Source organism: Callospermophilus lateralis, chromosome 18, assembly GCF_048772815.1.
Source record: "Callospermophilus lateralis isolate mCalLat2 chromosome 18, mCalLat2.hap1, whole genome shotgun sequence".
NCBI classification, from domain to species: domain Eukaryota; kingdom Metazoa; phylum Chordata; class Mammalia; order Rodentia; family Sciuridae; genus Callospermophilus; species Callospermophilus lateralis.
The window spans coordinates 62,543,599-62,807,699 of NC_135322.1; the positions used below are offsets into that span (position 1 = coordinate 62,543,599).

The following is a 264,101-nucleotide window of genomic DNA, read 5'->3' on the forward strand; positions in this document are numbered from 1 at the left end:
TGGTGGACCTGGGCGGTGGGATGGGGAGTGGAGACCTGAGGCGCTGCCGGGCAGGGCCAGTGATCAGGAGGCGTCCGTGCCACTGCCTGCCAGCTCCCGTGGCTCCTGCGGTGTGCAGACGCCCCTGTAGGCCTGGTGTGGAGAGGTACACCTTCAAAGTGTCAGGAGTGTTGGTCACCAGCCACGGTAGAACAGAGAACCACCGAGGGATGTCCCCCGCCCAGGTCACACAGTAGGGACTGAAGCCTGCAGGGGAGCTGAGGCCCCTCTCCTGGGCACTGTCATCTTGCCCCAAGGGTCACTGCCACCCGCGTGCCAGGAGGAAAGGATCACTCTTGGTAAAACAGGCTCCAAGGGAGCCGGTGCCTTGCAGGAGCTCCCAAGCCCTTGGGGACTGAGCCCAGGGGCAGCCTGCACCCACCAAGACTCACACAGGTGCAAATGAAAATGTGACTCCTCATTCAAAACAGGCCAGGAACTTCACACCAGGGACAACAGAGCATTCAAACACCAGGCATGCTTCCCTGGGCAAAGGTCTGGGCCCCAGAGCCCGGGGGAGGACGGAACAGGCAGGATGGAGTTCAGGCCTGGCTGCACTCAGCGGCCCTGGAGACCCTGGCCCTGGGCTCAGCCTGCGACCTCCTCCCTAGGCCCCATGCCGCCAGCCCTTCCCACCCACCCCTGCTCTGCTTCCCCGCAGGGCTGTGGCTTCCCTTCATTCACCACTCCCAGGTAGGCCCGGGTCCAGGACCCGGGAGGAGGGGCATCTCCTTGGGCTCAAAATTTGAAGAACACCAAGGCGCGTCCACCATCGGGAGCCAGTGCTCCTGCGGTGTTTTTAAGAATCAAAATTCATGAAAAAAATAAGAAACAAATTAGTTTTAAAAGGAACAAAATCTTAAGACAGCAGGGCAGCCCCGATCTCCCCTCTCCCTTCTGTGCTGGGCTCTGAGCTGGCACGCGCTCCCGCGCCCCCGCGCCCCCGGCCTTTGTTTAAAACTTTAACGTTCTGCTCATCCTGACTCTTCCGCGTTCATTTTGATTTTTAGAAATCGAATCAGCCTATCATTCCTTGGTTGGTGAGGTGAGCTTTTGCCTCCCCTTGAAGTTTCCACCTCCCCCCCCCACCGGCCCCAGCCCTGGTGGCACCTGCAGCCCCCAGTCAATGTTGGCAGAGAGGAGGCGGAGGCAACAGTGACACCGGCAATGTCACAGTGGTGTGACTGTGTGTGTCCCCAGGTCTGTGGGCCACGTGCCGCGTGCTGATGCGAAGCCCAGGCTGTGTGCGAGCCTCCTGCAGGCGCAGAGGCACCTCCCGGGTGCAGGGAAGTAAGAGCAGACGGCCTGCCCCAATCTCCATCCCATTTCTCGGGTGGGGAAACTGAGGCTCAGTCTTCAGGCAGCTGGTCCAGAGCCCCTCGGCCGGGAAGCGGCAGATCTGGGGTCCCAGCGGGACAAGCTGGCCTGGGGGTGCTGAGGCCTGCAGTGGGGTCCAGGTGGAGGGAGGGACCTGGGGCGTATTCTCCTATTAAAGGGGCGATGGGTTGAAGTGAACTCAGCCGAGCTGTCTGGGGCTCCCTGGGAAACAGCCAGCTTGGTTCCTCCAGGGGTCAAGGTCCTTGCCTCAGGATTGAGTCTCAGAGAGCAGTCCCGCTGGTGGGATGGCCTGGGGGAGGGCCACCCACTGCCCCCTGGCGGATGGCCCAGCAGGGGCCCTTTAAGCGGACCCAGGGGCAAGTTCATTCACCCAGGGCCCCTGCTGACTCACGCTTATGAAAGTGATTCTCCTGGCCCCGCCCACCTCCCGGACCGCCTCCTCCCGCCCGGTGAAATACCCTGGCTTCCCCTGGCCTCACACAGCCTCTGGGAGCCCAGAGTGGTCATGGGCCTGCTGCTTCTTGGGTGAACACGGTGACCCCAGCCCTCCACGTGTCTGTCCAGCCGGGCTCCCCGTTTCCATCCACCCACTACCGTCAGGTGAGTGGCCTGGGCGAGGCTTGGGGTGGGCCATCCTGGTGCAGGGGGCAGGGGTGGCCAGCCTCAAGGGAGCCAGGCACAGTTCCCAGGGGGCCCTCCTGGCTCCTCAGGGCCCCAGCCCACTCCCACCATCCCAGCCCAGTCACTGCTCTTGGCAAGAAAGAGGCGTGGCCAGCTGGGCTTGCTGCCCAGTCCCGAGGCCAGGCTCGTGCAGCTCTGGGGGTCCCCACCTCTGCTGGTCAGGTGGGGTAGAGCCATGGGAGTCCCAGGGGCTTGGCTTCTCACTGAGATGACCCTGGGAGAGAGGGGTGGGCCCAAGGGAGGCGTTCGGCTGGCGGCGAGAGGGCTCCGGTCACGGAGCACAGGTAGCACTTGGGGGACAGTGTGCCTCCTCATCCTCACCCCAGGATCTCATGTCACTTTCTTGATGTCACTATTACCTGCGGCTTTGCTGAAGAGGGGACTCGCCCTCACTTGGACAGGGTCAAGGGGCAGAACTAGACGTGTGTGTGTGTGTGTGTGTGTGTGTGTGTGTGTGTGCGCGCGCGCGTGCATTCCTGGTGACCTGGGCCAGGCCACCTCCTCCCGCCTCAGTTCCTTGCTCTGTGGGGTGGGGCTGAGGAAACCCAGCTCGCGGGTGTTGTCAAAGTCAAAGGGGCCAAGGGCCACCAGAGGACCCCAAAAATGCAGCCGCACCGGGTCCCAGAGTCCCGTGCCCTGGGCAGTCCTCCCTGCCTCAGAGGTACCAACGCTGCAAACAGAAACGTGGTTTGAGGCACAACTATTTCCATTTCTCTTATACCTATTGGCTTTTGTGAAATTTTAATTATCAACTTTTAGTGTTCACTTTTTCCATCCAAATCTGCCATCTTTAGTCAGAGGGACAAAGATGGTATTAAAAATGGATCGTTCCAACCCCACAACCAAGGAGCACAAAAGGGACGGGGACAGTTGACACCTGAAGGGCCCTTGTCAGCCTGCAGCCCGCAGCTGTGCAAGGGTGTGAGTGAGGGCTTTGCGCGGCTCCGGACTTTGGGACATCCTGTATCACTCTGAACAGGAAGTGACCTCTGGGTCCAGCCCCTGGGTGGTGACCTCATGTGTGTGGCATCCAGAAGCTTCTGTTCAGGCGCCTGCCAGTTCTGGGAGGGAACTCTGAACCAGGAGTCAAAACCCTGGCAGCAATCGGCGCCTCTGCCCCTGCGAAGGGAGAGGAGGAAGCAGTTCCGTTGTCCCGCCAGCGCCTCCTGCGGAGCAGAGAATCCCAAAGAAGAGCGGGGTGGGCTGGGGGCACAGGCTGGCGCTCGCATCTGGGGGCTCCGAAGCCCTGGAGGAGCGGCTTCACCTCCTGAGCCTGCTTCCTCTTCTGAGAAGGGAGTTAAAGGGGGTGAGGTGTAGGAAGCGCTCTCTCGGGACCGGACCGTGGCTGCCCTGTTGCTGGTGCTCCGGGGACAGTGAAGACAGGCGTGAGGAACCCCAGGGCCATTAGCAGAGGCCCCGAGCAGCGAGGGGGAGCTTGCCCTCTGGGAACTGCAGCCCAGGTCTCCAAGGCGCTGGACACACCTGGTGCTGGTGGCTGGAGAGAAGCCATCCCCCCTGAGCAGAAATCTGGGAGCTGCGACAGCCCAGCACTGAGCATCCCTCCCTGCAACAGGCACTGGGCAGAGCCGCAGGGCAACAGGGACAGAGAGCACCTGCCAGACTGAGGGGTCTCTGGCAAGAGCCAGCCCGCTGCGGGGAACACCCAGAGGCTGTGGATCGGCAGCCTGGCTCAAATCCAGCTGAGCCCGTGAGAGCTGCGGCACCCTCCTCTCGCGAACTGTAATGGGCCATGAGAAGCTCCCCGGGCCTCAGTTTCCCCATCTGTAACATGGGCGTGATTGTAAGAGTACCTGACCACGCTCTAAACAGAGACTCAGTCGGGGCTGGGCCTGCCTAGCGCAAGCTCCCGGGTTCCAGCCCCAGAGGCGCACACACAAGGTCCAATCCGTGAACATACACGGGTGGGGGCAGGCTCGGCGCCCCACCAACTCCACTGCGGTATAGAAATGCTAGATGTTTGTAATAATCGTCATCACCATCACCGGGGGTGCCGCCCCCAAATCTTCTCCCTGTGCTGGAGACAGCACAGGGCCTCTGTATGGAAAAGGCCACCTTTCTTCTGTCCTGGGAGAGGCAAGAGGTCTCAGATTCTGGGGACACAGTGCCTACCTGGACGGGGCAGGGAGGCTCTCTGGGCCCAAACCCAGCTGAGACCAAGCCCATTCTCAGGGACTGAGAGCCCCAAACCCATGGCCAGCTACTGGGCATGTCCTCTTGCCTACAAGCCCCCTGCACGCTGCAGAGAACGCTGGGGTCAGGTGCTGTCACCATGGGATGATGCCCAGCTCTTCTCCAGGTCAGGCTTGCCCAGTGGTGGGCATGGGTGTTCCTATGTGCTGCCCCTGGCTGTGTTCTGTGGGCTGGGAAGGGTTTACATGGGGCGTGGGGTTGCCTGCTCTTCCTGACCAGAGAAGTCACCCAAACACCCGGATTTCTGCCTCCTCTGAAAGGGCTCTGCAGGCCCAGGCCCAACCAATCTGGGTGGCCCTGGCCCTGCACCTGCCCCGACCCTTCACCCGACAGGGAGCAAGCCAAGTGTCCATCAGCCTGGCGGGCATCCTCCAGGGAGGGCCCAGGGGCCTGGTGCCACAGGCAGAGCCGCGGTGCCAGTTAGCGCTGGGTTTAAAAGCCAAGTCCACTGAGCAGCTTCTGCCACCGAGCCGAGCCCCAGTCCACACCTGCGCCATGGGTTAATAACAGTGCTATGGGTCCCTTGAGCGGGATGTGGAAAAGGGGAAATGCGTGGAACGCCAAATGCCCACTTCCCTCACCCAACGTGGCTTAGCCTCGTGGGCCTCTGGTTGGCAGGGGTCTGGGCAGGCTGGGTGAGGCTGAGGCTGAGGCTGCAGCCGCTGCCCACTGGTTTGGGGGACTTGGGGCAGATGGTCTGAAGCCCCTGGGGTCCGGCCGCTCTCAGAACTGCTGGGGTCCTGTGAGTGGACAGAGGACCAGCAGGGGGCGCTGCTGCTCCAGCGACCCACCTTCTCCAGCCACACTACTCCAGGGCCCTGGCTCTCACTGGGTCCCTGCAGCAGGCGGTAAGCCACAGCGCACGCCTCCCCAGGGCCTAAGCAGGCGCTCTGGTACCTTATCCTGCCTTCCTCCAGGGCTCTGAGGTACCATTTTACAGATGGGAGACTGGGGCTCAGCGAGGTCTCGGATAGGCTCACTGTCACCAGCTAGGAAGCAACTCCCCAAAGCTGGTGACTCCGAATCCCACTGGGCCACACTGAGAGCCTGGGAGGCCAGGTGGGGGGTGTGGGCGGCAGCACCGCAGGGCTGGGCCTCGGGACAGAGACACGAGGCTTCCGTGGCTGAGCGGGGAGAGCCGGTGGGCCTCGGAGAGAGGCAGCTGCGGGATGGCCAGCCAGCAGACCAGGGCCTGTCCTGCGACCTGTGGGTGAGGAGGGAAGGGAGAAGGGGAGTCGCCTCTGAGGGGCCACCTCGTAGCTGAGAAGGGCCTGGACCCCAGGCTGACCACCAGGGGGCCCCTCCTCTCTGCCTGCAGGCGCCCCTGCCCCAGCCATGAGCTCTTCAAGGAGGGAGCCCTTCAGCGCCCGCAGCTGGGAGCCCCTCCCTGTCGTCATCATCGGTGAGTGTCACTCCCAGGGCCGCGGGTCTGACCCCCTGACAGTGGCTGTCTCGAAGCCACCAAGTGCGTGTGGCAAGCTTCTGGGCACCGTATAGACCCCTCCCTGTGCCCTTGCTCCACGGGAGGCTGGGACCCACGGACCATGGAACTATGGGGGCGGCCGAAACCTGGGCTGGCCCCTGTGACTGCCTTGCGTCTGGCACTGTCCTAGGCGCCCACACAGGGACACAGAGCCCTGGCACTTGGTTCCTATGACAGGGGATGGGAGATCGGGTTGAAGTAGGGGGATGTCCGCAACCGCGAGGCTCCCAGCAGCATTCTGCAATTGGCCAATTAGAAGAGGCCGGGAGAGACTGGGGGGGGGGGGAGGCTGGGCCTGATTAAAGCCCAAGGAAGATGCCGAGAGCATCCATTCAGATCAGGGGGCCCCACCTGGGGTCTGTACCCCTCCTCAGGCCACCCCTGCAAGCTCACCCCCAGGGCAAGTAGTGGTGTTCACTACTGATTGACCAGACGGTTGCTCTAGTTCTCAGCGACCTCAGAAGCTCACACTTATCACAGGTTCCCTGATTGTTCTTGGACTGGGTTTGAATCACAGCTTATCTACTTGTAGGCTGTGTAACCACAGAGAAGTCACCTACCCTCTCTGTGCCCCAAGTAGAAAATGAGAAAAAGGACGGCATTTCCGTCACTAAAGTCAGTGCACGGTGGCAGCAGTGTTCAAAGCTGTGGGTATAACACCTGGCATACGGTCAGTGACTGCTCGGCTGCCCTCTCTGACCCACCCTGTCTCCACAGGCAACGGCCCCTCAGGCATCTGCTTGTCCTACCTGCTCTCAGGCCACATCCCCTATGTGAGACCAGATGCAGTCCATCCACACCCACTGCTGCAGAGGAAGCTGGCTGAGGCTCCGGGGGTCTCCATCCTGGACCAGGTGGGCCAGGCTCGTGCGGCCAGGGCTGGGGGGCACACGGTCTCAGGAGGACACTGCAGCTTTCCCAAGGAAAACCCAAGCGTTCGTGTGGGGAAACGAGACTAGCTGCAGACAGCGGAGATCCCGGCAGAGAGGTCAGGGACATCTCCCAGACCCACAGAGGCCCCGTGAGCTGTCTGACCACACACTAGACCGTGGCCCTCAAACAGGACATCTCGCTCCCCTGGGAATGCTCGGCAGTGTCTGTGACTAGCCTCGTTGTCACAGCGGGGTGAGGCCAGAGACGCTGTGACACGTTCTAATGCCCAGTTCAGCCACAGAGAACTAGGACCCGCCTCATGTCCAGCGGGGTCCCACTCTCCCTCCCCAGCTGCACCCCCTCCCTCCCCCCTGCGCCTGCCCCCTTCAGGGGGCTGTCTCCTCCACACCTCTCCAGGCGGCCTCCGCCCTCCAGGCCTCTCCCACCCCAACCTGGAGTTGAGGACCGAAGTGTGACCCCGCTGAGCAGGGTCAAGGTGTTTCAAAGTGCCCTCTCCAGGACACTAGTCCGGTAGAACCAGCCGGGCACAGAGGTGCACACCTGTAATTCCAGCTACTTGGGAGGCTGAAGCAAGAGGCTCACAAGTTCCAGGCCAGCTTCTGCAACTTGGCAGTGCCCTCCCTCAAAAAATAAAAAGGGCTGGGGACGCAGCTTAGCAGTGGAGTGCCCCTGGGTTCAACCCCTGGAACTTCCAAATCAATCAGTCAATCAGCCACCAATTCCTTGATGTCATTCATGTGTACAGAAGATGGTCTCACTCCAGGAAACCCCAGACACTGGGTTTGGCAATGTTAACAGGCCAGTGTCCACTGTGGGACTTTTAGTTTAGGGGCAGCATCTCCCAGGATTACCTGACCGGGTCTCAGGGTAGGAACCCCGGGCCAGGCAACTGCTCGAGTACCCCCTAAGATTCCTGCTCAGCCCGTGCTCCCGGGCCTTTGGCTCCTGGAGAAACCCTATAGTGAGAGTCCCCAGCAGTCCCCGCTGCAGACGTCTCCATAAGACCAAGTCCCCCAGCCTCAGGGAGGTGGCCCAGCCCAGTCCCACTTTCCTCCCGGCCTGAGGCTCTGGGGAGAGGACCCTGCCTCGCCCCAGCAATCCCCTGACCTGCACCCCTTTCCAGGACCTGGACTACCTCTCCGAAGGCCTCGAAGGCCGCTGCCAGAGTCCCGTGGCTCTGCTCTTCGATGCCCTCCTGCGCCCAGACACAGACTTTGGGGGCAACCTGGAATCCGTCCTCACCTGGAGGCAGGAGAAGCAGAGAGCCATCCCCCACGTGGTCCTGGGCCGGAACCTCCCCGGCGGGGCCTGGCATGTGAGTGGCCAGGGCGGGCTGAGCTGCTGCGGGTCTGGGGCCACTGCCTCCCTGTCCTCCTCACTTCTCGTCCCCTTCCCCCACATCCCTCTCCTCCTCCCCAGTGGGTCGGCCTGCGAGGCCTGGGCCTAAAGACCCCTCTCCACACAGTCCATCGAAGGCTCCATGGTGACCCTGAGCCAAGGCCAGTGGATGGGGCTTCCTGACCTGCAGGTCAAGGACTGGCTGCAGAAGAAGCGCAGGTAGGCAGCCCGCAGTGCCCGGGGTGGGGGGGACCCGAGGCCAGGAGCAGGGAAGGGTGGCAGAGACCCCGAAAAGAGGAGTGGGTAGTGGGTCTGGGCTCCGCGACCCCGTGTCCTGTGCCCTGATGGAAGACCCCCGACCTGCGTCCCACGGCAGCCGGCCTCGAGGGTGCCCTGGCCCTGCCCTCACCTCCCCTCCTCACCCAGCCCAGCCTGGAACCCCAGGTCAGCTGTAGGAGGGACTCTTCCTAAATGACAGTCTTTAAAGCATCTCCACCCCACAGGAGGTTTAAATGGAGAAAAGGGACCCCCGGTCCCACCCCCCCACCAGTCCTGTCCCACCTGGGGTCTCTTCCCCCATCTGGTTTCCCGCTCCATCTTGACCACCACGGTCCCCCCCCCCCCCCCCACCCTGGCGTAGCAGGGGAATCATGGAACAAACGCGTCCCAGCCCTGAAGCTGCTGCAGGGTCCCACGGGGTGGGGTCCACCCTGCAGGTGGGGCTGCCTCCTCTCCCCAGGCTGCGGGGGGGGGGGGGGGGGGTGGGGGGGTGGGGGGGGGGCATCTCCTGCCCAGCAGGCCCCGAGGCAGGGACTCCACCCTGCAGGCTCAGGAGGACGGTAGTGAGGTGGAGTGAGCTTGAGGCTCACCTGCAGACACGCCCTTAGGCCCCACCTGGAAGTCAGCATCCTGTGGCAAGAATTCCACGCGGAGGACTCAGTGGCGCAGCGCCCCTCACGAGGAGCCTGTGGAACACTTACGGGGACAGGGCCTTGTGCTTCAGGGTCAGAGTGAAACCCCCACCCTGCCCCTCCCTAGTCGCACTGCCACGGCCACCAACACTCGGCCTGCCGCGGAGCGTTAACTCCGTCCAGTGTGCTGCCAAAGCCCACTCAGAGCAACCTCGGACGGGTCTCCGGCACAGAGAAGAGGGCGAGAGGGAGTAAGCCAATCCCAGACTTCAAGTCTCGGGGCAGCCAGGCGGGCTGGGCTGGCTCCGTGGCCTGGGGGTGGCCAGTCCCTGCCACAATGGTGGCACTTAGCAGAGCCCTCCTCGGAGCCCCTGGTCCAGGGGCAACCCGCTCCTGGCCGCCAGCTGTGCAGAGCAGCCTGCCTGCCCCTGAGCTTCGCGGTGCCGGGGTCAAAGCACGTTTCCAGGGAACACTGTCAACCCCTGGGTCCTGATGGAGGCCAGCCCGTGGGCTCTAGGCTCTTGGCTTGTCAGGGCCCCTGTCTCCTCAGCCACCCCGTGAAGCGGGTCCTGTGGCTACGGTCACTCTTGTTTCACGAGAGGACACTGAGGCACAGGTGTTTCTGGCACACTAGGCAGCAGCCCCACCAGGTGCCCCTGTCAGCTCCGCTTCACAGAAGGGGACACTGAGGCTTCCCGAGGTTAAACCGCCCAGCCCAGCCCTTCGGGGGTGAGTGGCACAGCCGCTGCCACCTCCAGGGCCTGACACCACCATGCTGGTCACACCCTGCCCACCCTGGACGGCAGTCCCTGCTCTGACCCCTGCCCCCATGTCCTCCCACAGGGGTCTTCGAAACAGCCGAGCTACAGCTGGGGACATTGCCCGCTACTACAGGGACTATGTGGTCAAGAAGGGGCTGAGCCACAACTTCATTTCTGGTGCTGTGGTCACCAATGTGCAGTGGGGGGCCCCTGAGCCCAGTGGCTCCGGGGCCCAGGGCCCGAGCCCCCTCTTCCAGGTGAGCGGCTTCCTGACCACCAAGGACCAGGGCCAGCAGCCCTTCTCGCTGTGGACTCACAACGTGGTCCTGGCCACGGGCACGTTTGACAGCCCCGCCCGGCTGGGCATCCCCGGGGAGGCCCTGCCCTTTGTGCATCACGACCTGTCAGCCCTGGAGGCGGCCACGCGGAAGGGGGTCGTGACCCCAGCCTCGGACCCGGTCCTCATCGTGGGCGCGGGGCTGTCCGCCGCCGACGCCGTGCTCTTCGCCCGCCACTACAACATCCCCGTGGTCCACGCCTTCCGGCGGCCGGTGGACGACCCTGGCCTGGTGTTCAACCAGCTGCCCAAGATGCTGTACCCCGAGTACCACAAGGTGCACCAGATGATGCGCGAGCAGTCCTTCCTGTCGCCCAGCCCCTACCAGGGCTACCGCAGCCTCCCGGGCCACCGGCCCCTGCTCTTCAAGGAGGACAGCCAGGCCGTGTTCCAGGACGCGCAGGGCGGCCAGCAGGTGTTCGCGGTCTCCCTGGTGCTGGTCCTCATTGGCTCGCACCCTGACCTCTCCTTCCTCCCTGGGGCGGGCGCTGACCTTGCCATGGACCCCGAGCAGCCGCTGAGCGCCAAGAGGAACCCCATCGACGTGGACCCCTTCACCTACCAGAGCACCCGCCAGGAGGGCCTGTACGCAGTGGGACCACTGGCCGGGGACAACTTTGTGCGGTTTGTGCAGGGCGGGGCCCTGGCGGTGGCCAGCTCCCTGCTCAGGAAGGAGACGAGGAAGCCACCCTAGTGCCACCTGAGTCCTGGCACCCAGGCCCTGAGGAGGAGGGACATCCCCACAGCCTTGCCGGCAGCAGGGCCCACTGAAGACGCGGCGCCAGGGCCTCTCCTGGCCGGAGACAGAAGGGCCGTGGGGCCATTCTCGTGGGCCAGGAGGAGCGGGCCGTACCTGCTGCCCACATGCAGACCAAGGCCCAAGGCAGGAGCGGTGGCCCCAGGCCAGAGTAGGCCTGGGCCCGGGGCCTGGTGTGAGCTGGGCTCACCAGGGCCAGCTGAACACCCAGCCAGGAAGAGTGCAGGTCCTGTTCCTTCCAGAGTCAAGTCACAAATAAAACCAGTGTCTGCCTCCACTCCCACACCCAAGACTCTGTGCCTGGGGGCTGGGTAACCAGGGTTGCCTATGGCTGGGGCTGGGGTGAGGCAGCTGAGCAGGCCTGCAGAGGGCAGGCACAGGGGGTGTGCTCTGGGAGGGAAGGACAGGGACCCCCTGTCACCCCTGCAGCCTGACCACCCCCCACCCTGTCTGTTCCAGTCACCGTTCCTTCCAGCCACTCATGCTCACCTTACTCTATTTGCTCCTGCCTGCCTGCCACAGAGCCTTTGCACAGGCTTCTATCTAGCCAGAGGCAACTTCCCTCCACCTTTAAATCTCTCAGAATAAGAATCAACTTGCTCTAGGGGCTGTGGTTGTGGCTCAGCAGTGGAGCGCCCTGGGTTCCATTCCCAGCACCACATAAAAATAAAGATATTGTGTCCAACTACAACTAAAAGAGAAAAGAAAAAAAAAAAAAAGAATCACTTGCTCCAGTGTGGCAGTGGCACAGGCCCCTAATCCCACACCTGGGGAGCTACAGCAGAACGGCAAGTTCACCGTGCTAGCTAGCCTTGGCAAGACCCTTTCTCAAGACAGAAAAAGCCAAAAGGCTGGGGATGCTGTGCAGAAGTTGGGCACCTCTGGGTCCGAGCCCAGTACCAGGCCTTAGGAAGGCTCTCTGACAGGATGGGCCTGGCCGCGGTCAGGACAAACCCTGCTCTCGGCCTGAGCAGGCCGTTTTAATTCTCGCTCATCTGTGGGACCCAAGTGTCTGGCTCCACACTTGGATGTGAGCTCCAGGTGGCCAAGCACGGGGTCTCCCTTGTCCACTACTAGAACCCAGTGCCCAGCATCCGGCCTGGCACCTAGTGGGTTCTCCTTAACTGATCCTTAGATGGACAGAGACGACGCATGGACCGAACCGGGAGGAAGGCGTTTGGGGCCAAGGCTGATGGGGCGCGATGTCGCACCGGGCAGGTCTGGGGCCGCGCCAGCAGCCGAGTGTGGGCGGCGCGGGGGTGCAGGGGAGCCCGGGCGCGTGGGCGCCGAGTCCTGGAGTGGAGCCGGCAGAGGGCGCTCCGGGCTCGATGGACACCGCGCTCCGGCCCCTGCGGCGCCGCCACTGGGGGGGACCTTACGGGGGCCAGCGGGACACTTTCGGGGGGCAGACTCAGGGACGCCCCGCCCGCAGCCAGGTCCCCCTCAACCCCGTGCCACAGGGCAGTCCCTCCGCGGCGGGCCGGGGTCCGGTCGTCAGGCCCCGCGCCCCGGCGGGCAGCCCCCTGCCGCTGCGCGCGCGTGGGGGCGGCGGCCGCGGGGCACGTGGCTCGGGGTCCGGGCGGGGCGCCCCCGCCCGTCCCCCGGCGCCGGCCATCCCCGTGGTGTCCGCGGCCGCGGGGCCGGCGGGAGGCGGGGCGGCGCGGGCGGGCGGCGCCGCGAGGGTCGCGCGGGGGCGGCGCGGCCGGGCGGGGGTCGGCGGGCTTCCGGGCGGCGGCGGCGCGGCGCGATGTGCGAGCGGGCGGCGCGCCTGTGCAGGGCCGGCGCGCACAGGCTGCTCCGGGAGCCGCCGCCGCAGGGCCGGGCGCTGGGCGGGCTGCTGCGCTGGGTGGGCGCCAGGATGGGCGAGCCCCGGGCGCCGCTGGTCCCCGACGCCCCCGCCGCGGACCCCGGCCCCGCCGCGCCGCGCGGGGGCACCGCCGTCATCCTGGACGTGAGTACGCGCGGGCCGGGACCCCGGCCCGGCGGAGCCCCAGCTGGGACCCGAGCCCTTCCTCCCATCGGGGCCCCGGGCCCCTCCTCCCTGAGCAGGAGACCCCGGCCACCCGCCCCCGAGGCCGCGGCAGGACCCCTACCCCAGATCTCTGCGTTCGGAGCGCGAGCCCCCAGCCCCTCTGCGCCCGGGGCGGTCTCCCCCTGGACCGGGTCGGCCCCACTTCTCTCTTTGCTTCCACTTCCCGGGATCCGGGCTGGACCCTTGAGCCCCTGCTCGCGGCCACCGCCCCCTATTTCTGTTCTAGCCAAACACTCTCTATTTAAACCTGGGGACAGGAGCCCCTGGCCGCCCCACCCCCGCTTCTCTTCCCCGGATTCCTGCTCAGAGCGATACTTTTTTGAGACCCCCCACGCCCCTGGCTCTGGCCCTCTTCTTTGCTCTGGACCCTGAGTCTTCCCGTTCTGGGCTGCAGAGACCCTTGGGCCCTGCCCATCCACCAGGAAAGCCAAGTCCCCACTGTCTCCTGTCCATGGACCCAGAACCATCGCCCCCCACCCGGAGCCCAGTGCTGGGACCCCTCCGGCTCCCCACCCGCTCCACTCTGAGCCCCTCTGCCCGCTGTTCGTTTCCCCACCACCCTCCCTACCAAGAGCTCCATCCTTCTCACCCCTCCTAGCTCCCCACCCATCCTGACCACCCACAGAGCCCACCTCACTCTCCCATCTTGGGTGGGGGAGGCTTGGGGCAGCAGGAGGAGGGGGATCAGGGAGGGTGCGGGTCCCCGTGGGGATCCTGTGCAGCTGGGGGTGCCTCTGCGTGTGTCGTGGGTTTCTGTGATGGCTGTGGGTGTTTCTGTGTGAGTGTTGCACATGTGTGTACCACGCATCGCATCCCTGCAAGTGGAGGGACCTGGGTTTCCTGTCTCCTCCTCCCCTGATCCCATAGGTGGGTCTCACTGGAGGGCTGGAAGGGGGGCGTTCTGGGGCCTGGGGCGCACACACCCACTCGTGTGTGCTTGCACATACACACACACACACACACAACAGGGCACACAGCTACACTGGCTGAGCATGAGTGAGCTCAAAGTCCCAGACAGAGGCCGCAGCACAGCCTCCCCCTGCAGAGAAGCCCTGCCCGGGGGCCGGCCTCTGCCTCCTCTGCCTGGCCATGTGGGCTGGGCCTTAGTGTCCTCATCTGTGAAGCAGGGAAGGGGCTGGGGAGGTGCTCATGCCCACTCCAGCGGCAGCCTCACCGGATGTCCACTGTGCCGTGTCAGGACCTGCCTTAAGGATCTCTGCCCAGTCGGGAGCAGCGTGTGGGTGCCCAGGCTGGGTCTCGGGGAGCCCCGCTGGTGTGGTAGCTCAGCAGGGGAAGCAGGGAGGCCAGCAAGCCTCCCTGACTCCTGCCCTGTCACTTGTAGGGGCGCAGGGTGGTTAAGGGCGTCTCTCCTTCGCTCCAGAGTGAGGACTGAGATAGATGGCCAGAAGGGGTGGCACCTCCCGCATAGCTCACTGGGCCCAGCCAGACCCCCTGGTATCTGGGAGAACATGGGGGGGATTGCCAGTGTCACTGCCCTCCTGTGGGTGGCTGAAATCAGCCAGTTCCATTGGGTGGGGGTGCCCCACACCCTGGAATCCCTCTGACTTCAGCCCTTGGGGCCTGGTCAAAGTGCACGTTCTGACTCGGTGGGTCCAGGGGGGCTGACTCTACATGCTGACAAGCTTCAGACGGGGCAGCTGCTGGCCCTGGAACCTCACTCTGTGGGTGGCCAGGTCACTATGGTGGTTGACCCAGCTCTGCCCCTGAGCAGCAGCCCCCTGGCTCTGAGGTACAGCCTGGGCTGAGGGGCTCTCGAAGCCCCCGGCCGTCTTCGCTGCCTTGCTCCTGGACACACAGTGCCTGTCACCAGCCTGACCTTGAGGCCGGTTGTCTGGAGAAGACTGCAGAGTGCCTGGTCTCTGGGTTCAGGCTGGGCAGGGCCTGCCCCCCATGCCCACAGCTGGTCATCTGAGTGCTTGGCCTCCTGCCCCCACCCACTCCCCTGTCCAGACAGTGGAGTTGTCCTGCCCTTGGCTGCTGTCGTGGCCACACCTGGGGGACACCTCCTCCAGACCTCACCCAGCCTTCCTGGAGAGGCCCCAGGGTTCTGGAAGGAGTGTGGGGTGAAGCTGGTGGCCCTGTGGGACCCTGCTGAGTGCCAGGCAGCGGGTGGGTGAGCCGTGGGGATGTGGCCGGGCACACCTGCAGGGATGTGTGTGGGCGTGTGAGTGCAGGGCATGTGAGTGCAGGGCGTGTGAGTGCAGGGCGTGTGGCTGCCGCAAGCAGGCCCCAGGCCGTGGGCAGGCTGGAGGCGCAGAGGGAGGGGGTGGCCCTTCCAAGGCAGGGCTGGGAGCCTCGCCTGCAGGTCCTTCCCCTGCCCCTGGGCCCTGCCCAGGTCTCGCTTCTCCTGGGGGAGGGAGGGATCTCAGGTCCAGCACGGAGGGCGCCTGGCCCCTACCAGCTCAGGGCCGACCCCATCTCTCTTCTCTGCAGATTTTCCGACGTGCGGACAAAAATGGTGAGTTACCTCGCGGGCTGTCCGCTGAGTGAGGAGCAGGCTCTCTGTCCTGATGCTTCACGGGGACGGGATCAGGGGTAGGAGACGTGGACAATCAAGAAGGCCAGGTCCTGGTGCTGCCCTGGGCCTTGGTTTCCCGCCTGCACAGCGGGCATCCCCGTAGCGTCTGCATACTCGGGTGCTGCGAGGGTCCCGGGCTGGACTTGTGATGCGGAGGACCCTTGGTGTGCTTGTGCTTCCATAGACTGTCCAGGGCGGTGGACTGGCCTCAGAACTACCCTTTAAAGGAAGCCCCCAGCCTTATTCCAAGTCCTTTGAAGCCTGGGCACGTCCTCACAGCCGCCCAGTGCAGTGGGGGCAGCTGCCCTCTACTGTCAGTGCTTGATGACCCAGAGAGGTTAAGTGACTTGCCCCCGGGTTGCTCAGCAGCTGAAGGAAGTCGGAGCTGCGTCATGGACCCCCAGCCCTTGCCCCGTACCTCTCAGCACTTCAGCAGTGTGAGCCCCACGTTGCTGTGGCCCGGGAACTCGTGGCTCCTCCACTCCTGACTTTTGGGGAGACCCACCAGGAGGGAGGCAGGCAAGGCCTGCTCCTGTGCTCCTCCCGCGGAGGCCCTCAGCCTGCGCCTCACTAAGAGCACCGCAGTCACCGTCGGGCTCAGAGCATCCCTGTGACTTCTCCCAGGATGCCCTGTCCCATCTGCTCCCAGGCAGGTGACACCTACCCTGCCTGCTGCCCTGGGCTCTGGGGAGAGCCAGGCAGGAGCTGTGGGCAGCCGGGGAGCTCGGAGCTCCTTCATGGAGCACCCAGGGGTCCTCCCCGTGCGGCAGCCGCGGCCCCAGCACCTCCTCCCCGGGGGGCACTGTGGACTGCCCCCCTGGCTGTGGGGTGGAGCGCAGGCACAGAGGTCCTGGAGAGGTCTCCTGCCTGACCCTGTGAGGCCAGCTCAGGGTGAAGGCCATTGGCAGTGACTCCAGGAGGGGAGGAGGGGGAGGACGTGGGAAGATTAAGTGGAGCCCAGGAAATGGCCGCTGCACTGGGCCTGCAGAGCCTCCGCCAGGAGCTGAAGGAGGCCGGCGTCCTGCTGCAGGGCTCTGGAGTGAGTCCCTGGGCGTGGGCCTGGGGCTGCGAGGTCCCTGCCGAGTGCGGGCGGCCCGGCTCCTCCCGCAGGCTGGGAGGGCCTTGCGGGTGGGGATTTGGGTCTGTCCCCTGCCGCGGGGCTGCTCCCACACTCAGGGCCGCAGCTGAAGGGTGACTGCGGGGAGGAAGCCTGCCCGTCGGGGAGGTGCTGGCCTCTGCCGGAGCACCGCTGTGGGTCCACACTCCTGCCCGGGCGAGTGAGAGCTTCGACTGCCGTCCCCCGGGTGCGTGGGGTGTGCCCTCCGTGCCCTTCCACCCTGTGGGAAGCTGTTTCTGTCCCCTGTGCACAGCTGCAGGGACCTCGTGCCATTCCTGCAGCCGCTCCTCCTCCTGGGGTCTTGTGTGTTCCCACCACTGCCGTGTGGCCGCGAGGGGTTGTCACCAGGGCTAACGTGGTGTGAGATGCCAATTCCGGTGGGAGATTCCAGGCTCTGGGCCTGCAGGAGGTGAGGCTGGGCCCCTCCTCTGTCCCTTGCAGGGACAGTGCATGGCCAGCCTCTGCAGCAGCTCTGCCAGGGATTCACGTCCTGGCTCAGCCGCTTACAGCTGAGCAAGACTGTCACCAAACTCAGGGCCTCCGTTTCCCCATCTGAAAAAGTGGACTGTGACACCACCCCCAGGGCTTGTGGGCAGAGAGGAGCTGCAGGCTTGGCTCCTACGAAATTAATCTGCCAAACCGGCCGACGGCCACTGAGTCCCTTGGAGAAGGGCACCTATGGGCGTGGCTAGTCAGCAGGCGTTTGCTGGCCCCCTGGGCCCCCTGGAAGCTGGTGGTCCCCAGACGCCTGCAGTGTGTCAGGCCTCCTTGGATGAACTGCTCCCCTTTCACGGATGACAAAGCAGGGTGTGGGCAGCAGATGGTGTTCTTGAGGTGGGCAGGGTGCAGGTGGGGTTCTGACTCAATGCTGGAGGTTAAAAACAAGGGGTGGGGGCAGCCATGGCAGTAGGTGCGTGGCGCAGGCGCAGATGATCCAGGTCACAAGCCCCTGCGGCCCTGCTCAGGCACCTAGGGAAGGACCCCCAGGGTGCGTGGGGGGTGGGAGATGGGCGTGCAGTGTCCACCGGGCTGCAGATCAGAGGACATAGGCCTCAGAGACCACAGCAGCGAGGACCTGAGGGCTGGCCTGTCATGGGGGCACCCATGACAGAGTCCGGCTTGGCCAAGGTCCCCAGGAGACACCTGGAGTGAGGACCCGGACAGGCAGCCTGGGATACGAACCCAAAAGGTGGCACTTGAAGGCTGGCAGGGAGGTGAGGGCCAGCCACCCTCTTCCCCCAGGGCCAGGGACACCAGGCTCTTGAGGTTTGAAAGGCCACTGCCTGGGGCCCAGCTCGTGCTAATTAGTGAAGACACCTGAGAAGACCCGGCTCAGCTTCTCTGGCGGAGATGGCAGTGCTGGCCGCGGGCAGTGCTGGCCACGGGGCTCGGCTAATTGGACCTGAAGCCTGAGGGGAGGGAGTTCTGCCTCATTAACTGATACAGGTTCATTAGGCCCCTGGTTGTTGATGTTCAAGGTAAATGTCAGCTGAAATCCTTTGTGGGGGGAGCGGCCGGCTGCTGCCTCTTGAGGACCTGGTGCAGAGAGGACCAGGTGCTGGGACACAGAGGAAGGGAGGGAGGCGGGGGCTGCAACCCCGCTGTGCCCGGTGGCCATCAGACCTGGCAGATCAGCTGCAGCACGTCCAGGCCTGGCCTCAGCTTCTCCCCCCGCAGGACAGGACTGCTCACCGTCCCTCGCCAGAAGCAGTGGGGGCACTGTGCTGGCCCCTGCCGAGGGCTGGGTAGATGAGGGGTCTTTGTCACAAGACCCTGGCCTGGGTTGGCCTGAGGGTCTGGGCCCAAGCTACAGCTGCAGGACCTGGGTTTGTCCCTGTAAAGGGGGGTGCCGGGCCTCGGGTGGAGAGCCTGGAGCAGTGAGGACATGGAAGGGGTGCTGGCGGGAGGCTGCCCCCTGCCAGGACACCTGGACGCGCGGGAGCTGGCTGGAGGTCTCACGGTTGCTTTTGGGGTCTTGGTGTGTAGGGGCTTATGTCTGAAAGGTACAGACGCTTCCTTCCTCTGTGTCACCACGTCCCCCTCTCCCAGCCCAATGCCTTGCGGCCCCCAGGGAAACGCGGGGAGTCGCCCTGAGCCTGAAGGTGCCCCGAGTGTGCTGTGGGCCTGGCAGGGGCACCGGGTGCAGGCAGAAGCACGAGGCCTTTAAGCTTTAAGAATGACTTCCATTCTGAACCCAAGAGGGCCTGCCATATGCGACTGGGCAGGTCGTGCCCTGCACAAGGGCCCTCAATCCCGGGGGACGGAGGCCTGGGGTCCAGGTGGCACTCCACTCCAATCCTGGGCTTTGTCCCTCCGCGGGGGAGGGGCGTCTCTGATCACACGTAGGTGCCGGTGGGGGCTCAGCAGCTGACTTTGATTGCCGACTCACTAGAGGCTGCGTGGCCTTCTGCCCGAGCTCTTCAGCTTGCCCATAAGGTGGGGCAGGTGTGGGCTTTCCCGTAAGGTGGGGCAGGTGTGGGACCAGCATGCCCAGTGCTCAGCAGATCCGCCCGGTGGAAGGAACAGGGCTGACTGGAGTCCCCCTTAGCTGCCTCCCTTAGTGGCCCAGGCTGACCTGATCCCACGAGACCTTCCTGGTGGGGCCAGCGGTGTCCCCTACAGATAAGTGCACACAGCCAGCGGAGGGGGAGAGGGGGAGAGGGGGAGGCGAGTGCAGGGCGGATGCATGTAACCCTCTTTTAGGGCCTCGCCACCCACCACCCCAGACCACAGCTCCAGCTGGACGCGGCTCGCAGGCTCCTGTGGTGCTGGGCTCGGCCCTGCTGGCACCTCCTTCCCTTGTGGTCTGGCGGCTTGAAAGATGTGTTCATGGCCAGAGAGAAGAGTAGTGCTGACCATGGACAAGCGTCTCTGGCCGCCATGTGGATGGGCCCAGTGGAGGGGCTGGGTCCTTCTTCAGAGTCAGGCCCGAGGGCCGGGGTCTGCCGGTCACCGTGGAGAGACAGGTGGAAGCAGTAGGCGTTCATCAGACCACAGGCTCAGCTGCACCCTGACCGTGGCGTGTGGCTGGGCAGGCTGCTGGGATGGGCGGAGACGTGACAGAGGCCATCCTGGAGGCGGACACTCCGTTCTTTGAGTGCATGCAGATGGCCGTTTTGCAGCGAGCCCCAGAGGCTAGCTGTTGTAGCACTTGTTGGTTGGAGGGTCGTGGCTGGGTCTGTGGAGTTGGGCATCCCCGGGTGAGTCTGGGATTCTGTGAACTGGAGTTTGCTAATTAACTGGAACCGGCTGGACGGGCCGGGTGATCTGAAGCGAAGCTTCTCTGCTGGGCTGGGACGAGCTCGGGGGGTGGGTCATCCCGGCTGGACCTCTCTCGATGCGGGGGGGGGGGGTGCGCTGGGCCTTGCCAGTCTCATCTATAGATGCCAGCTGCTCTGCTGTCTTGCCACCTTACAGATGACGGGAAGCTGTCCTTGGAGGAATTCCAGCTCTTCTTCGCCGATGGCGTCCTCAACGAGAAGGAGCTGGAGGACCTCTTCCACACCATCGACTCCGACAACACCAAGTGAGCCCCAGCCTGGCCAGGCGCACAGCCGTGTGCAGCAGCTGTCCCTTCTTGTCCTGAAGGCGGCCTCGTTTCCCAGGCCCCTGTGAGGCAGGGCCCCAAAACCCCCGACTGTGCTTGTCCAAAAGTCAGATCCATGTGGCCTTCACTGCCCGGGCTGATGCGGGGAGTGGACAGGTCGATTCTGCATTGGCTACTGTCACAGAATTGGTCTTTTCTGAGCATCTTGGCCAGGCAAGGACAGACCCTCAGCTCTGCCTATACACGTGGACAGTGAGAGTGGGCAGTTGGCAGTGATACCACCCATTTCTGACCCCACCCTGAGCCAAAGCCTCGTGCTTTCTCCAGCCCCGGCCTGGACCATGGTGTCGAGCTGCTGGCCTCGACCTGGACCCAATCCAGCTCCAGCTTGGCCCCACTCCTCCCCCTGCAGCTAACTGAACCCTTCTCCCGCCTGCTCACGACCCGGGCTGCACCGTGCCGTGCAGCAGGACACCTTGAGGCAGCAGTGCCTGGGCTGGGGCCACCATGGGAAGTCAGATGAGTTTCCCTGGCAGCCTGTGACAGGGACCCACCCCCCATCCCTGCCTCTCCCCACCCCCCGGCTGAGCCCTGCTCACTGGCCTCCTCTCACTTTGTGGTCTGTGGGCCTCAAGATGAGGACAGGTGGGCAGATGGCCCCCACTGCTGCCCCCTCCCCTCTGGAGAACGGAGAGGGCGTGGCGCGTGGTTCACAAATGGGGCAGCTGTGCCCACGGGAGGGGCAAGGACGGGCTGCTGACTCTCTCTCTCCCCCTCTCCCCAGCCACGTGGACACCAAGGAGCTGTGTGGTAGGTGCCCAAGATGGGGTGCAGGGGGATGGGAAAGGGCCTGAAGGAGGGCGAGGCCGTGAGGGGCAGGTGGGCTTGGGAGGGGCAGAATCCGGGTTACCCCGCCTTTCCCTCCCCCACCAGATTATTTTGTGGACCACATGGGAGACTATGAGGATGTCTTGGCCTCCTTGGAGACACTGAATCACTCTGTCCTCAAGGCCATGGGCTACACCAAGAAGGTGGGTTTTCCTGGTTGTGTGGCGACAGGGCTGGGCTTGGTGGGGCTCCTGGAGGGAGCGGAGCAGCTTGGTGAACGGCCCCTTCCCACCTAATCAGGATGGGCAGCAGCTGTGACGCCCATCCTTGGGCAGGTGCCACGCCTGACAGACTCGTGCCTTTCCTTAGCCTACGACTGGAAGGGAGCGCTGGGTCCATGCGTCGGCACCGACCCCAGAGTCGGTGGTCTTATGGGAGAGGCAGGGAGCCCCCGCCGAGCTGGGAACTGTGGGCCGTGGAGGGGCTGTGTCCTGGAGAGAGGGCCCTGCCCACAGTCCTGCTGCCTGGTGTCCACCTGGGAGGGTGGGGACAGGGCAGTGGAGCCAGGCGGCAGGCTGAGTGCCTCAAGCCTTCCCTGGAGCCCTGGCGGTCTCAGCGCCCTCCACTGCCCCGGGCGGCCTCCGAGGACCCAGGCTGCTTCCTCCTCCGCACCCACAGGGAAGAGCCCCGGAGCCGTCCTGAGGACCTGCGGAGGCTGGGAGTGCTCAGGCCCCACACTCCTGTCTCCCTTGGTCCTCAGGGCAGCCCCCGGGGGTGGTCTTCACCTTCCATTTCATAGCTCTGGAAACGGGGCACACAAAGGGAACCCAGCGGGGTCACAGCCACAGCTTCAGGGGACGAGGAGGGGAAACTGAGTCCGGGCCTGCAAGACAGCGCACGGCAGGAGGGCAACCATAGGGCTGTCAGCAGGGGTAGGGGCAGCCGCTTGGGCACAGGAGTCCAGGCCCACCAAGAGGGAGCCGGAGAGGGCCCCAGGGGGTCACCTGCAGGTAGCCAGGGCTACAGCCCACCAGAGCTCAGGGAGGCCATGCTGGCGGAGGCTGGGGAGCTGAGCGGACGGTGTCCAGCAGACCTGGCTGAAGGGCCCGAGCCAGTCACTTCCCTTCCTGAGCCTCACTTGCTCCCTCTGTGGAATGGGAGCCTCCATCTCACCATCCTGGAGAGGACTGTGGCAGCCGCTTAGCCCAGGACCTGCACCAAGCAGTGCGACTGGCAGTTTTCATCATCAGGCCCCTGTCGTAGGCCCAGCGTGGTGAGCTGCTGCCCGGTCACTGCCTGGGCACACGTCCAGACCTCGCCTGGCCCTGCCCCGGCCCTGCCCCGGCCCTGCCTGGGGCCTTCCCTGGCCCTGCCTGGGGCCTTCCCGGGGCCTTCCCGGGGCCTTCCCGGGGCCTTCCCTGGCCCTGCCCTGGCCCTGCCCTGGCCCTGCCCTGGCCCTGCCCTGGCCCTGCCCTGGCCCTGCCCTGGCCCTGCCCTGGCCCACCGTGCCGCTGCTTGAGTCCTGCTGCTCTAGAGTGTATTTTAACACCGTCCTAGGGTGGCCCCTGCTCACGTTGGTCTTTGGGCACCTTCTGTCCTGAAGCACTGTGAGGGCCCTGGGTCAGCAGGGATTCTGGGCCAGCTACAGATGGCCCATGGAAGGCTGCCACACGCCCCTGGGTGCTGTGCAGCAGGGACCCTCCGTGGCCCCTCTCCCCTCCTCTGGGAGGGGGCCGCTCCCTGGCAGGGTTGGGTGGTGCTGCTGTTGGCCCTGGTTAGGCCCCCAGGCCCGGCTGCAGGCCCCCAGCCAGGAGGGGGCCTACCATCTCCTGTGCCGTGCAGGCCGGGCGGGGGCTGCTCTCTGTGGCCTCGGGTGGCTCCGGTCCTCCAGGTCCTCAAGGTGGTGACTGCCACTTCTTGACGCAGCCCCTGGGTGTGCTCTGTTCTCGTGTGCCCTGGCTGTAGCTGACCGCGGGCCTCCGGCACCCCTGGTCAGCAGCCCCACCTGCAGGTCCTGCTGCACCTGCCCGTCAAGCTGGTGTGTCGCGTTTCCTGGACTCTAAGGCGCGGCGCTGACGCCCCCCAGCTGCCTGGTTGTGCTAGATTTTCAGTCTCCGCTCTAGGATTTTTCCACTAATTGTGATATTAATGCCAGCTCTTATTTTAGAATCCGCTCCAGCCTGTTGAAGAGATGCGTCGCCCGCCTTCATTAGATGCTGTCCTAGGAGGGTAGCGAGCTCTCTCAACGCCACTGTGGTGTTTTGTTTTTTTAACCATCAAATGATTTTGCTGGAGCTATGGATGGTGGGTTCTATTTTTAGACTCTCGTATTGAACAGTCTGTGGCTCCCTGTGATAAAGCCTCATGGGGACTTCGTTCTGTGGCCACTCTGCCCAGTCCTCAGCACTGGCCCAGTGTTGCTCAATCTCCTCCAGGAGCTGAGGTGGGTGTGGCTCCAGGGGCCTCGGGAGGGGCTTCTGGGCGACTTCTGTGCATGAGTCAGCTCCCCAAACACGGGGCTCGTTCTCTACTCAAAAATAGAAGTCATCTGTGCTAAGGTGATGCCAGAGGAGGGCGTGTTTTTGTAGGTACTTTAAGACAAGCCCTGTTTTTGTTAAAATTTTTTTTTAACTTTTTGTGTTCATTTTAGTATATTTTTAAACAAAACTGCCCCTGGATGTGTTTGGTTTTATGATCAATTACACATGGAATGGTCTTCGGACTATTTTTTAAAAATCTAAAACACCGTTTGACACACAACAGGTTCATTTAACGCAGAGTAAGAACAATCAAACATCTACTGTTGCCGCTCAGATCTTATTTTAAATTGATACCATTTTCTACATCTTAAAGTCTTATATATTGAGGGCTGGGGTTGTGGCTCAGCAGTAGAGCGCTCACCTAGCACATGCGAGGCCCTGGGTTCGATCCTCAGCACCACATAAAAATAGATAAAATAACGGTATTGAGTTTGATGACAACTAAAAAAAGTCTACATATATATGTAGAATTTTAATCCTATATATGACAGGCCTGATTGAACTAGTTGTTTCTAACAGACAGCCCATTACTTTTGTTTACGTTTCAAGATACATTTTCTCATTCATGTGTCGTCGTTACAAGCTCCTTCCCCATTCTTGGGGTTTGCGGTTGTGGCTGTTTGGTCCCCCCCCACCGCCACGCCCCGTGTGAAACGGAACGCTGAGATGGATTTTGGTAACTCAGTTTGACCTTTGAGTGCTGTGTTCGGCCATCATGGGTTTTGATGTGCCTTCTTTCGGTCCCACTGGTCTCTGAAGAGTCTGCTGTTCTCATTCATTTTTCCTTTCATTGTTGTAATGAGATCGAGTGGACCATTCTGGAGGTTCTGAAGTGAATTTGCAGACGGTGCCAAATGGAGTGCTGTCAGTTACGCTCTGCCAGGCAGGACCCACCAGCGTGCCCGCGAGTGAGCGCTGCGTCGTTCCAAGTTCTCTGCATCTTGCGGAGTGTTAAAAGCAGCTCCAAGACGGGATCACTTTTAGGTGGTCCCAAAAAGTGGACTAGACAAGACACACGGGGATCTTTTAGGCCGTTTCAGAGACTTGCAGAGGCTCCCTGGTGGGGCCCTGCGCCTCCCTGTGGGGTGTGGAGGGCTCATTCCTCCACGGAGCTGTTGTCTCGTCACCTTTGTATCCAAACGTTTTTCCTTCTTAGTCTCAGCCAGGAGGTTTGATGCGTGCAGGCTTTCGCGATATTTTTATTGTGTAATGGTGGGTATTCGGCATGAAGTTTTAGGATGTAGTGCTGCTGACCTTTTAGATCACCCTGACCCCAGCAGCCCACCACTGTGAACACTGAAGATTCTTACCTTTTCATACCTTTTTTCCACGTGCATTTCTTTAATGTTTTTCATATCATCCCATTAGAAAAGTTTATTTTCTGCTTCTCACCTGATATTTTGACAGTTCCCCCCCGTGTTATTGAAAACGTTGAAAGCATAATTTCAAACGCTCCTATTTGGATCGGCTTGTGTTTCCTCTACGTTGGCCGTACTAGGCTATTTCCAGGTTTTGGCTCTTAACCAGGTCCTGGGCGTGTGCGCGTGTTCACCGTTGCTCTCAAGTGTGGGTCATCGTAAATCGAGGCATTGTGATCAGCTGCTGCGTCACACAGCTGGGGCACCCGTCTAACTGTGGCGCCTCCTGGCCTCACGGTGTCCCTCCTCACCTGCGTGGCACTTCCTCGCTGAGGCGCTAGCTCTGCGGTGACATTGATCCAGTGCTCTGTGCAGAAGCTCTGTGCAGCTCTTGATAGACCCTTGTGTTCTGGGGACAGTGCGCCCTGGTGCGCCCTGGCGGATCACTGGATCACTGACCCGAGCTGTGTTTCCCCGGGGGATGGGCTGCCTGTCCCCTGGCTGCTGCTGTGGTCTCCTGTTCTCCCGGTTTTTTAACCCTTCCTCATCTCTCCTGCGGTTCTTCCTCTTGATGGTCTGCTGCTTGTGGATCAGGACTGAGAAGTGAAAAATCCTCACTGTCGTTTTACTAGTGACGTTTTTAAAGCACTAGACACCCTTAGTCGCATTTTTATACTTGGCTAATACGAAATCCTTTCTGTTCCTTTTGGGAATGAAGGAATTTTTGAGATTTGGGCTGTTTTTTAATGGCCTACTGACTTGATGCAGGGTCACTGGAGTTAGACTGTCCGGTTCACTTAGGGACCCGTAACCTGAAGGCTTGAGCTGCGTGGTCGCAGGTCCTGTGGGCACCGCTTCCCCGGGCCGAGCTTCAAGCCTCGGGGGCTTATGAGCATGCTTCTCTGGGAAGATGCTCATCTGGTGAAAGTCAGAGATGCGCAGGTTGCTGGACATCCCCTGTCTTCCTGCACGTGAGTGACCGTCGGTGGGTGTGGAATTCGAGCTCTCCTTCTCCCCCTGCCATCTGCAGAGCTGGTCTCTTGGCTGAGGCCGCGATTGTGGCGGAGGAGGAATCTGGAAAGCTCCCTCTGCGTCCTGGAAGACAGCTTCACAGGCCAGGCCATTATTGACCCGTCCCTGTCCCCATCCCCGGTGTGGGTGTCTTTAGCCCACCTCCTCGGCAGGTTTCCGACTGTGCCCCTGTCCAGCAGCCTCTTCCTATGTGTTCCATTTTTTTTTTCTACCAAGTTAAGTCGTCTTGTTCATTTGTTCAGAGCCCAGCGGTCACTGGGCTGTGTGTGGCCTCAGCTGTCCGCTAGGAAGGATAATCCATCACTGTGGTGCACCCAGCCGCCAGAGGTCTGTCCCCTGCAGCCCTGGCCGGGTGTGACCCAGGACATTCCCGTCAGAGCCTTACCTGCCTCCCTCCTCGGCCTCTGTCTCTCTGCCATGTCTCCACTCTTCAGTTATTGCTAATTAGTTCCCAGTCAGAGTGATGGATGGGTCAATTCGCTCTCCTTGGGAGCCCTGTTTTCCCTTGCCAGGGACTGGGCAGGATTCCCAGTGCTGGAGCGGGTGGCCCTGGCAGGCGGGACCTCGGGGGAGGCTGGGGAACACAGGGTTTGAGCAGCATCAGTGTCGTCTTCTCGTTCTTGAGTGGCCTGGTGAGCCGAGTCTTCCCATCTCCTGGGCAGCTTTTGCGGCCAAAAGAATCTCAGTGATGAGTCGGCGCTGGAGTCTCAGGACAGTGGGATGATGCTTCACCTGGTCCTGGTCCTGGTCCTGGTCCTCGGCCTGCTGAGGTCCTCCCTCTCCCCCCGCCGGGCTCTGCTCCCCCACTCCTTCTGAGCATGAGCCTTGCTCTTTCTTTGGGGAGCCACTGTAACCCTCTGGCTGCATTTGAGTTTCTTCTGTCATTTCTCTTTAGCAACATGATACTCAAGAGCCCAAAGAATTCTCCTTGGAGGAGGAAAGAGGGAGTCAGATCATGACAAGTTCTTCCCTAATGCTCTGCGACGGCGACATAAACACCACTGCTGATCAGTGTTGTGCCACTGGCCCCGAGAACCAGCAATATCATGATCATTTCCTCCACCACCACCACCATCACCACCATGACCATCATCATCATTACCATCATCATCATCACTGTCATCATTACCATCATCATCACATCATCATGACCACCATCATCACCACCATCACCATGACCATCATCATCACCATGATATCACCACCATTACCATCATCATTACCATCATCATCACATCACCATGACCATCATCATCATCACCATCACCATCATCATCACCATCACCATGACCATCATCATTACCACCATCACCATGACCACCATCATCCCCACCACCACCACTACCATCACTGTCATTATCATCACCATCACCACCATCAACATCACCACCATCACCATGACCACCATCATCACCACCATCATCATCATCACCATGATATCACCACCATGACCATCATCATCATTACCATCATCATCATGACCATCATTATTACCACCATCACCATGACCACCATCATCACCACCATGATCATCATCATCACCATGATATCACCACCATGACCATCATCATCACCACCATCACCATCATCCCCACCACCACCACTACCATCACTGTCATTATCATCACCATCACCACCATCAACATCACCACCATCACCACGACCAACGTCATCACCATCACCTTTATCATACCAGATGGTTATTATTTGCTGTGACAGGTACCAGACTGAGCATTTTATGTAGATGTGGTCATTGAATCCCCATCACAACTTTGTAAGATAGAGTACAGTGGCCCTGTCAGGCTCTAGTAGGCCGCAGGCCGGTAAGTGGTAAAACCTGGGTTCGGACCTGGATGGCTGAGTCCATGCCCTGTCTTGGGTACTCTGCAGCCTCCAAGATGCAGAAGCAGTAGAGTATCCCCTTCCCCCTGCAAAGCAAGGACGCTGACCCCGGGTGCCTCACATCTCCACGTTCTGTCTCCACCCCTTCTCCTCCATGTCCCTTCCCTTACCTCCACAGGTGTATGAGGGCGGGAGCAACGTGGACCAGTTTGTGACCCGCTTCCTCCTGAAGGAGACGGCCAATCAGATCCAGTCTCTGCTGAGCTCTGTGGAGAGTGCGGTGGAGGCCATCGAAGAGCAGACCAGCCAGATCCGGTGTGTGGACGGGACCCTGCAGGGTCACTTGGGGTGTGCCGTGTGCACAGGCCAGCCTGCTGCACTGGGCAGGCTGCTCCTCCGGGCCTCCGTGTCTCAGGCTGCAGCACGGGAGGATTATATACCTAGCTGCTTCTCCGTCACCGTGAGGAGCGGGTGAGGTGGGCTGCACCGGGTGCACACCTGGTGTGCACATGCAGGGCCTGCACAGGACAGTTAAGGTGCCACTGGAGACCACCCGCCTGACACTCAGTGTTGGTGCAGAGTGACCCTGTTGTCTGGCCCACTTTTTATGGTTAAGAGCGTCCCATGCCATGGATGAAGTAGCGAGATAAGCCATGCTCTTGCTGGACTCCAGCCTCCAGGCCCCGGCCTCCTCACCCACGGAGAGACTGGGCCATCTGCGGGAGGCACTGAAGAGGGGGTAGAAGCAAACTGAGGCTCTCCCGGGAGGACCAAAAGAGAAGTGAAAGTGGGTGGTCTTGTCACAGTGTCACTCAGTATTCAGTAAGGACTTGTTCCTGCCCGGGGTCCCCTGGTGGTGCCAGGTGGAGACTGTGTGTCTGGTTCTTGGAGAGGGGCACTTTTCTCCTTCCTCTCAACAGTGCCAGTCCTGGGACACCAGCCCCCCTGTGTGCTGCCCCAGGTTGAGGCAAACTTTCCTGCCCAGTTCTGCCCAGGGCAGCTGATGTGCCAGTGCAGAGGGGAAACAAAATCCACAGATGGCAGCAGCCGCCGGGCCGGCCCTGCTCTAGAGAGCTTGGAGTTTCTACAGCCTCAGGCACAGTGCAGGGCGCTTGCCCTGGGCTGGGAGTTTGGGGTGTGTCCCGGCTGGCACGGAGCTGCCTCAATCAGATGTGATCGCAAAGGTGCTGACTGTGCCCAGCACCTGGGAAACCTAGGGTGCAGAGCCCCGGGCACGGGCGCTGGTGGGAATGCCCGCATGGAGGCAGAGCTCCGTGTCTGTAGCCAGTCTTGATCCGAGAGCCACTCTGGATGCTGACACCTGGCTCTCCTGTGCTGTGTGTTGTTTTCCTGTCCTGATCAGGACCTGCCGTTTTCATCCGCTGTGGCACACGGGTCCTCCTGTGGTTCTCATAGATGGCCACCTGCACCGGGCCTGCTTCCCCATGTCGGTGGCTACACCGGCAGGCCCGCCCCCCCGCCCTGGTTCCCTGGGTCCCTGGGAGCAGCCTGTTTCCCCAACCAAGCAGTCCCTCAGGATGTTGTGTTCCAGGCACAAGCCTTGGATTCAAACCCCGCAGCCGGGGCCTCCCACTCAGCCCTTCATGGTCTAAGGGACACATTTAATTTGCTGCTGCTTTGTAGAGATGCTGTGATTGACACCTCAGAGCCTTTCCCACTCCCTGGGGAGCCAGGTTTGCTCCATCCACACAGGAGAGCCGTGCTGAGCGGTCAGGGTTCACAGGAGACGGATTCCAGAGTGAACCAAGGCAGCAATGCGATGCTCGATGCTCGGTGACGGGGTGTCGCTGCGGCAGGTTCTGGCGGGTGTGCGCGCTCCATCTCTGGCCTCTGTTTCCCAGCAGCCTTGTGCATGAGGAGTTGTTTGTTTACCAGGCGTTTTTCAAAGTCCCTGCCGTGCACAGTGCCTGTTGAGCCCTGTGCAGGCAGCCAGCTGGGCCCCAGGTCAGTGTGCATGGGGGAGGGGTGCAGGGGCCCCAGAGGCTAGGATCCCAGTTCTGTCCTGCCGTGTCCCCACTCTCAATGTCTTTTAGGACGCCCGTTTTGGGGGTCTTGTAGTGCAAGCCCAGATCCCCCACACCAGGAGGCACGTAACCCAACTGGCAGTGGGGCAGGGAGGGGGACTTGGTCTCCGCACAGCCTGGGCCCAGCAGGTGCCTGGGGACGCTGTGAGCTGCTGGGCAGGAAGTGGGCATCTGCCCAGCCTTGCCCAGCCAGGTTCCGGCCCTGGCTTGACCCCAGCTAGCCTTGGCCATGTCACCTGCTTTGTGGGCATTGTTTCCGCCTCTTTCAAAACGAAGACCAAGTTGCCCATTCCAGGGGACAGGAGTCCGCAGGGTGCACTCTGTGCACACTGCAGCCACAGTGGGTGCTTGATAAGTGCCTGTTGAAGCTGCTGAATGTGTCCAGGGTCCTGCAGCTGTCATCATTGTCTGTTTCCCCACTTACACTGCAGACAGAACCACAGCAAGCCCGACCACGGTGGCATGGGCACCTGGTATGGAAGCCCCTCTCCTCCCCACGCCCCCAACCACAAGCTTATGGCTGTGGAGCCAGGGAAGAGCCTGCCATCTGGTGAGAGAGCTGTGGCCCCGGGGGGGCTGGTGGGGGGGCTGCCTGGGAGCCTCAGGATTCTGAGTGCCTAGGTGGGGCCTGGGGAGGGCCGGGTGCTACTACCCCAGGCCTGGCCCTGCTTACCACCACGGTCTGTGCTTCTCTTAGTCACTGGGGACCCAAAGGAGGAGGGTCTAGAAGCCCAGATCAGCCGGCTGGCAGAATTGATTGGGAGGCTGGAGAACAAGGTAAGCCCAGCGCCCCCCTCTGCCTGACACCCCTTTCTCCCCTGTGGCCCCCACATGCATACACAGAGCAGAGTTAGCTTGGAGATCAGGACAGGAGTCAGGGAGCCATAGGACGGGTCCCCCGAGGTGAGGCATGGGGGTGGAGAGCAGACTAAGGATGGGCCCTGGCCTTGAGGACTGGGCAGGCACCCCAGGAGCAGAGTGGCCAGTGGGGTCCCGTGCTGCCAGGGGACATCACGGCAAAGAGGGCTTTGCGCTGAGGTATCAGTGGCCTGAGCAGGTGGAGCCACACAGTGGCATCACGGTGTGTGAGATCCAGGACAGTCAGCCCCAAGGGACTGGCCACCATAGGAGATGGACTGAGCACAGCGTGGCACCCCCACAGGTGGGGGAATGGTACAAGGACACAGCCTTTACAGGGTGGCTTGTGATCAGTGGAGTCCACCATGTGCCTTGGGCTCAGGTGGCTCAGGGATCATCTGTGGCCTTGAATGCGGGCTGTGCCACTCACCGGGTGCGGCTAGGATTAGCTAAAATGGATGTCTTGATGGCTGACCTCAGAGCCAGGCTCTGGTTCGCACTTGCAGTTAGCAGTGTCGGCAGTTATTGTCACCAAAAGGCTCCAGGTCCACATCCACCTATCAGGACCTCGGCTGAGGGTGTGACATCGCTTCTAGTTTTCTGTATTTTTTCACATCTTTTGCAAAGGACACTAGTACTTCGGTGGGCTTGGGATGGGGGAGGGATTCACGGGGGCAGAGTCGAGCAGCTTCCCACCCGAGGGAGGCAGAGGCAGAGCTGGAGGGAGGAGGCTGACATCCCGTCTTTGTCGCAGGGCTGAGGCCGAAGCGGGATCCCGCCCCCTCACAGCCAGCTGCCGGGGTGGGAGCGGCTAGGGGACCCTGGGCCCGTTGTCATAACAACTCCGCGGGGGCCTCGGGAGGGAGGCTCTCTGAAGCTTATTTTTAGCGCTAGGTCGGTCGCTTTAACAACGCGGCTGGCTGGTAACCATGGAGCACCTGGGCGTCCTGGGGAAGGGGCGGGGCCTCCTCCCCTCCCCGTCTCTGGTTGGCCCAGGCCCTGAGCAGGGCCAATCCGGGCCCGGCTCTAGGCCCCGCCCCCGCGGGCCCACCTGAGCCAGCTCTGGGCCTAGCGGGCCAGGGAGGGTGAAGGCTCTGGGGCGCAGATTTGGAAGCCAGAGGGAGCCACTTGGGGCCCCTGCCCTCCAGGCGCCCACCAGCATGGTTATAAACCCAGAAACAGGCTTGTCCCTGCTGGGCACTCCCTCGCCACTTGGAAAGCACTTTCTCTGAAAGCATGACCTGGAGAAGTCGGGGCTCTCCCGCTGGCTGTGTGATTTGTGCAACTGCGAACGTGCAAAGGCCCCGCGGTGGAAACACTAAGAATTGTAAAGTGGGTCACGCTGCCTGCTCCCCCGCCAGCGGTTTCCCCTAACAACAGATGGGCTTCCTACATGCCCTTGCGTGTGTGCGTGCATGTGTGCACACGTGGTCCTGTGGCAGTCTGTTTTCACGGAGGAAGGATAGCCAGGGGCAGCCCTGACCGGGGTGCCCAGGCTGCAGGAGGAACTGCCGCTCTCATATCAGGTGGAGAAAGACCAAGCCGCTGAGAACCTGCTTTTGTGACTTCAGTGCCCAGGGCTGAGCATCTGTGAGTGGGCCCTGTGGGCCCCAGGCAGAGGACACGACAGGCTCCCTCTCCAGGTCTCCTGGAGCCTGCGGTGGCAGCCTCCTGGGCAGTCTGGGAAGTCGAGCACCATGGCTCAGGAATCCCTTGGTTTAGGGCTGTTGGAGGGCCGCCCCCTGCAGACCATTAGACTCCTGAGGCTCCAGAGGTTGAGTCAGGGGTGACTCCCAGGTCAGCAGCGGTGGCAGGGAAACGGCGTCCTGGACCATTGCTGCCTCTCCTGAGGCCTCCCAACAAGGCCAGCGCTCCTGGCCTGCCATCGCAGTGCCCCCAGGGGACGGAAGGATTCTCTGCCACTTCCTAGGGTGGGTCTCCAGCCCTGCTCCAGGGGCGCTCTGAGGTAGCTCTGTGCATGGACCACAACCAGCCCTGCCCAGCAAGGCCTGGCCCAGGAGTGCCCATCAGCCTCGGGGATGTGGGCAGTGGGGCGGGGCCCTGTGTGCCCCCAGTGTGCGGTGTGGTCATGGTCCTGGAGGCCGCCCTGGTCGAGGTGGCCTCTCAGGCCTCACGTGTGCTTCGTGGTTTCAGACACTCTGGTTTGACCTGCAGCAGCGCCTGTCAGATGAGGAAGGCTCCAACATGGTGAGGCCTTCCCTGAGCCCCTTCCACCCTTCCCGTCACCCTCCCCTGCCCAAGCCAGGACCCTCAAGATCCGTCATCCCTCCTGCCTGGGACCAAGATGGGCAGGAGCAGTCCCAGCAGTGGGCTGCAGGACCCTACAGGCACCCTCCCTGGGCTGAGCTCTGAGGTCAAGACTTTGATGAAGGGCTGTGTCTGGGGACCCGTGCCCCAGGCAGCCTCCTTAACACCCTGGCCCTGGGGATGCGCTATGCACTGGGACTTGGCTGCTCCAGCCAGTTTTCATATATCTGAACAGAAACTGCAGGGGTGGGAGGGGCTGTTGCCTCTGAGGGGAGGGCTGGGCTGGGCCAGGCAGAGAGGTCCTGGCAGGGAGCCCAGGGGAGGAGGCAAGGCCCAGGCTCAGTGCTCTGTCCTGGCAGCACCTGCAGCTTGTCCGGCAGGAGATGGCCGTGTGCCCCGAGCAGCTGAGCGAGTTCCTGGACTCCCTGCGACAGTACTTGCGGGGCACCGCTGGAATAGGGAGCTGCTTCCAGTGAGTGAACCTGGCATGGCCTGGGGCGGCCAGTGGAGGGAGGGCACGGGGCAATCCCTGCACCTGTGCAGATATAGCAGATAACTTCTGCTCACTCATCTGTAAAGGGAGCTGCTGGCAGTGTCACTAGAGGGTGTCCAAGGAGGGCCAGGAGATGGGGACCTCAACGCAGGACGATAGGGTCCTTGTACATTGTAAAAAAGAACTCCACAGTGTCCAACAAAACGGATTACTTCAAGAAAGTAAGGCGTCCTCTAGAGGGCGCTATGGGGGCGGGCGTGGGAGTTGGCTCCTGGTGGATTGTCCATGCTGGGATCTTGCTCTCCCTTATCTGGCCCACAGATGGCCTGGTTTGGAATGTGCCTGGTTACGGGTTTCTTAAGATCTGCTATCTCCCTGTGCTTCGTCTGTGCTGAAGGTAGACTGCACAGGGCCGCTCTGATAAGTGACTTTCCAGTAACTATAAGATTGTGACGATTTGGAGGTTTCCCAGAAAGTTGGGGGTGGGGCATGTCCAGCTGGGGAAGGAAGGTGTAAGGCCCGAGGGGCAGGAAGGGCTGAGCCAGGCCAGTGCCCCTCAGCTGGGTTGCTGCGGTTCAGTAGCACAGGCAGGCAGCAGCACAGGCCAGAGAGGGCCGGAGGGGAGCCCTGAGGGTGTGCACTGACCTTCCAGGAGGGTCTCCGAGGTGGAGACGCTGGCCCACAGCAGCTACATCCAGACACTGGGCAGCCCTGCCCCTAAGCCGGCAGGTGTGGCCAAGGGACTGTGCCCTTGCTGTGGTGGTCTGGAAGGTCCAGGCATGTGCCCTAGGCTCCCCGTCTGTCTCCACGGCCAGCCCTCAGGCCCTGCCTCTCCAGGGCTTGCCCTGAGCTCCCTTCCCCTGCCCTCCACGTCCTGAGGGTCTGCTGGACCCTGGGGGCCCCGCTGCGGCCAGGCAGGTGGCTGTTCGGGTTTTCCTTGGTGGGAGAAGACAAAGGTGATGTGAGTCAGCAACAGGGGTCTCAGGGGCTCTGAAGGGAGTGACCCCTCCTGTGCAGACTGGGGGCAAGACCCGTCTCTGTGGACACAGTACGTAGGCAGGAGCGGGCTCCGCCCCTTCTCTGCCCTGTCAAGACAGGCTGGGTGCAGCAGGGGGTGGAGGGGTGCAGCGGGCTCCAAGCTCCTCCGGCTTCAGAGACTCCATGGAGGATGGGCGTCTCCGAGCAGGAGCAGGACCCTGTTAGATTCCTGGTGCTACAGCGGTGCCTGCTTCCTGGTGTGGCGAGCCCGGGCCAGCGATGGCACCCAGAGCCTTGTGCATGCCAGTCAAGCGCTCTTACAGACGGTCTTCACCATAGGAGACGAGGATTCTGGCCACCCTCCAGGCCCTCAGCCCTTGGGGCCCTTTACCTCCACTTTGGTCCCCACCTCTCTGTGGAACACAGGTCCTCACTGTGGCTGGAATCTGCCAGGCTCAGTCTTCCCACCTGGCCAGAGGCACCGTCCCCCCACACCCCGTGATGGTGGCACTCAGTAACACTCAGAGGAGCCCGGTCCCTGGAGATGACCTGCCTGTGGCTGGGAGAGGGCCCAGGGCCAGGGCTGGTCCCGGGCAGCATCCCGCTCCCTCCATGCATGGAGCTGCGTGCTCAGGGCTCCACCTGTCACTGGAGCCTAATGAACTAAGGACAGATTAGCAGCCTGTCGCATGAAGCCAGCCTGGCACTGCCTGTGAGCCCCCACAGACGTTCACCTTTGCAGAAGTCCCCTCCCCCAGGGCTGGGCTCACTACTGCCAAGTGGGTGAAAGAGGAGAAGCAGCTGGGGAGGGCTAGGGACAAGGACAGTACCAGCTGCTGTGACCTCGAGGAGCCATCCAGCCCCATCACCCTGGGCTTCCGGAGGCCCCACAGCCATGTAGGATCTGCCCCATTTGCAATGGGGAGAGTGATGGCCAGGTCCCACAGGGGGCCCGCCTGGCCTGCAGGGTGTGCAGCCCAGGGTGGGGCTGCTGGCTGGGCTCCGGGACTGTCACTGGGACGGAACTTGTGGGAGCAGCAGAGGGTCCGGGGCGGGCTTGAGCGAGTGCCAAGGCCTGCAGACCCCCCCCCCCACAGACTCCGCTAGCCACTATGGGCCCTGCACCATAATGGGACCGTATCACAAGGACCGGCTCCAGTGGGGGCCACAGGCTGTCCTTCCTGGGCACATGAGTCAGGTTGCTCGGAGCCTGGCTCCGGGGTCAGCCTGTCCAAGCCCGCCAGAGGGCAGCTGGGGGAAGATGGGGTAAAGGTGGCCATGGCGTGTCTGGGTAGTGGGGTCAGGGCCGGTCCCTGCCCGCCACAGGCTCCCTCCCTCTCCCTCCCCACCAGCATTGCCGCTGTGAGGTTGTTGGACGGCTTCACCTTCGTCATCTATGAGTTCTGGGAGACAGAGGAGGCGTGGAAGAGGTGAGTCCAGCTGGTTCCGTGGCAGAGGGACTTTGGAGAGGCATGGAGAGTACTGGGCCCAGGTTCTCCCAGCACGAGCGCCGGCCCAGCCTGTGTGCTGGACAGGTGGAGGGTGCTCAGGGGGAGGGTGCTCAGGGGTAGGGAACCTCCCACACGCAGCGGGCTCCTGAGCACCGTTCCAGGCAGACCAGCTCTGCCCCGATCCCCTGACCCAGCCCCCTCCTCTCCTTAGTCCTCGTCCCTCTAGCCCTATTGAGGACTGAGCTTCTCCCATTGGACAGCTCCTAGGGTCAGAGCCTGACTCAGCAGGTGGCAGGGCAGGTGCGGTCAGCTGCTCCCTCCCTGCCCCTGGCCCCCCTCCCAGTGCTTGTTGGCAGGCGGTGGTAGGTTGAGGGTTCCACCTGTGGCTGTCACCTGCTCAGAGCACGTCTGGGACAACGTGCCGTCCTCCCTGGGTGGCAGTGGGGAAATCCGACACCGTCCTGAGGTTTCTGACTCGCCAGATGCTACCTCGTCCCTCCAGAACCCAGACCAGCAGGAAGGACAGGTGTGGGTGGCTTTGCGCTCCTGTCCTCCCTCCCTGGCACGGAGGGACCTAGGGATGCTGCAGTAGCAGAGTGACCACAGGGGAGGACGGTGGGCTCCTCTGGGGCCTGAGTCCTGGTCAGCCTCAATGGTGTTGTCTGTACAGGTGGATGTCAGTCCTACCTGACCCCTGGGGTGACCTTGGAGGTGGAGGGTCCTTGTTTCCAGGCAGGCAGGCCCCAGCAGGCCTGGGGGCATGGGCCTTGCTCTAGCTGGCACCCGGCCTCCTGCTGTGCCCAGGAGCTCCCATCCCAGACAGAGCTGAGCTCAGGGGTGGCCCACGCCGTCCTGACTACCCTGCTCCCTGGGCGCAGGCACCTGCAGAGCCCCGTGTGCAAGGCGTTCCGGCACGTCAAGGTGGACACACTGCGCCAGCCCGAGGCCCTCTCCCGGATCTCAGTGCCAGGTAGAGGGATAAGGGCCAGCACTGGGGAGGGCTGCCCAGCTCCCGCGTTCCGGCAGAGCAGGCCCGAGGACAGCCCGCCGGGTGGCGTCAGCTGAGGAGGCCCCAGTCCTGCAGTGACTCTCCGCCACCTCCCTACCGGGAGCAGAGCTCGATGCCCAGGGCTCAGGAGAGGCCCAGGCCCACAGCCCACCAGCCACAGAACAGGGGCTCAGGCCAGGACTCTGAGCCCCTGGGCCAGCGCGAGTGAGGCACATGCCCGAGGGGCCTGGGGGAGAAGCAGCTGTGGCCCAAGGTGGGGGGCGCTCGGCCTGCTCCCTCTTCCCCTGCCAGCCGCCCCCTCCTCAGAATACAAGGGAAGGGGCTGCGTGCTCACCACCCCACTGACTCTCTCTCCTCCCGCCTCTAGCCGCTTGGTGCACCGTGGGCCGAGACTGACCGCCACCGAGGCTGTGGAGGCAGCACCCCTCTTGTCAAGGAACCCCCTTTTCTAGAAACTTTGGTACAGTCTTTTCAATATACTTCTCAACAGGAATGTATTTCCTCTGCGGTTTGAAGTGAAAGAGGACCCCTGCCCCCACCCGAGCCGGCAGAGCACTGTGCTCTGCGGTCCCCCTGAGCCTCCTGCCCCCCGGGTGGCCTCGCAAGGCCAGCCCTGGCTCAGCAGGACTTGCCCACAGCCGCCTCTCCTCCCACCTCCTGACATCCCCTCCCTGGTAGGAGCCGTGGCCCTGTAGTGCCCGACCTGGGTCAAGCCCAGAAGTGGCAGTAGTGCCCATGTAACAGTGCCACCCTAGGCACCAAATAAACCCTAGCTGGGAACAGCCGTGTGTGGTGCTTCTGTGTCCCCTTTCCCCTGAGTGACAGCTGGCCGCCAGGATGGCCCCGGGTTTGCCGCAGACCTTGACCAAGACGCCTGGCCTCCAGGTCCTGTCTGCAGGGTGGAGGTGGTGACCACTCTGTGGGGAGGCACGTGACACATACGCTCCTGCCTCTGAGCCCTTCTGGGTCCCAGGACCGAGCTCAGCCAAGGGACTCAGTGAAGCTGCTGGGGTCACTTATGGTTTAGGGCAGCACAGGGACCCTCCGAGTCAGCAGAGCCGGCCCAGGTAAACAAAGACTGCAGGACACCCCGGGGGCATAGAGCTGGCCTTCTGGGGGGCAAGGCAGCCCCGTGCTGGCCTTGAGGTCCTGGTTAGAGGACAGTCTCACAGAAGGCTCAAGGGACAAGGAAGAGGTGAGGCCAGCAGGGCTCCTGCAGGGCAGGGAGTGGGGGGGGCAGCAGGCCATGGCCCAGGAAGCAGACCCACGACGCACCTCTTCCCAAGCCTGCCCATGCCACCTGCCCAGCCCTCCCCTTGGCACCCCACGCGTCCGGGACAGTGGGGAGGGCTTGAGGCCTGCTGTCCTGAGGTGCACCCTGGCGCCAGCCCCCAGCCTGTGCCTTCCTCCTGCAGGGCAGGGACCTACAGCGGCACCCCAAGGGGGCCACTATACCCTTAGGACTCAGCGCCAAGTCTCTCTAGGCGTAACAGGGGCGCCCTGCACCCCCTGCACACACCTCCTGGGCTGCTGGCAGCCCCCTCACAGGCAGGGTGGGTGGGATCAGGCTCTGAAGAGAACACATCTCAACCCTAAAAGGCATAAGAGCTCCACTTGATTGACACTTCAGAGCCACGCACAGAATCAAGCACTTGGCACCATCCTGGGCAGGGAAACGAAGGCACAGAGAGGACAAGTAATTTGCCAGAGGTCACACAGCAAATAGCTCAGGTGGATTCTAACCGAGAGCCACCTACCCGCAACCCTGTGTCCAACTACCCTGCACTCCATGGTGGGGGGCGGGGGAAGACCCTTAATATCCGAATCAGTTTCCTCAAAAAGTTAAAGGCCGAATTACCCTATGACCCAGCCATTCTATTTCTGGATTCACACTATACCCACAAGAATTTTTAAAAGACATTCAAACAAGTATGTGCACCAGTATTCACGGCGGCCCTGGCCACAGCAGCCAAAAGGGGGAGACAACTCAAATACCCACGAGCAGCAGCAGGCACAGAACACTCCGCAGCCAGCGGGCCCTGTGCATCCCCAGGCTGCGCAGCCAGAGTCGCCAGCCACGGGCAGGGTGCTCTGTGGTGGGTGCAAGGTGGTCCAGCCAGATGGCTGCACCTGCACTGGACACGTCCCCACCTTCCCTGCCGTTATTCCCGGAACATCACGCTGACCACGGCCTGCACACTCACGATGTCTCGGGGCCGCATCGTCCAGAGGCCATCTGCAGTGTGCCCGGGGGAGCCCAGGGGCAGCTCCGTGGTGGAGCACCGCCTAGCAGGTGCAGGGCCCTGGGCTCCCTCCGCAGCACAAATGAAATACCCAGAGGACGCGCCTCGTCACAGACGCACACACCACTCTGGGCAGGACACTGGGTGCCAGAGCGCCTGGTGTCTGGGGCCCTGGAACCCTGGCCAAGTCGCCAGGTGGAACAGAGGGAGGACTGCACCGAGTCATGAGGGAGCACGGCGCTGACGAGGTCACGGCAAGGATGCGCTGCAGAACCGCAAGGGAGGCCACCCCGCATCTCCTTCCCACCAGCGCCAGGACCTGCAAACCCCGGGGCGGGAGGCAGTACCAGGACCCACAAACCCCGCCCAGAGCCGGAACCGCAAGCCAGGGGCGACTGTGGTCCTGGGCTGGGGAGGGGTGGCACCGGGCACAACCGAAGCCCGGGATCGTCACCACGAAGCTGTCAATCATATTACAGGAACTTCACAGTCCCCACCGACTCACCTGCACAGAGCTCCCCGACGCACCCTCGAGGGCCCTGCTCCACCCAGACTGTCCATGGGAGGCCTCAGAGGTGGCCCCGTGGCACAGGGCCTTCTGTGTGACGCTGAGCTCGTGGACAGGTCTCCCCAGGTGCTCAGCGCAGGGCGAGGCCCTTGGTACACATGTGTCACGTGGTCTCTTGGAAGAGGTGGCTTTAGGCACCTGCATCTCTACCCAAGCAGTTGTCCCCATTGACCAGGAGCTGGGACAGGCCAGGCTCTGTTGGGGCTTGTAGGGGACCCCCTGCTCATCCTCACCGTGGTCCTGAGGGGAGGGCTGTGGAGGCCTGTGTTGGAGGACGAGAGGATGGAAACGTGGGGCCAGAAGGACACGGAGGCGGGGAGCACACTGATGGCGGGTCCCTGTGGCGGTGGCCTGAGGCAGGCACTGCTCAGAGAGGGCACAGGCTGGGCCAGGACCACACAGCCAGCCGGTGACCCAGGTCAGCCTGGGTCCTGCAGGCTCAGCCCCACACCCGCCCTCCTCGGCCCTCTGCCTCCCTGTCCCACACAGACCTCAAGGCGCCACTTGGCATTTGAGCAGGACAGTCCAAAAGGCCGTCAGCACCTTCCTCCCCAGGTCAGACAGCCAGGGGCCTCCCTCTGCTGGCAGGCCGCTGTCCCTGTGCTGGGATGGCCAACGTGTGGCTCACATCTGAACCTGCCACAGAACTGGCTGGAATCCTTGGTCCTGGTGGCAATGCGGTCACCCTAAAGCCCTTGCCCTCTCCTCCCCTTACCTTTAATGCCAGTCCACTCCCTCCTGTGTCGCTCTGCTGGGGGAGCCCTCGAATCCTCCCATTTCCCTTTTCCCATAACTGCTAGGAAACTCGGTGTCCTCTGCCAACCTTGGAGGTTTCTGGAAACGCAGCTGCCTTTCTTGGTGAGAGACACCCTAGCGGCTGTAGGTGCAGCACCACCCTCGAGCTTCACAGTGAAAACACAGGAACAGTAGCCGGCTCCACTGGGCCAGGATGAAAGTTCCTACATTCCCTGCAGCTCTGAGATAGCACGGTCAGGTTCAAAGCCAGTCACGTGGCCTCCCTTCATGGCAGGACCCTTACTGTGCCTGCTTTGTTATTTCTGGATTCTCTGAACAGCCTCAGCCTGGCCCAGCCTTCTGGCCCATGCAGCAAAGCCCTGGAGGTAGCAGGTGTCAACAAAGGCCACCATCCTCAGCTCACCTGCTAGAGCACTGTGCCTGGTGTGCGTCCTGGCTCCTAAGCCTTTGTCTGGGAGAACCCTGTGGCCGCTGGACACAGGGTGGGCAGGTCACAATGGTGTTGGTTCAAGGGGACTGGGAGAGAGGTCCTGCGTCCCCTCACAGGGTCCAGAGCCTTTGCCTGCAGCCACGCCCCTCCCCCAGTGGCTGTGAAGGAGGCTGGCAGGGGCTCCACCCCGTCCACAGGCTGAGCACACGTCCCCCTCCTGTGGTCACTCCTCTGCTTGGAGCATGCGGTAGAGGAAGCAGACAGTGGAGCTCAAGCCCAGGTCGGTTATGACTCAGCACTGCAGCCTGCAGGACAGGCAGCCCTGGCCTTCCCACGCCTCAGCTGCCACTTGTGCAGTGGACCCTGTGCTCCCTCAAGGGGGCCCCCCACAGGACTGCGTTCCCCCTGGGTGGACCAGGTGTGTCCAGACAGGACGAGCTGGAGACCGAGGGGACATGGCTGCTGATGGCATGGGGCCCTCCCGGGTGAGGGCAGCTGCTGCAGGCAGGTGGCGGGGTGGCGGGGTGACTGAACACGCCAAGTGGCCTTGCCAATGTGACCTTATTTGGATACTGGATCTTTATACATCCTAATTGAGTAACTGAGACGAGATGCAGTCAAGTTCAGGGGAGGATATACTTAATGAGGATGGCCCCAAAGGAAGGGCTGGTATCCTTGTGAGGAGGAGGAGATTTGGACACACAAAGGGGAGGTGGCCAGGTGAAGACAAAAGCAGAGGCTGAGTGACATCTGCAAGCCAGGGTCACGGAGGAGCACCAACAGCCACCAACAGTAAGAGCACGGCCCACCAGACCTCCACTGCAAAATCTGGCCTCCAGACTGGAAGCAGCACGCTAATGTTGCTTTGAGTCATTGTGTGTGGTGGTTTGTCACAGCAGCTGCCAGAACCTAATGCAGTCTTTCCTCACCAGAAATCCTGGAAGGAGCAGAGTCCACCGGGCAGCCTGGAAGGCGGAAGCTGTCTGTCTGCCCAGCATCTTCATGATGAAGCCCGCACCGGTCTCAGGGATAGAGGTGGGGGCTGCTCAGAGCAGCTCCAGGACAGCTGCCACTGTGCTCTGCCCGAAGATGAAGGTGCCCAGCAGCACAGAGATCACGCCCCAGGCCTCCAAGCAGCACCTGCCAATTCAACGCACCACGTCAGCGCCGGGCAAAGCCGGCCCTGCACCCACGAGCGAAGCCGGCCTGGAAACGTGCTGCTGGACCCCAGGGGAGTCACCGGTTTTGAGAAAATTCTTTTCTCTCCTTTACCTGAGGGGATGGGTTTCTGAGTCAACTTTGGGAAATAAAGCACCCAGGCATTTCCCAAAACCTCCTCACTCCATCTCTTAGTTCATAATCTTGTTCCTCCCCAATATTTTATCAGAGAAAAAGAAACTGAGGGGTGAAGGGCTCTGTTTCAAACTCCCCTCTTCTCATCTACTTAAGCCCCTCAATGAGGGATGAGATAAAAGCTGTAAGTCACAGTCACACACCCTCTGGGGGAGGAGCGTGGTGGAGGTGTGGGGCGGCGACTGGATGCCAGGGCCACGTTCGCAAGCTTCCTAATATAATCAGGTGAGTCAAGGAGGTGGGGCAATGAGAAGATTCCCACCAACAGCAGGGTGGCCAGAGATGGCTCTGGCCCTGTCAACAGAGGCTAGGAGGACCCAGGGGCCAGGAGGGGCATCTCTGGTGAGCACATGTCAGTGGCACCCACGCACACAGTGGAGGGACGGCAGGTGTGACCAGCCACAGCACGCCTTGAAGCCGCTCGATGGTTCAGGAGGACGAGAGCAGCTGAGGAAGAAAATCGTCTTGAAAGCTCTCCAATAAAAACCGTGATGAGCATGGATCATGGGACAGAGCCCAAGAGCAAGATTCCAAAGAGCGCACCAGAGACATGCCATTAGGGTGCCAGGTGGCCAGGGTCAGCTCTGAGCTCAGGTGGGGAGAAGCCACGCTGAGCCTGCTCTTTGGAGAAGCTGAGCTCAAGTCCAGAGGGACTGGGGGACAGGGACATAGCCGGGCCATACCCTGGCTGTTGTGACTTCAGAGTGTCTGAATTGGGCTGAATGTGTCCCCCAAGGCTCACGTCCACCTGGGACCCATGAGTGTGACCTCTTTGGAAACAGGTCTTTGCAGAAGTAACGGCATGAGGATCTGTGAGGAGATGTCCTTCTAAGAGAAGGGCAGTGGGGGACTTGAGACCCAGAGACAGATGGCCACAGGAGGACGGAGGCAGACGTGGACGGGTACAGCAGTTATAAGCCAAGGACACAGCGGCCACCAGCAGCCTGAGCCCAGGCTGGTCCCCAGGGCTGGGAGAGGGCGCTTTCCATGCGTTCGGCCTCAGGAGGTGCAAATCTGCTCTGGTGGCCCTAAAACGCTAGAGCAGCATGTCCCCACCTGCCCAGCCTCTGTCTTTGCACCTGTGAATGGGAACCAGCCCCACATTGTCCTGTTGTCTCCTGACCGGCCTCATCCTGGTGGTGGAGGCTCCCCAGAAGGACGGTGGTGGTGTGTAACAGGCCCAGCGTGGCTGCACCCAGGGCACCAGCAAGACCTGCTGTCTGAGGACACTGCATGTAGCCCTGGGTCCAGCCTGCCACCCAGCTCCCCGACTCCACCAGCAGGCAGCCTATCCTGCCCTGGGTCTAGCCAAGTAGTCAGGACCGGGTGGATGTGCATAGGCCGGGCACTGCTGGCTGGGCACCCATCTGGCTCAGCTATCCTCTTACCATGGGGATGCCCCCTCCCCAGAGGCCTGTGTTTCTCATCCACACGAGAAGGTGGACAGAAGCACTCTCACTCCTGGTCCATGGGCACACCCAAGCCACCATCCTGGCTTTGAGGACACTCACTTGACTCTTGGTCCTATGGGCTCGACGCCCACGGCACAGATGAGGCACAGACCTGTGAAGAGATGCAGTCAGCCCAGTTCTTCCTTACCAAACCCAAGGCTGGCCAAGGGCTGTCAACACCCAGGTGACCTCAGGTGGCCCCCAGGCCAGTCCCTCCTGGCTAGGTGGCACAATGTGGGGGCCTGAGGCTCAACTTGGAGTCAGGCAGGTGGGGGGAGTTCCAGCTCAGCACCCCTCCAACACCTTGGCCAGAGGTGACAATGGCCTCTAGAGCCTCAGTCTCTCAGGGACAGTGACAACACCGCCCACAGCAGCGTCAGTGAGGGTCTGGCGCAGATGAGGCTGGCACCTGGAGGCGCGCAGCGGCTGGCAGACATGGCTTCTTTTCCCTTTGCCTCTTTGTACCTGTTTTAAAGTAGCTCTGGAGGGCCCACGGGATCCCCACCACCGACCCCCAGCCCGCATGGGAGGGCTGGGACTCAAGGCACCCAGCGGGAGCTAAACCAGAACATGGAGCCCAGATAGGAGCTCAGGGCGCGCGGCTGGGAGAGCTCTTCCCAGGATGGAGGAAGCCCCCCTACCCCCCCCCCCCCCCCCCCCCCCCGTCCACCCTGAGCTCAACCCTCCAGACAGCCTGCTGCTCCCACTCTGTAAGTGTCCTCAGCCTCTTGATACCCAGCTTCTCCCCGGCCCTCCATGTCAACATCTGTCCCCCAAGGCTGTTGGTGACGCCCTCGCTGCCCTCCTCCTTGGCCCCAAGTTGAACTTCACTTCCTGTTGGGTCTCTGGAGGTCCACCCAGGGGCACCAGCCTCCCTGTTTGACATGGCAGCCGGACTGCGGCATTGAGGGTGTCTGGCTCCAGGCTCCCCAGTTTTACTACCTGCTCAATGTGGCTGCTCTCCCAGCAGAACTGCAGGCCTGTGGGCCTCAGCTGTCCCCCCAGGGCTCCCGGGGCCCTGAAGCGCGCCCCTGCGGGCCCTGGCCGGGTTCCTTTGGGGAGAACGCCGCCGGGTTGGGACTGGAAAGCGTGCCAACACCGGGAGGTCTCTCAGGAAGCCCTCGCCTCGGGAAAGGGAGTGTGCCTCCAGTTCCGGGACGGGTGGGGACGTCCCTCGTGTCTTTTGCACCTGGAGCTATGTGAGTTTCACTGCAATTAAAAAATTAAGCCTCATCCTGCAGTAAGAGGCAGCAGCGGCATGTGGACGAAGCTGCAGTGGGCTCGGCCCTGCCACGCTCCGGCTGAGCCTCCTGGGACTCTGGCCTGGGCCTCCCCATCCGTGGGATCTTGAGCTGCTAAACCAGGGCAGGTGTGCAAAGCCTCAGGCCACATGCCTGGTGACCAGGGGCCTGCCTGGGGCCCGCAGCCTGCCCACAGGGCTCCCACCTGCCAGAACCTTAAGGCCCCACAGAGCTGTGCCAGTGCAAGGGGAGGGGAGCAAGCCTGGAGGCGGCCACTCACCCGGGAAGATGAAGATGAAGAAGGAGCTGATGCCCCCGATGATGCCAATGATCTCGCTGAGGTCGGGCAGGAACAGGGCCATGGCCAGCGTCACAGCGACCCACAATATGGTCAGCAGCACTCGAACCCACGGCCCCGTGGGGTCAGCTAGCACCAGGGGCCCCTGAGTCCCTCTGCAGCTCCTTGTCCAAAAATCCTGCATCACAGACCTGGAGACCGTGCCGACCCAGAAACATGGCACCCCAGGGGCCCCAGCCAGTGCTGGGCACTGCCAGTCCCCAAGTCCTCCTCCGGTCCCCTGTTCTGCCCCCAGGTGCTTACTCCCCAGGAGACCCCCAACCCTCAGGGCTCAGCGACTGTCAGATGGGCTGCCAGCAGAGTGCAGCACGGGGGAAGGTCCAGCGCGTGTGGCTGGACCCAGTCCTGGTTGGCGCTCACTGTGCAGCACTGGGCAGCTCTGGGTAAACTCCCCAGGCCCTCCGTGCCTGGTTTCCTCCTCTCTCCTCTGAGATAACACAGCCCCACCACAGGCTGAACCCGCCCACTAGTCGCCAGCCACCCCCGCCCGGCTCACCTCCCCAGGAAGAGCACAATGGGGTAGACCGTCACAATGGAGACGGCGAAGAGGACCCGGGCGACGATGATGGCCACGTCATCGCCCGGGTAGGACATCAGGATGTCAGCAGAAACTCCGGTCCCAAACGTTAAGAAGCCATAAGCCCCTGCAGCAGGAGCATAGCATCCGGCACTCTCCAGACAGAGAAGACCAACCCCCCCAACACACAGGGCCCGCGGGTTTCCCTGGGAGCCGAACGAAGGTTCCAGAAGGGCTCCCCATCCCGCCCTTCTCATAGGCCGTCCTGCTGGCCCTCAGCCTGCACACGATGCCCCTGGGTTGCACGCCCGCCCAGCCCTGGTGTCTGCTCACAGCTGGTGCCAGGGGCCTGCCCAGGCTAGAGGCTCAGTGCTTGAAAATCCAACCTGCTCCAGCCCAGCCCGCTCCTCGGACAGCCCTGGGTCAGTGGTCACCCAGAACCACACAGCTAGTTATGGTGGCCTGGGACTCAAGGACAATCCCCTGGCCTCTGTGACCAGGGTCACACCTGCCCTAAAGCACACCCTCTGGCCAGGAGCTGAGGCCTTCTTGGCTTTGCTCGGGCTCTTTCTGAAGGGGATCTGCCAGCTCTGGGTGTCCTCCGACTCGGGGCTAGACCGACAAGCCCTGCTCTGCTGAGGTCCCTTGGGGTGACTTCAGAAGTCCACAGTTGCCTACAGGCCTGCTGCAGCCCGAGCCTTTCCAAATCAGAGGCTCCAACAGGTGGGTTAAAAAGCCACCAGGCTGGGAAGCAGCCAGAAGTCATCCCCGCCCCACCTCAGACCTGGCTCTGTGCTGCAATGTGCCCGTGACCTCAGGCATGTCATGGCCCCTTTCTAAGCCACACATCTGAGGATCCGTTTGCCTGTCTCGCAGAGTTCGTAAGCACCCGAGCCTGTCAGCTGCAAGTGTCTTGCAAACCACCCCGATGTGGTGTCACGAGGGCTGCACTGCTGCTGTCTCTGAGAGCAGGAGGGGCATGGGCACAGGAGCAGGGGCTTTGAGGACAGCAGAGAGTGACTCTCAGCTTTGCACATCTAGTTGTGAGGCCCTGGGCAAGCCCCTGAGCCCTCTGAGCTACAAGCGGGACCTGTTCCTGTGGGGCGCTCAGAATGGAAACTGTGGAGCCAGCACTAGCTGTGGCTCCCCTTCCTTCTGCCACGCCCTGCCCACCCCTGGGTGCCCTGCAGGGTCCTACCTGTCAGCGAGTAGATGAGGCAGCAGGCCAGCAGGGACAGCACGGAGACCAGGGCCCAGTGGGAGAGGCTCTGGCTGCGCATGCTGCAGTAGATGGAGACGGCGGCTTCGTGACACTGGAGGGCAGAAGTGTGGTCAGTGAGACTCAGGTCAGCAGGCGTCAGGACCACCTGAGCGACTGGGAATACTGCCCAAAGGCAGGGAGCACCCTGTGTGTCCAGCATTAGCAGAAGACATAAATAGACCACGGGAGACTCACACAGGCAAGACTGCATGGCTCCAAAAAGAGGGAGCCCAGCTCTCTACCTGAGCCCTGAAGACTCGCAGGCATGCCACCATGAACACAGTGCCAGGCGGGAGAGCATGCCGCGGGGTGAAGTTCAGACAAGTCTGCAGCAGGGTTCCTGACCTCGGCACTACTGGCTTTGTGAGTGCAGGTAGTCTCTTGGTGGGGGCTGCTCTGTGCACTGAAGGATTGTGTGTAGCACTCCAGCTGTGATCCCCTGGATGCCCCCCCATTTGTGACAGCCCAAACGTCTCCAGATGTGGCCAAACGTCACTCAGGAGCATCTCTGCTCTAGGTGACAGATGGCAGAACAGTGGTTCAGGTAGAATGGGTGCCACTGGTGGGAAAAGGCAGCGAGGGGCCTCCCGGAGTTGACAGCGTCACTCAGGAGCAGACTTAAACCTGAATACTTCATGTGCAATATGTCACCTCTTACAGAATTTGCCACATAAACCGTGCAGGGGACGCAAGAGCCCCTGTGGTTGGGTGTCGCGCTCAGGCAGACGTGGCACTGGCACGGCAGAGCAGCCAGGGTGGACGGACGCTGCCTCCTCTCACATGCTCCGCACTCCAGGCTCCCAGCTCCCAGGTAGGGTCTCATCACCTGGTTCCTTGCTCACCACGGCCCCACTGGTCACTCACTGAGCAGGGCCCTCCTGGGCCCCTCTGCAGCTGACCTGCCACCCAGCCCTACTCATCCTGCTTGGAGCCAGCGTCCCCTCTCACACTTGGCCCCAACAAGTGCTCCTTTGGGTCTGGTGTTCAGCAGCCATCAGCTGCCTGATCATGGCTGGGTCCGCCCAGAGCCTGGCCTGGCTGACAACCATACTATAGTTCCCACTGACTTCCCAACTTCCCCGGCAGCCGCCCTCGTCCCTCCCTGTCCCTCAGATGCTGGTGCGTGCTGGGGATACCGTGTCAGCAAGCCGGCCACAGTGCCCTTTCATGGAGCTCCTCTCTCGGAGGTGGGGGCGGCACACTGGCCTCATCCCTCCGGGCCCTACCTGGGTGAGCCCTGATGCACCTCCCTTGGGGCAGCTGTGTGCCTGCCTTCTCCCTGGGGTCTCCCTGAACCCCAGGAGATGAAGGCCACAGGCTAGCTGAGCCCCAAGCCCCCCGCCACGGGCAGCAGACTCTGGATGAGGCCCGCAGCTCCTCCATGCTGGGGCGCTCCTGGGACGCACACTTCCCAGACGGCCAGGAGTTCCGCCTGGCCATGACCTTAGGGTGCTCCTCCACACACTGTCCCCTGTTCACAGCAGACCCCAGGTGCCCCCGCATCCCAGGCTCTGCTTTCAGCTCTGTGTGCAGAGGCACGGCGGGGCCCAACGGGGGGCAGACCTCAGGGTGCTGGACGCACCAGGAAGCCTCCTTCCCTGTGCTCCTGCATGGGGCTTCTGTCTGTTGACAGTGGGTGACAAAGAGGGGCCCTCAGGGTGGCTGCTCTGCAGGGCAGTTGGGGTGAGGGGGCTGGTGTGTGCAGGCTCACAGCTGCTCTGTGACAGAGGCCGAGCAGAGGTGGGGACACAGAGACTGTGGCTAACTGTTGGGTGGGACGCTACTGGGCCATAGCAAGGAAGGGAGCAGACACACGCCACGTGAAGGAAACGTGGTGCTGAGGGGAAGACGCAGTGCCACGACACTGGTCCCATGTATATGAAAGGCATATAAGGGGAGACCCAGGGACAGAGCAGGTCAGAGGTCCGCGGGGGCTGGGAGAGGGAGGCAGAGCGGCTGCTGACACTTAGGGGGCTCTTTTGGGGCCTGACACACATGTTCTGAAATTGATGGTGGTGGCAGCTGTAGGCCTGTGACTGCGTCAGCTTGTGCGCTTCAGATGGGCAGGTCGTACAATAAGTGACCTGCCCCTCAACAAAGAGGTAAAACCAAACCCAGAGGTCCCAGGGAGGCCTGGGCGGCTGGAATCATCCCAGCAGCCCCTCTGTTCCTCAGGCCCCACGCCCAGCCTGCACAGGCCATGCGGGAGGGACTGTCCACTGCTAATTGCGCCTGGTGGCAGTTTGAATGAGGTCCGTTCCTGAGGACAACAGGCCCACCTGCCCCTCCCTGAGCTGCTCAGCCTCCATCATCTCTTTTCTCCCCACCTCTGGCCTAACCCTGCCCCCACTGTCAGGCAGCCAAGCAGCGCAGCGGGTGTCCTTGGAAACGGAGCTGGCCTGGTTGCTAGGAGAGCTGGGGCAGCCAAGACAAAGGTGAAGCCAGGGCCAGGCGCCCACCATGTGGCCGGGGCCAGGAGGGGCAGCCAAGCTAGACCAGATCACAGCCAACAGCAAATCCACGCTGCGCATCTCCCAAGATGTTGGGTGTGAGAAAATCGCCTGAGCTGCTGGCTGAACCCCAGCAGCGGCACTGAGTCGTTTATAAAGATGAGAAACAGGAGAGTTTCAGATATTCCAAAAATGCTTCTCAAAAAAAAAAAAAAAAAAAAGGCCAGACGACAGCAGAGACTGGCTGTGGGAGGGGAGGGCACTGGAGGCTGAAAGCTGGACTGCGCCAGTCCTCGGAGCTGGGTCTTACTTTGCAGAGTCCTGTGGTTGGGGGTGGCATCAGTGGAGGGGAGGTGGTTGTTTTTTAGGAGATGGAGGCAAAACTTCCCCAAAGGAAACCACAAAAAAAGGTGGCAGCTGCCAGGAGAGCAGGGAGCCCCAGTTCCACAGAGGGGGTGTGGGCCGCCCATCCTCCACCACCGCCCTCCGCCTGCCCAGGCTGGCATGCTGGGGGCTCCCCGTGCTGCGGCCTCCGCCTGGCAGACCCTCCTCCACCTGGCTGTGCCCCCGTCCTTCCAGAGTCCTTGCCCCCGCCTCTGCTGGGGGGCCACACCAGCTGCCTTCACTCCTCGCCTGCCTCTGCCACTTGGTCCCTCCAAACTGTGAGCCTCACGAGACACGATCCTTCTCACCTGGCCCCTGGGACAAACCCACCTGCAGGCATGGTGTCCTGGAGCATAGGAGGGCAGCCCCAGGCCTGCCCGCATGGTGACAGTCTGTCAGCGCTCTGCAGAGAGGGACAGGCTCCAGGTCCCCACACTTGACTGCAAACCTAGCACACACAGAGCTGCTGCTGGTGAGGACTAGGTTCCCAAGTTCAATGACAATTCACAACCTGCCAGGGAAGCCAGACGCCAACCACTGACTTAGTCTCTGAAGACAGCCTCTGGCCACTGTGGGTGCCGAGAGCCCATGGCACCCTAGAACAAGTCCTCGGACTTCTCCCCGACAGGAGCAGGGAGCCTCGGAAACGGCCACACTCTGAACTCACCTGAAAACCGAAGCAGATCGTGGGGAAGACACTGAACACAGACGTCCAGGGCGGGGGGCTGTGAGTCACAAGAACAGGGTTTGTTAAGTAAGGGGAACGCAAACCACCCGCAACTCGAGAGGATGAACTTTAAACCATGCAGAGGCCCCACCTGAGCACAGCTACAAGACGAGTTTTGTTTTTTTTTTAATCTCTTTTAGTTGAGGATGAACACAATTCCTTGTTACGTGGTGCTGAGGATCAAACCCAGTGCCTTCTACATGCGAGGCGAGTCTGCCACTGAGCTACAATCTCAGCCCACAAGATGTGGTTTTTATTTTCTTTTAAATATTTATTTTGTAGATGTCAGTACCTTTATTTTTTATTTTTATTTTTTATGTGGTGCTGAGGACTGAACCCAGGGCCTTGCACATCTACCGCTGAGCCCCAGCCCACGACAGGCTTTGGAGGATGGAAGAAGGGCTTGTTAAGTGCTACGCTTTCTAAGTAGGTCTTTGCCAACACTGGACACCATGACACTCTCCAGGTGGGCAGGACGGGGCAAGCCTGCTCTGGAAGCAGCCCCTGCCCTCCTCCCAGCTGTCTGCTGCCAGAGCAGTAGAGGGCAGGGGCAGAGGCGGCCTCTACCCCACACTCAGTAATGCAAGGAGGGTGTGACCTCCTTCCAGGCCTAGAGACAGAGGTGTGCGCGGGCAGAAGCTCCAGGTGGACCCTCTCAGGGCTCCCAGCCTCCTTTCACAAGCACCTCTCCACGCCAGCCTCCAGCAACCCTGGGGACACAGAGCAGAGCGGGCAGCAAATACTGTCCCCGGCAGACTAAGCATTTCCTGGTAGAATCAGGCCCCAAAGAGGTGCATGTCCCCATCAGGAACCTGCAGGTGTGGTTCCTTAGGGCAAAAGGAACTTGGCAGATGTGGTTAAGGGCTCCAAGATGGGAGCCCAACATCATCACAGCGTACTGGAAACCAGAGAACCCTGCCTGGCTATGGTAGAAGGGGACAATGATGACAGAAGGTGGGTCAGAGGCACACTGTGGCTGGCTTTGGAGGAGGAGGAAGGGGCCACAAGCCGAGGCGTGTGTAGCAGCAGCTGTAGGTCGGCAAAGGCAAGGACCGGATTCTCCCCTGGTGTCTCACACTCACACCCCACTTCAGCCCAGTGACACTCTTGTTGGCCTTGCCCTTTAGAACTGTGAAGGACGCACTTGTATCAGGTTAAGCTAAGTGTGTGCCGTGTGTCTTGGCAGCCCCAGGACACCCACACAGCCTCCTAACTCACCACCCCTGGCCAGGTCTTCCTCGCTCCTCCACCACTGGCCCCGAGTGCCCAAGCACCAGAGGCTGGGTGCAGACCTCGGGCTGGAGGCCTGAAATGCCAACGCCAACCACCCTGCTCCCCCCAGCCTGGCCGCTGCCCTCAACGGCAGGCACCCGGGCCTGACAGCGCCTCGACACCTGTCCCACACCTCCAGCCGCCTCCACGGGACCTCCTCCTGGCCCTTCCCTCAGGCTACTCAAGCCAAGAGCTCAGGTTCCCATCCACTCCCTTCTCTGTCTACCTGTGACCCATCGGCCTTGAGTGGACCTGTGACCTGTCATGGGATCTGTGGGCCTGCTGCAGGGTGAACATGCTGGGCCCCTCACTCAGCACCATCCAGAGGTTCCAGAGAGCAGAACTGAGCCCAGGCCCCCAAAAGCCACAGGCCATGAGCTGGCCCTGCCATGGGCCAGTCGGACACAGCACATCCAGCATCTGACCTCATCTTTCTGGAAGCCCTGTGGTCCTCAGTGTCAGGACACAGTGGACCTCCTGCCTGATCTCCCCGTTTCTGCCCGACTCTGGAGACCACAAACAACCAGGCGAGCTTTTTTAGGAGAAAATCACGTCACATCCCTGCTATGCTCAGAAGAGTGCTGTTCACGACCCACCCAGTGCAAACCAAAGTCCTGCCACAGCGCTGAGTCCTTACCAACACCCCCTCCCCACTTTCTGTCCTGGCTGAGTGGCCCACCAGCTTAGCAGCCCACCAGCTTAGCCTCCTCACAATCCCCTCTGCCCCAGCAACCCGGCTGCTGGGTTTTGCTGCATCCCCCTGTAGGGACACATCTACCATGGCCAGGAGCCCCAGGCTAGTGTGGCCTTCAGCACCTGTGTGGCCTGGGTCTGTAGCTGGTCATCCCTTGGGATGGCTGCAACCTTTATAAAGAAGAAAGTGGGCTTTCCTTGGCCTTGTCACGCATAAGGAAAGAGAGAGACCAAACAGGAAGGGCCAGGGCCCTGCAGGAAAGCCCAGGTGTCCCACATGCAGGCTCCCCGGCGGCCTCCCTCTGCAGGCCACGAAGAGCTGTCTGTGCAGACTCACCTCAGGGAGGGACGGGGCTCCTGCACGAGGCCATGGGGCCAGAGGTAGTACTGCACTGTGATGACCAGGGCCAGGTAACAGGAGGCCAGGGTGCCTAGGGTGCTGACACAGACAGGTGGGCGTCAGGGTGCCAACACTGGGCGACAGCCAGTGCAGGGAGGTGCACACTGGCATCCAAATTCCTGCCCTCCCTGGCCAGCGTGGTTGCATTCTCCTCCTGAGCATGCGTCCCCTCATCTGTACAAAGGGCAGCAGCACTGGCCACTCAGGCCAAGAGGCTGGGCATGTGGAGTTTTAATGTCACTGGCGTCCTCGGGGATGGTAACTTGCCCTCACTAACAAAGGCCAGTCAGCTGCTCGGACTTGGCACCCAGGTCAGGGTACCAGCGGTCAACCTCAGGAAGAGGAGAAGACCGTGGCTCGGCCATACGAGACACAGAAGCCCTGTGGCCTGCCACGTCTATTGTTCCAGAGGCAAAAATCTACCTCTGCTCACATGCACTGAGGGAAAGGCCTGTGTAACCTGGGTGGAGGTGCCCCACATGCCTTTCTTCAATAGTAAACCCAAGGCCTCAGGGGGGAAAAAATCAAGAAAAAGCTGTGCGTGTCTCCGTGCCTGTGTGTGGCTGTGGGCAGGACAAGTCGGTGACAGTTCAAGAACACAATGTCATGTCATAGCAAGCTTCTTGCCGATTTGTGTTTCCCACCAGGGGCAAATGTCGCTTCTACAAGCTTCAATCTCTTCCCTTCTCCAAATGGGGAGCCAGAGCCCAGCAGTCCCCTCATCCCTCCTAATGCCAGCATTTGCCAAGGGGAGACCCAGTTGGCACGCTGCCCTGCCTGGAAGCATCTGCAGCCCCTGTACCTTGTGTATTTCTGGACGGCGATGTCCCGTGGCATGGACAGGGGCAGGATGACCAGCATGGAGAGCATGGGCAGGGTGAAGCGCTGGGTGGCATACCACGGCTGCAGGCCGCCCGGCAGGAGGGAGTCACACACTGCCAGAGATAAGGCACAAGTGAGCCACCGAGCTCGGTGGCTGGGGCTGGGGTCAGACTGGGACCTGCGGGCGACTTCTGGCTGTGACTCTGGTGGAGAGCTGCTCTACGGCCTAGCTGCAGCTCAACAGCAGCCCACACTTGGTGGTCTAGAAAACCATGACCCAGGTCGCCAATCAGGAGAGTTAGGGCAGAGTTGAGCCAGCCAGGGCTGCCTCACGTGGGGACCGGGACATCTTGGAAGGGTGTTGAGCTGACGGCGATTCCTCTGGAGCCTCCTGACAGCCCATCTGCAGGACAGAGCTGTCCCAGAGCCCACCTGACTTGAGGACAGGGTGCTCAGACCTCACCCACTTCCAGGGGAGGGATAACAGAGAAGCTGGGGCTATTGCTATTCTGCCACAGCTAGAGGGCTAACATGGAGCAGATCTGAGGCAGGACAGAGGGGCAGGAGAGGACGTCCACTGGAGCAGGAGGCAGTGGGGTTCTGCAGCTGGAGCGTCAGGGCAGGTGCTCCGAGCTGGAAATGCTGCGAGGGTGCGGATGCCGGAGCTCACAGGTGGGTCATGGGAAAGAGCAGGCGCTCACCCACCAGCTCCCTAGCCACCAGGAAACTCCAGTTCAGTGTCAGGGCTATGCCAGATTCTTCTCAGAGGTGCAGTTTCTAGGATATTTCTTGAGGTCCTCAGCATTACTTACAGTGGTCATTTTTACCCAACTCACTGACTCCCCTAAACACCCCAACATCTAATTAGCTCCCCTTCCCAGGAGCTTTGGGCTTGCCAAAGAAAGTCATATCCCCAAATACCTAACCAGAAACATGGGCGGTACGCTCCACCCCAGTCAAAAGGGCAACTCGCATCCTGATCAGCACCAGGGTCACGGTGCTCCAACACTGGTCCTCAGCCCTCCTCAGCACAGCACTAGCAGTTCACCACCAGGAAACTTGAGAGAAGCAAGGCACTCTGTGGCCACTCACCCACCAGGAGGGTCAGGGAGACCAACTGTGATGCTGTATGACAGTGTTTCCTAAGACATGGTGGCCTTAATTCCAAAATCCCATGGACAGGGACCTTTTTACACAGGGGTCAAAGGTCAGAGAAAAACAAATGGTAAATGGTAGACTTAAACCCAACCCTATCACTAATTACATTCCAATTAAGTCTAAACAATCCAATTAAATGTCTTGAGATTGTCAAGATGACAGAAAAATGCAAGAGCGGAACAGATGCTGTCTACAAGAAATGCATTTTAAAATTCCAGGCCACCGTCAAGTTCAAAGTACAAGAAAAGGAACAATGTCTACTGCACACATCCTGATCCGAAGGGAGCCAAGTGGCCTATCTACAGCAAAGAAGGTGGACTCACCCGGAGATAAGGCAGAATGTTTCATAACGATAACAGAATGTCCCTAATCACAGAGCTTCAAAAACCAAGAAGCAGAGATTGACAGAATTAAAGGAAGAAATGAACAAATCTGCAATTGCAGCTGAACTATTGAGAAAATAACTAGAACAAAATAAAAAGATGAACAGGGCTGCCACAGGAGACCTGTGCAGGGCTGCTGCCCACCTGGCCTGACACCCGTTCCTGCACGCTGTACTCAGCAACTGCAGAACACAGCTCCCTACAAGCACCCAGAGTGCTGCTGAGGCTGACCAAGTGCTAAGCCACAGACCAAGTCCCAACAGATCTCAGAAGACTGACAGCTGGGGTGTGGCTCCGTGTAGAACGCTTGCCTAGCTTGTCTAGCAGTTGGAACCCCAGCACTGCAAAAAACAAACAAAAAAGTTGAAATTACCAAGTTCTCTGTCCACAAAATAATGAAGGTAGAGACCAAAATAGGATCTAAAAACTTCCAAACAAATGGAAATTAAACAACACAATTCAAACATCCCATAAGTTATAGAATAAATGACAGCAAGAACTAGCAGATATTCAGAATGGTATAAAAATGAGAGCAGAACATATGGACACTGGTAAGGTGCTGCTAAGGCAGTGCTTAGAGGAAAAGTCTTATCAGGACACCAGAAAGAGTCCATGTCACTTAGGCATTTCAAAATTGAAGGCATTACTGGGCCTCTTTCAGCAAGGATTTCTTGCAGTTGGCTCCATCTCCCCGTCCATGAAATGGGCTGCAACCACTGGACATCCCATGTAGGCATGGTCTCTCCTGTTCAGCCCATGACCACTGCCCTACTGCTGATGATCAGTTTGAATCTCCCTGCCCCACCATGTTGGGAACTTGGATGTGCAGCCCCTTGGGCCCTGCCCAGTATCTTGTGTCCCACTTACTAAGGGCTCTGTACCCTGGGTCACTCTGACTCTTCAAGGATACTTACACTTCTCCAGCTGGTCTCCAATTACCCTGAAAAAAGCCACGGAGATCATGAGCAGGTTGATGATGAAGCAGGCCTCACACAGTTTCCCGATGGTGGGGCCACAGAGCCCATGGACCACACCCTGGTAGGTGGCCTGGCCGCTGACAGAGGCCGCGTAGCCCAGGATGACCAGCCCACTGATCAGGAAGACCAAGGAGACCTGTAGAGAAAGACTGTGGGACTATGCATGCTCAGGTCAGCAGCCCCAGGGCCTCCACTGGGCCTCTGCGGAGGCCAGGCTGGGGGCTGGCTGTGGAGCCTGGAGCCTGCAGCCTCCACCAGATGGGCTTCCACCCCTCCCTACCCTGAGTCAGAGCTGCAGAGCAGGTGGAACCCAATGGCCACTCTGGCTCTGCAGACCTGGGTTCTGACCCCATCCTGCCCCAGCAGGACAGAAGAGGCAACAGGAGTCCAGAGAGTTTAAACTACTCCCCTGGATCGCCTGGGTGTGGGTGTGTGCAGTTAGGAACCCAAGGAGGAACAGTAGGCCTGGGCCCAGAATCTAACTGTGTGTGGCCTGCTGTGTGGGGCCAGACCATCCGCCCCTGCTGTTCCTTCTGTGAAATGGGCACAGCCTGCCCACCTCAGCAGGCCTCACCATGGCAGGGGACAGGCCTAGCTCAGTGCCCTCTCAGGGAGAGTGTTCCAGAAGTGGTGGCCATCCTTCAGTGCTCCAATCTCTTCTATGTCGGCTGAAATATTTTCCCCACTGTTTACCATGATTTCCAAACATACAGGAGAGTTAGAATGATTTTGCAGTGAGCACCACACCCACTTCCCAGCTTGGGCCAAGAGCAGCTCCTGTTCATGGCTTCAGTCTCCACCCGCTGGGCAGGCCTCTGCAGCTCGCAGCCTCCACTGATGGATGCATCTGAAGCAAGCTGCTGGTATCAGTGTGCTTCCCCGACACGGCTGCCCGCAGCTACGGAGGGTGATGTGTTCCCAGTCCTCCCATGGAATTTACACAGAATCAAGAGCAGGACCTTCTGGGTCATCGGAGTTGCACAGGAGATGCACGTGGTCACCCACTCCTTTTGGCACACATTGTTCCACAGTCCCTGGAAGGTCCGCAGGCCCCTTCCAGCCAGCTCTGCCCATCTTTCCCTGGAAGAAACCCCTGACCTCCCTTTCCCCCTGTTCTGTGTCCCTATCTGGCTTCCTCCACTCGGCATAACTCTGATGACAGTCCTGTGCTGTGTGTGCTGCTGATCACCATTTTTGCAGAGAATGGTCCACCACGTGCAGGGATGGTACCCCAAACCACAAATCTGCGACTTCGACTTAGTTTTTGCAGATGTCAATGATGATGAAGAGTCTTGAAGCATGTTGTTAAGAGCCTCAGGTGAAGTCGCCAGGATCATGCAGCTGGCCCCAATTCCAGTGATGAGCATCCTTCTGGGAGAGAGGAGGGGCCCCAGGAAAAGCAGGAGGTGGAGTCTGCAGTGAGGTGGTCACGCACAAGCTGCAGGCCCTGGGCTTCCAGGGGCCAGAAGAGCGTGGAGGCAGTGGGCCCCTCTGACACCTTTGACCGACTCTGGCCTCCAGACTGTGGGAAGATGTTCCTGGGGCATTAAACACCCATCTGAGGTGCTCTGTCCAGCAGCTGGGGGAACAGACTCTGGCAGCTGCGCAGCTCTACACACCCCAGCACCGTCATGTCTGGCTCCGTGAGGACCATACCACATTTCTCTGCGCCAGAGAAGTTCCTGACACCCAGCAGGTGCTCAGTAAAGACCTTTGCGGGTTGAAGGAAGTATGAGAGGAGCTTCAGCCCAGAACCTCCCCCAGGGCCAGTGGCCATGAAGTGACGGCAGGACAGCAAAGTCTGGCAATCTGTCCCAGGTCTGGCCTTCACAACTCCCAAGAGAGTCTGAGGTTCACCAGTTACACCTCCTTCACACCTCCTTCCACCGCAGCCATTGGAGCCCTCCAGCCTCTGCCCACTGAGCTCCTGGCAGGGGCCTGGGCCTCCTGGGCAGCTCTGGAGGAGAAAGGATGCCCGAAGGTGACTCCTTCCTAGCAGCAGAGCCAGATTCATGTACGGGGTGCTCAGGCTGGTGACTGACCTCACCAGCCACGGTGGAGAATGTTTCCTGCCCAGGGCCACGAGATGGACTGTGGCCTCCCCCATCAGCCAAGCAGATAGAGGGCAAGACCCCAGAGGCCTGGTTCCTAGACAAGCAGCTCTGCGCAAGCAGCCTGCGGATTCCACCCAGGAAGCCGAAGCGGCCACGCAGCCACAAAGGGCTACAGAGCACCTCCTGAGACTTACCAGCTCCACCAGGAAGGCGGGCCCCACGCCCCCGGCCTTGTGGAAGGCCCAGGGGAAGCTGAGCAGCCCCGCTCCCAGCGCAGACTTCAGGAGAATGAAGATGGCGCCCACAGCGGACAAGCTGCGGGTGGCAGCGGCAGGGAGGGGCTTTTCTGGAGGGCCTCTGCTTCCTCGGGTCTGTCCCTCCATGGCTGGGGACAGCAGAGGGACAGAGAGAAAGGGCAGTCTTTGCCTTCCCTTTCTTCACAGCTTAAGGTCTCATTCCCAAGACCTCAGATTCCTCCCTCCAGGTCAGGTGGGTACAAGCTAAAAGCCCAGGTCAACCCCACCCCCGCAGCCCTCTTCCTCGGCCCAGCCTGGCCCGTCCGAAGCGCCACAGAGGCATTAGCTCCGTGACCTCTGCCCTCACCCCTCCACTTTCCACCCGTTTATTCTCACTTCTGTTCTCTGAACCCCGTGGTGACCCTGACCCTCCGTCCTTCCCCCCTTCAGTCCTCCAACTCCCTCCCCCATCCACCCTCAGCCCACTCTACCACCACCAAGCTTCCAGCCTTCTGCACCCATGGCACCCCAAGCCCTGGTCCTTACCACAGATACCAAGGCTAAGGGGCTAGAGAGTCCCGGCCACCAGGGACAGGTCTCAGGCTCCCTGCAGCTGCCTCTGCTGCATTGCTTGAGTAGGGAGGGCTGCCGAGAAAGAGCCCACCTCAGCTGGGGCTGGGCTGACCGCTGATGTCAGAGGGGGCCCCAGAGGGCATGTGGGGTCAGGGCCCAAAGCCCAGGGAGACAGGGACAAGGGGTCAGAGCCACCTTGCCAAGAGTTTGCGGCTTCTGAGACAGCTGACCTCACCAGGGAGTCTTAAGATACCCCCACAGGCCCCTCCTCGGGGTGGGGCTTGCTAGGGCTCTGAAGGAGCTCAGCTGGCTTCTCCAGGGCCCCGCCCTCAGGTGCCCCTGTGAGGCCCCCAGCCTGAGGGGGGGTGGAGGTCTCTGAGCTGAGCCTGCCACGGATTGGCAATGTGACTCCTAGCCAGACCCTCATCTGTAGCAGGTGTGCCACGTGGGGTGCCAGGGGCTTCCCTCCCCCGCCTGCCCTGGGAGCTCCTCAGCACGGGGCTCCCTCTCACCTGAGGCCTGCCAGGGGACAGACTCCTCACCTCTAACAAGCTTGGTGGGGAGGCAGCTGCAGCTGGTCCTGAACCACACTTGGAAGGGGACCCCCTCTTAAGATGGCAGAAAGGTGGCACTGGCCCCGCTCTGAAAGAGGCACACGACGTCTGGTCTTGAAATGGAGTCTGTTGGTTCCTGGAAGCCAGCCCCCTCCCATTCTTACACTCCCGTGTACCCGAGTCCCCCAGGGCAGCCGTGTTCTGGCTGCAGCCCTTCCCCAGTGCTTCTACCCCAGCGGGTCCGGCTGGGGCCTGGGAACCTGCGTTTCTGATGAGTTCCCAGTGCTACTAAGGCTGCTGGCTGGGGACCTCCTGTGGGAACCGTGGCTGTAAGCTATGTCAATGCCCAGAGCCCCACCCCATCCGGCCAGCCCACACCTGTCAGACACCAGGGGGGCCTCAAAAGGCTTTTTCCTTGTGTGCTCCTAAGGTCCCACCCTCTGATTTGGTTACCTCCTTAAGGCTCACACAGCCGTGCTTAATATATGCTTGACCAGCTGTGACCAGTTTCTCAGCATGCATGCACAGGTTGAAGGAAGCAGGGCTGGAGGTCCAGGAGCTCAGGACACACACAGCACTTGGGCTGCCACCATGTGTGGGCTGAGAGCCCAGCTTTAGAGAACGTCCACCTCAAACACTGAGAACGTCGCCGTGGTCCTGCTGCACACAACAGGGCCTGGGCTCAGGCAAGGGCCGTGAGAGGTGCCCAGCATCTCACCTTGAAGGCTGCAATGCCACACACCTCCCTGCCCCTCGGACTCTGACAGTGCCAGGGACCGGCTGGATGAATGAGTGAGTGAGCACATGGAGAGAAGACGAGAAAGGGAGTCACTGGGTTCCCCTGACCCCGGCCTCTGCATTAGGTTCCTGTGGCTGCTGTAACAGAGCACCACAAACCAGGTGGCTTAAAACAACGGGCATTTATTCTCTCGTGGTTCTGGAGACCAGCAATATGAGGTCCAGGTGTGAGCAGGGTGGTGCTCCCTCTGAGGGTTCTAGAGGGCCTCTCCTGCCTCTTCCAGCTTCTGGGCTGTGGGCATTCCCTGGAGGCCACACTGCTTCGACCTCGGCTCCATCTTCACGGGGGTTCCCTGTGCCAAGGCTCCCAGGAAGGCCCCGGCTGGGGCCTGGGATCGGGCACTGCTGGGAAAGGCCTTTCCTGCCTTTGACTCCTTGTCCTTCTCACTGGAGTGAGGTCGTTGAACCTTGGGCGATGCTGCTGGGCACAGCAGGCAGGGCAGCAGAACAGCAACAGCCTGGGCCAGAGGAAGCGGCGTGCGGCATTCATGCAGCCTGCCCTGGCCCTGCAATCAGCCGAGGCTCGCTCTCTGCCCACTCCTGGCCTCCTGAGAGCAAAGATAAAGAGCCCTTCATCAGCGGCTGGGGACTTTGTACTCCTTAATCTGGCTCTGGGGGCTCAGGGGCATTTTCCTGTCCCTGCCTGTGGGTCCCTCATTAGCTGCCCATTAATGTGCATGACTTGGAAATTGGCCACTGGGCTGTGAAATTCCAGGCCGTGGGGAAAACCTCTTAATTCTGAGGGGCTTTGAAATCCACCCTCTGCCGGCATCACAGGGCTGCATGACCTTTCCTGGGCTGTGGAGGGGCGCCCTGTGGGGCCCCATCTGCAGCAGCCGGGTGGTGCCCCCCCATAGCCCTGCTCCCCGCCCCGCTGGCCCCACACAGCCTCCTCCGGTGCAGAAGGCAGGCAAAGAGATGCGCAAAGGCGGCTCTCCCCAGCACCCACATGCCCTGGCCACCCCTGGATCCTGTCTTCTCCCCATGGAGCGTGTCAGAGGACAGGCCAGGGACTCCCATGGCCAAGTGGCTCTGCTGGGTCCCTCTGCACTCACACCTGTCGGGGATCAGGGAAGCAGACTGGTGCCAAGCAAGGGTCTCAAGCTTGTGCCAGGCCAGCTGGGTCTTCTGTGGTGGGACCACAGGGAGCGCAGCAGGCAGAACACACCTGAGGACACGCTGCCCAAGCCCACAGTGAGGGCTCTGCAGGTGCTAGTGACTGCTGGAGCCTGCTGCCCATGGGGAAGGTTCTTTGTGGGAGATGTCCTGTGTGAGCAGGGCAAAGAAAGGCGCAGAGGAGAATGTAGGTGGGCAGGATGGCCGAGGGCAGCCAGGGCACTCTGCTGAGCCACTGCGGGCATGACATCTCCATGCAGCATTGCACAGATCCCCGCGGTCAGGCTGTCTGCCTCTTCATGACACTAGGTCCCTGGGGACACACCAGCACATGGACTCCCAGCATACCTGTGACTGTGGCTGGCTGGGACAGACAATGGGAATCCACACCAGGGGTAAAAGGGACCCCCGGGAGCAGGACTGCTGAGGTGAGGGACTTGCTGCACCCTGCAGGCGCTGGCCAAGCACACAGCCTACAACACTTTGCTCAGGGACTTGAGGCTCCCTCCAAGGCTCATAGCAGCAAGTGGTCAGGCTGAGGCTGGACCCAGGCAGTCTGAGTCCAGAGCCTCTGACAACTTCTCCTGAACATTCCTCCAAGGTGGACCCCTGGAATCCCACTATCTTTGGCTCCAGGACAACACACCTGTTGGCCAGATTCCAAGCCACCTCTCCAGACCCCAGTGACCCTCTTCTTCTGAGAATTGAGCCCTGCTCTATAGGAACTCTCCCCATCAAGGAGCTCTCTCTCCAGGTTCATATCAGCAGCAACCCTCTTCTGCATTCCTCCCAGGACTGTGTCCCAAGGCCTCTAGCACCCAGACACCTTCCTAGGGGGTCACCGTCCCTTTTAGAGCGAGGATAGACATGGAACACTGAGCAGACACCAGCAGGAGAGAACAGGAAGTAAGCACACAGGTCCTGGAACTGAGCAGGACAAGTTCACGATCTCCTCTGCTATCTGTCCCGAGTCAGGGTGGCAGTGGGCATCCTTGGGCCTCCTCTCCTCTGTGAATGGGACCAGGCTGCCTGTGACGGTGACCAAGGTATGTCACCAAGGGCACAGAGATCCAATGGCAGCCCCCGCTGCAGGAGGCAGGGTCCTGCTCCTGGGGCTGTTCTCTGTTAACGCAGCTCCTGTGGGTCTCAGGCTTCCTGGCTGCAAGACTGCCCTTGCTCAAAGCCGCTGTGGTCTGTGGCTGAGGCGGAGCTCCACCTGTCAGAGTGTCCCTGTGCAGGCTCCTTCCTGGAAAGGCCCTGAACACCTGGAAAACCCCACTCTGTTCCCCACAGCCTCTGCATGCACTCTGGGTATCCATGCTAGTCCCCCTGTCCTCGTTCTATCCCAACTGTCTGACTTAAGCCCAAAGTGTGTGTATACCCTGAGCCCAAGCTAAGTATGTTCCACCATGGGCTGGCGGGGCCACCGCCACTAGAGAGGCCCCCGAAGTCCCCTTGGCAAAAGCAGAGTGCAGCAGAAGAACTGCTCACAAGGACAAGAAGCACGACAGACGCCGACCTGGGAAGCCAGACAGGGACCCCTGAATCTGTGGAATGCGGGGATCTGTGCAATGCTACATGGCGATGTCATGCCCACAGTGGCTCAGCAGAGTCCCAGGCAGGAAGGTCCCAGGGCAGGAAGAGGGACCCACGCCCAAGGAGGCAGGTGACCCCAGGCCACGCAGCCAGCATGGAGGCAAGCTCTCCAGCCCAACACCTCTGGTTGGAACATCATCCCACAGGGTTATCACCTAGCAGGTTAGGCTGATGCCACTAAGAACAACAGAGAGTTTTGGTCACTTCACACAAATAAAACCAACCAACCAAAAAACAAACAAAAAAACCCCCCACTTTAATCACTTGCCAACATTAAAAACTGGAAGGTTTCATGTAATCCAGACTTCAGGCTTCTGTCACATCCAAAGCTGCGCTGCCAGAGAGGGCCTCGTCCCCAGGGAGTCCCATCCCGCTGCCCTTCCCACTGCATCCTGCCTGCTCCGAGTGCTAGGGGTGTGCCGGAGCGGGGCAGCCCACACACGGGAGGACTGGTAGGGAGGCCAGAGCGCCACCACTGACAAGCAGGAGCCACTTTGAGATCCACTGCCAGCTGCTGCCTGTGAGCATGGCTGTGCTCAACACCAACAACCAGGAGGCCACCCGTGTAGAGAAGCCAGCACTTCAGCCCACAGCAATGCCACCAAAATCCGGCAGGCAAGAGCAACACAAGTGCAAGAGAGTGCAGGCAACCCATGCGACCCGCTGTGCCAAACTCAGGAGCAGCCCTGGCCACAGCCCCAGGCCCCCTCACCTGTGATGTGCAGATAGGCAGGGGCTAAGCAGTACCAGGCTGCCTTGGAGCCAGACGTCACCCCAACACCCACACAACCAAAGAGGAAAGTGGAAAAACTGCACCTTAACGAAATCAAAAACACTTATGTGTCGAGGAACATCACCAAGAAAGTGAAAAGCCAGCCCCATAAGTGAGAGAGAACACCCCAAGTCTGATAAGGAACCTGTCCTGGGAACATATAAAGAACTCAGGTGCATAATCAGAATAAGAAATGGGCCAAGGGGCTGGGGCTGGGGCTGAGCGGTAGAGCCCTCGTCTAGCATGTGCGAGGCCCTGGGTGAATCCTCACCACCATATAAAAATAAAGATATTGAGTCTAACTACAACTAAAAAAAAATAAATATTAAAAAAAGAAAAAAGAAATGAGCCCAGGCTCTAAACAGACACCTCCCCGAGACCCGCAAGCCGACCGCCAGGAGTGAAGGAGCCCCAGGCCTCTCTTCAGGGAAACAAATCCAAACCACCCGAGACGCCCCCTCGCGCCTGCAGCGTGGCGCTGACCTGAGAGAGGGAAACCCCAGTGCTGTGAGGAGGGCCGCTGGAAGGGCAGGAGGGCAGGTGGTGCCGGCGCCTCGGGAACAAGCCTGGCCGTTCCTCGAGAGTTCAGCAGAGCTTGATGGCTTCAGTCCCAGGCATGTGCCCAAGAGAGAGAAACACACCCCACAAAAACTGACCATGAACACTCCCAGCAGCGCCAGAAGGAAACCACCGAGTGCCCATCAGCAGCAGGTAGACGGGCAGACTGACCCACTGGGGGTGGAGGAGTGTTGAGGCACAAAAGGACAAAGTTTGACACATGACACACGAGAGCCTTGAGGACAGGACTCAGAGTCAAAGAAGCCAGTTGCAAGGACCACCTGTGAGTCACCCTGAGTTGGTGACAGCACACAGCACAGGGTTTCTTCTGGAGTCTGACAGTGAATGGCGATGGCTGCCTAACTCAGCGAACCCCAGGACTCCCTGGACAGGGCACTTTAGAGAGGAAAGTCGTGTGGTCCGTGACTTAGCTCTCAGTAGAAAAACTCACAGGCCAACTGGCACCTGTTCCAGGTTGTCGCCAGAGAGAAATGAGAAGAGGAGCCGGCGGGACACAGCGCTCTCCAGCTTCATATGGGTAATGCATATTTATTGAAAATTTTCTTCACCGACAATGGTGAAATCAAGACCCCAAATTACAAAACATGATGGCAATTGATACTTATAAAAATAAAGCAAAGGTCTGTGTTTCACAGATTTGTGCCAGTCTCCTTTGAACCTCAGTCAGAAAAGAGAGTGATTCCTTATGATGTCATAGTAAAAAACTGCATTCCATTGACAAAAAAATAGCTTTGCTTCCAAATAGCACAAGTCTTTAAAGTGACTTTCCCAACAATAAATATAGAAAATAGCCTTTAACCAGCTCAGCTTGGTGGCTGTCTCACGTAGTTAACAGGAGCTCTCCGCCGTCTTTGGTGCGCTCAGCTGCTGGTGAGCTGCTGCCACTGCTGCTGCTGCCGCCGCCACCGAGTCCCTCCTGCAGGGGCCCAGGTGTGAGGTGCCTCAAGGTGTGCCACCAGGCCTGCACGGGACCCAGGAGGGGGCCTGCAGACAGGACACTCTAACTGAGCTGCAACTGGAGGTTGGATCCTGCTGAAAGAGGAGCCTCTTGGGAAACCCTCCCAGGCTCTGCTTGCCCACCAGAGCCATCCTCAAAAACTCTTTGGCTTGCAGGCTCAGCCAGTCTGACCGTCACACTGATGGGGCCTTTGGTGGGTGAAACTGCTGCATGAGCTGGGGGCGCTTCACCCTGGGCTTCCTCCGCTTCGGCCTGCTCTTGGCCTTGTTGATTTGCACCACAAAGAAGGCCAGGACCACCATGGCTCCCAGGAAGGCAAACACAGGAATGGTCTGGCCCACCTCCTGGTTGTAGCGGCCAGGCATGATCCCTGCAGGAGGACAATGGAGAGTCAGCAGTGTCACAGAGCTACTGCCAAAGCCCTTTCTACAAGCCAGACTCCTCAGAAACCAACGGCTCTGATCTCATTAGCTGAGGAGCAGGACACACTTCACTTTTCAGCCTCCACTAAAGTGACCCAGGCCGTTAACAGAACGTGGGAGAGAGAGGGGGGCAGCATGGCTCCCCAGTCAAGTAAAAGCACACCTAGCAGAGGGCAGGGGGCTCTGGTCCCTCTTCCTGGGCTCACTACATAAGCCCAGGAACAAGCTTTGCTCCTGTCACAGCCTACAACAGTGGGGCCCAGACAGACATTTTGTGTCCCTAACAGCAACAGAAGATGGATCAGCCTTGATTCAGGAAGGAAGAGGAAGGAAGCAAGGCAAAGAGCTGGGAAGGCCACATCCCCATTTCTAGGAAAGCCCTCCCAGGACAAGACATGGGTGAAAACCCAAGAGTGGCCACTGCAGGACCCTTGGTTTAGAACGTCAATGACTCTGCAGCCATCGTCAGTGTACCCTGTGACCAACATGTGAGGCCCTCAGTATCCCAGGTTAGGCTGGACAAGACTGTGAGCCACCAACTAGTAAGACAGCATGGGTACAACACACAGGAACGCCACAGTCACCACACACACTCGGAGGTGCCATCAGACAAGACGTGCTCTCTGTGGCAGCACAGGATCATTAATCTTCAGAAGTGAGGAACCTACTGAGGTCGTGTGACCGCAACTCAAGGGCACTCCTTCCTGATCCCAGGGGTTTCTGGCCAAGTCCTGAAACCCAGAAAACCCTGTTTGGAGCTAAGAGTCCTTGGGGAGACTGCAGGGGTTCATGGGGCAGAATTGCCCATACTCAGCTGGAGTGATTTGGTACAGATCATCTCACTAAAGAAGGAGGACTTGTCCCGAGTATTCTATTCAGGTCAAAGGCACTGTATGGGGGAGGACACAGGACAGATCACCTTAGGGCACAGCCCAGCTCAGCTGACTGCCATCCTAGATATGGGAGGGCAGAGAACCAGAGACCTATGGCCAGCACAGCTGCTGCAAAACAGCGTAAGACAGGCTCCCTGGGTCCTGCTGGTTTGCACAGCTCTCAAGAGTGTGCAAGTGACTCGGGAACATTTCAAGTGTATCACCTGGCCAGCACGAAAGAAACTGAAACTGGAACATCAATGAGGAATTTTCTAAGAGAAAGAGTAACACCTTCATCCTGCAGACTCACTTCTGGCTGACCCACACTACAAAGAAGACCAGGACTGCCATGGCTCCTGGAAAGGTAAAAGCAGGAGTGGCCTGTCCACCTCCTAGGGGCAGGAGGAGACCATCTGGAACAAGATACAGCAAGGTTCAGCACAAGGGCGAAGCACCTGAGGACTCACCTCCAGGAATGTCCCAGGCGCCACTTTCTCCAGGGGACAAGGGTCGCACTTGTGGGCGATTTGATCGGAAGTTGGGTAACGCCACCTTGTCCAGGTCGATGGAGAGTAACTTCTGATGTTTCCAAAGATTGCTTCAGGGGAACAGATGAAAACAAGGATAAGCAATATGCCAGCCCAGGAAGCTCAGCCAGCACCTAAGCAGCAGCAAAGCAACAAGTTTCCCCCTCTACCTGCCTGAGCACCGCTGCAGAGCAAGTGACCACTTCCAGGTCCTGAGAGAAACCACCATGTGGTCCATGCTCTGAGCTCTCCGTGTTCTACTTGGTCTACAGTGCTGCCAACAGGAGCCCTTTCCTGCTTAAAACTGGAGACATTAACACACAACACAAGGACAGTCCAGATGGACCCCTGAAAGGAGCCAAGGATGGGGGGACTGAGGCTGAGGAGTGGACATGGGTGGGTGCCTGGAGGCCTTCTGCTGCACTGGGTACCAAGCGTTGCTGGGTGCAAAGCATTACAGTGGAGGGCACTCCAGAACCATGCACAGGGACTGGACAGACCAGTGCTAGGCACCAGCATGTCCCCAACAAAACTACCTGGGGTGAGAACTGGACAAGCACACGAGCCACCAACTAGTGAGAGAGCATGGATACAACACACAGGAACGCCACCTCCATGTGTGTGGTGGTGACCCTCAGACAAGATGTGCTCTCTGTAGTAGCACAGGATGGTTAATCTTCAGAAGTTGAGCAGCCCATTCAAGCAATGTGACCGCCAACTCAAGAAGTCAGTGGCAGCCTGGGGCTTGCGAGCACGTGTGAGGCATTGGGTTTGATCCTCAACACTACACAGAAAAAAAAAAAATACACAAAATAAAGGTATTGTGTCCATCAATAACTAAAAAAAAAAAAAAAAAAGAAGCCCGTGTCCAATCCCCAGCAACCAGCAGCAGACGGCACAGGTAGACACCGAGGGCCAAGGAAGGGCACGGAGGGAAACTCCGTGCTGTTCTGGCTTCAGTGAGAGAGATGTTTGTAAATGACGAATTCTGTCTTTCTGCTGTCAGTGCATTTGGAAGCCGTCAGACAGTTTCTACTCTGGTCAAGTGAAGGTAAGGACACCTGGTCCCATGACAGCCACAGGGGAAGAGGAGTGTGGAGCCCATGCAGGTGGGGGGTGCGGAGAGGATGCCTAGGCAGGGCAGGGAGCCATCAGCGGCCCCAGCTGCTGGTGGCTGGGAAAGTGCCCACAGGTGCTGCAGCTGGTCTGTTTTATGTGACTTTGCAGCTGAGGGTTCACCAGTCTGAAAACTTAACTGACAAAAGTTATGGGATTAATGGCACTCGAGCCTCGTGTCTGTAGCTGGGTGTGTGAGGGCTGCACTGTCATCTAACAGTGATGTCCTGCCCTGGAGTTTAACCGTCTGTGCTGGCACTTTCAGAGGCAGCAGAGGTGGGAACAGCACACTGGTGGAGGGGGAGGGTCCACCTTCAGTGGGGTCTCTCGTGGGGCTGACACTCCCAGAGTGGCTCTAGGAAAGGACACCGATGCCCAGTGAAGGAGAGAGAGATCCATCTTTCCGACAGATGGAAACCTGGCCTGGCCAGTGGCTGCCGGGGCTAGCTAACATTGGTCTCCCTCTCAGGGTTCAGAACATCTGTCTCCATCTCTGAGGACTGAGAATAAATTTCAACAGATGTGAAACATGAGATGAATATGAAGCAGGGCAATGGATTAAGGAGAAGGAATTGCTGGGAATGACAGACAACATCAAAGCCTAGCAGCTGCACGTGACCAACACCCTTGAGGGCAGTGTATAATGACCACTTATGTGGCAGGCAGATACTAAGAAATTCTGTCACTCTTACCAGAGTCCTGAATGGCACTATGGAGAAAATTGAGTTTTCATAACTGTTGCCAGTACTGACTGTCCTCTGAGTGTAAATTTCTGACCATGTATGGAATATAAAGAATGCTACAATAATAGTAGGTTACAAAGAAAAAGGATGCAAAAATAGAAATATATCAAAAGTTTTAAATGATGGGATGTTAACTAGAATGGAAAGTACCCAGTAATTAAAGTTGAGGAAGAACTCTATGGCTCAGAAGACAGTGCGATGATTCTACCACTTTCTGGCTGTCTGTGGAGCCTGTTCTGAATGAAGGCATGTGGTCACTGAGTGGTGTATTACAGCACTCTGCTGGACAACAAGGTCACTGGGTGGTGTATCAGAGCACTCTGCTATGGCAACTAGGAAAGCAGAGAGCGTTTCCACGCCTTCCCGCAGGTGTCCTCCTCCTCATCAGTGTGGACAGTCGCCTTCCATCTCTGGCTTTGCCAAACCTGTCCATCACTGAGCCTACACGGTGGCAGCCTTGAGAATGGAGAAGGCAGGCAGGAGACTTCTGCAAAGGGAGTCCACGTCAGGGTGGGCAGCAGTGGCCAATGGGGGCCCCTACGTGGCGAGGAAAGGGCTCTGATGGCATCCCTGACACCTGGTCCACTGCACCACTGCAGAACCCACCCCCATTCTCAGGAGAAGCATCCTCATGTTGTCTTGCACAGGCAGGGATGTCCCAAAGAAAGAGAAGAGTTGGCCTGAGCTGGCCCAAGAGAGAAACAGCAGCAATACTCAAGTTCTGCAGCCAAAAGGAAACGAGGCAGATGAAGAGGCCAGACAGTGAGTGGGTGGAGCACGGCTTCAGGCGGCCCTGGAGGAGCAGAGACCTGCAGACAGAGGCCAGGGTCGCTGTGGGACAGGGAGCCTCACCAGCCATGCCACCGGCACAGGACATGAATGGCACATGGCACTCTTCCTGGTCAGGCTGCCACAGCAGAACCCAGGCCAACGGGCAGCCTCTGCCCATGAGGGCAGGAGAGAGACCTATTTGTTCCATAACCAACACCTGGAACAGGACGCACACCTGCCGCAGCCACCGACTCCTCACCGCAGGCCAGAGCTTCTGCTCCAGCATGGCTGTGAGCAGCTGTGAACAGGGCTGACAGGAGCACAGCCCCAACTCCCCAAGCACCTGCTGCAGGACACCACAAAAGAGCACACCCTAAAGGCCAAGGTGAGGGCACATGCCATGCAAAACCTTCAGCAAAAACAAGCCAGGAAGTCGGATTTTCCAATAATGATGGCAGTAAAATTCCATTCTCTCTTGTAAGAAAAAAGGAATGAGTCACAAGCCCTGTAGAATAGGGAAAAGCACATGCAGACACTGACCTGGGCGCTGTCTCGTTCAAAGGCTGTGGCTTGGCCCAAGACAAGTGTGGACAGGCTGGCAGAGGCCGGGGTTTCGGGTCTCCCAAATGGGCCTCAAGAACTTTGGAGTACCGGTGCAGATGGTTTCCTGTGGTCAGCAGCAGTAGCAACAAAAAGGGGAACGAGCACCGTTATTAAAATGCAGGGAGAAGACACGGCTGTGGGAGCTGGTCTGTGGTTCCTGCCAGCAGCCTACGGTGCCTTGTTGGACTGCCCCCCGCGAGCTTCGGGACCAGACCTGATGGGCAGCCCCCAGACAACACTCGCCTTCACTGGGAAGGGGAGCAGAGGAGTCTGCACAGTTTCCTTTAAATGGAACCATGCATACAAAGCACTGGCCAGTCAACCTCTGCTGACCATCACCACAAGCACAAGGCCACCCTTGAAGACTCTAAAACTAGAGATAGCTGCCACAGAAAAATCCTCTCTTCTGGAACAATTTCCTGGCAAAAAATAAAAGCAAAACACAAAAACAAACAAAGTTCCATAATTTTAAAGTTTTGTTTCTTAAATCTACACCACCCAGTGCTGTAGCACTAGCCACATGTGGCTACTGAAAATGGAAACAGGGCCTGTGTCTCCCACCTGAGTGAACACATCTGTGATGTGCTGGGCTAAGGAATATTACTAAAGCAAACTCCACTTTTCTTTTGACTGGGGCTTGAACCCAGGGGCACATTACCACTGAGCCACATCCCAGCCCATTTAGTTTTTTTCAGCAGTAGTAAGAATTCCACGCAGGGCCCCAGGGCCTTGCGAGTGCTCCACCCCTGACCTTTTCTTTGGAGAAACTGGAGAAACTACCCAGGCTGGCCTTGAACTTGCGATCCTCCTACTTCCCTGTCCTGAGTAGATGGGCTGCTTACTTTTCTCGTGTAGCTGCTACATATTCTTACATGGTCCCAGGACATGTCTATTGAGAGTGCTGGGGCAGCCAGAGTCTGTGGTGAACTGGCCTGATCCATGCAGCTCTGCTGGGGGCCCTTGGCTCTACCACACACCCGCCCCACGACCTGGGGCAACTACTTAACTTCTCTCAGCTCCCATTTCTTCATCTATAAACTGGTCGTAATAATATCTCCTTTCACAGGATTACTGGGAGGTATTAGTGAGCTAATCCTCCCTGGAGCACTGCAGTCTGGTGCCTGGTACCTAATGAGTGCTTGTAAATGCTGGCGGCTATTCCTGCAGACCCCTGGAGCCAGCATGGCCTCTGTGACAGTGAGCATGAACCAGGGCCAGGGGATGCCCATCGACCCTGGAATCGCCAGGATGGACCCTTACAGGTCAGTTGCCACCTGCTTGGCCACCAGCAGCATCCAGGACAAACCGCTGGTGGCAGCATTGAGTTTGGCCAGCTCCAGCCTTCACTCACCTTCCATCCTCTCAGGTGTGGCTGAGCCAGCTCCACTGGGAGGGCGCTGCCTGTTCCCCGAGTGACTGAGGCTGGGAGGAGTCACCCCGTACGACGTGTACTGAAGGAGTGCGTCCAGAAGCCAAAAGCAATCTGTGGAGTCAGAAGCAAGCTGTTGAGGACTTTGCTGTTTTGTGGTGAAGATGGAAGCCAGGGCCTCACGTGTGCTGGCAAGTGCTCTACACCCCCAGCCATGGCAATTTTTTTTTTTTTTTTTTTAAAGAGAGAGTGAGAGAGGAGAGAGAGAGAATTTTAATATTTATTTTTTAGTTATTGGCGGATACAACATCTTTGTTTGTATGTGGTGCTGAGGATCGAACCCGGGCCGCACGCATGCCAGGCTAGCGCGCTACCACTTGAGCCACATCCCCAGCCCATGGCAATTATTTTTTAAAAAATAATTCTACAGGAAAATAAAAGAAAGTTGGCTCTCCAAAGGAGGGGAAAAACAGGCATATAAAGGGCAGAAATCTAGGTCAAAGTAAAAGGGACACATCCCTGGCTTCCATTCTTGAGAAACATGAATCCACCTAAGGCACGAGCTGGCAGGCTCAGAGCAGTACCACTGCCATGGACAGGACCAACTGCCCAAGTGCCACCCTCGTCTCTGGGCCCCTCATGGATGAGGGCAGAATGGAGCTGGTTCCGAGGCAGTGAGAAGATGAGATGTCCACTACACACTGGACTCAAGAATAGTGGCTCCAGGTATAGGGTGTAGGAGCACAGGGGGCCGGAGCCTCTGTCAGCATCCTAGAGCACCCCTTAAGCAGGAAGTGGGTCTCCTAGAGCCTGTTGAGCTGGCCTTTGAGTCCGTGGACCCAGCCAGATGGACAATTCTTTTTCAGGGACATCTTGGACCAGGCTGTGAGCAGCTCCCATTCAGCGCCACTCCTTCCTCAGGAGGTTGGTGAAGCCCTGCAGCACTCAAGAGCTGGGATCTCTGGTCTTTCCTTGTGTCTGCCCACCTACTATGTTAACATCGATGGGAACTACGTGAGACTCGAGAGGGGGGAGTCCCAATAAATGCTTCCCTCTCCTGGAAGGACACTTCCGGGCCATGCATGTCACCGCGAGAGAGCACACAGCGGTCATTTCACATTTAAGGATGTAGACATCCTCTCAGGTATTTAAATTTTGAATAAAGACTCTTACCAGTTGATCTCAGGTCTTAGAATCTCTGGAAATAAAAGCATTAATCTTCTTTTAACTGTGACTTTAACACTACTTTTGATTTTTAAAAAGACTAATTATATTCTAAGGATTTACATAAAGGCCTGTGATTCAGTCAACCTCAACTGAAAACTGGAGGAAGTGTCCGCGGAGCTGCTCGCCATCTGCCAGCACTGGCCCTAACCTGCCACCCTCCCACCCTGGTCTCCCTGAGTCAGAAGACTCAGTCTCAGTTCTGGCTCCGTCACCATCTCACCAGGTATAACAGGTTAACACTTTTGCCACTCTGCTTTCTCCTTAATAAATAAGAAAAAGACCAGTCTACGTCCAATCTTAAAACTCCATATTCAAAGATGCACCAAAAGGCTGAAAACGAGAGGAGGCTGCCTCCCCCATACACCTCATCCCTGAGGAGAGTAACTGGAGACCCCTGACAAGGCTCACACAGCCTCTACCTGCATGTCCTGGGGAACAGCGACTGCAGGGCCTCCAGGCAACAGGTCTGAGAAGGCGGGAAGAGTGGGTCAGACTCGATCAGGGCACCTGCACATGCCGTGCCAGGGAGGGACACAAAACCCAGGGTGGCAAGGATGGGTAGAGCCTTGGTCACTCAGATCAAGGGGCTCTCCACTAAATGCAGTAAGAAGGGAGGAGAGGTATCTTGGCCAGTAGGCAGTTTTGTTTTACTTAATAAATGTGCCCACACTTAGATACTTATCAAAACACTCCAGGCCGGCAAAGCGACTGGAATCCCTAGCTGTCCTCACTCACGTTCACCCAGCAGAGCCTTACCTCTACCTCCCTAGGAACCCAGGGCATAAGGGCTGTGTGCCTGTTTACTTTCTTCTCACCCTTTTGTCGGTGACTGTCGTCCAAGCAATTGGAGTCTCCATACAGCACGACCCGGCCCCCACCCTCCGCTGGAATCTGATAAAGTCCCAAGATGGGGACATTTTCAACAATCGCGGTTTCCTGCTTTAAAACCTCCAATCCTGAAACAACACAACAATAATGACAGTTATTGTTGAGGAATGACTTTCCAGTTTCCAAAAACAATTTGTAAACTCTAATATTCAAACAAACAGAGCAAACTTTTTGGACAGGAAAGTGCCATCTTAAGCACCATCACTTTTGTTTTCAGTGAAATTCACTAATGTGTGTATTTCCATGCCCTCTTCTGTCATTTTCACTTAGATGGTGGCACATAATGTCTGTGCTCCTAAAGGTGTTACCTGTCCCTTTTCATCTTAAAATAACAAATGTTTCCCCTTCTTACTATGCTGGAAGTCTGCTGTCAGCCCTCATGTACAGGGGAAGCAGCCAACAGCTCATTCTATACCGAGGTGTCCATGAGTAGTCACATATACAGACACCAGCGTCTTCGTGCTTTGTGATTAAAAGCTAGGATGTTAATAAACATGATAACTAGTATTTAAAGTGTATGTCCACATATTTTCAATTTCAGTTTAGATGTTATATTAATTCCACAATTACAAACATTCCAATAGCAGAGCCTTCCTTTTCCCAAGCAGATGACACAATTTAAAATGTTCAGTGACTCAAGAAGTAAAAATGGATAAACGCCAGGGGTGTCCATCATCAGTGGTCTCAATGTAACTCACAGGATCTCTAAAGCAAAGGCTTTCCTTAGCACTAGAAAACGAATCCAGCACTTTCTGTGCTGATAACATCTCGAATGCCTGCAGCTACATAAAGAGTATCTGCTGCCCTCTGTGTATTTCACTAGGAGCTGACTGAAGAAAGCCTCTTTGGAGGAAGGGCACGACAAAGCAGGAAAACAGAAGAAATGGGGAAACCTGCACACTGCTTGCCATGTGACCTCATGGCTTGATAAGAGCTTTGTTTTTGATGATAGTCTTTTCTCCTCCAGCACCACAGGACTTCCAAAGGTTCTTGGTTTTGTTTTTGGTTTTTATCCTTTTTCTAAAAGGCATCCTTTTCAAAGTCCTATTGTGGATCCAAAAAAGATCATTCAACTTAAAGCCAAGGCAACTGACTTTTATTTTCAGACTCACTCAGAACCTCCAAATAAAGTATGCATCCTTAAACCTACTTTTGACATTTCCCTCCCCTTGGAAAAAAAAAAAAAGAAAAGAAAAAAAGAAAAAACCCCCCAAATGAATGAACTGCCACAGGCAGCAAGACCCTTAAGAAGAAAGCATGGCTTTTGCCCTGTGCCACATGCCTGGTGCCAGACATGACATGCCTGTGGGAGCTGCTTTTAGAAAGAATCTCCAACCCTCATGAACAGTGCCAAGCACTCGGGAAGATAGGATCATCATGTGCTTAAAGTTAAAACTAACCCTAGGAAATACAGATCTGTGCACTGACTACCTGCCTTGACAAAAGATAAAAACCAAATCCAAAACACCTTCCAGGCAATATAGAAGTAAGTTCTACCTTCTAGCTGCAGACAGGTAAGCTGAGGAATTCTACATTTTCCACTAATCTGTCCCTAGCTCTCAACTGCAGGACTCTACAACAGCAGAGGCTGGTCACTCTGAAGAACAGTTATCAACCTGCAGAAGGAAACGGTCCCCTGGGACATCCTTACCAGTCTGCCACAAGGGACACACCACTTTCAACAAAGAGGAGTCATGTGGTTCAGAATCCCAGTTGCAGAGTGACAGCTGCAGGAAGGACGTCCTGGGTTCTGTTCACTGTCCTGCTTCTGGCACCTGGCCTTCAAAGGCAGCAGTGGCCCAGCTTGCCCTTCTCTTCCACACTCACCAGGGGGCCTGAATATCAAGCACCTGGTAGTCACAAAGACTAATGTGGAGCCTATCTTGGGCCTCTTGGGTGCTGTCTGCGTATGTGCAGCTGAAGCGAACTGAATGGGAACGCCACTTTGAAGGGGACCTTAGAGCCACTCCGTGATTATGGCTGTTTATCTTCACACAGCTAAGAAGTTCACAACATGGTCAGACTCTTCCTGTAGTAATCTAGCAATCACAGAAGTAGAACAACTCACAGGCAATAATAAGCAGACACGTGTACCCCTCTCCTAAAGGAATCCCATTCCCTTTGCAGGGGTCACCACACACATACATTCAAATCATCAGTCCGAATCTGTCTCCCCATTCTCTGCCTCCCTCTGCCTTCACGCCTTTCCCATGCCATGCGTGATAAGGTGCCAAGCAACAGCACTGCAGAAAGCGTGAAGAGGAACCAGAAGGGCTGATGGGACTTCTCCGGGGGTGATGAATACACAATTTTGTGGATACACTAAAAATCACTGAATTGTGTGCATTTTGGAAGGTGTGTAAATCATATGCAATAAAGCTATTAAATAAAAAAGGAGAGAGGGAGGGAAAGGATCCTTTACCTTGGTCCTTGAAAGTTTGTGTTATCACCACGCCATCTTCTGGGAACTGAGCAATGCTGCACCCTGACGCATAATACACTAAAAAAAACAGTTGTTCAGAGTTACAGGAGCAGACACACGAGAGGTTCAGCTGACAGCTACTAGCCTACCCAAATGAACTCTTTAAGCATTATCTATTTTTTTTCAGATTTTTTTTATCTTACAAGAGAAGTTTCTGTACCTTACTACACTTAAAAATAAGAAACCATCTCAAAATTCAAGTAAAAAAAAATACTATTAACATGGCTTCTGCAGACAGATATTAAGTCAGAGTAGGACTTGTAGGACCAGTAATAATATTGCTGAAAATGCTGTGCTAGAAACTAAAGCCAGAAGCTTCTCTCTGGAGAATGAAATGTGCAAAGTTGTTTCATAAACAAAATATTATAAATAACTGGGAATCCACAAGGTGTTTCCTATTGGATATCATGCAGCACCTAAAGACCCTCACAGGTAGCACTGAAACTAGGGATGCTCACAGGAAGGGTTTTCATTTCTAAAACCTGGACAAAACTGGAGTGGCTGATACACAGCTTTGCAGACACACTTTATGAAAAACACTGACAGTTCTTTCCACAGACTCCAATTTACTTAGGAAACCACATCATTCTCTCTCTCTGAAACTTAAGACTTCAAAGGCCTATGGCTTCTGCTCCTACAGCTCTGGTGGTAATGTACCCTCTTAAAACACACAGCCTTACTGTCATGATTTGCCAGGGCAAACTCCCCTTCATATAGGCCATCACTGAACCCCATATTCCACACCGACAGCAGCTCATTCAGAGCCGGGATGTTGGCTCCTCCAGTATCTGGCATCCACCACTGCCTAGAAAAGTGTGACAAGCACAGAGAAGGCAGAAGGTCAAATACTGCAGGCACACTTCCCCTTTCCACAACACAACTGAACACCCCCGCCACAGTCCAATCCATCCACCTACAAGCAAGCATCAACTGAAACTAGCAGCTTAACTGTGAATACTACAAATGTAACTGCTTCACCACGGTGCAGAACACATTAAAGCTTTATTTCATGAAATGAAAATCAGTACTTCATCAAAATGCACCACAAACAATTGCTCAGCCTAGACCAAGCTGGAATCAATGAGGCAAAAGCGGTAAGAAAGCAGCTCATAGGCTGGGGATATAGGTCAGTTGGTAGAGTGCTTGTCTTGTGTGCACAAGGCCCTGGGTTCAATCCCCAGCAATACCAAAAAAAAAAAAAAAGTAGCTTATAAAAGTACAAGTTACATTAAAAAAAATTCAAAATATAAGGATATTTCTAATATCCTAGGAATCGTCAATCAATAACTAATTAACTAGATGGTCTCTTCAGATAACAGTTCCTTTGGTACATGTACCTTTGGTACATGTACCTTTGGTACATGCATATTCAGTAACAGAGATGGGAGGATGAAAAGAACTAAATAGAAACTCGAAAACTCAAGTATGCAAGAGCAAGAGGAAAGATAGAAATCCTCCAAGACGGGCACCTCGGGTCCATGAGCCTCTCACTTTACAGCCACATGCTCCTGTGCCTATAGAGAGCTCTTCCCACCACACTCTGCTACCTACAAAGTCCAGTAACAGGATAGAGTTTAATTCTCCAAATGTCAAATTTCTATCCAAATAGCAGCTCCTATCATTACCTTGTGTTCTCATCGTAAAACTTCACTTTTCTCATAACAGAAGTGTTGTACCAGTCACTGAAGACAACCAGCGAAAGGCCATTGTCCACGTCCCTCCTCAACTTGGCGATCTCCTCAGGGAAGTACTCTTCTTCACTGTCCACCAACAGCAAAGTCCCTGCAACAAAGCCCAGACTCGATAACTGTCACTTCTGAACAGCAGGACACCAGCGTTTTGGAAATGTGGTGTTTTCCTGGAGCAAGTTACTGATTTGCAACAGCTTGTTCTATGACACCTGTGCCACCAGGGAGGAGATGAAAACTAAAGTTCAGGGCACAACCACGCAGGGAGCAGCCGGCTGTGTGGTCTTTGGTTTGCCTTTCTTCTACAGAGAAACACCCAGGGCTTATCTCGGAGGCACACCCACAGTGAGAAGGCTGTGGTCAGGAAAGCAGGGAGCACACGCTCAGGGAGAATGTGGGCTACCTCCACAAGGGGAGACAGCCTGGTTTTTGTGGAAAAAAAAATACACTGCTGGTGGGGGGGATAACACTGCTAGAACTTCTTTTAATTAAAAACAAAAAGACCACAAATGCCCGTCCTCCCCCCTTCAGCACTAGTGTGCAGCTCGTCACTGAGAGTCTCACTCCCGCTTGGCCTTGCTCCCCAGGCCCCCTTTATTGCCTATCACTGGAATTGAGGTCCACTGTCACACACGCACACACATGACTCCAGGGGAAGAGGCCTGGCTAGCACACTACTGCTCACCATACTGAGTGGCGTCGAAACATGTGAAGGGAGAGCCCAGGACCTCCACAAAGTAGCCCATGCTTCTCAGGTGCTGATACATGTCCCTGAAGTTGGTATGGATGTGGTCTCCATTCCTGGAAAGCAATAAGCCACTGCAGTAACATCTTCACTTGCCACCAAGGCCTGTCCAGCCACAGGGTTAGCTCAGGAGGCCCCCAGCATCCTGAGTGGAGGAGGCCTAGGCGCCAGCAGCTGGCACAGGCCTCAGCCATCCTAGCCCTGGCGACGCAGTCAACGGTAATGAGAGGAGGTCACGGGCCTGGCACAGCGCAATGATAATGAAATAATGAAACAGTCAAAGAAATTTTTAAAATATGCATGAAGCCTTGCCTTGGCAGTAGTATTTGTATAAATTGCTAGCAACCACCTGCATCTGACCGTGAGCTGAGCATGCAGCCATGGAAACAGAGCTGGCGCAAGCTGCACAGGACAAGGGTATGACAACACGCAGCTAGCCTGGTGTCGCCTCTCCTCGCCCCCCGCCAAACATGCTCGCTTTCCCTCTGTGTGCTCTGGGTGCGCGGTCTGTCCAAACCCCACAGACAAACCCAGGCCCGCCTGGGCCCTTCGTCCCTCAGACTCCACCTGCCCACAGTGCCCTGCACACAGCAGGCCCACAGGCCCCTACTGCTCTGCCAGCCCCCTCATCCTCCACTACTTGTCTCAGGCTCAGACCCCCAAGTCTAAAAGGCAAAATGATCCTGTAAGTCCTGTAAGTCACCTGGTCAGATCTCTGAATGCTTCTCCTGGCTCCAGCTTGTCCCATGGTGCCTGAACTCCTCTATTTCACGCTAATGTGCAGGTGAGCCTGGGCCAAGATCAGCTCAGCTGCTCTGCAGGGCATCGGGAGTGAGGCAAGGATGTACAAGGGGCCAGGGGCGGGCTATGCAGGTCATACCATGTAAACTTGGGTGTGGCCAGGTGAACAAGTCTGAGTGGCTGGTTACTGGAGAGTTTGAAGCAAACCATGACAGTTCATGTTTATAGAGGATGATCATGTCTGCCACATGGGGAATGGCATTTGGGGGAGCATGGGGACCATTAGCAGGCATCAACAAGTATGTGGACTCAGCTGGACATAGAGAAGGCCACATGTAAAGGACTGGGGTGCAACCTAAAAGGGTTCAGATCTAGTCTGCCCTTGACTCAGTGGGAGAAATCTGATAAGGAAAAGCAACTGAGGATGACCTTGAGTTTTTACTGTGCAATTGTTTCACTGTATTTGTAAACATTTTAAATGAGACAAAGGTATCCTGGGGCACAACCAGGACCCTCAACTGTGGCAGGAACAAGGTATCCAGCCCTGGTGTGGAAGGACGGACAGGGTGGAGGTGCCAAGAGCACCTGGGCTGGAGAGCTGCTTACCAGTCCAGAGGATCGTTCTTCATCCTTAGGTTGTCCCTGGGGAAATAGCCAGGGGGGTAGCGGAGGTTGTGGTACTGATCCCAGAGGACTCTCTTGCTCCGAGGAGGTGTAGGAATTATCTTCACCTTCACTGGGAGTTTCACTGTTGAAGTCTGTTCTGCACCACTTTTTGACTTCAAAAGAAACAAATAAAAACCCTTGAAATATGCCATCCCAGGAAAAACTATCAAGTGTTCAGGATCAAAAATGTTGTTTCTAGCACCAGTTTGGCCCAAATGGTCTGAATAAGACCACCTGCACCAACAAACACGTGTGTCACAACCGATACCCTCAAACTCTCCAGGGCTGAAGATTAAAATAAAATAAAGGCACGGTGTTCCTGAAAACTACTAGAGGGGAGGAGCCCGTGTTTCTTCCTCGGAAAGACCCACTTCTGATGTGCTCCTCTCGAGCCTGAAATCCAGCACGAGGTCTCTCTGCTGGCACAGCGGCACGAGAATCACAGCCCTGTTTCTGAACTTAGAGGCTCTCCTACCTGTGAACTTGAAACCACGACCCTGGGCATTAGGCCGGTTTCTCCCTTCCTGGCAGGGAATGGGAAAAGGTAAAGAGAAACGTGCCATGTCCTGGCCTGTCCTTACTTCTGTCTCTGCTGGGGACGCCACGGTGATCATGACATGGCCCTGGGCGATACCTTCCCAGGAAGCTGCCTTCTTCGTCACAGAGATGGAGATGGCCAGGTAGCCTGACCAAGGCCATAACACCGAGGAGTAAGAGAAAGCGACTTCAATGTTGTCTCCATTCTGCGGTAAGTAGGGCTGCCAGTCAGGCTGCAGGACAAGAGACAGGCTGGGGCTGAAGTGAGACAGACAAACAGACAGACAGACCTCCACTCCTACATTACCCAATTGGCTTTTGAGAAATACTTCACTTAATTAGGCAAAATGAAAATAATGAACAGAGAAGCAGCCTGTGGGTCTGGAAGATATGCAGTAGAAAGTCCAGAAACCACTATTTTGGAGTCTCCAATTTATGGAGACTTTTCCCCACCATATAAAAACAGGGGACAGTGCCGCAGTCCAGGACAGGACACAGCCTCCTTCCCATTCTCCTTCCCCCACATTTCAGGAAGGGGTTAATGCTCTCAGGACTCTTTCATACCACCACTTCTGCTAGTAAGATGCAGAAACCATTTTTGCAAATTATATCAAAATTACTTAGATGTTCACCTCTTGACCCAGTAACTTTGCCCGTAAGACTCAATGTTGAATGTCTAATATTTTAGATTCCAGTGGGGGTTTTTTTGTTTGTTTTTTTAAACAAACAAAACATCCAGTAAAGGGGCCATTTTGCTTGTTACTTAAAGATATTTCCATAGTTATATCCATCCCATTGGATTTAATTGAACTTGTTAAAGAATGGGTGAGTCCAAAGTGGGTTGATATGTACTGGTATCTAAAGTGTATTTAAAATTCACTTAAAAAGCAACATAGACTAATTGTGTTATAGAAAGGAATACAAAACACATAATTGGCTGTTGCCTGCATATGAATATTTACATAACAGGAAAGAGATTGAAGTCCAGGTACCTCTTTTCAGAGAAACAAACTTCCTCAAGGTATACTAGGGAGAGTTCATTTTTTTTTCTTTTTGTATTTTCTGATTTTAAAAATACATTTGAATGTTATTTTTAAAGAAATAAATGAAAAATTAATGTTGACAATAGTTTATGGCTTGTTGGAAAACACTGTATATTTACTGTCTTTCTACTGTTCAGTGTTCAGTTTTCCTCACTTTGTAGCTCCACAAAATATTCTAGTCCTTAATAAAGGGAAAAACTTGCTTCTTTCATTTCTTAAAAAAGATAAAAATAAAAAAATAAAAACTGGGGTCACATATCAAAGAACTCTGATAAACAACTTTGATCTGATTAGAGAATTTATATAATGAAAACATTCCACCTTCAGGTTAGACACCCATTTGTTGCACACGAAAAGAATCACACTAATTCAGAGAAATCAAAAGTCAAGGATGCCAAGCACCCTAATCACACCCCATGGCCTGCACGGGCAGCTGGAGAAGGGCAGCTGGAGAAGGGCGCTGCAGTTGTAGGGCCACCGCCCAGCTGTCCCTCCGGGGTGGGAGGAGGCACAACAGGAGGCAGGAGGCAACCACCTGGAAGACACAAGCACCTGCTCCTCCACCAGCCGGGTTTCTACAAACCCAAACCACTCATCTTCCTCCTGTTCCATAGAGCAAGAATGAAGCCCACGTCAATTGGCATTTAAAAAAAATTCTCAAAAAGAAAATTATTTGCCAGCTAAAGCATCACAGAATGTGAGGAAGAAAGAGACTTGTGAATGCTCTTGGAGTCACTGGCCAGCAAATGAGAAAAGGTAACTTTCTTCCATCTCTCCTAGCACATGTAAATTAACACAGATGAAAATTTAGCAATCACATTAAAGGAAAATCAGAACAAATTTAAAATTGAAATTTTATCTCTCTGTAGGTGTAAGTTTCTAATCTTTGAAACAGCAGCAATCACAAAAGATGAAAATTCAACTAAATCAAAATAAAAAACTTACAGAAGCAAAAACAAACAAATAAATAAAACCCCACCACAATAAGGAATACTAAAGTGCAGCCAGCAGGACTTCCCACATGTTCTCCACAACAGGAAGACCTGCTAAGACTGACAAGGGAAATCCCAATTCCAGTAGAAAAATAGGCCAAGGAAATGAAGAAGCAATGCTCAAAGGAAATAAATCAGCAAATATACCCGAGAGTTCCACATCGGGAACAGCTAAGAAGTGCCTTGTGCACAGCATCCCCTCAGAATGCCAAGTGGAAACAGCGCCACCTAGGAAGCCAAGGCACACCCATTCCAATAGATGGGCAGTGGGCATACACACACCAGAGCACTGATCAGCCCAGAAAGGGAATGGGGCCCTGCCCACCAGGAACCTTGAAAACAAGCTCAAAGAAGCCCCTCAGGGAAAGGCAGTGCTACATGCTGCCATTCAACTGTGGGCAAACTGACGGCTGGTTGCCTGGAGGCTGAGGTGAGGCAGCAGGGAGTGACTGCTAATGGGTACGGTTTTTGTTGTTTTGGGGTTTTGTTTGTTTTTGGTACTGGGGATTAAACCCAAGGGTACTCTACCACTGGCCATATCTCCAGCCCTTTTTACTTTCTGAGACAGGGCCTCGATAAGCTGCTGAGGCTAGCCTTGAACTTGATCTTCCTGCCTCCACCCCCCCAGTTGCTGGGATGACAAGCATGCCCATCGCACCTGGCTGGCACAGTTTCTTTTGTCATATTTTTTTTTAGTTGTAGATGGACACAATACCTTCATTTTATTTGTTTTTATCTTTATGTGGTGCTGGGGATCGAACCCAGTGCCTCATGCATGCTAGGTAAGCACTTTACCACTAAGCCACAACCCCGGCGCATGGCACAGTTTCTTTATGGAGTGATGGGCATGTTCTAGAATGAGATATTGGCACAACCTTGTGAAAATACTAAAACCCACCAAAATGCATAACTTAAAAGGGTAAACTTTATGGTATATTAATTATATATCAACTTTTAAAACTCATGAAATGCAAAAATAAAAAGATGCACCACCAGTTGCAGGGACAGGAGAAACATGCTCCCCTTAATGCCATGAGCAGCAGTCTGAGCCAGTGGAACTCTCTTGGAAAGGATGCGGTTACATGTGCCAAGAACTATAATAATGTCACACCCTCTGATTCAAAATTCCAATCCAGGGAGTTTATGTTAAGAAGATAATTCAGGAGAAAAGAAAAGCATACATGCAAAGATAGTGAAATATTCACAGCTGAAGGTCTCCTGCTATCACCCCAAGGGGAAACGGTGAACAAATTATAGTCCACCAACTGGAGATAATGCCAGACAAGCATTGAAAGTATACTGGTACACTCCAAGAAGGAAATGTCTGCCTACCATTCAAAGGTCATTAAAATATGTACTTCCGACAAGGGCTAGGGAAGAGGGCCCTCAACAGTGGCTGCTAGTGCGCTGGGGCTGGAAGGGAGGGCTCTGCTCTTTTCCTTGCCCCTTATTGTTGTGATAATGTCGACACAAGAAAGAGTCAAAATCTTATAAAAGCAAAATTCAAAATAAAGACCACACATTCTAAATAGGAAGGCTCACTTATGCTCATTAAGGAATAAAATAATCACAAGTGTGCCTGTAAATTACAGGAGCCAAACTCAGAGGAAAAAAGGGAAATTTGTTTCTTTATGTTCTGACTTCCTGCAAAGACTTAGGGTCTGGCAAATCACTACTGTGATAGCTTTGTCACCTGAGACAGGTGAAGAGTATCTTTCCTTTCTTAACTTGGAAAGAGAAAACTAAGAGCTCAAGGCCTGGGCCCTGTCTAAGTCACCACCAAGTCAGAGAGAAGTTTCACCTTATCCACGATTCTTCCTGTGACTCCCATGCCGTTGAGGATGGTGACGTTAACAATGGTAGGCATTCCTCCGTAGTAGATGGGCTGGGAGCAATAGGGCCACATGTAGGGACACTCAGTCAGGTCGATGTAGCTGGGGCTCAAACTGAAACAAGGGAAGAGGGTTAGAGAGACCACACTAGAGAGTGGAGGGGAAGCACAGCTGGACAGGACACAGTAGAGGGCCTGCCTGCAGCACCGCCCTGGCTGGCCTCTGGAACCTGGCTGTGTTGCTGAGGCTGCTTGCTGTGAGGCCTGCTGGACTGTGGTACGATCTGCTGGCAGAGAGGAGTGTGTGACCGGCCCCAAAGGAAACCTTGGACTCAAATCTCAAGGGGGCTTCCCAGGAAGAAATGTGTACATGGTGGATGCACTTGGCTACTGGGGCGGGGGTAACTCTCTAAGACCTGGCCTGGGGGGCAGGCCAGGAGGAGGAGCTTAGGAAGGCCAAGCTGGATTTCTGCAGACTCCCTGACCCGAGACATCCCTTTCCCTCACATGTGTCCTCTGCATCCTTGCTGCACTGCTGGCAAAATCTGAGCTGGCTTGGCCCTGGGGCCTGGAAGGAACTGCTGCACGAGTGCTCCTGCGCTTCTGCCTGTTTCCCAGTCCCCTCACCTGGAATGAACCTGTGCAGGGTCAGTGCCACTCCTAGCACAGAACCAGTGTCACCTATGCACAGGTAAGAGGACGGCAGGAAGCCAGTGCTTCAGAAATGACCCGAGATGACCTCCCTGGAAGGCCAGGCGTTTGTGGACCTGCCTATCGAGCTGCACGGTGTGTGGCGGCATGGGCTCTGCTCAGCTTCTTCATCTAAGGATGGCTACCTAGCTCAAAGGTCAACCACACAAACAAACAAGCTTTATCAGCTCACTGTAACAAAGATTATCTGGGCCCAGTAAGTACAAAGCCAAGACAAATCCAAACAATGTCTTTAGGGATACTATGAGTTTCATAGGCAGTTATAATCTGCATGTGTCACTTTCAGTCTTTTAAAACAGATACCACTTAATTCCAAAAATCCTGACGGCTGGCCACATGACTACAATCACACGAGTCAGCAGAGTACCTGCTCTAGCTGACTGCTTGTGAACTTCACTGGCATCTATGCTCTGTAAACAGTGTAAGCCAACTAATAAAATTTAACTAAGAAACTGTTATTAGCCAACAGAATTCAACACCACATTAAGAGAATAATATTATAAAAATGCAGCAGGCTTTATTTCAGGAGTGTGAGACTGGTTTGGTATTAGGAAGTCATTAATATCACAAGCCAGATTAGTAGTTCTAAACTATTCATAAAGATTCCTTTATAGGGGCTGGGGATGTGGCTCAAGTGGTAGCGCACTCGTCTGGCATGCGTGGGGCCCGGGTTCGATCCTCAGCACCACACACAAACAAAGATGTTGGGTCTGCCAATAACTAAAAAACAAATAAATAAATATTAAAAAAAAAAAAAAAAGATTCCTTTATAGATGCTGGAAAAGCCTACAGCACTCAATGCATAATCCTGACAAAAAACACTCAAGAAAACAGCAAGTGATGGGATGTTTTACCATAACTGATGCACAACCCTGATCAGAAAGCCAGCGTCTTACTTGATGGAGGGACACAAGAGGCATTTCCACTGACAACAACAACACAGGGAGCCCACGGTCTCCAGTGAGATGTAACCTCTGCCGGAGGTATTAGCAGTGAAAGGTGCCAAAAGAAACCCTAACAGGCTGTGGACTGGATAAGGAAGACAGATGACCGTCTCTACTCCATGGTGTGTCAGTGTGCCTGGCAGACCCAAGAGAATCAATAGTAAAACCGATTCAAACAGTAATTCACAGGAAAGCAGGACATAAAATCAACATGAAGGAATAAAAACCACAGTTAGAGGATATAATAACAACAAAAAGCTTAAATACTTGAACTTATCAAAAAATGTGCAAAACCTATGGGCAGACAGCTGCAAACCCAGAAGACACACAAGCCTTGAATGAACAGAGACATCCTCTGCCCTCAGACAAAATTATTCAGCATCAAAAAATATCACTTCTCGTTTCATTTAAAACTTGATAAAATCCAAAGTGCCAACAAGCTTCTGTTATGAATTTTGATAAGGCAATATGAAAATTCACATGAAGGAACAAAGCATTCAAGAAAAGCCAAGAAAAAAGTGAATACACAACTAGGAACCAGGCCCTGAAGTGAACTGGAAAGTCTTCACCACCAGACAGTGGGGGGAGCCGGAGGGTGGAAGGAGCGAGCCCAGGGGCATATGCTAGTACACATCAGGTTACAACATGAGGAAGACAGCACCTCAAATCCCTGACACAGGGTGAACTCTTTAACAAATGGACCTACAACAAGTGGTTGGATACTTGGCAAAAGACACAATTAGATCCGCATGTCACAAAACGTACAACAGACTCCAAATGGATCAGGGACTCTCAAGTAAACAGAAGAAAGCAAACAAGTATCAGAAGATGGGCAAGATTCCCTTTCACTCAATAAAGAAAAAGGACTCAAGGTCAGGGGCAGCAGCAATTCGAAGCACTAACAAATCTGACTAAGAAAAAAATAAGAAAAACCAGCCACGTGTGGTGGTACACACCTGTAATTACAGTTACTCAAGAGACTAGACCAGGAGGATTGTCAAGTTTAAGTCCAGACTGAGCAACTTGGTGAGACCCCATTTCAAAAAACAAAAACAAAAATAAACATATGTAGGTATTTTTAAAATGTGTTCCTATATACACAGACACACACATACACATATGTATGAGTATGGGGTGGTGTGGGGATGCGCTCAGGGGTAGAGCACTTGCTAGCATATTTGAAGCCCTGGGTTCAATCCCCAGCACTGTAAAAACCAGAGAGGGAGGAAAGGAGGGAAAGGGGAAGTACTGGGGAATGAAATGGGGCAAGTTATGTCACATGCACACATGAACCTGTCACAATGAACCCCACTATTAGGTATAATTGCAATGCATAACAATATTTTTTAAAGCCACCCCCCACCCCCGACCAAAAAAAAAAAAATTACCAACATGGCAAAAAAAAAACAAAACAAAAAAACCCTTATGTAAATTCAAAAACAAAATCCCAATAAACTGGGAGACAGATCTACGACATGTATCACTGACCAAGGGTCACTGTCTCTAATAAAGGACTTAAAAATGGAGGGAACAACACAGCCTCAGAACAATAAGAAGAGAAATGAATGACAATTCGCAAGGAAGATGAAGAAATGCCCTGAGCACAGACTTCATTTAATGTCCCCCACTCCTAACCAAACAACTGCATATTAAAACAACTCTGGGGAGTCACCATTCATTTGTCAGATGGGCAAACAGTAACCAACGTGAAGCTTTGGGAATTCTCACACTGCTGGTGGAATAATCTGGCACCTGCCTGTAATCCCAGCGACTGAGGAGACTGAGGCAGGAGGTCTGCAAGTTCTAAGCCAGCCTCCGCAACTTAATGAGACCCTGTCTCAAAAGAAAAGAAAAAAGGGCTGGGGATGTGGCTCAAGCAGTGGCGCGCTCGCCTGGCATGTGTGCAGCCTGGGTTCGATCCTCAGCACCACATACAAAGATGTTGTGTCCGCCGAAAACTAAAAAATAAATATTAAAAATCTCTCTCTCTCTCTCTCTTTAAAAAAAAAAAAGAAAAAAGAAAAAAGAAAAAAAGAAATAGTATGAGGATATAGCTCAGTTATAAAACACCCTTGGGTTCAATCTCCAATACAAAAAACCACATACAAAACAAAAGTGGAGACAAACATTCTAACAAAGCTAGCTCTACACCTGACTCTGACCCGTGCACAGATGAGTGCTGCATCGAAAATGGCACAGTCACATGGCACTGCTGTCAGGGCGCAAGCTGGGAACCAAGAGCTGGCAGCGCTTTCCAGGATCCTGGGAGGTGGAAAAGTGACAAGACACTGCGACACTGCTGCTCTTCTACTCACCTGCTCACTTGTGCAAAAGGAGTTGAAGAAGGAACAAAAATCTGCCTGCCTGTTACAGGGGTGTGTAGAAGAGGGAAGGACATGGAAGGACATGGTACTGCTTCACATGCCCAGCTGCTTGCTCAGCAGCAGAGCGCTCAGCTAGCACGCGTGAGGTTCGATCCTCAGCACCACGTAAAAATAAATAAAATAAAGGCATTCTGTCCATCTACAAAATTTTTTTTTTTTTAGTTTAATGTTCTACTTTTTTTTATTAATTTTTATTGTTGGTTGTTCAAAACATTACATAGTTCTTGATATATCATATTTCACACTTTGATTCAAGTGGGATATGAACTCCCATTTTTTATAAAAATTTTTTTTAATTAAAAAAAATATCGATTTAAAAAAAATAAAGGAACCCAAATGCTACAATGTGCCTGAACAGCAAAGACCTAAGTAACCCTGGAAAACCGCTTGACCCAATTCTGTAAGGGTGAAGTTAAAATGCACCACATACAAGGACTGTGCTCTAGTTAGTAATGGTACTTACAAGATATGGGTCAGTAATTCTTTTTAAAATCATTCAATACGTGCCTACTAGGACTCAGCAAACACATCAGTACAACTATGTAAGAGAGCCAGGCTTCTCATTGTGGGAGGAAGGGGTAATGAACCAGAAAAGGAAGGCTAAGAAGCACTTGAGAGTTGGGTAGAGTCAGGAAACAGCACAAACACGGTTCCACTACACACACAGATGGTGTCTGCACACATGTGCACCCCTACACACACAGATGGTGTCTGCACACATGTGCACCCCCTGGCTGGCCCTTGGTCTTCCAAATACCATCCTCTTACTGAAGTACAGAACTGTCACCATGCTGGAGTGTGGAAATGCATGATGGGATGTCCACTGCCAAAATGAAAACAAGATGGAGACATACGGCTCTGAACAAATAAAACTATAGTATCAATGGATTATAATCATCAATACATATACAACAATGGAGTATAACTGAGAAAACACCTCCAAGCATCCATAGTGATATAGGTAACTGAATAAATAAGAGGGGGCTAGGGACAGCGATTCTCAGAGACACAGGTGACATGACGACCAAGTGCAACCTGGGAGCCCAGACCCAAGAGAGGGCCTGCATGGGACAATAAGCAAGACCCGTAGTACCACATCAGCTCATTGGTCTACCACACTCTGTCAGTGTGCATGTGCAGGCCTTGAGGGCTGTGCTGTTTATGTGGCATGTCAACATTAGGGAGAGCTAGGTGAGGAATGGGGTTCTCTGTGCTAGTGGTGAAACTCAAAAATCTAAAATACAGAGGGTAAAAAACAAATAACCTTAAGTCTTTCTGAAGACATCAGATAAATCCACCTCAAGAAACAGCGCACAAAGTCAGCACTAGTACTCTGGAGGAGTCAAAGTCACGAGCAACAATGAAGACAGACGACCTGTGAGGTGGAGAGACCTACACAACACACCCACAGGGGTCTGGACCCGGAGCCAGTGAGGAAGGTGAGGAGGAAGCTGTGCAACGAGAGTGGTGCCCACACTCGTCCACCCTGTGGTGAGGGATCAGTGTCCATAGTTGTACTATGATCAGCTAAGTTGTCCACCTTGTGGATGCAACATCACTAGTATTTATATTACAAACACCAGAACTGCAGTTAGGTGACAGTGTTACAAACTCTGCTGCCAGCACCCTAGCAGCAGCATGGCCTCATAGAGTGTGCAACCAATGCTAGGTTTTGAGGCTAGTATTCTGTGAAGAGGAAAAGCCCAAGAGCCCAGTGAAGGAGAGGAAGGCCTCTGGGCGGCAGATGCTGACTGACCTGGCCTGCGGTCTGTAGCTGTTGAGGATCTGATAGGCCCTGAGCAGATCCAGCTTGCCATGGCCTTGCTCAAACATGTTGACCCCAGGAAGCCTCCGGGCCGATGCGATGAGGGCCTGCTTCATGCTGGCAGGATTCACCAGCTCGCGCTTCTGTACTGTGCTGGTGAGAAAATAAAGTATGTGTTCAGTTTCTCTCAGCAGAAGAATGAAAATCAGACTAACCTTAGCCTGCACATGTGCGGCCCCAGCCTTGTTTTCCATCTAACAGGAGCATTACTGACAGAGCCCACATGAGATGAGACTATCACACTCAACTGCCACAGTGGTCTCAGGACCAAACACCCTAACCCCTGCCACTCTACTCAGTGACTTATGGGCCTGGGCCTGTTTGGGCTAAATTTAAGAGTAATTAATGCCTGTTTCCCCAATAAATTAACCAAGTCAATCACACCGGTTACAGGAAGCAAGAACATCAAAAAGGTTCTGGCTCTCAGGGGAAGGGAGGTCTGCTGGCCCAGGGAGAAGACACCCTGAGACCTCAGCTGGCTGGAAGGAGAAAAGGCACACAGGTGGATGTTGGAGGCCCTGCAACGCAAAGACAGGCAGGAGGCGTGGGCTGAGTGAAGACCACCGCCTCCATGGCTGACCCTGGCCTTTCTGTTTGCAGATCTGGAGGCCCGTGTAGGATGATCACCTGGTGCATAAGGTTATGTAGAACACACAGACCTCAGGCCCTTCAGCTTTCACTCAGGATGCATCTGAGCAACTTCAGCCCTGCTCTGCCTGGCGAGGAGCCCAGCCAACTCTAGCACTGAGGCGTTCAGTTGGTGCATCTAGGTGCTATATATAGGTAAAATTCAATCCCCACACTGAGGGGGAAAACATCAGTGGGCACAAAGGAAACCATCTCTTCTAAGTCCCTCAATATTTTTACATGTTGGTGGTTGCATTGGAGTCTAGGCAGGTTTTCTAAGTGGGAAACCTGACAGGAGAAGTGTGAAAATCCTGTAGGATTAGTTTGTAACGACAGAATAAAAGGATATTCACAGTACAAGCCAGTCCTCCTCCTTCTCCTTTTCCTGCCATAAAGCTAAACCAAGGGTGAGGCTGCACTTTCCTGCGGCATGGCCACCACCACGAGCTATTTCTGAGCCCTCACTGTGGCACTTTTACCTGCTCCAGGTGAGAAGAGTGGCAGGTATCCTTCAAGCTGGAACCCTGCAGAGTGATGGAGGGCTCCCCACTGCAGCTGTGGCCCTTGCTTCCTGCTAAGCCCACGGGGAGTGGCAGAGCTGGGCCAGGTTTCCTGCTTCCCAATCCCACAGGACTACAAACAGGAGCGCTTGCTGAAGCCCCTCCACTCGGCAGACACTACAGTATGAGTGAGCGGGTGAGCCCCAGCCCACCCCCTTGTTTCCCCTCTGCGTTCTATGGGGCAGGGCACACCTGGAAGAAAATGACAACTTTTCTAGCAAGGGCAGGGATGTTCCCAAAGATTACTCTAGCCAATGTCAACATCTTCAAGAATCTGGCTCTGACCTGCAAGGGAGGACAAAGGCAAGAGGCAGATACCTACCTTTGTCAAGAACTATAATGAATTACAATGCTGGACAAAATAATCCACAGCATTAGATGCCAAAATCAACATGCAATTCCCTTACTTTTCAAGGTTTTTTTTTTTTTTTTAAAAAAAAAAACAGGGATTAAACACCACTCAGGGCACTTAACCACTGAGCCACATTCTCAGTCCTTTTCATCTTTTATTTTGAGTAAGAGTCTTGCTAAGTTGCTTAGGGCCTCACTAAATTGCTGAGGCTGGTTTTGAACTTGTGATCCTTCTGCCTCAGCCTCCCAAGTCACTGGGATTACAGGTGTGCACCACCACACCTAGCTAAAGATAATTTTAAGTATGAAAGCACTTACTATCATTTACCTGTTTTAATTTTTAAATGAACAGAAATTTCAAATATGTCGAGTTTTCTTTGCTGACACAGTACCTCACTAAGACTTCAGTTAGACAGAAAAACTAAGATTTTTTTGAGGGAATGCACAATGACAAAATGAAGGCTAACGCCAAAGGCATCTTTTTACGACCTGGAGAACAAGGTGCTGACTGAAAGGCACAGCGTGCGTGCTCCTGACTCTGGACGCCTGTGCTTGAGAGCTCCATCCACTGTTGTCCTCTGCAAAGTGAGGATGCATGACTGAGCTTCCTCAGAGAGTCGGGGGCCTAGCAGCATAAACACCCCCCTCTCACAAAGCAGGGCTGACGCCAGCCCCTGGCTGGCCGACAACGACTCGCGAAGAGCATGTTAAAAGGGAATGCACACACACAAAGTACTATACAAGATGGATGTGGGAAAATGCCTCCTAGAGAAACTCTTTACCTCTGTATGTGTCCCATCATATCATTCTGAATGCCTTAGAGACACATGGTAAGATGTATTTAACTCTTTGAAGGCACATCCCCTAGGACACAGAGGCAAGCAGGAAAGGAGCTGATTTGATTCCCTGCCTAGCTGGGCACAAAAGAATTAAAATCATGCTCATTAGAGGGAAGAGCCACTCACTCTGTGGGGTGCCCAGCACCTTCCCCCAGCTTACACTGCGCAGGCACAGACATCACCCAGTCCTGATAGGAGGCAACCATCTCCCGTACAGAGAGGAAGGAACAGAGACCTCAGACCCAGTCAGGCACAAGCCTCGCGTCCACTCTGCCACCTGTGTACCAATCCCGAGGAAGACGCTCTTGCCTATGCTCCCCAATACTCACCTCACTAATAAGGTGACAGCACCTGCCACCACTGGAGAGGCCACGCTGGTCCCTGAGAGGGCCCGGCACCCCCCTTTCACACCAGAACCCCGCACTCCAGCACCATAGGTGACAACGTCAGGTTTCACACGACCGTAGCCTCCTGGCAGTTCCTACAAACAAGAGGAGCTCAGTTTCTGCACCACCCAAGCTGGCACTCAGGTGGGTAGGGCAATGGCAAGTAAAATCAGAACAGAAAACGGGGACTCAACAGTGCCACCTGAGGGAGGTATTGGCTTGGGGTGGTAATGTAGAAAATAAAGTATTTGTTAGTATGTTTTGTAACAACTAGTAGGACATCAAGGCTAAAATAATTTAAAAAAATAAAAACTTTAGTTTTGATAAGATGCAGGACCAGAAGCTAGGCACTGATTTATTGCTAAAACTAGAAACTGGAAATTGCTTTATCTCTAGATAAATTAAAAATTAGAAAGTTGTTAGAACGACAAAATTAAAATTAAAAGTTAGGGGGGAAAAAAAAAAACTTTTGCAGAAGGAAAAAAGTAGAGTTACGACTAGATATTTCCACAGGGAATAAGAACCCATTTAGGATGATCGAGATACTGGGTGACTGACCTAAATAAGAGTTTAAGGAAGTACTCTTAAGCTTCATGAAAACTGGGGCAAAGCCGGAGCACAACAGGTCTGTGCACTCTGTTAGCGAGTCTGTACTCTGAAATGGAAACCTGCCTGCAGTCCACTGTAAGGAGCAGTCCACTGGCAAGGGGCACTGGGTGACATCAACTGCCATAGCTCAGAGAGAACTCAGGAATATTTCTCAAAGGCCATGAAAAGCGAGCCTCTTGCAAAGGCCAAGGCTGTGATAGCACATCACAGCTCACGGAAAACAGGGTGGGGCTGAGGCCGGCAGGTGACTATTGCTGGCCTCTGACCACACACAGGACGTGCCAAGACACACAGGTGAGGACGCACAGCACAGCACCGTCTGACCTTCAAAGTGGGATCCACCAGAGGGCAGCGCCAAGTCAATGGGCCACTCAAGGGGGAGGCATCAAGTGCCTGTGGCGGGGCACCAGAAGGAAGGGGCACCAGTGTGTTGGCACTGTCCAGGCATGAAGGCTCAAGTGGAGGGCTGTCCTACATGGAGCTGCTGGTGGGGACAAGCATTCCCAGCAAGTGGTGAGTGCCCCCAGGGCCTTATCTGAGACCTCTAGCACAGCACATGTCAAGTGAGGACACCAAGAGATGGCCTGTCCCCAAAGAACATTAGGGGGAGATGCTGCCCAGGCACTGCAAGGCTAAGGCCCAAGTGCCACTCGGTCAGCCGCAGAGTCAAACCCCACACAGCTGAGCTATTAACCTGCTGGAGCCACTTTGGTTTTGTATACAAACATAACTATTTCATAATTATTTTATCAGCAAAGTTGCTATTAAGCTGCTATGAGCTTTGACTTCTTAAGGCCTAAAAAAAAATATCTTCTCACCTCGTCCTAAGGAGAACTGCTTTCCTTCCTACTAGTCAGAATAAGCAGGCATGAATCCAACTCACCTAAAAGTGAGCTACTTGAAAGTAAGTTAAAAAGAAGAGGAACTGGGGAATTCCACTCGGAAACTGTCCCTGGACTTTGCGGCAGCTCAGGACTTGTCAAACTGAGGTGGTAGGTGCCAGAGGGGCCAGGTCTCTTGTCCTCATGAAGTGCCCACCCCAACAGCCCTGGCTGCTGGATTTGCGGATCTGAGGATCTGCCTCACAAGCCGCTCTCTACCTGTGCACCCACAAAGCATTCAGACCAAAGGCTCCTTGGGCCACATTAGACTAATAGAAAAGCATACCCAGGTGGTCATTCCCCTGGAAGAAAAGCGGGCGATGTTATCTTCAAAGTCAATGCCACCCACTCCAATCACATCCATCTGATCAGCAGGGTTATTCAGAGTGCTAAATTGAGACACACATAAAAACGGGGGGAGAGAAATATTTTTAAATGAACAATTCAAATAAGGGCAAATGCTCCCAGAAAAATTTAAGATTCTATTAGGTTCTTCTGTGACAAGAATGTGTAGCTTCAACATACCACTGCTCCTCATAGCCACCCTGTGTCCTGGGAAATGTCATATTTTCTGCCACCTGTGTGTTGTGGTCAAACATTTCTGCCCTCTCTGTCCTGTCACCTTTCCACCCGTAGGTGGGCCCAGCTCCAAACTCACTCCCTCACTTCTCCTGAACTTCCCAGGAGCTGACATGTCACAATTCACCACCGGTTAAGTGTTCTCTTGTTACTTGAATCGTTCCATTCAGAGGCATCCTGCCTCCTCGACTAGATGAGATGTTATCTGGGAAGCCACCAGATCAGCACATATGCATCACCAGTTAGAAGCGAAAGCTTTCAATGGACCTTTTGCAAGTATCTGTACCCTCACAGAGAATGTGAAAACCACCATTTCTCTGCAACCTTGGCCTCCACAGGAGAAAGAATATACAGGAAAGCCCATGTCATTCTCTTCAGTACCTCAAGTGCACTATACCTGCAAAGAAGCTATCACAAAATGAACAATAATAAAAACATTTGAAGTCAAGATGCAGCTGATTTGAAAGCATATAACAATCAGTTATAAAATTGTATTTCTAACCTTTTTATATCATAGCTTCACTACCAAACTCTGACAACTCAATAATTACAACTGATTTCAAGAAGCTTAAGAGACATTATTAGGGCCGAGGTTGTAACTCAGTGATAGAGTGCTTGCCAAGCACACGTGAGGCATTGGGTTCAATCCTTAGCATCACATAAAAATAAATAAAGGTTTTTTAAAAAAGACATTAACAGCAAGATTCTAGAAGTGTATGCTTTTAAGCAATGACTTCAAATCACATCCAACAAACTCTGACTCTACCTTCTCAGCTCACTAGCCACCAATATGCTACCAGGTAGTTATTCAGAAGAACCAAAATGGTTTGCGAATTTCCATGAGTTCAAGAACAGAGGCTAGTACACAGGTCACCAACAGTCCTCCCACTGAAGTTGATGAAAGAATGCCACCTTCCTTCCCGTCCTTCCTCGACTTGTCAATCATTCTAATACTCGCTGTGCTTTTAATCCTTAAGAAATAAGGGAAGGCGTCAAGAAAAAAACAAGGTGACAAATAAAGAAATAACCGTTAATACTAAAAAGGGGTACCACAGCCTCAGAGGCTCAAAGAAGGGTTGTGGGTACAGGACTCAAGAGATTCCAGCAAGAGGGGCTCTCGAATGCATGCCTCATTTCAAAAGGTACTGACAGGTACATGCTTCTGTCTTGACCAGTGCTGGGAGCAGTCCTCTAATGTCCAGGCGGTCGACTGTAACCACAACCAGCTGACTGCAGGGACCAATCACATGCCATTTGCTATCATTGCAAAAGACAGTACAGACATACAGACATGCCAGGTCTGTATGTGGCACTGTGTCCACACAAATGATTTGGAGACCCTCAAAGGTTTTCCTCTTGAGGTCTGTCTTCTCTACTACTCAAAAATCACAACTCTCTGCTTAGAAGCTCTGGAGTACAATTGCCCACCGAAGGCAGGAAAAATATGCAAATTCCTGCTAGACTCTAGAGGATCTTGAATAGCAGAAGAAAAATGTCCACTTGATCTATTAGGTAACAATGAGCCACTGTGGATTCCGGAATAGAAAACTGGCAGACATACAATAGAAAGTGGTGGAATGGAGGAGGCTGCATTCCTGGCTGCTCCATGGCATGAAACCAAGAGAGCAAACAGGCAGCTTCTCCACAAGGTGGGTGAACAAAAAAAGAAAACTGTTTGGACAGTAGAAGTAGACCATCAACAGCCACTTGGAACACTGTGGTCCAGCTTCGTCCCACAACCACCGTGCAAGCAGTACTACACCCCCACAGCAGGCAAGGTGCTGAGGCCAGAGAAGGGAAGGTCCGCAGCTCTCACAAGGCAGGTTGCGCCTGTCTGGCTCCACTCCTATCTGCTGTTGGGTGGGAGGAGATAGTGGCAGGAAGAGAGGACAGAAAATTGACAACCGGCTATCTCTGAACCATTTAGTGGAGACATCGGGAATAAGAGAAGTGGCAACCAGAGAACCATATGAAGGGGAAGAAAGAAAACTCAGCATCTGACATGCCTCAACAGTGTTGGTCACCGTTAGAGGTACAGTGAGACAGTGAGGGTATGTCACTGTACCTCTAACTGTGACTTATATTTATTAAAGTCACTTGTAATTTCACTTATATTTATTAATCACAATATGCATTAGTGATGCCACAGAAAACCCAGACCTAGGACCTCTTACAAGGGGACAGGGTCATTTGCTGAACTAAGCTGAAACCCTATGACTGCCAACATTCATGTCTCTGACCCACACAAACTTTAGCTTCACCCAGAGCAGCCTCATATTATCCCTGGCACTGGCTCTCCAGGCCACCTGCTTTCCCTCAGCAGGAACTCCGAGGTTGTGGCCAGCCAGATGCAATGTGTCACAGCAGAAGCATGTGCACCCAGGGGTGGGCGCAAACATTCAGTCTACCCTCCACTGTGCCGTGGCATATGGTAGAGCCATTTTTCTGTTCCTCTCTGTGATTTTTCTCTTATCTCTGTGGCTACCTCAAATCCTTTGCCATAATACCAAACTGCACCCATCCGGGACCTCAATAGAGGAGGGTGACAAATGTTTGACTGCAGTAGCTTTACGGTACAAGAAACTATTTATATACTTTAATCTGCAGAATAAAAATCAGAGCCACAGGTAGGAAGAAAATTGAGAATCTGAATCAGACAAGAGCCTGCTGGGGATGTTTCAATGAAAATCTAGCACCTCATGCTTCTTGAATGCCTAACAAGCACACAGGCACACTGTGACTGTCCTTTGCTCTTCTCCCAACCAAATGACCCTTTCCTCAACTCCCAAGCTGTCTGTCCCCACCTAGCCCTGGACTTCTCCCTCGAGCCATGTTCGCACCTGACTTTTCCTGGAAAGGCAGGCACCTGTCTACTTCCTTCTTGGTCCCTGGATTTTGTACACAGTGGGTGTCAATAAACGCTCAGCAACTATAAATTCTTTCTTTCTTGGTATTTAGAAGGAAGAAAGAAAAGAAGAACAGAATAAAAACTTAGGGTAGAACTCACTATTTACAGCAAAGTTTAAAAAAATCAAACAAGACGACTGACAGCTGCAGTAACTGGTGAGAATGTCGGGGTTCATTATATATTCTGGGTTTTTTTTTCTTTTTTTCAGTAAAACATTCATAATACAAAGTTTTGGAGAGATAAAAATAAGTATACACAGATACACAAATCTACTGACAATTTTTAGTTATTTCAGGAAAAACACCCAGCCCACTGACTCAACCAACCTTGTCAACATCACCCTTGTGGAGACTACTTACCCATAAAGGGGCCCATCATTGCCAATGGCAGACACCATGATCACATTGTTAGCTGTCAATTCCCACACCTAAAAGGTGAGCAAGTATTCACTTAATGAAACAAATGAAACCCAGCACTTTATGCTATTTTTTAAAAACATTTATTTTTTGGGCTGGGGATGTGGCTCAAGCAGAAGCGCGCTCGCCTGGCATGCGTGCGGCCCAGGTTCGATCCTCAGTACCACATAAAAAGAAAGATGTTGTGTCCGCCGATAAACAAAAAATAAATATTTAAAAAAAAAAAACCTAAAAAAAAAACCACTTACTTTTTAGTTGTAGGTGGACACAATACCTTTTTATTTTTAAATTTTTTTTCTATATGGTGCTGGGGATCGAACCCAGTGCCTCATGTATGCCAGGTGAACACTCTACCCCTGAGCCACAACCTTAGCCCCGAAACACAGCACTTTAAACAACTAATATGCAACTGTCCCCCCCCAAACCCTATAAATAGTCCTAAAAAAGGAAGCCTCCTCCAATGCAGCACTGGCCATTCCAGAGGCCAGTACCTCTGGGACCAGTGAGTCTAAGGGAGGACAGCGCCCAGAACATTAGGTCTGTGCACTGCCCAGAGCAGACACTGGCTTGCTGGCCATTTGCAGGAAAACTCAGAGTGTAGGTTTAGATCAGAAGAACCAACAAGTTCCCCTTACAAATACCTACTTCTGAAGTCTCTCCCTCAACGGGTTTATGGCACTCTAGTACATCGAAGTACATGTCATTGGCCATCTGTTCTCAAAAAGCTGTCCCACCCGGATGAAAAGCCACTAGCACACTAGACATGATATAGCTAGAAACACAAACATGCAGGAGCTATCATCCAAACTCATGTCCTTGTGCACTGACTCAACCAACCTTGTCAACAAAGGGGTGATCCATGAAGTCAGGGCCCCCGATGCTAAGGTTCAGCACATCGATCTTCTTTAATATGGCATAGTTGAAGGCGTCCAGAAACCAAGATGTATAAGATACCTAGTTATAGTGAAACAGCCCCCTTAGTGTTTCCGTAAAAGCCTCAAAGTTCTAGGACAGTTTCTTCCTAAAGGTAAATATAACCTCTTTAAAGCATGAAGTATTTTTCTTAATATCTTTTAAGTAACTTAAAATCAGAAAAATACCAAGTACAAATATACCCAGACATTCTAAGTTCTCAGGGATGGGCCCAGGGAGAAAGGCTGTGTTGGACAGGTGGCCTCTCTGTAGGTGCCATGGTCAGCTCCTTACCTATGGCACGTCTTGCTAGATAAGGCCCCAAGTTTCTAACTATCTGCTTACAAAAGGATGTATTCTATGGTACTTCAGCATTTCTGAATGGTTCAGTGTACTGATCTACTATTCTTCAGTCCTAAGTAGACAAAAGGACAAATGGCAGCACTAACAGGTATTTCACAGTAGTATGTCTCTGATGTTCAATTCCTCCTACTTTCTCACATAAAATAAATGACTTTCTGAATCACCATTTACTATTTTTTAAAAATACAAAATTTAGTTTACAGTGGGAAGAAAAATAGTAAAATGATTAGGAATTGCTTTTAACAAGCTTTTAAAAGTAAGGCTACATATTTACATATATATATATATGAAATCCTAAGAGGAGGTACAAGAAATGAAGACCACCACCATATGGGAGATGTGCAAAGTGAGCTAAGAACACTCTGGATGGGGTCCAGGGATCATCACTATGTTGCCTTTTAGTATTTTTGAGGGATGTATTAACTCTACAAGAATTAAAATTTTAAGGTAAACACCAGCAGCCTTCCTCTTTTCTATAAATAGTTTCCAAATGAAGAGTCAGGGAACAAAACTTGCACATTCACATTACCAGACATAATGGGAGGTGCTTGCATACAGGGGTCAGAAACACAGTCCCCACCCTCCAGGGGTAGGAGCCCAGTCAGGGAGGCAAACATACAAGAAGGACTTACTCTATCAGGTGGCACAGAGGCCTCAGACAACCTGAGGGCGAAGAGGAAATGGGAAACCAAGGAACTACTGGACAGGTGGCCTAGGGGACAAGGTCTTCGCGTTCCAGGGAGGTGGTGAAGGGGATGATGGGATGAAGGCAGAAGGATCAACAGTGAGACTGTCACATGTGCCTCAGCCTCACTGGCATGCACTGCTGTAAAGCAGGTGTGTGTGTTCTGCAGTTCTGTCTGTCTGTCTATGGTGCTAAGGGTGGACCCCGGGGCCTCACACACACTAGGCAAGCATTCTATCACTGAGCCACTCCCCAGCTCTATTGCCACACTTTACATTTCAATATTGACTCCTTAGACGTGTCAAGAGTCCTTGAACACTTACCTGATTGTTGGTAAAGACCCTGAAAATATGAAGCTCTGCGTCTGGAGCAAAGCCTTGGCATTCCCTCATACTGGCGATCACACCTGCCACAAATGTGCCGTGGCCCAACCCTGTGAACACAAGGGAAAGGAAGCCCCGTGAGACACAGCTGGAAATGCACGCCCCAGCACAGCATTCCAAACTGTCCACTCCACACAGGCCTCCAAGAGGCCTCACGGCGAGCTTTCTACACTCCACTGCCCTCCACCTAAACCTGCCTGCCCACCACACCAGTGCCACTGGGGCTGTCCACATCGTCTCCTTGGTCAGGAGCTGCTCCTCCCAGGCACTACTCCCTCCTCTCTCCAGCTTCTGTTGTCCCACACCCTCTGAGATCTTCAGAGCAGCTCCTGTCATGACAAAGGTACAATAACAACTTGAACAACTGTTATCATGGGCTGTGGAGAGGTTAGGACATGAAAAATCACACCTAATCAACAGAGGGCCAGGGCGAAGCCCCAAGCCCACAGGTGGCCACACCCCTCAGGCCAGGCCCTACCGTCATCCAGGGTGCGCTCGTTGGTCCAGTTGGTTCTCTCCCTCACATTCTTGAAGTGGGGATGCTTCTCACTCAGCCCAGTGTCAAAAACAGCAACTCTGACATTAGCACCTTGTTCCAAAAAGAAAAATACACAACCGTATTTGAAGAAGTCATCTTTTTGGATTTGTGTCTATAAAATACATTCTTCTCCAGAAGCCACAGGAAAAGGAATGTCACAGGAGGTCAGAGCCCGAGTGCCACAGGTTGGGTCGATGCTCCAGGGCTACTGGCTAAGCCAAGACTAAGGAAAGAGGGGTGGAGAACTGCCATCACTTGCTAAGAAACAAGATTTGGGCATGGAATCCCCCGGATCCCTCAACCATCACCAGCACTCAGGAACGGAACCACTGCTCCATCTGAGGATGCCTCAGGCTGCAGGATGGGACTGCTGATGGATTTTCTCCTGGTAATTTATATCAGGTACCATCCCCATACCTCCTCTGAGCCCTGCAGAGCACCCTCCCACTGGAGAAGTGTGGCGTGGCCATCAGGGAGGGAAAACCATATTCCATGCCTGAGAGGCAGCAATCACCCGACACTGCTCACTAATAACACACTGTGGAAACAAACTGCAAACACCACACAGGGTTAATCACAGCTGAGGGGGGCTGGCTCCTGGTACTTTTCTATAATGAATCCAATTCAGAGACTGGCCAAAAGCTATCTGCATTAATGTAACACAAGATGGGTTTGTTTCATCAAATCTTGGAAAACATCTAAAAAAAAATCCGCCTATATTACTTAATAATGTAATGAAGGTGATGTCTACCTGAGGAGCTCTTTACCTATCAATACTACGTTGCACAACCAATACACTGAGACAACCATTAAAATCACTAACACTTTTTAAAAATATACACGTAAAACTGGAAACCACCTAGTTTTGGAGAAAAAATGATTTCTGACAATCATAGAATTTGTTTTGTGAGGGAGTTCTCACTCTAAAAAGATAAAACTGGGAGGAGGGGGAGACAATCATTTTAAGAAATGGTTAATCTTGGAGCCTGGCACAGTGGCACATGCCTGTAATCCCAGAGGCTCGGGAGGCTGAGGCAGGAGAATTGCGAGTTTAAAGCCAGTCTCAGCAAAAATGAGGTGCTAAGCAACTCAGTGAGACACTGTGTTTACAAAAAACACAACATAGAGCTGGGATGTGGCCCAGTGGTTAAGTGCCCTGGTTCAATCCCTGGTACCTAAGGAAAAAAAAAAATAGGAGGCTGAGGCTCAGTGACAGAGAGCTCCCCTGGCACACATGAGGCACTAGGTTCAATCCTTAGCACCACATAAAAATAAAATAAAGGTATTTTTCCCACCAACAACTAAAATATAAAGAAAGAAAAAAGAAAGAAATGGTTAGTCTCCCAAATGTTAAGCCTAAAGACTATGCACACAGGAAGAGGTGGAAGCTGCAGAAGTCACAGGAGAGGCAGCCCCCCAAGTCTGAGAGACAAGTGGGAGGACACCCAAACCAACTGTGGTATCCCGGAGCAAGACATGGCTCATATCTAAGTAAGGGCGAAAATTCCGCATTAGTTAAAACAGGAAAGTTCTGCTGTGATCAGTCAATAAGGAAAAGAAAAACTTTACTAGTTGTGAGTTTTTTCCTCCCCATAAAATATGATCCTTAACATTTTCTGTCTGAAATAAGTGATTAGAAAGGGAGACGGTCAGTCACTTAGTCTTCCTAACTCAAGCAAGAAACCCATTTTCATGAACCTACTCATGTCCAGGGACTACCTCTCAACGTGAACTCTTTCTCTGCCAAGTCAGACCCCTTTCCTGACTGCCAGCCAGCCTGGCTGTGAGCAGGGCCGTGCGTGTGCACGTTCATGCTGACAGGAAAGAAACTCTCCATGATCTGCCCTCTAATCTCAGAAACAGCGATGAGCTCCTGTGACTTCTAACTTGGATGCCCACTGTAACAGGAGTTAAGGACAGGGGTAGTCACCACACCCAGCTTGATAAACAGCAAGGACAAAAGTGCAAAGGGCAGAGCTGTGGAACCAGGGACTCCCGAGGGTGGCCCCTGGTGCCACCTTTACACGCACCTGTGTATCCCATCTGCCACAGCACGTCCGCCTGCAGCGTCTGAGCAACCTGGCGTGGAATGGCTCTCAGCAGCCGTCGACTTGAATGCCTCCCTGTGGCATGCCAGAAGCCAGAGCCCAGGGAGAGGCTGGCTCTTCCGAGGGGACGTGACGATTGCCACTTCTGGCTCCATCGGGTTTCATTACAGGGCACGATCGGGTCAGCTGGAGTCAAGGAAGAGAACAATTAGAACCCAGAGTACTAAAAACACCATGTCGGGCAATGCTGCCATTCTGCATGCAGCAAGGACTTTGAAATCCTGTTTAAAGTGGGATTCTCTCCCTTTAATTAGGACTTCCTCAATGGAATTATAATTATACAGCATGATTTAGTTGCCCTATTATTCATATTATTCCCAAATGGTTCTTGACATGGAATTTTCTAATCAAAGTAAAGCAAAGAACTGATCAAATAACTACTTAAGAAATAAAGCCAGGGCTGGGACTGTAGCTCAGTGGTAGAGCACCAGCCTCACATGTGTGAGGTCCTGGGTTTGATCCTCAGCACCACAGAAAAATAAATAAAGATACTGTGTCCACCTACAACTAAAAAAAAAAAAAAAAAATTAAGAAAAAAAAGAAAAGAAATAAATCCAATAAAACTAAAGAGAAACTCAATTACTTATCAGTAGCTTGTTCTCAATGAACCAGAAAACAGCCGAGAGGGTACTGAAGAAACTGGCCACTAATACAGTACTGCACTTCTGGGACAGGGAAAAGCCATGTTATCCCACTGAACATATCTGTGGCCAAACATCAATAGAATCTTTTAAAATTGTATATTGCTCCATACACACACATACTTATATATATATATATTTTTTTGGGGGGGGGAGTACTAGGGATTGAACCCAGGAGTGCTTAACCACTGAGTTACATCCTCAGCCCTTTCTTATATGAGACAGGGTCTCACTAAGTTGCTCAGAACCTCGCTAAGTTGCTGAGGTTAGCCTTGAACTCACAATCCTCCTGCCTCAGCCTCCAGAGCCTCTGGGATCACAGGTGTGGCCACCGCAGGACTCCATATTCTTAATATTCTTACCTTTCAAAAAATAGAACTACCAGGAGGGAGAAGAAGAGCATTTCTAAGGGTGATGGAACAATTCTGTAACTCAGTTTTGTTGGTGGATACCTACCTAACTGTATACTTTTGCCAAAACTTGCTAAACTGTACTCCAAAAAGAATGGATTTTAGGGCTGGGGCTGTAGCTCAGTGGTAGAGTGCCTGCCTCACAAGTGTGAAGCACTGAATTCGATCCTCAGCAGCACATAAAAATAAAGATATTGTGTCCATCTACAACTAAAACAAATATTTTTTTAAAAAAGAATGGTTTTTATTATTTGTAAATCCCTTATTTAAAAAAATGGGGGAGGCAGGGGGATGAAAACTGCAAGAGTTTTTCTTTTGCCTTTCAAAGTCCTTGTTATAATGAAGAACAAATTATTTCAAACCAATTTTAAAAAGAATAAATCTACCCTACCACAGAGAGTTCTGTTTCTAAAGCCAATCATTCCCACTTTTCTTCACACCCTTACCAAGCCTCATCCATGAAGGTACAGGCACCTGGAAAATATATACTCATGTCAATTCACAAAGAAACTGTTTGTCCAGTCTAGTTGAAACTGGCTGAACTGACTTCATGTGTTGGTTCTGGTCTTAAGTCAACGTTAGGCAGGGACAAATCTAGAAAGACCCATTAGGAACGATATTTAGAAGAAGGGAGTGGGCTTCTGCTTCACCTTGAACATACCGATTATACCTGAAGTATTATTCTCAGTTCTGGCCTTCACCTTTTAAGAACATTTCAGAAAAACTGTATTCAAAGAAAAATAAAATGTGGCAAGGAGAGGTGAGACATGTAACATGCATAACTGTTGAAGGGACTAGGAATTATTAACTTAAAGAGAGGAAAGTGCCAAAGAGGACACAGGGATATCTTCAAAGAGCAGAAAGACAGATACCTTTACAGTATCTTTAATATTGCCTTGTGGAGAAGAGGCGAGCTTTGCCGTAAAGCCCATGGGATACAGGATCCAGGGTGAGACAGCCTTCAGTCCAAAATAAAGCAAAACCTTCTTCCAGTAGGGCCAAGAAATAATGACCACTGGATGCTCTTGCAGCACCCTGAACACCCTGAAAAGCTCTCTTCACAAGCATTATTTCATTCTATTTTCATGAGCATCTGGAGAGGTAGGCAGTACCTTCATTTTAATGATGAGCAAAGATTCGGGTTAAAGGTAAAAAGGAGCTCACTGTTCAAGGTCTTAGCCAACTCACAAGAACCACCATGTCAGAAAGCAATAGGTGGCAAATGCTGTGGAAAAGGTACAGCCAGGAAACCGAGCAGGATGATCTAGGGTTCTTATGCTAAAATTAGGCCTCTCCGTGTCTCCTAAAACCTTCTAAGAGAATGAAATAAAATAAAAACCAAGTCAAGCAAAATGGCCTGACAACGTATATATTCTGGCTAACTATACCAGCCTTGTCTTGCTCTTCTCTTCCTGGATCATTTCAGGATGCTATTGCTTTTTAAGGATAAAAATAATATAAAACATCTGGCCTAGGAGAAAAGGCTCTAAAGGAGCCAAATCCCAGAATTTTACAGCCGACTCCAGAACTGGCTCCTCACACCACACAAATTAGTTAACTTTTCCAAAGATGCCTGGAGACTCTCAGGTCTAGCATATGATGGATGAAGCAGAAAGAACATGTTTTTCCTTTTTCCTTCCAATGAAAGAAATGACAGTAAACCTGGTTTTTGATAAACAGGAAAAGACCTTTCTTTGGTAATGTATATGCTTTGGAAAACATGACACAATAAATATGTAATCTACAACGTGCGGATGAACTGACTTCACCAGCCCAACCCAGGAAGGAGGAAAGCCTAAGTCTAGAGTCAAAAGGAAGGCCAGACCCCTTCCACTCTCAGGCCTGCAGCTGCCGCCCACACCAAAGGAGCACAGGAGGCTAGGAAACAAAACCTGCCCCAGAAAGAACACAAACTGCAGGTGAAGAGGAGAAGCCAGGACCAGGTCTTCCCTTCAGCAAGCAGAGGCTCCAGGCGAACCTGTGAAGCCCTGCAGGGAGCCCCTCTCCCCACCACATCAACAGTGCCCTGATTTAAAACAAGGCCTGCCCCAGGGATGTTCACGACAGGTGAACTAGACGACAGGTGAACTAGATGCAGAGACTCGCAGTCCTCAAACTGAGGCCACAGTACTCACATTCAGTGTATTTCAGGGAGCGAAAGACTCTGCGCTGCGGTGTGACCCGTTTGATGTGTGGATGGTCTTCGAGCGTCAGCAGCCCCGCTTTCTGCTTCTCTTTTATCTGAATCACCTCAAAGTCACTAGGGTAGTCACTGGATGGATTGTGTCGAGGTATAATTCTCCAGTTGTCTACTTCACTGCTCTTGAGAGCACTTGAAATAAAGGAATTTCTAGCTTTGGCTGTAAAGTATCCATTGAAAGCCACAATATATTCTGAAATCAATGACCAAAAATAAAAATAAGAACTTATGTATATAAAACACAGATCGTATCTAATCTGAAATTTAACTAGCAAAAGAAAATGATGTATCTTAAAAGTCCACAGTAAAAAAAAATAAAAAAACAAGAAGACTGGTTTAAATACCTTGGATGGCAGTGTGCAGAGTTTGGAGTTAAAACAATGTACATGAATCCCCTGACCACAATAACACATCATTCAGAACCAGATTCCTGTGGATTCTTTTTAAAAAACTAAGCATCTATAGAAGTTTGAAAATACAGTAAAGAACAGGACAAGGTAGCCATGCCTGTAATCTCAGCTACTAGGAGGCTTAGGCAGGAGGACAGTAAGTTTGAGGTCAACCTCAGCAACTCAGCGAGACCCTGTCTCAAAACTAAAAATTAAAGAGGCCTAGGGATGTAGCTTAGTGGTAGAGCACCCATGGGTTCAATCCCTAGTACTGCAGGGGGGGAAAAAAAAGAAAAGAAAATATGATAAAGAAATGTAGCTTTTCAAACAGGAAAAAGGAATCCAGAGATTTACTGAAACAAAACAAAATTCCGGAGTGGATTATATGAGACTATTTGCTCAGCTATTCATATCTGGTCACCTGAACTTTAGAACAAACATTCAACACTTCCAAAAACCCCCACCAGGAACCAAGCTGTGGGTAAGCATTCTGATGCCCGTTTCCTTGCTCACACAAGCTAAGTATGCTGGGAAACAAAACTAAGTAAGGCACTGCCCAAGTGCTGTGCACTCCTCCCACTTGAAATTTACTGCAGAGAAGCAGACAGGCTGTGCTCCTCTGGGAAAAGCTAATACTAACAAGAGGACACTAAGACAAGGTCCTTACCATACTCCACAACTGTCGAGGAGAACTCCACCTTCACAGTCAGGTGGGAACAGCCAGGGCAGGGGGCCTTTTCCAAAGACTTCTTTTCCAGTCTGTCACCCAGATGTCTCTTCCCACAGAGCAAAATCACCAGCAGAAGCAGCCAGATGTTTATGAGCTTCATGGTCATAAGTGAATATGGTCATCAAATCTTATAAATTCAAGTCGCACTTCTTTCTTCCTTGATTAGAAGTGAATTCTTGTTTCTGCTAAAAACTGCAGCATTACTGATGAGCCATCTTACAGTCTTGTCCAGCGTAAATACAAGTTAAGTCCATGGCCTTCCATGGTATTGCCCGTAGAGGCTCTCATTTCTTTCTCCGCTTCTTCTCCATCTTGAAGGTGAGGCTTCTCTCATTCAGAGCCGAGACTACTGAGTCCTACACTCCATTTGCATCATAGAACCAAGTCCAAGGGTATTAACCAAGTAATCACAGTAAGCAGAACTGAGAGAGAAAAGAACAGCACACACAGATATTAGGAGCACACTGACACAGCCAGGTGTGGTGTAGTTACACTTAAAATTCAGATATTAAGGGTCAAAAAGAGGCAACACTTACAAAGTAAATGTGAGGTTGTATTACCATGCTACCATGGTAATACATTTCACTTTTATTTCCTTATCCCTCACTGTTTTTGTATGTGCACTGGGAGGATTCTAAGGCAGTTTTAAAAATTTTAAAAAGGTATAAAATAAATGAAAAAAGTAGAAGAAATTAAGAATAACAAAATAACACAAGGAATATGAAGCACACTGTCCGTGAACATCCTGGCAGCCAGAGAGAAGAAAGAACCCTGATCCTCTCTTCTGACCCTTCACCTTGCTCCTGTTTCAGATTGTGCATTTTCCTATCATTCCCAATTCTCCATCCCCCGGCACCTCCCCAAACAGCACTTCCCCAAGTTTCACCAATTTTTCAGGTAAAAATTTAGTATAATCATCCTTATTATCTGCTGTATAATAAATATATTATATTTATTATACAGCAGATAATTTCTATACAAGTCACTCATAACACCTTTTAAAAGAAATAACACATTGAAATTATGCAGATTTCAAAAAACTTCCTACCAATTCTACGAAATAGAGCATAGAAAGGTTTTATCCACATTAATTTATTTTCCCAGAAGTCTCAAACTTAAAAGAAATTTAACCTGGTAAATCTGTTGTAAAAACAGATTACCTCTTTCCTGGAAATGACATGAAAGGGCAGTTAGTGAGGTAAACTATTGCTAAGGAAAACTGTTATTTGAGAATTAAATTACTTGCGGACACATAACCTCTGAACTTTCTGAACTGCAGGAAACACAATGCCAAGCAGCAAAAGCAGAGACAGGCTGCAGCAGCACCACCAGCAAAGTCAGCTGCAGGATCACACCCAAGACAGGGGCCAGGCAGCCAGGGGCAGGAACAGCAGGACAGGGAGGCCCCCTCCGGGGAGGAGTGCCAGCTGCTGACTCCTTCCCCCAGGGACTGGTGCTGCTGCTTCAATGCTTTGGAGCAACAGGGAGTTTGGGGATTCTGCAGTTGCCCACATGCACTTCCACACTGGGAAACTACCAAGGGGGTGAAGGGGCTAAAGAAATTTCCGATTTAACAAGTAGGACCTTCAAGACCCTGAGAAGCAAGCCCATCTCTAGAACTGGGCCTAGAGACAAAGGCTGGCAGGACAGGCTCCTCCAAGACACTGGAAACCTCCAACAATCAGGTCCACCTCAGCAGATGAGGAGGGAAGGCCAACCACAAGGGCAGAGAGAAGACAGACCAAGGCCAGAGAGAGGACTAGAAAAGGAGCAGAAGGCACCTGCAGCCATCCCAGCAGTTCACCTGACCTTCAGTCTGCGCTTGACACTTCCCCACGTGGGTGTCAAAGAACACAGTGTCATGCAGCATGTGAAGAGGAATTAAAAACTACTGGTCAAAGAAGATAAAGTTAGTCACTGGTGATCGGAGTTCTCATGCTAGGGCTGGGGCGCAGCGGTAGAGCTCTCACTTAGCAAGTGTGAGATGCTGCATTCGATCTTCAGCACCACATAAAAATAAAGTAACAGTACAGTGTCCAACTACAACTAAAAACTATAAATTATTAAAAAAAAAAAAAAGAGGGTTGGGTTTGGCTCAGTGGTAGAGTGCTCACCTAGCACATGTGAGGCCCTGGGTTTGATCCTCAGTACCACATAAAAATAAATAATAAGTAAAATAAAAGTATTGTGTCCAACTACAACCAAAACAAAAAATAAATATTTTTTTTTAAAAAAAGGATTCTCATGCTACAGTACATGAATATGTATTTAAAAGATTTAAACAGGTCATACACTCAATGTTTTAAAAACTAAAGAAAAAAATCTTAAATCTCTCTGCCTCAAGCTAAAGAATCTAAAACTTATTTGGGCCCCACAGAAAACAAATATCAATGAGCAACACTAGTAAGAATCTGGCCTAATTGAGCAAATCAACTTTAATTAAACCTGTTCCAAATAATTCATTCCCAGGTAAAGATGATGAACACCTCTCCCATGTGGTCAGGAAAGATGGCCGATGATCTCACGTGACTCAGGCAGGAGACTGATTTTTAAAGAGAAAAGGAGAGAGATGGTTTGGAGGTTTTAAAATTAGAAAAGTCCATAAGGTCACCAGTTCTCCCCCAGATTAAAAAAATAAACTCTTCAGGTTTTTGGAAATCGGGACACCAAGGCAGCAATAGCGTAAGACAGTCTAAAAAATTAGTCATCAAATCATTTGATTTTATAGAGCCCATACCAAGCCAAGACATGGCAGAGCAAGGGAAGGCAGGGACACAGCCTCCAGGTGAGAGGCAGCAAGGGAGGCCAGCCAGAAACACACAGCTGAACAGAGGCAGGAGAAAAGAGGCCAAAGGAGAGGTGACCCCTGAGTCCAGGGAAGCTCAGAGGGCCCCTGCTGGGGTGGAGAAGGGGCCTCTACTGGTGAGGGCACTGCAGCCAGCTCCTGCAGAAGCTGATGGAGAGGCTGGGAGCCCGGAACCACAGAGGGAGGAGTAGAGCACTGAGCATAGAACACAGGAGGCGTCCAGGACCAGCAGGACATCCTGTGTCAGGGGGAGGCAGGGAGATGTCCGGAGAGGAAAAGGAGCTCGAGCAGGTACCTGGCATAAGCAGAACAGCCAGCAAACAACTGGACGCAGCCACCTCCATCCACCAGGAGGGAAGCCCGCAGAGATCAAACAGCATGGGTGAGACTGCCGGGCAGCTAGCAGAACTGCTCCATCCCAGCCACAGAGAAATGAACAAATCAGGGCAGATATCTGAGCTCAGGGAGCTAACCTTCCCATGTGGGGAGGAAGACAAGAAGCGAGGGCGACCCGCAGCACCAAGCTAGTGATAAACACAGCATCTGGAAAGGAGGAAAAATAGAGGGAACAGGACAAGTCAAGAGGGTTGAGTTTCAGCCTACACAGCCGCCTCTGAGAAGAGGCCCGAAGGAAGCAGGAAACTAGTGAAAGACTCTTCCAGGCAGGTACAGAAGCCTGGGCCAAGAGGGCTTGGGGTGTGTGAGGAGCAGCCCAGGAGCCAGCAGGTCAGTGCCCTACAGAGGGGGGCTTCTCAAAAGGGAAGGTGGGCCAGGAGAGAAGAAGTGGGGAGACAGGCCAGGGAGGCTCGTGAGTCAGAAAGGTGTCCAGCTTTGACTCTGAAGGGAGGGAAGCACAGGTGTTTCTGAGCAGAGGAGACACAGCCCCTGCTCTGATGTAAGAGAAGGCAGGGGCACCCGAGGGCACTGTACAGACATACTCCAGGAGGGGGATGTGGCATGGACCCAGTGAACAATAGGAAGCCTGTGCTGACAGGGGCCAGGAATGAGGGGCTGAGGCCTCCTGTCCAACAGAGCACACCCCTAAGAGGAAGGGAGAAGGCTGCAGGAGCTGGCTTGGGGAGCGCACGCAGTGGCTGGTGGTGAACGTGCTCAATTTGGGAACAGTATCCAGGGTGAGCACAACCCTGAGGTCAGAATTCTAGCAATTCAGGGCATTTTCTCTGGGTGAGTGAAAAGACAGAAAAGGGAGATCAAAAGGAAACCCAAATCAGACTCTTCCATAACGAAGGAGGGCCGTGAAAGAGAATACCGGTTTAGTGATTCAAAGGTCACTGACCCCTTCCAGAAAAGGAGCACACTAGGTGCAGCCCTGACCTAGATGCACCCCAGGTGCCTGTCCTGTCCTGAACACCTACCAGAGCTCGAAAGGAGGGAGGGAGGAGGGCAGGAGACACCTTCGAGTACAGAATTCCCATGGGATGACAGGCTGACAATCACAGCAAATGACCAGGTGCCTCACTGCTCACCTGGATCTAGCTGCCCTGCTCAAGTTCCCAGGAGGTGCACTGAAACCCAGGGCCTGCGGCTCAAAATCATGACAATGCATCCTGAGGTTTCTGGTTTTCTGACTCTAGAATGAGAAAGCCTCAAAATAAAAACTCCGTTGAGGAAAACCACCAGGGTGCTAGGATCTAGTGAATGAGGCGGGGCATTGGGGTCACCGAGGCCAGCTACCATCATAGCCCCTGTGTCCTGGGTTCTATGCTTAGCAGAGCTTCACAAGCACTCTCCAGGTCTGATACATTTGCTTCCCTGGGACATCGGCTGACCCTCCCTGGCTCCCACCACAGAATGCAAACCTAAGGAGCACGTCCCCAAGACAGAGCAAGTATACACAGACAAGGGCAGAGACTCGTGGGAAGAAAAACACTAACTTTCCCCTTGTTTCTTCTCCCTGAGAAAATGTGCTGGGGACAAGGCAGGCATTTGTGGGTGCTAGACTCAGCAGGGAGGTGGGCGGGCAAAGGGTGAAGAGAAAGCAGCTGGGGAGGGGACACTGCACAGGCAGAGAGGGGGCAGCAGCATAGGGAAGACTGATTTGATTAAATAAACATTTCACAGATAATGGAAGGCAACTTTCTTAATGCTAGAAAAAGCAGTCAGAAATAAGAAGAAAAAAATGGAACGAACCATTCAGTATTGGAGTGAAACTGAAGTGCTACTGTAAACTCCAGGTTTTCACTGTGTGGACTGGCAGATGCAGAAATAAACAAGCACACACGTATGCACATGTGCGTATACACATACATTCCACGTCCGTCTACCAAAAGGACGTGTGCCACCCAAGTGCTCTCCAGGAAGGGAAGCCAGGCTCCTAGGGAAAGATGCAGCTCCCAGCAGGGCAGGGTGAGGTCAGATGAGTCTGGAACACCTTGTACCAGAGACTGAGGAAGCACTCAAATACTGATGTGGATGTGTCACAGAGACACGGAAGCCAGAGTGGAAGGACTTCCACCAGCCACCCCAGGGACATCTGAGCATCACAGTAAACAACAGGAGTAAGATCCTAACCTCCTGAGAAAACAGGAAAACAGGAGTCTACAATGACATAAATACATAACATAAATTTAAAGTTTGAAGAAGACATTTACATTGTCTTAAAAATGCCCCTCACAAAATATGTATTAAGCAGGAAAGAGTAACTTCACTAGAGAAGCCTAGCCAGTGGTCCAAGCTCCCTGCCACGGGCAGCAGTCCTGGCTCCACGCAGGCAGATGAACTGAAAAGAGCCCATCCCACCTGAGGTTCCTGCCAGAGAGGAACAGCTGGAATCAAACCATGAGGACATATCAGATGAACCCCAAACAAGAGACATTCTACAAAGTTACTTTATGTCATCAACTTTACACAGAATGACACCCAAACATCCCAGTAAATGGGACAGAGCTACCAAGAAATTTAAAAGCTTAGCTATTACCTGTGGGATACTGGTCCCAGGGCCCCCCAATATACATAGAGGCTCAAGTTCTTTAGCTAAAATAGCACAGGGTTTCAGTATTGCCTCTGCCCAGCTTCCTGAATACCTGAGATCATTCCCAACACCTAATACAATGTAAAGGCTATATAAATAGTTATGTTCTATTGCTTAGAGAACAAAGACAATCCAATTTCTTTATCTCAAATATTTTCCATCAGTTGTTGGTTAAATGTGTGGATGTGAAACTTGGTATATGGAAGGCCCACTCATTCTAGGGAACTGACATATTTCCTGAAAAGATTAACAATAAATTTCTGTTAAAATTAACCTCAATGTCTGCATGATTTACGTTACAAAAATCAACATTCTGACAGGAAAAAAGTTGAAAGCAATCAGTACATAATACAAAACATGTTTAAGAATACATAATACCCAATAAAATTACTATTCTCATATGTTGCTGAATATAAAAAATTCTTAAAAACTTTTAGAATGGTAATTTGCCAATATGCATTAAAACTCCCAAAATATTCATAAAACACCAGGCTCAATGGCATATAGTTGTAGTCCCAGTTATTCGGGGGACTGAGACAGAAGGATGGCAAGTTTGAGGCAAGCCTCAGCAACTTGGCAAGACCCTATCTCAAAATAAAAAGGTTTGGTGATGTAGTTCAGGAGTGGATCACCACTGAGTTCAGCCCCCAGAAGGGGGGGGATTTTTAAAAAACTTTTGATATAATAAATATAGTAATAAAAAAGAGTAACATTTACTGAGCATTGACAGGTTCTGTGTAAGTAATTTGCATTTATTAACTCATTTAATCCTCACAACAACCTGTTATCACCCCCTTTCAGGTAAAGAAACTGAGGCCCATCAGACCTACACCCGAGGTTGGGCACCCTGGCCTGTGAATGGGAAAGCTGTCCGTGAGCTTGGCAGGCTGGCTCCAAATGCCACATCCTTCAGAGAGGGAACCTAATTTTCTAAAATTTCCCCTCAGAATTCATTCCAACATGCATGAATCTGAAAGGACACTGATTTACAAGCAAGACAGGTACTGCAAGATTATAACTGGGGAAAATTAGAGCCCATCTAAATGTGAAATAAGAGGGAACTGGAAAATAACTATGATTCACTCACACTAGGGAATGCCACGCAGCAATCTCAAACTACGTCCCTGTGCTAGGCTGAATAACGGTCCCTAACGAAGATGTCCAGGTCCCGCCCTCAGACCTGTGGGTGTTAACTGTGAGTATGCCTCCACTCCATCTGGAGTCTGCAATCCGGGTGGGTCAGGTGTAATCACAAGCATCCTGCCAGGACATGATGCTGGAGGTGATGTGAAAAAGAGGGCAGGACAAGGGACGCAGGTGGCCTCTACAACCTAGGGGAGGGAAGGACACACACTCTCTCCAGAGCTCCAGGAGGCCACCCTGCCTATACCTTCACTTCAGCCCAGTGGACACTTCTGACCCCCTAAGCTGTAGGAGAGGAGATGTACTCGTGTTACGCCTTGTCTGTGGTAGTGTGTTACAGCAAAAGTGGGAATATGAAAAAAAAATGCTGATGAAATATTCAACAAGACAGTCCATCCAAAATTTTTGGTTTTAAAAAAGTGTCTATGTGCAACAGAGGAAAAAAAAAAACTGAAAGGTACATGCCAAAATGTAACAGTGGCTCAACCTTCTTTTTTTTTTAGTATTTATTTTTTAGGTATAGATGGACACAACACAATGCCTTTATTTTTATGTGGTGCTGAGGATCCAACCCAGGTCCCGCCCTTGCTAGGTGAGCACTCTACCACTGAGCCACAATCCCAGCCCCGGCTCAACCTTCTGAAAGATTGATTGCATAGCTATTTTGTTTTGTTTATATTTTTACGAAGTATGTTACTTTTATTAGATGAAACATTAAATACTTTAATAGACCTTTTCAAATAAATCTTAAAGAAAAAAATCACATTCTCTGATAAAATGGCAGCACAAAATTTCAAATCTAATGCTAGATTGTTCTCAAAAATATATCTACAGCTACCTTCCAGCTTAAGGAAAAGCTACTCTTTGAAAAGAGCGACCATCTAGCTGGTGCACTGGAGAAAGGCTCTTCATTTCTTACCACCTACTCTCCAGGCCTCTCAGGCTTCACTGGATCCGCTATGTCAATAAGATTTAACTTTTATGAATTCTTACGTAGAAGACCTGCCTATCTTCACTAAAAGGCATTCTCTATTAAGACAGAGCTTCCACCAGTGGCTTCTCCATGTGGCTGCATTCTAATAACACATGTAACTGAAGGGTGACTCTGATGTAAAATACTAAGAGGAAAAGAGAGTTCCAGTCCTATGTGCCAAGTATAGGACGTAGTGCAATGTGTGTAAAGGGAGGTAAACAGAGGAACTCTACCACTGGGAAAGCCACTGGTCTAACCAACAGCGAAAATTCCATGAAGCTCTGAGATTCTTCTACTTATTATTTGCATAATTAGCAAATATCACAAAGATATACTTCTGTGTATAATGAATACATCTGAATTGATTTCTTTGAAAATAATTTTTAAAAAATTCAGGTGAGAGGAAATGGTTTGCTATCACATGATAATCATCTAATTATGAAGCTAGGCTTGCTCCTTAACAAACTAGTTTACTGAAATAACTCCACATAAGACTGAACTGTGTTTAGACCATGACAGGGTACTATCCAGTGTAATTAAAAGTTGGCTGGAAAACTACCACTTTCGCTAACTAATTGCATACTTGGTTGTATTACCATTGTTTAGCAGGCTAACAATTAAGCAATGCCAGGACACATCATTTTAAAATAAAGGTACATTCTTAAACCTTATTGAACCATTTCTTCAGGCACATTCTATCAGTTAGTCTTCCATTTATCAACAGAGAAGCGTGGTCCACAGCATCAGTCAGCCGACTCCTGACTCCTGCGCAAGCCTGCTGGCAGATCCCTGCAGTGTGCTCTCAACCTCTGGTCATCTAAGATTAGCCAGCCACACAGGAGTCACTCCCAAACTTCCTCCTTCCTCATTTTACTTAAAATTCTTTTCCTTGAGCAAATACACATGGTTAAGATTAATAGTTAATGGATTTCTGCAACTTGTCAAAATGGATTAGGCCACAGGAAAGAAATTGATTTGTCTTTATTACCTCCTTAATCTCCCTCAGGCAATGCTGAAAAAGACCCCGCCTCTTCAACCCTTCATCCCCTACTCAAACACCAATGGAAGGCCAGAACATCAATAGCTGGGGAGGTGAGGAGTTTCTTGGACAGCAGTCCAAGAACTATCCACCACCAGTGGATGGAAAATAAAATCAAAGACATGAATTTGAAGAGAATGACAAACACTTCTTGGGGGAAATCACTCTGTTCATGCCCAGCAGCAGCAGTGGCCCAGCCAGCACTGCACTAGAACTCACCTTCCACACAGAATCCACCAACTCTTCACCACAAAGGGTGACTGAAATGCAGGAGAGGCCTAATGGCAAATACCAGCTTGCACCCCCCAATAAACAGGTCGGCTGTCATGTGCATCAAACACTGAGGCAGAAGATAAAATTTTATTTGCAAAAAGCGTTGTGCATAGGATTAAATAAACAAAATGTGGGCTGTCCATAGAATGGACTACCATTCAGCCAAGAAAAGGAGTGAAGCACCAGTTCATGCTACCACGAAGACAAAGGGCAAACACATAAGCTCAGAAGCCAGACACAAAGCCACATATCATGACTCCTTCTAAATACTCAGAGAAGGCAAATCTAGGAAAGTTAAGTAGATAAGTGGTTGCTTGGGACTGGAAACAGAAATGGGTATTGACTACAAAGAGGTTTCAGGGGTCTTCTTGGGGTGACAGAAATGTTCTAAAAGGGGACTGGTGTGATGACTGCACATCTCTGCATGTTTACCAAACACCTGTATACATAGTACACTTCAAACAGGTGAATTTGTGGCATGGTATTTTTATCAAAACGAAGCTCTTACATTTAAAAAAATAAATATTAAGAAAAATTTCTGCAAATTTAAAAAAATGGGGGGGGGGGAGAACTATTGCATGTAAACTGAGACCCAGAAGTCAGAGATGCTTACTAGTATGCACAAAAGGGCGAATCTCCAGAATTCTCAGAATTCTCAGTGGAGGTCTTACTCCACTCTAACATCTGGAAGTGTCATTCAGAATCTAAAGTAATACAAATAATTGATCTAATTTGCATAGACAAATAGGCGAAGATTCTCAAGGGCTCTGCCTAAAACAAGGGGTAAACATCTTAATAAGAATGATGCCAAGCCTGGGGATATAGCTCAGCTGGTGGAGTGCTTGCCTCGCATTGCATCTCCCCCACAAAAATAAAAATGATGCCAGCGATCCACAGCAGTCTCCGGCGGCACAACATGCCTAGCAAGTCAAGGCTGCAGGGCCCTACAGGTGTGAAAGGCACTTGGTTCTGAGGGCGAATCACTCTCCGGTGCCCAGCATGCCACAGGCTTCTCAAACTGCATTTGAAGGATCAGTAGCGATGCGCAACGCGCAGACTGCGACACCGCACGAAACTGCAGTCAATTAAGTAAAGTCTGACGCCAGCAGCTCCCTGAAAGCCCTCTAGAACTAACTGGGCGGCTGTCCGGAGGTCCAGGGCCACGGCGGCACTGCGCTCCGTTAAAGTGTATTTCACAGAAAGAAATAGCGAACTGGCAAGCTAACCAACCGCGTGCAGGACGGGCCAGCGCAGGGCGCTGGTGGCCGGGAGCAGCGGCGGCCGGGGCTAGGGAGCAGTGCAAAGCTTGGAGCAGTGGCAGCCAGAGCCGGGGGGCACTGTGGCGGCGGGGAGCAGCGTGACCGGGGGCCTGGCCGGGGAGCAGAGTGGCCGGGGAGCAGGGTGGCCGGGGCCTGGCGGCTGGGCCCGGGCACGCCTCGCCGCAGTGCGGGCGGGCGGGACGCGGGAAGCCCGGGGTCTCGAGCCTCGGACGCGGAGGGTAGGAGACACGGCGGCCCGGGCGGCCGGGCGCGTGCGGGGTCGTACCTGCGGCCGCCTCAAGCTCGGGGCCGAGCGGCCCAGGGTAACGGCGCCTCCGCCGCGGACGCTCCTCGGCTCTCCATTCGGGGCTGTTTACTCGCAACTCTCGCGAGGCCACCGGCTGGAAGCGTCGTCCGACGGCGGGCGTGCCCTGCGTGCTCCGCGCGCCCGGGGCCTGCGTGCGCGCTCCGGACACAGGTCCGCGGGCCCGGGCCGGAGGGTGGGCCGAAGTCTCGCGACATTTGCGGGCAGGGGGCGGAGCCAACTCGCAGGGACCCGCTGGAGCGGGAGGGCGTGGAGCAGCCTAGGAAGCCCTGGCCCCACAGCGGCAGCGGCCGAGCTGGGGAAAAGCTCTCTCCTTCCCCAGCTCCTGCCGTCAACGCGTGTAGAAGCTGAGACGTGGAGAGGTGGTGGAAATGCCCCCGACTTCTACGCAGACGTACAAACCCCTCAGTGCCATGGACGCAGCCTCCTCTACCCTTAGCAGCCTGGGCTTGTCGACCGGGAGGGCTTCCTGACGACGGCCCAGCACTCACCTGGTGCCAGGCTGCCTGTGCCTTGAAAGACCGGGAGGACCTTTGTAATGCCAGACGCTTACCTTTTCTTTAAGAAACCAGGATCTGAAAAGATTACCTGGGTAATTTAGACAATAGGAAGACAGGTGGTTTTCCATCTAAAAGTTGAGCCTGAGGGACCGAAGCATGTGACAATGCTAATGGGTCAGGATGTGCTATAAGGTGAGAAAAAACTATAGCACATCTTTTTTTTTGAACCTTTCACTGCACCATAGGAATGCTGAATGGCACCAATATGACAAGCAGTTCATCTTCCCTTTAGCATGCTTTAATCACATTGACTTATAATGTAATGGATACATACAGAATCACAAAACACTATATCCCACCTCGGGCATCTGCTTTGTAAATTTGAGGGTGTTTAACTTCTTTGTACTTCAGCTTCCTCATCCAAAAAGCAAGGATACTGAGACCTACCTTAAAAGATGAGGATGAGCAAAACACACAGGAAGTGCTTGGCTTATGTATAATTTAATAAATGGTGAACTCAAGTTCTTTCGAGAGTCAGCTTATTCCATTTTATGAAGTTTCTGAGAATTCTGGATTCTTTTTTCATTTGCAAATCTCCAACACACTTCCTTCTGCAACCACGTAATGCATTTGATCTTAACCTTGATGATGTCATTCTGTTCTAACTTGGGGTAAATTCATCTTGACCTGGGTTCTTTTCAACAGCCCTGTAGTCACTATGCCATTGAATTCAGGCCAGCTGTTCAGAACAGGGCACTAGTGAGATGCAAACATCCTTGTCATATGTGACAGAGAAGCCCAAAAGCAGGGCAAGATGACAATGCTCCAGTTCCTGAGAAAGCCTGTAAGGTAAAGAGGGCTGGGGCACAGGGCAGAGAAGTGTCACTTAGAGATAACGAAAAACTGAGACCTAAAGGATCTGGTCTACCACCAGTGGCTTTCCACCACTGCAGAGTCTAAGATAACTTTTAAAATCTTGCTTCATGTAAAAACAAAGCATTCTCAATTCCAGGGGAAGGTAGATCTTTATTCAAACTCAATGTTATCTTTAAGAGTAAGAGTTAATGGTGCAGGCATCAGGTGAACCAGGAAAGCCAGTGTTCCCAAGCTGCGTCTCTCAGGCCCTGGCAACTGCTCCATTCTGCTCTACTCCACCAGCACAAAAGATCCACAGGGTCCTAGTGGATCTGCACAGCCAGCAGCAGAATGTGCAGACCTTTGTTTGGCAAGGACAGCTTTAACCATGAGCTTCAAAATCTCAACATAGACATCAAGGGCAAGAGTGTGCCTAAGTGTTGCCCAGATGGCACCAGAGGATGCCCATGGAGACATCCTCCTTTGCACCTTTGCCCACCAGCAGGTTGTAGGCGTCCAGGACAATTTCATGTTCATGGTGCTGAAGCTGTGCCACCAGAGGTCTCCCCAGAGCTGCCCTAGAGGAGGAAAGCACCCATGCACCCCCAAGTTTGTGGCAGGTTGTCCTTAGTACCAGACCATGCACCAAATCTGAGCTACTCACAAAAACCTGAAGCTTGGCAAACTTCCTAGACGGCGACATGGAAGTGAAAACCAGATTTGGGCTGGCAAGCAAGGTCAAACAGGAACAGAGACAGGCTGTGTGGGACTCTTCAATTACCTCGCTCCTGAGGTGCTGAGTCAGCAAGGGCAGTTTTGAGACTGTTGTGAAGTGTACAGGGTACAACACACAGCCCTTGTAAGTGGTGGCTTCTGAGGCCCCTTGCCTTAAAGGGCCCACCTCCCACAACAACCCCATGATGTCCTCACACCCTGAACATGCTTCCTATGAATCCCTGGGGGCAGACCATGAGCAAGCTGTTCAAGGACAAGTGCTTTACTCCTGGATTCCACCTCCTGTCACAGGCCTCACCACTCCCCTGAGGTTTTCAGTTGCTCTTAAGCTCCTCAATAAAGGGATGGAAACCTCCCTTCTCTGAGCATCTCAGGAAAAAAAGGAACCCGCGGTTCTGGAGACAAACGAGGTGCCGCCAGACCCGCAGAGCAAGGGCAGGCGAGGCAGAGCTGCAACTCCCGCCTGCATCCTGTCCTCTGGCCAGCGAGTGTGTGGACTCCTGGGGCCTGTATGGCCTGGGGTCAGCTGTGAGCAGCAGCATGGTCTTACCTCTACTGCAGCAGTGGTGTCTGCAGGACGGAGCCTGACAGCACCGTGTCCTGCCTGGCTGGATCCCACCCAGACTCCCTGATGATGGCCTCCTTAAGAATTCCCACCACACACCAGGCCGTGAGGCAGCTTCACCGCCCTGTCTGAACTGGCCCCACACCTGCAGTAACCCCATCCCACCCCTAAACAAGGGCACTCCCTCCAGGACTGTGCCAAACTGGCCCTGTCTCCAGATGCTGCTGTGGCCTACACTAGGCAGCAGGACTTGGGAAGCACCTCCTGAGCCCCCCCCCCGGCCAGGAGCTGCCCACGCCATGACTGGTCCTGCGGCAGAGCTCAGCCTCCAGCTGCTGCCCTTTGGCTTCCCAGCCCCTGGATCTGCACCAGTTGGCTCCCACGTGCTATTTCTGAAACATGATCCCAGCCCTGAGACCCCCTGGCAGGTGGGGTACTCTGTTACTTTTGTACATGTTGGGGTACAGGTTCCATAGCCTCTTCTGGGTCCCTCAGCCACCACAGCATGCTACAGAATAGCTCTACTGAATCTGGAACATCCTTCCCTTGCTTTATACACACTAAACACATGAATCTTCAAAATGGAGAACAGCAGCCAAGCCACAGATGCTCCTGGTCTCACAGTGGGGTTTCAGCCCAATAAGCTACTCTAAGGTGAAAACCGCCTCAGCTGAAAACGCACAGGGCTAGACCTGGCCGCCTTGAGAGCGCTCACAACACTCAGGCACAGCTGCCTTTCTCGTCCCAGGCTAGACTCAACCAGCCTTGGACTGAAAATAGTTGGGAAAAGAGCCTGTTCTGAACTTGTAGAAACGTTTCTTTTCATTCTTCCCTGAGCAACAAAGCTTTTTCATGTGGCATTTATACAGTTTTAGGTAATATAAGTGACCCAGAGATCAATGAAAGTATACAGAAGGATAGGCATCAACTGTATGCAGTACTGCAGCATTTTATGAGGGGTGTGAGCTTCCCAGGTTTGGGCACCACAGGGGTCCTGGGCCGATCCCACACAGATCCAAAGGACAACTTGAATGGTGACCATGTGTTCACAGGGCTGGCTGGGAGCTACAGCTCTCTGCCACCACCCAGCATTGCGAGAGGACCGAAGTGTGTATCACCTGCCTGGGAGACAGTAGTCAAAATACAGTTCATATCATCGCATTTAGCATCCACACCATCGTAAAGTCAAAAAGCCGTACACTGAACCATCCTAGGTTGTTAGGCTGGGGCCTGTACTGAGAGGAATGGACAGTCTGGAGATGGTTCTGGAACACAGAGTGTCAAGACTGAGGACATATCCCTAACCCTCTGCATCCCAAACGTAACAGAACTTTATGTCTTCGACATAAGAAAAACAAAAAAGGCCCCTCAGGATTGTCTCTGTGGCTCCCTTCCTCTCCTCCCCACTCTCTGGAACCCACCACAGTCTGGCCTTCAGCCTCCTTCAGCCCCACCACTCGCCTGTAACAGCTCACAAATCACCCACCGTCTGCACACTGCAAGCGCCGTGGCTGAGCCCAACTTCATCCTCCTCAACCCTCGGGAGACAAGATGGAAAAATAGCTTGGTGGCTTCAGAAGCTTCCTCGACAGTCACACATAATTATGTTCCTGAAGCTTCAGCTTTTAATGAGTTATGACCACAGGTGTTCACAGGTTGATTTTTGATAATCATTTCTATGAGGAAAAAGAGAAACCCTCCTTCCAACCAACCAGCTTAGAAACACTCAGAGCGAAGCCTCTTCCAGAGGAGACAGAGCAACTGCTTTTATTGTTACGTTTCCAGTTCACAGACCAAGTTTCAAGGTTCAGATTCCCCACATTCTTAATAAGAGACCCTATCCACAGTGACCAACCAACTCTCAAGTGAGCTTTGGGGAAAGCTAGAAAACCAATGGAAATTCAGTCTTGCAGCTGGGGACCAGTCTGCACCACATCTGCACCAGTCAGCATGTCTGGCTACATCCTGCCAAGGGCAGAATTCAGAGTACCACGGGCCAGGCGTGTTTACCAGTGCCGTGCCACCCACCTGATCCCTAACCCTAAGACAGCACCGGGACCTGGCTTACACAGAATCACACAACAGCGTGGCTACAGAAAGCTGCTGCTGTTGCAATCACACGTCGCGCAGATTCCATCAGTGTGGTGTGAAGTCAGAGGATCCCAGCTGCACCGTGCCTCCAGTGCAAAGGTCTCCACTTCTGTGTTTCGAAGACATGATTTAGGAGCGGAAGAGCTTTGGAACTTAGCCACTCATCTTCTGAATCCATGTCATATCTGGAAATGCTGCAAGGAAGGTCACAGGCAAAAACGTGTGTTCCAGATGTGCTTAGGCATACTGTGGAAGACGGCCTCACAGCAGGACAATCCCACACCAGTCCTGGCCTCAACCAAATGACCAGCTTCTTCAGTGTCATGATATTAAGCTCTGAATTTTAAATCCGCCCATGTTACCATATTCATATAGAAACTTACATAAATTCTGAGTGCTAGGTATGTGGCCCACAAAAAATGGTTGGCTTCATAGGATCTGAATTAAAGACATTTCACTGTAGGTATCAATGCTAATCCATATTGTGGGGTTTGTGCATAATTATCATTACATCAATAAAAGTACTCACAATAATGCATAATTCATTACATGGACCAAAAAATGAGCTTCTAACATTATTGCAACAGATACATCCTATCACACACATAATCTGTCCATATGTTAAGTACTATTCCATAAATACTTGATGTTTATATCAATACTACTACCGGAATGGAATCATTTTACATAGAAAAGTGTATGAAAACCAGCTATAACAAGCTCAAAAGGGCTAAGTTTCAGTTATAAAATGGATCATAGGTTCAGAAATCACTACTTGAGCACAATTACAAATCAAAAGATAGTGACTAAAGGTTGCTCATTAGATCTCCAAGTCTAGGAACACACTCACCCCAGACCTGGGAAACACAAACGACATGGAGGAAGCAGCAGCAGACAGGCAAACCCACAGCACAGACCTGGCAGGCTTGTCTGGTCTGGAAAGGAAGACCCTGGGTCTGTATCACCCCATGAAGCTTCCCGTTACCCACCCTGACAAGGCTCTTTTGTAACTTAACCTTGTGGGGAGCTGCTCACACACAGCACAGCACACAGGTTCTGCATCTCTGTCCTCCGGCAGCCCAACCAGATTCCTAAGCTAACACCAGAGATCTCAGTTACAAAATAACACTTTTCAATAGTCTTCCTACTGAACATTTCAAAACTAACACTGCTGTCATCTGTAAAGGGAAAATAGGCCATTTCCCTTAAAACACGACATCTGAAACTGAAGCGCTGACAAGTCTGTTATAAGCGTTCGCTGCCGTGGCTCTGATGTCAACACCCCTCTTGAACAGCTTGGAACAAAGCAATCACATCTAGGCGTCTTCACCAGTTCCCACACTCAGGGGTTATTTGTTCCATGCCATCCACTGGCCCTGGAGGTTTATCACAGCTCTCCAAGACTTTGCCTTACAAATGATGAATTAACAGCACACTGATCATCAGTCAAAAAGAAAATACATCAGATAAATTAAATGTGTTTCCAAATGTCGGAATACTGCCGGTTACCATGACTTGGCAAAACTTGACTGACGGTCGGGACTCAGGCTTTGCAGGCTAAGGCCTCCTTGCGTAAGGAGCGGTTGAGAATATTTGCTCCCCATACCCAGAGCCACTCAGGCATATACTGTGCAAAAAGAAACTAAAAACAAAAAGAGAAAGGGTTATAAGATTAGAGCCTCAAACCATCAACACTGAAGGAATCAGAGCAGAGATCAGCACAATTTAACCCAATGAACACCTTCCAACCACTTCAAACTCAAAGGAGAAAGCCCCTGAGCACTTACGTACTGAACACCTCTCTCTCCATAAGGTATTACCCTAGACTCTAGACACACTCATTGTTTCAAGGAAAACCCCAAGTACACCCTCCAGCTTCACCTGCTCTTTTTTTTTTTTTTTTTAATATTTTATTTACATTTTATTTTTCGGCAGACACAACATCTTTGTATGTGGTGCTGAGGATCAAACCCGGGCCGCACCCATGCCAGGCGAGCACACTACCACTTGAGCCACAACCCCAGCCCCTTCACCTGCTCTTAAGTGACTTAGAACTGCTAATCTTCGTGGCCACGTGACTGGGCAACACACTGAGGGTCTCCTGCCGGCCTTGCTGTGGATCACGTTTGACGTGGGGGCTCTGAGTTAACAGTGACCTAGGTTATCCTTAGGGACCTGAGGCTGCTTCTGTGGATCTCGAGCCTGCAGGTGGCCCTCGGTGGCTGGCCTGGGATGAAGAGGCATGGCATCTCTGCCTTCACTTTGCGTCTGTCCCCTTGGTCACCGTAACCCTTGGGTCAGATTCTACTCGGCTCTGCGTGTGGTCACCAGGTGTCATCCAGAACTGTCATCCAGGGCTAGCGTGACCTGGACTTGCCCAGTCTCCCTGCACCCACCCCCCTGAGGTGAAGGACCCTTACCACCCACCACGACAGACACACCAGAGCAGGGAAGGACAGACGAAAGGCAGCACAGCACTCCTGGAAGGCCTGCGCCATTCCTAGGAAAGACACAACCCCTCCTCCCCCTGGCAGCCCATCCCTGTCCCTGTCATTCCTCTCCTGCGTCCTGGCCTCCTGACCTGGAAAAGGGAAGCTGACAGTGAGCTGAGCTCCCTCTCCATCATCCTTTGGCCACTTTCTTTCTCCCCAAGGCCTATCTCCGGGACATGGGTTTTCCTGTGGGAAGAACCACCAGCAGCAGCACCACCTGTTCTACAATGAAGCATCTTCATTTAATGTGGCATAAACGGCATGTTCAGGGTGAAGAATCACCAAGCCCTAGAGCAGTAAGTCAGCTGGAACAAACAGAGGCATTTGTGGCCAACATGAGAAAACCAAGTTTTGGGGGGCAGGCTGGAGCAAATTTAAACAAGAGAACTGAGAAACACCAGGACTTTGGAAGGGTCTCTAGGGTGAGACGAGGGGACTCATGGAACAAGAGGGAGTCCCACTGCTACTATTCTGTTCCAGAAGTCTCAACCCAGAGGAGAGATGGCAACGTCTGGAAACATGGCTGTGACACTGGCAGTGGATGCCACTGGTATCTCATGGAGGCCAGGGATGTCCCCCAGCACCCTGTGATGCACAACACAGCTCCCCCAAACCAGGAAACACTTACTCAAATGGTGTTGAGACAGGAAAAACCCTACATGACAGGTTTGTTCAAGACCACAAGAAAGTTCTAATGGCTTAGATATTAAGGAAAAGGGATGGATAGGCCCTTGGTAGGTACCACTGTCCCAGCCCAGAAAGAACTGAAGTGGGGACTCAGGTCACTGACCCTCTTCTCAATAAATGGCCCGCACCTCCAGGGAGGCCACACCAACAACCATCAGGGTGGCCTGTGCAACCATCAGTGGGGGAGGAATCAGCACCTGAAAATCGGCTTTGTCATTCCCACCCCTGGCCCTTGCCCACTTCAGGGGAATAGCATCAAGGTATGTTCTGCCTGTTCCAAGGAGACTCCACTGGCACAGAGTAAACACCCAGGACCAACAAATTACCCTTTGTTCATCCGGGTCTTTAATTTTTCATTTGCAACAACACAGACATTCCTCATGTTACTTAGAGAGCCTGATATTTGAGGGTGCAGGGACAGCAGGTGGGAGTGTTCCCGGGCCATGGGGAGCCCTCTTCCCAAAATGAAACCTAAATGGCATGGGCCTCCAACAAGCATGGGCCTTAGGATTAAAAACAAAAACAAAAACAAAAAAAACTATTTTGGCCTCCCCTTCCATTCTGTCTTATTTCTCTCTCTGGGCCATTTCTAAGAGGTATGAACACCCTGGGCAGCAGGGTGGGGAGCCAGGGGAAAGGAGAGCACTTGATCCCTGGGTACTGACAGACTACAGAGCCCACTCACTGATCCCTCACTAGACGAGTTACAGGGAAGCAATGCCACGGTCTCTCTACTGGGATCTGCGAGAAAGACCACCCAAACTGAGCCAAGGGAACTGGAGGTGGGTGGGTGGGTCTCACAGTGTGGGGTCCTGACCAGTCTGTCTGGCGCTCCTGTGCAACCATACCCATGCGACTCCTGAAGTAAGCGGAGCAGCCCCTGAAGCCACACTGCTCAGGAGTCTCGGGGACTCTAAGAGGAGGAAGAGGTCGGAGGAAACTCACACACAGGACTAGCTGGAAATCTTCACGAGCGATGAAAATGCAGACACCTTACCCAGAGCCCAAGGAGGTGAGGCTTCAGGAAGCTTGGAAAAGAGCCTGAGTCTCGCAAGCCCGGACCTCGCCCTCAGCGTGCTGGAGCTATCTCAGAAGCAGAAGCAGAGCTTCCCTGAGAGGTGCACTGAGTCCCCACCTGGCTTCCCCATACCCCTCTGCTGGACCACCCCCTGATCCCCAATGCTGGACACCCTGCGACTCTCACCAAACTCCTCTCTCAGGGGAGGTGGCCCACTCCCACAGCTGTCACTGCAGCCAAGTCTCCTGACAGATCTCTCACCTGAGCTCCCATCTGTCAGCAGCCGCCTCCACCTCTCTGAAACACTCCCCAGGACCTTTGAAACCAGCATGCACACGGCTCCCACCAGTCCCTGCCCCTGATCTCTCCTCTGTCCCTCCACTCCTCACACCTGACCCACCCCCAGTGCCACCTACCAGGGCCACGGCATCCTAGCTTTTTAAAGCACAGGCCTTCAGCCCTTCCTGCTCCACCCACTCCAGCCTGAGGAGGGGGATGCTAGTGCAACTGGGGCTGCAAATGCAGACGGGCAACAAGCCAAACACCCACAGCCACTACTGACCTCCTCCTCTCACCACCAGCAAACACAGAAGGTCATGCTTATTTAATTCACAATGTAGATGACAAACTGAAGTAAACAGCACAAAATAAAACATCATACCACAGGTTAGCATATTCAATTTCTCATAGACTAAAGCGCGACAGGATTGAAATCATGATAAAATCTAGATCTTTGTGACTTGGGTGAACTACATTCAAAAAACAATAACAATAGAAAAAAAGTTAGTAGCAAAAGCTACCAGTAAAATATGTTTGGGACAAAACAGTAACAAATCAAATCTCTATTGTAAAACTAAAAAAAAAAGTGATAATGTTGAAAATAATTTAAGTAAATAAAATCAAAAAAGGAAAAGTGGAACAGAACATTTAACAGCTCTGTATGGGAAAGTACTCTAGGGATAAATCAGCTTCACAGAATGTCTTGACAGAACACACATTGTTGAGAAAAGTTCATCACGGGAACATAGTTGTGATTAAAACACTGGTGCTTCAACTCTGAAGGCACCAATAAAAAAATGTGGAGAAAAATAAAACCATGGTGTTTCACACAGACAGTGCCTGAACCCAGCTCAGGCGCTCTTCACTTCTAAGAGAACTTCAAGGTCAGTGGCTCCTAACTACTGTTTAGGTTTCTCCCTTTTCTCAGGGAATTAGGGACTTGGAAATAGCCACTCAGATAAACTGGTGTGTGTGGTCCTAAGGACTGAACCCAGGGGCTCCAACCTCAGAGCCATACCCTGAGCACTGTTTTTTCTGTTTTCTTTGTTAGATAGATAGGGCCTCAATAAGTTGCCATCCTCCTGCCTCAGCCCTCATAACCGCTGGGATCACAGTTGTGCCTCACCCCAAATGGCTTTTTTAAAAACAGAAATCTTTTGATGGTTGAATGTGATGATCATTATTATCCAAAGTACATGTATGAAGACACGAATTGATGTGAGTATACTATGTCTATGTGAGTATACAACCGGAGATATGAAAGATTGAGCTCTACACATGTAATATTTAAAAAATAAATTATAATACATTCCGCTGTTATATATAAATTGAAAAATTAAATTAAATAAATAAGAAACCTTTAGTCACATATTTTGAGAAAAGTGAAAATTAACTATTAATTTAGAATGAGATTATTTTGGAGTGGTAAGTCTAATACACAAACAATGAGTCTGTAGTACTAAGTCTAATAATCTTTTGCAAACAGTCCCCAAAATATTTGTGTTATCATTAAGAAAATGCCAAGCATTTCCTTTTTAATACTGGGGATTGAATCCAGGGGTGCTTTTACCTCTGAGCTACATCCCCAGTACTTTCTATTTTTTATGTTGAAACAGGGGCTACATAAATTGCTGAGGGTCTCAAAAAATTGTTGAGGCTGGCCTCAAACTTGTGATCCTCCTGCCTCAACTTCCTGAGTGGCTGAAATTACAGATATACACCACCACACCCAGCTCACACCTATTTTCTATGCCAAATAATGAAACACAAATTTATCATTATAAATTTCCCTTATATCACAATTCATATATTTAACAAAACTAAAATATTCCTAAAAGACCCAAATCTTTGCCATGTCTGAATAACAAACTTTTTAAAAAATTCTATGCTTGAACAAATGAGTTTAAGAATATTCCAAGACACTATTTGCCATATGGTTGTATAAAATATAGACCTAACTGGCAGTTTTGCTCTGGATTGACTGTTCACTTAGAGGTACCCCCTTTTAAGCATTACTAGAATTTTTTTTTCAATACTAGGTAACAAACCCAGAGCCTCACGCACACTAGGAAAGCTCTCTACCACTAAGCTTCATCACCAGCTTCTTTTTTTTTTTTTTTTTTTTTGTGACAGGGTCTTGCTACATTACCCAGGCTGGCATTAGCTGGGATTAGAATCACGCCCCCAAGTTCCCGCCAGCATCTTTCTTTCCACCATTCCTGGTAACACTATGTGGATCATCAAACTAGAATCTTTTTTTTTTGATACTGGGGATTAAACCCAGTGGCACTTAACCACATCCTCAACCCTTTTTATATATTATGTTGAGACAGGGCCTTGCCAAGTTGCTCAGGATCTCGCTAAGTTCCTGAGGCTGGCTTTGAACTCACGATCCTCCTGCCTCAGCCTCTCAAGCTGCTGGGATTACAGGAGTGCACCCCCTGCCCAGCTAGAGTCTTTACTCTAAATTCCCATGTAAATGATCAGCATTTTTATATTTCTACCATCCAGTTAACTTAAAGCAGCATGTTTCAGGTGTCACCCAATTAAAGTTTTGAAAATTCTTAATAATCCCACTGAAGAAAATGTAATGTCTTAAACAAATCATTTAAGATGTGAAGTTTAAGAATCAGAATTTCCAATCCCCTCTTTCTGCGTGAGGCTTCGGACTCACCCAGTTCTAAGAACTGAAAGCACACTGCTACCTGAACAGAGTGGGACCAGTACCCTGTGGTCCTTCTGGAGACCCCCAGGGTAGAGACAGCATGATGTGCGTATACTTCTGGTGACGGCACCAGCCAGGGGCATCTGTGCAGAAAGCTGCTAGGTCCAGCCATGTTGGTGGCCACGTAGAAGGGGAGGAGGCTCTGCACGAAGATCCCTTTAGAGGCGTACTCGTACTGCAGCGCTCGGCTGAGGTGGTCTAAGTAGGCCTGTCAAGAGTGAGGAGAAGACTTTTAATTTAGGGGTGGGAGGAACTTGAAAGAAAATTCAGGACAAAAAAAATCATGAGCAAACTTGAGCTGCTGACAGACAGCCCCTCCAGGCAGACCTGACGTTTATCAGCAGGCAGAATTCCATGCCCAACAAGCCTAACCTTAGAAGCAGAGAACGCAGCCAGCTGCGGAGTGGGTTTGCAGCAGGAGCCGGAGGAGATGGTGACGATGGCACCCTTCTTTCTTTCCACCATTCCTGGTAACACTATGTGGATCATCAAACTAGCAGCGGCGATGTTCACATTTATGATGTCCCAGAGCTTGTCCTCGGAGACCTGAGTGAAATACTGGGGGTAGGGGTAAAACACGCCCACATTGTTTACCAAGATGCCAATGTCTTTGTCCTTCAGGGCTTCTGCAATAGGAACATAGATCTCACGGCCCCTGCTGAAGTCCACAACTATGATATCCGTTTCCACTTGGTAGGTGTCGGCTATGTCTTTGGCAACTGTCCGCAGCTTCTCTTCATTCCGACTCATCAGAATAATGTTGAGACCTCGGCTTGCTAACTCTTCGGCATAGGCTTTTCCAATCCCATCTGTTGCACCTACAATGCAAGCCAGGAAACAGGAATAGGCTCTTCAGAGTCTTCTGCAATGAATCTCAACTACCCCACTGCCAGGTTTAATTAGAGAGAAAGTCACACTAAAAATATAGAGAGTTCTAGTGTCTGTCCATCAAGGCCAAAGCTGATTCCACACATGAATGATGTGTGGGGACTGCTCTCCAGGCACCTGACAGACAGGCAAGGCGTGTGGCACTTCACACTCCCGCCACGCTGAGAAACACGGCAGGACTTGTTTCCAACCGCCCATCTGGCTTGCATGGGTGCCAGAGAAACTTTTCTGGGACACAATAAATTAAAATAAAATCTAAAATAGGTGAAGTATTTCTGAAAGTGGTGTCCACCTCTAAGGACAGGATGGAAACAGCAAAAAAGAAAAAAAGAGAGAAAGAAAGCTGAGCTGGAGTAGGCCTTGGATGGCGGGTGGGGTGGGAGACAAGAAAAATATGAATCACACAAGGCCAGTTCCTCCTGTGACAGGGGCAGTAAAAGACATAAACTGCCAGGCACAGGAGGATGAGGCAGAAGGATTCCAACTTCAAAGCCAACCTCAGCAACTCAGTGAGAAACAACTTAGTGAGACCCTGTCTCAAAATTAAAAACAAAAAGGGCTGGGGGTGTGACTCACTGGTAAAGCACCCCTGGGCTTAACAAAAAGATGTGAACATAATCATATCAGGAATCCTAAATGTTCTTATAGCATGTTTCCTCGAAATCACTAAATTCAATAACCCTGAAGCAAAGCGGCTGACTTCAAAGACCCTAAACAGGAAAGACTGTTAGGTTCTGAATCAGGTTACCACTGACGACGGCCCATCTTCCGTACTGCTTGGTGAGGTCCGCCCTGCTCCCCAGGCGAGGGATGAAGTGCAGCCTGATCAGACTGTAGAAGTCACAGATGACGGTGATGCTTTTCCTGGCCGTGTACCAGGCTCCGACCAAAGCCAGCGCCTCCATGTAGCAATTGCAAGACCTGGCAATCTCCCTGTACAAGAGGTAGAAGCTGTCCACGGCGGCCATGGCGACCTGCAGGGACGGAGAGGGTCTCTCAGCTGATGAAGGTAAGAACAGCCACACCCACATGCACACAGACCTGAGCAGCTGCAGATCCTGACATCTCTCACTTGAGTAACAGCAGCTTCCCAAAATGCGCAGCCAGGGACCCAGCCGATTAAGGAGCTCATTATCTAACATTTATGGCTGATGAAGATCTCTTCTTGCAAGGAAGTTAATCTAAATACTACCATGAGATACCAAGTTTCTCCTAAAATCAGATCCATTCTTGAGGATGGAGATAAATACCGTATGCTGTGCCTTAAAAAGATTCCTAGCCTAATGTAATACAAGGCACAGACTTACATTCCCCCGACAGCCAGGAGGTGTGTTTATCTCCTTGCTCCAGTCAGTCAGCAAGTGCAGAGGCCCTGCTACCCAGGTAGAGACAAAGTAGAAAAACAAAGGTAGTTTCAGGACCTGGCCTCGGCTTCCAGGGGCCTACAATCCTCTAGAGACAAAGAAGCTTTCATAAACTCTGTCAGGAAACACAGAAATCATATTAAAATCAAAGGGACACCTCCCAAACTTGAGGCAACAGCTTTGACATGGCAGCAGAGTAAGATCTCCTCCAGCTTACTAACTTGATTGATACGGTGACATCTGCATGGCCCTTAGGCTGGAGAGAAGTCCAACACAACCCCGTCACATGTGCACAGAACCAACCCCGTCACATGTGCACAGAACAGGCGTTTCCGCGCACTGTGACAGAGGCTGAGGACTCAAAGACAAACCGAGTAACAGTACCTCTGTGAAGAGGCAATGTTCAACAGGGTCTTTGTACTGCTGTGGAATCTGGTCCGTGTGCCTGCATCAGAAGACTCCACAGAGGCGGAGGGAGGGCAGACACGAGGGCCCAGCACCACGACCACAGTAGCTGAACTCCTCCAGGTCTACACCACAGGAGCCACTGCAGTCTGGCCCACTGTGCACTATTCATGAGGGACAGAATATCAAAATGACCTGAACTAAAAAGAAATCACAGGTAAAATGAAATTACAAATCTGGGAGCAGTGGCGCACTCGTGTCATCCCAGCTACTTGGAAGGCTGAGGCAGGAGTTGTTCAAGGCCAGCCTGGGCAACTTAGCCAGGCCCGTCTCAAAATTAAAAAATCAAAGGAGAGGCTGTGGATGTAGCTCAATGGCAGACCAGTCCTGGATTCAATCCCCAGTACCAAAAAAAAAAAAAAATTAAAAAAATTAAATTACAGGTAGCTCATATGTACACAAACATTAAGATTCAGCTTACATTATATACAAGAAAGTTGATTTTAAGCCAGAAAGAAGAAAGAAAATAAATATAAAATTTCTGGGAGTGACCTTCTTAAAGAAATTCCATTAAGGAAAAAAAGTCCTGACACTAAGAAAATACTCAAGAATAACAGCAAAACCCGGTGCAGACTTCAGAAGGTGAGGGAGCTCCTCCCACTCCAGTGGAACAGCACCCAAGGACTGCAGGAGAAGTTGGATAAGCAGAAAACAGAATAAGTACCCAATGGACACCCCGCACTGACACCACACTGTGACGAAAGGCAGACAGTGAGGACAAAACCTTCAGATAAATATAACATGTGGCCCAAGCTGCAAGCCAACAAACATGCGAAAGAAATGAGACAGAGAGTAGAAGCAGCAGGTGAGCAGGACTCCTACACCCCCAGAGGGTACGGGTCCCCGATGCCAAATTTCACGTCACTGTCTTACTAAGATGATGTGACCTGCAGTTTAAAAAATTGTTTTTCTCAAACAGAGTTGGGCTACTTTACTTCCTACAGGTAAAATGCTGTGTGCTGGGCTCCGTCCACAGACACTGGCCTCCTACAGTAAAGGTGACAAGGTGACGAGGACAAGAAAACCCCACAGACTTCAGCAGCACAGAGCCAGGATCTGATAGAAGAGCTGAGTCTTTCCTCATGGACCCGACGAGCTGAGCCCTCCTGTAATGAGACATCAAGCTCAACGAAGTCTGGACACACCACGTCTTCCCCTATCCACCTCCCACCAGGGCAAGGCCCTTGGCGCCCGACCTCCTCAAGCACACCAGGAACTCGGGGCCTCTGTCTCCGAGCTGCTCCCCTCCACACAGTGCAGGAGCTGAACCTGGGGAGGGTCCTGCCCCTCCTCCCTGCGCCCCATTCTGAAGCTGCCCAGGGCCCCTAGTCATAGTCCTCCCTGCTGCAGGGAGAGCTTCAAGAGTCACGGCTTAGGGGCTGGGGTTGTGGCTCAGCGGTAGAGCGCTTACCTAACACGTGCAGGGCCCTGGGTTTGATCCTCAGCACCACATATAAGTAAATAAATAAATAAAATAAAGGTATTGTGTCCAAGTACAACTAAAAAATAAATTTTTAAAAAATGCTTGAAAAAAAGAGTCACAGCTTACAAGGTAAGCCCCACAGTCACCAGAGCCCTGACTACTCATAAGAAAGCCCACTAAGGGGCTGGGCTGGGGCTCAGGGGCAGAGCTTGCCTGGCACGTGTGAGGCCCTGGGTTCGATCTTCAGCACCACATATAAATAAATAAAATAAAGGTACATTGACAACTAAAAAATATTTTTAAAAAAAGAAAAAGAAAGAACACTAAAAATTAAGATCCCATGCTAGACCATGGTAAATGGGGAGCTCCAGAAATCACCTTTTCAAAGTGTATGTGCATCTCCAGTCATAAGTCAGCAAGCACTAGACCACGCAGAGAGTGGTTGCAAAACAACCACGCACTGTCAAAATGTGGCGACACTAGAGACAAAGCCACGACTAAACACTGCGATGCTTGGAATACTGGAGCTATTCCTCCAACAGCAGGTGGACATACCTCTGCGATGTTAAAACAAGGTTTCCCATGGGCACAGTGGCACACGCCTGGCATCCCAGCAGCTTGGGAGGCTGAAGCAGGAGGATCTCGAGTTCAAAGCCAGCCTCAGCAACTTAGCAAGGCATTTAACAACTCAGTGAGACCCTGTCACTAAATAAAATATTTTAACAGGGCTGGGGATGTGCCTTGGTGGTTAAACACCCCTGGGTTCAATCCCCAGTACCAAAAAAATAGTTTTCAATGAGAAAACAAATGCCATATTATACCAAGATGGACAGTGCAGGGAAATCACCTGCACTAAGGGTGTATAGAAACATTTGGGGAAGAAAGTGGGGGTGGGCCTCTGAGGGCCTCAGGCTGAAGCTGTCAAGGACTGGAACATCAGTGAGGTAGTCTCCAGCAGCAGATGCTCCAGTGGTTTCCCAAGGTTTCTGTGCTAGCTGTAATGACCTCTGGTATCCTCTCTGCTTGTTCTAGGCTTCCGGTGGATATGCAGCTGTACTCTTAAGAACAAAAACCCAGAAGAAACCAAGTCCTTTCTTTTATCCTTGTACCTCTGCTGGCAATATTTTTGTATAACGTGAACATTAAAGTTTTCAAAAATTAAGAAAACACAAAAATTCCCATTCCATGAGTAGGCAGCAAAATATTTGCAAACTGCCTTGTCTCAGAGTAAGAGCCGAGGTCTGCCTGGGGACAGTAGACCCTCGTGCCCAGCAGGAGCAAGCTCTCCTGGACCTGCACCTTTTTTCCTCATGTGATGGAACAAAAACCCATCCAAAATTAGCTTGGACAAAGGTGGAAATCTACCTGGTATGATGGCACACGCCTATAATCCCAGCAACTGGGAAGACTGAGTCAGGAGGATCCCAAGTTCAAAGACAGACTTGGCAAATTAGCAAGACCTTGTCTAAACTAAATAAAAAGGGCTGCAAACATAGCTCAATGGTACAGAGTCCCTGGGTTTGATCCCCAGTATCACAGAGAAAGAGGAAGAAAAAGTGAAGGGTTGGGGAGACAGAGAGGGAGGGACTGAAGGAGGGGGGAGGGAAGGAGGGAGGGAGGGAGGAAGGGAGGGAAGGAAGGAAGGAAGGAAGGAGAAGGAAAGGAAGGAAGGAGAAGGAAAGGAAGGGAGGAAGGACGGAATCATATCAGGAAACCTCAGGGGAGGGGAGGGGAGGGGGAAGGGAGGGGGAATGAATGATTCATACCAGGAAACCTCAGAGACAGAGCCAGGAAGGGAGGGAGGGAGGGAGGGAGGGGAGGGGAGGGGAGGGGAGGGGAGGGGAGGGGAGAAGGAATCATACCAGGAAACCTCAGGGACAGCGCCCAGGCAGCCAGCCAGCTGCCTGGGACAGGCAGAGAGCTGATTCAGTCACCTGTCTCTCCCTGCCGGCAGCCTGGGTTTCACCAGCCCCCTCTTTGCACACCATTCTCTCAGTTCCTGTAGCTTCCATCTGAACAGCTACATGACCGAGACCCACCCTGGCATCCCTACTCCAAACTCCTGGTTGGCCCACCTGAGCTCAGGTATCTAACACCTGCCTAACCCCCTGGCAGGCATGGCGGTGAAGAAAAGTGGCAGCAGTCAGGCAACTTGGTGTCGTGAGGGGTGGGAGCTCTGGGAAGGAGGAAGCAAAAGGAATCTCTGAAGGCTGTCCCTTGCCCCGTGCCACACGTGCTGTCCTAGGACTGCTGGGTCTGTGCCACTCCAGTAGCCTGTGCTCCTGAAGGGCAGAGGCCAAACCTTACTCTGGGACACTCCAGCACCTCCAATCCCTGGTAGAGCAGCTCAACCGACAAGTGCTGGATTAGATGGAGGCTCTTCCTGCCAGTCTCCACAGGCCCTGCAGAGGAGCTCGTGCGGGGAAGCCTACATGGTGAACAGCACTCAACAGCATGGGAGAAGCCACCCGAGACCCAGGGACAAGGACACTGTAGGAATGAACCAGGATTCCTTGCTGCCCTGGCACGTGGAACCCACAGGATAAACTGAGCACCTGCACAGCCTGGCAGCAGGGCACTGTGGAGGAAGGAGGGGAGCCTGGAGGAGGAGATCCCTGGGCAGAGGCTAAGGGGACCAGAAGCCAGGCCCCCAGAGAGGGCAGCACTGAAAGGTCTGGCTGCTTTTCGGGAGATGGAGTCCAATGTGCCTGCAGCTTAGAGCTGCACAGAGCACAGTGGCACTGGAAGGCTTTCTGGTCAGGTGGCTGGACTTAGTTGGGGCACTGATGGAGGTGCCAAGCAGTCCAATTTGGGAAGGTGACAGGCAGCTACAAGGCGGCTGGAAGGGATGTGCCACGCTCTGGTGCTGCAGGTGGGCTGAGGCTGAACCTCACATGTCCTCCCGACCCCATGGTTCATAAAAGGGAAACAGGAAATTACCAAGTCCCTCCATCCCTCCAGTTCTTTCCCACCCTACACACATGATGGAAAGTTACCTTTCTAATGAAAGAAAAATCAGTATCTCCCCAAAGCCATTTAATTCCAAAATTCCAAAAACCTCACAATTTTACAGTTTATTACACAATCAAGTCTAGAAGCTTACCCACCAACACACAGACACTGAGCTGCACAGACCGATATTCTGCAATAAGGGTATCAGTCTGTGCTCTGGTCTTCATGTTGTGTTCATCAGCCCCTGTTCCTGGGGTAGGCCCTAACACCCCAGGGGTTAGGGAGCAAGGTCTCAGGAAGGCAGCTGGTCACGAGGACCCCACTGTGTGAGGACAAACACAGAAGGCACCACATCTCAGAGGAACTGGCCTCACCAGACCCCTGACCTGCCAGCACCTTGATCTTGAACTTCACGGCCTGCAGAACTGTGAGAAATGTTGACAGGCCACCCAGTTTTGTCACAGCAGCCTAATGGGGTCTGTAACTTAGAGAAGCCCATTTGGAAAACAACACTAAAAACTCAGTAAAATCCTGAATCCTATACAATCCACTTGCAAGAAGTTGTTATAAAGCTTTGTTTTCTTAACAGAGTAGAATGATGGATCAAAGAGACTAGGGGTGGGGACACTGGAAAAATCTGGCCCAAGGGTACAAACTTTCCACTGTAAGTTCTGGAAACCTAATGCACAGCACAGTGACCCGTTAATACTACACTGTATACCTGAAACATGCCAAAGGGTAGATCTTCAGTGTTTCCAACACACACACACACACACACACACACACACACACACACGTAACTCTGAGCTGATGGATGCCAATAAGTTGGTGCTGGTGGTCACTCACCAGCCTAAACGTATATATTCTGATCGTCCAGCTGTAAGCCCTGATGTAGGCAATGGAACTATGTTAGAGGTGGGAAAAAATAAACTGGGAGAGGATGCTAAAAACTTTGTGTTCTTCTCTCTGCAGAAAACTAAAATAGCAGTGGTCACAGCAAAACCAGAACTGTCCCCAAACCTGGGAAAAAGAGCATCTTCTCCTTTTTCAGCACAACATCCATCAGGGCTGGAGTCATCAAAAACCTAAAGGACACAAGACAAGTTCCAAAATGCCATAGAAAATTATGATCGAACTGCAGGGAGCAAAGTCACCTCCTCAAGGTGCCACTACTGCGGCTGTAACGTTACCCTGGCCACAGCTCTGCTGCCCGGATGCAGTAGCGTGAAGGGCAATGAAATAACACAGAAAACCTCCAAGAATCAGAAGTTTGGGGAAGTCTTGACTGAAACACAGTTGTCTCCAAGTTGTTCGTACAAACGAGACTGGGTGGACGGCAGAACACTAAACAGACGGGTCAAGATGTTTTTCAAGAAAGTACAGTACGATGGGAAAAACCAAACAGAGCAACACGGAATGACAGAGTGTAGACAGGAATAACTGCCTCCAGAGGCATCCACACCCTCATCCCCACACCTGGCAAATACGCACCTTAGCTGGCAAAAGGGACTTGGTGGGAGTGACCAAGGACCTGGGATGAGAAAATCCCCCTGGATCACCCAAGTGGGCCCAGCATAATCGTATGCGTCCTTGTAAGACAGCGCGCAGAGATCCAAGACAGAGAAAGTGACATGACCTCAGAAGAGAGCTCAGAGCATGATTTGATGGGGTCCCCTTCTAGACTAGGAGACGGAGAGCACTGCACTGGTCAAGGACTGCGGGCAGCCTCCTGAAACGGGCAGAGCTTGGAAAGAGCCACCCCTGCTGACACCTTGGTTTCAGCACTTGAGGACTGCAGATTTCTTCCGACCTCCAGAACTGTATGGTCATCAATCAGTGTTAAGTTGCCTCTTTCACGAAGAGCTGTCACTGTGGGACGTGAGGGCAAAGGGATGGATGAAGGGGGATGGACAGAAGCCCTCAGCCTGGCTTCTGGGGCAGTAGAGACAGGTTAAAAATCCTGCTCATCCCTTAAGACACCACATGGAGCACAACAGGAACCAGTCTCTTCAGAGATTCCTGCACCTTCAAATGACAGCCGCTCAGCCTGCAGCCACAATGGACATGTGAAGGACATGGGAATGACGGGGCACGCCTGAGGCCTCCTCCGCCTGCAGGCCCTTCCACAGCCTGCTGAGTCCCCTCCTTCATGCTGTTTCAGTCCCAGCCACAGAGATGACAAGCACCAGCCCAGCACCAAGCCCCGCTCAGCTCTGGACAACAGCGCCCCCTGCCTCCGCCTGCTGCTAGTTGACCGCCTCACTGGTTTCCATCTAGGTTCTCCAACCAGCGCCTGAGGGCAGGAGCTGCATCTAAGACCTATTTCCCAGTGATTTACTATTTTTTTGAAAAGTACATCCAAGTGTGCAAAACCTATTGTGCACGGGCCAAAGAAAAATAAAATGAAATGCCCACTCAGCCAGCAGCCTATAACAAAGCCAGCAGCCAAGAGCCGGGGTGGCCTCCTTCCTGACCACTCTGCAGAGGAGCCACTCGTGAATTCTGGGTCATCATTTTTGTTGACAGTTGCACAAGCCACACACCCAGTCTCAAACAACAAAACTGTAAATTGCTGGTTTGAGCTTCACATGAAGGAACCCCACATGAGTGCAGAGGCTTTCCTCTCTCATGCAAGGACGTCTGGAGCCACATCCAACCTGCACCTGGGGATCACACCTTCACTGTCCCGTAGAAACACAACCATGACTCACACGTCCACTCTGCTGCTGAGGGCATGTGGGTTTTTTCTGCTGGTTTGTGAACAGTGTTGCAATGAACATTCCTGGGCACCTGAGCAAGAGTTCTCAAAGGGACATGCCTCATGGTTGAACTGCTGGGACACAGGCAGCAAGTGTGCATCTACACACTGCTAAGGGCCTTTCCAAAGAGACGAATACGCACCACCAGCAGTGGGTGCAAGTTCACGAGGCCTCCTCTGAGCCGCTGGTGGGAATGCCCACAGTGCACCCTCGTCTATACAGCAGCGTTTAGTAGTATCTCCTTTTTACATTTCTCTGATTAGTAATAGGGTTCAAATTTATGTGCTATTTTTTTTCCTAATCTGTGAAATGCCTGTTCTCATCTTCTACCCTTTTTTCTGCTGTGCTGCCTTCTTTTCTCTATAAAATTTATAAAATCCATAAAAATTACAGGATTCTACATAAAAGTTCTCTGTACAGTGTTGTCTTTGTAATGCTTCTGATAAATTATCTTAATCTGTAATGTAAACAAATGTATCTTTTTCCTTTATGATTTGTGTTCATTGTGTTTTATTTCAGAAAGTCCACCTTAGCCCAAGGTCATAAAGACATTTGCTCATACTATTTTCTAAGTTTTACAGTTCTGCTTTTCAGATTTAAGTCTTGAAGCCTCCAGGAGCTTTGTAACAGTGTGACACCGAGATCTCATATATCTTTAATGTCACTCCACAGCACCTGACACACTGCTATGTATACAATATTTATTTAATAAATAGACTCAAATACTGCCTTGTGTTCAAAGCTCAAATTTCACTCTTTAGGAGGAAAAAAAATTAAACATCTCAAACTTTATATCAGCAATTTGACAAGGACATTATTGGTATATTAGGATTTGCTGGAATTTCCTTAATTTCTGTTGCCCCTTATTGATACTCAACTAAACCAAAAGTGAGTCTGAATGGAAAGAGCAGCAACCCACAAAGTAGAAAACTAGAATTCTTATTGACGATCCAATACACCTGACTTTTGTGTATATTTGTGCTACAGGAATTAAAATAGCCACACCTCACTCCTAAGCATGTGCCCATGACAAATTAAAAAATTCTGCTCACATTATGTACACCTGTGCTCACAGCAGTCTTGTTCACAATAGCCAGAAGGTACAGCATCCATGGATGTACAAACCAACGTGGCCTACCCATACAAAGGAATGCTATTCAGCCATAAAAACAATGCAGTACTGATACATGCCACAACATGCAGGGCCTTGAAAACACAATGCCGACAGGCAGACGCCAGACACAAAAGGCTACATCTCATATGATCCCATTTGTATGAAATGCTCCAAGTAGGAAAAATCCATGGAGACAAAGGTTACATCACGGATGGTAAGCAAGAAGTGGGGCAAGGGGAGTGGCTGCCGATGGAGCTGGGGTTTATTAGGGTGGGTGATGGAAGTGTTGTAAAGTATTGTGAATTTCAAAAAACTTATACAGCTATACACTTAAGAGGACTAAAGTGGTAAACTTTGTTATGAATTTTTTCAGTTTTTTTTTTTTAATCTACTAAAAAAAATCACCAATCTGTTGAACCCTAATGCCCCTGTAATACTCCTACTTTACTTCAGTCTGTAAAACCAGACTGAATTGAGACTGCCTGGGCTGGAATCCATAGAGCTACGTGTTGGGCTCAAGCTACACCACCATGGTGCCTTCTCAGCCATCTGCAAAAACGCGGATGGCCAACCTGGCCCCCGGTAAAGCCCAGCTATTCCGGACACTGAAGCAGGATGGCCAGCTTCAGGCCAACCTCTGCAATTCAGGGAGACCCTGTGTCAAAACTTATTTTAAACTGGGCCGGGGTGTGGCAGAACATTTGCCTAGCACGTGCGACACCCTGGTTCAACCCCCAGCACCGCAAATCTAAAAAATAATTTTAAAAAGGAGGTGGCGAAAAGAATTCCTAAGACTACGTTGCGAACTAAACGAGGTAAGCTATAAAAGGCACGCAGAAGGGCGCCCGCCCCCAGGGCTCGGTGCCCCTCGCCACCAGCCAGCACTGCCCTCTATTCAAGGCTGATGCCGGCTGCCGGCTGCCGGGGAGCTGACTTTTCGCAAAGCCCCCAGCGCCGTCTTCCTCGGGTCTCCTGCTTCTCTCCAGCCCGGCGGCCGGACTCCACATCCCAGTAGACGCGGGAACTGCGCTTCCGGCCCAGTCGGCCTCCAGGACTGCGGGGCTCGCGGAGACCGGCGGCGCCAGGCTCACGCCCGCCGCCCGGGGCAGCAGGTGCAGCGCTCGGCGCCCGCGCGGCCCTGCCCTCCCGCGGGGCGGAGGCGGCGCCCGCTCGCTGAGCGCGGCAGCTCCGAACCCCGGCTAGTGGGCCGGGCGGCGGCCGCGGAGCCCGCACGGGCCGAGCCGCTCGGGACGGGGATAAAGAGCGCCGCCGAGAAGGGCGGCTCCGGAGCGGGCGGGGCCCGCGGGAGGCGCGGAGAGGGTCGGGACCGGGCGGCGGGGGCCGAGGGAGGGCCAGGCCGGGGGCGAGGGGGCCCGGCGGGGCGCGGTACCTGCAGCGGCGCAGTCTCCGGAGCCCGTCCCGCAGGACCCGAGCGGCCGCCGCCCCCGTCTCCGCCGGCGCGCCTCACGTGACCCGCGCAGGCGCCGGGGGCGGAACCTTGCTAGGCCCGCCCCGCGCCCGTACTCGAGTGCGCGTGCGCAGCGGTTGCTGTGACGACCGGGGAAGCGTTGGGCTGCCAAAGATCCGGTGTCCGAGGTCTGTGGGGAAGGAAAGCCGCGCCTCTGACCGGGCTGGGCAGCGGCTGCAGCAACTGTTCGGGGTCAGAGGAGCGAGCATGCACCCCGAGGCCTCGGAGCCCGCGGAGGACGCGGCGGCCGAGCTGGACCGCGCGCAGGAGCCGGGCGTGGAGGAGTCCGCGGGTGACCACCGGGACGCGGGTCCAGGGGCCCGCAAGGAAGGTGCGGAACGCAGCCCAGGGAGGGCCGGGGACGATGGGCGAGCTCCCAGCACCACCTACCCGGTCTTCAGCCCGCGAGAGCAATAATAATAATAATAATAATAATAATAATAATAATAGTAATAATGGCAGTCAATGCGTTAAAGGAGACGTGCCAAGCGCCTATTCACTGGAGCCGGACACATGCCCTCTGCACCTTCCCTGGGTTTCATACAGATGAAGAAGCCAACTTGCTTTAAATGATTGCCCTCAGCTAGTCATTGGCAGTGTGACTCCCTTGCCCAAACCCTTACCCAACACATATTCTCCTCCCTCCCAAGTTTGGTTTTGAATGTTTCCTTTCATCACCCTGTAAGATAAAAGGCTGTCTCCCCTTCTAGACAGTGAACAGACATCAGGGCATCCTATTCTGATAGAATCTGAACTTTCTCTCTGGGAATGGGCAAGTTTGACCCTAGTGAAAATTTTCACTGACTACTAGATAAACTAGTTAATTTGTGTTTCTTTTTTTTTTTTTTTCAACCCAATCAACAAATGCATCTTGAGCACCAGCTTTCCAGACAAATACCATAGGAGGAGCTGTAGGAAGTTAATATTGCTCACTGGACAGTCCCAGGCTTCCCAGTCACTCACTTTGCAGCTGTCAGCTTTGTGGTCTTAGGCCTAGAGCTGATGTCACTGAGTTTCAGCCTCTTAATCTTTAAACAGGGACAATTATACAAAGATACACAGAAATAAGTGTAATTAAAGTTTCTGGCATATATGGGGCCTTTATATCCAGTGCCTCCTTTGGGAGTACCATACCAGTGAGGAATCAGCGCGGATAAGAGTCTCCCCACATACAGGGATCCACAGAATGCAGAGAATGAAAGCCAGCAGCCCTTATAACACCTACATTTCAATTGGCCAATTTATATTGCTGTTTTAAAAGAAAGTGTATTTGAATATGCTTAGGTCCTTTATACCAAAGGAATTCTTACCATTTTTATTTTCATGAGGTTTTTTTTAGAGATTTTTTTAAACACAAAAGAACAGAGAACATTATAACAAATATCCACTATTACCACCAAAAACTGAAAATGATTAACACTTTGTCATATTTACATGCAGTCTTTTCTTTTTTGGATAAGGACATCACATTTCACTTAAATTCAATGTTCCTTTCTCACCCCCCTTCTGATCCCATTCTCTTTCTATCTTTTCCAGAATTTTCTACAGTTTCTTCCAATTCCTTCTCTACACGTGTGTCCTTAAACAATGCATACCATTGGTTTGCATGTTTTTAATTTATATAAATGGAACCCCATGCTTTTTATGAAACTTGATATTTTCAACTCCACATGTGTTTCTGAGAATAATCCATACTGATTGAGATAGCCCTTGGTGCATTCCTTTCAAAGACAGAAGAGTAATTCATGATTATATATAACCATCCCCCTCTGTGTAGATATTTATGTGTTTAACAGATTTTGGCCGTTACAAACAATGCAAAAACATTTTTGTTGTATTTTTATTGTATCTTTGTACAATATCTAAGCCCACCTGTACATTTTCTATAGAGAACCAAACTAGAAGTGAAATTTACATAGTATTTATGTGTGTGTCAAAAATTGGACATTTTTTGACATTTGGACATTTTTGATGGTTTCAAACCAAAAGTAGACAATTATTAATCAGGTTGAAATAGGGGGAATTTTTTTTGTACATTTCCTGACCTTTATAAACTGGATCTCTTTTATTTTGCAGAAATTAATGATCCTAAGGAAATATGCATGGGTGTTTCTGACACTGCCTACCAAAACCAGCAGAAACAGAGTGGTGATAGTGCATCAGACAGTCAATTAACACACCCAAGAGAGGACAGGGATGATCGGGGCCCCAGGTATGGGCAAGCTGCCAGTTAGTGCACTTCTGCCAAATAGAGTGCATGGTGTGATCAATCACCCTTTATATGGGAAGTGGAGGCTCATAGAGACTGAATAGCCCACCTGATGCCTGAAAATTATAAGCAGCTGACTCAGGCTGGCACTACTTCTGTGGCACAACTAATAGCCCATGCTATTAAACTTTAATATCAGACCTCGAGAGAGAACATCTGTGGGTCTTGATGACACTGTTAAAAGTATTTTTATTAGGACATGCATTGCAGTATTTAAGAATGCTGAAAGTAACAATATTGGATGACTCCCTGATTCTAGACCAAAAAGATGGGGAGGAAGCAAGGTGAGGCAGGGGGAAGAGGAGGAGGAGGACTTAAAGTAAGTATCAGGCATACAGGACTTAGAATTATAGGCTGGATTAGTAAAGAACTTTTGGAATAAATTATAGCTGATAAATATAAATTTCTTGTCCACCTTTTTCATTTTAACAGAATGACTAAACATTTCCTGCAGAAACTCTGCAAGCAACACAAGCTTTACATCACCCCAGAGTTGAATGATACTCTGTATTTGCACTTCAAAGGTAAGGCTTGCAAGGAGACACTTAACCTTCAGCAAAAACCATATCAACAGTTAGTTGCAGGGATCAACACAATGCTCAGACTTGAGTAGGGAGTTTAGTGGAGATTTATGTGAAAACAAGCAGAAGTCGTCACCAGTGAGAACTGATACAGGTGGGGACACTGGCTAGGTGAACACAACACATGTTTTGAAAACAGAAAGCCATGAAGGAAAAGGTATGAACAGAGCCTCCCTAGGTCTTGGGCTTGGTGTCCAGAATCACATCTAAATCTGAATTCAGGTCCTCAGGCAGGGCTCTTCCTAGCAGGTAGAAAGAGAAAACAGGGCTTCCAGTGAGTACTGAGTTTGGAGTGGCACCTGCTGCAGCCGTCAGGGATCTGTTCATCTCATTTGGTAAATATTCACTGAGTGTCTTCTGCCTTCTGCGGCCCGTGTTCAGTGCTGGGGATACAGAGATAGGTGTGGCAAAGATGGTTCAGGCATCCAGGGGGGTGGAGAGGCCACTGGGAAGAAGGTGCCATGCCAAGAAGGCACACAGTGGCCCAAGCAGCACAAATGCCATGGTCGCTGGATTGACTCCTAACTGGTCACCTCGCCTCCACTTTTGCCCCTGCCTCCAAAATTCTCCAGCCAGCATCTAAGTGCAGCAGTGAATGAGATGACGTGGGAGGCCAGGTCCCAGGGGACCGATACTGAGAGGTGGGAAGAAGATCCAGTACTTTAGGTCAATTAGAAAGAATCAGAGAGGCAGCGGAACAGGGAGAGAGAGGAGCCTACACTAATTGTCTACCATTGCGTGACAAATCACTCTGACACTAGCAAATCTGAAAACAAATTCATGGGCTAGGGATACATCCTGTGGTACAGTGCTCACCTAGCATGTGTGAGCCCCCAGGTTCAAAACTCAGCACTGCAAAAAAATAAATACATACAAAAATAAAATTGCCATCTCACATTATTTCTGAAGCCAGAAGCCAAGGAATAGTTAGTTAGTGGTTCTGCTCAGGGTCACCCAGGAAGGCTGTGGCAGAGCTGGTAGCCAGGCCTCAACTGTCTGGGGATGCAGAACCCACATCCTGGCTCTGAGCCTCAGGCCTTCCCTAGCTTTTGAGGAGACCTCAGTTACTCACTCCAGGGCCTCTGGACAGAAGCTGGCTTCCCCCAAAGCTGGGTACCCAAGAGAGCACAAGGCCAGGATGTAAGCCCCAGGTCTGGAAGTGCCACATCATCTCCTCTCAACCCTGCTCTTACTGCACCATAACACACAGGTGTGAAGGCCAGGAGGTGGTGATCCATGGCCATGGCATGTGGAGTGGTCCAGAGGCCTCAGAAAAAGCTGCAAAATGGCAGGCAGGGCCACCAGGTCAGACCTCAGACGGGTCAGGACCAGGAGGACTGACAATGGGACTGAGCAATCAGGATGTCACTGGGACCGTGGCAGCTGGTGGTACAGATGGCTGGCAGAGGGAACAGGAATGAATTGGAGACTGACCTGAAGCGCAAGGAAGTCTTTCCAGTGATGGGGCAGGGGGAACAGGTTAGAGCCGGAGAGCGGGCAAGAGAGATGTGGCTCATAAAACCACTGATGGCCTAGCTCTGGGCTTGGCTGAATGGCCTGCCCAGAGCTCTTCTCTGCGGGGATCTCTCTTCCTTCCTTGGCCCATCTTCCTCTGTGCTAGTCCATTTTCAGGGCAGGTTCACCTCTGACCCCAGGCACTGCAGACGCGAGGGGAAGATGGCTGCTGCAGTACTCGGCTCCACCAGCACTAGGCTCTCCCCACCAGGCTGGCAATTCTGTCCAGTGAAGCCAGAAAACCTCCCCAGACTCATCAGAGGTAGTCCCACTTGGCTAAGTATGGCCAGCTCCAAATGAATCACTGTGACTGATCAGCCACCTAGGGAGCCATCGGGTGGTCTTAGCAGGGGATGGTCCTACGAGAAAGCTGCAACAGGAGGAAGATGGGTAGATGTCTTGGCTGCCACGGAGGCTGAAAGTTCAAGGTCAAGGCTCTGCCAAATTTGACGTCTTCTGCTGAGGGCTGCTTTCTGGCTCATAGAGGGCGCCTCTGTGATAATGACACTGATCCCATTCCTGAGGGCTCCACCCCCATGACTAGTCCCCCCCATAGGCCCCACCTCCCAACACCATCACACTGGAGATTGGGGGTCTCAGCATAGGACTTTTTTTCCCCATTCCTTTCCTTTTTTGGGGGGGAGGGATTGAACCCAGGGGCAGTTAAGCACCGAGTCACATTTTCAGTCCTTTTTAATTTTTAATTTTGAGACAGGGCCTCACTAAGTTGCTTAGGCTCTCTCTAAGTTGCTAAGGCTGGCTTAGAACTTGCAGTCCTCCTGCCTCAGCCTCCCACGTCACTGGGATTACAGGCATGTGCCATTGCGCCCAATGTGTGATTTTTGAGGGGGCACTAACATTCAGTCCATAATAGTAGGCAAAAACCAGGGTACTGTAACCTTTGTCCCTGTGTAGTAGAAGTGTACTGGACACCCCGTCCCCCTCGCCAGGTTTCGACCGCATCGAGAACCTGCAGGACTACACGGGCCTGCGCTGTCTCTGGCTGGAGTGCAATGGGATACAGAAGATCGAGAACCTGGAGGCGCAAACAGAACTGCGTTGCCTCTTCTTGCAAGTGAATCTACTTCACAAAATTGAAAACCTGGAGCCTTTGCAGAAACTGGATGCTCTTAACCTGAGCAACAATTACATCAAGACCATCGAGAACCTCTGTAAGCATTAGCCAACGGCCTTCTTGGTCACGTGTGCTCCACTTTCCCCTGGGGAGCTCTGACTCTGTCATGGTGGGGAGGGTTTGGAGCCTCTTGTTCACTTGCATGGCCTCCCTTGCAGCCTGCCTCCCTGTGCTGAACACACTGCAGATGGCCCACAACCACCTGGAGACCGTGGAGGACATTCAGCACCTGAGGGACTGCGCAAAGCTTTGTGTCCTTGACCTTTCCCACAATAGACTGAGGGACCCGGAGATCCTGGGTGTACTGGAGAGCATGCCTGATCTGGTGAGAACCAGAGGAAGCACAATTAAGGCAACGGTGTCAGTTTATGTTCTTTAAATAGTAAATCCTATGTCTCCCCCCACCCTTTTCCCCTCTCCCTTTCTCCCTCTGGCCCTCCCCCTTTCTCCCTCCCTCCTTCCTTCCTTCATTCTTTGTTCTTCCACACTTCTTCCTCTTTGTGTTTTTAGCTGGAATATCTAATGCCAGATGACGATTACTATTTCACCATGACATTTTAGTGTGTATCTCTGACAGGGACTTGTAAAAGGCACAATCATAACACTACTACTCTATTTAACGTATCATAATCGCTAACTTAGTACCCAGTCCTTGTTCAGTATTCCCTATTTGTCTCAGAAACATGCTCTGATGGCTGGGTCCAAACCAGACTCAGACGCGATCTCTGGTTCTTGGTTGGTCTCTTGGGCTCTGACAGTTCTCCTCCCGTTTCCACCCTCCCATCCATTGGCCAGAGCAATGGCGCTCTTTGCCTGGCAGTGTCCCTGTTCTGGGGTGGCTGGCGGCACCTCATGGTGTCATTGAACCCGCTCTGCTGTCCCCGGTAGTCCCTGTGGAATGAAGGTGCAGTCACAGACTCGATGAGTCCAGGCTCCATACCTTCCTTTCAGTGAGCCCTGTCCTTGCTCTGCCTGGCTCCAGGCCTCGGGCCTTCTTGCCTCTCTTCTCCTAAGTTCAGGATCGGGCACTGGGAGGCTGTCAGCCACTCCGGCCACTGTGACACTCAACATCAGAGTCTCTCTCTGCTGTTCTGGCAGCCATTGATGAGCATTGCCTGGGGGAGCCGTGTCACTGGGAGTCACACAGTGGCCATTTCTAAATCTCTTATTGCTTCTGTGTCGCTCAGGTGGGATGCGTCTACAGAGTCCTTTCACACCCCAGTAGTGGGCCATTCATACAGAATCGGTCAGGATGAATGTCTGCATCTTTCCTGTTCGTGATAATTTTTGGCAATATCAGCCGAGACCCTAGCAGTCTCTCACGGTGACACTGAAAGCTTTTCCTTCTTCAGCTCGTGGATGTGTATGTGTAGCATTTGATATGACTCAGCCTTTCCTATCCCTTCAATGTGGGTGTCCGAGTTCCCCAGCCTTAGAACCTCTCCAGTGGGTTCCTGTGTCTTTTCTACTTGGCTCTAGCCACCTTGGACAGCTCTCTTAGTGTCAAGGGCACCTGTGTTAAACAGGAAAGCTCGCAGGCAAACCCTGGAGTCCGCTCTGACTGCTTAGGGCAAGGAGAAGTAGTGGAGAGGGAGTCCCTGTAAAGGAAAGTGTAAGCAAATCCTACCTAGTCAGGGGCCACCGCAGAGTGGACGGTCAGGAAAGACTAGTTTTAAACGGCCTGCGAATGGTGAGAATATAGAGCTATATTATTTTTCCTCAGTCTGTGTCAGAGTTTGCATCTTGAATGTCCCCAAAGGACCGAGTGTTGAAGAGCTGGCACTGTCGGGAGACTTGGCACCTTTAGGAGTGGGGCCTAGTGAGAGGAAGTTAGGTCATGGGGGGCATGTCTTTGAAGGAGACCTGGGACCTGCCCTCCCCTCTTTGCATTCTGGCGCTGGCCATTCATTCCCTGCTGTGAGCAGCTCCACCGCCCTGTGCTCCCTCCCTGATGCACGGTGCTGCCACAGGTCCAAAGTACAGGGCCACACAACTCAGCCTGAACCCTCTAAAACTGAGCCCAAGTGAACGTTCCTCTTCCAAGTTGTGTGTCTCAGGTATTTTGTCCCAGAGGCAGAAAGCTGACTAACAGAGGCTGCCATGATAAAGTACAGACTGGGGGGCTCACACAACAGAAAGTTATTTTCTCACAATCCTAAAGACTGAAAATCCAAGACGAAGCGTTGCCTTCATTCTGAGGCCTGTCCTGGGCTTGCAGATGGAGGCCTCTGCCCTGTGTCCCTCTGCTGTATGCTGTCTGCGTCTGGGTCTCTCCTTCCAAGGATGCCAGTTGGGTTGGGTTAGGGCCCATCCTAACAGCCTCCTTCTAACTTACTGCATCTTTAAAAATCCTGTCTCCAAATGCTGTCACATTCTGAGGCACAGGGGTTAGGACTCTACCGTGTACCTTTGTGGGGAGGAACACAATTCACCCATAACAGAAGCAGTCACCTTATAGTTGTTTGTACTTGCTGTAAGTCCCATCCCACTGTGCTCCTGTTTATTGCCTGTCCCTGGCTACTGCTCCTGTCACTGTGCCCTTGGAGGGTAAGTCCTTGACAATATAGCAAGGTAGTGAAGAGACTCGGGAATGGAGTTTGGGAAAAGCTGAACTAACTGGTTTATAACATATTTATCTTCAGTGACACAAACCTCTAGATATGAAAGATGTGAATGAGTTTAGGCAAACAGATGTCGAAATGGTCACTGCGGGTCACCTTCACATTCACCTTCCTGAGTGGCTCGGGCAGGAGGGAGGTGAGAGCGTTAGAAGACAGGGCAGGATGCCCACTGGCCTGGCTGGACCTTCCTCTTTCCTCTGCAAGTCTGCAGGAGAGGGTCTCGTGGTGGCAGTCTGCAGTGGGCCAGGGCAGCGTCCACCCTCCCCATCACTGCCTCTTGTCTGGCTGCTGTGACCTGCAGGTCCTGGCCAGGAAAGGAGAGAATCAATCAGTCCGAAATGTGCTTCGGTCAGAAATTGGGTAGCAAAACTGATGTCATCGCCACACTTGGAAAGGGCCGCAGGAAGTGTTTTCCCTGGAAGGACGGCAAGGTCTGAGCTCTGGAGTTAGAAGTATGGGCTGGTTGGCCAGTGTAGTGGCCACACCTGTAATCCCAGAGCTTGGGAGGCTGAGATAGGAGGATTGCAAGTTCAAAGCCAGCCTCAGCAAAAAAGCAAGGTGCTAAGCAACTCAGTGAGACCCTGTCCCTAAATAAAATATAAAATAGGCCTGGGGTGTGGTTCAGTGGTTGAGTGCCCCTTAGTTCAATCCCAGGTACCTGCTGCTTACCTGAACACATCTGATGACAAAAAGCAATAAAACCTTCCAGTGTCACCAATCAGTGCCCCAGGGTGTGGGCTGACAACTTCTCTTTTGCTCAACAAAATAGATTGAACTGAGTTATTCTTAATGCACAGCCCATATAAAGTAATCAGATCTTTGTAAACCATCCAGTTTGATTTGGCTTGTTTGCTTTGCAGCGTGTGCTGAATTTGATGGGAAACCCAGTTATCAGGCACATTCCTAATTATCGAAAGACAGTCACTGTTCGTCTGAAGCACCTGACCTACCTGGATGACAGACCAGTTTTTCCAAAGGACAGGTAAGAAGAGAGAAGCCTTTGGGAGCCTTGAAATATTTCATTGTTGATTGTACCAAGTATTAGACTTTTAAAATCTCTCGCATCATGTTTCCATGCGTTTTCGCACATCACTGAATACTCTTCAGATAGGGTTAAAGGCGATATAACTGCCTGTAAGGGGAATCTGAGCACTTATTCGTAGGTTCTTATGTTCCTTTGATAAATATCCCTGCAGACCAGTTGTCTACCTCATTGCTTGGACTTCTTGGTTATCGTTTGGATGGAATTTTAGTAATATCACTAAAATAAAAAAAAAATCTTTAAAAATGTTTTTGGCAAGTGCTGGGATGGAATCCAGCTAGGCGAGGCCCACTTGAGAGACAGCCAGCCCGATCCCTGAATTGAAACATGGGGTTCGACACTTGAAAAGCTCTTGCAAAATAGTTTGTTTTCCAGGAACTTGGTTCCAGTTACAACCTCCCACACAAGGGTGCCCTCTTGTGTTGCACACTCTGGGCTTAGATGAATGTGCCAGGTCATGCGTCCCCGTCATTGTGGCATGCCTAACCCCCCGTACCTGCTCCTCCTGCTGCCTCTCCACTCCCATGCTGTCCCCAGTTTTGCCTCCTCTGCATGCCATGGAGGTGGAGTTGCTCAGCAGCTAGACTTGGGGACTGACGGGGGCGGGGGTGTAGCACTGGGCACTGAACCCAAGGATGCTCTACTGCTGAGCTATATCCCAGCCTTTTTTACTTTTTATTTTGAGAAAGGATCTCAAAAAGTTGCTGAGACTCAAATCTTGTGATCCCCCTGCCTCAGCTTCCCAAGTGTTTGGGATCCCAGGTGTATGCCACTCCACCCAGTTCACTAACAATGGATATAAGCTGCTTGCATGACTTTTTTTTTTTTTTTTTTGTACTGGGGACTGAACTCAGGGGCACTTGACCACTGAGCCACATCTTCAGCCCTTCTTTGTATTTTATTTAGAGACAGGGTCTCTCTGAGTTGCTTAGTGCCTCCCTTTTTTCTGAGGCTGACTTTGAACTGAGGATCCTCCTCAGGCTTCTGAGCCCCTGGGATTTCAGGCATGCAATGTGTCTTGATAACTTATTTCTTTTTATCTTTGAGTAACGTTTCATTGTCTAGATGTACCAGAACTTGTACATTCACATATTAAAGGATATCTAGGCTGCTTCAAATTTTTGCAACTAGAATAAAACTGCTGTTAAACATTCGTATGCGAGCTTTCGTATGAATATGACCTTCAACTCGGTTGTCTTCTGTGCCCTTCGTTTTCATCTTGAAGAAGATGAGCAGGTTGGGTCAGACAGCATGTGTTTGGAATTTACCTTCAGCCTCCCTTTTCTGTCCCACTGTTGTCCTGGCTCAGGGCCTGCGCGGAGGCCTGGGCCCGGGGAGGGTACGCGGCCGAAAAGGAGGAGAGGCAGCTGTGGGAGAGCAGGGAGCGGAAGAAGATCGAGGACAGCCTGGAGGCCTTGGCCGTGATCAAGCGGCGGGCTGAGGAGAGGAGAAGAGAGAGAGAAGGTCAGGAGAGATCTGGGGGTTCCAGGGAGGATGCTGTTGGACGGGGCACATGGGGGCGTCCCACTGAGACCTCAGTCTCGGGGACTTTGCAGCCATCATTCACATGCAGTGAGAAGGCAACAGTCGCATGGTTTCAAACCACTTTTGTTGATTAAATCACAACTTCTTAAATAATCTCAGTTTTTCAAAATAAACGATTAGTCATCTTTGGCTACTGTAGAGTGGGGGAAAATGGCGCTCCTCCACCTGTGGGAGAGGGGACGGGGGACTGGACATGCCATGGGGAACACCTGCAAGTCTGTCTATGAAAGGAGCAGGCCTCCCCAGACCCACCAGCCCCTGACACCAGGGCTCCGTCCATTCATCCAGTCCCCTCACTGAACTGGAGCTAGGACAGGCTCTGGGGCACTGTCCTACACGACTGACTTCAGGTGACAATGCCACTGCAGGTGACAGTCACAGTCCCAGGTTTGTCACCTGCACTTCCGACCAACCAGCTATGACTCGGGCTCCCCAGCCCTCCATCTCTGGCTCAGTGACTTGCTGGGGTGCTCCCAGACCCAGAAACCCTTCGCACCTTCCAGGGCTTTGCACTGGCGAGGCTGATGACAGGGCATAGGTGAGCCAGCGGGTGGAGATGCACAGGGCAGCGTGTGTGTGAAGGGACAGGAGCCTCCGCAGTGGACCACTCTCCTGACACCATGTCCCCAGAGACCCAGGAGCTGTCTGAACCCCACAGCTCAGGGACTACCAGAGGCCTCGCCACACGGCACGATCTAACTGCACTCCCAGGCTGTCTCCCCTCTAGAGCAGGGGTGGGTGGGCTGAACTTTCCAAGCTTGTCGGGGTAGTTTGGTCTTTCTGGTGACCAGCCCCCATCTGGGAAGCCACCAAGAGTTACTTTGTCTGACAAAAGACCTTTTATCCAAGTCACAAGGTCTTGGAAGCTCTGGGTCAGGATCTAGGGTCAAAGAGCACACATTAGAACCAAAGTCTCTCCCAGCATCCTACGGACAAGGGCTGAATGTGTGCCTTTCCGATGAGTTCAAAGGTGCCACCACACAGCAGCAGAAATCAGTGGCCAGCACAGACTGTCCTTATTAGGGTTCAAGTCAGAAGTCTGAGTGGGCTGAAATCAGGGGCCTCAGGACTACGGTTCCTCCAGAGGCTCCAGTTCTAGCATCAGAGCCGAGCATCTCGGGGCCACTGTTCTGTCTTCCACAAACCCAGAGCACAAAGCGAACGTTAATTCCATCTGCATTCACCTCGGAGCAAGCAGCGCGGCTTTGCAAAGGCACGGGCTTGGCCCCCGGTGCACGCAGGCTCTCAGGGCACTAGATAGAATCCGAGTCAGATGAACTTGATTTTTTTTAAATTGTTGAAGTGGCCTTTAGGGTAGCTGCCACACCTCAAGGGGCCATTGTGGTTCTTCTGTTGTTGTACATGGACACAATATCTTTTATTTATTTACTTATTTTTATGTGGTGCTGAGGATCAAACCCAGGGCCTGACACGTGCTAGGGGAGCGCTCTGCCACGGGGCCCCAACCCCAGCCCCCCCCCCCACTGGTAGTTCTCAAGAGCACCCACTCCTCCCCGCTGCTCCTGCTCCAGAGCTCCCAGACCCCTTTGTCCTCCAGGCACAACTAAGTCTACCTCTTCCTTCCCCGTTTAGGGGAGAAGCCACCTCCAGACAGTGGGGACAGAGAGGAGGAGGCTCCACTGGACGGAGAAACACAACAGAAAGTGGAGTCATTTGTGAAAGACAGCTTCGAGGCCAAGGATGAGCTGTTCCCGGAGAAGCCGAGTGGAGGAGAGGGGTGGCCTGCAGAGGGGACGGAAGCCGAGGAGCCAGTGGGGAGCCTTCCCGCGCAGGCCCCAGCACCCCCAGGAGCAGCCAGGGGAGGTAAGGCGCTGTGGCCTCTGCCCTGCTGGGCGTGGCCGCCTCCTGCATGCTGCTTCTAGAAGGCCGGGTTGCAGTGGCCTCTTCTCTAGAGGAGCAGCACTGGGTGGAAATGCAGCGGCCATCACGAGAGGAGGCACATTACAAATGCAAAAGGCAACAGGTGACACTGTTCACCACAGGTGACACTATTCCCAGTGCTTCATTCAACCCAGCATGTCTGGAAATGCACATAAGGCTCTCCATGAGATGTTGTACACAGCTTTGTGGACAAGGTCATCAAATCCAGTGTGTGGGTGACACGGGGTGCTGAGTTTTCAGTGGCCGAAGGGAAACAGGTCCTACCAGAACAACACAGCATTTTATCCTACTTCCCCTTGAAATTTTCAATTAAAGTTAATTAAAAGTAAAGCAGTAAAATAAAATGAAAAACCCACCCTGGCCATATTCTGAGTACTCATAGCCATATGTGCTGTGGCCAGGGACATTCCCACCCAGACTTCCCCTTGGCCCCTCTGGATGAGCCATCCTGGCACGCTCCCAGTCTGTAGGATGGGGAGATGGGCAGTGGCCTGAGCAGGATGTGAGGCCTCTTTAAAAATGTTTTTTAGTTTGTCAATAGATCTTTTACTTTTATTTATTTATTTGTTTGTTTGTTTATATGTAATGTTGAGGATCGAATCCAGGGCCTCACACAAGCTAGGCGAGCACTCTGCCACCGAGCCCTCCCCCCCCCCCCAGCCCCCACAGCACACCGCTCCGTCTCCTACTGTGTACCCGCCCAGCTGCCTTTCCAGTCTCTGTTCCTTCTACATCATGTCCCAGCTGGCCCTTGCCCCCAAGGGACAGCAGCATGCTGTCCTCTCTCAGCTAGGGGACATAACCCTGGCCGTGGCTGTGGATTCTGCGGCTTTGGTCACAGGTGCTGGCCCGTTGCACCCAAGGAGGGTTTCTGTCCTTCTACCTTCACCTGGGATTGGCAGTCTGACCCCTGGGTATGAACCAAGCCAGGGCTAATGGCTGCCCCTTGTTCCTCAGAGTCAGCCTCCCAGGTGGCAGAGACTGCAGGTGTGTTGGTGACGGAACTCAGTGGGCCTGGAACTGAAGCTTCAGCCACCACGAAGCCAGAGGCCCAGGAGAAGTTCTTCATGGATGTACGTGGAGCGCTTCGTGGGCAGTGGGGGCACACAGTTGGTAAAGCGGGGTGAAGCCCAGCTCGCGGGCCTTGTGACTTAGCGTGGTCCTTGGTAGCAGGTGTAGCATCTCCAGAAACTCAGAAGGGGCCCCCCAAGAACTGCCACCCAACAAGGCCTTTAGTATGACTGCCACCAGGAGATGCACACCCAGGCACTCAGGCTGGGGCCACGCTGGCCCCACGGCCCCTTGAATTGTAGCTGTCCAACTCCACCAAAGGGGTCCCACTGCAGAGCAGCGCTGTCCAGCCAGCCTTGGAATTCCACTCTGACCGTTGGGGCCCTCAGTCCTCCTGTCCGTGCCCAGTGAGCCCCTCCTGCTCTCACTGGCTCTTCTCTGCACCTGCTATCTGCTGGCTCGTCACCGTCCTCTTGGGCTGGTGTGGTGCATGCTGGATGGCTGCCTGGCATGTCCCACCGGAAGCTCCTCCCATGTGGGTGACGTGAAAGGGGACCACGGGGACACACACTGCCACATGACCGAGAACTAAGGGGGAAGAGCTGGGGTGTCAGCCCAGCCGTGGACACCAGTGCCACAACTTGCCGAGACCCCGCCTTTGCCCCCTGCCCACTCCCTTGTTAAGCTCCCAACGGGTGCTCCTTTTCTTGTGCCTAAATTTCAAAATTTCATGACTCTAATAGAGTTAATCATAGTCAATATTCTCAGTGAGCTTCTAAGTTTTCCAGACCTATATATATAATAAGAAAAAAATTAGCCAATTTCTAATATCTGAGAGCTGACAGTATACAGAACTTCAACCTAAATAGCTGGTATTTATTGAGCTCTTACTCTATGCATGGCATGGGTCAAAGCATGATTTGTATTAACTTAATATTTCCAATATCATCATCCCAAATTTACAGATGAGGAAATTGAGAAACGAGAGGTTAAGCCACTTTCCCAAAGCCACACAGCTAGGAAATGTGGCGTGGGAACACTAACCCAGGCAGTGTGTTCTCGAGTTCCTGCGTGGTCCCACCCACTTTGCCCCCTCCCCCGCACACTGGCGGGTGCTGTGATGAAGATACACACAGACACATGCACTCTCACCAGTTTAAGGGAGAGACTTGCGTGCCACACAGGGCCCAAGGACTAATTTCTACAGAGGTACTTTCGACTTGGGTTCCACCGTTTCCTGAGAAGGTGGGGACATTCTTTAAATGTCCATTTAAGTGGCCATGTGCAAAGTCGACTTTTGTGATGAGACCTGGGCACCTGGCCTTGGCTTTGAGAGCGGCTGGGCAACCTCCCATTCCTTGGCTTGCTCAGAAGCAAGGCTTCACTTGCACTCTGTCTGCATCTGTCTTGCCTTTGGAATGCTGGGAGCGTGGGCCTCCCTGGTGACGTGCAGCTCTTGGCTCTTTCAGGACCTGCCGGACCTGGAAGACGTGGAGGACACAGGCGCAGCTCTGGAAGTCCAGGACAAGGTTGTCAGTACACACTTCTCCACAGTCAGAAAGTCCGTGTTTGTGCCTGCCATTGACACAGCACCTGTCTGTCCCCTGAAAGCCAGGTGCGCTCGTGCTGAAGCACTGGGCACCCAGGTCGCCTCCTTGCTGAAGGAAGCGCGGCTAGTGGTTCCTGCTGGGTTTCCTTTGAGGTTTCATCACCAGCCGCCACCAGCCACGGGGCTTTCCTGCACGTGTTTCATTGCTCATGGTGGTGACCACACTGATGTGATTACCCGGAGCGTTTTTCTGTCCGTGGTGCATTTCCACCTCCTGAACCTCCCTGATGGGGACAGCTGCGGATGGAGGGGAGGAACAGAGAAGGCAGATCAGGGGAGGAGCACTGGATGAGGTGCCCTGTGGAGCTCAAGGGTGCCAGACCTGGGCTACAAGGGAGGGAGGCATCACAGGTCATCAAAGGTAACGGGCACGTGAGACTGTGGTTACCACAGGGTACTGATGTCCAGGAGTGAAGTCCCAGAGACTGGTGGACAAGGTTGGGCTCAGGAAGACACCAGGCAGGGCCAGCATGAGGCTGTCATTTAGGGGCCGTCTGGTGGGGGTGCAGTGTGGAGACCAGGCAGAGGGCTGGACAGGAGCGGGCACTGGCTGTGGTACTCAGCAGGAGCTGCTGACCCCGGAGGGTCCACTTGAGGCTTCAGTGTTCTTGTGGGTCTTCCTGTGCCATGGTGACCACTGCTGCCACTTGACTGTGGAGTGACTAGTGCAGAAGCAAGTAAGTGTTCAGACACCCTTCTCTCAACAGGAAAGGTGCTCTCCAAAGATTGAGGCCATCTCAAGCTTAAGTGACAATGGTGACCCTGACCTGGACAATGTGTCTCCAGAGCTGGAGAGCAGGCCCACAGACACCCAGTCACACATATTCGCAGTCTCTAGAGACACCTCGAAGAAGGCCGAGACCCCTTTTACAAACATACTTAAGAAAGAAACTATAAAGGCCTTGGGAACCCCAAGTCAAGTCCCCGAGTCTCCAAGGGTGCTCATTCAGGAGATTAGTGGCCATGAGACCTCGAGCCAACTCCTCGTGCCCTCCTGCTGGAGAGATGCTGCTTCTGCTCCTTCCAGCGAGAGTGGAGACAGACACCTCCCCGCAGCCCCTCCACCAGGTAAGGCCACTGCGTTGCAGGTCCACAGTGCTGCTGGGCAAGCTGAGCTGTAAAGGCTGGGTGGGCCCAGGGAGCTCGCCCTGGGAATCCCAGGTTCCTGGAAAGGGCCACGGAAACCTCTGCAGATCACATCTCCAAGTCTGTGACTGAAACTCTGCTGTGGGCATCACCTGGATAAGCCCCCAATGTACCATTCTTGGGCGGTGACCTGTGTATCACTTTATCACCAGGCATGCAGTGCCTAGTGGGGGTTTCACAGAGCTGGGGGGCCAAGGAGCCTGCACCCCCTCTCATCACCCCACCCTTCCTGGTCCTTCCAGACCACGGCTTCTGGAGGGGCTGTGGAGGCTGGGCAGTGCTAGGCTGGCATGAAGGTGTGCCTGCTCCACGCTGCACACAGGTGACAGGTCCCATGCCTGCTGCCCTGCTCAGGAGATGGAGGTGGGAGGGGACAGTGCCAGGCAGCCTGGCCTGCAGGCAGGAAGGAGAGGCAGGCTCCATTTCAATTGCCACCGGCCTCTCTCTTCAGCAGACTGGACTGGAAAGAATGAAGAGCAGAAGGAGGAGTCCGGTGGGGGGACAGGCCGGGAGGACATTGAATTTGGCTTGGACTGAATCCAAGATGGCCCCTGTACCATCAGACTCATGGGGTCAGGGAGCAGGCGCGGTCACCCCCTCTACCCAAGTACTGCTGCTGAAGTCTGCCGAGATGGGGGCTCCTGTCCTTTGCACCACGTGTCCCAAATGTGCCATGTGTCAACTCCCCATTACCTGTAGTATACACTGTGTAATTACAAACGTCTATTAGCATAATAAATGTTTTGGTAGTCATATTCCTGCAAGTTACAGGCAATTCCCTCTGGTCCATCAGATACTGAGAAAGATCCTCCAAGTGTGATCCGCAGCAGGGCCACAGCCCGGTGCCTGCCCTCTCCAATGGGCACTTCCCACAGCACAGGGAGCCACCCACAGGAGCACCACCCAGCACAAGTGTTCAGCCAAAAGCACCTCCCTGGGAGGCTGCTCACAGACCCACCCCACAGCAGGCTCTCAGCTCCTGGGCCTCGCCCTACCCCCACCCAACAAGGGGAACATGGCTGCTGCCATTTCCATGGGGTGGGGAACAAGTGGGGTGGGAGAGCCCAGCCTCCAACAGAGTCGGCCCCTGCCCCACTGTGCTCCCTCTCCCTCTGGCCTCCAGAAAGATCTGTAGGCCATTCTGTTGCCTACTCCTCTGACGTGGGCCCACTTTACTGCTGGGCCTCCCACGGCCGGCCACAAGGGCCTTCAGGAGTTGGAAAGCTCTGGGCCCTGGGGAGGGCCATCTCCTGCCGTCCCTGGGAAGGCCCTGCTGACCTGGGCACAAGGAGGAGCCTCACCAGTGCCTCAGAAGCCCATGCGTGCCTTCTTCCTGGGGGGCCGAGAGCCGGAGAGGACAGGGGTATGCTGCTGGGAGGGGGTGGCCTGGGCACTGGGAGCCTGGGTGGGGGGTATTGGGCTATGTCCCGGAGTGTCATTTTGAAGTGGCAGTTTGGCCATGTAGTCCCGGAGGGTTTGCCGCCGCTCCAAGGGGATGCCCTGGGTCCATGGCTCCTGACTCAACTCCTGGGAGTGCAGTGTCCCTGTAGAGTGAGGCCTAGTCTCTGAGGACGCCTGGTTTGGGCTGTGAGAAGGGCTGCTGGCCTCTGGGAGATCTAAACCGCTGGTGAGCGAGGAGAAGGTGCTGGACAGTTGAGACCGGCGTTTGGCCCGCTTGGCCCGGCCCTCAGGCTCCAAGGCCCTGAACTGCCGCCTCTCCCACCAGGCAGTCCCTTGGCCTTCCCAGGCTGCCCCCAAGCGCTCGGTAAGCTCATCCTGTGGGCCTGATTCAGGCGCAGGAGGCGGCTCTGCCCTGGGCAGTGAGCCCAGGTCCCTCTGCTGCAGGAGCCGCCCTTCAGCCATGGCCGCCCAGAGTCCCTGTGGCACTCTCCCTGCATCCTTCTGCGGCTTCATGCGGCCCAGCAGCCGGCGGTGGGAGAAGGTGGGTGCAGCCCACACAGCCGGGGCAGGGGGCACCTCCAGCAGGGCCTCTAGCCAGTGGCTGCAGCAGGTGATGGCCCGGGGGCTCCAGGAAGGTGTGAGAGGTTTGGGAGGTGGGTCCTGGGGTGATGCCGTGGCCTTGGGTGCAGGGCAGGTGGGCCCAGGGTCCGGGTCGCTGGGAGGCTCAGGGAGCTCTGTGTGTCTGTGGAGGCGGAAAGGCTGGGAGAAGATGTCCCCAGCCTTGGAGAGCTGGAAGACGGACAGGACTGGTGCAGAGGCACAGTGCGCGACAGTGGCGGCCAGACCTGGAGAAGGAAGACCCCGTGACCTGCCAGCCCTGGCAGGATTTGCACTGTCCCCAAGCTGGTGCCCCGCCCCCACCAGCACACCTATGGTTGGTGCTTCCAGACGCTCCTGCAACTGCCCCTGGCTCTTGGGTTCCAGGAGAGGAAATGCGGAGAGGGAATCGGTCCTGGAGGGAAGAGACTGGGGGGGCCCTGCCAGCCGGGGTGTGGAGGACCCCGCTCCTGGAGGAAGGGCAGACAGCTGAGGCCACAGCAGGCCCCAGCCCCATGCATCTTCCTGCACCCCTCCCACCCGTGCAGACCTCACCTGTGAGGTGCAGCAGCTGAAGCTGCCCGCCCTGGCCTCCCAGGAGCAAGGGCTGTGGCAAGCCAGGGCCGGGGGGAGGCAGCAGGCGGATGAGCAGGGGCGGAGAAGGGAGGCCGTGGTCCCACTTCAGCATGGGCACGAGGGGGAGGCGCTCGTCCATCAGGTAGAGCGAGAACTAGGGACGGATGGGGGTGGGGGTGGAGATGGTGTCTGGGGGCCCTTTCTAGGCACACGTGGCCCACAGGATGGGTACAAACCCCCAGGGGCAGCAGCACTCGGACTAGCCTTCAAGGGCCCCTAAGTTCGCCTGCCCAGCCCTGAAGTCCTGAAGAAGCAGTGCCACTGCCTGTCTGAGTGGGCAGATCGATGACACAGTGGGTACACGTCTCCTCAGAAGCCCACCTGGCTTTTCTGACCCTGGAATCTGTGCCAGAGACACAGCTAACGCCTGCAGTCCTTGGCGGGGGACAGGCAGGCAGAGGGCAGAGCTTCAGATGACCTCAGACCTCCTCCTGGGCCTGCAGAGCAGGGGCTGTGTCCTTGCACAGATGCTCTGTCCCACCCTGGAGCCCATCAGACCCCTGAGGCCATCCCCACCTGCTGCTCCCATGGGCTGTCTAGGCCAGATTCAGCTCTCAGGGTCTGTGACTCTGGGCTGACAGGTCTCTGGCAAACACAGAGACCCCGTGAGGCTGGGGGCTGCTCACCTGGGTACAGACGAGATGGAGGGTGGGAGGGAGGCAGTCAGAGCTGGCCTGCCCCAGATAGTGGGTGACCAGGACACGTTCTCCTTTCTGACAGGAGGCCTCTGCCCCCCCACGGAAAAGCAGCAGTCCGCAGCCTGGTGGGCCCTGGGGAGGGCACAGGGTCAGCCTCCTCCGGGTCCAGGGAGGAACACCAGGCTCACCAGGCTGCTTCTCATGCCATGGGGGGTGGAAGACTCTCCGTACCCCTCCCCCATACCTGAGTGTCAACTATCTTCACCCCAGTGCGGTCACCCACTGTCAGCACCCGAGGGTGGGCGGTGAAGTCTACCCAGCGCCAGGGAGAAGGGTCCCGGAACACAAGGGTCTCGGGGTCTTTGTAGACTTGCTGCAGCCTTGAAGAGACGGGCAAGCTGTTGCCGGGGGGGGGGGGGGGGGGGGGCCTGGGGGTACCAAGGAGCTGGAGAAAAAACAGGGATGACCTGGCCTTGGATCAGGGTGGTGGGCCCTGGGTCTGTTTGTTGGGTGCAGTGTTTTTTGGGAAAGGGGAATTACCCATCCTGAGGGGTCCACATACAGACAGCTCCAGAACGGCTGCAGACGGCCAGCTCCCCGGGCAGGTGTGGGCTAAGGGCACAGTGAGATTTAACCTCAGGAAACCTGGCCTTTCCCAGGCTCACCTTGCTGAACGGCTGCAGACGGCCAGCTCCCCGGGCAGGTGTGGGCTAAGGGCACAGTGAGATTTAACCTCAGGAAACCTGGCCTTTCCCAGGCTCACCTTGCTAACAGCTGACTCATCCTCACCTGAGACTGATCCCCGTGGCCCCCTTCTCGACCTGCAGCGTCTGCAGCGGGGTTGGTGGCTCCTGCCTGCTGACCTTCCACACGGCACAGTGGTAATCAGAGCGGACAGCCAGCAAAGCTGAGGAGAGGACGGAGAGGTCAGGCTCAGGGTCAAGCAGTGGTTCAGCCAGGGAGGGAGGTGCCTGAAGGCCTTACTTTCTCCCTGGACGGTGCAGGTGACCACCTGCCGGACAGGTCCGCGCAGCTGGATGTACCCAGGGTCCCCAAAGACCCGAGGATTGCCTCCTGAGGTCAGACTGACCTCCTGGAAACCTGCGCCTCGGCTAAGGATCAGTGAGCGGGCACCATAAGCCCCCCAGTTCCTACCCCTCACCATGGACCATGCCAGGAGCACCTCCTTCACCACTGGGGTAGGTGGCTGACTCTCCCACCCAGCAGAAAGGATACACAGCTTATCCAGGGCACCTCCTGCAGGGTAGACCAGCTGGCCCACCCGGGCTGTCCTGCCGGGCACCCAGGCCAAGGCACCCCCAGTGAAGGCATCGTCTAAGAGCAGCTGCTCCCAGCGCAGGGCCAGCTCCTCCTGCAGCAGCTTGCCCAGGAGGCTGGACACTGACTTGTTAAGCACTGGGCCCCCGAGGATGGAGAAGCGACGCTGCCGGTGGCTGATCCATGCCCAGGGACACCTAGGGATGGCAGAGGATCACGATGGGGCAGAGAAGGAGGAGGAATGGGGACTCGAGGTAGGTCAGGGGCAGAGTACACAGTTCTGCCTAGAATGTCTTTTTTTTGGAAACCACCCACCCTGTTTCCCCAACCAAGGTGCAGTCCCGTGGCCCAACCTGCTGGCTCACAGGTGGACGTGAGACCCTGGCCCAGTCACCAAAGTCCTTCTGGTGCCTCGGGAAGGACACTGACTCTTGGACTCATGAGCCATCATGGTGCCACTTGAAAATAGTCTTTCTAGGAATTGAGTCAGGCAGAGGGCAGCAGATAAGATGATACAGAGACTAGCCCATCAACCTGAACACCTGGGCACAGGCATGCCCGAGGCCCACGGACCTGAACCCCCTTTCTGTCAGGCTAGCTGGGGCCGGAGTGCGTGGGCAGGGGAAGAACTGTGAGGGAAACTGCTCCTTCCACATGCCCGTCACCAGCTAGGCTACCCAGCAAGCTTTCTCACTAGCCACTTGCCCCCAGGGCTGGTGTCCACCAAGGTCCTGGAGCAGCCTCTTCACAGTGACCACTGTCATCTTCTTGGAGCGGCTCTGCACGGAAAGGCCTTGTCAAGCTCACAGACTTGGGGATCCAGAGTGAGGTGGGGTAGGGTGCCCTTCCCAGGCTGGCGGGGTTACTCACACGGGTACCCTCCAGTTTGAAATTCTCCAGCATCAGCTTCCCCAGGGGTGCAAAGGCTATGTCCCCATGATCCCACAGGAACCGGCTGAGCTGGGGAAGGAAGCACCAGGTCACGACGTGCAGCCCCCGGCCATGAAGCACCACCTGCTGGGGACACTCACCTGTTCAGTCACATCCAGTACGACCTGGGGCTGCCTCCGGTAGTGGCGACCTCCTCGGAAAAGGAGGTCCTGGGCAGTCACACCAGGGTCCCAGGGGTCTGAGGAAGAACAGAGGTAGGGCACCAAGGTGGGCCAGGTGATGGAGGTCACCAAAGGCTCCAGGGATGCAGACCAGTGAGGGCCATGGAGGGTCTAGGCACGAAGAGGTGGGGCTGAGCAGCGACAAGAAGGGCAGCTGAGAAAAGACCAGAAGAAGGGCCTTACCAGGACCAGGAGGCATCAGGGGCAGGGGCCCAGGTGCCAACGGCTCCCACAGCAGGTCCTTGGCCAGGCAAGGGATGGCATTCTGGAGGGAACACACCACAGTGGCACATAAGTGTACACCCTGGGCCAGCACCGTGCAGGCTCCTGTCTCACAACTCATCCAGTCTCCACCACAGCCCCACAAAGGTGGCACAAGTGTTTCATTCTCCTGATGTGGAAACTGAGGCATAGAGCGACTGTCATTTGCCCTCGGTGACAGAGCTGGTATACAGAAGAGATGGGATCGTAACCTGGCAGACTGACTCGAGTTCCTTTCTGATCTCCTCCGGCACTGGCTCTCAAGGAAGTCCCCTGCAGCATCACTGGCTGACCCCACCCCACTGCTTCTCACTTCCAGGTAAGAGTGCTCACTCTGGGAGTAAGCATCAGCAGCCCCATCGTTCCTCTTTTTTTATTAGCAAAAATAGCAGCACTAGGCGCCCGCATGCCACACCTGCTGCGACTCGGATGGGCTGCCAGACCCGCCTGTTCAAAGCCCCTCCTGGACTGTCCCGCCTGCCTGCCTCTCTCTCTCACCTACTTGTCTCTGCCTGGCATGGTCTTCCCGAGGCACCTGCAGAATGCGGGGAGATCTCCCCCCCCCACACACTTTAGCATCCCTTTGGTTTTGCTCAGAGCTGTGCTCACACTTTGTGGTCATCCTATCCACTGCTCTTCTCACTTGGAGACACTCACTCAGCTGGACTCTCAGTTCCGCGAGGGTGGGATGGTCTGACTTAGTCACACTGTGCTCCTAAGGCTTAACGACAGCTGCCCCACTCGAGCTGTGCCAATGGGTATGAATACTAATGTGAGGACCAAGTGAAGGGGCCCACCCAAGCTGTCAGCACCCTACTTCCATCCTCACCTTGGCATCATGGGGCTGGGACTCTGGCAGCGTCAGAGCATCTCTCCAGCTGCACATGAAGGACAGGTCAGGGGCATCATTCATACCAAGGGGACCAGCCATAAACAATGAGGGACAGAGGGATCTGGGGAAATCCATCCTGCAAAAAACGAGCACCATGTCACACCCACCTTCTCCAGAAAAGGCTTCCAGGACTCCTGGGGAGAGCAAAAGTACCCTCAAGAAATGCACTTTCTTTGAGGAAGCAGATAAGGAAGGCCACAGGAAAACCACCTGCCTTCCACAAGGAAGGGGGTGGTGACAGGCAAGGTGTGACCTGGGTACAGTAACCTGAGGAGTGAGACAGCCAGGTGCACACCTGGGAAGAGGGCTGCAGGTATGAACACCAGCAAGCGTGAAAGCCCTGGAGCAGGAAAGTGAGAAACAGAAAATGCACCAGGAGGAGAGTGGAGAAGGATGAAGATAGGAGGGGTGAGGTCTGCTTCCGCCACAGCCCTTATGGACTGTAACCAGACATCTGTAGACAATACTCCCCAAACTAAGCTCCAGCACTCCCAAACCAGGACTGAGAATCACTCTTCTGTCTTCCCACTGTTAAGCACAGTGCATCTCAGAAAATGCAGTGTCTAACAGAGAAGTGTACATCAAGGGGATTTGATAATCACAGTCCTCTGTAAGTATCAGCAGCCCCATCATTCCTCTTTTTTTATTAGCAAAAATAGCAGCACTAAGTGCCAGCATGTTAGACACTGGGCTAATTGTGTTATTCTCCTATTGCCCCTACTGTGGAATTCAGCAAACCAAGGATCAGGGACAAGCATCCACAAGCAAACTCTAGCAACAGAATCTGAGTAAGAAACATCTCTCCCTGTAGAACCCCTGATGCATTTTATCAGTTTATTCTGTAGCTTCTGGACATGCATGGACCTCAGCACTGTGCAGAGCTGTCACATTGTTGCAGTAACTGTCAAGGAAAGATTTCGCAATCCTCAGGTCCCACTGCCGCTTATCTGTGTGCTCAACTCCTTTGCGGGCTATGAGGGCTCTTCAGGGATGGGGCGGTATCTGACCCATTCCTGAGTCCCTGGCCTGGCTGCTATCATTTTCCTTTATCTATGGGGGTGGGACAGGTGAGCCGGTGGAACGCAAAAGGAAGTGATCAGTGAGTCCTTGTGCAGAACAGCCTAAGGGGGTGGCAGAATTATTCCCAATAAATGGGGAGACACACTAGAAAGGTCCCCGGTGAACTGTGGTGGTGCCCGGGCTCCTTCCACACTGACCTCTCACCATGCTGCTTCTCACCACAGGGCCTCTGCACAAACTCTGGGCTTAAGAGAAGACCCCGGACCCTCCCTCTGCCCCTACAAAGTCCTTCAGCCTCCAAGGTAGGGAGGCCTCTGGCAGCTCCCCAGCTGCCGTCCTGCCAGAGCGCGGGTGGCCACCCGAGACCAGGTGTCGGGCGCCGGTGGAAGGCCCCCTACAGCCCGCCCAGGGCAGCACTGGGCACGCGCGAGCACGTGCGTACCCAGGGCGAGCCCGGCGCAGGCGCATCAGGGCGGAGCCGCAGAGCCCGAAACGGGGATGCGCGCGCACTTACGCGGCCGCCTGTCTGGGAAGGTGACCCGCGCGACTCCCGCCGGACTCTCGAGGGAGAAAGCGGAGCCCGGGTGCCGTAGCCCACAGAGGGACCGCTCCGCCGCAGCAGCCCACCGCTTTCCGCGTCGGCAGGAAGTGCTCCCTGAGACAGGAAGTCCCGCCCCCGCGCGTCCTCGAGCGCCGCCTGCCGGGCAGAGGGTAGACGCGCGTGAGCGGTAGAATGAAGTCCGCGTCCCCGCGCTGGCAGCCGAGTTGACTTGGATTCGAATCCCAGCTCGGCTTCACCAGCTTTCTATTGCATAGGCGGTTGTGAGGGTTAACGTGACTCAGCAAGCACTGAGCACGCACTCTGAGCCAGGCACTGCACTGTCGGTGGGCACCCTGCCCACTGTCCTTAAGCCCTAGAAGCTGGCTTTACCAATGGAGGGAGGAAGAGATGCTCCGGGAGTAGGCGACGCTGTGCCAGCGGCATCCCGGCAGGGGGCGCTTCAGACAGCGGGTCTCAAACGTGAGCGTCAGCACCTGGGAGGTTGCCAGGTGATGCTGACGCTGTTTGAGGGCCAGGCTTTGAGAATCAGTGTCCAATCACAGAGCCACTTGCAGCGCCAGTTTAAACGGTGTCTTAAGTAGGTCTGGAATGTGGCACTGTAGTTTGCATTTCTAAAAAGTTCCCAGGTGAGGCTGATAGTGCTGGTCCAGGTACCACAGTTTGAGAACCACCGCTTTGAAGGATCAACTTGCAGATTCTCAGCTTCCATCTATACAGGTTCTATCAGGGAGTTCCTTGGAGTCAGATGGTCCTTTCCCATCTTCCCTTTCCCAGTCGCTGTGTTCCCTTCATGGAGCATTGTCCGAGGATGAGCACTGCACAAGAGGTTCTTCTCAACAGCAGACCTCCTACAGGGGGTTGCCCCTGTAAGTTTAAGTAAACAAGTTCAGCAGCAAGTAAGGACGGAAGGGTGCAGGAGGCGGGCTTTGGAGCCTGACGACATTATTTCTTCATCTGAGCGTGGCTGGTTGTGTTCAGTCTACTAATTCACTAATAATCTGTACTTTTCTATAGGTATGTTATAGTTCCATAAAAAGTCTTTTTGAAAGAGAAAAGGCCATGATGCCTTATCAAGATTTTGAACTTGGCCAGGCCATGGCCTTCTTAGTTATCTAAGAAACAGATGATGCTTCATAAATATTGAATTGATAACAGAGAGAATGAAATGAAAGGGTCGTTCAGGAAAAACAAAAAAAAAAAAAAAGAAATTTATTTAGATTGAACAAAATGAAGTCAGGCTGTTTCCAATAGGAAGTCTGATTTATTTTTCTTTTGACACTGAGATGGGCTTTCCAAATAAGTCACCTGGGCGTGAATATTTCATAAATGGGATGAGCTTATACATCTTTATGGTTTTGAGGAAATATAAAGGATGATTTTAACAGTAAATCATGAATTACAGCTTTTGTAACTGTTTCAATTTGTGATTAAAAATTGGGGCTACACAGGTTTTCAGAATTATTTTAGGGAGTATGTATGCAGAATAACTGAAGACCGGTTAGATCAGTTTCCTACTACAGCTGTACCAAGTTGCCTCAGCCCTAACAGCTTAAGACAGCATGGTATGTTACAGATCTGGAAGTCAGAGGCCCAACACACATCTCACGGGCTGAGTCAAGGTGTCCGCAGGTCCGTGTGCCTACTGAGGCTCTAGGGAAGGGTCTTGCCTTCTCCAGCCTCTGGAAGCCACCTGCATTCCTTGTCTCAGTCCCCTTTCATCCTCAAAGTCAGTGTGGCCTCTTGACTCTTTCTCATGACTCTTTATCTCCCTGTTGCCCATTTAAGGACTCCATTGATCATGTCCAGATAATCCAAGATAATCCCCTATTTTAAAGTCAGCTAATTGCCCCTTGCCAAAAAAACACATATTAGCAGGTTCTTAGGATTAGGGTGTGGACAATCTGTGTATCCAATTGTATTCCCTCCTTTCTTCTTTTCTCTGGGTTTTAACCAGTTTGTCTTCACTAACATATTTACCATGCTGTGAAGTGCACACGTCTTAAGTGAGCAGTTCATTGAGTCTCTACACGGGTATAAACCCATGTGATCACCTCCTGGATCAAGAGAGCATGGTCACTCAAGAATATCCCCTGGAGCTGCTGACCATCAATCCCTCTTTCACAGAGTAACCATGATTGTTATCACACTTTTGCCATTTCAAGAACTTTACAGAGTTGGAATCATAACAGTTTTGTGCATGCAGCAGTACTCTCTTTTTAAGTAACTGTAATTGGGGTTCACTTGATGCTGTGGCTATATCCTTATGGCTTTGAAATTTACGTTTTTTTTTTCTTTTTCCCAATGTTCTTTTCCCTAAACTTCTCTTCCCTGATCTTCTTTTCCCTAAACTTCTTTCTGAACTCTCCTCCTTATTCTCGTTTTCTCTGGATCACCTCTATAAAACCCCGTTCCTGCTGTTGGGGAAAATCACAGCCTTTGGCACAGGAGTCCCCTGTGTTTCTCCTTTGCTAGCAAAGCAATAAACCTTTTCCTTAAGACCTCGTCTTCATTATTGAGTTGGCCTTGAGGAGGAGGACCGGATTTTCAGTTGTTAATCCTCCATTGAATGACTGTCACCATTCGTTCAGCCACCCTCCTTAGGTAGGCATTTGGGAGCTAACTGGGTTTGGCAATTCCGCTCAAGTCTCTGTAGATGCGCATAGCCATTTCTGAACACCCACTGCACTGCCTGATCAACCCCAAGCCTTATTCCACTCTCTGGGCCACCTGCCCCACACAATGGAATCGTTCTTGCTGATGCCCATCTTTGAAATGGTGGGAGAAGACTCCCCAGCCAGCCACACCCACTCTTCTGAAGTCAGAAGTTCCTGTTTCACCAACTCTTCTCCTATGTCTTCAGTGTCCACAGTGTCACATCCTGACGGGCCTTTTCAGAATCTGTAGTTCAAGCTACAGCAGCAGCCACAGCAGCCACCACAGATCTTCCACACACTGAGCTGGGGTCACGCTCTCCCAGTAACTGGCTGCTGAGGAGTCAGAGTGATGGGGCAGCCCACCTCAGCAACTGTGTCCCACATCTTGGCAGGCCTTAGGTAAACTGTCCTCATCCCTGGCTTCATCTTTACTTTTCTTGTCTCCCAGTCGCCCCTCACCTTAAAGCACTACAACTCAGAATCCCTTCTAGGGAAAGACAAGGGGCCAAAGGGCGAGTATTTGGCCAGTAAATAATTTTGTTTAGATTCATACAGGTTCCTTTTAAAGTGGATGGCAATGATTCCCTGGGGCTGCTCAATAACGACACCTGCAGGCTCAGGGGCCATGAGGGGCCATGGTTTGGGGCTGTCTGGGACGGGAGCTGAAGTGTGAAACTGGACGAGAAGCCCACAGACCCTCTCGGTTGTTTTCGCATCCTCCAAGCCCACTCAAAGCTGGAGACGCTGATGGAGTGGGCCCCACCCTCACCCGACCTGGCACAACGCCCACCACCCAGGGGGCGTGGGACGTTAGGCTTCCAGCCTGGTTCTGCCCCTGGCCAAGAAGATCGGGGAGGCTGGCTTTCCCATTGGCCACGCTGTACCCCTCCCCCCAGATCCGCGGGCTCTCATTGGCCAGTGCTACACGGGGGCGGAACTCCAGGCGGCTGTCAGCCACGTGTTCCCACGTGAACCCGCCGGCGTGTAAAAGAGAGCGCGTGGCGCCAGATCGGGTCCGCGGCTTCTCGTGTCCAGGCATGGCGTCGTCGGCCAGCGCGGCCTCTGACGACGGCGGTCGCAAGAAGCCCCGCTTGGCGGCCTCGCTGCAGATCAGCCCCGGGCCCAGTCCCTGGCGACCCTCGGCCGGCCTGGGCCAGGACGCCTGGGGACCCCCGCGCGCCCCGGGCGCGGAGGCGGACGCGGAGGGCAGCGCGCAGGCTGCGGGGCGTGGGGCTGGGGTCGGGGAGCCTGGGCCTGCTCGGGCGCGGGAGGACCCGGAGGTGCGCCCAGGGGGGTTCCCCAGGGTGTTGGGGCCCGCGGGCGACTTCCCCACTGCGGCCCGGCCGCAGAGCCTGCCGCTCAGAGACCCGCCGCCAAGCCAGGCGGTGGCCTCGCTCGCGCAGTATGCAGCCGGCTTGGGCGTCTCCCTGACCTTCCGAGAAGACCCCGTGGCAGGTGAGGCCCAGGCGGGCCGGGCTGTGGAGGGAGCCATGGAGTCGCGGGGCAGTAGGGCCACTGCTCACCCGCCCCAGGTGAAGCAAGAGAGGGTTGGTGGGCCGGACCCTGGCCTCCAGGTCGAACCCCGCAAACAGCGGGACCAGCCCCAGCAGACATCTGGCCGTGGCAGGGTCTTGGCTGGTGAATATTATCCCCACCTGATGCCCAGGAGTCTAAGGGACGTACCCCAAGACACCCAGCCTATCTGCACCCCCTTTAAAGGATCAGTTTTGCAGTTTTACTTGCCATGCCAGTACTGCAGATTTCTGAATGAGGGCCGACCTCAAAGACACTGTTAAGCACAATTTGCAATATTTTATACACAACATAAAGGAATAGTCATTACTGTGTCCTTCTGTCTTCCCCAATACACTCCCAACTCCCAGTTTAAACAGTTTTAGTATGAAAATTAATTGCAGATACCTTGCCCCTTATTCCTAAACACAGCAGTGTGTCTCTCTCAAGAACAAGGTCATGGCTTGTGTAACTGCAGTACAATGATGACATTCTGGCAATTTGGCATTGATGATGTAACACTCATCTAACTATAGTTCACATTTACATTTTGCCGATTTGTCCCAATAATGCCCCCCTGGCCATGATTTTCCATCCTAGCGTAACATATTACATTTGGTTGTCATACATCCTATAATCTCTTATCTCAAAGAATTCTACCATCGGTCGTTCACAGCATTGATGTTTTTGAAGAGTAAGGGCCAGTCGTCCTATAGATTGTCCTTCAGTTGGGACAGTCTGTTTTCTCGGGATCAGACTCATTCTGTGCATTATTGGTGATGTCACATCCTGGCAATGCATCCCATCAGGAGACGTGTGATCTCAGTTTGTCCTTTAACAGGCCCTGTTAGGGAGAGGGTTTGATTAGGGTGGTATCTCTCGGTGTCTTCGCTTTCCCCTTTGTGCTTAATAAGCCAGCTGAGGGGAAACTTGGAGAGTGTGTAAATATTCCATCCCTGTAGCCGGTTACCTTGTGATTTCCACCAACGATTTTTCTGTGAGGATGTTCTGAAGTCAACGTTCCTTGCTGGTTTTGATGCCCTTGTAGTGTCCTGCATCTCAGTTCTAATGAGGGTCGCGAAAGTGGGATCCTCTGCAAAGGGCAGGGCTTTTGAGAAGCAAGCAGCAAGCACGGTGACATTTAGGTTCCCACCCTTGACCAGGTGAAGCTGGTTTTAGGATTTCTGTCTCCTTGTATTATCAGAAATGCCTGCAGTGATGCTGTTGTCTAGGAATATTTTCCAAATACAAGGAGGGGAAGAAATAAAAGGTGTGTCTGGTGGCAGGCAAAAAGCTGTCCTCTGAGCCCAGGAGTCTCCACCCTGAAAACAGCATTGCCTGGGCTCTGGAGGGGCCCTGGATTTTGGTCCTCCTCCTCTTCTGGCGTGCTGCCTGCCCTTCCCGGCCTCCCCTGCACAGTGCTTTCACCCCTGTGTGTTTCAGAGGCTTTGCGTTAACAGGGCAGAGCATGCTGAGGATCACACAGCACCTGTGTCAGTAGAGTCCCCAGCCAGGGGGTTAAGATCTGGTTGTCACTGTGGCTGTCCTCGATGGCAGACGTCAAGAGGAAGCCTAGAGGAAAGAGTCTGTCTCTGGCAGGTGGGAGGCAGGGAGTAGGTATGGCACCCCCCCTAGGAAGGGCCCTGATGGGGACACAGGCCAGGTGGGGCCTTCCTCACTGCCTCCTTCCACAGGTCCCTGCTTTCCCTTCTCTGTGAGTGCGGAACTGGATGGCGTGGTCTGCCCTGCAGGCACCGCGAACAACAAGACAGAAGCCAAACAGCAGGCGGCGCTGTCTGCCCTCCACTACATCCACAGCCAGCTGGAGAGCCCAGGTAACCACGCCTCAGCCTGCCGGAGAGGCTGCCGTGGCTCTGGGGGGTGTGTGGTGGTGAGGGGGACAGGTTGCAGCTAGGACCGCAGGGGCATCAGTAGGGGGATGTGTGCTGACCCCTGCTCCAGTGTTTTTGGAAGTCCTGCTCATGCTAGAGCAGGGATTGTTTCTGAGAGGTGGAAACAGCCTCTTCTTCTCCCAGCTTCCCAGAGGATGGGAGGGCAGACCCTGGCTCCCATGGTGACTGGCTCCCCTTATCTCTCTTTCAGAGCCTCCTGAGACTTTCAGCCAGCCTCCACTCACCTCCCTGAGCATAGGTAGGTGGACGTCCTGAGCGCCTGTGTGAGAGAGGGGCGTGGCCTGTGGTCCCACCTATGCCTCTGGCCCTTGAACAGAGAACATCCTGACACATGAGCAGCGCTGCGCAGCTGTGGTCAGCGCTGGCTTGGACCGCCTGCTGGATGAGAATTCGCCGTACTGGGCCTGCAAAGGGACGGTGGCTGCGGTCATCCTGGAGAGGGGTAGGGATGGCCTGTCCCCTGTAGCACCTTACAGGCTCCTTGGGGTTTCTTGCCCTGGGCTGAGCCCTTCCCGTCCCTCCCTGCAGAGGTCCCAGGGGCCAGGGGCTATGCCAAGGAGATCTACGAGGTAGTGGCCCTGGGCACGGGCAGCAGCAGCTGTGCTGGCTGGCTGGAGTTCTCTGGCCGGCAGCTCCATGACTGTCACGGACTGATCATCGCCCGCAGGGCCCTGCTGAGGTGAGGGCAGGTGGGGCGGGTTCTGCCATAGCCCCGGCCAGGACAGCAGCCCTAGCTGGCCCCCTGCCTGTCATTCCAGATTCTTCTTCCGGCAGCTCCTGTTGGCCACACAGGGGGGTGCCAAGGGCAAGGAGCGGTCTGTGCTGGCCCCCCAGCCTGGGTCTGGGCCCCCCTTTGCCCTCAAGCCCCGGATCTTCCTGCACCTCTATGTCAGCAACACCCCCAAGGGAGCCGCCCACGACATCTAGTACGTGGGCCTCCTGGGAGGGGGCTGCCTCCGTTTGACGAGGCCTGGGTCAGAGGCGTGCCCTGACTCTGGGTCGCTGTCCCCTGCCTGCCTTGCAGCCTCCCGCTGTCCTCGGAAGGCAGCCTTCTGCACAGCCCATCCTTCCGCCTGCAGGCGCATGTCCGCGGACAGCTGAAGCCCGTGTCCTACCTGGCGCCTGCGCTTCGTGACACCCATGTGGGCTGCCTGTCAGCCAGTGACAAGCTGGCACGCTGGGCAGTGCTGGGGCTGGGTGGTGCGCTGCTGGCCCACTTCCTGCCACCTCTCTATGCCACCAGCCTTGTTCTGGGTGAGGGACAAGAGAGGTGGCAGGGCGAAGTGGGCTCTGGGTGGAGTGGGGAGGTGTGGAGGTGACTCAGACCATGACCTGTGCCTCTGTCCACAGCTGACCCCTGTCATGACCCCCCTACTCTGAGCAGGGCCATCCATGACCGGCCCAGCCTGGATGGCGTCCTAGGGTCACGCCTGCCACCTCCCTATGTCCGGACCACCCTACACCTGTTCTCAGGGCCCCCGGTGGCCCCCTCCAATCCCGTCCCCAACAGCTGCCACGGCGTGAGCCTCAACTGGAGCCTGGGGGACCCGGACGTGGAGGTCGTGGACGTGGCCACTGGGCGCGTGAAGTCCGAGTAAGAAGGCCCCTGGGGCGGGTTGAGGAGGGCCGATGGGACCAGCTCCCTGCCTGCAGGGCGAACCGCAGCTCAGCATGGCTGGGGTTGTGCCTGGTGACACTGTCACTGCCCATAGGCCGCCTGCCCTCTCTTTCCCTCATCTCCACGTCTTTGTCCCCGCAGTGCCGCCCTGGGGCCTCCCTCCCGCCTCTGCAAGGCGTCCTTCCTCCGGGCCTTTCGCCAGGCAGCCGGTGCCCTGGGGAAGCCCCACCTCTTGGCCCTGAAGACCTACGAGGCTGCCAAGGTCGGTGCCTTCTCCAGCCCTCTTCTTCCTGCCCTCCTGCACCCCGGCAGGTGCCCCTCTCACGCCACGTCTCTCCCTAGGTGGGGCCCTACCAGGAGGCTCGCCAGCAGCTCACCCTCCTCCTGGACCAGCAGGGCCTGGGCGCCTGGCCCTCCAAGCCCCTGGTGGGCAAGTTCAGAAACTGATGTCCCTGAGCAGAGCCGAGCCCAGGGTTTGGGTCTGTAGCTGGGTGGGGGGTGTGGAGGGGCACACTGGGGTTTGAATAAAGAAGTGGTTTCTGGTGCACTCTGTGTGTGTGTGTGTGTTGGGGGCAGTGGGCTGGGTGGTTTGTGAGGAGAGCCCTCCTGCCCCTCTGAGAACCCACTGCAGCGTGGGCTCATGGGTGTGGGGACAGGTCTGGGGTGGGGCTCTCCTGCCCCTGCCTTCCAGCCAGGGTGCTGGGCCAAAGGACAGGCTCTGGCTGCTGTTGGCGGTGAGGTGTGGGAGCGGCTTTTCCTCACTGTGGAGGCCCTGCGTCCCTCCCTCCCAGGGCTTGGGCCGGGGGGAGCAGCTGAGAATGCGTGGGCCCAGGTGAATGGTGGGAGGCCTCAGCTGTCCTGGCCTACTGAGGGTGCTCTGTGGGCCTCAGCAGCCCGGGTTGGGGAGTGCAGGGTGGTGGTGGGTCCAGTAGGCCTTGCTCCGGGTCGTCCAGCTCTTTGGACTGGGTAAGCCCGAGGCTGCCTGAGCAGTGTCAGCTGCAGGCTTGGGGTTCTTTGGAAAGGCATAGTTCACCCCCGGCACGGCTGGTGCTCTGCAGACCTTGGATGAGGAGGGAAGAGGCTGACCCTGCATGGGGCGTATGGAGACTCTGCAGACCTGCAGCCTCACCAATCTGGGCAGTGTCCCAGGAGCACAGCAGCTCTCAAGTCCAGGGACCCAGGGCCAGCCCTGCAGCCTCTACCCAGAGTCCAAGGCTCCCTGCATCCCCAGAAGCTCCAAGATTCAAAACCACGGACTCCTCTTGTGGCTGGGTCTCAGGAAGCTGGTCAAAGTGGCAGAATGTTTAATTTCATGTGTCAACTTGGCTGGTGTTGATGGCGCCCACAGTAGCTGGGGAAACACAGCTCCTGGTGTCCCTGAGTGGTCTCTGGAGAGAAGAACATTGGAATCAGGATGGGTAGAGAAGATGCCCCCAAACCCCCAACCCACACTAGGCCGCATATCCAAACTGCCCTGGGCCACAATAGACCCAGAAGACAGAGGGTAAATCTACTGGTCTTTTTTTTTTTTTTTTTTTTTTTAAAGATAGAGAGGGGAGAGAGGGAGAGAGGGAGAGAGAGAATTTTTTATTTTTTAGTTCTTGGCGGACACAACATCTCTGTATGTATGTGGTGCTGAGGATCGAACCCGGGCCGCATGCATGCCAGGCGAGCGCGCTACCGCTGGAGCCACATCCCCAGCCCAAATCTACTGGTCTTGAGCTGACTCCATCTTCTGCCTGTGGACACGTGCATTCCTGGGACTCTGGCATTCACGTGGCAGACCACGGGACTCCTCACCCTGCAACTGGAGTCTTCCATAGATCTCTGGATGTCCGTCAGCTCTGCTTTCCTGGAAAACCTGGACGAACATTGATGGACCCCCCAGGGAGCATTCAGAGTTGGGCCAGGCCTGCCAGGGAGCCCTGAGATTGGATCCCCTCCCTCCAACATGTCCTCTGCCACTGGGTGTGTGAGGCTGTGGCCAGCTGTGTCACCTCTGGGTGCACCAATTGGCTCGTCACATCCATGGACCCACAACCACGGAGGCCACCAACAGCAGATTGGAATGCTAGAGAGAACTGCACCCGCACTGAATGCGCAGACACGTTAGGTCCTCCAACAGTGTAGAGGATGTGAGAGATGTTTGCAGAGCAGGTATGTTGTGTTAGGCGTTATGAGCAACCTAGACATGATGTAAACTCTACTGGAGGGGCTGGGGGTTGGCGAGCCCCTGGGTTACCTCCCTGGCACCCCCTCTCCAGAATCAGTTCTGGGAGGCTGTGCACAGCTCATGTGGATACCAAGGCACTTCAGAGGACAGACCTGAGATCCTCAGATCTTGCTGTTTCCAAGGAGCCTGGAGCCAATCCCTGCAGTACCAAGGGGTGACTAATGGTAGGATTGGCCCGTCTCGTCTGTCCCGGGGTGCACTCTGCTGTTCCACGGGGCCCCTGCTCTCCCTTTCCACAGTACTGCAGCCACTGCCCACTCGGGCAGAGGAGGGACTACCAACTGCAGGTGCCAGTTTCCAGCTGCCCGGGCCAGGGCTTTGCTCAGGTGCAGTCGCCACCTCACGCCTCATTGTCCAGTTGAGGAGGTGCAGGGTGAGGCTGGGGCCTCCGAGTTTCCCATGGAGCCCCAGGGATGCTGCGCAGTCCCTCTGTGACCCCCGATGAAGCTCTAAGTGTTTCTGAGCCCCAACTTGCTGAATTATAAGACAGAATGGGCGATACCTCTCCTGAAGTCTCCTCCTGGCTCTGGCTCCCCTCTTCTCCCTTAGCTCTGCTCCCAGCTCCGCCACTCAGAAGGGAGCTGTGGGTTGGCGCATCTGGGGAAAGTGGTGCTGGAACATCGGCATGAGAGAGTGGCCGGGGAGGACAGGAGAGGGGAGCCCAGGCAGGAGAGGCTGCAAGGGGGAGGCCAGGAGGGTGCAGTGAGGGAGTCCACCAGCAGAGGCAGGCGGAAGCTGGTGCACTCTGATTTCTGCTTAACTAAGAAGACAACTGTGTTGTTTACGTTAGGTGGTGTTTAAAAAATGAAGCCAAATTTCAGACGATCATTTCTCATGGTTATAACTTTTTTAGGGCTGGAGAGGGCTTTTGAACCCCCCCAAGTCTATTAATCAGTCCATTTACTACAAATTTTGCATTGATTTGCTTGGCACTGCAGCGGTGACTACAGCAGGGTCCTGAAGTCCCCTGCCATTCCAAACTCAGCTCAGTGCCCTGGTGAGCCTCGCAGTGCTCATTAATCACATAATCCCCAGGCAAACAAGTTTCTCAAAATGACATCAACTCTGCTGTGTTCTGCCAAATAAGTACTCCTTGTCCTCGCGTCCCCTATCTGCCTGCCCTGTCCCCTGCAGACAGTCTCTCTCTGCTCTCCACTCGCTCAGCTCCTTTGACTCAGCTTACGCACCGTGGTGGGCAATGATGAGGCTACTTCTGCCATGGACAGTCTGTTAATGTCCTCTTGGCCTAACCCCTTGGGGTGGAGTTTTGCCAACAGTAGCACATTTAAATCGGGAGGTGATGTCATCTAGCTTGGCAAATTCAAGTGCCGCTTCCTCAGCATGACCCCCTCCCCCAGCCCCCTCCCTCAGCCCCCTCCCTGCAGCCCCAGGCTTGGGAATCTTCGCTGGACCCTGGATGGCCTTTGCATTCTACTGTGCACTTGGGTAAACTGTATGACACATAAACTCGCCAGGCATGGTGGCGCACACCTGTACCCAGCAGCTAGGGAGGCTGAAGCAGGAGGATCGAGAGTTCAAAGCCAGTCTGAGCAACTTATTGAGGCCCTAATCAACAGAGTAAGACCCTCTCTAAATAAAATTTTAAAAAAGGCTGGAGATGTGGCTTGGTGGTTAAGTGCCCCTGAGTTCAATCCCTGGTACCAAAAAGAAAAAGAAAAAAAATTGTATGGCATCTAAATTGTATCTCAGAAAAGCAGCTACATAAAGCATTCTTAAAACATTAGTTTGGCCTGGTATGGTGGTGCACACTTGTTACCCCAGGGGCTTGGGAGGCTGAGGCAGGAGGATTGTGAGTTCAAAGCAAGGTGCTAAGCAACTCAGTGAGACCTGTGTCTAAATAAAATACAAAAAGGGCTGGGATGTGGCTCAGTGGTCAAATGCCCCCTGGTATCTGCTCCCCCAGAATCAGTCTCTTGCAGCCTGGGGTGTGCGTGCACTGCCATCTCAGGAGGCCTGGCTTCCCTCACGTCCACGCACACAATGGTGCCTGCTGAGCTGCGGGCACAGAGCACTGCGTCCACTGGGGCTCAGAGCAGTTCACTCCTCCCAGGACAGTCCTGAGGTCCCTGCCTGGGTGCAGGTCGCTGTCCACACCTCAGTAGAGGTAGCCTCCTCTTGAAGGTTCCTGGTCTCCCTCTGCTCCCATGCCCTTGGGTCCACTCCTTGCCGCAGAGGTGACTGGTCAGCAGCGGCACTGCTGTCCTTCAGGGAGGTTCTGTTACTAAAGAGGACACGGGTGGACACAGGCTGGCGTGGTCAGTGACCTTCCCACAGGGTGCGGGGAAGGTCTGACAGCATCTTCCCTGTGGCAAGGGCCCGTTTGAGGCAAGGGCCCGTTCGGGGCCTATGCCACGTTGGGCAGCCCTGCCCCGTCCCTGCGGGCCCTGAGCGCACCTCCTTCCTGCACTCTAGCGCCTTCTCTCCTGTGGACACAAACGCCAGGCTGTGCCCTGGAGGACACTGGGGGGGCTGGGGGTCGGTGAACCCTGCCCCTCCTCCTCCTGCAGGGCTTTGCTGTAGCCTCATCTCGGGGTCCGCCTCCGCAGAGCAGCTCCCACCGTCTTCCTTGGCGCCTCTTCGGCTGTTCCTGTGAGCCCCCAGGCCTGGAACAGCCTTGGGGACAGCTCTGGGGACATCGCACACCCTGCCTGGCAGCCCCTTCCCAGCCTCGCCCAGGGGCCTCTGGGCCCACCTTGCCCCCTCATCCTCAAGCTCCCCAGGGTGAGCCCAGAGCTGTTCTGCTGACTCTTCAAAGAGCCCAGACGGGGGCAGTGGGCAAGGGGGTGTCCCTGCATGCCCCAGGGAGCTGGGGGTGGGGCAGCCCTCTTGTGAGCAGAGCATGCCAGTCCAGCTCTCCCAGAACTGTCCCCAGCACAGGGGCTGGCACAGAGTAGTAGTCACCCAGGGATGCTGCCCTGTACCCATTTCCCTCTTTGGGGCAGTGTCCTCCTTGTCCTCAGGAGACCTCACCCTGTCCATTCTGGCCTGGGTGGGGCAGAGCCCATGTTCCTGGGTGAGTCTCCACCCACATGAGCCAATTGGTGAGGTCACAGAAGTTGGTTCCAGGATGTGCACGTAACCTGCTCCATAAGACCAAGGAGAGCCGTGATTGGGAGTCTGGGCACAAGGCATTTTCTTTCAGTGGATTTGGTGGAGTGTGGGTGTGAGATTTAGAGAGCCTGGATAAGCCACCACACCCAGGAGGCAGAGGGAGATGCAGTGAATCTGCGTCAGCCAATGACATTGGCTGAACCCATGGACTAAACCATACCTGAACTCCATCTGGATTTCCAGTTATAAGAGCCAATAACTCTCTGATTGTTTATTCGCTCATTTATTTGTCTAATGAAGTCAGAATAGGGCTTCTGGAACTTGGAAAGGAGTCATTCTGATATTTACAAGTGCGCTCTAGAGCGTGTTGAGCTACTATCAGGGTGGGAGAGTGGCACAGGGGAGAAATCTGCTCTTGCTCCGTGTGCCCCTGGGTTTCCCCATCTACACCGCCTCCCCAAGCCCCCCTGGGCTTGAACCACATCTGCCAGTCAGTGTGAACGGGCTGACCAGGCCCCCCGACACTGCTGTGGCCGCCACGTGGCCTGGCTGCTCTCCTCCTCTCCCCTTCCCCCTGCTAGTGTTTCCCAGGACCCAGGAAGGAAACGCAGTCACTCAGGCAGCGACTTTCTGCAGAGGAGTGGGGAGCTCGGGGCAGGCCACAGGGTGGGTCGCTCATGGACTTGGAGGACCACGGGGTCAACGTGGGTCTTGACGTGGGTCCTTGAGGCAGAGGAGCGTTCGGAGCCTATGCTGTGTTGGGCACCCCTGACCACTCAGAGGGGCTTAGCCATACAGGGCTTCTGCCCAGCCAGTGAGCTGCCCCGAACACGACCCCCGTGGAAACGCCTCGTCAGGCTCGCCCCCGGCTCCTGCCTTCCCGGCCCCCGCGCCTCCCTGATTCAGTGCGTCCCAGTTGCGAACCTTGGTTCCAAGAAACGCTGTTTCCTTTGACCTTGGCATCAGGGCTTGTTTTCCAGTTAACAGATCATCTTGGAATATGATGGCCGCACTCCCATCCTGCCCCAGATTGGCTTTAGAGGAACCCAAGTTCCCCGAGAACCCAGCAAAGCCGCCTTCAGGAGCCTGGCCAGATCTGGCCGCTCCCAAGCCCACCTGTGGTCACTCCCCTTCTTTCCTGGGCCTCCACTGTCCTGGGACTTCAAGCTGTGGGGGGCGTGTTCTCTGCATGCTCAGGGCTGCCCTCCCCCTCCCTCCCCTCCCCCTCCACTGGGCCCTGCCGGCTCCTGTGCTGCTCACGCTCTCTCCACGCCTGGCACGTAGTAGATGCAAAAGAAATACTGCCCCAGAAACCAGCCTTGGCCAAGCTCAACTCATGGCCCCGGTCTCGCTGGTGGCCTGGGTGGGGGCCCCTAGCCCCTGCCACTGCCTTTCCAGGGGATCCTCCACCTGCCCAAGGTCAACCCCAGCAGCCTGGTGACTGGACCCGCTCTGACACGCGGAGAAGCCCCAGCCTCACTTCTTACTATTCTTACTGCTTCTCCAGGGGCACATGGGGGTGGGGGTCCCTGGAGGCTGAGCCAGGAAGATGCCAGGTGAAAGTGCCGAGCTTCCCCCAAGGGACCCCAGCCAGGTTGGCCACTCTGAGCACCAGGAAAGTCTTCAGAAGAGCAAGATTGGCTGATTTTAGCTCAGGACACCCAGGTTCTCTCGAGCCACATCACATGGAGCCCAGCGTCCCCGCGGCTTTGTTCTCCTTGTGGCAAAGGTGAGTGACGGAAGTCGGCAGCTGACGGGCGCCGCCACCTTTCTCTCTGTCCTTGGGAGGCAGACAAGGGCTGGGCTCCTTGTGTTTTATTTCTAACAACGTCACATTCCTGGAGGTGCCCCTCGGATGGATGTCAGATGCTGCACAGAGACAGGCGCTGGGCGGGATCAGGTGGCCCAGAATTGGGAGCACGGGACCGCGGCGAATCCAGAGCCTGACTGAGTCCGGGCTTTGCCAGCACTGGCTGTGTGGCTTGCCCAATTACATCCCCTCTCTGGGCCTGTCTACACCTGTAAAGTGGGCAAGTTGGACCCAGTGATCATTAAAGTCTTTTTAGTTCTAAAAATCTGTGAAGCTGGTCAGGTTCTGGGAAGGACAGTGGAGGGTTCCCTTCTTGTCACAGGCAGAGATGATGTGCTGAGCCTTGGGAACCGGTTCACCTGCAAGAAAGACATGCCCTCCTCCGCACACAGGTGGTCAGAATGTGCCCAGCCAAGTCAGCACATGCTGCCTATCCTGCTGGCTAGGGAGAGGAGCAGGGTCCATTTTGGATTTGAGTATCCTATGGCCAAGCCATAGCACTCCCAGGCCCCTGGACTCCTTTCTCAGTCTCCAGTCCCCTGCCAGCGTTTCCTGGGGTCATTTCCAACCAAAGGGCTTGCATATCACTGACAAGGGACATGGTACCCCCAGACCTGACACCCGAGAGGGACACAGCTCACTTAGGCAGTTGGACACCCCATACTTGGAAATGTTCCCAGACCTCTGGAACTGCCCGGGGACTCCTGACGAGGAGCGCTGGGGCCGGGGCAGCTGAGGCGTCTGAAGATCTGCGAGCAGAGGCCCCCAGCGGTCAGCCTGCTCTTGAGTGGCTCTGGAAAACATGCTACTCGCAGATAAGGACAATAGAGAAGGGACAAATGATGACGTCGATGGACAGGCTAAAAGGTGGATCGGGGTCTTCTATCACTACTTTTGTTCTTGCAGATTTTCTTGTGTGTGTTTGAAGTGTTTTCCAAAGAAAATGTTGAAAAGCCCACTGTGGGGGCCTAGCAGTCGTCCAGCAGTGACGCCTGTCATCCCCAGGTCCAGGAAGAAGAGGGCGAGGGTTCAGGAGGCGGCTCCAGGGGCCTGTGTGGTGGGCAGCCACTGCCAGCGGTCAGGCGACTGGGGGTGTGGCAGCAGGTGGGCAGGCAGGGCCTGGTGGGCGGATGCAGGGAGGGACATCAGTGGACACATTCGGCTTGAGACACTCGCCGCTTTGCCAAGGAGCCACTTCGCGGCCTGGGACGTGTCCACAGCTGGCTCCTTCTCAGCGCTCTCCTGTTCGCAGCTGCCCCTCTTCCCAGAATCACAGTCACCCCCAGCTGATGAGGACCCATGGCCTCTCTTGCATGGTCCCTGTGGAATAAGTGAGGAAAGGAAGGGCCAGAGAAGTGGACCCCCAGGTCTGGTGTTGCACAATGTGCTGGACAATGCTGTTTACTCTGCTCAGGACAGAGTGGCCTGGTAGCCTGGGAGCTGCAGCAGGATGCCCTCAAAAGGGTGCTCTGCTGGGAATCAGGATGGTGGAGCTGACTGGATGAGTCGGCTGTGTGGCCCTGGGCAGGTGGCTTTCCCTCTCTGAACCTTCCTCTCTCCATCTTAAAATGAGGGAGTTGATTTACTCTAGAGTTCTCCCTTCTTTTTGAGGGATTGTGATTCCTTTGAGTAACCGGTGAACTCTGTGGCCACTCTGCACCTCAACCTGCACATCATCCCAAGAGGTCCACCCCTCTGGGCCCCTGTGGACACTCCCTGTTTAGACTAACTTAGTCTGATGGAACTCCCATAGTCTTAAGTCCTGGGAGCCATCAACATAGAGTCAGTGGGTTCCCGGGACACTCCCTGGTCCAGCCCCACTAGAATCCCTTCAAACCATTCAAGATCTCACTCATCCTCCCAACGTGCTGCTGGGGCTCATCTCCACTCAGCTAGAGGGACGCTGAACCAAACGGCAGCCATCGCCAGGAACATGACCCTGGACAGATACCACCTGGAAAATGGCTCCAAGTGGAGGTCGTTTCTCCTTGCCTTCAGCAGGACAACGTCCACCTGTGGCTACAGTCACACCCCTTGGCCCCAGAGAGCAGGAGCCCTCTGGAAGCCACGGGCTCTCTCAGCCAATGGGGGTGGAGACGCTGCCTACAGGAGCTGGACACTCCCGATGGGCAGGAGAGGCTGCTCAGCAAGGACAGGCCAAGGCGATCCAGACCGTCTCCTGGGACACTACCAGCAGGAAAAATAGAGCTTTAATGAGGCCCCACATGCAAGCCACTGATCGCAATCTACCATCTCAAATTCAGTAGAGGACTTCCCCAGGCCCGTGTGGGTCACATGGAACCTCACGGCGTGGGCGGTGGCTCATCTGATCTTGGTCTTCAGCTTTTCCTGTAGCCTTGGCACACTCTGTGGAGGGGCCTGGTGGGTGGGACAAAGGACAGTGGAGACTCTAGGTGGGAGCCAGTCACAGGGGTGGGCAGAGCTGCAGGTAGGAGTCCCCGCAGCAGACACACGGCACAGACATGTCCTCCGTCAGGAGGGGGGGCAGATGTGGGGGCTTTCAAGGACCCCAGGTCTTCTAGTGTCTACTGAGGATCCTGCTCTGGTCCCAGGGCTGAGCCTCCCCTCAGCTCCAGGGCCTGTGGGCAGGCACTGCCTGGCGGGAGAAGGTGTCTAGAGATTTTTGCACTATTCTAAACATCACCGGTTGCCAGGGTGGTGCCCTGGCTGGCAGAGCTCTGCCCGCTTGGCTGATCTTCTCTGCCACGAGGCCCTGAAGGGAGTCTGTGGCGCTCCAGTCAGAACACCCAGGTCAGGATCTAGCCTGACCTGCCGTTGACGGCAAGAGACAGAGGGCTGCCCAAAGTCACGGAGGGAGTGAGAAGTCCAGGCCTCAGGGGCACCGAGTTGTCCAGCCCCCGGAAGAGAGTAAGTGGGAGCCTTTGTCTTTTTAGAATTTTGCCCAAGAGTGGTCACAAAAAAGTTTAGCCTGGGACAAAAGACTCATGTCTGTTGTTCAGGGGTCCCCAGAACCTGACCCAATGCCTGTGAGACTTGGCCAGCCGTTTCCCAGAGCAGAGCAGCCCGTGAGATGTAGGAATCGGAGAGACTTTCCTTGTGCCGTGGCCACCGTGTCACCTTGCAACGAGCTTACTTGGAGAAATGTCAGCTTGGTGACCGGCTGACTGCTGAGGTGTAAAGGGATGGGGACATGTGCCTGCACCGCTGGGAGGACATCTGAGGAGTCGAAGGAATCCAGGGCTCCTTGCAAGGCCAAAGCTCACTTCAGGCTCGATGCTGATGCTCCGGGCCAGGGCCGTCGGCTGTGTGTCATGGTAGGGCAACCTGGGCCTGGCACAGAGAGGCCTAAACACCAGTGGAAGGAGTGAACAGCAAGGGACCTATCATCAGCGATGAGGTGCCGACCACCCTCTGTGAGGCCATGCTGTACCCGCAGGTCCCGATCCCCGGCCCAGACTCATCTGTGTCCCATGCCCTTTCCCAGTGGATGTTCAGCCAACAGAGACCAACAGTGCAGGGCCCTGTCACTCCTGGGGAGTGCCACTGGGACATCTTCTAGGTGTGCTCCGCTGAGAGACAAAAGACGAGAGAGACTCCAGATGTGACTCAGCCTTGTATGGTGAGTTCCACGGAGGAGGTCCCCTGCAGGTCCTGCTTCTCTGCTCAATCACCCCCATTCAGTCTGGTCTCACATCCTCTCAACCATTGTCATCGTCCTCACCCACCGTCTGTCCACACCACCTCTACAAAGCTCCGTGGGTCTGCATCCTCTCATCTCAACCCACTTTTCCCCCAAATGCCCCTAAGCATTCAGCCCATCTGGACCTCTGGGCTTCTGGGCCTTTAGGCGTCCACTGCTCAAGAGGTCCTTGTCTTCTCTGCTGATCTCAGGACCCCTTGCCTCATCCCCAGCACTGTGACCCTCAGCCTGGCTTCTCTCCTGGGTGCCAAGGGTTAATCTGCCCATAAACCAACAGATGAATACGCACATCTAGATATAAACAGAATGTCGGTCCCGTGGCCCGGTCCAGGAGCCAGCTGGGGTAGACCCTGCCTGCTCTTCCCCGCATGGCAGCTGCTCTGGTCCGTGTGTCTTGGCTGAGCTTGGAGAGCTGAGGTCCCTGCAGGGCTGGAGGAACCAGCAGCAGACAACCCAGAGCCCTGGGAGAGTCAGCCTCTGTCAAGGCCAAGGGCTGGGTGGCTGCAGAGTGTCCCACCAAGAGCCTGGCCAGCCAAGGAGGGCTTTCTGTGCCCTGCTGGCAAGTGCTGCTGCGCCCAGGTCCCAGGTTGGCCAGAGGATGGCAGGCTGGAGGCCATGCACCCCACACCAGCCAGTTCTGCCTTCCTGGCACAGAGCTTCCAGAGCAGGGGGCTAGCAGCTGCCCCCTCGGGAAATCCGCTGGTGGAGGTTAGGTTGAGAGCACGTGGAGCTGGGCGGGGGGTCTAGCAGAAGGGTTTCCCCGTGGTGATGCGGCCCAAGAAAGCAGGTCCTAGGGAAGAGTGGGATTCTGTAGGTTGGCCATTTAACCCATTCTGTGGGCATCAGGTCCCAGAGTGGGATGCTCCAGACTTCAGGGGAGAAGAGAGAAGGCAAGGAGATGGCCCAGCTCAGGAGGATGGGCTGTGCTCAGCAGATGGGCAGGAGGGGAGGAGGCAGGTGGCTGGGGAAGGCTGGCCTGGATCTGGAGGCCGTGACCGCCAAAGATCCCAGCGACAGACATCTTTGGCCCGGCAGCCTCCTTGCTTTGGGAGGCTCTCTGGAGCTCTGGAGACCTGCGGCCAGTTGGTCTACCCCAGGGTTCCGGAGCTTGGTTCAGCGAGAGGGATGGGCTGGAGCTACAGGGTGCATTCGGGAGGGATTCTGAGCTACACTTGGGGGATGGGCAAGGCGGGGCCCTCCAGCATCAGGTCGTCCACGTCCACGTCGGTGAGGAGCTCATGTTCGCTGGCAGAGTTGGTGTGTTGGAGGCGGCGGAGGCGGGCCTGCAGCCGCTCCTGCTCCTTCTTGAGCTCCAGGTAGGAGTGGGAGAAGGTGTGGAAGATGGACGTGGCCGGGAAGGCCATGATGAGGATCCCGCTCAGGATGCTGCTGAGGGCCACCATCTGGCCTGGCACGCTGCGGGGCACCATGTCCCCGTAGCCCACCGTTGTCATGGAGATGATGGCCCACCAATAGGAAGCGGGAATGCTGGTGAACTCCAGGACCCGGCCGGACTCATTCTCCGCCAAGTAGACCAGAGGGGAGAAGAGGGTGACCGCCACGGTCAGGAAGAGGAGCAGCAGCCCGAACTCCCGCGCACAGCGCCGCACGGTGAGGCCCAGCGTCTGCAGCCCCAGCGAGTGGCGCGCCAGGCGCATCACGTAGAGGATGCGCAGCGCCCGCAGCACGCGCAGCACCAGCCCCACCTTCTCCAGGTAGGAGCTGCTGCTCGGCGGCCTCTCGCCGTCCTCCGGGGGCTCCTCGGACACCGCCAGCGACACGTAGTACGGGGAGATGGCTAGGATGTCGATGATGTTCAGCGGCCCCTGGAAGAACTGGCACTTGTTCCGGGCCTGGACGAACCGCAGGCAGAACTCCAGGGAGAACCAGGCCACGCAGATGGTCTCCACCACGAAGATGTAGTAGCATTTGTGAGAACATTCGCCCTGGGGGGGAGAGCAACGAGAGGCAGGTGGGGAGAACCCCAAGGCCCGGGAAGTGGGGAGACGGCTTCTCCTAAGAAGCCTTCCTGGATGGGCCAGCCGGCCAAGCTGTCCACCCAGCCTCCTCTTTTGCAGTTTCAGGTTGTGGCTGGTTCCAAGGCTGCTCGGCTGGATCTGACGCCACCCTCTCCAGCCTCCCTTGCAGCCAGCTGACCGACTCACCTAGGGAGAACCACCTCTGGGCCCAGGGGTTGGGGTGAGCGGCTGCACACTCCCTGTTCCCTGCACCAGGACGCTCAGGTGGGCCTGCAATGCAGCTCAGAATGGCAGGTTGGAGCAGCGCTCTGGGGAGGATAGACTCCAGGTGGAAAAATCTGGTCTCAGAATAGGAGCCGCCCACTCACCCAGGTCTCAGTGGGGACTGTCATGCAAGAGAGATATCGACTGCTACTTCGTTTCAAGCCTGACTCCTAGGGCTTCCATGTTACGGAGGCCAACCTTCACCTTCGCTGATGTCAGCGCATTCTGGGTGCCACACTGCTCTGGTGCTGGCCCTTGGCAATGCTGTGAGTGAGTGGTGTGACCTCATTTCACGGCTCAGGAAATGGCTCCTAGTAGTGCGACGACTTGCCTGAGCTCACAGACCTAGTAGATGGTGGTTATGGTGGCTGAGACCTGACCCCAACCCAGGTCTCAGCCACCATAAGCTGTTTCTGTAACTTCATCTACTGTCCCTCGTTCTTTGAGCCCACAAAAATGAATTGAGGGTCCCCTGTGTGCCAGGCGTGTGTTAGCTCTTGGGGTGAAGGCAGCGAGGGCAGCAGACCTAGCTCTGGGGGCTAGAGGGACGCAGAGCTGCAGTCCAGCCCCTGTGACACGTGGTGGCAACCTTCACCCAGCCATTGTCTTCCTTGCTGGGTCCAGCCAGGTGGGGCCATTCTGTGGCCACCCTGTGGCCACCTGTGTTGCTCAGCTCCCTGCCCCTGGCTCCTAACATCTAACATGGCCCCACTAGCCTGTTATTATTCAGAGTGTGGTCCTCCGACCAAGGCATCGACCCCCGCTCCCTGCGTCTGCATTTTAACAGACTCCACAGTGATTTGGTGCACACGAGGTTTGAGAAGCCCTGCTCAAACGTGCCTCAACCTTGGCTGTGCCTTAGAATCACCTGGGAGGCTTGGAAACACCCTGATGTCCAGGCCAGATGCCCAGAGATTCTAATTTAGTTGAGCTGGGTTTTCACTTGAGTGGTAGAATTTTCCAGAAGCCCCATAGATGATTCTAATGTGCAGCCAGGGTTAAGAACCTGACTATTAATATCACACACAGAAGCACACACCTGATGGATGAGTGGATGGATGGCCAAAGCCCACTGCCCTTATGAAAAGCAGGATGTTGACAGCTTCAGTTTTTTAGATTAAAACGCTCTGAAGTGGAAAAAGAAATTATTTCCAGGGCTTGGGCCCAGAGGAATCCTAAAACGCAATGTTCTCTATGTCTGACTGCGGGAGAAAAAGAAAGGGGCGGGTCCATCCCAGGTCTCACTGGCCTGTCCAGGGCCGGCCTCTGTTCTCCTTGACCTCCGTCTGGTCTGTGTAGGGTGGGAGGCAGAGGGAGGGCTCTTGAGAGATGGAGCCCAGAGCCTGTGAGGCCCAGGTTCAAATCCCAGCTGCCCACTTACTCAGGGGAGTCATTTGTCCCCTGTGGGCTTCAAGTTGTCTGTGCCCTGAAGGTCAGTGGGCACATGCATCCCATGCATATGAAGTGTTGACAGCACGCTGTGACTACTGGGCATGTGACCGACATGTCACTCACAGACAATAGCCTCCTGGCTCAAATAGAGGGCATCCGTGTCCTCCTCCGCCTGCTGAAGACGTTCTCTACCCTCTGAGATGGCTCCAGGATCTGAGGTCTGCTCCGGATCCTGGAAAGCTCAAGAGTTTGGGATCCTGAATCTCCAGTCCTGCTGTGTGACCTTGAAATAGTCCTTACTCTCTCTGTGCTTCAGTCTCCAATGGAGAGTTTGGGACACAATTGGAATTTTTCAAAGCTGAGACAGAACCCCGTGCATCAGAAGATCCCAGGGGAGTCTTTCAAGTGCAGGTTCTTGGGCCCCCACAAAACTGCCACCTGGGTGGGGCCCAGGAGTGTGCAGGTTGGCAAGGGCCCTAGATGTGGGAGCACCGGAGAGCTAGACTCTGGGCCAGATCCCCCGACAAGGCCTCTTGTTTACTGACACCCTGGGTTGTTCCCCTTGGCTCTAGAGGCCTGTGGTGTGGGAAGACTTTTCAAAACCAACACAGGGCCCCTGAGGTGATCCTGAAGGGCTGAGAAGGCCTGTAGGTCCCCTGCCCCGCGGCCGGTGCTGGCGTCTGGCTGTTCACGCCGGGCACACCCTGTCCTCCCACAGCCTGGCCTGGGGTCCCTCCCTGCACTGCAGCAGGACTCCACCTGACCCTCCGCAGCCGCCCAGGGGATGTGCAGCTGGCAGCAGGCGGTGGGATTTACGGCTCCAGGGAGGGTGACCCTGCCCAGGCCACATTGGAAGGAAACAAGGAAAGGGAAGGACGGAAAGAAAAGAGGGTTCCGGTTCCTGTCTCTCTGGGGAAGTTGCTGGTGGTATTTGGCGGGGAAGGGAACGGCTCCAACTAGTCCCTAGTCTGCCCACATCTTTCTGGGTTTGAGCACAGAAAATTCTGGTCCTAGAAAGCCCCTCAATCCTAGGCAGGCAGGGAGTCACTCTGTTCCTGGGCTGGCTCCCTGTGGGAGTGAGAAGGGCTGATTCCTTCATTCAGGGAGAGGCAGAGAGGCAGCCCCAGGAGGCCAGAGTGGGACCAGGGACCACAGGTCCGAAGTGGAACCAAACAAGCCCAATGTAGCATTTCCACCTACGGCATGTTCTAGAAGGGGTGGAGCTCACCCATTTTGATGGCGGGTGCCCTGGGCTGACCGGGAAGGGCCATGGGGGGAGTTTCGGGGGGTGGGGAGATGTTCAATGTTATATTAACAGGGGTGAAGGCTGCACTGCGTATCCGTGTGTTAAATGCAGCTATGGCTGGTGCGTTTCAGTGCACATCATGGTACCTGCAAAATGGTAAGGTAAAAATGATGAATGACAAGGAGGAGCGATTGCGGTAGAGAGAGGGAAGGAGAACGGCAGGACCTGGTGATTGAGCTGAGTCTTGGGTACTGGGGTCCACTGTACTATTCCATGACTTTGTAGATGTCTGAAATTTTCCATAATGAAAAGTTCAAATGCAAGAAATTAAAAAGAAAATTCAAAGCCAGGAGGAGATACCACTTCCCACCCACGAGGCTGGCTGGAATCAAGAAGACAGCCCCGGGAAGAGTGGGTGAGATGGTGGAGAAGTGGGACCCTCCTTGGCTGCTGGCGGGATGCTAAATGGTGCCTCTGCTGTGGAGAACAGTCTAGAGCTTCCAAGGGACCGAGCAGAGACAAAGACACACACGTCCACCCACAGAGGACAAAGGTCCACACAAAGGTCCCCAGCAATGTTACTCATCTCGGTGCAAATTGGAAACAACTGTGATGCCCATCAGCCACCAACGGGGAGCTCCAGTGTGGCACTCATGCCGCACTCATCAGCCATAGAGGGGAACGAGGTACGGTCTGCGCCAAGGTGAGATGCACCCTGAGAAAGGGCCCCAGAGAAAGAAGCCAGACCCACGTGCTCGGCTCCATGCGTGTGAAAGGTCCAGGAAGGGCAGATCCGCAGAGGTGGAAAGGGGCCAGTGCTGGCCAGGGACAAGGGGTGGGCAGGGTGGGAGGAACTGCTGTGGGGTATCCTCTGGGGTGATGGAAATGTTCTGGAGTAAGACAGGGCGATGGTTGCCAGCTCTGAGTGCCCTAACGCTGTTGAACTGTGCACCTTGAAGGCAGAAGGTTCTGGAAGTGTCATATTTAGTAAGAAGGGATCCCATGTCCTATCTTGAGCTGGCCGAGTCGGGCCTGGTAGGCAGTGAGTGGGCCTGCAGTCTCACTGGGCCCTGTCCAGCTGCACCAGAGCAGAGCTGCTGTGCCAGCTGCTGCCCAGGCCTAGGCGGGCACGGGGCTTCCTGAGGGCCAAGTCTCTGCCGGGGTCTGTGGATGGGCAGCTGGGCAGACGCTGCAGGGCGGGGGTCAGTTCTGGAAGGTCCCCTGTGGGGGGCTCAGGGCCGACAGTCTGGACCTCGGAGCCTTCCTCTCTCCCTTGGTCTCTATGCACCTCCTGCAGCTGCCTGTTCTGCAGGTGGCCGGAGTCGCCACTCTCTTGTACCCTGAGTGAGTTCCCTGCGGGTCCTGCTCTCTGGTGCCCTTGGGCTGCCCTCCCTGGGCTCCTTCCCACAGGCAGAGTCCAACATGGCGGCTCTGGCTCGGCCTGAGTCCGGGCTGGTCCTCCTGGCCTCTCCTGGGCTGGACATGCTGACTCAGTCTTCCCCAGCTTCTCCCTCCCTGTTCTCTCTCGGACCAGACGCCACCTGGGCCATCTCTCCCTCCACTGGGCCTCTTCATGTGGCCCTGTCCCCAGGTCTCCTCTTCCTCTGCTCCCTCCTCGGTCTGCCCACCTCCCCACCCTGGGACGCAGGGCTCTGAGGCGTGGCAACCCAGTGGACACGACTGGATGTGATCTGGGCCTGGGCTCTTGGCCCTGGGGGAGCCAAGGCTCCGAGGTCAGGATGCTCTGTTCCTGCTCAGGACTGGCCTCAGTCCAGCCTGCCTTCCTCCTCCTGCTTCCACGTCCTGCTGCCCTGGCCCGTCCCTGAGGCCATCCTCCCCGGCCTCCCACCCTCCGGGGGCCGGCTAGATGCGGACTTCTCTTCCGCAGAGTGAGCGTCACTGGAGAGCTCCGGCCACCGAACCTCACGGCCAAGAACAGGGTTAGGGTAAGGATCAAACAGGAGTCAGGGAGACCTGCACAGTGCTCGCACCCAGCAGGGGTCTAATAAGTGCAGCCGGCCCTCCTTACCCACGGCTCTGTGTCTGTGGATCCAACTAAATTCAGATGGAAAATATTTTTGAAAAAGTGTCGTCTGAACTGAACGTGTCCAGACTTTCCCTTGCCGTCATCCCCCAGAGGAGATGGCGCAGCAGGAGTCGACAGGGTTTATGGCGTGAGCCAGCTGCGGGGGTGGGGGGTGGGGGGGTGTGAATCCACCGAAGGGTGTGTGCAGGTCACGTGCGAACACTGTGCCATGTCACACGAGAGACTGGGACATCCCTGGATCTCGGAATCTGAGGTTGGTGGGGCGTCCTGAACACCGTTCCCAGGGATCCCAAGGGCTGGCTGTAACTCAGCTCCCAATCTCTTGGAGGTTCTTCCTGAGCAGAGGGTGGGAGACCACCTCCCATGGCCTCCAAGATGGTGCCCTTGGCGATCACTAAAGGAGAGATCTTCGGGACACCAAGCCCAGGCAGAGGCAGGGCCTCTGGGGAGGACTGTGGACGAGGCTGGGTGGATGAGCTTTGTGCTGGGCTTTGGGGGGCTGGGAGTGAGACCCATGGAGAGGAGGTGGGTGTGCCGGGTGCCAAGGCAGAGGACCGACGGGTAGCACTAGGGAAGGAGGGCCCGGCCCAGGGGTCAGGAGTAGATCCTTTGGGCTGAGATCCAGGAAGGTGCAAGGGGGGCGCGAAGGATAAAACCAGAGGAGCAGTGGCCAAGCGTCACGGAGGAGGAGAAGGTGCAGAGCAGGGTGGCCGGATGGGAAGCCTGACTCATGAGGTGGAGGGGAGGGAGGTGGTGCAGAGGCAGGTGCAGATTGCACCCGGGTGAGCTGCGTCTGCCTGACCCAGCAGTGGCCCCCGGTCTCCGTGCCCTCCTCCCCCAGCCCCACCTTAGCCAGGTGCCCACACTTCCACAGGTCAGGCAAGGCCCAGGGCCCACCCCTGCCCCACCCCACGGGGCCTGGTGGGCTCTTGACAAGCATCAGAGTACGTGGGGCAAGCCCAGAACCGGCGGTGCCCAGCTGCAGCTGCTTGGCCCCTGGCCCAGGCTTGGTTCTTGCTCTCTGCGCTGCCCCCTCCCCGCCCCCCGACACCCCCATTGTAACTTGCAGTCTCAGGCCCAGACCTGGCCCTGGTGGCAAAGTTCATTCCCAGGGACCTCTCTGACACAATTTAGGACAAGAACACGGAAAGCTGCATCCTTGGGGGACCCCCCCCCCAGTGGAGCTCTGCGGGTCACGTCGCGGGTGAGTCCCTGCAGCGGCATGGTTCCTCTGAGTGGGTACCCCAGGGCCAGTCCACAGGGGCAGCGGCCAGCGTCTGAATAGGGGCTCTCGGCCTCATGTCCCCTGGGGGCAGATAGGAAATACAAGCACGTGGGCGTCCAGAACGGCCGGCAGCCGTTTATGTAAATGTGAGGACGCAGAATTGAAGAACAAAGACCGTCCTCAGCCTCTCCAGCTCTCTGAGTTATCGTCCCCAAAGGAAAACAGAGCCTCTGCTGCGCCTCTCGGGTGTCTCTGGGCAGCTCACACAGGGTGGCTCTATCAGGGAGAACCTAAGGATGCAGCCGGGGACATGCTGCATCCCTCCGACCCAGGAGACCAGGCTGGACCCCAGGCGCTGGCCCAGGGCTGCCCTGCTCTCTAAGCCCCGTCCCACCTCATCTGGGTCACGTTAGGCTGGGCCCGGGTTTGCCCCCTTTGCCTTTTCTAAGCTTTGGGCTAGGGAGGCCCTGGCCTCCTAGCCTCTCTCCCTGGTCCTCCAGCCTCTCTCTGCGAATCCCCACGAGGAGCGCGCTGTGGAAACCCGGGCTCCTTCTGCGGAGGCTGGGGCGGGGCACCCTGGAGGACCGGGGTCAGCGGATGCCCACTCTGCCTGGTCTTCTTCCTGCAGAGCACAGGGACCCGTCCCTGGAGCACGGGCTTCTACCCTGCGGGCTTCTGTGCTAACGAATGACAAATGCTCGTCCTCTGGGGGCGGGGGGGGGGGCGCAGGGGGACAAGCTGCTTCTGAGTAGTTCAGTCGTCTTTATTAGGACAAGATGTTTACAGGTTGGACAAGACATACTTCGTTCCACAAATATTTATCGACAGCCTACTGTGTGGGAGACACGGCTGGTCCTCCATGGGCCTCTTGGGTCTGGAAGGGTCTCTGATCCTATGTCTTGCCCCGGGGTGTGTCTGTAACGGAGGGACACTTAGGGGGACTGACAGCTGTTAGGAGCCCTCTGTGGCACAGGCTCCTTTCGGGACGTGTGTGTTTTATCAACTGCCTATTATAAACGCAGGCCCCACACACCAGGACGAGGGGAGCCCGAGGAGCACGGAGCAGGGAGGAGTGGTGCTCTAAGTTCAGCATCGATGCAGCTCTAACTGGAAGCTCTCCCAGAAAAAAGCTAGTTATTTCCCTTCTCAGGCCATTTGGTGCCCTGGGGGCCTGGGTCTCCCCGACGTAGGGGCGGGCAGGCAGCAGGTTTGCTCGGCCTCCTGGGGCAGCATCACTTACAAGCCATCTCGCCTCTGAGTTCCCATCCTGCGAGGCCATCGGGGAGGGGGACTCGGGTCAGGTGGCAAGGGGAGCACGGGGGCTGGGGATCCCTGCCGTCGCGGTGTCTCTACTACGTAACTGGAAGGGACCAGACGGTCTGTGCCTCCGATTCTGCATCTGAAAATGGAGCCGGGATGCCCAGGAGAAGGTGCCTCAAGACTGTGGGGCCTGGGCCCGGCCGGGGCTCAGCACAAAGCGGCTGCCCAAGGAACCCGCGCTCAGCCCGTGGCCTGTGTGGGCCTTCACGGCGGTGCTGCCTGTCCTACTCAGAGAGGTGAAGGGACTTGCCTGCCTCACAGAGCTGGTAGGTGAGGCTGGCCTCCCTGGCCCACTGAGACCAGGAGTGACTGTCAGCACCCGGGTCGGGCCAGGTGACGACCCTCAAGAGCCCTCTGTGGGCCTCTTCCTCCAGGAATGGCTAAAAATGACCTCTTCCCGCTGCCCTGGCCTAAAAATGACAGCAGCCACGCTGGGCAGCACTCTCATTTCCTGTACCTTAAAGAAATGACGACGCGGTCATGGCCCTGGGCGCCTGGGCGCGGCCATCTGGGCCCGTGGGGGCCACTCACCTTGTCCTCCTCGGCCCTGAGGTCGGGCATGGTGCTGACGCACAGGCTGACGGCGGTGGTGGCCACGAAGAGGACGGAGAGGCAGGCGAAGACCTTGCCGGGCAGCCCGGAGCGCGGGTTCTCCACCATGTCGCCCAGCTGCCTCATGCACAGCCCCCAGCGCGAGCTGCGCCCCGCGGGGTGGCCGGCCTCGCGCTGCCGCTGCAGGGCCTCCTCGCGGCGCAGCTCGGCCGCCTCCTCCAGCCTCCTGAGCAGCCTGCGCAGGCAGCAGCGCTCCAGGCTGCCCTCCGCGATGCCCCAGTAGGCCAGCTCCTCCCGGAAGGACAGCGCGCACGTGTCCTGCAGGAGCACCAGCTTCCCTGCCGCCAGGAAGCTGGCGATCACCGCGAAGGCGCTGGGGCTCCTGTCGAAGAAGAACTCCTGGGTGTCCTCGTCGAAGTCGTCGCAGAGCTGCCCGGCCTCCTCGCGGCTGCGGCAGAGCCGGAGCTGGCCCAGGCGGCTCAGCGGGAACGCGTCCAGCGTGCTCCAGGGCAGCAGGAACCGGCGGCCCCCGACGTTGACCAGGACTTCCTTCTTGAGGTCCGCCTCCGGGGGCGCCTCCAGAGCGCCCAGCCTCCGGGCCCTGCGGTAGTACAGGCCCTTGGCCGGCCGAGTCTCCAGGGGGCCGGGCAGGAGCTGGCTCAGGGGGCTGTAGGAGCCACAGTGAGGGTGACCGAGGCCCAGGACCCCATCTCCCGAAGGCACGGGCATGGCCGGAGATGTCCCTGCTGGGGAGCACCTGTCTGACACCAGAGAAAGGGCAGGAGGCAGGGAGGTGAGGCTGGGGGAGGCCCACTCCCAGGCCACCCGCTCCCTGGCTTTCCTACGGCTCCTCCTGCACCCTCCTTCCCGACCCTCGTCTCCCAGAACAGCCACTGGGGTCATGGGGACGCGAGGGACTGGTCCTGAGCTAGACAAGGTGGCCATCTGGGCTGTGTGGCCTGGGCATGTGGCTGTGCCTCTCTGCTCTCAACATCCTTCATTCAAATGCAGGGACTCTCACAAACCCGCAGGGCGCGGCTGGTAAAGTGAGGCGGTCAGGGCCCCCGCGAGGCTCCCGACCCTCAGGGACTGGCCACAGCCTCTCCAGGCCCCCTGCTTGGTCTGTGAGGCTGGGGCGGCGTGAGGGCCCATGTCACGGGGCACAGGGAGGCTGCGGGTGGGGTGCACTGGGAACACTCCAGATGCTCCCCAGTTAGGTGGCCCCACGGCCCCCCAGGCAGACGGGATTCCCCCTCCCTATAGGAGGAAGAGGCTCAGCAAGGAGAAGCACCCTGCTGCCGAGAGGCTGCTCAGGGAGGCTGGCTACTGAGGGTCAAGGACATGGGCCTCTGCTTCCAGAGTCCTGCTCTCAGGAGTTCTGTATGACTGCCCTGTCCCTCTCCTTGGCTTCCTCATTTGGAGGACCTGCCTGGGAGGGTGGAGGGCACTTCAGGCTCTTCAGTGGGGGCGCTCCTCCATGCTGTCATTGTGCCATTGTGCTCTTGCCTCAGCCACCCTTGCTGTGTGACCTTGAGCAAGTTACTCCCCTTCTCTGGGCATTTTTTTTTTTTTTAATCTGCAAAATGAAGGGACCTCTAAGGCTCTCTCCATTTTACACCTATTTGGACAGCTTGACTTAGACAAGCATTTAGATCTAGCCCGTTCACACATCTAAAAAAATCGCCTCCACAACATTTCTCATCCTCAGTATTCTGCAACCATTTCTTGTCGTGTTCCTTCCAGCCGGAGCTGTCTCCAGAGCATCTACAGCCTTACATTTCCAGACACACTGCAGCCAGGGGGACACTCAGCAGCTGATGGAAATAAAAGTTCCTCTCAGTTCAGAGCAGGCTGGACTCTGGTGGATGGTGCAGAGTGACTCACGCCGGTGTCGTCCACACTGGCTGGCCCCGCGGCAGCCTGCTCTGCTGCATGTGTCACTTTGCTCACAGCGTAGGACCAGGGGAAGGAGCACAGCCTGCAGAGGGGACAGTGCTTGAAATCGGGGAGCGCTTACCCAGCTTGCTCATTTCCCAGGTGCAGAAGCCAAGGCCCAGAGAGCTGCGGTGACTTGTCCAAGGTCACACAGCATATCCAAATCCAACCCGGACTCGGTTTCCCAGCCTGGGGCTCTGCCTTCTCTGCACTCACAACACACCCAACTGGGCAGTCTACTGCCCCCAAACAGCTGGCAAGCAAAGCTTCTTCTAGAGGCATCGTCTCAAAACAGGCTTGGCCAGGGGTGCTCCACAGTATCTCCGTCCTGCGCCCCACCCCCGCCCAGCACCAACTTCTTCCCCTGAAGTTCAGCTCACCCTCTTGTCTCACGGAGCTCATTTGCAGCGGATTCTCTGCCAGGCAAGGAGAGCCCACAGCCCAGTGGCCAGGAGAGGGGCAGGTTTGTGGTGAGGACGAAGGGAGAAGAAAATTCCAACCCCAGCAGTTCCCGGCAGAGTTAGTCTCTCCCCTCTCCACCCCAGGAGCCTGAAGTTCATTCATGTGCTCTCTCCCCTGCAGCTGCAGAAGAGCCCCGGGGGGGACATTAGAAGGACCCTGAGGCCCCCCGTCCTGAGAGGTGAGGGTCTGAGGTCCGCGCTGAGGAGCTGGGCTTGCTGTCCTGCCTCAGCCGCGGACTCTCCAGGTCCACAGGGACGGCCAGCATGGTCCTGCAGGGGGGAGGGAGGGCTTAGGAGTAATCTCTCCATCAGCTGGCAGCGCTGCTGCTGCTCTGCCAACCGCCCGGGAGCTGTCCTCCCTCCTTGCTAGAGCATGGAGCAGGACAGGCTCGGCACCGCGGGGCCAGGGCATCTGCAGCTTCTTGCACCCGGGCGCCCTGGGGGTGCCTGGGGCGTGTGGGTGATGCTCAGGGTGCCCGGAGTTTAGCTGCTGTTAATCAGCCCAGGCCTGGGACAGGGTGGGACAGACAAGCCTAGCCTCGGAGCCCTGGCTGGGGATTTGGAAGGCTGCATTCCAGAATAGGAACAGGAAGAAGTGTGAGCTCGGGGCTGGCACACACTGAGCTCCCCAGCTCCCGTGCAGAAGGCTGGGTGACCTCGGGCAAGTGAGTTAGGGCCCCTGAGCCTCAGTTTTCTCGTTTGTAAGAAATAGAGGAAGGAGAGGGGTTCGGGGCAGATCAGACCTGAGTCACTAGAGTAAGCTCCCCTGTGGGTTAGCCCTGTGTGGGTGAAGAGGAAGATGCACATATCCAGGGCCCGCAGGCTCTACCTCTGCACGGCCTTGCTGTGTGTCCTTGGTGAGTCACTTTACCTCTCTGGACTCTGTTTTCTCACTGGTCAAATGAGGACAGTTGTGCCAGTAAAGGCTGAAATCACAAAACCCCGTCTACTGGAGGTGCTCACATACAGCTGTTCTCTTAATTTGCTTAAGAGGTTTGGAAGCCCAGACTCTTGGCTTCTGAAGATAGGTGAGCTTTGCCCCTCCAGTTCAGCGCTGAGGCCGGCGGCTTGCCCAAAGCCCCCTTGCTGGTTAGAATCTGAGCCAGGTCAGGTTCTTCCTTAAGAGAGACCGGGTTCTGTTGCAAGGGGAACCCAGGCCCAGCCCCTTGGAAGGGGCTGCGGAAATGCTGGCCTCCTTGGACCCCCTGCCCGGCCGGAGGTGAGGGAGTCCAGGCACAGTGAGGAGCCGAGGGCACCGGAGGTCTTCGGTGGTGTCCATGAGCCTCGGGTTCTGCAGGAGGGGTTGGGGCCTGGCCCCGGGCGGCACAGCGGGAGGAACAGAGACGTCTCTGAGCCGGCTTCTCTGCCTAGGCCCCACGGCTCACTCCCCTCTGCTCTGCGTGAGGCTTAGTGTCACCAACCAAGTGCCCCAGCCTGAGGCCCTGGGTTCAGAGCTCCTGCCACAGAGATTGTAGGCATGAGCAGCAGCACACAGGCCCTGCCCTGTCCCCTCTCCCTCATTCCCTCCACCCCGTGCCTGCTCCAATGGCTCTCATAGACCAGACCCCAAAATTCTCTGCCTCCTGATTTCTCCCCAAAGGAGGCCCCTTCGATTGTTCATCCTGACTTAGCCTCTCGGGCCCGAGAGCCCCTCCTCCGTCCCTCGTTCTCTGAATCTGCGGGGCATGAGTTCAAATCAAGAATTTGCCACTCCATGCTGGGTGGCCCTGAGCCAGTGTCTTTACCTCTCTGGACCTCACTCTTCCCACCTGTGCCCTGAAGTCAGGGCGGCTCTCTGTTGACGTGACCTTAGCTGAAGGGCCCGGGCCCTGTGTGGCTGGGACTGTCATCTCACCGGCTCTCTCCCAAGCCCCCAGGATGGTGAGAGAGAAGCCAGGAGGAGACTGCCCTCAGAAAACCCTTGAAGAGGAGAGCGGCCTCCGACCCAGTGCCAGCCCCCCCATCTGTGGAGGAGCTGAGCCCCGAGGAGGGGGACCACTGCCCCCCCCGCAGCCGCCGAGGACTCCCAGCCCAGGGCTCCGTCCCGGCTCCAACCCTGGCCACCCTTCACCTGAGCCTGGGGTCCAGGCCACCCCTCCCCAGTCCCTCTGCAGGGCTCCCTAAGTCCTGGGCAGCTTTCGGCTCAGCTCCCAGGACCCTCCCTCGGGTGGACGCTGGACCTTGGCTCTCCAGGAAGGTATCCAGCCCGTCCCCTCCCCACAGGCGGGAAGTCCAGGAGGTGACACTGGGACATGCCCCACTCACTCTCCTCCCAACAGTGTCTCCAGACACACTTTCCTAGACAGGCCACTGTGGCCATGTGCTAATGTCCTGTGGCTGCTGTGACAAGGAATGCCAATGTCGGCAGTGCCACTCAAACAGCACAGATGTCCCCCCCACCCCCAGCTCGGGAGCTGGGAGGTGCAAGGGTCCCCAGGGGATGACATCCGGGTCTCTGGGGAGCCTCCGCCCTGCCTTTTCCTGCCTCAGGCCGCCCGCACCTCTTGGCTGGCCGCCCCTTCCTCCGTGCAGAGCCTTGTCCTCTCGGTCACTCTTGGCCCCTCCTGCCCCCACCCCCCCGGACGCGGCCTCCTCCCCTTTCCCCTGTAAGGACTTCTGTGATCACACTGAGCCACTGGATAATCCAGGATTGTCTCCCGATTTTAAGATCCTTAAATAAATCACGTCTGCAAAGCCCTTGGCCCTGGGAGGTGACATTTACAGATTGCTGGACGTCGTTGGGAGGGCATCCGTCTGCCTATCAGAGGGGCCAGCGTCCTTAGCACCCCAGACCTGGCAGCCCAGGATACGCTCCCTGTAGGTCTCTTGGCACATGGGACGCCCCGTGTGGCCTCCAGGACCAGACCCCGATTCACAGTCCAGGACACACCGTGGAGTCCCCGGCCTGTCCACCTGCAGGGACCCTCTCCCTCAGCGTCCCTCAGGCCCTCAGGGCGGAGGCACTCTGGCCTCCTGACTCTCTGGGGGCCAGCAGCAGCCTCGATTCTGGTTCCTCGAGCCTTCCTGCCTCCCTCCTCGGCTCCACCCCCCACAGGAGCTGCCACCCCCCGCCCTTCCTTCACCCCACACCCCCGAGGGGCTGTCCTCCCGACCAGGCTCCCCTTCACTCTGCAGCTGTGGCTTCTGCCCCCTAGAGTGGCCACTGACCTTCCTGTGCCCAGAGCAAGGTCCCTGTGCGCCCTGCTCACGCTCCTGGCTCTTCTGCCTGCCCGGCAATCCCTTCCCAGGGTCCTTGGCCAGCCCGGCCTCCCCGTCCATCCCTGGCGCTCCCCATTTCTGCACCCGTCCCCTCCTCCCCACCTTGGTTGCACCCCTCAGGAGGTGACGTGGTTCCCTGGACAGTTGCTGAGGACACACGTTTGTGCCTGCAGTGCCCAGCTCTGTGCTCCCCACTCAAATTCCCAAACGCCTCCAGCCACACACTTCGCCCAGCAAGGCCGGGGAGGTCCCTGCGCCCAGCCCTCCTCCACTGTCCACCCGGGTCACCGTCCTCTGCATCCGCTCTGCCTCACACAGAGCAGGCACAGAAACCCTGGGGTCCCAGGAGCCGCCCCACTCCCTGCACCCCACCTCCACCCACCCAACCCCACACCCGCCCTGTTCCTCCTGGACCCTTCCGGCATGTTCTGGTCCTTTCCATCCCTAAGTCCTTTCCTGGTCTCCCCCTGGGGTCTCTGGTCCCCTGAGGAGGTCGGATCCAGACTTGTGCTTCTTGAGTTCTTCCCACCATGCTGTGACATCCCTGGGATAAGACCCGAGCGCTCACCCTGGCTGCGTCACCGTCACCGGTTCCCCTCTAGCCGGGCTCTGACTGTCCCTGTGCTGGCCACACCCCGGAAGCCGCCCCTGACACCTCGGCCTCACTGTGCGCTCTCTGGGCTCCGCGCGCCCTGTCGTGGGCACTCCTCGAACTCCAGCTCCTGGTCAGCGCCCAGCTTTGATGTTCCATCCTGAGATCCCCCCACCCCGACCCCCAGCTCAGCGCCTTCACTCCATCGTCACTTCCCTAGTTCCTCACCTCCAGGTGTCACTCCATCCCAGTGGGAGCCCTGCGGCCAGGACTGGGCCTTGCTCACCCGCAGGTCCTGGGCTCCTGGCCCTGCTCCCTCGGTGGCGGGACTGGGCAGGAGCCAGCGAGGCCGAGCACCTTCACCACGGTCTTGTGGCCCAACAAAGTAGCCACCTGGCCATGAAAACTATTTAACACGTTTTATTAAGTCCCTGTCATGAACAGATTTCAAAATGACCCAGGAAGACTGCAAACAGGTGAAGGTCAAATGCAGGCCTCAGTGACCTTCAGGTATCGGGTCCCAGCTCGTCCATACCTGGACTCGCCCATCTCAGGCTTCCTACTCCTGCAGAGAAGTGGTCTTGGTGGCATTTGAAGTCCCAGTGACGTGGCAGAGTGGCTAGGAGCACAGGACCAGCTTTCAAGTCCCCGGGTGTGCTGGGCAGGCTCCTTGGCTCTGGAGCCCGTGTCCCCGTGTCCAAGTTGGAAGAAAACTTGTGCTTGGGCCACCTGAGACTGCACGCCCCCCACTTCTCTGCCCCAGGACAAGGCACAAAGCGGGAGGGGCCAACACCACCCGGGCACTCGCTAGCTGCAAGGGGGAGCCGCCCCCTTGGGGATGCGGCTGAGTGCCCCTCCCGGGACGACTTGGCATCTCCGTCACCGTGGTTTCCCGTCAGGCCTCCGGGGGTCCAGCGACCCGACTGATCTCTTTAAGAGGGAGAAGAGGATGTGCTGCGAAGTGACTGAGAAAAGGCAAAGCAACGTCACCTGCAGTGACCCTCAGTTGGACCTTGGTTTTTTAAAAATACTATGCAAGACGTTTGGAGTCAAGGCAATTGGAATATGAGGTGGACATTAGGCAGGATGAAGGGATCACTGCCCGCTGTGCTGGACGTGGGCATGGTTCTGTGGCTGTGTGGAGAGTCCTTATTCTCCTGGATGTCCTTAGGGAAGGAAGCATCCGGGGCGAGACGTCACGATGTCTGTGATTTGGAGTGTGTGGGGTCGTGTGTGTATGTGTGTGTGTGTGTGTGTGTGTGTGTGTTCCTGCAGGAAGCCAGTACAACGCGCTGGTGACCCCGTGACCGGGTGGTAAGTGGAACAGCCACGTGGTTTGTGCACTTGTGGTTTTTCTGCATGTTTGAAAAATGTCGTGATAAAAAGATGCGAGCATCCAGAGCAAAGGGCGGAGCCAGGCCCCCCGCTGTCCCCAGGCGGAATGAGAGAATGCTCCGTTTGCCCTCCCAAGGCGTCACCAGTCCCAACAGAGAGGACGCAGGCACTGTGGGGCCCCAGAGGCCTCCAGAGTCTGGGCTGGCCGTCTGTCCCTCTGTGGGAGTGGCCGCCCCTGACAACCCTCTGAGGACGTGTGGCCTGCTGAGGAGCTGCGTCTTGCGCTGGGATGATTGTGGCTTGAGCGAGCCTCTAAACAGGGAGCCGGGCGCAGCCGGTGGGCCACACGTCCCCTCCCTTCCCAGAATAGGAGGAGGGGGGAGGCAGGGGGACTGCACTGTCCCCAGACACCTCAGAAGTCATGACGGGGGAGGACGAGGACGTGGAGCCGGCCACATTCAGACTCCAGTGGTGACGGACAAAAAACAGTCTCTGGGCTTGAGCAGCTGCGAAGTCAGGCCACTTGGAGGCTGGTCACCGTGACCCGGCCAGCCCTGGAGCTCCGCCCTCCACAGAGAGGTTGTTAAAACACATGGAAACCAGTTTTTAAATTCAACCCCAAGGTGCACTCGCGGCACCCTGTCATCGGCCCCGACCAGTCGCCTTCCGCTCTCGCGCCACGGCCAGGGCGGCCTGTTTCTGGACTTTCCACCTGCCGGTCACCCTGCCTGTCCCCCTTGCTGATGCTTCTCGCACCCACACGACCATGTCCAGGTCCTGTGCTGCGCCTCGGGCCCTCTCCTTGGCGTGTGGGGTCCACTGCGCCAATACGCCTCCACGGTCTGTCCTTCACGATGCCTCGGGGTCTTCATCTGAACAGAACCCCTGGCCAGCAGACACGCTCATGCTGGGTCCACGGCGCCTTGAGTGCTGAGTGAGCGGGGGACATGGAGGATCTGGGGGGGTCGGCCCGTGACTCAGGATGACCGCCCTGTTTCAGAGGGGAAGCTCCTGAACGTGGGCCCACAGTCCCCCTTCCCAAGGCGGGGGTCTGGACCCCTGTTTTGCCAAGCCCCACCCAGCCTTGGGTCACCCCTTGGCTGCGGGAGGCGCCTGGATCTGGGACCCTGGGACCTGAGTGTGCTTTTACTTCAAGACCATCATGAAAATCACAGAGCGCCTCAGTCCCCCCCGCCGCCCCGCCGTCCACTCTGCATGACCCGGGGGTTCAAGACGGTGTTCAGGCCACTCCCAAGGGGGTCTGTGGCCTTGGCCAGCGGTCAGACCTCCCTGGTGTCCTGTGACTGAGGCAGCGGTGGCTGAGATGGCTCAGAGCCCCCCAGTGCCACCTGCCCAGCGCCTGCTGCCGCGACCCTGCTGCCCACTCCAGCCCCTCCTCTGTTCCCGCCTTCTCCCCCCAGCCTGTCTGGCAAGCGACCTTCCCGCCACGTGGCCTCTCCTCCCAACCGAAGCCAGGATGCCTTTTAAATTAACTTGGACCACATCCTGATGGACAGAGGAAAGGACGTGTCCCTTCACCCCTCCTCCACGCCCTTCAGTCTCCCACCCCAGACACAGCACAGTCTCTAACTCCTCAGCCAGTTTCAGAAATAGAAATGCTAGCCAGGCACAGAGGTGGCCCATGCGGTAATCCCAGCAGCCCCAGAGGCTGAGGCAGGAGGATCACAAGTTCGAGGCCAACCTCAACAACTTGAGGAGGCCCTGTCTCAAAATAAAAAATAAAAAGGGCTGGGGGGTGGCTCAGTGGTTAAGTGCCTCTGGGTTCAATCCCCTGTGCCAAAAGTAAAGGGAAAAGACACAGGAATTCTTCGCCCCTGCCCCTGGCCTGGCATGCACAGTGCAGGGTGAGTCGCTCCCTTCTGCTCTGTTTCTGCCCTGCCCCCTGTGCCCTGCCCCCTGTGCCCTTCCCCCTGTGCCCTGCCCCCTGTGCCCTGTCCCCCATGCCCTGTCCCCCATGCCCTGTCCCCCGTGCCCTGCTGGTCTTTCCTCCCCGGGACGCAGACTCGCCTGATTCTCTTCAGTTGCCCAGAGTTCTCTCCCGCCTTCGTGACCAGCCCCTCCGCCGGCCTCTGCAGGAGGATGGCTCTCATTTCCAGTTCACCACTGTCACAACCGACAGGGCACATCTGCACCATGTCTCTGTGCACAAGTGTCCGCAGGCCTCTCCTGGCCCACGACGGTGGGGCAGAGGCCAACTGCTTCTTACCCCGATCAACAGTGGCAACTGGCCTCCAAGGGGGCTGCGCCAGCTCCCCCTCCCGTGGCACCTGAGCAAGCGGAAGTGAGCTGCTGATCACGCCCCTGGGGACGGAAGCACCTCCCCAGGCCTGGCTGGGCGTGGGAATGGCCGGGAGCTGGGAGGCAGTCCCAAGAGTGGACCCACGCCGGGGCTCTGAGCTCATCTGGAGGTTCTTGAACCTCTCCCCAGGGGAGGCTGGGGTGGGCCGAGCAGGACAGCCAGGGCTTTAACCTCACCAGAGCTCGGCCAGCTGGGCAGGGTAGGTCCTGCACCTCCACCAGGAGCCCGGGCACCACCTTCCCACCTGCCTCTCCGCCTCCTCCTCCTGGCCCTTGCTACTTACTTCATACCCCAATCTCTGGTCACACCAAGTCCCCTTTGTTTCCCAGAGGTGCTTGGTCCCCAGCCATCAAGGTCGCCAGCCGTCAAGGTCAGCTGTACCTTTGCCAGCTCCTCCCTGCCCTCCCTGGGCAGCTGCTGGGCAGAGTCCCCCTCCTCCTGCACACGCACACCCCCCCCCCCCCCGTGACACCCTGGGGACCCAAGGCGCAGGCTTGCAAGAGCCCCTCCTTAGCATCTCCTCCCAACTTGGCCGTCGGGACATCAGCTTGCAACTGGTCAAGGTAGGGGCACGTAGAACAGGGTGCCAGGGCGCCAGGCAAACATACGGGAACTTTCTCCCCAGAAATCCAGCTGTTATCAGTTGGCAGGGTCTCCCCTCCCTCTCCCGTCCACTCTCCCCTCCCAGGAAACTGGTCCTCAAGAGCCCTTCTCAGTGGCCAAAGCCTGATGGCCATCTCTGGACAGGAGAGCCACACGGTGTCATGGAAGAGGGTGCAGGTGTGGGCCTTTCCGCCAGTTGACGTCAGAGCACCTCTGGGGCCCAGGTGGCCGGCTGGCATGGCTTGTGGCCCCCAGGCAGCTCCCTGCACACCCTTGTCGGGCAGGCTGCCTGGGAGGTGCTGGGTTTCAGTAGGTCCCTGGGGAAGGGACAGCCAGCTGGCACCGTGTAGGGACAGGGAGTGGCTGTGGTGGTGGCTGCAGTGTCGGTCGCAGGAGTGGAAGCTACTCGGGGTTGAAGGTAGACTGCTGGGCCCAGGAGGCCTGTGCTGGTGGCTGGGGGTCTTAGGGGTGGACACAGTGACGGGGAAGCAGGCCCCTCGCAGGGACTTGCTCTTGGAGGCCTCTCCTTGTGTCCCATGGACCACTCTGTGTGCCCCCCCCACACACACACAGGGAAATGGTTCCACTGGGCAGAGTGTGGGGACGTGGCATTGCCTCCCTGGGGGACGCTGGGCTCCGAGGGGCTCACGGGCTCTGTGGTTGGCACCGGCTCCTCCGCAGACACCAGCTGCCTAGACGGGCCCCTTCCCAAAGAGACCGTCACGCCCCCAGCTGGTCAGTCAGCGGGACGAGACAGTCCAGTGTGGAACTGCCCAGTGGACATGAAGACGTGAAGCTGGCTTCCCCTCGTGGTCTGGAGACCTCCAGGCTTTGAAGCAACAGCGTCCACTGGGTCACCGGGGAGCTTCAGGGCCTGGAGTGTCCGGCTAGAGGTGCCTGATGGAGACAGGGAGGCCTGGGGCCGTGAGGGCCAGGAGGGGCAGGAGCGGGGGCCTCGGGCAGGCGGCAGGATGGGGACGGAGCCTGGGGTGGCATTCGGGGCGGTGGAGGGAGCAGCCAGGCCCAGGGGCCCCGTCCTGTGTGCTGGCCGGTGTGACAAGGCTGTGAGCCTTACTGCTCCCAGGACCCTGATGGGAGGACGGTCTAAACTAGGACGCGGGTGGCCCGCGCGGCCCGTCCTTCCTGTCACACAGGCTCCGCGGCGGCCGGCCAGGAGACATTTAGACTCCGCTCTCGGGGGACCAGGTGCCCCCCACATTCTGAGGTTGACTGGGTGACTGGCCGATTCTTCCTGGCAGAGATGGACATGGTTTCCGTCGGTCAGCGAAGCAGCCCTCAGGTTGGGGGTCCCTGGCCCTGGACAAGGGCTTCTCTCCCCAGAACTCTTGTCACCGTGTCCTTCTGAGCCTGGGAACGCTCAGGTCCTCAAGTGCTTCTGGAACCGTCCACCACCAGTGGCCCCTTGCTGATGAGTATCTGTGTCCACTCTCTTTGTACAGGGACAGTTTTTTGAAAACTGATCTTGACCCTTTTTCCTAATAGGAGCCGCCTGCTTGAGACGCGGGGCAGACAGGGACTCACGGTGCAAGTGGCACTTCAGCCACCAAGGGTGACCCTGGGGCTCAGCTTGGAGTTGGTGCAGGGCAGTGCACCCAGGGGTCAGATCCCGCGGTTCCCAAACAGACCATTCTGAACCGAGTGGCAGAAAGTGACCACTTGAGATGGATTGAGAAGGAAAAGTGGCCCCGGTCCTGTTGGCCAGGACTTCTGCGGGGCCTGCGAGGGCCTCAGCTGGGCGGCCCAAAGCTGGGTGACTTGACCATGGGGCTGAGGCTGGGGCAGCCACTTCCACATGTACTGCACGGCTCGGGCTGGGCCTGCTGGCAGGACGGCCACCAGGCTGGGTGCAGCAGGACGGTGGGCCATGGGGCCTCTCTTTGGCTCCCCTGTGGCGCCTCAGTGTTCTAGAGCCTGGTGGGGCTGCACGGCCCTTTGCCGGCCAGCTGGGAAGTCACATGTGCCAAGCACGCTCACGCCCACACCCAGAGCAACGGGCCCAGGAGGAGCCGCGTGGGGCCTGAGGTCACCTGAGAGCCGCTCCTGCTCCGCAATTCCCAGCCCCGTGGTCACTTCTGATGGCTCATGAGGACCCGTGTCTCATAGCAAGTCCCGAGGCTTTCCTTAAAAAGTATTAACAGTGTCCACTGGACACGTTGGTGTGACTCTCCATACACACGCACGGCAAGCGCTGAGCAGGCCCAGCCCCGCCGACCTCCAGCCCCACACAAGGACGCGAGGCCTCAGCCCTTTGGAGCCCCAGGCGCTGCCGGAAGTCAAGGGAGGCAGACCCCAAGTCAACGCAGCTCCTGTTCCCGGGCGCTCCAGGGCTCGCGGCCTGACGTCTTCTTTTGGTTCTTCCCGTCTCAGGACTCCACGTGACCGCGACGGAGAAGAAGCCAAGGAGGCCAAGGAGAACAGGGGGGCCCCAGGCAGCGCCTGGTGGTCTCCTCCCCACCGAAGGGCGAGACGCGGGCTCTCTTCTGGGTTTGCGTTGACACCTCTCTCCTTTCAATCCAAAGCTCAAGTGCTGCCTGGAAATGGAGTCTGCAGCCCCCCTGGGGTGGATCTCCATTCTGCTGGCTCTTTGGGGGTAAGATGTTTTAGTGTCTCTGGAACTGTTTCCTCGTCTGTAAAATGGGACTGGTGCTAGTTTTTTTGCGGGAGGATGGTGGTACCAGGGATAGAACTCAGGGGCCCTTGAACACCGAGCCTCACCCCAGCCCTACTTTGTATTTTATTCAGAGACAGGGCCTCACCGAGTTCCTTAGCACCTCAAAGTTACTGAGGCTGGCTTTGAACTCCCCATCCTCCAGTCTCAGCCTCCCGAGCCACCGGGATTACAGGCGTGAGCTGCTGTGCGCAGGCAGGTCTGATAATAGTTCATTATCTCTACCTCCAAGAGCTGAAGGGATCTGATAGGATTCTGTACGCTGACACCGCAGGGCGTGGCGTGAGCTGGGAGGGCTGGATTAGTCTCAGAACTTCACAAGGAGATAAATGGTTCTTAATTGTTTCTGATATCCTGCCACAGCATCCTGGGTGAGCGGGAGAGTGTGTGTGTGTGTGTGTGTGTGTGTGTGTGCGTGCACCCACGCATCCATGTGCACACGCGTGTGCGCTCCACCAGAAGCGGAGCCCGGTGTCCTTGCTGGGACTCTCGTGCTCTGTGTCCTGCCCTTCGATGCTCTTGCTGTGCCTCTGCCTTGGGGGAGACTGAGAGAACTAGGCAGTGCATGTCCTCAGAGGGACGAGACGGTCACAAGGAAAGTCTGCTGCCCTCCGGATCCTCAGTGTTCTAGAACAGGACTGAGGCGAGATTGAGAAGCTAAAAGCAATCGGATAATTGACCTGTTTTTTTTTTTTTTTTTTTTTTTTAATAAACTCAGGGGCCCTGCTCTTCGCTGGAACACAAAAATGTTTGTGACTTTAAAGAGACATATTGTCTGACTTGTTTTGCCGTCAGCAGAAATGCTGGCTTCGCTCCCGACCCCTCCCAGCGAAGCCACCAGACAGGACAGACAGGCCTGCCCTTGGCGTTGACAGGGACGCTGGACGAGCAGCCAGGGCTGGGGAGGCGGGGCAGGCCCTCCTGGGGTCGTGGCCTCCTGGGGGTCACAGCCTCCTGTCCCAGGACCCCGACAGGCTCAGGTGGCCTCGTGCTGTGGGAACAGCAGCCTGGGGGTTGGCTGGAGGGTGGCTCCCCCTGAGCTGGGGGTCAGTCCTGTATGCACCTGGCGTCAGAGCTGGCCTGGATCGGGCACGCAGTCCGTGACGGATGGATGAACACTGGGTGGACGGACACTCTCGTGGGTGGGTGGACCCTCCTCCTGCTGCCCACGCTGTCTGGAGGTCACCAGCCTTGGATCTTCTCTGAGTCGTTCCGTTCCCTGGGCAGTAATTAGATACCTGCTTGGACGAATTGGCCGGGGATTTGGGGTCCACGTTAAGGTATCTCGACGCGCTCTGGACATTAGATGTGACAAAATCTTACTGAAAAAAGAAGGTGTGAGAACCGCGTACCATGTCCGTAGCACAGTCTGTCTGGGTTGAAGAACGTGTGCACGCACGAATTCCAATCACAGCTCCCCCCAGATGTTGTCAAAATGGCCACTGAGGACGCAGGCGGGTCTCAGGCTGGGGCTCTCGCTCTGTGCGGTGCTCTTCCTGGAAGATTTCCCGCGTTCCTATGACTACGAGTTGCCTGGGTGATGTGCGCACACTAGGAACTTCCTCTTCATGCCTGTGGAGGCTGGACCCGAGACCAGGGGCCAGCATGGTGGGCCCTGGCAAGGCCTCTCCCCAGGCTGCAGGCTGCCCGGCCTCTGTGTGTCCTCACGAGGTGGAGAGGAACCCTGGAGCTCTCTGGGGTCCTGTTGTGAGGACGCTGACCCCCTCCGAGGGCACCACTTGTGACCCGATCCCCTCCCTAAGGCCCCCTCCTTGGACCACCGCAATAATTTCTTTCATTCAAAACTACATTAAAAATTACAAACGCACGCTCACAAGGTCACCCTTTCTGTCTCCTCGCACACGTCGCCAGGCCATTCAGAGTCAGATGGCTGAGATGCGGCTGCCTCCTCTTCATCATGAACTCAGGCCTCTCAACACTGAGCCATGCTTCATGCTATTCCTTTACAGGTGAGGAACCAGGAGCTCAGAGAAACCAAGCAACTTGTCCAAGGTCACACAGCAGCAAGGAAAGGGTGGGCGAGCTTTGGACAAAGACATGCAGAGCCCGTGCCCTTAAGTGTCCCCTGTTCTGCTGCGTCCTCATAAAGACAGAAAAAGCAACTTGCCTTTTTGGGTGATTTTCATGGTGAATTCATTTTTTTTTTTTTTTTTGGGACAACACCTGCTGATAGGTACAGAGGTGCCCAGTGACTTCTGATCCCTGATGGGCTTTGCCGTGTGGCTGAGACAACAGCCTGGATGACCGGGGGCCTTCTGGAGCACCTGGATGGCACCTGTCCAGGGGAACTTCTAGAGCACTCGGGGACAAGGGTTCAGGATCACTGTGGAAACCGCTCCGGAGCGTCCGAGAGACCCCTGTGTCCTGTGTACAGTGTACAAAGGATCCCTGGGGGCTGGGAAGGCAAGGCGGCTGTCTGTCTGTCCCGGGGGACCATCTCTTCCTGGCGGGCCACACTATTCTTTGTCACCTGTGGGTCACACGTCAGCTCCTTGGCCTGTTGCACTTTGAGGTTGCGGCAGGGTGTCCTGGGGGCACCTCTCTGGTGGCCAGGAATGCAGTTGATGAGGGAAGACAGACGTCTCACGGCAGGGGCGGCTGCTGGCCCTCAGCCAAGGCCCTGGCCACCCCGGTTCTGCCATCGCCTGAGCCGGGGACCCCAGGGCCCAGCCTGTGACTGCCATTCCCAGGGAGGGAGCAGCCAGTGTGACACCTCCAGGTCTGCTCCCCGGCTGTGAGCTCATGGCCACAGCCACCTGAGCTCCGGAGGGGACTTAATCACTCTCAGTCCCGCTGTCGGTCTGCTGCTGCGGCCACCGGGGGCTCTGAGATTAAAGGATGAAAAGAAATCAATTATTTAAGGATGTGCCTCTGAGCAGGGGCCGCTGAACCTAGATGAAAAACCAGACGTCCAGCCTGCCGGTTCTCAGCCGCACCTCCACCTGCTGCCCAAGGCGAGCAGCAGCAGGCGACACCCCTCGTGCCGAGACTTGCACACTTGCACGGCGTGTTCCAGCTTCACTGGACTTTGGTGCACCGCCAGGCTAATGCATAAGGATGGCACAGAACAGAGAGGTTGGGCTCCTGGCCCAGCATCACACAGTTTCAAAAGAGCACACAGAAATCTGAACCCGAGTCTGTGCCTTTCAAACCTGTGCTGGTTCCACCAGGATCTGTTCAATGGAGTGACGGGTCGGGTCCCAGACAAAGCATTCAGTGAGACTCTCTGATTCTGGCTTTTCCTATTCACGGTGTATCCATTGGAGGTAGGAAACAACCATTTGTAAGTGTATTGAGAAAGAAAGACAAGTCCCGTGACGTCTGTGGGAACATTAAGCAATGGGAAATTGCACAGCAGGCCCAAGATGGCTTGGGCTGGGACACGGGCTGTCAGCTGTGGGGTCCACTGATGGAGACAGCTCTGTAGTGGGGGTTTCATGGCCCCTCGTCTAACCTGGTCCTCGGGTGCAGGAGGAGCCAGGTTTCCATCCGGGCTGGGCACCACCGAGCCTGACCGTCCTCCTGGCTCGACACTCTTCTCCCAGGCCCAGGGCGTCAGGGGAGTTGACAGGTCCTGGTGCCACTAAATCTTCTTCCAAAACTGGCTCACGTCTGACCTGCCACCTGTGCCCTGGAGGCTGCCACCTCTTGGTCCCAAGGAGACTCAGTCTTCAGCCAAACAGGACAGACGAGTCGCAGAGGCTTTTTGGGGTGCTTTTAAAGTGAGGCCCTTAGCAACTCAGGGAGACCCTGTCTCTAAATAAAATACAACATGGGGCTGGGGATGGGGCTCAGTGGTCGAGTGCCCTGAGTTCAATCCCTGGTACCAAAAATAAATTAATGAATTAATCAAAAAATTGGAAAACGCAGGTCACATAAAATGGACCATTTATCCAGTTTAAGTGACAGTCAGGTGACTCGAAGCCCATCCACACCATTGTGCAGCCATCTCCAGAAAGAACTCTCCATCTCCCCAGACAGTGTCCCCTCAGGCGTCCCCCTCCCCAGTCCCTGACAGCCACCCTCCCACTGCGTTTCTGGGAACTTGCCTGTTGGGGGGCCTCGTGAGTGGGACCCTGCCGTGTGCGTCCTCTGGTGACTGGTCACTCACCCACTGGTCCTTGAGGTCCTCCTGCTGTGGAATGTTCCAGAATTGCCTCCTCTGCAAAGCAGACACTGTTGCATGGCTCGGCTGCATTTATTGGTCCGTCCTCCTTCCAGGGGCACCTCGGTGGCTTCCATCATCTGGTGGGTGGGCAAATCTGCTGGGCCGATGGGCCGAGGAGTCTGCCCCTGCTTTCTGCCCTCTTGGGTTCATTCGGGAGGAGCTGCGGGGTCACAGGGCCGTTCTGTTTTAAGGTTTTGAGGAACAGCCGGCTGCTGTGGCCGTGTCCCTGAAAGCTCACGCGCTGGAAATCCAATCCCCAGAGTAAGCAAGAGGTGACCAGGTCAGGGGGCTCTGCCCTTGGGTGGACTGACGTCACTGTCACGGGAGTGACTTTGGAAGGTGCCGGCCCCACAGGGAGTCCCAGGATCCGTCGTAAAGACGAGCAGCCTCCGAGTTCATTCCCTGACTCTGCTGATGCTTCTTGTCTGGTGGCTCGTGGACTGGGATGGACCAGATGCTCCGAGGACTGTGTCACCCTCGGTCCGCGTGCCTCTGAACACCTTGGCTTTACTCCACTTCCTGACGGCAGTGGGCCCAAGAGGATCTTGACCTTGTGGCCAGGAAAGAGTTCCCACAGTTACGTAATGTCTGCTGGGTCCACGGCCCCCAGAACCAAGACTGCACTTCCCAGCATCCCTTGCAGCTAAGCGTGACCTGGTGACCCTGAGGATGGGGCCGATGACAGAGACCGGTCAGAGGAGCAGGGGCACTGTCACGCTCGGGGCTGGTAACGCTGGGCCTCTTACGTGGGGACCGGGACCCTGTCTGCTTCAAGGGGCTGTTGTTTTGGGTCACCGGCACTTACCAGCAAGCCCGATACCTACCCCTGAGCCAGGTCACGGCAGTGACTGTCCCTGGCAGGCCCTCTCTCTAAACAGCCCCCAGAGAACCCTAGAGAGCCGAGGTTTTCACCAAGGACTTTGCCCTCAGGGGACAAAAGGCCCATGTCTGGAGACACTGTGAGTCATCCTGAGCGTGGGGTGGGGCTGCTACTGATGCCCAGTGTCCTGCAATGTCCTGGACACACCCACAGCAGAGACGCAGCACTGTTCCAGGCTCAGTAGCACTGAGGTTGAAAATCCCTGTTGGTTTTGTTTCACAAAAGGAGGAAGTTTGAAGGCAAAGGCATACGTCACTTTCCTGTGGTGCCAAAGCTCAGGATGGGACTGTCAGGACTCAGGGCATTCTGTCCAGGGTCGAGGGCTGGTGTGCACGGGAGGCCAGGCCTGGGCCACATCCACATGGCCCCCCACACTCTGCACGTCCAACCTCATCTTGAGGAGCCTGGGAGCTTCTGGGGACCGACTGTGCCATCCCGATGCCGACCCGTGAGGGGCTTCTGTTGGGAGTACCGTTGTGCCCAGTGCAGTGCATCCAGCAGGGCTCTGCCCAGTCAGAAGGGATCTGGGCTGCAGGTCCCAGAGGCCTCACGGTCCAGGGCTGGCCCTTAGACCCACATCACCCCAGGGCCGACAGATGGATGGCATTTCTGCTGCCCACAGCCTTCCCCACTCTGAACCCAGGAACCGCCTGCCCTGTTTCCCTCCCTGCCCGGCGCCCCGAGTTGGCACTAGCCTCGGGGTCTTTATCGCGCTGCTCCAGGCTCCCAGCCTCGCCGGCTGGGTTGAGCACCCTCGGTTAGAGGCCTTAATGATCTGATATCTCGGCTGGGGATTTAATTGATCCCCAGCTCAGCTGGTGAAATGCTCTTCCTCAAAATAGCCGTTTTATCTTTCGGCCCTGCCTCCACCGTAATCATGCCGACTCCTTGTCAGAGGCCTCAGTGAGAGAATGTTTTTAAAAGGCAAGAAATTGGAATGGAGCTGGGTCTCCCTTGGAGGCCATTTGGAGCACAGCTGCTTATTATCTCTCCGAGTGGGTGGCTCGCACATCAAGGGCTTCCGGGACCGCCTGAGACGGGCCACAAGGCACCCGGGGCTCCGCCTTCTCCGTGGCCACGAAGCCCGGGTTTTATGGGGCATTTCGCCCTCTGGCCCCCCATCTCCCTTCCTGGGCCGTTGGTCCGTTAGCAGAAATGGCGCCCTAGGAGAATTCATGCCTCTGTAAAGTAGCTAATGGACCATGAGACCATTGCAGAACACGCCACATGATGCCATTGCGAGTGTCAACCTTGGGCAGAAGGACACCGCCAATCCCACTTGGGGACTGGCAAGTTCCAGAAGCTTGCAAAACAAGTGCCTTTGTTCCTACTTTAAATATCAGTTTGACTTTAATAAAACTGAGGACTTTTATTTACTTTCAATACAAGTTATAAATAAAATTGTATGATAATACTTACTTTTATCATGAACTGGAAGTTAAGGAAATTGGAAGTCAAAACCACATAATTGATATATGCTTCAAAAACAATTCCAGGAGACAACTGAGACTGATGTTGGCACCCGTGTGGCATCGTGGGACACAGATATTTAACGGCAGTTCCTCGGGGCGTAGAGGAAGGCAGCCTTGACCTGGGGTGGACGGGTGTTAGGACTTGGCCGTGTGGGTTGTGGGATAGGGAGGGGAGGAGGCCTCCGGCCGTCTGTTCAGCAGGCCACATCCACGGGATGAATGGAGTTGGTGAACCACGTTCCCAGCCGTGGTGCCCTCAGGCCAGGCCTGGGCTCGGGGCTTCCCAGGAGGAGTTCACTGAATGTCCCCAACAACCTGTGGAATAGCTGTGATTCTTGCCCCAGTTTACAGAGGAGGACACTGGTCCAGGGGGGCCAGCAGTGTCCCTGTGAGTATGTCCTTGGAGGATGCCATGGGGCATTTCATACCCAGCCATAAAATAGCCTGCATTAAAAAAAAAAAAAAAAAATTGGTCCTGGGGATTGAACCCAGGACTGCTCTATCACTGAGCTGCATCCCAGTCCTTCTTACTTTTTGAGAAAATAGGCAGGTCTTCCAATTGCCACCCTCCTGCCTCAGCCTCCCGAGTCCCTGGGATCAGTGGTGTGCACACCCCGCATGGCTTAGAGGTGGGATCTTGACGCTGCCGGCTCTCGAGCAGAACAGAGCCTGCCCCTGGGTCTCAGGCTGGCCACGGGAGCAAAGGGCGGGGTGAGTGAAGTGGGGTTGGAAGACACTTTGGAAATTGCTTGGCGGCATCTACAAAGCCGAGCATCCTCCATCCTGTGACCCCATCAGCTGCAATGTGAGCGCGTGCTCACGGTGAATGTATACAGTAGGAGCTCTGCTCAGAGGAAGCCAGACAAAACCACCCAAATGCCCTTCAGCATGGATACGGTTGATTGTTGTGCATTCCCACAGATGGGGACGCTACAGCTCTGGAAATGACCGGCCTTCCCCATCTCTCAAATGGACGGATCTCACAGTCGGGGTGGGGGCAGCCGGGCAGGGGGAGTAACTGCGGTCTGGTTCCATCGGCAGATGGGCCAGCCCAGGCAAGCCTGGCGCACACGGCTGGGAGTCAGAGCCGGCCTCTGAGTCGGGGAGACGGAGGTGGGTGAGCTGGGGTCTGGGAGGCTGCCGGGCTCTGCAGCTCACTGTGTGTGGTTCCCCAGGGGACACCGACCCCACAGAAGTTCATCAAGCTCTGTGGACTTCCCCCCCACCTCCCCATGACGTTTGGAAGGGCTTCACTGAGGTGAAGTTCGCACTGTCCAATCCCCTGGGGAAGACCGTCGGTTTTCAGTGCGTCCACAGAGCTGGAGAGCCAGCACCACAGGCTGATTCTGGGACATTTCATCACCTCAAAAGGAAAGCAGGTTCCCGTCAGAGTCACTCCAGTGGCCCCCAGTCCCTAGCCCCCAGCCCCAGGCCTCCAGGACCCTCCTTCTCTGCCCCACGCACCCTGGACGTGTGCATGAAGGTCACCTTTAAGCAGAGTAACTTTATTGAAATGCCCACAGGGTAGCCGTAGGCAGGCACCGAGCTCGGGCTGTGCTGCAGGCCTGGGCTCTGTGGTTCCTCTCTGGGCCCCTGCAGGCTGCAAATCTGTGACTTCTGGCCCAGATGGTTTTGAGCATGTTCTCCAACGAGAATTGCTTGTTTCTCGTTTCTGCTGCCCGGGAGCAAGTCTGTGCCAGATCATTGCTTCAGACAACAGGACAGGGATGCAGTTTGTGGTCAGATGTCTTAGGAGTCGGGCTCCTTCTGTGCCCAGGGGTATGGCCACCCTGGATGGTGCGCACCCATCTGGATGGGATGATTTCATGGACTCTCCTCTGCCCTGGGACTCCAGGAAGACCCCCACCATACACCCACTGCCACGCGCCGCCTGAGGACCAGAGCCCAGCTCCAGGTGGACGGAACGAGGCGAGAGCAGAGGGTGTCTTCAATCTGGGGGTGTGAGCCTGGCCTGGGCCCTGGGGTCAGGGAGAAGAGTTGAAAGGAAGCTTGTGCTCTCGGTCAGTCCCAGGTTGAGAGCTGGCCACCACAGCTGACCATCTTCTCCTGTGCGATCCTTTCCTTAATCCTCATGCGAGCTGGGAGGAGGGTGGCCGTCCCTGCCTGTCAGGCGCAGAGACAGGATGCAGGGCCTCCCAGCCGGGGCTGAAGACCACGGTGGCTGACATTCCCAGGAGTCCCGGGCTGGTGGGCTTGGTGGGGCGGTCACTCTGCGCCCCTCACCTGTGCCCGTCCTGTGGCTGGGAGCTTGGCCGTGAGCCATAGGGTCTGGAAGGCCCGAGGTGGCCTGGCCCTCCGGGGGTCTCTCTCTGATCAGCTGCCCAGGGGCTGGGCTCTGAGAGGAGGAATGAGACCTGTCAATCTCCCGAGGCCTGTCTGTGGGTCAAAGCAAGTCACAAGGCCAACCCAAGAGGAAGGAAAGAAATGTCCTTGGTGTCGGGATGGGCGTGTGCACGCGGAGTTAGGAGGAACTGGGGGCCACCTGGGGCACTCTTCCATGCAGGGGACTTAGGATATAGATGCTAGATGCTGGCGTTGAGGGCAGGCTGTGTGAGAGCCCGGAGGCAGCTGACCTGGGGTGAAGACAGCTTCCTGAGGCGGTGGAGCCTCGGGTGGGGGATCCAGGGCAAAGTGGCCAAGAAGGGGCTCTGGGGTCAGACTGCCTGGGTTGCCAAGAGCTTGGGCCGGTCGTCTGAGCTCTGTGCCTTGACGTCCTGGTCTGTAAAATGGGGTTAAGACTGTCCTACCTCCTGGGCTGTGGGGACCCCCTGGGATTCACCTGGGAAGCCAGAGTGGGCCTGGCCACGGCTAGTTCTGAGAGTTAGCCTCTGTAGCCTCTGTTGTTGCTGACTGGTGACCAGGCTGAGAGGGTCACAAAGCCTGGGCAGAGGGGACAGCAGAGGGGATAGCCTGTTGCTTAGAAAGAGGTGCTGGAGCAGGGAGGGCAGCCCTGGGGAGGTGGCCGGGGGCTGGAAGGGAGGGGGGAGACCGGCCTTGTACTGAGGACGGCCCTGGGGTTTGCTCTCGGTGCAGTGGGGCCTGAGGCAGAGGCCCCCGGCATCAGGTCGATGCTGTTTGCTGGCTTCAGGGGTGACTGGAAGGAGCAAGGAGGGGGAGGGTCAGCTAGCGGGGAGGGGGCTGGGCCTCGGTGGTGGCAGAGTGGGTGGGGAGCCTGGAGGGGCAAGAGCTCTGACTTGGCTGGTGACACTTCACGTTTATGGCTTCTCCTGGGTTTCTGGTCTGGGTGACAGGGTGGCTCCTTCAAGAACATGGGCAACACAGAAGGCCCAGCTCTGGGAGGGGACAATGCTGGGTGAAGTCGTGAGGATGTGTTTGGGGGGCAGTGGGGCCTCGTGCCAGGGCATCTGGGCCTCGAGAAGGAGAGGGGTTGCCTGCAGGGAGAGAAGGGCAGCGTCCCAGGACACAGGGGCCCAGGAAGCTGGGCAGCAGGAGCAGACAGGTGGGCGATGGGCTGGCGAGCTGGGCTGGGGTGGGGGGCAGGACGTCGGTGCCCTGGAATCTGCTTGGTCCTCCACGCCACAGATTTCTGTGGCTTTAACCAGGAAGTGGTGTCACCCTTTGGAGGGAGGCCAAAGCATGGAGGGGCCCGACTGTGATGGGAGAAGGTCAGCTAATGCTCTGACCTGGGATTCCCGGCCCTGGGAGGGAACCGCTGCTCTACAGCTGTGCCGGGCCGGGCATCCGGTGGGGGCTCACTCAACGGAGATACCCTGATGAGTCAGGACGATGATGGCATCTGGCTCAGGGGCTGGAGGTGCGAACGGCCCCTCGACTGCTGTCCCTTGGCAGCAGGTCTTTGTCAGGAAAGTGCAGAGCAGCCAGACCCCTCAGCACAGATGGCAGGGCTTAGCACCAGCCATATCCTCCCGCAGAGTCAGGTGGCCACATCAGGGGGATTTACGCTGATCCTTCCACCCATCTGCTCACCCCGCTCACCCATTCAATATCTGTCTATCCATTCTGTTTTTCTTTCCATCCATATACTTACAATCACCTGTCCTTCCATCTACCCGTCCTCACTCTCCTACAGCTAACCATCTATCCATCCATCTGTCCACCACCCTACTATCCATCCTCCCATGCATCCACCCTTCCACCCACCCTCTCATCCTCCATCCATCTACCCAGGTTCCCATCCAGCCACTCTACCTCCCAACCACCATCCTCCCACCCACCCACCCATCCTACCATCCCTCCTCTTATCCACCTCTTTCCATCCATCCACCCATCCTCCCATCCTCCCATCCTCCCATCCTCTCATTCAACCACCCATCAACCCATCCTCCCACCATCCACCCTTCCTCCCATCCTCCTGTCCTCCCACATATCTACCCATCCCCCCATCCCCCATCCCCCCATCCACCCATTCACCCATCCACCCATCCTCCCATCCAGCCAGCCAGCCAGCCTCCATCCATCCACCCATCCACCCATCCTGACATCCTCCCATCCAGATGGCACCTGGCTTACCACTCCTGGGTGTGCGGCTGGCAGGGTGCTCCTGGTCAGTATGAGCGGCACCTGGGGATCTGCTTCTGGCCCACACTGAAGCAGAATAAACGGGATTAACTGAACTTTCCCCAAACACAGAATTTTGCAGAATCCTGGAAAACATTGTATTCCTTTTCATCCATCAAATACTTCTCCTATAATCCCGTACTAACACCAAAGAGTTTATCACTTTATATTTGCAAACTGTAGCATGTACAAAAAAATGGGAAAACATAGGAGACCAAATAAGGATTCACGGTGCCAGCCACAGCATAACCCATGCTGGTTTATTGGTGAGTGTTTTCCACATTTTTTTCTAGGTACACATATACATAAAAATATGAACTGGTTGCCAGAATTGGAATATATTCCACATTCCCCCATGCAGCTCACTTTATCATGTGGGAACTCATTATGGACAATTTTAAGTCTATAAATAGTTTCAGATCAATAGGGGCATGGGCTTCAGTCATGTAACCAACTCCTCCACATTTGTCACCATCCCAAGTTTGACGATTATAAACAATGGCCTGACAGACACTATAGAGTGTCCCCTTCTTTGCCACTTAGCAGACAGGGGGAGGTGGTAGAAAAGTCAGACCTGCTCTAGGCAAGACAAATTCTACTCTACTAGGAAACTAACTAATGAGACCAGCTACTCCAGACTAGACCATGTTACTCTTTGTTTAGACTCAGTGACTCAGGAGGCTGCGGCAGGAGGGTCACAGGTTCCAGGCCAGCCTCAGCAACTTAGCAAGGCCCTGTATCAAAATAATGAATAAAAAGGGCTGGGGACGGGCTCAGTGGTAACTGCCCCTGGATTCAATCCTCTGCACCAGAAAGCCTGGCTTCTTTCCTTGTAGCATCTGGCTGTTTCCAGCAGGGGGTGTCATGCACCAGCCCCACCTGGCCCTGATGCCACTTTGTGCCTGCCTCCCGACTCGAGATCCAGACCCCGCTGGAGATCCGGGTCCCTTGCTTTCTTTTTGTTCCTTGGCAACGCCAAGATTCATCATTCGCCCCTCTCCTTTCTGTTAACTCAATTCTGCAGACTCTAGCCTGCCCTGGTTGACCAGTTGTCCCAGACTTGCGCTGGGTCCATTCATCAGGAATCAGAGGTGTGGCTTCTGGGTCACCAGAGAGCTCAGGTGACAGCTGGAGGGGAGGGAGAAGCAGGGGTTCACAGCCATCGCATGTGGAGGAGTGTGACTGGGTTGGTCAGTGCATGGTTTATCTGTGCCTCCCGGGACGGCGTTCCTCCATCCCCCGTTGGTTAGATGGACCGAGAAAGGCACCTCTCTCCGTCTGCGAGCTGGGCCAGGCAGGGGACCCCAGTGTCCTGTGCCATCACCACAGTCAGGAAGCAGCTGGCCACAGGGCAAGAGTGGAGACCCAGACCAGAGACGACACTGGCCACGGCCACCTCCTGTCCAGCTCCCCACCTGAGCCCCGGAGAGAGCCGCCAAGGCAACCAGATTTGCAGGTTCCATGTTAAGCAGCTACTAAGCAGCGGAGTGTCACTAAGAGTGACCCACAGGCGTTACGCCAACCCTCAAGCTGTGTCCGGGGTGGGAGAAGAAACCGAGGAAACGAGTGAGAAGCGGCCCAGCGTGCCCGGGACCCTGGCGTGAGCGATGGCCTGGGAAACAGGGGGCAACACTGCCCGGCCTCAGACACTGGGAGTCCAGGAGCTGCCCTTCTCTTGTCCCCAGTGTGGACAGGATCTGTGCCTTGACGTCGGGCAGAAGGGTCTAGAATGGGACAGGAAGGGCACCCACCAGGCACCTTGCTGTGTCCCGAGCTGCTTGGCTATTGATCACCCACGCTGGGGACCAGGACCTGGAAGACGCTCAAGAAGGGTCCAGAGGTCTCGTGGCCCAGGGACGAGGGTGTGACACCTTTGTAGCCCTGAAAGAGGAACTTCCCCAGGTGACCAGGCTCTGTGTTGGCTTCGCAGGACCCAGAGAGCTGGTTCCATAGCACCCCGCACAGGGGTCGGTTTCCGTCTCCTTTCCAGAGCTGATGAGTTCCTGCTTTTCATTCCCGCTGTGCTGTGGACGTGAGGTGGGCTCCCTGTGGCTTAGATCCCTGTTTCCTCCCACGAATAACAAGGTTGAGTGTGTCTCCTGAGCTTCATGTCCATCTGCAAATCTTCTTTGGACAAATGCCTTTTCATATCTTTTGCCCATTTTTAAATTAGTCTGCTTTTTAAAAGTTATGCGTTCCTTGCGTACTCTGCCCTTCTTATTTTCACACCACCTTATTTTTAAAGAAAAATTGCCGAAGAGTTTAAGAAACTTCCGTCTGTTCTCTGCCCAGCTCCCCCACCGTGTGGGGTCCCCGCTGTGTCCTAGCTCTCCTCGAGTGACCGGCCTCCTTTACCATCACACACTGGGAACCCCAGGGTGGGACGGCGTTGTCACAGATGACAAGTTGTGTTCGATGCTCTCAGGGGGCGGGAAGATGCCCTGTGCTCCTGGTGAGCTGGGCCTGGCTTGGGAACCGCATCTGCTTGTCCCCGCCTATGGAGGAGGCCTGGGCAGGCAGAGGACCTCATTCAGCACCCAGTAAGGCAGAGGTGAGCCCCGCCACGTGCAGAGCCCCGAGTCTCAGGGCTTGTGCCCTCAGGGCACCTTCCAGTCTGATGTTTGGTTGTTTTCTTTAGACTCGTGTGTGTGTGTGTGTGTGTGTGTGTGTGTGTGCGCGTGCGTGCGCTCGTGCCCACATGCATGCAGGTGGCTGCAGAAAGGTGCATAAACACCTGGATGTTTGACGGCAGCTCTCAGTGGCGCCCCTGACTCCACCTTGTTCCCCGCAGGCTGGCGGCTCTGCGGACTGAAGGCAGGATTCTCAGTTGGGGGACGCTGGCAATGTCTGCAGACTCCTGGTTGTCGTGACGGGGGTTGGGCAGGGAGGATGCTCGGGATCTTGGTGGCAGACAGTAGGTGGCTGTGGAACATCCTGTGATGCCCAGGACAGTCCCCACCTGAAGGACGATCCGGCCCCAGTGTCAATGGTGCAGAGAGAAGCGCTGCAGGGCAGTGGACCACGCAGACGGGCATCGCTCCCTTGAGTGTCCCCGCTCCTAGGACACCGTCCAGCAAGATCAGGGCAGGGCCACGCAGATGCGGGGCCAGTCCTGTGGGTCAGGGGAGTTGGGTGCTGGGCGGCGGTGACTCGAATCCCTCCCAGGTGCAGGAGGGCGTGCGGGAGGAGTGACCCCCCGGGCGGGGGGCTGGGGGTGGGCTAGCTTTATAGACCCATTTCGATGGGAGCTCACTCAGGCCCCACAGAAGGACCCCAAGACCTGGGCACCTCTCCCTGGCTCCCACCCATTAAATGTCCCACCACCTTTAGGGTCAGAGAGTCCCAGGAAGGGCCACTGCAGCTGGGGCACCAGGGGCCTGCAGAAGCAGGGTGCTCAGCCTGGGGCAGAGGCAGGGCTGGACCAGCCTCACCCTGGGTCTCAGTACACTTGGCCTTGTGGCCCCCTCCTTGCTAGCGGCCCCTTTCCCTGCAGCCATCCGATGGCTAAGTGAAGCACGGGAGGCCACGTTGGCCAGAGCCCAGGGGTCTGTTCCCAGGGGTCTGGCTCCCGTGGGCGCTGTGGGCAGGAGGGAGGAGAGCAGGCTGCAGGCTCAGAGGAGCTGGGCGTTCCCTGGCTGGGAGGACAGTGAGCCGAGCCGGGTGAGGACCGGAGGCTGCCCAGTGAGGTCAGCAACAGGGCAGCAGGGTGGACTGCAGCCAAGGCCTGCGGTTCGAGAGCCAGGCAGCCCAGCCCAGCGCCTGCTTTCATTCCCAGGCTGGAGCAAGGGGGGCTGGGGCTCTGAAGGCCCACATGCAGCTGAGGCTGCTTTCTTGCTCTGAGCAGCGAACTCAGCCGGAGGGAACCTGCCGTGGGGTGGGCGCCTCCCGGGCGCTGAGCGGCTCTGGACTTGCGTTCACCATCTCACTGCGTCACTGAGACAGAGCCAAGGCTGGCCGCTGACCACGCAGCTCAGTGCTGGACACAGACCCCCTCCTCCAGGGGGCCACAGGCACAGGGTCCAGGAGACTTTGAACAACCCAGGAGGGTGTTTCAATCTCTCTTAAAATCCAAAGCGGAGAAAGAACACCGTCTAGGTTGTTCATGGGTCTGTCTCACCTGGACCACATCGTCGTGATTCTTTGTTTAGGAGAGGAGGAGGCCCGTGAAGGCAGAGCTCCCTGGCTGTAGTAGCGGCTGTCTGCGGTACCCAGCCGCCCAGGGAAGGCCCTCACCCGGCCTCAGGCGCTCCCTGGGGTGCCCAGCCTCGTTCCCCTGGCTAGGAGGCCCCCACAGCTGGTCACCTGGCTCTCAGCGCCTGGTCCCGGCCCAGAGAAGCCTCTGCTGGTGTCTCAGCTCCTGTTGCATCTGACCCTCTGATCTGGTGGCATCATGGTCCCCAGCACGAGGAAGTTCTCAGCCTCGCTGGAGACGGGGCCAGTGGGGCCATCTCCCTGAAGGACTCACCAGTGGAAGTCCTTAAGCCTCTTGGGCTGATCGAGACCGTTTCCTCACCTGCACAACGGGATGAGGAGAGCACTACCCGGTGGAGCTGCATACATTAGGCCCTGGAGGTTCAGATAAGCGTTCATGAAGGTATGGGTCAGCGTCTGGCTCCTGCGGTTGGCAGTAAGGCCCCGAAGGCAGGGATTGGGCAGTCTCACTCTCCCTGGTGCCCCCGGGCCCGATGCATAGCAGATGCTCAAATGTCTGGAGGAAGGAATGGATACGGTCTGCTCCTCTGCCAGCAGGTTTCTCTCGACCAGGAGTCATTCACACTTTAGTATAAAGTGCAATCCATGCTGATCATCATGTAAAAATGTTCTCTCCCTGGGGAAGGAGTTTAATGTGGGGCGGGGTAGTTTTTTCCTGGGTAGAGGGGCAGAACACAGGTTCCTTGAGCCCAAGCACTTGCGCTCTGATGTTGGAAGGACCATTTCCCTCCTTCCCCTGAGAGCAGAAGCCCCGGAGGCAGACCCCCAGACAGGCCTCCCCGAGGGCCCTCTCAGCCGAGGACAGGAAAGGCCTGCCGACCCCTAGGCTCCCCGGGGAATGGTGCCCATAGCCACAGGGAACTGCAGGACGAAGCTGGCAAGCACCTAGGGGGACAGGCCACCAGACTGGGGTCAAGTTCAGGTTGCCCAGCTGGAGTGATGGGGAGGGCCTCTGCTGCCTGGGACGCGGAGTTCTGAGGCTTGGCGGGAGCCCCGAGGGTGCTGGCCCCGGAATCGTGGTGGGACCCAGGCCTTGGCTGGCAGCCCAGGCCCCGCTGGCAGGGCCCCCGCCGGGCTGTCGGGCGGAGACTCGGCCTCAGCCCTGATCAGAGGACCGCAGCTGGCCTCCTGGAGGATCTGCCCACTCTGCTTCTCGCCTGGGCTTCTCCTCCCACTGACCTGCAGCACTGTGGGCCCCCAGCAGCTGCCTTCAGTCTTGATGGCTTTAGAGGTCAAAGGCACGGGGACTTAACTGACCAGTCAGGCCAGCACCTCCTGTGCCTCAGGTCCAAACACCTGGTGAGGAATGGATATCTCAAGCTGGGAGCTTTTATGGAGCTCCTGCTGCATGCCTGGGCCTTTGGTGTCCTGGATGAAAGTTCTTTTGAGGTCAGCGACTCCCTGGGACTTGGAGAGTGGAACTAACCTATGACCGTCCACATCTTTGTCCTGGGAACGTGGATAGTCCTTGCAGGTCGTGATGATTAAGTCCTCCGCAGCAGGCCAGCAGCGCCAAGGGCCAAGGGGCCACACCAGGCCAGGCAGGGGTCGGGCGCGGCCAGGAGTTCTGCTGGGTCAGGCACCTCCTGCTGCTCTGTGCAAATGCTCCCCCCCCCCCGCCCCGCCCCAGTGCCTCCAAGCACACAGACGCTCCCTGTAAGCCCAGCAGCCTGCTGTCCAGCCGGGCTCTCACGGGGGACACTCTGGGTGTGGGCAGGGCCATGCCCCCTTCAGAGGTCCAGAACATGGCAGCATTGGAGGCCTCCATGTTCCTTGCTCTTGCCCCTCGCTTGGCCCTCAAGCCACAGTGTCACGTCTTTGGGGACTTGTGCTCGCCCAGCCTCCCTCTCCTCTGGTGGCACCATCAGGGCCCTCTGACCCTGGCCTCCTGCCCTCTGACCCTGGCCTCCTGCTCCCTCCTGAGCATCGGCCCCACCTGTGGACCCCCACTCCCTCCCCCCTTCCTGGTCTTTGACTTAATCCCTCTGTGACGTCCCCTTGGCCATGTAGGTTGGGCAGTGCCAGGGGTGGGGCATCAGGACACCGGCGTCCTATGAGGGTCCGCTCTTCTGTCTGCCGTAAGGACCAGGAGATCAATGATAATCCTAACGTGCATGTCCCCAGGTCTCTCTGGGTGACGGAGCTGTGAGACGGGCGAGGGAGTCAGGTACGGAGTCAGCTGGGGGAGCCTGGCTGAGGAAGCCACGCTGGCGCCCAGGCTGGGGGAGCTGGAGGACGAGCTGGGCAGATGCTGGGGAGCACTGGGGGTGCCGCCTGTGCAAAGGCCCTGCGGGCGCTGCCGCAGGAGAAGCCAGAGCAGAGCGGGCAGGATGGAGAGAGGCAGGCGCTGCTGGTGCAGAGCCCAGCTCCCGGCCTGCCCTAGAGAGGCTGCTCAGGGAAGGAGGCTCCCGTCCACTCCCAGGCCGTCCTCCAGTGAGGACCCACGGCTCACTCGACCCCGAGGGGCACACTGACGCTCCCGGGTCATGAACAAGAGGCGCCATGTGGCGTCCTCCACCCAAAGGGAGGGAGCTGGCTCTGGGCAGGAAGGAGGCCACCCACAGGCAGAGACAGGAAGTGAGCCAAGAATGTGACAGCAAGTGTGTATGTGGACAGGGACAGGGAAGCGGGGAGGGGGAGGGGATGGGCAGAGCCCCCACAGCCCACGAGGGGCAGGTCCAGCTCCACGCCCGACTCTCAGATGGGAGACTGAGGCCCAGGGGCGGACAGCCCCCTGCCTCTGCTGACCCTCTGACTTCCCAAGGGGCAGCCTCGGGAGCAGCAGGGGGCGGAGAGCCCCCAACCCGGAGCAGAGAGCAGGAGTGGGTGCAGGGGACGAGGTCGTCTGGGGACAAATGAAAAGGTCATCTGGAACCCAGGCTAAGGTGACAGGGCCAAGAGCAACGGGAGGCACGCAGCTGAAGGGACTCTCCTCCGGGCTTGCTCCAGGGCCTTGATGGCCTGATAGGGGGTGGCACCTTGACCAGGGGCTGCGGGACCAGTGTCCCGGGCAGGGTCTCGGCCCCTCTGGGCGTGCGGCCATAGGCAGTTCCTCTCCAGGCAGAAGGTGGAGCCCGGCCCTGCCACTCCGCCCCTGCCCAGTGGGGGCCAAAGCCAGCGCCTGGAGGGTGCAGGGAGCACGCCGCCTGCGGGGCCCTGGGAGGGCGCGTGTGACGCCTGCGGGTCCCTGGGAGGGCGCGTGTGACGCCTGCGGGGCCCTGGGAGGGCGCGTGTGACGCCTGCGGGTCCCTGGGAGGGCACTGTGACGCCTGCGGGGCCCTGGGTGGGCGCGTGTGACGCCTGCGGGGCCCTGGGAGGGCGCGTGTGACGCCTGCGGGTCCCTGGGAGGGCGCGTGTGACGCCTGCGGGTCCCTGGGAGGGCGCGTGTGACGCCTGCGGGTCCCTGGGAGGGCGCGTGTGACGCCTGCGGGTCCCTGGGAGGGCGCGTGTGACGCCTGCGGGTCCCTGGGTGGGCGCGTGTGACGCCTGCGGGTCCCTGGGTGGGCGCGTGTGACGCCTGCGGGTCCCTGGGAGGGCACTGTGACGCCTGCGGGTCCCTGGGAGGGCGCGTGTGACGCCTGCGGGCCCTGGGAGGGCACTGTGACGCCTGCGGGTCCCTGGGTGGGCGCGTGTGACGCCTGCGGGTCCCTGGGTGGGCGCGTGTGACGCCTGCGGGTCCCTGGGAGGGCACTGTGACGCCTGCGGGTCCCTGGGAGGGCGCGTGTGACGCCTGCGGGTCCCTGGGAGGGCGCGTGTGACGCCTGCGGGTCCCTGGGAGGGCACTGTGACGCCTGCGGGTCCCTGGGAGGGCACTGTGACGCCTGCGGGTCCCTGGGAGGGCGCGTGTGACGCCTGCGGGTCCCTGGGTGGGCGCGTGTGACGCCTGCGGGTCCCTGGGTGGGCGCGTGTGACGCCTGCGGGTCCCTGGGAGGGCACTGTGACGCCTGCGGGTCCCTGGGAGGGCGCGTGTGACGCCTGCGGGTCCCTGGGAGGGCGCGTGTGACGCCTGCGGGTCCCTGGGAGGGCGCGTGTGACGCCTGCGGGTCCCTGGGAGGGCGCGTGTGACGCCTGCGGGTCCCTGGGAGGGCGCGTGTGACGCCTGCGGGTCCCTGGGAGGGCGCGTGTGACGCCTGCGGGTCCCTGGGAGGGCGCGTGTGACGCCTGCGGGTCCCTGGGAGGGCGCGTGTGACGCCTGCGGGTCCCTGGGTGGGCGCGTGTGACGCCTGCGGGTCCCTGGGAGGGCGCGTGTGACGCCTGCGGGTCCCTGGGTGGGCGCGTGTGACGCCTGCGGGTCCCTGGGAGGGCGCGTGTGACGCCTGCGGGCCCTGGGAGGGCACTGTGACGCCTGCGGGTCCCTGGGTGGGCGCGTGTGACGCCTGCGGGTCCCTGGGAGGGCGCGTGTGACGCCTGCGGGTCCCTGGGAGGGCGCGTGTGACGCCTGCGGGTCCCTGGGAGGGCGCGTGTGACGCCTGCGGGTCCCTGGGTGGGCGCGTGTGACGCCTGCGGGTCCCTGGGAGGGCGCGTGTGACGCCTGCGGGTCCCTGGGTGGGCGCGTGTGACGCCTGCGGGTCCCTGGGTGGGCGCGTGTGACGCCTGCGGGTCCCTGGGAGGGCGCGTGTGACGCCTGCGGGTCCCTGGGAGGGCGCGTGTGACGCCTGCGGGTCCCTGGGTGGGCGCGTGTGACGCCTGCGGGTCCCTGGGAGGGCGCGTGTGACGCCTGCGGGTCCCTGGGTGGGCGCGTGTGACGCCTGCGGGGCCCTTGGGTGGGCGCGTGTGACGCCTGCGGGTCCCTGGGTGGGCGCGTGTGACGCCTGCGGGTCCCTGGGTGGGCGCGTGTGACGCCTGCGGGTCCCTGGGAGGGCGCGTGTGACGCCTGCGGGTCCCTGGGTGGGCGCGTGTGACGCCTGCGGGTCCCTGGGAGGGCGCGTGTGACGCCTGCGGGTCCCTGGGTGGGCGCGTGTGACGCCTGCGGGTCCCTGGGTGGGCGCGTGTGACGCCTGCGGGTCCCTGGGTGGGCGCGTGTGACGCCTGCGGGTCCCTGGGAGGGCGCGTGTGACGCCTGCGGGTCCCTGGGTGGGCGCGTGTGACGCCTGCGGGGCCCTTGGGACACTCGTGTGCCTGCGCTTGGCGTGTGCAGCTCCTGGGAACCTGGCAGACCTCGGAGGCCCGGGGAGTGGCAGGAGCCTCCCTCCCTCCTCCCCCACAGAGAGGGAGCCCGGGCAGCTGTGAGGAGGGCCAGGCAGAGCTCGGCCAGCCCCACCGCAGCAGGGTGGACAGTTCCCGGGCCCAGCTGAGGACCTGGAGGGCGGGCTGAGCCCCCAGTCATCCACCGCAGCCGCCAGGCAGCTGCCAGGAAGTCCTTTTGGGGAGAGAGCGGCAGGGCCACTCCCGCCACGTCTCCGGCAAGCCCCGTGCCCCCTCCTCCTGCGCTGTGGCCGTCTGAGCTGCCCGGGCTGCAGCTGCCCCTGTTGGTTGGATTCTGGGGTCAGAGGTTATAGGGCAAGCTAAAAGTAACCTGGCAGGCCGGCCACCTTGAGGAGGGGGCATGTGTCCGGCGCAGAGGCAGGATCCCAGGGACCCCGCCGCCGCGTGCGGCTGAGAGGAGCGGAGAGGAGCTCCCACTGCGCTCGCTGGCCCCACCCAGCAGGGAGCCTCCTCCCGGCCACTGCAAGGTCGCTGGCCCCGGAGGAAACGCCTGTGACCAGCGGGATGGGCAGCTGCCGAGGGACGGTCGCCTGGGCTCTGTGCTTCCTGCTCCTGCTCGCAGGGGGCTCCGCGGGGAAGCTCTGGAAGCGGGCGCTGCCCGGGAGGCTGGCCGAGAAGCCCCACGTAAGTGCCGGGAGGGCGGGCGGCCAGGCGATCCAGGCCTGCCATCCCCCCCGGGCTCCCCAAACGCAGCAGTGTGTCGGTCCCAGTGGGCAGCGGGACTGGAGCCCTCAGAGCCCCCCGCTGGGGAGGAAGGCGACAGGGACCCCACAGATGGGCGGGCAGCCCAGCCCGGCTCTGCTGGCCTCCAGAGCTGCTTCTCCTGCAGAGCAGACCTGGTCAGGGGTGGAGGACTTAACCTGGGCTGCCTCCACCACCACCGACCCTCTGTGGGGCTCCGCTGTGAATCCAGGTGGCCCTCTGTCCACTCAGTGGACACTGAGCAGAAACCGCCCCGAGGAAGGGGTAGTGGGGTCCTGTAGGCGCGAGATGGAAGTGACCACAGCCCTGAGGGGCAGATGATGGCAGCGGGAGGAGCCAGGTGGCTGGACTGGAGGGCGGCCTCTGCTTCTCCCCAGCTGTGGGACTTCAGGCCAGCTGCTTGAACTCTCTGAGCCCCAACAATCTGATCTGCAAAAGAAAGCGCCGCACTCCTCTCAGCTCACTGGTGCCAACAGCGCCGTTTTACCAGGTGCTGGCCGGGGCTGGCCGGGGCTGCGGGACGTGGACATTGAGTCTCTGCTGGGGAATTCACAGGACAAGGGGGACAGTAGAGCATAAAAGAGAGCAAACAGAAACCTACTGTGTGTCGAGCTTCCCAGGGCTCAGGAGAGCGCAGGGCAGGAAGGGACCAGCAGGGAGCCCGGGGGCAGGGGTGACAGAGGGGACCCAGGGGCTCAGATCCTCAGCAGACGTCTGCAGGAAGAGGGTCAAGAGCCGAGCCCTGGTACTCTCATGCCCGAGCGCGTGGAGGCTCCTGACCAGGGTGGCGGGTGCCCCCCTCGGGGCAGAGTGCAGGTCCTCGGGCCAGCTCCTGCTCATTCAATGTACCCACCTCGTGTCCCGCCAGCCGCCACCACTGGGTCAGCACTGGGTCACTCGGGGGCCAACTTGTGAGCAAATGCACGTGACACCGTGGGCATGTCCAGGGAGTCAGGGAGGGCACCTAGGGGTGGGGACGTTTGGCCTGGGGCTTTGAGGGGTGAGTAGAAGTTCCCCAGAGGGGCTGTGCCTGCGAGGGATCCTATGAAGCCTAGTCTGGACTCCAGGACTTGCGCTCTCGGGGCGGTGGCCCTGGCTGGCGTGGGCAGGAGCCTTGGGAGGGAGGGAGATGACGGCAGGTGTTTGGAGGAAGGCGTGCCCCCTCGAGGTGGTGAGGTCACCAAGGCCTTCCTGGAGGAGGCAGCGGCCCTGGCCAGAGCTTGCAGAGGCTGAGAATCAGGAGGCGGAAGGACATTCCTGGAGGTTGGGAAGGGACCTGGGGCCAGTCCTGGCCAGGCGGGGAGGCCCGCGCAGGCTCCACCCCTGAGCCCTCCGCTGGCGTGGCGGGTTGGTTTTACCCTCACAGGTGTGCTGTGCCACCACCGGTCAGGTGCCCGCCCCAAGTCTGTCCCTGGATCTGCGGACATTGGTCCCTGCCCAGAGCGCGGACACTGGAGAGCTTTGTATAAGCACATATGCCTCAGAGAGAGCCCCGGGGAAGGACAGGCTACCTCAGAGGACAGGAGGCCGGGCAGCTCACCAGGCCCAGAAGTCGCCACAAGTCACCTCAAGTGAGCTGTGCCACCGCAGGCTACTCACTGCCCCTCTCTGGGCCTCAGAGTAGTGAAGGTGGAGGACTGGATGACCTCTAGGGCCTCTCAGCTCTGACTGATTCCTACTCAAGTGTCCCACAGGGAACTGGGAGGTGACGGAGGCAGCCCCAAAGGCCCAAAGGCAAGGCCTTCCTGTGTGGCTCCGCCCCACCCTCAGCCCTGGCCCTGGTCCCTGGAGGGCAGTGGGCTGGGCTGGGCAGGGAGAGGTCATCTGGTACTGTCCTGGAGCCTCCCTACCCACCCTGGCAGCTTATTTTACCTAATATGGCCACCGTCACAAACCTGCTAGAGAGGAGCCACCAGGGGCTCCTCACCACCAGGGGTCCTCAACCCAGAGTCTCCTCACCCCAGGGTCTCCTCACCCCAGAGTCTCCTCACCCCAGAGTCTCCTCACCCCAGAGTCTCCTCACCCCAGAGTCTCCTCACCCCCAGAGTCTCCTCACCCCAGAGTCTCCTCACCCCCAGGGTCTCCTCACCCCCAGGGTCTCCTCACCCCAGAGTCTCCTCACCCCCAGGGTCTCCTCACCCCCAGAGTCTCCTCACCCCCAGAGTCTCCTCACCCCCAGAGTCTCCTCAGCCCCAGAGTCTCCTCACCCCCAGAGTCTCCTCACCCCAGAGTCTCCTCACCCCAGAGTCTCCTCACCCCAGAGTCTCCTCACCCCCAGAGTCTCCTCACCCCAGAGTCTCCTCACCCCCAGGGTCTCCTCACCCCCAGAGTCTCCTCACCCCCAGAGTCTCCTCACCCCCAGAGTCTCCTCAGCCCCAGAGTCTCCTCACCCCAGAGTCTCCTCACCCCCAGAGTCTCCTCAGCCCCAGAGTCTCCTCACCCCCCAGAGTCTCCTCACCCCCAGAGTCTCCTCACCCCCAGGGTCTCCTCACCCCCAGAGTCTCCTCACCCCAGAGTCTCCTCACCCCAGAGTCTCCTCACCCTCAGAGTCTCCTCACCCCCAGAGTCTCCTCACCCCCAGAGTCTCCTCACCCCCAGAGTCTCGTCACCCCCAGGGTCTCCTCACCCCCAGAGTCTCCTCACCCCAGAGTCTCCTCACCCCCAGAGTCTCCTCACCCCAGAGTCTCCTCACCCCCAGAGTCTCCTCACCCCAGAGTCTCCTCACCCCAGAGTCTCCTCACCCCAGAATCTCCTCACCCCCAGGGGCTCCTCACCCCCCCAGAGTCTCCTCACCCCCCAGAGTCTCCTCACCCCCAGGGTCTCCTCACCCCCAGAGTCTCGTCACCCCCAGAGTCTCGTCACCCCCAGGGTCTCCTCACCCCCAGAGTCTCCTAACCCCAGAGTCTCCTCACCCCCAGAGTCTCGTCACCCCCAGAGTCTCGTCACCCCCAGGGTCTCCTCACCCCCAGGGTCTCCTCACCCCAGAGTCTCCTCACCCCCAGAGTCTCCTCACCCCCAGAGTCTCCTCACCCCCAGAGTCTCCTCACCCCAGAGTCTCCTCACCCCAGAGTCTCCTCACCCCCAGAGTCTCCTCACCCCCAGAGTCTCCTCACCCCAGAGTCTCCTCACCCCCAGAGTCTCCTCACCCCAGAGTCTCCTCACCCCCAGAGTCTCCTCACCCCAGAGTCTCCTCACCCCAGAGTCTCCTCACCCCCAGAGTCTCCTCACCCCAGAGTCTCCTCACCCCCAGAGTCTCCTCACCCCCAGAGTCTCCTCACCCCAGAGTCTCCTCACCCCAGGGTCTCCTCACCCCAGGGTCTCCTCACCCCCAGGGTCTCCTCACCCCAGAGTCTCCTCACCCCAGAGTCTCCTCACCCCCAGAGTCTCCTCACCCCAGAGTCTCCTCACCCCAGAGTCTCCTCACCCCCAGAGTCTCCTCACCCCAGAGTCTCCTCACCCCAGAGTCTCCTCACCCCCAGAGTCTCCTCACCCCCAGAGTCTCCTCACCCCCAGAGTCTCGTCACCCCCAGAGTCTCGTCACCCCCAGAGTCTCCTCACCCCCAGAGTCTCCTCACCCCCAGAGTCTCCTCACCCCCAGAGTCTCCTCACCCCCGGGGGCTCCTCACCCCCCAGGGGCTCCTCCCGTGCTCTGCCTCCTGTTCCCTGGTGGAACTCTGCAGGCCTGTGAGCCGGGGATAGGATGCCATCTCTTCTCACTGCTCCTTGGGTGACCCGAAGTCAGCCAGGCTGGGGGTGGCACACCTTGGCCATCCGCCCTAGAGAGCTGGAGCAGGACCCAGACTCCTGTCTCTGAGCCCCGTCCTTTGGTAAAATGACCTTTGTTTGGGGACCCATCTCTTGGTCGGGGGGCTGTTGATCGCCTGAGTTCCGTTTGCATCTCGTTGTCCAGGCACAGAATGGCCAGAGGGCAGCACGCTGGCCTCACATCCCCTGGGGTCCCCCAGGAGGCTCCCGGCCCACTGCCCTCCAGCTGCTGTGACTCCCTGTTCCCTCTGGGCCGCAGCTTCCTCAGCTGCAGCCTGGGGCACGTGACGCAGGGCCTGGTGAGGACCAGGAGCTCTGCGCCCAGCCCCGAGCGCGTCCTCCTCGTGTGTGCTGACATCACATGGGGATGCGTGAAGTGCCCAGGGCTGCGGGAGGGGTGTGGGCATGCCACCTGGGTGTCCCAGGGCTCTGTGCGGGCACGGGGGCTCGGCAGCCCTGTGGGGCGCTGGTGGGTGCGTGCTAGAGTCTGCCGTCCTGAGAGATGCTGGACTTTTGATGACTCTCTGAGAGAGTCCCGTTGGCACTGCACCCGGTCCTGCTCCCAGAGCCAGCGCCGAGGCGCCGGGTGCCGGGAAGTGCATTCACGCACGCGCTGAACTCCGGCCCTCTGTTCCAGGGAGAAACTTATTTTTAAATGTTTGACGTCCAAATTCCAGAGGAAGAACAAATACTGCTTAGAGGGAAATTGGCTTTCTTCCTCCACCAAGCAAGCCAGTCTGGGGTACATTTTTATTGGCCTGGAACATTCCAAAGGAGGGTAAAGTTTTGTTCAGGGAAGGAAGGGTGTGGGTGCTGAGGGACCTGGTGAATGGGTGGCCTGCAGGCTGGTGCCTTTTCCCTGCATAGAAATGGCTCAGCACGTTTTCTTCTGATTATTACAATAGTGATGTTTACTGTAAAAAAAAAATCAGACGGCACAGAAAGTTATAAATAAGTGCAGATGACCTCAGTTCTTCCTGCCAGACGCAATGCGGGGTCCAGAGCTTTCCGCGAAGCAGTCGCGCACATTTCTTAGTGGCGCTGCCTTGAGACTCTTCGCAGAGGCGAATCTGCAGGAGGTGAAGGAACCCTTTGAGGGGACTTTGCTGTCGCACTTGGTACGTCTGTGCCTCCTGCAGCCCCTACCTCTCTACTTCCAGAGCATGCCTATCACCCTGGGTGACCCTGTCCCATAAAGGGTCACTCCACCCCCTGCAGCCCTGCTCCCCTACCCGCCTGGATTTGTGTCCCCGTGTCTCGCATCAGTGGAGGCTGGTGGCCCTGGCTGGTTCACCCTGTCTCTCACCTCTGTGTTTTCACACCGTGACACATGGTGAGTGTGCTCATGGGTGGGTCCCTGTCCTCCCCTCCCAGGTCTGTGAGGTCCTGCCGCAGGGGTGTGCCCTCCCTAGGTGGCCTCCTTTGGCTGGAGGCCAGCTTAGTTGAGTTTGGACTTTACCCCTTAGAATGGCCCCCGCTGACTTGGGCTCCCTGCTGAGCTGGCGGAGCCCAGCCCTGGCACTTCCTTCACCTGCTTCCTAAGGACCTGGGAGGCAGCTTTGTAAATCTAGAGGCCACCAACAGCGTCTGCCCAGGAGTGGGGAGATGCCATTGGTGGGAAGCCTTGGGGGGATGGGGTTTCCTCCAAGTCAGAATGTAGAGCCCGAAGCCCTGGGTGGCTGGGCACCTGGACCTTGACTCACCGGACAGTCCCTTAGCAGAAGTGGGGGTACAGACGGAAACCCGAGGCCGCTCTGTGGCCTTTGTGGAGGGAGCTGGCCGTCGGAGGACCTGCCTCTTTTCTCAGGGGGACTTAGAGTGCGTAATGTCCTTTTCAGCTGAGTGACCATGTAAGTGGGGGAGGGGGTCTGGCTGTGAGTGGTGAGCATTTTCCAGAATGTGTATGGGGAGGGGGACATACACATTCTGACCGTGCCCTGAGTTGGGGCTACTGCAGCGGAGGGCAGAGGCCTGGCACAGGACAGATGCCCACATGGAGGGACGCACCTCCCAGGCCCAGGCTCTGGGGGCCAGAAGGCTCTGACAGTCGGAAGCCTACTCCCCAACTCCAGCAGCCTCAGCTCAGGGGCAGGGTCACCCCTGCCTCAGTTTCCCCATCAAAAGTGGGAATAACACCCGCGACCTCCAAGGGCTGCACCAGGTGTGCAGGGTGGAGTCCACCATCTCCAAAGGCTGCCTCCTCCGCCCGTCGTGTGGGGGTCTCCTGCCCAGGGCCTGGGTTCTGAGCCTGACAGCTCCGCATGGTGACTGTGCCTTCGAGTCAGTTTGTTCCTGTCACTCTCCTGGAAGGGGTCTGGCAAGCTGCCAGGAGCCAGCCCATGGTCACTGTCTGGTGCCAGCATGCACTGGGCCACACGTATGGGTGTTGGGCACTTTTCTAGGAGTCTGGGACACAGGTAAAAGTATGTCCAAGTCCCTGTCCCCAGCAGGGCACGTCACAGCAGAAGGAAGACAGTAGATGAGGGTGCAGTACCCAGGCCGAGGGTGGCCAGGGGCTGGAAGCTGTGTGGGGCCAGAGTGGAGCGCAGAGGGACGGCCATGTGAGCAGAGGCCTGGGGTGATGCCTGGCGGGGCCGGAGACCTGGACAGTGAGCAGTGGAGTATGGGGACAGCCAGTGCAAAGGTCCAGAGGTGGGACTGGGCTCATGTGCTCTGGGGACTCAAGGGGGTAGGCGGCTGGACAGGGTGAGAGGGCAGTGGTGGGAGGGTTGGCGGCCCCCACCCTGCTGACCCCGCCTGCTGGGCCTGGAGGACTGGGCTGTTGACCCCTTCAGACGCTGGGGTGGGGCGTGGGGGGGTGAGCTCTTTTAGGAAGGGTCATTCTCAGGCCCCAGGGCTCAGCGGCTGTTCAGAGCCCTCCTGGGCGCCCCTGGAGCGCGCTCCAACATTAAGCCCTTAATCCGGCCCTGGGTGAAACCGCTTCTTTATCACCCAGGCCATCTGCTGGCTCAGCCGGATGGTAAGTAACGCGGAGAGCTGTCTGAGGGCTGATCTCTTTTGTTCTGTCCAAATTCTGAGAACCGGCATTTGAATTTCCCTCGGAGAAAGGGGGACATCTAAACTTGACCTCTGCACAGCCCCCTCCTCCGGGGCCACCCGGAGGGAGTCACGGGATGGGAGGCAGGGGAGGGAGGAGCCTCCTCACTCCGGGCTCCGCTAATTCCGTAAACGAGGCCCCGCGCTGCGCTCCGAGGGGGCTGGGGCAGCCGTCGCCTTGGATCAGGATTAAAACTGGAGAGGCCCCAACTCGGGTCCAATTTAGTTAATTCCGCAGCGAATGGCACGGAGAGCTAGTGTCGTGGGATTGTGCCCCTGCGTGCCTGGGTGCTTGGCGATGGCGCAGGAATGCGCGGGTCGCGGGAAGGGGTGCGGAGAGGGCGGGTGCGCAGAGGCTGCCCGGGTCACAGACACCCCGCAAGCCCCCGTCCCCTCCCCTTCCTTTCCCTTCCCACCAAGCGCTCACTGCTGCTTTGCACAAATGGGTTCCTGGGGTGAAGCAGGACGCAGGCGCCCTCCCCGGCTGTCCCCGCCCACTGGCATTGATTGGCCTGGGAGGCGGGAAGCGCTGGCCTCTGCCGCCACCTACTGGGATGTGCCTGGTCCCCTGGCGCGCGCCCCCTGCAGGCCGTCGGCAGCAGCGCACCGAGTGTGCTGGCTCCGCTAAGCAGGCGCAAAAGGGGCGTTTGGTGACCTTTTGGCTTCTACTGGAGGCCTGGACCAGAAACACCCACGACCTCAGCGAGTCCGGGCAGGGACGCCTTCAGGAGGGTATTTCAGCTGGGGCTGAGGAGTGACTTGGCCAACAGAACAGAGAAGCAGCAGAATCTTCCAGGCTGAGGCCGGGCACGTGTCCTGGGGCAGAAACCTTTCTGTTGCTGTGCCGGTGGTCAGTCCTCAAAAGCTCCAGCGGGGAGTGCTGGTGACGACCCCCTGCAGGAAACGGGACTTGCACAAAGTCAGGCAGCAAGGGAGTGGCAGAGCTGGGTTTGAACCCAGCCCACCAGCTGCAGAGTCCAGGCAGGTGGCCCCTCTGCTGTGCTGCAGGAGACAGGTCAATTGAAGGAAGAGGACAGCAGGACAGGTGCTGACCAGTGACAGGGTCAGAGGCTTCAGTCTGGAGGTCCTGATTGAGCAGGACAGAAAGGAGCCATCCAGAGGGCAATGGGGCTGCTCCCGAGGGGCAAAGGCCTTGAGTGGGCTTGTGCTGGAGGGTGAGGAAGGGAGAGGCCGGGTAAGGTGCACAGCCACGCGGGGGTGGTATGAGGAGGGCAGCACTGGCACTGAACTTGAAGGTCCAGCGAGGAACTGAGATTTGGTCCTAAGGGTGCTGGGAAACCACAAGCCTCAGAGCATAAGAGCATTGGTCCCGAGGTGCCCTCCAGAAAGCCCCTTTGAGGCCTGGGATTGTGACTAGGTGGCAGGGCGCTTGCCTCGCACGTATGAGACCCTGGGTTTGATCCTCAGCCCCTCATAAAAATAAATAAATAAAATAAAGGTATTGTGTCCATCTACAACTAAAAAAAAAATTAAAAATAAAGCCCCTTTGAGCTGCAGTTTGGAGAATGCAAAGGGTGCAGACGTGGAGTCAGGGAGGCCAAGGTGGAGGCTGCTGTGGAGGCCTTGGGGACTTGGGCCTCAGTGGCATTCATTCACAAACACTGATAGAACATGCCAAGCACTGCGCCCAGTTTCCTGTGTTGCCAGGACAAATGACCAAAACTAGAGTGGCCTAAACCAGCAGCATGGTATCCTCTGAGTGTGGGAGGCCAGGAGCTCAGTATCAGTCTCACTGTGTGGAGATGGCGTTTGGCCTGGTCATGCCCCCTCTCGAGGCTCCATCTAGCTTTTGGGTGCTGCTGGCCACCACCGCTCCTGGCTCACAGTCTCACCACCCCCATCTCCTCCTCCATCTTCGCGTGGTCTTCCGTGTCAGTGCGTGTGCGTGTGTGTGTGTGTGTGTGTGTGTACATGTGTGTGCTCTTCCTCTGCCCCCTCTATAGGACACTTATAATGGGATAATCCAGGATCCCCTGAGATCCCGGATCGAACCCACAGAGCCTGCTTTATCGTATGAGGTTGCCTTTACAGACTCCAGGGACAAGGGGTGTCTTTGGAAGACTCAGCACCTCCCGGAAGGGTTGCTCACCTTCTGCACAGGAAGCAGGTGTGCTCACACAGCTTCACAGAGGGTGGGGAGCGGGGCCTTGGGGAGGTGCGGGCCCTGATCCTGGCTGGGAGCTTTGGGGCAAAGGAGAGTGGAGTTGAGTCCTGGACGCGGTTCCCTGCGGAGATGGAGGAGAGGCCCCGGGGCAGCGGGCAAGGCCTGGAGGGCTGGGGGCACTCTGCCAAGGAAGCTTGCAGCTGTGTGCGTGCTGTGTGCTCAGGTCTAGATGAAGCAGGGGCTTGGATGGTGTGTCCTGGCTGGGCTCAGAGACCTCCTTCCTCCTGATGCCCCAGGGGCTGCGAGCCTCAGCTCAGACTTATTGTCCTGGGCTCCTGGCGCGACTGGGAAGTCCCAGGCCCCTCAGTTCAGCACGCGTTGCCCACACCAGGTCCCCTGGAGGTGGGTCAGGTGGCATACAGGAGGAGAGGCTCCCCTTTGTTGACCGCCACTGTGCAGGTAGCTCGGCTTCAGGGTCCCAAGGGGAGCCCTGGGGGTCTGGAGGAGGGAGGGTCGCATGGGGGGATTCAGCGTGCTGTCCTTAGTAACATCTCCATTAGACACAGGTCACATGCTCCACAATCCACCCACTTAAATGTGCAGTTTGTGCCTTTGGCCCATTCACCGCTGTGCAACCAATGCTAAAATCAGTATTAGATCATTTTCATTGTCCCCAAAAGAAACCTGCACCCATAGGGGGGTCCCTAACGTGAAACCTGCACCCATAATTCACTGCCAGTCCTGTCCTGGAGGCCATCCTTCTGTTTTCTGAATCTACGGATTTGCCTGCTCTGTGTGAATGCAGGGGGACCCCACAGTATATGGCCCTGTGTGTCCGCCTGCTGGGCACCGTCTCTAGGGTCCATCCAGGTGGTCCTGTGTGTCAGGCCTTCATTTACGTTTGTGGCCAAATGAGGTGCCACTGTGTGGAGAGACCACATTGATCAGCCGGTGGGCAATTGGGTTGTTTCCCTCGGGGGCTGTAGGAGAAGTCTCGGGCCCTCCCACTAATAAAGTGTTAAGTACATTTTATTTTTTAACCTTTTACTGAAGCAATATTGAAAAGTACAGAAATCTTAAGTGTCCAGTTCCCACAAATTAAACCCCCTGTGTAATCCACGTGAGGTCAAGAGGCAGAGCGGGCCGAGGGTCCCCAGGTGAACCAGCCAGCCCCCCCAGGCAGGCACCAGAGACTCCCCACCCAGCACCGGCTTCGCTTGTCCGCAAACTGCGCAGTGAACTGCAGTGAAGCATGCTGTCCCTTGTGACCTGGCTTTCCCCCTTGGATGTGCTGTGTGTGAGGTTTAGCCAAGCTGTGCTGTGAATCCATTCACTCCATGTGTGAGCTGTGAATTCTCAAAGCTCTACATAAACACTGATTACAAGAAATCAATCAATCCATCTATCTATAGACACAGAGAGACGTGTGTATGAGTGTGCACACATGCATGGATACACGGGTGCACACTCAGGAGATCCATCTCTCGGGTGGTAGGTCCCTAAAGTGAAAGACTCCAGCAAGCCACCAAGATTCACTTCTGCAGCTGTTGGTGGCCTTCAGTCACCTCAGTTTGGGGCGGTTACAGACAAGCATGGCGTCTATTAACCCCGAGTCGGACCCTCAGAGGCTGGGTCTGCGGGGGATCAGTTTTCCACGCCAGGAAGCGCAGGCTGCGAGAGGTCCCAGGACACCGCGCAGCGCACAGCTCCAAGGCGCTGGTTGGCGCCGCTGATCGCCCTCCCCTGTCCCGCAGGCCGAGGAGGCGGGCGCGCCCGGTGGCCCCCGGCAGCCCCGCGCTGACCGCTGCCCGCCGCCCCCACGGACACTGCCCCCTGGCGCCTGCCAGGCTGCGCGCTGCCAGGCGGACTCCGAGTGCCCGCGCCACCGGCGCTGCTGCTACAACGGCTGCGCCTACGCCTGCCTGGAGGCCGTGCCGCCCCCGCCAGGTAGGCCGGGCGCGGGAGGGGACAGGTGGGCCCGTGGGGAGCGCCCCGTGGGGGCCGCAGAGCACCTGCGGAGGCCAGGACCGTCTGGGCGTCTCTTCTACCCGCCGCTCACTGTCCTCTGGCGGATTTGTGCTCCCTGGGCACAAGTCCAGGGACTTACCGAGCACCTCCCGGGGGCGGAGCCCACAGCCCAGGAGGCCCATCCTGGGAGGACAGGGAGGGGCCAGAGTCCCCTAAACACCCAGACTGAGGCTTTCCCTAAAAATATCCCGCCAGGTTCCCGTCCCCAGTCCCACATTCCTGGGACCCCACCAGGCCCCTTCACTCCTGGATCTAGTGCCCGGGGTGTCTGGAGGAGAGTGGGTGCTCAGCAGTGCGGTGGGGTGTCCGGGAGGCGGGGGCCTGGGAGGTTCAGATCCTTCAGATTCCAGTTGAGCAGGGCTGAATGCACCTGCTGCTCGCAGGAGCGCCTGGACCGTGGGAAAGGGCCCCAGGGCCGGGGACTGAGGAGATGCTGTTGAACCTGACGCCCTCTCATGGGAGGGACAGTGTTGGGGTGCTCCTGGTCTTAGGAGCTCCAGATCCCTTTGGGGGAGAAGTCTGGGGTGTGCAGGGAGGAGAGCCAGGGGCCCCGAGCCAGGCGGGCAGGCAGTAGCCCGGTGGGGTGGGGAAAATGTGCCCTAAGTGCGTGGGACAGGCAGGAGGGGGACAGCTCTGCTCCAGGCAGGGCCTTTAGACAAGTTGGGCTTTTGGACTCTCTTTTCCTGGAACCACCAGGTTCCCAAGGGCAGTAATTATGGAAGGAGGCTTCGACAGGGGGCCCACCTCTCCCAAGGCCCAGGAGACTGCGGAAGGCGGAAGTGACCACACCTTGTGTCCTTTGGGGTGAGGTCACAGCGGTGACAAGGGACTCAGCACACTTAATAACACTCATTATTGTGCTCGGCTACTCTGAGTCTGCCTCTGAGCAGAGTCAGGGCAGGTGCTCAGGGACCGGCTGGCTCCCACCCAGCCTTTATAAGAAAGGTGGCACGGCACCCCCTCCTGGTGGAAGAGCACATAAGGCACCCGCCCCACTGGGGTGTCCCTTCCTGTGGAATGCGCCCAGGCGTAGGGATCAGCCTTGCTTCCTAGGCCAAGTGCTTTTGAGCAGTGCACCAAGGATACAGTGGTGCCAGGCATCCCCAACAGTCTCCCAGACATTTCATCTCATCTTAGCTGCATGGGTGGAGACGGGGTCAGTTTCATTTACAACTGAGGACACAGAACTCAGAGAAACCGAGTCACTTGCTCAAGATTAAACAGCAGCATAGCTGCTGAGGAGAGGTGCACATGGCCCAGAGGGCAGGGACGTGAGGGTGCCTGCTCTGACACCTGGGCCCCTGTGCAGGGTCCCACCCAGAACTTCCTCCCTGATGCCCTCAGCCTCTCTTCCTCACCTTCAGCTCTTCACCCAGAGACCGCTGTCTCGGGGGACGGCGGTCCCTCCTCCAGCTGCCCCTTTCTCGCTGCTTGCTGGCTGTCACCCGACTCTAGGGTCAGACTCCTGGGCAGAGTCTGTCTGCTTCTCTTCCTGGGGTGTCCCCAGCACCTTGAGCGGTCTCTGGGTGCATGACAGCTACTCGGATACTCACCATTCATTCACGGCCGGCAGCAAGAGCCGCTCAGCGCGGGTGGGTCATAAAAACTCCGAGTAACAGCGCCAACAAGGTTGCCCAGCCGTGACGCTGTGACGCGGGAACTGAGGTGTCGCCCAGGGCTGGGTGTGCAGGGCCTCGTGGTCATGAGAGGGAGGCTCCTACCCTAGAGGCTGCCTGGGGAGGCCCCTGACCCTGTCCTTTGTCAGTTTTAGACTGGCTGGTGCAGCCGAAACCGCGGTGGCTTGGTGGCAATGGCTGGCTCCTGGACGGCCCCGAGGAGGTGCTACAAGGTAGCTGCGGCCCCCGGGGGCGGGGGGCGGGGGACAGAGCCAGGCTCCCCTCCTGAGGTGCCAGCAGGAACCACAGCCCAGGCTGTCTGTCCCTGCAGGGCCTCAGCCAAATGCTCACCCTCCGGACCCCCCAGCCCAGCTCGGAGGTGCCAGCTGTCACTCAGCTGTCCCACAGCCCAGGACAGAAAGAGGGCCTGGACACTCCCTAACAACGGGGCCTCCTTCCCGGGTGGAGGGGGCAAGGCAGAGGACTCAGGGCTGCTTCCCAGACCCTGCATCTTTAGGGGTTCATTGCTGTGCGTGGTCTGTGGGGTGAGCATGTGTATGAGTGTGCGTGGTTGTGTCGGGATGTGTGTGTGCGTGTGTGCTGGGTGTGAGTCTGTTTCAGGGTGAGCCCGTGAATGGGTGGGTGTGAGGCGTGTTGGGATCTGTGATGGCTCGGCCTCCGGGTGTGTGCACACCTGTGGTTCCAGGTGGGGTGTCAGCTGCCGCGAGGGGGACGACCGTGTAGGTGTGGGGCGCCTCGCTGGACAGGGTGTGGTGTGTGCCCGGCTCTGCCTCTGAGGCACTGGCGCGTCCCCCACAGCAGAGGCATGCAGCACCACCGAGGATGGCGCAGAGCCCCTGCAGTGTCCCTCAGGCTACGAGTGCCACATCCTGAGCCCCGGGGACGTGGCCGAGGGCATCCCCAACCGCGGGCAGTGTGTGAAGCAGCGGCGGCCAGCAGGTGAGTGGTGCCCTGGGCCTGGCTCCTGCTCCCCAGAGCCCCCCACAGTGGAGACGGAACCCTGCCCCTGGGTGGCCTGGGGGTCCATTTCTTCTCCTGGCGGAGCCTGGGTCTCCTCGTGTAGAATGGCACCACACGCAGGCCGGGACTCCTGCCCTGCTCGCAGGCTCCCCACCTCAAGCCTCCCTCTTCCTAAGACAGGGATGGCACGTGCACCGAGGACCTGCTGTGTGCCAGGTGCTATCCCCAGCTCTCATTCAAGCCTCATAACTACCCGCGAAGTAATCACTACAGCTGCCGCCGTCCCCAGGCCAGCCAGGGTGGAGCCACAGGTCCTGGGCCCTGCTCTTAACCCCACAGGCCCTGCCGTCCGTCTCGCTCGGTAGCTGTCTGTGAAGCTCGAGGACAGGGCAAGCCTCTGCTGCCAAGGTCCACAAGGATAGGGGTCACATGGGGTCATTGCCTCGCACTGAAAATGCCAGCACTGGTCCCTGGTGATCTTTATGGGCCCACAAAACAGGGGAAAATGTCTCCTATCATGTCCACGTGACTCACAGGAGAGCAGGGGGCACAGCATGGACGGAGGATGGGTGCCACCGCCCACCCTCCCACGTGCCCACGTGTTCTGGCTACAGCCGGGCGGTGCTGGGGGAGAGGCTGGGCTCGAGGTCGGGGCCACAGAGTGGACACTGCCCGCCGTAGCCGCTCTTTGCGGAGAGTGGCAGCGTCCCGTGGCCCCTGGTGTCTTTTCAGGGACTCATTCCCAGAGGCTGAGGACAGGTGTGGCACCTTCTTGGTAGGAAGCTGAGGCTCAGGTGGGGTGGGGGAAGCAGGGCGGGAAGACCCGCTCGAGGACTGTCCTTCCCCATGGTGACCCCAGAGTCCCCTCGGACACACTCACAGTGCCACTTACTCATGTGTGAGCGTGTTTTGCAATGGCATTGGCTGAACGGGACGTGGAAATCCCACGGTGGCTGGTCTGCTTGGACAGTGGCTCCCAGGCTTTGGGTCTCCGGATCCCTCACCAGGGGGTCGCACAGCGCGCTCCTCCCCACGGCGGGGCTGGTGGGCAGGCATCGCACAGAAACTGAAGCCCAGACGCTGAAGACGTTCCTGTGCTTGTCATTTAAACATGACAACAAGCCCATCACATATTAAACCCAAGTATCATTTTTCTTACAAATAACCATATTTTCCAAAACAAAAATATGTACAGTGAGAAGGGGGGCCACGCCCTTTAGTTCATGAATGGAGAGGGAGATCTTCCTGTGTGCGTCTGCTCAGCTGCCGCGGTGTCACTCTCCATGGGACCCGGGAAAGCTCCGGCGCACCCGGAGGAGAAGGAAGAGGACAGAAGGGGCTCGGGCTTCGGCCTCATGAGCTCTGGAAACAAGTTTGGTCTCCTCATTTTTTTCCAGATGGGCGATTCCTGAGACACAGATTTTACAAGGAATATCCAGGTGAGAGAAGAGGTCATTACTTCCTTGCAGAGGGCATGAGAAGGGTCAGCAAGCACTGACCTGGGGAAGAGGGGAAATAAAAGCCCAAGTCTGAAACCATAGGGGACAAACAGGAAGTAGGTTTGGAAACACGGACGCAGCTATGTCTGGTGGTGGCCATGGCAGGCTGAGTGGCTCCTGGCCGAGCTGGCCTTGGCTGAAGGTCAGAGCCCAGGGCTGGATGTGCCAGAACCTGGGACTGTCCCCGGATGCTTATTTGGGGCATTGGAAAAGGTGGCCAGCTCCATCCCTCCCCCCCATCTAGTCATCTGTGCCATCAGCCATTCTTTATCCGCCCGCCACCGCCCGCCACTGCCTGCCACCGCCCGCCACCGCCCACCGTCCCTTCTTCCACCCAGCCAGCCTCGTCATCAGGAATGGACGCACGTCACCAAGCATTGCTTATCATTCTGGGCCGGAGGTTGGGGCCACACTTGTCACCGTGACACAATTGCTGTCAGCAGGCAGCTACTATCAGGAGGAAATCCAGCCATTACCAGGGCCCAAGACCTATTATTGGGCAGTGGTGACGCAGGCTCCTGACCGCGCGTACTGGATACCTGCAGGACACCTTAGACCGGGTTGTCAAGGAAGCCTCCCTCAGGAGGGGACAGGGAGCTGCGCCTAAAGACCCAGAAACAGCAGGCAGCGTGCGGAAGGGCCTATGTGACAGTCCTGGGCTGACTGCGTGAGGAGCAGGGCAGTGGGTGGCCAGCGGTGAGGGATGAGGCTGGCCCTTGCTGAGCCAGGGGAGGGGCTGCAGGCAGCGGGCAGCCCCCCTGGGGACGGGGCTCAGGCCAGGTCACCAGGCTCGGGGAGGTAGCTTGGCATCGCCTGTGCGGGGAGGCAGGCATTTCAGCAGGATGGGACACTTCATTTTGCAGAGGGTGACTCGAAGAACGTGGCAGAACCCGGAAAGGGGCAGCCGAGGAGCTTCCAGTAGAGCAGCGCCAGGCAGGTGAGGGGGGCTGCGGGCCAGGAGCCAAGCAGCGGTCATCAGCACGCTGGCTGTGGGGCAGGCGGGCGGAGGGCTCCATCTGCTGGTGGAGTTTCAGATCCCTCGCAGGTTCCCAGGGATCCTGACCTGAAGTTCCGCTCCTTTGCCCTGTGACCTTAAGCTAGTGACCCCACCTGTAAAATGGACCGAGGGTGTGCTAGTACCTGAGTCACAAGGTGCCCCTGAGCTCCCCAGGAGTTAGAGTCACATCTTGCTGGAGGTGGGGTCTTTCTGGCTTGTGCTGGGCCAGGGAAGGAAGGACAGGGCAGGCTTGCGGCCCCTCCAGCCTCCACCGCGGCTCACAGTCCTCTCTGCTTCCTTCGCAGTCTGGGCCCAAGAACATTCCTCCGCTTCCCACCAAGTCTCGATGCAGGAAAGTGGTTTGACCCCCGGAGGCCACTGCAGAGCATGACCCCAGAGCTCCTGGCCCCCATCCCAGCTTGGCCCTGGCTGAAGCGGTGACTCAGAGGGAGCCCCTGGCCAGCTCTGGGCCCCTGCTCACCACCCTGGACCCAGGTCCCTGCAGCACCTCGTGATCTCTGCCTGGGAAGGCGCCTCCGCGGGTGTGAGGCCAGAAGCCCCTCCCCGAGCTAGGGCTCAGCCTGGTGGTGCTTTCTGCAGATTTCTTCCAGGTGTGACTCTGGCAGGCACATGCCCCTCCCAAGTGCTCTCCAAATAAATCCGCCTTGATAGAATGGAAATGAACTTCCCGCTCAAGCAGATCACCCGGGGACCTTACAGTGGATGCCTAATTCATAGTAGCCAGCGGGAGGGGACTCGAGGACAGCAGGCAGCGGAAGGGCCTGTGTGACAGTCCTGGGGCTGACTGCGTGATGAGCAGGGCGGTGGGTGATGGGCGGTGAGGGGTGAGGACACAACGCTGGGTGTCTGGCGGTTTGTAAGCCTTTGCCCTGTTCCAGCCGCCGTGGGGCAGGCAGGGCATTGTCAGGGTGAGATGTCAGCTCTGCTCCGCTCCTGGGGTCCGGGAAGCTGGGGGCCACGCAGCCGCCTGCTGCAGCGTGGAAGCCTCTGCAGGAGATCCTGGGGACAGGGCAGCTGAGAGCCACTTACCAGGAAGATACTTGGCAGAAGCCACAGGGAGGGGAAGAGAAGAAGAGCAGGATGGAAGGCGGGCACTGAGGGTGAGGACAGGGCTTCCCCAGGGCAGCTTGGGCTTCAGAACCTCAAGACGCCTGACCCCACAGGCTGCCCCGGGTGTGCAGCCCCACAGAAGGACCCGGGGGCTCTTTGGTGGTCTGCTGTCACTGCTGACATCTCTGGATTTAGAAACCTATTCATCTCGCAGACGACATGGGCGACCTGCGTCACCGTGGAGTCGGCCGTGAGGGTTGGGCCAGGGAGCCAGAGTGTTTATAGGCCCCGGCACCCATCCGTGGCGGGGCAGGGGTGCCCCAGGAGCCTCTGCTGGATAAAAGGACTTCTCCTTGTGTGTGTGGCCCCTGGGCGTCTGTCCCTGGCCCTGAGGGCCCTGGCTGCCATCAGAACTCCCAGGGGCATTCGTCAACCCCAGGCTAGTGGGTTCAGACCCTCCAGGACAGAGGACGCAGTGAGTTGGCGGTGGCCCTGGTCATGCCCTCTCCTGTCCCCACGGAGGTCGTGTGCACGATCCCTCAAGGCACCTCATGGCTGGAGTTGACATGAACCTGGCCTTCCCAAACGGAGCTGTTTCTTCCCATCAACCTGAAAGCCAGGATCGCCCCCAGGCACAGTGACGAATGCCCCCCTCTGCCCCGGTAGAAGGTAGATGTCTTCCCTTCGTGTCCCACACGCAGAACCTGATAATAATCCTTGAGCCCCACGAGCCCGCTAGTGCTCAGAGCCGGGCAGAGGCCCCGGCCTCCCTCATGCCACCCAGCCTACAGATCCTCCAAGACAGTAGCGGTTTTGTGGGAGGAAGTGCGTGGGGTGGCAGGAGGTGTGCATCTCTCAGACAAGGACACTGTCACCTCACTCTTAAAGGACTCACCCAAGTCACAAAGCCAGTGAGTACCCAGACCTAGGTCCCAGCCTCCCTTCCCTGCCTCCAAAGCCCAGGGATCGGGGGAACAGGGTACATGGTGATGAGCAGTCCTGCAGGGGCCCTAGCATCTAGGGGAGGCCAACTCTGTCCCCTCTTCCTGAAGGGGGGCTGCCCACAAGATGGGGTGGAGACCAGCAGGCAGAGCTTACTCCACCAGGTCCAGTCCTGGCCTCGGCAGGTTTCCTCGCTGTGAAATGGGCGTGATGAGAGTTGCTGGGGACGGGCCCTGAGGGGTGAGGCATAGTAAGTACTCAGGACAGGCTCAGGTATGATCACCCATCCAGGGCCTGGTCATCTGCATGGTCAGCAGAGAGAGCCCGCTCTGGAGCCGAGTCCCGTGTGGCCCTACTGGGCCCCAGCTGTGTGCTCTGGATGCAGGGCTCAGCCCTCAGTTTCCATCCCTTCAAAAAGGGAGCTCCCAGCTGCCGTGAGCCCCACAGGCCCGATGAGAGGAGGGGTGAAAACAGTGGGGACTTCCAGGGCCAAGAGGCCGAAGAGGGGGACAGAGGGGCACTGGAGCCCCGACCTGGGACCAGACAGGATGCCGAGGCAATGACAGAGCCCAGCTGGAGCCAGCTGCAGGGGTGTGGTCAGGGCCCTGCGGTGGGCTGCTGGGGCTCCAGCTCGGGCTCTCAGAGTCCGTCAGGGCGCCCTTGCTCATGTTAGCTACTGTCAGTGTCAACTGGACCAATCGTCATACCTCCACAGTGACACGTCGCTGAAGTGGGGTCAGACGTCACTAATGATAGATCCACAGGACTTGCTGAGGCACGCCAGGGACAGGTGTACCCTCCACTCCTCTCCCGACGGCCACGTCTTGTGCAAAGGTGTCTCACGTCAGAGCAGGAGCGGATGGCAGTGGGTCCCCAGAGCACCGTCACACAGTGACCGTCTTGATCTTACCCGACGAGTGGCCGTCGCCAGGAGATGCTGACTGCACTGTCACCTCCTCCTGGCTGGAGGTTTAACTCCCTGGCTCACAGGGCTGCAGGACGCTGAACTGGCAGCAACCGGCCCCGGGCTGCACGGCCAGCACCTGGTCAGGCCGGTTACTGGGGTGGCCAGGTGGCCTCCCATCCTCCCACACTTCCAGGAGCAGGAGAGGCCAGCCTCTCTTCCCCGAATCCCCAGCTGGAGTTTCCTGGAGGGGCCAGGGCTCAGGGAGGGCGGCCGAGGCGGGGTGGCTTCTCCGTTGGCCTGCGCACGGTTCCTCAGCCACGGGCAGGGGGCCAGGTCATGGGCTGCGAGGACTTCGTGCCTCCGACGGGCAGGGCCTCCGAGCACAGCTGTAGGATGGACCCTGGGTGCTCCTGGCCCCCAGCAGACAGAGCAAGGACAGGCACCAGGAAGCTGGGAGAGAGTGGGCCAGCCAGGCCCCGCTCCTGCCCGGTCCAGACCAATGGCCTCACCTGGCCAAGGCCTCTGAAAAGCAGCTTCCCTGCAGGAAGAAACTTAATTGAATGATCCCTTTGTGCCCAGGTCAGCATGACCTGGGCACATTCCTGGGGTTTTCCAGCAGAGCTGCCAGGATTAACCCACACACCCTGTCTTTTTTCTAGAACATTCTCACAGAGATCAGTAAGTCGGTCTAAGGAGAAGGCAGGTGGGGCCCCGTTAGGGGGCCACCGTGCAGGAGAGACCCCACCTTATGACCCCTAGGGAGGGCTTTCTCCATACCTGGGGGGTAGGTGCCTGGCCCACAGGTAAGGAAGTGCTCAAAGTGCCCCCCCAGGCTCCAGGAGCTGCCGCCAGAGTCACCCCACCGCAGCCTTGAGGCCTATCGGATGACGGATTCACCCTGTCCCTGTGGTTCAACTTACCTCCCGGAGTGGGAGGCACAGGGGGCACTGGGGCTGCAGCGCGAGGTCCTGGAAGACACTGTGCGGGCGCTGGGCCTCCAGGAGGGGCCGGGGCTCGGGGGGGCTTCCACCTGGGTGGGGTTAAACGGCAGAAACGGGGCAAGGGCTCTGGGGCCCTGCCCTGGAGTGGGCTCTCACCTGAGTGGTTCAGGCAGCTTCTCGGGCTTCAGACACTTCCCTTCCCTTCTCTGAGGCATCAGGATGAAGAAACGTCACTGTTCACTGTGACGACTAGGGATCAGTTGAAATCCCACCGTGAAGGGCATTGCCCAGCCCTGGCATGCAGAAAACGCCAGGCACCGGAGTCCGCATCTGCCGGCTGTGTGAGCGGAGGGGGACACCTGGAGCTGTGTGGGTCGGGGGTCACCTCCTACCTTTTAGATGCAGAGGAGGGTGGGGGGGAGAAGAGAAGAAAGAGAAGAAGAGGGGGGAGAGGGAAGGAGAGAAGGAGAGAAGCCACTGCCCGTCCGTCTGTCCGTCTGATTGGCAGGAGGCTAGGCTGTGCCCCCTGTCCTAAGGTCCAATGCAAACTCCGCAGCCCTCCCCATTCCCTGCCGTAGCCTGCTGCCCCTGGTTTTTGTCTTAGGCCAGAGCAAGGGGCTTCTCTTATTTGCAACAAAAATCAAGGCGAACCCCTGTGAGTGCTAAAGGCAGCTGAGACACTTGGCTTGGCCCGTCTGGCAGGCTGAGGGTCCCACGGAATCTGTCAGAGCCCAGCCACCTTCCCCCGGAGGCCAGGGAAATCCTGCCCCAGGCCCAGTGGCCACAGAGACAAGCCTGCAGGCCCAGGCATGGGGCAGTGCAGAAGCTCCTCGGTGGCCATCTCCTGCGCCTACAGGAGCCTTCACAGCCTGCCCACCTGCACCCCACGCCCAGGCCTCCTCTCCCTGAGGCCTGGCTTCTGGCAAGTTCCACGCTCAATCCAGGGGCGTTGGACAGGTCACACCCTGCCCAGTAGGCAAGGAGCGGCTGCTCCGGCCAGCCTGTGAGGAGGGGAGAGCAGAGGGAAGCGGCCATGGTGGCCTCCCAGCAGTGCGCCCAGTGCCACCTGCTCAATACCAGTCTCCCCGGCCACCCCCACTGCTCCCTGTCCGCCGAGGCACCGCTGCCACCACAGATGACCAGTCCAGGACAGTTCCTGACCTGAAACCCACGAGGTTCCTTCTGACATTTTCAGCTACAAGCCTGTGTGGGGATGGCCCTCCCCGTGTGCCCCTCCCCCAGTCGCCCGTTCCCCTCTGCCCTCAGAGTGTGCTAGCCGGGGGCGGGGGCTTAAAGCAAACCTTTGGTGTCACTTAGGGCACCTGTGAGTGCTGGAACGTGGCTCCCAAAGCTGAGGACTATTGCTTGGTTGGTTTTAATGTAACTGGAAGGTCCTCAGCACAGGACCCCTGGTTTGGAGAGTTCACATGGAAGTCTCCAGGATACCATGCCATGTGTCCTGGGGGGACCAGGAGGGTCCCAACCTAGTCCCAGTCTTACTTGGTGGCCAGTTCACGAGAGCAGAGCTTCTCACAGTGAGGTTCCCGGAACCAGCAGTGCCAGCCCCGAGTGAGATGCAGAGTCTCAGGCCTGTCTAACCCATGACGGGGGGCCCTGGGCCTAACACCCACCCGCAGAGTCTGCCGCAGGCTCCCGCCAGAGGAGAGAGGCAGCCTGGGGAAGGCTCTGCTCTGGCGTCCAGGAGCTTGGCTCTGTGAGCAGGTTCGGCTCCTTCCCTGAGGACAGAGAGGCTGGTGGCAGGCAGTGCCACCTGGTGGGTGGAAGGCTACTGTCAGCCGGGAAAACCCAGCTCTCTCCCTGCCCAGGGGACCCCCGTCTCCCAGTCCACAAAACAAGCAAACGGTAGCACCGGCCTCCAGGCCACTGCGAGGGGCAGGACAGTCAAGAGCGGAAGCAGCCCGCTGGCTCCCAGGGCTGCCCGAGGTGTCCCAGTGTGATGCCAGTTTTTGCTCTTCCATCCAAACAGGGATGGCAGGGGCACCGTAGGAGGCCTGGTCCACTTGCATTAGGGACCGTGGGAGGGGGACCGGGATGAGCGAGGTCTGTCATGTCACCAGGAGCTGGTTTGCAGGGTAGGGGCTGGGGGAGGATGGGAAGGTGTGGAGGCTGCCCCTGCAGGTTTGGGAGGGCAGGGTTAAGGGGCCTTCAGCTTGGGGCCCTGGGTGGCAGGGAGTCCCCGGGCACGGAGGGCAGGGAGGGCAGGGAGTCCCAGGGCAGGGAGGCTGTAAGACAGCAACCTGGAGGAGACGGCAGGAATGAGCCGTGGTTGCCCTGGGTGACGCTCTTTAGATGCCTCTGGAGGGGCCGCTGAGGACTTGCTCTCCAGAGTCTCAGAGGACAAGAGGGGACCGCTGAGCTGGAGGGCTGTGGCACCCCTGGGAGCCCTGACAGGTTCTCTCCTGGGCCCAAGGGGTCAGCAGCGGCCCAGGCTGGGGCCCAGCTGGATCCCAGCTCAGCAGCAGTGACCAGCAGAGGCGCAGGACAGCAGGGTAGCTATTGTGTGTTTGCCTTTGTTTTTTCTAGAAAAAATCAGAGAGTTTGGAGCCTCCTCAGTACCCAGCACGGGTGGTGGTGCGGGGCCCTTTACCAGAGCAAACAGCAAGGCGGCCAGGACTGAGGATGTGCCCAGGACTCCCAAGCCAACCAGAGACCCCACTGCCCAAAGAACTTGAGCTTCCACAGGACAACAGGGGCCGGAACGGAGGCCCGTCTTGGAGTGCAGAGGAGTTTTTAAAAAATGAGTTATTTGCCTCAGAGGCTGGGAGGGGCCGGGCCACTGTCCTGAAAACTGGTAAATAAAGGGCAGGACTTTGTGTCTTTCTGCCCTTCCTGTGCCCACTGCTGACACGAGTGCCGCTGGAGGAAGGTGTCCCCAGGTCAGGGGCCATGTGCCAGGCAGAGTGACGGCCGACGAGGAAGTCCACGTCCCAGTCCTGGCCCTGCACGCGTGTCTGCCTACGTGGCAAAAGGGGCCGTGCAGGTGCAATGGGGGTCAGGAGCTGGAGGGACGCCCCTGGCCACTGGGGGCCCAGCGTGGTCATGTGGGTCCTTACAGGGAGAGGTGGGGTCAGCCGCGGGCGAGGGGAGCGGAGATGCCCTGGCTTTGAAGAGGGGGGCCCGGGACCCAGGCCCTGGAGAAGCGGCAGAAGAGCAGCCCAGAGACCCTCGGGAGCCTCCGGAGGGAGCAGCCGGCCCACCCCATGCTCCTGACCTGAGCCCCGGGCGGCTGTTCCGGAGGCAACCGGAAGAGGATCCATTAGTGTTGTTTTAAACCAATTTGTGATCATCGGTCCCAGCAGCCACCGGGGAGCAGCCGAGGGGAAACCTGGAGGTTGAGGGAACGTGAGGGACACCCTGGGTACCAACAGGCCTGAGGCCGTCTTGCCAGCTCTCAGGAGACCCCCAACCTGGGAGGGAGGGAGGGGAGTTGGGGATCGGCACCCAGGCTCCCTGCTCCCCAGCAGTGTCCCCAGGGCCGCCTCCTGCCAACACCACTTCTCTTAAGCCGCACCTCAGCGTTAGCTTCAGGGGACCCCAGGCGAGATCATGCTGGGCATGAGGAGGGGGAGGACAAGGCCAGCGTCCGACACCTGGGTCCAGCAGACACTGCGGCCTTTGCAGTCAGCCTTGCCCACGGTGCCAGGCCCATGTGGCACTGGTGGCTGTGACCAGGTGGCCAGGCAGACAGGTGGGGTCAGCGTCACACCTCCCCTGGGATGGATGCCTGCGGCGCGCCCTGCTCAGCAGAGGGCCCTCCTGCTTCCCGCCCTGGCCTCTGCCCTTCTCGGGTTTGTGACTCTTTTTGCTTAACACACCCAGATACAGTCTCTGATGCTTGCGGCTGGGACATTTCTAACTGGCCAGCCAGTGGACCTGAGAGGTGTCCTGCGGCTACTGCCTGATGCCCCGTGCAGAAGCATCAAGCAAGGAAAGTTTATCTTTTAAGTTATCGTATCTCATGATGCCAGCCAGGCCACAAAGAAGCAGAATTGTATTTTTCAACTAAAGCAAATGTGTGAAACCCTTAAAAATCATCAAACGTAGAAACTTTGGGGAGACGAAATCTGCTCCCCCTGGGAGCAGCTCTGAGACTCAAGGTCAGGGGCAGGTGCTGAACTGGGAGTCTCCCCTCACCTTCCTGTCCTTAGAAGCCCTGTGGGGTGGGCAGTCTGATTCTTTAGATCTAATTAGTAAGAAGTGACCCTCAGGGAGTGGGGCAGTTTGTCAAGGACTCAGGAGGTCAGTGGTAGGGGCAGAAATGGCCCAGAGTGGACCTAGTTCCTAAATGTCCACATCAACCCTTCTATCTGCCAAAACCCCCTACGCCGTCTTCTCCCCACTCCCCAACTTGGCCCAAACACCCGTGGAAGACCCTGAAGCTTGTGGGGCTCCAAGAGCCCCATCCCTAGGTAGTTCCCAGCAGCGGGACCCCATGGTCACGGTCAGCACTGCAGACCACCTGATGCCTCCTGGGGATCAGGAAGGGTACCCACCCACCCTCTGCCATCAGTGAACACAAGTCTACAAGAGCTGTGGCTCCCCAAAGCACCCCCAACCCGCCCTCGCACACCTGGAAGCCCTGTGGCTCCACCTCGGCTCCCTGGGGCCTGGGGCCTCCCTGGCACCTTCATGAGCACCTGCAGGCCGTGACGACTGACCCCTCCAGGGGAGAGGTGGAGGCTGGAGGGTGAGGGGCACAGCCCAGGTCCCAAGAATACGGAGGAGTCTAGCTGGGGCCTGGCCCGCCCTCCCCAAAGGCTTTCCCATGGAGGGTATGACGCAAGTCCTCTTCTGGGGACGGACAGAGGGCCACCTTTAAAGGTGTTGCCTCCAGAGCCAGCCAAATACCAAGCTGGCTCTCATTTCCTGACCTCACTGTGGCCCAAACAACAGCCGCGGATACTGAGCAACCCTCCTGGACCCGGGTCTCACCCTACTCCCTGTCGTCCAGCCAGGCTGGACATCACTACTTTGGAAGCCTTCCCTGGACCTCCAAGCTACACGGACATGTCCCTCTGTGTCACCACAGAGGGCCCTGCATGGTGACATCGGGACCCATGCCATGTGGTTCTCAGAGCTCTTAGAGGGTGGAGACCCCTGTCTCAGTCATCTGACCCCAATTTCTAGCTCAACACAGCACACAGGGGAGATTTCATGGGCACTTCCGGGCAGTGACCGGCTGGGACTGCCTTCCTCAACGACCTGAGAATCCTGGTCACGCTCATCTGCCCCATGCTCGGTCCCGCTGTGGCGTCCTTCCATGCTTGCAGGAGGGGACACTCAAAACAGGTGGTGGACAGATGGACAGGTGGAGCCCCTCATCTGAGGCAGTGTAGCCTGATGGTTAGGAGGACGGCAGAGGCCGGGATGCAAAACGTGGCTTTGCCTCCTCTGACCGCGTGGCTTGGTTGGGTTCCGCCACCACTGCATGTCTTGGATCCTGGCTTGAGTCAGGTTCCCGCAAGAGGCCCTGAGACAAAACTGTGTGCAAGTGACGTATTGAGGAAGTGTCCCCAGCGGAAGCTGCCTGGAGTGAAGGCAGTGGAGTGGGGCGGGTCACAGGCCCAGGCCGCGAGCAGGTCAGTTAGGCACAGGTCCAGGCCGCGAGCAGGTCAGTTAGGCCTGGGCCAGGCATGTCCCCACGAGAGGTGGGAGCAAGTTCTCCTGCCTTGCAGGAAGGAGCTGAGTGTGGGTCAAGGGACGCCGGGGGCTGGAGCTTTTGCTGCCCTTCTGACCCCCACTTCCGGGCAGAGCAGTCTGGGAGCCCCAGGTGGCCTCCAAAGCCCTGGGTCTTGGTGACAGAGGGAGCATGACTGTGAGGAGGCCCTGGCTGCTGCCACCAGGTCCCCTCTGTAGAACAGGGGTACGAGCTCAAGTACCATCAGCCATGAGGACCGAGGGAAGGGGAACCCAGAGCCAGGTCAGCTGCACTGGTCACTGATGCTGCTCGGGCCCGAGCCCCCTCCACTCTGCAGGCCCTCGATGACTGTTTGCTGGATGAACGAGCCAGCTCCCTGCTGCTCAGACGGGGCTCATGGTTCACCCCTTCGCCACCCAGACTGCCGATCCAAGGTCTCTTGTGTCCAGGGGGCCTGCTACAAATGGCATCAAGACCCAGCTGAGGAGGGAGCTGACCCCTATGGCAGCTGTGGCATCTCGTCCTGGGCCCCGGGAGCATGGGGTCTTCCAAGGTGCATGAACATGGTCATGGCTCTGGCCTCCTTCGGGTTCACCAAGGCCAAGATGTTCTGCTGTCTCTGGCCACAGCTTTCTCACTCAGTTATCAAGACGACTAAATTTAAAGCACCTACTGCGTGCCTTGCTCTCCTCCCTGAACTGGGAATTAAACTGGAGACAGAGTCCGCCTGGTCCAGGTGGAGCTGACCACCCCGGGGGACAGACCAGGAGCAGAACAGCAGGTCCAGCCGGTGAGCAGAAATGCTCGGGAGGACACAGCAGAGGAACCGGGGCCGGGAGATGGAGGTGGGTACTGCTTAGCTCTAAAGTTTATTTCGAAGTAATCACTGATTTATAGGAAGCTACAAAGATTGGACAGAGAGGTCTTGGGTACCCTTCCCTCAGTCCCCGGGAACTACATCTTACCTGACGGCCACATCAGAGCCAGGAAAGTTACCCTGCTGCTGCGTGGGTGTGCGGTCTCTGCTGTTTGGTCACTTGCAGACACGCATGTGGCCACCACCTCCAGGACGCAGGTCTGTCCTGGCACCACGCAGATGTCCCATGCTGTCCCTTCGTCACCACACCCTTGCCATCCCCACTCTGCACTCCATCTCTACGATTCTGTCATCTCAAGAACGTGACGTGAGCAGAACCTGCGGTGCGTGACCTGGAGACTCACAGATGTCCCTCTCTGGACTCCCTGGCTTCTGCAATCTCACTCTCCCTTGCTCTCTCACCCTCTCCTCCTCGGCCCCTGAACACTTCATGGTGTACTTCCCAAAGCCAGGGACATTCTCTTACATATCGGAGGTGCAGAGTCACAGTACAGAAGCCACGTGGCACCATGCTGGCACCTTCAGACCTTACCGCAGCCCCCTACCCTTCCCGCTAACCTCCCTGGTGGCAGAACATAAAGACGTATTTTCCTGATCCAGGATCTGATTGAGGACCGTGAGTCGCACTTGATTGTGGGGACTTGTTCGTCCCCTTGGGTCTGGAACATTCCACCACCTTTCCTTGAAGGAAGGAGGCAGTTCTTTCTTGATGCCCTTGACGAGATGCTGGTGGGGCAGAAGCGCCGTGTGCCCCCGTGCCCGGAGCCAGGGGCATACACATCATTTGTTGGTGCCCGAGGACGGCAACGTGGGTCTCTGGGTCAGGCTGGGTCTGCCAGGCTCCTCCCTGCAAGGTGACTGTTTCCCACTGTGGCTGCCAAGCACCTGGGCACTCTCTCCTCGCCCTCCCAGGTACCGCGTTCTCCTTAAGCCGTTTGCCTGTCTCCCGTGACACAGCTTCTTATGGACAGGAATTTCCCTGGAGGGACACACAGGAGAAGCAAGTTCCAGTCAGTGGTCAGGCCAGCAGCAGGACAGCAGGGTATGAGATTCAGTTGGGGTGCTGAGGGAAGGCTTGACGCCCAGGCCTGAAAGAAGGGAGGGTAGGACCCCAGGAACAGCTTGGGGAGAGTGCCAGGTGGAGGGGCCTGGTGCCCCACGGGAGGGTGGCAGGACTGAGCTCAACTTGTGTGACAAATGGCCAGACAGGGGCTGCAGCAGAGGGAGGCTTGAGGGGCCTGTGGGCCAGGATGGGCAGTCTGGCTTCTCTGTAAGGTGACGCCGTGTCCAGGGTACTTTCACAATATTTTATTAACATATACAGGACATAAAAGTCACCACTTTTACCAACTTGGGCGATTCAGTTGGCTTTAGTGTATTCACCAGGGCAAGAAACCATGCCCTCTCTCCCCTTCCAGAACATTCTCATCACCCAGAGGAGCTTCTCCATGTCCCCACATGGCCTGCCCCACTTCCCGTCCCTGTGGACGAGTGTCCCTCGGTTCTTGTCAACGGAAGCCTGCGGTCCAGGCCTTCCCCGTCTGGATTCTCTCAGTGTGACGCCCCCAAGGCTCGTCCGTGATTCAGTGCCGGCTGGCACCTTGGTCCTCCCCGAGGCCAGGGACTGTCCTCCACGTGGAGAGACCACTGTGTACCAGCTCGCTGCTGACGGACATTTGGGTTCTCGGTACACAATCCTTCTTTTAAACTAAAGCTCATAAAGGGCCACCACTCTGCGGGAGCCACGGGGACAGTGGGACTGCCCCGCGGGACAGGGCTCCGAGGGCCTCTGAAGAGAAGCCATGTTCCATTACAACCCGGAGGGTGAGCAGGAGGCAGCGGGGCCAAGGGACAGGTCAGGCAGGGTCTGCGGGAGGAAGGGGGCTTGGGTGGCAGGGTGGACAGATGGGGACAGAGTCTGGGACTGAGGCCTGATGGGCCTTGAAGGGGACTGGACTCTAATGCCGGGGTGACAGGATCCAGTATGTGACGTGACCAGGGTGCCAGGACTTTCAGCCACAAAATAGATACTTCCATGAATGGGGGCAGGGGGACAAGAACTGGCGGGTTTAAGCAGGACCCCCTGGGGCCGCTGTGCTTTGGATGGGCATTCTCGTAGCTCTGGGAGACGCTTTTGAACTTTCAAAATGAGAGTAAATTTTCAAAGGGGTCAAATTTCCAACAGTCTAACGTCTGGAAAAGGTAAATCTGCAGAGATAGTGAGAAGATCGGAAGGTGCCAGGGGTCCAGGAAAGGTGGGGCAGAATGGGGGGCGCGGGGGGCTCAGGGCAGTGACTGTATTCCCTGCGACACTGTAGTGGTGGGTGCGTGTCATAACCCACCAAGTGGGACCCTGAAAGAAGGGAACAGTGGACTTCTGCAAGCCATGTCCATCGCTGGGATGCTGTCTGTCTCTCTGTCACACACACACACACACACACACACACACACACACACACACACACGGACGCTGGACGCGGACAGGAGAAACTCAAGGTGAGGCACCCAGGACCTCTGTATTTTCTGTGCAATTTTTCTATAAACCTAAAACTGCTCCAAAAATAAGGGAGCCATTTATATTTCATTGATATTTCACAAATGCCAAATTATTTAGTGGACAAAATCCTCCCAATCAGCCGTTGGCCTGGGGAAGGTGTGTGAAGAGGGACCCTGGAGAAGGGCAGTGAGGAGTCCGTTCCCCACCAGAGTCCTTGTTGGTTCTGCCTCCTCACCCCACAGGGAGCTCTCCAGTTACACCTCCACCTTCTAGAAGGTTCTGCCCAAGGCCACTCCTTCCTCCTCTGAACAGCCTTTGGTAAATAGACTTATTCATGTGCCAGGTGCCAACCATTATGGTGGCTCCTTGAAGGTGACAAGGAGCCCCAGGCCTGCCCAGCCCAGGGGAAGTGCTGGCCAGTGGCTGCTGGCATGTGCTGCTCTGTGGGAGGAGGGGGAGGCCAGGCATCCCGGCTATGTTGACCTCTGGGTCTCCGTGTCGCTGGGCCCTGGCATCATGTTCCACAGGTCTGAGCCTGTCCCTCCTGGTGGGAGGGAACGAAGCCCCCAGAAGCCCACCAAGGTCACAGCTGTGGGAGGTGCTGGCCCAAGTCTGTCTGGAGGAAGTGACAGTGGAAGTGTGAGGCCTGGTACCTGGGGGGGCCCTGGGGCTGACCTGAGCTTGGTGAAGATGAGGGGCTGGTTCGCATCAGGGGTCCCCTAGCCTGGGGCTGGCTGTGCCCCTCTCTGCTTGGAGTCCTGTGCACAAGGCCCCCCCTCCCTCTTGGGGTGCCCTGTTTACTTTTCCTGTGGCATTGCCTGTACAGTGGCCTCCCAGCTGCTGCAGTAAATGGCCACTGCCTGGGTGGCCGGCCCTGCAGATGCTTGTTCTTCCTCAGTTCTGGAGGCCAGAGTTTCAAACCCAGGGCTCGCAGGGCCAGCCTCTCCCAGCCTCCAGCGCCCCAGTGCCCGTCACTCCAGCCCTGCCTCCATCTTCTCCTGGCTTTTCTCTTGTCCCTGGAGTTAACTGTCACCCAGTTGAGCCAGCATGCCTGCTGGAGGTCCTGGGCAGAAGTACATCCATGAAGACCCCTCCCAGTAAGGTCACACTCCATTTCCAGGAATCAGGATGGGACACACGTGTGCTGGCTGCTTAAAAATATGTGTTGAATGAAATGCACTTTACCTGCTGCGTCCAGGTCTCTGCGCCTGTGAGAGCCTCGTGCTGAGCACACAGTTCTTAACACAGAGGGCCTGTGCAGGAAGCCAGGGCTCCAGCTAGCTCTCACACCCGAACAGGCGTCTCAAACCACCTTTGTCTGGTGCACCCTCCCGAAAAGGTCGCCTTCAATGCCAGACTTGTGAGCGAAGTTAACTACCAAATAAATTCCAGGGGCCTCTGCGACAGGTGCCTTGTCAGGAGACAGTGGTGGGTAATGGGGTGACACCACCTTCAGAGAGAGTGAGCCGGGGTTGACGAGCCAGGCCTCCATGCCCGCGGTGCCTGCGGCAGACATTTCAGGAAAGACTGGATGCCTGCTCAGGTCCCGCCCTGGGCTGTCATCCACGGCCCGAGTGCCAGGCGGGGTCACGCTCAGCTGCCACCCTCAGGAAGCCCAGGCAGCTGCGTGGCCTCTAGGATTCTCCAGACAGAAACAACAAACCAGCAAACAAACTCCGAGAGGAAGAAGAATCTTGAAGATGGCCGAGATGACCGTGGACTCTATAGGAGGTGAGAGGCCAAGAGGGACCCTGAAGACAATTACAGAGGGCAGGTGTGACTGCTGGGCGCAGGGGCGTTGGAACAACCTGCTCGTTTCAAAATCAAAGTGAAAGATGAAGGCGAGGAGAAGAATGCTTGCCTCAAGAAGCCTCAAAGGAGGCGTGAGAGGGGCCGAGAAGCCAGTGGACTCACCACGGTTTAGCAGAACCCGGGGAACACCAGTGGGCACCGAGGAAACGGCTCGGGAAAGAGGCTGGAAGGGGACGCGCTTCTCTTGCCTTCCCGTGTCTGACCAGCAGCCTCCACTAAACAAGGGCACGAACCCCATAACTAGAAAGTCAGGGTGAACAGACGCAGAGAAAACACCAACAGTGTACAAAGAACGCACCAACTTCGTCTGGATTGGTTTTGGTTTGGGTACTGGGGATTGAGCCCAGGGGCACTCAACCCCTGAGCCACATCCCTGGCCATTTTTTTTTTTTTTTTTTGTATTTTATTTAGACACAGGGTCTCACTGAGTTGCCTAAGTCCTTGCTAAGTTGCTGTGGCTGGTCTTGAACCCACCATCCTGCTGCCTCAGCCTCCAGAGTCGCTGGGATTCCAGGAGTGCTCCACCAACACACCAACTTCTCTAGTGCCATCAAAACGCTTAGAGAAAGGCCACACGGGTCCATCACCGGCTCAGGAAAGGCACATGCAGCAGATGTGTGGCAGGCTGCATTGACTAATCACCATGCAAAACCCATGCCCATCAAGGGGCGCCCGGTCACAGCTGCGCTCTCTGGGGTCCACTCTTATTTTCCTGTTCTCCACCCCAATACCTACATGGAGGGCACTCTCAAGCTTGCCTTCTCCGGGTTGGACAGGGACCGTGGTATCGGGATCTTAGAGATGGGAGTTTCGGGGGGAAGGCGGAGGCCGGAGTCCTGCCTGCCGTTGTGGGTGCCGCGCCACCTGGAGAAGGCTCCCTGGTCAGCACTCTTGGGAAACCCTGCATTCCTGGCCCTCAGGTGTTCTGTCCCGGATCAGCACTAGCTTAAAATCATTAGCAAGACCCTGAGAGCTTACCCTGTTCTTTTGTGTTAACCACAGACTTTCCTGGGGACTCGCCAGGTCAGGCCCTCCAGGTGCAAGCTTCAGCCTGACCTATACAGTGGACCTGAAGTTGGTTCTGGGCACCTTCCCTTGACCCCCCAGAACCCTGTCCACCCTTCCCCACTCCTGGCCCAGAGAGCTGTGTCCCTGGCTCCCTTGACAGCTGGCTTTGGGTCAGAGCCATGCCCTCCAGGGACATTCTCACATCCACACAGCTGCCCTCTGCAGGTGACTGCCCTCCAGGCCCTGCACAGTAGCCACTCTCCCTACTAATGACCTCGAGTCACGGTGCACTTGCTTCTGCTCTCCCTGTGCCCTGCCCACTTTTGGAACCCTGTTTCTCAAACTCTGGGACCCTGATTCATCCAGGTAGGTGGTGACATCCTTATTTTAGGGATGTGAAAACTGAGGAGTGTGGAGGTGAAGAAAGTTGTACAAGGTCACACATCAGAAAGGAAAGGACTGGAATTCCAATCTGGCCTACCCAGCTGCCCAGCTCTGCTTCTAGCAGGACCCTGCCCCTTTCCTAAGCTGGGGGGCGGGACAGGGGGTGCAGCCCATGCAGGGACCTCTTTAGTTTCAGTTAAAGGGGGAGATGCAGGAGAGACACCAAGAGCCACCAGTATTTTCCATCAGGTGGAACCGGGCTGGGTGGCCACCCTTGGGGAGCAGTTGAAGTCGGTGCAAATATTTGCTTAGAAGGGGCCACTCAATTACAAGGACAAACACACATGTCATCTCCCACAGTCCATCAGCACCTCCCTCTACAGATGAGGGCGCTGAGGGCAGACAGTGGCATGGCCTTCCCCAAAGCCACCCTCGACTCAGTGGTGGGTCTCATTGTATGGATTCTAGACCCATCTGAAGCCAAGTCACTTGGCAGCAGGAAACTGTCTACACTGCACACCCACTGTCATGCCCTGGGGGCCATGCGAGTCCTGATGAGAACATGCTCTATGCCAGCCCTGCCCCACCCCTGTGCCACACTGCCCCCTGGACCCTGAATTTCACCAGGAAGGAGGTACTGTCCTGGGGGCCGCTGACAGAGCACGGCTCAGAAACTCAGGAGACCTCCCAAGGCCCACTGTTAGCAGGCACCAGAGACCCTCTACAGATGAGGACCAGAGCCATGTTGGCTGAAGGCAGCAGTGGTCCTCCAACCTCCTGCTGCTAGGATTCCCTCCCAGGGCCTGGGGATGAGGTCTCAGCTTTGTGCTCCATGTCAGTTACAGGGGAGGCCAGGTGACTCATCCAGAGCCACACAGCAGCAGGTAGGGATCTGACTCAGCTCCAGGCCTCGCTGCTGCCCATATGTTAGTGTTGACCAGCTTGGCTCCTCAACAGACTCCCTGTCCTGCCCTCACGCAGAGTCATACCGAAGACTCAGGGTGGGGAGGTAGGAGAACAGGATTTTAAACCAGACTTGGCCCCGGGGCTTCCTCACTCCAAGTGTTTCT

General features: G+C 56.0%; 10 protein-coding genes across 15 annotated transcripts; 5 read left to right on the forward strand and 5 right to left on the reverse strand.

Moving 5' to 3' along the window:
• The first annotated feature begins 1,892 nt into the window (after window positions 1-1,892).
• On the forward strand, window positions 1,893-11,035 carry Osgin1 (oxidative stress induced growth inhibitor 1). Its single transcript, XM_076838469.1, has 6 exons — window positions 1,893-1,977; window positions 5,588-5,671; window positions 6,470-6,606; window positions 7,770-7,961; window positions 8,112-8,203; window positions 9,739-11,035. The coding sequence occupies exons 2-6, from the start codon at window positions 5,605-5,607 to the stop codon at window positions 10,685-10,687; spliced, it is 1,437 nt and encodes a 478-aa protein (XP_076694584.1). The 5' UTR covers window positions 1,893-1,977; window positions 5,588-5,604; the 3' UTR covers window positions 10,688-11,035.
• A 1,462-nt stretch (window positions 11,036-12,497) lies between these two features.
• Window positions 12,498-37,083, forward strand: Necab2 (N-terminal EF-hand calcium binding protein 2). 2 transcript variants are annotated; one of them, XM_076839227.2, is made up of 13 exons: window positions 12,498-12,701; window positions 15,237-15,261; window positions 19,856-19,964; window positions 20,770-20,795; window positions 20,919-21,016; window positions 27,764-27,900; window positions 30,062-30,180; window positions 30,328-30,407; window positions 32,643-32,696; window positions 33,116-33,228; window positions 35,580-35,657; window positions 36,557-36,648; window positions 37,055-37,083. In XM_076839227.2, the coding sequence occupies exons 1-13, from the start codon at window positions 12,498-12,500 to the stop codon at window positions 37,081-37,083; spliced, it is 1,164 nt and encodes a 387-aa protein (XP_076695342.1). The 2 variants fall into 2 exon arrangements, with proteins under 2 accessions (XP_076695342.1, XP_076695343.1); XM_076839228.2 differs by lacking the exon at window positions 32,643-32,696.
• A 4,647-nt stretch (window positions 37,084-41,730) lies between these two features.
• Window positions 41,731-58,568, reverse strand: Slc38a8 (solute carrier family 38 member 8). The gene is made up of 10 exons (XM_076839362.1): window positions 58,380-58,568; window positions 56,069-56,267; window positions 53,594-53,726; window positions 52,729-52,830; window positions 50,367-50,424; window positions 46,803-46,917; window positions 45,584-45,731; window positions 45,010-45,218; window positions 43,549-43,600; window positions 41,731-41,824 (listed from the first exon to the last, which is right to left on the reverse strand). Exons 1-10 carry the CDS (start codon window positions 58,566-58,568, stop codon window positions 41,731-41,733), a joined length of 1,299 nt encoding a protein of 432 aa, XP_076695477.1.
• Window positions 58,569-64,921: 6,353 nt separating this feature from the next.
• On the reverse strand, window positions 64,922-118,887 carry Mbtps1 (membrane bound transcription factor peptidase, site 1). The gene is made up of 23 exons (XM_076838133.1): window positions 118,781-118,887; window positions 107,947-108,431; window positions 106,826-107,083; window positions 103,562-103,765; window positions 101,472-101,582; window positions 100,934-101,043; window positions 99,488-99,604; window positions 98,594-98,661; window positions 95,034-95,136; window positions 93,201-93,352; window positions 90,426-90,587; window positions 84,601-84,745; window positions 80,809-80,997; window positions 80,168-80,340; window positions 78,761-78,876; window positions 78,013-78,169; window positions 77,068-77,192; window positions 76,328-76,405; window positions 73,833-73,973; window positions 71,773-71,904; window positions 70,359-70,485; window positions 67,129-67,259; window positions 64,922-65,737 (listed from the first exon to the last, which is right to left on the reverse strand). The coding sequence occupies exons 2-23, from the start codon at window positions 108,113-108,115 to the stop codon at window positions 65,541-65,543; spliced, it is 3,165 nt and encodes a 1,054-aa protein (XP_076694248.1). The 5' UTR covers window positions 108,116-108,431; window positions 118,781-118,887; the 3' UTR covers window positions 64,922-65,540.
• A 4,328-nt stretch (window positions 118,888-123,215) lies between these two features.
• On the reverse strand, window positions 123,216-143,189 carry Hsdl1 (hydroxysteroid dehydrogenase like 1). 3 transcript variants are annotated; one of them, XM_076838995.2, is made up of 5 exons: window positions 143,122-143,189; window positions 132,403-132,628; window positions 131,139-131,584; window positions 130,747-130,974; window positions 123,216-125,207 (listed from the first exon to the last, which is right to left on the reverse strand). In XM_076838995.2, exons 2-5 carry the CDS (start codon window positions 132,620-132,622, stop codon window positions 125,109-125,111), a joined length of 993 nt encoding a protein of 330 aa, XP_076695110.2. In that variant the 5' UTR covers window positions 132,623-132,628; window positions 143,122-143,189; the 3' UTR covers window positions 123,216-125,108. The 3 variants fall into 3 exon arrangements, with proteins under 3 accessions (XP_076695110.2, XP_076695111.2, XP_076695112.2); XM_076838996.2 differs by lacking the exon at window positions 143,122-143,189 and adding an exon at window positions 132,962-132,975; XM_076838997.2 differs by lacking the exon at window positions 143,122-143,189 and adding an exon at window positions 132,696-132,703 and having other exon boundaries at window positions 132,403-132,587.
• Window positions 143,190-143,406: 217 nt separating this feature from the next.
• Window positions 143,407-160,112, forward strand: Dnaaf1 (dynein axonemal assembly factor 1). The gene is made up of 12 exons (XM_077105689.1): window positions 143,407-143,530; window positions 145,276-145,411; window positions 145,901-145,992; window positions 148,515-148,736; window positions 148,858-149,024; window positions 152,181-152,302; window positions 153,672-153,826; window positions 155,501-155,731; window positions 156,767-156,882; window positions 158,290-158,349; window positions 159,137-159,497; window positions 160,027-160,112. The coding sequence occupies exons 1-12, from the start codon at window positions 143,407-143,409 to the stop codon at window positions 160,110-160,112; spliced, it is 1,872 nt and encodes a 623-aa protein (XP_076961804.1).
• Window positions 160,113-160,301: 189 nt separating this feature from the next.
• On the reverse strand, window positions 160,302-168,038 carry Taf1c (TATA-box binding protein associated factor, RNA polymerase I subunit C). The gene is made up of 15 exons (XM_077105780.1): window positions 167,925-168,038; window positions 166,328-166,466; window positions 165,421-165,502; window positions 165,157-165,254; window positions 164,996-165,085; window positions 164,831-164,904; window positions 164,084-164,322; window positions 163,832-163,948; window positions 163,637-163,754; window positions 163,388-163,459; window positions 163,092-163,227; window positions 162,836-162,979; window positions 162,129-162,303; window positions 161,906-162,043; window positions 160,302-161,821 (listed from the first exon to the last, which is right to left on the reverse strand). The coding sequence occupies exons 2-15, from the start codon at window positions 166,463-166,465 to the stop codon at window positions 160,884-160,886; spliced, it is 2,559 nt and encodes an 852-aa protein (XP_076961895.1). The 5' UTR covers window position 166,466; window positions 167,925-168,038; the 3' UTR covers window positions 160,302-160,883.
• Window positions 168,039-171,663: 3,625 nt separating this feature from the next.
• Adad2 (adenosine deaminase domain containing 2) lies at window positions 171,664-176,116 on the forward strand. The gene is made up of 10 exons (XM_076839076.2): window positions 171,664-172,081; window positions 173,833-173,973; window positions 174,242-174,289; window positions 174,368-174,493; window positions 174,580-174,730; window positions 174,810-174,977; window positions 175,076-175,305; window positions 175,402-175,645; window positions 175,811-175,931; window positions 176,012-176,116. Exons 1-10 carry the CDS (start codon window positions 171,664-171,666, stop codon window positions 176,114-176,116), a joined length of 1,752 nt encoding a protein of 583 aa, XP_076695191.2.
• An 8,762-nt stretch (window positions 176,117-184,878) lies between these two features.
• On the reverse strand, window positions 184,879-197,220 carry Kcng4 (potassium voltage-gated channel modifier subfamily G member 4). 2 transcript variants are annotated; one of them, XM_077105868.1, is made up of 3 exons: window positions 196,471-197,220; window positions 187,760-188,412; window positions 184,879-184,960 (listed from the first exon to the last, which is right to left on the reverse strand). In XM_077105868.1, exons 1-3 carry the CDS (start codon window positions 197,218-197,220, stop codon window positions 184,888-184,890), a joined length of 1,476 nt encoding a protein of 491 aa, XP_076961983.1. In that variant the 3' UTR covers window positions 184,879-184,887. The 2 variants fall into 2 exon arrangements, with proteins under 2 accessions (XP_076961983.1, XP_076695274.2); XM_076839159.2 differs by lacking the exon at window positions 184,879-184,960 and having other exon boundaries at window positions 187,554-188,412.
• Window positions 197,221-230,480: 33,260 nt separating this feature from the next.
• Wfdc1 (WAP four-disulfide core domain 1) lies at window positions 230,481-247,613 on the forward strand. Of its 2 annotated transcripts, none has more exons than XM_076838418.2 (7): window positions 230,481-230,787; window positions 241,567-241,759; window positions 243,606-243,689; window positions 244,276-244,416; window positions 245,835-245,876; window positions 246,800-246,873; window positions 247,239-247,613. In XM_076838418.2, the coding sequence occupies exons 1-6, from the start codon at window positions 230,668-230,670 to the stop codon at window positions 246,856-246,858; spliced, it is 639 nt and encodes a 212-aa protein (XP_076694533.1). In that variant the 5' UTR covers window positions 230,481-230,667; the 3' UTR covers window positions 246,859-246,873; window positions 247,239-247,613. The 2 variants fall into 2 exon arrangements, with proteins under 2 accessions (XP_076694533.1, XP_076694532.1); XM_076838417.2 differs by having other exon boundaries at window positions 230,576-230,787; window positions 243,612-243,689.
• The last annotated feature ends 16,488 nt before the right edge of the window (window positions 247,614-264,101 follow it).

Excerpts from the sequence above, each read along its gene's own strand:
- Hsdl1 (XM_076838995.2), bottom strand. The coding sequence starts at position 132,622 with ATGGCCGCCGTGGACAGCTTCTACCTCTTGTACAGGGAGATTGCCAGG. Across the intron at positions 131,585-132,402 it reads AAGATGGGCCGTCGTCAGTG|GTGCAACAGATGGGATTGGA; the intron begins GTAACCTGATTC and ends CTTGCATTGTAG. Across the intron at positions 130,975-131,138 it reads CTGCGTTCTCTGCTTCTAAG|GCCTACTTAGACCACCTCAG; the intron begins GTTAGGCTTGTT and ends CACTCTTGACAG.
- Adad2 (XM_076839076.2), top strand. The coding sequence starts at position 171,664 with ATGGCGTCGTCGGCCAGCGCGGCCTCTGACGACGGCGGTCGCAAGAAG. Across the intron at positions 174,731-174,809 it reads GCCCGCAGGGCCCTGCTGAG|ATTCTTCTTCCGGCAGCTCC; the intron begins GTGAGGGCAGGT and ends CTGTCATTCCAG. Across the intron at positions 175,306-175,401 it reads TGCCACCAGCCTTGTTCTGG|CTGACCCCTGTCATGACCCC; the intron begins GTGAGGGACAAG and ends CTCTGTCCACAG.
- Slc38a8 (XM_076839362.1), bottom strand. The coding sequence starts at position 58,568 with ATGGAGGGACAGACCCGAGGAAGCAGAGGCCCTCCAGAAAAGCCCCTC. Across the intron at positions 56,268-58,379 it reads CCGCCTTCCTGGTGGAGCTG|GTCTCCTTGGTCTTCCTGAT; the intron begins GTAAGTCTCAGG and ends CTTTCTCTACAG. Across the intron at positions 43,601-45,009 it reads CTTCATCTTCATCTTCCCGG|GTCTGTGCCTCATCTGTGCC; the intron begins GTGAGTGGCCGC and ends ATCTCTTCACAG.
- Dnaaf1 (XM_077105689.1), top strand. The coding sequence starts at position 143,407 with ATGCACCCCGAGGCCTCGGAGCCCGCGGAGGACGCGGCGGCCGAGCTG. Across the intron at positions 149,025-152,180 it reads TGGAGAGCATGCCTGATCTG|CGTGTGCTGAATTTGATGGG; the intron begins GTGAGAACCAGA and ends TTTGCTTTGCAG. Across the intron at positions 156,883-158,289 it reads AGGAGAAGTTCTTCATGGAT|GACCTGCCGGACCTGGAAGA; the intron begins GTACGTGGAGCG and ends TGGCTCTTTCAG.
- Kcng4 (XM_076839159.2), bottom strand. The coding sequence starts at position 197,220 with ATGCCCGTGCCTTCGGGAGATGGGGTCCTGGGCCTCGGTCACCCTCAC. Across the intron at positions 188,413-196,470 it reads TCAGGGCCGAGGAGGACAAG|GGCGAATGTTCTCACAAATG; the intron begins GTGAGTGGCCCC and ends TCTCCCCCCCAG.
- Mbtps1 (XM_076838133.1), bottom strand. The coding sequence starts at position 108,115 with ATGACCATGAAGCTCATAAACATCTGGCTGCTTCTGCTGGTGATTTTG. Across the intron at positions 98,662-99,487 it reads ATCACCCCTTTGTTGACAAG|GTGTGGGAATTGACAGCTAA; the intron begins GTTGGTTGAGTC and ends CTCACCTTTTAG. Across the intron at positions 84,746-90,425 it reads AGCTACAGACCGCAGGCCAG|TTTGAGCCCCAGCTACATCG; the intron begins GTCAGTCAGCAT and ends CCCTTGTTTCAG.
- Osgin1 (XM_076838469.1), top strand. The coding sequence starts at position 5,605 with ATGAGCTCTTCAAGGAGGGAGCCCTTCAGCGCCCGCAGCTGGGAGCCC. Across the intron at positions 7,962-8,111 it reads TCCCCGGCGGGGCCTGGCAT|TCCATCGAAGGCTCCATGGT; the intron begins GTGAGTGGCCAG and ends CTCTCCACACAG. Across the intron at positions 8,204-9,738 it reads TGGCTGCAGAAGAAGCGCAG|GGGTCTTCGAAACAGCCGAG; the intron begins GTAGGCAGCCCG and ends GTCCTCCCACAG.
- Taf1c (XM_077105780.1), bottom strand. The coding sequence starts at position 166,465 with ATGGATTTCCCCAGATCCCTCTGTCCCTCATTGTTTATGGCTGGTCCC. Across the intron at positions 165,503-166,327 it reads CCCAGCCCCATGATGCCAAG|AATGCCATCCCTTGCCTGGC; the intron begins GTGAGGATGGAA and ends TGTTCCCTCCAG. Across the intron at positions 165,086-165,156 it reads TACTGGATGTGACTGAACAG|CTCAGCCGGTTCCTGTGGGA; the intron begins GTGAGTGTCCCC and ends TTCCTTCCCCAG.
- Necab2 (XM_076839227.2), top strand. The coding sequence starts at position 12,498 with ATGTGCGAGCGGGCGGCGCGCCTGTGCAGGGCCGGCGCGCACAGGCTG. Across the intron at positions 30,181-30,327 it reads AGGGAAGAGCCTGCCATCTG|TCACTGGGGACCCAAAGGAG; the intron begins GTGAGAGAGCTG and ends TGCTTCTCTTAG. Across the intron at positions 36,649-37,054 it reads CTCCCGGATCTCAGTGCCAG|CCGCTTGGTGCACCGTGGGC; the intron begins GTAGAGGGATAA and ends TCCCGCCTCTAG.
- Wfdc1 (XM_076838418.2), top strand. The coding sequence starts at position 230,668 with ATGGGCAGCTGCCGAGGGACGGTCGCCTGGGCTCTGTGCTTCCTGCTC. Across the intron at positions 230,788-241,566 it reads GGCTGGCCGAGAAGCCCCAC|GCCGAGGAGGCGGGCGCGCC; the intron begins GTAAGTGCCGGG and ends CCTGTCCCGCAG. Across the intron at positions 245,877-246,799 it reads ATTTTACAAGGAATATCCAG|AGGGTGACTCGAAGAACGTG; the intron begins GTGAGAGAAGAG and ends TTCATTTTGCAG.